Genomic DNA, 266,534 nt, shown 5'->3' with positions numbered 1-266,534 from the left:
CATGCCTAAACAGACAGGGTTTGAAAGGACATATTCCATAAAGAAGTGAGCTTTCCTGCCAAATGAACTACAACACATGATAAATTGAATGCTCTGACTAGCAAACCGAAACTTCAGAAACAAAATTTCTCTTTTTCATGTCTGATATTAAAAAAAGGAAAGAAAAGAAAAGAACTAAACCTGTTTCTCCTCTGACAGACTTAATTTCTAAATCCAGACTTGCCTCCAAAGCATAGGTAAGAAAGAACAATCATCAAATTGTTATGTTCACCAGTACAAAAGAAGGAATCAAAATCAGTATGTAACCTGAATGAATGTTCCTCTACAACACAGACTTTCTCCAAGAACCAGAAGGAACAATTTTAATATCAAATTTATATTTTCCATGAGATTTGAGAATATATTACATTTCTGAAAAGATCATTTTCTGAGATAAGACCATTTTACTTTAAGATGAAAACTGTGATTACAGAATTTAAAAATGTAGTAGAGGCAGTGAGGAGTCTATTAAACATTGAAAAAGACTGCATTAATAATTTAAATTGTCTGTTGCAAAAAAGAAAATCTAGAATTCAGAGAGAAACATAGTGAGATGAAAGAAGATGAGCAAAAACATCAGAGGAAATCTAAAAGCAGCAATAACAGTTTAAGAGAAAAGCACTCACAAAAAGCAGGTAAAACTGATTAAAAGAATCCATATCTAGACACATCCTGGTAAAATTTCCAAATGTCAAACATACAGAAAAAGAGTCAAGGATTAATAGGGTTTGAATTTTAAAGGTAGGATCAACCAAAATAAAAATAAGAGAGTACATGTAATTTCTGAAAGAATAGGGAGAAAAAAGTAGAAATTGTGAACAATATAACCAAAGACTGGGAAAGGAAACAAGAAACAACATAAAATACAAGGATAGAATTGAGAATAAAAATATTAGTCATCACAATAAATATTAACAGACCAAATTTCTCTATCAAGGGACAAAGATTATCATATTGAGTCTAAAAGCAAACTCCACTTAAACCAAATTATAATGTTTAAAATCAAGAAACTAAATATAAGGCAATTGTTAGTCTGCAAAAGAAATACAAGAATAATATTAACATAAAAGGTTGAATTCAAACCAAAATTTTAAACGAGATAGAGTTAAATTATTTTGACAAAAGTAAAATCTTCATTCACAATGTCATGAACTTTAGGCACTAAATAACATGGCATTACAATACACAGCACAAACAGTCAGGATGAGAGGATTTATAAACACCACTCTAGCCACACTTTCACTTTTGATCATGATGGAAAAACTAGAATGAAACTAGTCCTATCACAAACATCTAGAAAACTGAACAGAATATATGAAGCAACTATTTTCAGGCAAGTCTGCTTCTTTACATGGCTATAAAGAAGCAGAAAAATACAACAAACAAGGAGGAGAAAAATCAATCAATTGAAACTGACCCAGAAATGATACTTATGAGTATACAAAGACATTAAAATAGTATTATAACTGTATTTCATATGTTCAAGAAGCTGAAGTAGAGGAGTTAAGTGCACATATGGTAGATATAAAAAATGACCCCAAATCAACCCTAAAGAAATGAAAATTACAATATCTGAGATGAAACATACAATAGTCAGGTTAACAGAAGATTTGACATTACATAAGAAAAGATTAACAGAGTTGAAGGCATAGCAATAGAAACTATCTAAAATGAAACACGTGAAGAATACATTTTGTAAAGGTAGTATTTCTCTTCTACTAAAACTGAGGGTGGTAGTGGGGGAAACAGTACATAAAACAAAACTGCAGACCAATATGCCCTCACAAATAAAGCTTAAGAACAAAATAAAATTGCAAATACAGGCTAGAAAATAGTTATGATAACACTGTGTATCAAAACTTATGGGACTCTGAGGTAATACTCAGAAGATAATTCATATTTTTTAAGTTATTTTTTTATGAAACAAATAAAAAGATGTTTGTCAAAAGCAATTGTTTATCTTCCTGGCTTCCTGAGATAATGGATAATAGTTGAACCAAACAATAGACAAAATAAGAAAGATTAAAAGGAGAATCTGGGGAACGAGATGAACATTGGGGTTTTGAAAAGCTCTGATATTTAATTATCCAAATGGATAAGAATGAAGTTGGACCCCTACTTCACACTATATACAAAAATTAACTCAAAATGGATCAAAGATGAAATATAAAGGCTAAAATTATAGAACTGCTTAGTATAAAACGTAAGTGTAAATCATTGAGATTTTCTTAGGCAATATTTTCTTCAGTGTAACATTAAAGTTCAAGCAGTCAAAGAAAAAAATAGATAAATTGTACTTTATCAAAATGTTAAACTTTTATTTTCAAAAGAGACTATCAAGAAATTGAAAAGACAACCCATAGAGTGGAAGAAAATATTTACAAATTGTATGATAATCGTATATCTGATAACTGACTTATATCCCGAATATATAAAGAACATCTATAACTTAACAATAAAAAGATAAATAACCCAATTTAAAATAATCCAACAGGTTAATGATATGAATAAGGCATTTCTCCAAAGAAGATATATTTTAGTAAAATGGTAATAAAAACTATAATGAGATATCACTCTATACTCTCTAGGGTGACCATAATTTAAAAGATAGACAATAAAAAGTGTTAACAAAGATGTGGAGAAATTGAGACCCTTATACATTGCTGAAAGTAATGGATAATTATACAGCTGTTTTGAAAAACAGTTCAAAAGGTAAAACATAGAGTTACCATGTGATCCAGTAACTCCACCTCTGAATATATACCCAAGATAATTGAAAACATGTGTTCATACAAAAAAGCTTGCACATGAATGTTCAGTTCAGCATTATTCATAATAGCCATAAAGTGGGAATAACTCAAATGCCCATCAAAGATGAATGGATAGAAAAAATATGATACATCCACACAATGGAGTATTATTAGGTCATGAAAAAGAATGAAATACTGATATGTTCTATCCTGTAGGTGAATCTAAAAATATTATCCTAAATGAAAGAAGACTGACACAAAAGGCCAAATGTTATATGATTCCATTTGTATGAAATGTCCAGAATAGGCAAATCCATAGAGACGGAAAGTATATTAGTGGTTGCCAGAGGTTGAGAGAGAGGGAAAAATGGGGAGCGAAGCTTAACTGATGCCATGTTTCTTTCTGTAGTGATGAAATGTTCTGAATTAGATAGCAGTGATGGTTGTAAAACTTGTGAATACATTCAAAAGCAGTGAATGGTTCACTTTAAAAGGGTTAGTTTGTGGTATGTGAATTACCTCTCATTAAAAAAATCTACACTGTTAGCAATGATAAAGCAGTTTTAACCAAAGATCTAGAGGGAAAAAAATGTTATTTGTAACTGCATGTTACACAGAATTTACAAAATACAATGCTCCAAAAATTGAAAATTTTAATGTGCTAGATTATTTTGTAAGAAAATATTTCCCAAAAGTAAACTCAAAAAAAAAAAAAGAAAAGAAAAGAAAACCTGCATAAAGTCAAAACCATAGCTGAATTTGAGGTGATTGTCAAAGAGTTGTACCAAAACGTCACTAAAGTTATATTGTTTCATTGGTAGGCATTTCAAACTCAAGTCTGATAACACACAGAAAAGAAAACTAATAACTAGCCATGCTTTGGGTTATGGATATAAAATCTTAAAAAAAAAATAAAAGAATGATTGAATCCAGATGTGCATTAAAAAAATAGTACACCACCACCAAAAAGGGCTCATTATGAGAATAGAAGGTCAATTCAATATTAAAAATCCACTATTATAACTAATCATATTAATATGTCAAAGATGGGAAACCATAATAAACTCTTTATATACCAGAGACAATACTTATATGCAATTTGATTTTTTAAACCTATATGGAATCAAATGTCAACTTTATGTTTATGGCAAAACAGTAGAAACACTAATTAAAATCAGAAAAACAACAAGGCCCTCAACTGTCATTGTTATTTAACTTCATTGTGTAAGTGCAGGCCAAGGCAATTAGATGATAAACTGTAAGAAAAGCATGGGATATATTCAAAATATTTAACAAGGAGTTTAGTAATATAAACTATTACATTTATTTTACTCCAAGGAAACTAAGCTTTATATGTCATAAAATTACTTGCCAATTAATAGCTGCTAAAGTTAAATTTTTTCATCAGATCATTCTAATAATCTCCAAACCATTTGTTGATTTTTAGAAATTGGTGCAATTTTTAAAAATACATCCAACACTAATTAAATGATGCTCTCTGAGCTATAATTTGACACACAAGCCACACTAAATTCTTTCAATAACTTACCATTAGTCCGTGAGTGACTAGGTAAACGAATATCTCTTAGGGTCCAAAGTATTGCTCATAATGCTGACTCATCTCTCAGCTTCTACTGAACTCATAGCAATTAATCTAGACTTTTTCTAGCCTTTAAAATGTTTGGCTTTCTATATATTTAATTCCTATTATCAAATAAGCCACATAATTTTTTATTATCACATTGCATTTAATTAAAAAAATCATTTACAATCTTCATTTACTTTTAATCCATAGAGCTTTGCAAACATTATATGGCCAAATAATAGCCAAAGCAACATTAATAATTTAATAAATTAAAGAACAATTTATTGAAAAAAGTTAAAAGAAAATGAAAAATTGTTATTTTAACTTTTGTCATTAAACAAATACATTTTTTATAATTTATCAATTTAATATATTTTTTCTTTAATTAATACTTTATTGTATTTAAAAGGGTATATTTCTTTATTTCTATAAAATCTTCATCATTTTCCTTTAGTTTTGTATGTTCGAACATTTTTAATTTGGGGGCATTCATCTGTCCACTATAATTAAGAAAATTTTCTATCAAGCTGAAGATATTATTGATATTTTAGTTAATAAATTAACTTAAAATAAAATCCTTTTTTTAAAGGGAAATTTTCCAATCGTTTGCTCCTATTACACAATTTTTGTTCCATTTACAAACTTGATATAATTCTCAAACTGCTTTTGTAATTCTAGCATCTGGTCCAAGCATTTTAATTTTCATTGTCTCAATTCCCGAACCTTCAGATATATTATAAATTTTTACTGACATTATGTAGTGATAAATTAAGAAAACGTTTACAATTACTTACTTGCTTTATGCATTTTATTGCATCATCTAGGGATAATTGAATTCAGTGACTTGGACAGTGCCAAATTAAAACATCCAAAAAATGTCCCAAATTTTGGCTGAAACTGTAGATTCTTTCCCTTGCTATTCACAGGCACTGTTTGTATAAAATCCAATAAGGTTTTCATGAAAATATTTCTCATTGAAACCATTTTTCTCATGTGTCAACAATACATTTTGATAAATTATTTCAGATGTTGTTTCTTCTTGCTTCATGAGATCAACAAAAACCATTAAATTATCTTCAAAGTCTTGAATTTCACATTTTAAGTAAATTATTAAAACTATTTTACATGAAACAGTTGAGGCTCCATCAATAATGATTGAAATTTTACTGCCTTGATTTATACATTTTCCAAAAAGTTCTTTTCTCGTATCATTATATAAATATTTTGCAGCAAGTAAGTTCATAAATTTAGATTACTATGATAAGCTTATATTGATGTTGCTCTGTTTTTGAAGTTCTATTAAATATTTTATGTTTGACAACTCTCAATTATTTTTAACCATACAGATGGTATTTTCTAGATGTTTTTCATTTGCTTTATCAGTATTTTGATAAATTTTTTCAGAAAGTTTTATTATAGCCAATGTTTTATATATGAAAAAGGTTTTAATATTTTTATAATTTTCCTCATTGATGAGAGAAATTTTTCTTTATTGGAACCATGAGTTTTAACAGAACACAATTGCCTTTCTGAGGAAATGTAGAAGTATAGCATTTTCAACTTTTAATTATACAAGTTTTGAGCATTTTTTGATCATCTGAATCACATTTGCACACTAACAATATAGTCATTCACATTTTTTAATCGAAATAACTAAGTTTTTATTTCATTTATACAAATTATTTGTTTTATTTTGCATTATTTTTTACACAGTATCAAAAGATATCTTAGGTTCTTGTTTCTACATAATATCAGAAGCTATTCTTGGTGTGGTTCATTATTAATATTATTTGTTCTTTGTTCTTCCACAGTTGGAAGATTCATATTTATAATATTTAAAAAGAACATTAAGAAACTTACCCTAGCTCTACTGTATCTTCTCTCTGGGTTTCATTTTTACTACTTAATTATGAAGTCTTAAATTTAGAAACATCAGAACACTGCACAATTACTACTTATAGAACGAATTATAGCACACTGAAAATAAAACCAAAGTAAAAACTAAACTATTTAGAAGCAGGGGCAATTACATAATTTAGTCACGATAATAAATTGTGAATTCTTCTAAAGCAGTGGTTCTCAAATTTTTCGGTCTCAGAACCCTTTTACAGTGTTAATAATTACTTAGGATCTTTTGTCTATGTGGCTTATATCTATCTACACTTATGATATTAGAAGTTAAGAATAAGAACTTTTAATTTTTTGTATTTATTCAGTTAAAAATAACAATAATAAGCCTAAAGAATGTTAATAGAAATAACATTTTTATGAAAACTTTATTTTTCAAAACGAAAAATAGCGAAAAAAGTGACATTGTTTTATATTTTTGCAAATCTCTTTAATGTCTGCTTAATAGAATTCAGCTGGATTCTGAGATCTGCTTCTGCATTCAATTTGTTGTAATATCACACATCACTTAGCCTCTTGAAAAACTCAACTCATGCAAAAATGAGAATGAAAAAAGCAAATAACATCTTAGTCTTTTAGTAAAAGTTTTGTCCTTAGAGACTCCTGAAAAGGTCTCAGAGACCTCCAGAGGTCACCTACCACAGGTTGAGAACCACTGTCCTAAAATGTGTGCCATGAAGCCATTCTTCCTTCTATGAAATGTACTGGCAGGGAACACTGCATAAATTGCTCAGATGTCACTTTGATGGGAGGTCCATTTATTGGCAGCTATTGTCACATGTTACAGGCCCTAGCTTGAACTAATGGATTTACATTAGAATCTATGTCATTAACTGATTTTGCCGTACCTTGTTATTACTGGTACACTATTTACCAACTGGTACAGAAGTATTTCAAAATTTAAAGACCACCAAGCCATACTGGTAAGTCCTAGAATTATAAATATGTTAAATGGAGAGTTGTAATTGTCATTCTTTGTCAGTGACATATTGACATATGAAAGCCAAGAAGATTTTTAAAAATTCAAAGGGTATCTAGTAAGAAAATTTATTGCTAAGTAAAAATGCTTATGTGTGCATATGTTTGTATGTATGTGTATCAACATTTATATCTATCTACATCTATATCTCGCTTTCCTATGTGGAAAGGACAATTCAAATTTAATAAAAATATGCAGAACATACATGAAGAACAGAACTTGACTGGAGATGTTAAAGATATATTATTATCTTAAATGAGAGAGTTCAATATTGTAACTCTCCTCAAGTTAATCTATATATTCAATACTATCAAAATAATGCTATTAATCTTGAATGTGATAACATTATTTTAAAGTTTTTATATAGGATTAAATTTGATAAAAATATGCAAAAATAGCAAAACAAAATCTTGGGGGGGAAGAATGGGATGGGAAATATTAAGTCGGTTTTACTAAGCGTTAATATTTATTAAAAATTCGCAGTATGAAAATAATGTAGTTTTGAGATAAGAATAAATAGGCACATTAATGAAACAGAGTAGAAAGTTCCCAAAAGACCCAAGGTAAATATCAATTTAGTACATAAGGGAAACATCTCAAATTCAAAGGAAAACAAAGAATTATTCTATACATAATGGTACAACTAGCTGGTCAATTTGAAAGAAAAAAAGAAGTTAGATGTCTAATTCATATCATACACCAAAACAAATCCGAGTAGCACTAATGATTTAAATATAAGTGAGATATTTAGAGCAATTAGACAAAAATATAGAGAAATATTCATATAATCTTGAAATAGAATAGGCTTTTCTAAGACTAGAAATAAGATTTGACCACATAATTTTTAAATTGCATAAAAATAATGAATAAAGTAAAAAATAAAAACAAAATAGTCAATAAGAAAAATTTGAACATTCAGTAGAAAAGTGGTTAGCAGCGTATTTACGGATAAACACAGGTGGCCAGAAAGCATAAGAAAAGATGCTCAAGTCAGTTGTAATCTTAGAGTAAACATAAAAACAAGATATCAGTTTTCACATTGGTCCAGAGTAAAAAGAATCATGTCACTTATTGGTTGGTGTATGGAGAAAGGAGAAGTATAAACTGGACCAATACTTTTGGATGGGATGGAAGTAGATTTGGAAGTATTTAGTTAAGCTCTTAAATTATCCATAATCCTGATGCAGCAATTCTATTTTTAAAGAAATATTAGGGAAAGTTTATAACAAGCTGTGTTCAAGAAGCTCTTTACAATATTGTCTCTATCAGTTAAAACATCAGAAACAACCTAAATGGTTAATAATAAAGGTTTGGCATATGCATATATATATGTGTGTGTGTGTGTGTGTATATATATGTATATTCTGATATGCCATATATTGTACAACATGTAACATATAATAACAGCATGGTATAGTCATATGATGAAATATACTATCATTAAACATGATATAAATATGTATTTATTGACTTGGAGACAGGTTCATGATACAATCATAAAAGCACCAGCACAGGCAGCACATAGAATCTGATTTCATTGTTTTGAAAAGCTTATTAATAATATATTTGTATTATATATAAGTGTAGAAAGTGTCAGGCTGCACAGTAAAATACTAATACTCATTAGCTTTAAAAGTAGGCTTAAAGATAAGTTTACTTTTCTGCTGTATTTGCCGATCTATAGTTTTTTCAACACTAAACATGGATGACTTTTAAAATAACGTATTTTTTAAAGATCTTGCTTAGGCTGCCACCCAACTAAGTTTGGATCTTAATACTTAATTTCAGATACTCATGCTCTGTCAGCTCTGTATAGGGGGAAATGGAGGGGACTGATCACAGAAGAACTGGCTCAGGCACTTCGAGGGTGAGTTGTTGGCCAATATAAATGTATAAATGTATGTTGAGAGAAGACTGTCAAGCCACTCAGGCGTCTGGAGGGCTGGAGCCCATGCACCTTCTCCTCAGGTTGGAGGGGAAGCCCCAGACTCCCAGATAGTCAGGTGTGATCTGCGCTGAGTTGCTCCATCTCATGAATCTGTGGATTCTATCTCCCTTTGCCAGAAGATTAGACAGCAGGCCACACTACCCACTCATCCCTCTGATTCTTTTCTCTGTTTTGAAAACAGAGGTGACCAACCACCATTCTCCTTCAAGTCCCACAGTGCCAGTGAGAAGGGCGACTATGACTGCACTCAGTTTGCCAGTCAAATCTTCCATCTTCATCAAGCCCTTTGCTCAGAACACAGCCAAGAGACTTATTACCCCACATTATTATCTGCTTATCAGCCTGTGTCTTCCATCACACTCTGGCTTCCACCAGCCCAGGAACCCACCTAATTTATATCTGAGGCCCTAGCACTTACGTGGCCAGATGCTGTAAACATGTTATTAATCCTTGGAAATTTGTGATGAAATTTCATTGTGGCTACTGTTTCCAGTACCATTCATTCATTCAAGCACTCATCGAGGAACACCACTGTGCCTGACACATAACCTACTTTTCTGCCTAAACAGTGCCGACCAGCAGCTGGCAAAAACCTTTTCATTGACTAGTGAGAAGCCAGGGTGACTGGGGTTTTGGCATGGGGTGAGAAAGAGCTGGCTGCCTTCCTCCTGCTGCTTCCACCTGGCTCCCTCACCAAGAGGGATGAGCCAAGGATTTGGACAGAGTATCCAAGAGCACAGGATTTGGGGATCAAATAACAGCTTAAAAGCTATGCGACCTTGGGCAACTGACTTTACCCATCTGAGCCTGTTTCTTCACCTATAAATATGGGGCTTAAATAGTGCATACTCTTGATTTTGATTATTACATGAAATAATGTATGTGAACTTCATAGATTCAGTTCAATAAGTGGAGCTTTAGTTGTTGCTATTATTTTCTGGTGGTTATGATATTTATTAGGTGAGTCAGCTCTGGCAAAACTGGACTGAGTCACCACTATTAACCACCATTCCTGTGGACTTGGATCATGGTGAGACCTGAGAAGTCCCATATGGTAAACAAGGCTACTGAGGCCCAGAGGAGATGTGACTTGTCCAAGATCATCCAGTGGGCCTGTTGTTGCGGCCATCAAACCAGATCTTCTGTCTCCCAGGCCAGCGCCTTCCACTAAGCCACATGTTCTCTCTGAGAAAGAGTCAAGCCTTTTTTTAAAAAAAAATTTAAGTTCCGAGAAGAGCGGGGATTCCCCCATTCTCTTTACTTGACTTGAGTTTCTCTGATACAGCTATCTTTGCATAATTAGTAGGTGGTGAAGCCAGGCTGGTGCTCAAAGCACAAGCTTTCCAGCAGGCAACAACACAGCTCAAAGGGCAGCAAACAGCAGCAAACAGCAGCTCAAAATGGCAGGCAGCAGAGTCAGTTAGCAAGCCAAAGCAGAAGGAGAAAACTCCTGGTGATTGTGATCATGTACTAGAGATTCTATTCAGAGCACCAATTTTTGTAGGTACCCACTTATATGGCGTGAATCTGCCCCCCAAAATTTGAATTGGATGTCGTATCTGATGATGCTACACATGCAACAACAAGGGCAGGAGAAGGTTTATTACTCGTGTCATGAAGCTTTCTGGAGACATCAGAAAGGCTCCCAAGCTGGTATACAAAATAACCTGAGAAAGTGAGGAAAGACTTGTTTGGGGTTTTATGGTGGTTAGAATATGAGGCTGGGGATAAGGGTTCTCGAGTGTACAGGTTGGTGTTTGTGTCGTATTGAATTCTCCAACTATTATTGAATTTTTCCTTTCAATACTATCATTTATTTTGTTATATTTCCTGATATGTTTACCCTTATATTATTATAAAATGTTCTTCCTTGTCTCTAATAATATCTCTTATCTTAAAGTCACCTTTGAATCTAAGGTGTGTCTCTTACGGAAAGCATGCATTTGGATTATGCTTTTTTTATGCAGTCAGGCAATCTCTTCCTTTTGATGGAGGTGATTAGATCATTATATTTTGATAGGTTGGCTTTACATTTGCCATTCTTTAACTTGTCTCCTGCAGATCTCTTATCTTTTTTGTTCTTCTGTTTCTCTTTTACTTTCTTATTTTGTATTAAATAAATATTTTTGTATACCACTTTAAATCCTATATATATTTTTTAGCTAGTTCTTATTGCTCACTTTGGGATTATATATGTATGTTAAGTTACCACAGTATACTTAAAATTAATATGAACTTGATCCTGGTGAAATATAGAAACTTTGCTACAATATGTAGCTCCATTTCTACCCTTCCTGTTTTGTGTTGTCATTGTCATATATCTATATACAAACCTTACAATACAATGTTAATATTGTTTTATCTAATCATGTCTTTTTTTAAAAGTAAAAAGAATGAAACAAATAAATAGACTCTCATTAACTCTCTTATTTTAACTCATATTACATTGCTATAATTTTGATGGTTTTCATTTCTTCCTGTAGATTCAAATTACCATCTAGTGTTAATTCCTTTTGGCTCAAAGGGCTTTTCATAATATCTGATAGGGCAGGGCAAATCTGAGAGCCATAAATTCTCTTGGCCTTTCTTTTTTTTTTTTTTCCCTTAAATCTGGGAATATCTTTATTTAGCTTTCGTTTTTTCAGAGTTTTCTTTTTAAATATAGAATTCTTGGTAGACAGTTCTTTTTTTTTTAAGTATTTTTAATATGTCTTTCTAGTCTCCATTATTTTACATGGATAGTCAGTTATTAAAGATATTGAAGCTTTCTTGTATGTGCGGAATCATTTTCTCGTGCTGTTTTCAAGATTTTTCTCTTTGTCTTTCTATGTTCTGACTATGATGTATCTAGGTATGGATCTTTTCGTATTTATCTTATTTGAGGTTTATTGAGCCTCCGGTACATCTAAATTATGTTTTTCTAAAATTTGGAGTTTTCTATTATTTCTTCAAAAAAAAAAAGTTTTTTTGCCCCTTTCTCTCTCTTTCTCCTCTCATTTTAGTGCTACCATTCCGTGTGTGTTGGTATGCCTGATGCTGTCCCACAGGTCTCTGAGGCTCCACTCATTTTTATTTAATCCTTTTTCTATCTGTTCTTCAAAGTTGATCATTTCTATTAATCTATCTTCAAGTTCAATGATTTTTTGGCCATTTTGAATCTTCTGCGAAAGACCTCTAGATGAACTCCTCATTGCAGTTATTGTACTTTTAAATTCAGAATTTCCATTTGGTTCCTTTCAATAATTCCTGTCTGTTGAGATTCTCTGTTTGTTCATTGTTGCCATGCTTTTCTTTAATTTTTAAACATTTTCTTTAGTTCTTTGACCATACTGAAATAACTACTTTGAAGTCTTTATCTTTCAAATCAAACACCTAGAGGCACTCAAGGCAGTTTCAATTGTTTCCTGTTTCCTGAATATAGGTCACACTCTCATTTATTTGCATGTCTCATATTATTTGTTGTTGATGAAACCTGAACATTCTAGATAATACATTATAACAAGTCTGGATGCTGTATTTTTCCCCTGAAAGTTATTATCATTAATTTTTAAAATTTTTGTTTTTTAAGTAAACTGCTTGAGCTAAATCTGCCTCCCCAGTTGCTGATATCTCTGCCCAGTTTGTTTTGTTTTGTTTTGTTTGTTTTCCTTTTTAAGCTTGGTGTCCTAAGGGCCATCCCTGTGTCTGTATAGCTTAGAAGTCAGCAAATGATCAGACAGAGTTCGTGTTGAAATACCTCAAGCAAGGAAGGCTTCTATCCTCTGCTGAAATCTGTGTGTGGGTAACGGAGCACATTCACAATTCAGGTCATTTTTAAGTCTGCCCAGCATTTTATTTTCTGCTGGGCCCCTTTGGTAATCTTACACACATGTGAGCAGACTTAGGGTCAGCTGGGATTGTGTTCATAGCTTGTGTCCTCTCTGGTCTCTGCTGCTTATATGTGTAGCCTCAGCCAGGAATATGGTTGGCCCAACCATGACCATAATCTCAGACCAGTGGAGCTGTTGGTCCTCCCTGTTCATCTGCCAGCAGGATAACCTCTTTCACCAGTGTTACTAGATGGATGGATGCAATCTATCCAATGCAATGGTACTTACTGTTCCAGATTAAATGTGTCCCTTTGATTTCAGCAGTTCAGCTGCCTGGCTTCATGGCCTGCCCAATCCTAGCAGAATCGGCACCAACTAAGCTGACTGGAGTTGGGAATAGCCACAGGCAAGAACACTACACTTTTACTGTGTTTATCCAAAGTTCAGTAGTTTTTCAAACGTGAATGCTTCTCAGATTGTTGTATGACTTAAGCTGGTTTCCAGAGGATTGAAAAGGTCATTTTTGTTAGTTTTGTCCAACTTCATAGTTGCTTTTCGGGAAAAATATTTGCTGATCTTCTTACTTGACCATAGTGAAAATCTGAATTTGAGGCTATAATTTTAAACCCAGGTAAACTGATCCTAAGCATGTGTTCTTTCTACTGTACCATGTTACATCCATTATGTTGGTTTAGCACTTGACAATTTTTTTCACAAGTATTAACTTTATTTAGTGCCCAAGACAATCTTGTATAAAGTTTTTTTCTATTGTTCTAGTTTTCAAGTTAAGGCAATTGAGATATAAGAGATACTGGAGATGAATATTTACAAGTGAGAAAATCTGAATTCAGAGAGAAGCATGTTCTCTGGCCAAGGATATACAACGAGTCAGTGACTGTCAGAACTAGAATCTGGGTCTTCCATTTCCCAGTTGAGGGTCTCTGTGCATTACTCAGCTGCCTTCATTTGAGGGAGGATGAAGGATAAGAGTACCCCTCTTCACTCTCCCACCCTTCTTTCCTCATCCACCTTTTCCACGTGCCATCCTCCATCATGGCCTTGTGCGAAGAAAAAGCACAGATCAAAAGGCTTTAGGTGATTGGAGCTCTCCGTCCCTAGAGGGCGCTGCTCTTCCCAGAACATGAACACAGGTTGCCTTAGAAAGGTGATGTAAATGTTAAAGCATTTTGGATTGCAGCAACTGCATGCATTCTTTTAATCTAATTACAGCAGGAGTAATATGTCTTTAATAGATGACTATTAATAATTTATATTGCTATCTTTAATAATATAATTCTGTTTCAAATGTCCACTTTCATCGCTTTTCTCAAGGAGTTTCCCTCAATTCCTGGGTTTTAGTTGGAGTTTGTAACAATCTATGAAAGCATCCACGAGTGGGGATTTAACAAGGCAATTTTTAGAGAAAGAAAGATCTGTTTCCAATGAAGGGAAATGCCAAAAAAATTATAGTGTTAAAACAAGTAGATATCTATGTATCACAGTTATAAAATGAAAAATAAAAATCTTAAAACTTCTCTGAAATTCCTTCTGCCTCATAAACTTAGGCTTTTGGATTCTTCTGGGGGGAAATCTCTTCATTTAGCTGTGGCTTACTTTGACTGGAAAGCTTAATCTTTTGTTTCAATAAAAATGTCAAGTTCAAAATGGAAAGCGTGCTGAACATTTTCTAGTTGTTCCTCCAGATCCACTTTCTTCCCTTTACTTTGCTCTGTGCCCAGCAGATTGACCTCTAAGGACTATATCAACTAGCTCCCTTGCTCTCTGGATTCTAGTAGGTTTGAACAATGGGGAAGACCAGCAGGAAAACCATGCAGGAAGAGAGAGAGATATTTATTTCTCCGGCTCTTTCCCTGTTACCGTGGCTTGGCAGTGATCATGTTCCTCTATTTAAGACGTGTACCTCCTGTTGGTGGCTCTCTCCTATAGCTACAGGTCTCACAGGGCCGAGGGAGGGGCTCTTTCCCTCTGCCCTTGGCCCAGGGGTGGAAATGTCTTTGGTAGTCTCTGGCACTTTGACAGCTCTCATGGCTTTCCTTTAACCCCGCTGTCACCTTTGTAAATATACGCTAGATGAACCCTCCTGCCTTTTACCCCTTTTGAGTGCTGAGACCTGCTGGCACTCAGACTGATAGAGAAATCCAGTGTGGATAAGGAAAAAAGGGTCAATAAGGGAGTCCCGAAGCTTTGCTTTTGGTCTTAGCTCATATATTACTTTGCCAGGTGACCTTGGGTAAATCCCTTTTACTCTCTAGTTTGCAAATGTCTTATTTATAAAAAGACTGGTCAGACAAAATCAGAAGACTCTGCACATTTTTGTTGTTGTTGTTCATGTACCTCCAAAAGAACCGAAAAACCACATAATCACATATTTTAAAAATTTGCCATCACGATTTTAAATAGTGGTAAAAGTTGCAATGTCCTTCGTATTATAAATATTAATATTTAAAAATAAAGCTGTTTCATCACTCTCAAATATATCCAATGGAATGATTTTGTATCCACTGTCATCAATTTAAAAAAAAATAAACTCTTAATAACTAGAAATTTTACAATGTTCCTCTTTCTCCTTTAAATCATTTTGCCACTCCACTCCCCCCACAGAATTTTATAGGGATGTAGTATATTTTTTTGCTTTAAGTTTCATATGGATCATTTTGTCAGTCTCTAAATCAAAAATGTTCGTCGAAGGAAATTTTAAAATGTTTATATTTCTCTAAGGATTAAGCATTTTTCTGAATTGAGTTATCAACATAATTAATTTTAGAGTACAGTTGATCAGAATTTTGATCATTTTAAACATATAAAGTAAAATTAATGGAAATTCGTTCTCCTAATAGGATGGATAGGAGAGGGGTTGTGGTGTCTTGATTAAAGGAACCTCTGTTCCCCAATATTTGGAATCGGCCCTCTGTTTGGTACCCTTCATCCCCCTAACCCAGGGTTTTCTACCCAGGATAATGCCTCGCAGAAAGATTTGGATGATAAGGGATATACTTTTATTTTACGAAATGAGAGAAGAGCAGGGAAGGTGGGAAAGCAGAAGCAGGTTTATACATTCACATCGAAGTTCTCAGGCCGGTCAGTTGTAGGAAATCATACAAATGGAAGCTGGAAATGAATTCTCTAAAACTCTCTGTGTCGACTGCTTGGAAATTGTACCTCTAGTGGATGCACCCTTTAATCTGAAGGCCACCGGGCACGATGGTACCTGAAAGGTACCCCTGAGTGGAAGTTTTCATAGAGTGCTATCTAAGACAGCCGGTTCTGGAGTCAGATGGCCTCAACACTAATGTGCTGTGTAACACGGGCAACTCCTTTCACTGATGCTTTATGCCTCAGTTTCCCATTCTGTAAAATGGGGGTGTATACAGCTCTATCTTACAGGGATTCTTTAAGAATTAATTGAGAGGATGTGTGTAAAGTACTTCATATATGGCAAATAGTCTATCCAGAAAGGATCATAGGATTGTGGAGGCACCTCTAGCTCTGACATACCTGCTGAGTGTGATCTGTTTCTCTCCATTAAGCTTTCCACCTAAGGCCGTTATAAATGTCCTGGTGTCTCTGTCATGAAAAAGCAGGATGCTCCAACGTTTTTAGCTCTGTTTTTTTAGGGTAAGTTTTACTGTCTACTGAGCCTTTTTTGATATTTCCAAAAAAGCGTCAGTCAATATTTATCCAGGGGGTGATATTTCCAGTGCACTCCCGAGGCAGAAGAAAGGGACCACAGAGTTTTGCATTTGGAGACTGGTTTAGCTGTCTTAATACAGCTCCCTCGTTTCTCAGAGAAAGAATTATAATCAGGCTATGTGCAGGGTGTGTGAGCCCAGAAAATGACAGTTCCTGCTTTCCAGGAATGGGAATAAAGTATATATTCACTTATACCCTCCTGGAAAAATTGGGGTTGCCTACAGGTCAATTTTGCATGAGGCAAGCCAATATTTGAGCTTTCTGCCAAAGAAACAAAATGAGGCATTGATATGCTAAGAAGTTGCTAACCGAGTCAGTTTTGCTGTTGGCCAGCTCCGATGTGACTTTTGTGCTAACATTATTGCTCAGACACCAGGCCTGCACAATGCCTACCCCGCTGACTGCCACTTTGCCACCAGAATGTGGGCCTCCCTGGCACATTGGCAGGCTGAGTTCTGAATTCTCAGTTTCATTTCCTACTGATACAGAGGAATGCTGCTATTTTCCTTTATAAAGAAACCGGTTGTGCATGTTGCCCCTGGTTTAGTTTCCTTCTTTGCCATCGCTCAGGCTACCACTTTAATTTATGGCATCTTGGGCAGCTTTATCTAAATGAGTTTTTTATTTTGAAATTTAATTTTGTTCTGACATTTTTGAGAAGAAAGAAAATTGGTGATAAGTGTGGTAGATTGATTGCATTATGGTGCCCGTTCTTCATCCCTCCCTGTATCCAAGCCTTGGGTTATGTAACTGTGCAAGATTCTGACTCTGGGCCCAACTGCACAACCTGCTTTGGCCAATGGGATGCTCAGAAATGTGATTTAAACAAAAGCTTGAGAAGTGTGTGCATAGTTGGGCTTGTCTGCTTTTCTCCTCTGCCGCTGCTGAGTGAAAGTGACCAGGCTAAGATGCTGGAAGATGAGAAATGCATGCACCAGACCCACGTGTCCCTGGTTGTCCCAGACACAACCAAAGTAGATCAACTAAGTGCCAATCCACCTAGGCCATGTGAACAAGCCCAGCCAAGACCAGAAGAACCTTTCAGCTGACCAGTAGACTCGTGAACTAAACTCATGCTTACTATTTGAAGCCACTGAGCCTTGGGGCTGTTTGTTATCTGCATTGTAGTGGTAATAGAGAACGAATAGATTAAGCGTAGTTGCAGATTGCTGTCCAGGGGCAGTATTCAGGGGAACACAGAGCCCACCTGAAACACCTTCAAGGATTCTGGAAATTGCCATAGTTAGAGGAAGGCGGGAACCTTACCAGGGAAGCTCAAATGCTTCCACCACGAAGGATCACATGATCCACATCAGTGAGATTCAAGATATCAAAGTAAATTTGAGCACAGGCTCTGGAGATGAACTCCTAGGTCAAACAATAAGATCTACTTAGGAGCTCTGTGTCCTTGGGCAAGTTGCTTGAACTCTTTGTGACTCAGTTTTCTTATTTTTAAAACAGGATAATAAATAGTACCTACCTCATCAAGTTGTTACAAGGATTAATGGTTTTAATGCACTTAGAACTTATTGCAAGCCCTAGGTTAGTATTTGTTAAATAAATAAAATGTGACTTCATTCATAGCCACAGGCTAGTAAGGCCTTGGGGACTTCTGGATTATGGTTGTCTTTTGGTAGGAAGGATATACGTGGATCATGGAAGGGCTTTTTCTCGTTTCATTGAGTCAAACATTAACTTCTGAAGAATCGAATGCACACTCAAGAGCTCTCAAAAATCTGAGAAAAAAATTTTCCTTCGGAAAATTCACTCTATTGTGTGAATGTCTTGGGCTCAGATAACTTACCTTACTAGGTTCTAGGGCAGCACCCCATCTGAAATTTCAGGAAGGACACCAGGAATGATGTTATCCATTATTTAAGAGGCTGGGAAGGATTTCCACTCCAAATTATTGAGAGTGAAATTTTGATGCATAGAGAGGTGATTCTCAACTACTTGAAAGACGCAGTTGAGAATGTTTCTTCCTCTGAAGACTCTTCAAAGTCATAATGTTATTGCATTATTTTTTTAGAGAAATAGATGCAGGTCAGAATCTCATGGTCCTGCTATGGTAGCAAAGGCACAAGTTGAGAGAGAGAGAGAGAGAGAGAGAGAGAGAGAGAGAGAGAGGATGTGTGTACAGAGGGGTTTATTCTCCTGAGTAAGAGTCTCTCTCTGGCCCAGGGAGAAAATGAGAATGTGTGGTAGTTTGGGCAAGAACTTATCCTCATTTTCTTGCTGAGTTCTCTGACCCCCTCTTTCCTTTCCTTCCATTCCTTCTTCACTGTAGACATAGGTCCTTAACCAGAGCCTTCAGAAACATATAGTTATAGAGATTTGAACTGTCTAAAACTGAAAGAATAAAACCACCCACATTCATCCAAACATGGGAAGTGGAGTGCCCCTTGTCTAGAATTTAATCAGGTCCTTATAAGCAATAACATTAAAGCTTTAACAGGATCTCACGATGCTAAGAAATTCACTATTAGTTGGCAACCCTGGGCAAGACCACACCTATCTTTGGCACAGGACTGACAAAAGGCCAAGGAAACTGCCTGTAGGGGGCACTTTTAAGGAGAGAGAAGGAGTGAGGACCCAGCGGTGATGTTAGGGGGTGGGAACTCACTTCTGTCATGGACTCTGGGAAAGGTCATATTTAATATAAAGTTAAAAATGGCACCTCTTGGTCCACTCTTTATGGCTGTGTTAAAAACTACACCAAAATGTGATGGCTCTAAATAACAATCATTTTATTACGCTCCTGGATTCTGTGATCAGGAATTTAAACAGGGTACAAAAGAGATGGCTTATCTCTGCTCCACAATGTCTGGGACCAGCAGGGGAGACTCCAAGGCTGGGAGATAATTGGAGGCCATCTTAGAGTTCATCCACCAGGCTGCCTACCAGAGCTCCCACACATGGCCTCTCAGTATGGCTTAGCTTCCTCACAACATGGCAGCCTCAAGGAAGTTGGACTTCTCACATGATGGGTCAAGGCTCCCAGTATGAGCATTTTAGTGAATAAGGTGGAAGCTACTTTGTCTTTCATGCCCTAGTCTGGAAAGTCACTCAATATCATTTCCACAGTGGACCATTGGTTGAAGCAGTCACAAGCCCCGCCAAATTTAAAGGGAAGAGAACTCAACTTCATCACTTCATGGGGAGAGGTAAGGTCACATTGTAGAAGAGCATATGGGATGGAAGATATTATTGTAGCCATCTTGGGACTCTCTTCGAGAATAAAGAGAAGATACAATAAAAAGAAATGTGGCCTGCAGAGGGAGACCATATAATTTATCATCCAAACAACGACACTATCGATAGTGAAAGGGAGTGCTTCATGCTGGGACAATAGGCATAAATCAGAACTGTTCAGGACAAAGTAGGCTGCCTGGTCTGCCCAGACCTGCCAACATTCTCCCTGCTTCTGGCGCCTGCGTAGAAGAAGCTCCAACCTATTGGGTAGACTCTACCTGAAAGTCCCATGTGGTGACCAGCAATGATGAGCACAGTGATTCTTCACAGCAATGAGGCTAAGAGCACTGTGGAGGAGCCCAAGATGATAAGGAAAAATACAGTGAAGAAGGTGACTCAGGAGAAATGCAAACAAGTCCCTTTTCAGTTACAATGGGCAGAATCCTTACTCAAATTTGCTTAACAAAACAAACAAATGAATACTTATTAACTTACATAAGTAAAAGTTCAAAGGAAGTACAGCTTCAAGCCTGGCTGAATCTAGGGGTTCTAACCATGTCATCAGGGCTCTGTTTCTTTCCATCTCTAGGCTCTATTTTTCTCTGTGTTAGCAAGTTATATTCAGGCAAGTTTTTTCTTCATGGTCCATGGCTTCTCTAGACTTAAACTATATCCTTTAGATTATCTCAGTGGGAGAGAAAACTTCAAATCCATGTTCTTGAAACTGAACCTCATTGGCTTGGCTTGTCACATGACCATTCCTGAGCCAATCTGGGGCTAAGGAGATGGCACATATTGATTGGCCAGGCCTGGGTCATTTGCTAATGGTACTCAGGAGTAAGTAGAGCAACTCCACTCAGAACACATAGACTGAACATGGCAGTGGTCTTGCTCTCCAAGGAGCATTGAGATCCTGTCACTAAAATGAGGATCAATGAAGAACAGATGCCCTCTCCAGCCTTCTTTCCCAATAAACTAGAAATGGGTAACCTTTAAGAGAGAAGAGAGAAATCAGCCTTTAGATTATAACTGTCAGATACTAGACCTGGGCAATTCTGGCATTTACTTCTCATGATACCTCTGTGAAGTCAGTGAAATAAGTTGTCTCATCACGCTTTAACAGATGCAGAATGACAGAGGATGGCAGAATAGGAGGGAACCTGAATCAGTTATCTATTACCACAATAATGCTGTGTAACAAACCACTCTAAAGCTCAGTTATATAAAATAATATGCATTTATTTAGCTCATGAGTCTGTGGTATGGGGATGTGGTTAATCTGGATGGTTCTTCTAGTCTCCTCTGAGCTCTCTCATACTCTGGGGGAGTCTGGCTATTGGCTAGGGCTCACACATCTGGGGTTCAACCGAGGCGACTGAGCTGTTTCACTTTTCTCTTCTATTGTTCCAGCGGGCTAGCTTGGGCATATTCTCACAGTGAAGGCGGAAGTGCAGTAGCAAGCACAAACCCAGCTGCACAAACACTTTAAAAGCTTTAGCTTATATGAAATTTGCCATCATCCCATTGGCCACCACATGGTCAAACTCAGAATCAAGGATGGGGAAATAGACCCCACCTTTTTAGTGAGAAGAACTGCAAAGTCACATGACAAAGAGATAGTTGCAGGGAGGTGTGCAGAGTTAAGGCTTTTAATGCAACCCATCTTCCACAAAACAAAGTGGGAAATGCAATATCCCATGATCCTTAGATGTTGCTAAAGATAGATGTATGGATTTTTCAATAGACTTAGGATAGAATTCGGAAAGGATTAATCATCACTCTACCTTTATTAAAGCAGCTTTAAAAATGTTCCTCTTCAACTGCTATAGAAAATATTATGGCAATTCCTCAAAAAATTAAACAAAAAATTACCATGTGATCCAACAATTACACTTCTGGGTATATACCCCAAAGAAGTGAAAGTGGGAACTTTAACAGATACATGTACATGAATATTCATGGCATCTTTATCCACAATAGCCAAAAGGTGGAAACAACTCAATGTCCATAGACGGATGAATGGATGAACAAAATGTGGTATATACATATGATGGACTCTCATTCAGCTTTACAAGGGAATAAAATTCTGATACATGCTACATCATGAATGAACCTTGAAGACGTTATGCCAGAAACAGAAGGACAAATATTGTATGATTCTACTTACATGAGGTACCTAGAGTAGTCAAATTTATAATGACAGAAGGTAAAATTGTGGGTACCAGGGATTGAGAGGAGGTAATGGGGAGTCATTGTTTAACGGGGTGATGAAAAATTCTGGAGATGAATAATGGTGATGGTTACATAACAATGTGAATGTACTTAATGTCAATGAACTGTATGTTTCACACTGGTTATAATGGTAAATTTTTTATTATGTACATTTTTCCACAGAACAAAAAGAAGTTCCTTCTCTTGCTGCTGATATTTAAGGATTTGGTTGAGACAACAACCAATCAGTTAATGTTTTTGGTGCCTAACTTAACATACATAATGGGCTGTGCTGGCCATGTAGCAAACATTAACTTGGTCCTTCTTCTCAGGAACCTCATAGTTAAGTTGGGGAAATGGAATGTTAAAATAATCCTCATTAGCGAGGCCCAGAGAGTTTACAATTATTCTATTACCAATAATACAAGGAAGTTGAGTACCATGCCAATCCATGGGCCAATGACTGCTAAGAACTTGAGAGGTGGGGACTTGTTAAAAATACAGATATTTGGGCCCCACTCCAGACCTAGTAATTCAGAATCTAAGGACTCATGGGGGTGAGTAGAGGCTAGGAAACCTTTTTTAAAAGCTCTTCCCAGGTGATTCAGATTCCCCTCCAGGACTGAGAATCCTTCTAAACAACACATGGGAAAATCAATTTTTTTTAAAAAAATGACCTGGTTGAAGGATTAAATCTTATTAGTAACACTAAAAACTGCAAAACTTGAAAAAAAATTCACTTGGTAGAAATAAGCAACAGAAAATAAAACTGACAAAGACTAATGCTGCACATGGTAAAGATTGTGATTGACTAAAAATTGATGGAAGCCCCTAAATCTGCTTGACAAAATTTTGATAGTGAAATTTGCCTGGAAAATTGGACCCGGTAGGAATAATGCCCACAAAAGAAAACTCATGTTGTTAGAAAAAATAATCATCATAGTTTGATGTGGACAAACCACCGATCAATCAATGAATCAAATTTTGTTGTCAAATATGCAATGAAAATAATTCACTCTGATGAAAGTACAGTAATTTCTGTGTAGGCTTTTAGCTTTTCAAACATTTTAGATATATTATTTTTCTTAATTTTTTTATTTTGAAATAATTTCAAAGTTATATAGAAGAGTTTCAAGAATAGTGCAAAGAACTCGTGCATGCCCTTTACCCAGATTCACTAATTGTTAAGATGCAGTCACATATTGTTTTATCACATACATATGGTATAAGAACATATATAGCTGTATATGTAGATGTGTATATGGTATATATACAGTTTTTTTTCTCGAATCATTTGAGAGTTGCAGACATCATATCCCTTTACACCGAAAGTGTATACTTTCTAAGGGCAAAAACAGCATCTTACGCAACCATATAATATCAAATCAGAAATTTAACACAAATAAATACTATTATCTAATATCCTGCCATATTAAAAAGTTACCAGTTGTCACCATAATGTTCTCTATAGCAATTTTTTTTCCACTCTGATCTAGGGTCCAATTCCAGATCACTCTTTGCCTTTAGTTGTTATTTTCCTTAGTCTCCTTTAACTTGAAACGGTTCCTCGGCCTTTCTTTGTATTTTAGAACGTTGACATTTTGGAAGAATACAGGCCAGTTGTTTGGTTGAACTCCCCTCGATCTGAGTTTGTCCGATGTTTCCTCATGATTAGATTTGGGTTATGCATTTTGGCAGGAATCTATGTAAGCGCTGTTGGTTCTTCTTGGTGCCTCCCATTAGGAGGTACATTGGGTCCATTTGTCCATTTACTGGTGAAAGATACATTCCATTTCGCCTTCTGTGCCTCACTCTCCTCATCAGCTCACGGTGATAACGAGGAGTATCACTGAGCGGTATCAGGGCCTATCTGTCAAATCAGACATGGGCTACCCACTGGATAGTTGTGCCATTGATACAAACCATTCATACAAACCATGATTAGTAACATCATCACCAATACCTAGGACACCTACAGTGTGCTGGCATTCATTGTCTTTTCTAACCCTCATATAAAATATACATGCCTATGTTATTATTCCCATGTAACAGTTAAGGAAACCGAGGCTCAGAGACAGTGACGTGATGTGCTCAGGCTCACATGGCTGGAAAAGGGCTGAGCTGGGATTTGAACCCAGGGTAGTCTGAGACCAGAGCCTGAGCCCAGAGCCTGAGCCCTGCCCCGGGCCACACTGTCTGCTCATTCCATTCACAGATGTATCTCACGGCAGAAAGGACAGATGAGAAACTCCTTTGGGTGACACTTGGAGAAAACAAGATGGACCAGCTCCTGCCATTTTCCTTCTTCCTTCCTCCCCCTGGCCTGGGTCCTTTTCCATTCTGAGATCCAACAGAACTAAGGTCACAACTGCTGCTGTATTGGGGGCCTTGGCTTGTTAGACTTGGGACAACTGCCTCCAAAGCTGACTTCGTTCCCTTCCTGGCTAGATAACACTGCTCAGATAAGATGATTCCACCACCCCGCTCCCCCCGAAGGGGGCCTGAATTTCCTTATATGTAGTAAAGTAGAAACGGGCTGGGACAATTAATAATAACTACTATGTGTTGAGTGCCAGAGTTAATGCTTTAAATAACTCTGTATGTTAGGCACCTTAATTTGCCCATTTTGTAAATAAAGAAACTGAGGCTTCATGGGATGGCAGACCCATGGAATAGGTTTATAAAAAAATGTCATTCATTTTAGATACTTAATAAGAAACTGCTGTTGAATCCAGGGACGAGCTACTCAGATTTGTCCTTGACTCTGATTCTTAGTCTGTGCCATCAGCTTGATTTCTCTCTTTCGATTCTCCAGCCTTCTGTCCTGGGTCTTCAAACTTTCTGGCTTTTCCTCTGGGACTCCCCTCCCTGGGGGACTGCCAAGGAAGGCCTCAGATATCTGTCTCTCCAAAGACTTCACTAAGACTTGCAAGGACCTCCTTTTAGGAAATAAGTTGCTGTCACCTCTTTTGGACTTCTTTGTGGGGGAGAGGAGAGAGAAATATGAAAGAAAGGTAAAGAAGAAAATCCCGGAGACAAAGCAAGATGATTTAAAGAAGAATCTGTCCATTTTGATTCCAATCACCAAAAAGTTCCACATGGGCAGCCAGAGCACCATTGGGAGAACACGGCTTAAGTGTTAGACTGGGCTGCCACTGGCTGGTTTGGCCAAGGACCTGACCCTCAAATTTCTCATCCTTAAAATGGAGGTGATTGTACCTTCTCTGCCCACCTCTGAGAAGTAGTGGATCAAATAAGAAAATGCTGTCATCTTGTTTGGTAAATTGCTAAGAAATTTTATAAGACTGGATTGTGTGGTTCTCTCTCATCGTGTAGAAACTTTGGGAGCCCAAGTCTCCCTGGCTGGGCTGTTACAAGAGAGCACTTCCTTCCTTGTTTAGGCCTAAAAAAGAAACTCATCTTGAGGAAGAAGACATCATTTTGTGAAGATCCTGGCTTCATTCTGTTCCACACCCTTTAAAACCCACTGTTTCACTCTGAAGGCATCCTCTTTACCAAGATCCACTCACAAGATTTCAGCCAAGCTCCAGGTTCCATTTGGGACCCAAAGGCTACTATAAGGCAATTCTTGTCTTCTTGTCCCCCTCACTGTCTGTGACATGAGCTTGACACCTTCACCACCCACACCCAACAAAATGTCACCACCCTGGTTACCTAACTGTCTCCTGACTCCAGCAGGAGGAAACATACCTTTTGAGTGTGTCTGTGTGTCAGGCCCTAAGCCTGGCACTTTTAGCCCCCTATGTCAGCAAATCCTCATATTTCTCTACGAGATTCAACATTTGAAAGGTCTGCACAGCCCACCACATCTCTTTCTCAGGGGTGGGTCTCAGAGGTGTCTGTGTACTATGTGACCTTGTTCCTTTGGTCATCAGTGCTTGGCTCCTATGACACCTGGGCCAAGCTTGGTCAATCACATTCTCTGTCCTGTGAATCTGGATTGAAACAGAGAGGCACTGATCAGCACCTGTTGTCACTGAGAGGACGGCGAGGTGATCGTTTTAACCGTGTGCCTAGAGAAGCCCACCCAGAGAGAGGCAGGGTGGAAGGGATGGCGAGAGACACACACAGAGTATGAATTAGGGCATGAGATGTCAAGAGACCTATGGCCCAGAGTGATGACAAGAGCAAGCACAGTTCCTGATGATTTTCTCTTTTCTAGTTCCAAATCCCCTTGAGGCTTCGTTTTATTTCCTGCCCTTGGCTACCATAATCCACCTTCTCATTTAATAACACCTTTTTGTTTCTTTTTTTGGTTCACCGTGATTTTGTTACTACTGGTTACAAGTAAAAGAGTGTTGATAAGACTGTTAGATTTCAGGACCCCATTTTATAAAGACAGAAACTAGCCTCACATATTAAGCCACAAGCCCAGGGTCACACAGTTAGTCAGTGGCAGAGGCGGGAAACATGTGTCTCTGTGATTCCAATAGCTGACGTCTGTGGAGCCCTTTCTTTATGCTAGGCACTTTCTAAAAGCTTTACATGTGTTATCTCATTTCATCCTCAGAGTACCCCCATGGGGAAGATACTGTTGTCAGCGCCATTTGAAGGATGAGGAAATGGAGGCAAGGGGAGGTTGAGCTGTCTGTTCAAGATCACAGAGCATACAAGGGCCAGAGCCAAGGTTGCAACCCAGCCAGTAGATGCCACAGCCCTAAATAATTAAGCCATATAGGTGTTAATGCGGCACTGCTGGTTCTGGGGGCAGTGGGCTGGGCATGGAAGCGGGCAGAAGTTTCCAGCATTAGATAAACACAGGTATGTTGAATTGAATCATGGGCACTACTGGATCATGCTACCATCTAAGGTAAACGTTTGTTTTATGCAGCTCTGACCGATGGTCATTCTGCCCCTGCAATATTGTCCCTCTCTTCCAGTGTTGAGCAGGTCTGGTCTTGCCCCGTGGGCTCTCATCAAATACTTTGACTCCTCTCCTTGTCCTTCCCTCTTATTTAACCCTTAGTTAACTTCCTGAACAGGGATAAATCATAGCCCCGGGGGACTGTAGAGTTTCCACTGTGGTTTGGGAAATGTGTGTATTCATTTAGAAACTGGATTTTGTCAGGAAGACATCAAGCTCCGCCTTTGGTCCCCCAGCATATCATTCATGGCCCAGTAGGGACAGAGGGAAGAAAGGACATACACTCCAGGGCTGGCCCCCCTGTGGAGGACATGGCTCCCCACAGTGGTGTCCAACACACTCTGGGCTCTCTATGGAGATATGCTGGCAGAAGAGGAAGAAGGCCCAGTTCCTGTGGCCCGTGGGTGGTAGAGAAGCAGAAAGGGCTTGCTGTAATTCCAGAAAGACCCACAAGGGTTTTCTAGGCCAGAGGTGCCTGGAAATAGGCTGCAGATCATCCCAGGTTGGGGTCGCTGATCCTTTTGAGAAAATGGTGAAGCCAGAAATTTTCTCCCCCAAAACAACCATATGAACATAAATTTGCTTACGACATAAAATTGCTTAGTTCATGGATCCCCAAACCTATCCAAGGTCTCTATTTAAGAATCTCTGATCTAGAGAGCCCCTGCCATCAGATTAAGACATGGAGAGGAAAAGTGCTTAGACCCAGCCCTCTAGCAGGATGTTATTCCTCCAGGAAATTTCGCTGACCCCCTCACCCATTCCCCTGGGTCAGGCCCTTCCTCTTTCTCCCACACCTGTGCATTTAGCTGTTGGCACCGTATTGCAATAGTTTTAAAAATGTGGTCCTTAGATCAGCAACAAGTTTACCTGGGAACTTGTTAGAAATGCAGATTCTGGGTGGGTTTCAATCCGTGTTGGCACAGGCCCTCCCTGTGATTCTGAGGCTCCCTCAAGTTTGAGAAAGGCTGCTGCAAGCAATCCTCTTCTCTATGACGTGTCTGCCCTACTAAACACAAAGTGCCTGGCACATAGTAAGTGCTCAATGAATACACACTGTATCATGTTTTCCTGACTCCCAGGGCAGAGTTTATTTTTTCCTTGATACCTTATAGCTCTGAGTCTGGTAATTGAGATCCAATATTATTTGGGTCCAGTTTCTTTTACTCCAGAGTCTAAGGTCAGGCTAAGCTCCACTAGGCAGAGGAAAGGTCTTGGCCTTGAGGAAGGAACCCAGAAATCTTCACACAGGGATGGAGTCAGAGATTATCTGTTCTGGCAACAAGGCCTCAGCCACCGAGTGGGGGCTGCCTGGCCATCACGTATGCTCAGGGCTCAGGGGAACCCAATTCTGCCAAACTCCGCAGGCTGCCCTGCTCCCCTGGGTGCCTGCCTTACACTAGCCTTGGCAAAATCTGCCAAACCTCTGCCAGGAACGTACTTGCTGGGCTGGCAGGGAGGGAAATGGCCACTTATTTTTAATGACTCTCCAACTTTTTTGAGGGGTGGGAAATGATTAGAAGATCCCTCTTAACCTCTTATGGGTGTGTTTGGTGGGGAGAAAAGTGTGTCTCTTAATTCTGTGCTTCTTATGGAGGGCTACATTTCCACATTTTTATTCTTCAGGGGAGGGAGTATCTTTTTTACAGTCCCTCAGTTTCCTGACATTTAAAAAAATGATAACTTTTCTGGGGGCTGAAGAGAAAAAATTTCCATAACCCTCTCTGTCTCTTATTGATCCAGCTCTTTAAACATGGAAAAAACTTTTGAGGTGGGGACAGAGAAAAGATATCTGTTTACCCTTGATATCCAATGCTTTTATTTTTAAAAAAGTATCTTTATATTTTTCTCTTGAGGAGGGTCAAAGAAAGATTTCTTTCATGTCATAAATAAGTAGTTATTCAAATTTTTGTTTAAAATCAATCAATTGTGGGAAATACAGGTGGACCTAGTAATCTCTCGTCTTTTTAGGAGGTAGGTCCTTCACACTTAATTTAAAAAATTTGATTTTAGAGCATGTGAAGAGGACAGAAAAAAAAAAAAAATCCCCTTCAGAACTTCCCAAGTCACAGGGAGGCAGTTCTTCCACTAAAAAACAGTATATATATATATATCTCTCTCTGATTTTTTAGGGTGTTGTATAGAAATATTCTCGTTCACCATCTATTTCACATAGGAGCAGTTTCTCAAGTTTTTCTTTTTAACTTAAACTTGATTGGGGCTAATCCCCCTTACTCTTTAAACTTTGTCGTCTTACATAGAGCCATTTCTTCAAACTTTTATTTTTAAAATAAATGTTCTTTAACATTTTTGACTGGGGCAGATAGAAATACTCTGTTCATCCCTCATTTCATATAATTATAAAGTAGCTTCTCAAATATTTATTTTTAAAATCAATCTGATTGGGGGGCTAGAAAGAATTCCCTGTCAAGGAACCAGTTCCTCAAACTTTTATTTTAAAAATACATTAGATTTTTTTTTGGACGGGTGGCACGGGCAATAGAGACAGCTTCATTGAACCTTACAATTCTTCCATAAGGCCAGCTCTTCAAACTTTATTTAAAAAATCAATTTGATTTTTTGGGGGGTATGGGGGGTACCAGAAGAGTTCATTACCCTTGTGTTCTGCTAAGAGGTATTCTCAAACTTTTTCCAATGTGTAAATGATTGTTTGCCTGGGTGCAGAAAGCTGGAGAATTGGGTGGGAGGGCAGAAAGGCTGGGGGGGCGGCGCCGGGGCGTCAGGAGGCGGGCGCGGCCCCTGAAAGTTTGGGGGCGGCGTGGCGGCCCGGGGGCTGGCAGGCGGGAGCGGCGCCTGGGGGCCAATGGTTTTCAGGTGTCATCACTGCGCATGGAGGTCGGCGGCGGCGCGGAGGTCGATACGAGGCCCGGATCGCGTCGCGGAGGGGACGCGTCGGAAGCGGGCAGGGCGGCGGGGGCGGCGGCGGTCCCGGGCGAGGGGCGGTTCGGCTATGGCGGCGGCGGCGGCTGGCGTCGCGCGCATTGCGCGGTCGGTGGGGGCGAGGGTCGGCGTTTCCTGGCGGCGTTCTCAGGCGCCCCGCCGTCTCCGGCCTGATGGGCGGCGAGGAGCGGGCGGCGGTTTTAAGGGCGGCGGCAGCGGCGGCGGCATTGTGCGCGCACCAGCAACCCGGCCCGGGAGGAGCAGGACGCGCCGGGGCCGCCTCCTCCCGCACGGACCCATGAACCAGCCGGGCGGCGCAGCGGCTCCGCAGGTACGACGGGGGGCCGGGGGCATGCACTGCGCGGGGGACCCCGGGGGGCCGGGACCCGGGGCGCTGCGCCACTTCATTGCAAGATTTGCAAAATGCAAAGTGCCTGGGCACGTTTGCGGGCTTTTTGTGGGCGCAAACCGAAGGGTAGGGGTCTGGAGAGCCCCCCCCCGGGCGCCGCGGGGTGCGAAGAGGGTGGGGGAGACGAGGGGGTCTTTTCGGACCTCCACTCAGCGCCCTCGCTGGCCCCGGGCTCGGACCGGAGCCCAGAAAACAAAGCGGTGAGAGAACAGAGCAGCCATTTCAGTTTGGACAATTCACATTTTGCAAAAATGCAACCCCTTCCAGCTTTCCCCCCTCCCCCTCAAATTTGCAATTTCCCCCTGACCCTTCCTGAGCTCAAGCCCTGATGACCCCCGGGAGGTCTTTTCCTCCCTGGCCCCCATCTTTGCAACAATCTTTTTTTTTTTTAGGCCATATTTCCCTTTCTCAATTTTTTTTTCTAATTTTTCTTCAAACGGTAGTTTTTTCCCATTAAAACGACGCCACCTAGAGGATACTATTTTGTAAATAAAAAAAGAAATTAAAATTGAAAAGAAATATTTTTTATTTCTTATTTTTTCAAAAGTTTGCACTATAAGGCAGTGGAGGGGAAAAGGATTCTTTTTTTCTCCTTTTTGGGGTGAAAATTTTTACTTTGATCTTTCAGGAGCATGGAGACTATTTTTATTTCTGAAGCCAAATCCAGATAATATGTAAATGAAAATTAAGCTGGAATTTGAATGAATTCAGTTTTTAAAGGGAAGAAAGCAAAAAGTCTCCTAAAAACAAAGTCGATTTGGCTGCCTAACTCATTTTAGTCTGAGAAAAAAACTAATTGGAATGAGGAAAGGAGGGAAATTGTTGAGTTTAAGGAAAACTGGGAGAATTGGCTTTATGAAGCAATTAGGAATTGTACTTCATTGTAATTTGGAACTTGTTTAGCTCAGCGGGCAAAAAAGACTCATTTCACCATTTGGCAATATCTAAGTTTTTCTATTCCCAAGAAGGAAGGATTTAAAAGAGAAAATAGACCCTAAAATGTTGGCTTTGGACACACCCAGAAATTGTAGATTTTTTTTTTTTTTAATTTTACATTTACACTTTACTGCATTTAAGGTCCCAAGGTTCTAAAGAAAAACAAACTGGAAAAGTTAGAGTGAAATCCTCTCTTTTTTCTGTATGTTTCTTGGGTTTTGTGTTATTTTGTTTTGATGGAATAATTAAGACTGTTTTCTGATTTTGTTTTCTGAAAGCTCTAGGCATTTCTTTTTTTGTTGTTGTTTTATCCAGAAAATGTCAGGACCCTTTTTTGAGGAATATTCAGTGGAAAAATAATGTAAATCCATTATATTCTACAAATTGAGTAGTCCACAGATTTGTAGGAGAGACCGCCATTAAAATAAGATATGCATAATTAACATTATTATGAAAAAACTAACAGTGGATTCACAGAAGCTCATTTTTTATGGCATGCAACTGAATCAGTTGATAATGACAAGGGTTGTGGAATCCTTGGAGGAAGAAAATTTTTCCTTCTCTGTGCTTGTTCACTCTTCCAATTTGAAAAATTTATTATTTTTTTAAAAATCCAGATTGGTTTCAGGCCTCTTTGATTGTGATGTGGGGTTGGTAGTTTATTAACATTTGGTATTTTTCACAAATTTGATTACTTTCAAAGAGGGAAAAAATCCATTAGCCTTGATCATTGGGGGTGGTCTGTGATTTAAAAAAAAAGCAATTTTCCTGACTTAACGAGAAGGGAAGATAAAAGGAGAAGGATAGAGAGGAGATGAAAATTCTGATTCTTGTTCACCTTCTCTAGTGGAACAGTTACTTTGCTGAAAAAAATGGGGTGAAACTCCAATTCAGCTGATTCTAGCATCAAAATTTAATTTTTCTTTTTGAAGGGAAAAAAATCAAAATACAAACAAAAGCCAAACCCAAAGGTACTTGCCTTTGGAACATGAAAGCACGTATGCAAACAGCATTTGATGTAGTCTTTTGGCCTTAAAATGAATGAAATGAAGGTGAAACAAAAAAATAAATTTTTTTTTTAGAAGACAGATATTGACGAAATTAAAATTTAACAAATGAAAATAAGGTACCTACCCAAAGTCGAACAGTTATTTGTGATGAATTAGTATCTGATTGAATTTGCTGGAGATTTTGAACCAAAAACAAAAACAAAAACAAGTCCTAATTTTTCTGTCCAAAAGAGGGGTATATTATGAGCATTTATGGGATGAGATCTTGGTGGCATCTTGGATGGAGAGCTAATGGTGGGTCACACAGGGCTAGGACAGGAAACCCTGTGCCCCTTTCGCCAGCCACCAGCTGCTCTTTGAAGAAATGGTGGCCCCAGTCCATGGATTCCCAACCTCGTTTTGTGGAAATTCAGATTTCTGAGGGGATACGAATTCTGTGAAATATATTTGACAGTGGCAGAGGTTCGACATTTCCCATCATCGCCATTGCATTTGGGAGATTTTATTTTTTTAGTAACGAAACCCTTCAGGGCTGACTGGCCACATTCTGACATATTTGGAATGAGCTTTTTTTTTTTTTTAAAGTAACATAATTAAATTTTTTTTCTGTTGAATTATTTAGGCCGATGCCTAGGACGGTCAAAGAATTTATAATTTCCAAGGGCTCTGGAGGATTCATGAGACAGACAGTAGGCCTGAGTTTAGCAAGAGATGGAGGAGAGCTATGCCCTAGTCTGGGGAGGGGTAGGTGAGCACCCCTACCAGGCATCTGAGAAAAAGTCAGGGTTGTAGATAACAGGTTATTTCTGGTGCAAGGAATAAAAATATTGCAGCACGTCCCTTTGTGTGTCCTGGCTCTCCTGACACACAACTCAGATTCCTTCATTCCATTCTGCTGAAATTTTGTGTTTGTATTTTAAAGGGAACCCCTGGCAAGAAATTGAAAATCATTTGTTTCGTAGACCTGTTTTTCCCTTTAAAAAAAAAAATTGTTTATTCTGATCATGTTTGTTGTAAAGGAAATAGAGGTGCATGATGGTACTGTTGGGGGTGGGGTCACTTTTCTTTTGTTTCTATTGGTGTCTCTCAGGATTGAGATCTGACCTGGGCTTTGCCTCTCTCACCTCCTATTTTAGGTGGATGTGTGACCAGAAATGGATATTTGAGCTAATTTTTATTAGCCCATGTCTGCTTACCACACTCTTATAATATTGGGCAAAAAATCTGGCAAATTGGACTTGAGGGGTGGTAATTTGATGATGGGCTGAGTTATTTTGGTGAAAGATCATTTGTACTCAGTTTCACAGTGGAGACTCTTATTTCTTAATGTTTTGCTTTTCTGCCTAAGGAGTTTTTTTTTTTCTAATAAGGTTTGAAATTTCAAGGGCCTGCTTTATAGCTTGACTTTGGACCAAGCAAGGAAAAAGGGTTTGCTTATACTTTAGCCCTGCACAGAGGTGAACTTGAACAAGGCCTCTTGCTTTTGCAGAAGGAAAGCAACAAAAATGGCTGGTCAGTGGAAGGCCGACCTCTCCCCGGTCCTAGAAAATAAATAGCCAATGGTTTGTTTCATTTGAGAAACAGAATTTAAAAACTCTCCATTGTCAGATACCATCCCCCCCACCCCCACCTTTGACTCAGCTCTTGGCTGAGTTCCTTTGACCTCAGAATCCTCATGTCTTCTCCTTGGTGGGGTGATAAGAACTTCCTTGCTATGTTCCACTGGAAGTATGCTGACTTTTCATGGTCGTGGTGAAATTTTGAATTTTTTTCCATATTCGTGTAATGTTTCATATCAGTTGTGTCTTCTGCTTGCTGATGTAAAGTGAAGTAGATTTGTGGGTGCACAAGAGTCTTAGCTTTCCCATTGTCTTGCTGTATGACCTTGGACAAATCACTTTTTCCTTCTGAGCCTCAGTTTTTGCATTTGTAAAATGAGAGCTTTGGACCAGAACAAGGATAGTAAATTGGTTTAATCTCTGATTTTGACTCCAAGTGATTTGCTGTAGCTTCCTGGAACACTGTGTTGAGGAGAAGGATTCTTGAGGTCACATCCATATGCCTCAATTTTGGAGAGAGGGACACAGTGGTCAAATATCAGTGTCAGTCACAGAGTGGGGAGCGTACTTCTTATTTGCTGTACACAGGCTAGGCTGTGTCATGACCCATTAGTGGGTTGTAAAATCAATTTAGTGGGTGACCATCAACATAAAAAAAAGGAATAGACTAGAATATGGGGTACACAGAGCAGCAGCGGAATAGCACAGTATTGAAGGTAAGTGTTGTCTCATGAAACTTGTTTTATTTATATTAGCTGATGTATGTGCATGATAAGAAATTAAATTCCTACTGTGAGTCATGATTAAAAAGTTTGAAAGGTACTGGACTAGATGATCCACTATGACGTGCTACAAGTACACTTTACTGCTTATACTTTATTTTCCCATTCTAGTTGACTTACATGAATCCTGTAGGGGTGTCCTATGGCACGTGTTAGTCCCCTGGTCGAGCCGACTACTTAAGGGCCACCTGTGAAGAAGTCTTAGCTGTGTGGCAGTCAGGCTCATTTCCCAGCTTGTTGGCCTTGGATAAGACCTTCAGGAATGGTGCTAGAGAGAAGGCCACATTTTTGCCAGATTTTCTTGCTGGAAAGGAGATTTTAGGTCATGTGGAATCCCTGTCTCGGTGGGAGGAATAGCAGTTACTTTTACTCCTCACTTTTACTTCAAATTGCCAGAGGAATTTTTCTGGAGTTAGTGAGTTCATGTTTGTGCCGTTTTTAAATTTTAATCAGACTCTGTGTGAGTGTCTACATTTTCGTGTGTATGCACTTCCTAAACACTCCAGAATTGCTGTTAGTCTCATCTTTTACATGTGTCAGACCAGTGCTGTCCGATAGAAGTATAATTTGAGCCACCAATGTGAGCCACATATAGAATTTAAAATTTTCTAGTAATGCTTTAGAAAAAGTAAAAAGAAACAGATGAAATTCATTTTAATAATATAGTTTATTTAACCTAACATATCCACAATACTGTCATTTCAATACATCATTAATATAAAAGTATTGATGTGACGTTTTACATTCTTTCTTTGGGGAGTGTTGAAGCCTTTTCTGATTTGCGACATTTCATGTGCTCAGAAGACTCATGTGGCTAGTGGCTTCTGTATTGGACAGCACAGGGCCAGACCAGTGTTCCATCTAGTTGTTGTTCTAGGTGGCCTCAGCAGTTTTGTGACACATCTTCTGAAGCTCTTGGTTTTGTTGGTGGGACTTCCTTCCTGAGCTCTATTTGCGTGAAGGCATTTCAGCTGATAGTGGTGATGAGTTTTATCCATTTAGCCTCTTCTGGCTCAAGTGGTCCACACCTCCCTTTTATTTGTCTCAGAGCAGTCTTCTGCCAGGGTTAGGCCAGAATGCTGTAGCTAAAAATGACAAACGATGGCTAGAAACTCCTGCATGTGTGCCATTGAAGTTGAAAAGTGCAGGTGCAGGAGGCAGTCATAGGAGATGGGTTTTAAATAAAGTATGGACTGAAAGGATGAAGATGTAAGTAGACAGCAGGTGGGTAGGATTGGGTTTGGAGGGGAGAGAGGTAAGGGGGCAAAGATGGTCTTGATGAAATCCATTTCTGAACTAAACACGGAACCACTAGGTAATTCCCCCGGTATAGGCCTTAAGTCAGAAGCATAGTTATCTAGCATCCACCTAGTTGGTTTAATGGAAGGCTGGATTTGAGGCCAGCCAGACCAGTGTTTGAAATCCAACCTCATTGCATGGTTAGCTTTGTATTGCTTTGGGAAAGTGACTTCCGATTTTGGAACCACAACTTCTGTACCTGGGAAAAAGGGGGTAATAATCTTGACCTTGAAGAGTTGTTTTAAAGTTAAATGAAGCAGCGCATATGAAAACACCCAGCCAGTCCTTAGAAAGTGGTCCTTGGAAAGTGGTCAACACATGTTAGTTATCTCTTGACCCCAGGGGCCAATAGGTCTCCATTTGGGGAGATCGAGTTCTAGTAATAATGGCTTTGGTAGTGCTAGAAACTTGGTGGATTATCCTTAATGGGCAGAGTTAGTTAGGTAACAACTAAGCGTTAGGAAAGATTTTTGGTTGCTGCTTTAAGACAGACCAGGATGAGACATCTCCTGGGTCTTATACGTCTTTCCTGTCAAATGTGTTCTCAGTGCTTTCATTCCAGGGATGCTCTAGCTCCTTCGAATAGTTCTGGATTTGTTTCAAAGCCTGTGGCACAGTGTTTAAAAGCTGTAAATCTTAATCCCGGTGAACTGTCTACCTTTGAGCTTCTGCTCATGCTGGGCCTCCTGTCTCTGTGCCCTCTCCCTTATTCATCTCCGCTCCGTGAGAAACCAGACCCCCTTGAAACCACCTGCACATCCTCTTCCGTGGAGTACCCCAACCCCTGAAGCTTCCCCAGGGGGTTCATCTTTCCCCATGCCGCAGCACTTCCCAGATGCCATGGACCCACAGATGAGAGTTGGTTGGTTTCTCCAGCCAGCTTGTGAGTTTCTTGAGGGCAGAGATCATGGGTTATTCATTTTAGGGTCTAGTACAGAGCAGCAGCTCAATGAATATTTAATGACTTAATTTGATTTTTGGAAATAGCTCAGATCAGTTAGATTTGAGTCTAGTGAAGAGTAGGTGACCATTTTGGGTTTGGCCATTTGGGCAAAGCCAGTGTTTGATTAGGGAGCCATAAACACATTTTCTTAAGAGCTGGCTCTGAAACCATGGCCCCTTTGGAATGATAAAGCAGACGGGGCTTCTTGGTTCGGGATAATGCTTCTTTGGCTTTACATGTCTTGAGGGAATTTTAAAAAGTTCTCACCGTCTTCGTTCTGTCCTAGAAACTGTTTCTTTAAAATGGCTGGGGGGTGGGCCATCTAGGGTCATCATCCAGGTGACAGATGCAGGTATGGTGAATGAGACTCAGAGTTTCTGAGGAGGTGGAAATGGGGGAAGCCTTGAGGTGGAAGGGGCTTGACAGTACCTAGTATTTGATCGAGGAGCTGGTCTTCTTGGCCATGGGCCCAGGAACTGGACATGAGGGCACTGTTTGTAGAACACCAGAACACATGGACCCCTTCAATGTGAAATAGCTGAATGTGGCATTTGATGTTCAATCAGACCCCGTCTTTGGTTGGATTCTGTTTTGCAGACACCAAAGATTCAAGGAAAATAGATGGGAGAAAACTGAGAACATTCTGTTTATTTGCTTAATCTTTTTCTGTAAGTTTTATAAAACACTTTATACATGGCCCAGCTGAGCAGGTGAGCCCAAGATCCCATTTTGAGGTAGACCATATTTCCTCAATGGTCGTGTTCCCACATTTTCACATATCTGAAATTGGGATGTGTGTTAACAATAGATGTGTTCTGTTAGCATGCTGTTTCTCCCTCTTTATTTTTTTCTTCTCCAGAAGCTGTTATAAAATTCATGGTGTATCTGACAGTCTATGGCACTTTGGAATTAAGTAGATTGTCATGGTCCTGGTGGAGTGAACTGTGACTTTAGGAATTTCTAGTTGTGCCTTTTTATTTTTCCCCCTCCCTCACTCATCTCTGGGCTTGGCTTCGCCAGTGAGATGGGACTTGACCTTGGGAAGAAGCTTCTGGAACTTTGAGTTAGCACCTGTTTCCTTTCATACCTTTACTTCTCTAAAAGGTGTAAGTAGCCCATGGGAGGGAAGTGAAGCCTTGTAAACTCATCCTTCTGTATAGCTGCATGGATGAGCTGTCTTGTCAATGGCAGAACACCAGTTTGACATTTCCAAGGATAGAATGAACAGATTGAAGTTCGAGGGACAAGGCTTGGCTCTCCTCTGGTCTCCACTACATAATCATTTTGTGATCTTTCCAAAGTACTTCCTTGCCCTGCATTTTGTTTTTCTTATCTGTGAAGTAGGGATGATGATGACGATGATGATGATGATGATGATGATTAAATGTGTGGCACAAGATTCTTCTAAAAAGTGAGGGATGCGAGAAAAAAAGCTTTGTAAAGGCTTTGTAAAGGCAAAGTGTTTTTCGCTTACAGTATGTTATTTGTACAGCATCTAGTCCAGGAATGGTAAATAAGTAACATATGTGCTAATACTCCCCATTGCCAAGCCTGTGGTAGACATTGCTAATCAATTGTGCTAGTCCTTTTCATTGAGTCTGGCCAATGGTCTCAGAGACCTTCTTAGTTTGATGCTGCTAGTCATTTGGGTTTAGCATGGAACATGAAGCCAATTTTGTCATTCTTGATCTAGACACACACACACACGCGCGCGCGCACACACACACACACACACACACACAGAAGTGAGGTAGGGCTGCTTGTCGAAAACCTAAGTGAATAGGCAGAAGTGGACCTTTGAGCCTCAACAGATTTCTTAACTCCTCAACCAATGGTTTCCTACTATTTGTACAGACACTGTGTCAAAAGGAATTAAAGTTAATTTGGTATTGAGAAATAGAGGCTCCCGACTCCTCCCTTCCCTGTTATAATTAGATACCCTTGGGGTTATCATCAAAGCAGGGTTGGATGACCTGCTTCTCTGCCTGATCTTGGAGTGATCAAATTTCAGAGGGGAGATGCTGGTGGCTGGGCCACTAGGTCGGCCGGTATACCACCCTCAATCACTCCTGTAGTATAGACGACGTGACACAAGGACAGGGCAGGCCCTCGGGTTCCTGGGTGATGACCTGTGTTTGTGACAGGTTTGCTGTTTACACCCTGTAAGACCACATATGAATTTCTCAGTCTCTCGGGATCTTAATTTGTACATCTGGGAAATGGGATGGATATAATCTTTCACAAGAATGAAATAAAATAACATGTTTGAAAATGCTTTTAAAGCTGAAGCCCTACATATATTATTATTTTTTAATACATGTTAATTTTTATAAATAGCACTAATCACTAGTGTTTAGTGCCCTGTTGGGTAAATTGTATAAACCCAGAGTCACAGATGGGTGCCCATAGGTGAAGTGACCTCTTCCCTTGTTTTATTTTATTTGCTGGTATGAGGTTTAAAAAGTGGCTTTTTTAGGCCTTTGACAGGATGTGTGCTCTCCTGTTTGAGTCAGTTCCCACTCTCCTCCCATTTCAATCATGCATATGACCTCCCTAGCCCCAGGAGACACTGAGGTCAGGGCCTACTGACATGGCCTCTGTTTGTTTATCTGTTAAGTGGAAGAACAGTCCAGTCGTCTACCCCTCACGAGCTTCCTGTGAGCATCACATAACGGACTCAAAAGTGCTTCATAAACAGCGAAGGCCTGGAGAAACATGTTGACGACAACTCCTTTCTTTTCTTAAAAAGGAAAGGAGGGGAGGCTGATGTGAGGATGGTATTGCGTAGACAGAAAAATGATATAAATATTTTGGCTGACAAAGCAGAAGGAGGCTTCCTATATAAGTTAAGAGAATAAATGGAGTCAGGTGGTGCTCTGCTCCCTAGTCTGCTGTATGACACACAGGAAAACTCACATTGTAGCGAAGTGAGCTCTGTGTCAGGGATGGATTTTTTGCTTCTCAGGGACCAGTCCTGATGGTGGTGGGGGGTGGGGTGGGGGTGGGGAGCACCCAGGAAGAAACAAAACCTGGTATCTCTCCCATGGGTGGAAATGACTCCTGTAAAGCAGAGGGGGCCGGAGTTTTCCCCCTGGCAAGTCCCTGGCTTGCTGGGAACATTCAAAGTCAGTAGCTGTTTTGGTCAGTTTACTGGATGTGTTATTGTCCAAGACAGCATGCCTGAGGCTGAGCCATTCTACCTCTCAGCTTTGAGCCTCTGCCAGACAAATCCACAGCAACCCCAACACTACTAGAGAATTGAAGATGGGAATTTTCATTGGGTGAAATTTTGCAGAGAATTTGCTTTTTGTTTTTATTTTGAACGCAGAGTTTTGTGAGCCAAGTGGACATAGCCAAGGCACTTGGAATACCCAGAGAGAATAGATGAAGACACTTTTGGATGCTGGAGTTTTTAATTTCATCAACTGGGAAAAATAACTATAAAAATTTAAGTGTTTTTGTAGGTGTTTCTTATAATGCATGCTAGAAAAGCAGAAAGTGAAACTGATCTGAAATAAAACTGAAACTAGCCTGAAACGAAGCCTAAGGCAGAGAAACTTCCTGGGGTGCTACTAGCTAGAGGTGGAATTTGTTGGGAGGCTGGTCTTTTTGGGTCAGAGGAGTGTAGAGCAAAAAAGGTAAATAGAGATTTATCTAAACGTGTACCAGTCAGTATGCATTTGTAAGCACTAGCTGCGTGTGGCTACTGAGCAGTTGAACTGTGGCTAGCCAGAATTAAGATGTACTGTAAGTGTAAAATCCACACTGGTTTTTACAGACTTCGTGGGAAAAAAGACTATAAAAGACCTCAGTAATAATTTTTAAAATACTGAGTACAGGTTGAAATAACAACATTTAATATGTTGAGTTAAATAAGATACATCATTAAAATTAATTTTACTTATTTAAAATTATTTTAACAATGCGGCTACTAGAAAATTTGAAATTACCTATGTGGCTTGTATCATTTCTATTGGACAGTGTTGATTTAAGCCAACCTGTTCCCCTCAGAAAGGGGGAGCGGCTTGCTCAGAGACATACAGCGGCTCCATTAGGTAACTGGACAGACTGCAAGACTGAAAGCAGAGTTTGGGATTGCGAAAGATGGACGATATAGTGGTATAGGAATCAACATAACTAGGTGGTTAAAATGGAGGGGTAGTGGGAATTTATGAGACACACACACACACACACACACACACAGTCAGACCGAGGGGGGGAGAAAGAGATTGATTTTGAGAGATTGAGATTAATAATTCAGGTGGAAAAATTAATCTGTTTCTCACTTTGCTTATCCATCCCCCCTAAACATTAATTAAACACTTAGGAAGGAAGGAAGGAAGTAAATCCAGCAAGGCAGGTAAAAACTAAATTACTCTCAACAATTTCTGTACTTACCAAAAAAGTCCAAAATCTATTTTTGGTAAAGTCTTTGGGTTTTAACTGGGGTTTTTCTGAATGAGTACAGTGTATGACTGGTCTGGGCATAGAAACCCAGGTCACATTAGGGGCTATGGATTTTGGGTCCTCGGGACCTGGAAGACATTCTTTTGCTAAGTTTTGTCTGTTCTCCGTAATGATTTGGGAAGCAAGACTTCTGTCAGAGCCAGAGGGCGTACTGCCATAGGGGACAGAGCTGGCAGGGTGGGGAGGTCATGTAGCAACCCTGACCTCCAACCTAGGACAGAGGCTGGAAGGGGATGATGAGACAGGGGAGCAGCAAAGCTGACTTGAACCCAGGTTTCTAACTTTCCAGCCCAGTTCTTCTGTTCTTAGTGTTTTGAAAGAAGTTTGAGCCATGTGTTGGAAATTTAACCTTACAAATTTTTGTTCTTTTTTTAATTAGGAACTCTTTTCTATTAAAAGGCTGAAGTTTAGCATTCTTATTTATCTCACTTGATTTTTGCAAAACAGAATTTTTATACCTTGAACTCCAATTATTACCCATTTGCTGAGTGCTTACTATATGCCAGGCACTGGGCTAACCATTTAACATCTATTATCTCATTTAATGCAATCACCTTGGAGAGTAGAGATTTTTCTTTTCTTTTTTTTTTGTAATATGAGGGAATTGAGATTCAGAGGTGAAAGGAATTGCCCAAAGTTACACAGCTGGTAAGTGGCAGTTGGATTCAAGTTCAGATGGTCAGCAAAGGCCAGGCTTACAACAGCCCTTTGAGGTATGGAGCTCTTCCATTCCCGTTTTACAGTTGAGGAAGGTGAAGTAACTTGCCCAAGGTATGGAATTGGTGATTGGTGATTGGGACTTGAACCTGGGCCCTTTAGATGCTCTGCTCATGCCCTCATACTGAACCGTGGTGTCTTGGGAAGTTGCCCTCTCCACTCTGGCAGGGCCTGGGTGTAGGCTCGCGGGCTCCCATTCCCTAGCTCCCACTGTGCCTCCACAGACCAGCGGGTTGTGTGTTTCATGCACACAGAGTCTTTAATACTACGTTTGAAAACAGTTGCAGAAGGTTTGCTGTAATTAATTACATTTGACATACTTGGAATCGGGACCTCCTGGATTCAGAATGCAAATTTATGCCCAGACAGATGTAAGGTATGCTTGGAGCCAAGAGCTCTGGCACGTCCCAGCCTGGGACTGTGGCATCGCTTGCTACCCTGATGGGATTACTGTCACAGGCAGTGAGTGGTGGAGGCAGAACTCCCACTTGGGGATACCTGGAGGCCAGAGGCTGTTGAAGGAGAAATAACCCCGATCTGTAGTCTGAGCCCTGCTCCTAACTCAGCCATGGTCTGGGGTAATTTCTTTTCCCTCTTTGGGTCTCAGTACCCCCTACTGTACAACAAGGGCTTGGACTACGTGGTCTTAGAAAGCACATGCTGTTAGTTTGTTCAGGGGCAGGAGGGTAGTTAATCAGAGTCGGAGCTTGGAGGGCTGGCTTTTAGAAGTACTGTGTCTAAAGAGCCGAGGTGAGAAGGGCTTGGAATAGGAAGGTAGGCAGGAGGCTATTGGAACAGACGGAGAGGTGTATAAGGCCCAATATTAGCATGAGATGTGGCAGATTTCCAGGGCTCCTCATAGAGAAGGCGTCCATTCAGCATCAGTCCATCCTCCCACCCACATACACTTATCTCACTGTCTGTATTCAATATCTATTTCTGTGTAACAAATCGCCCCAAAACAGTGGCTTGAGACAATAATTATTTATTGTCCCTCATGGTTTCTGTGGGTCAGGAACTTGGGAGTAGCTCAGTTGGTTGGTCTGATTTAGTGCCTCTCTGTGGTTGTGGTCATATGGTGGCTGGAGCTGGGGTCATCTTAAGTCTTCTCTATTCTCTTATTTGGTGCTAGGGCTTGGAAGACTCGAATAGCTGGATCTCCTCTGGCATCCATCCATCCATCTCCATGCAGTCTCTCTAGTACAGTGGCTTCATATGTGGCTTAACTTCTATATGGTGCCTTGAGGCTCCAAAGTGCATGTTCTAAGAGAGAGTCAAGTATGACTTAGCCTTAGAAGTAATGCAGCATAACTTTCACCTCGGTGTATTGGTTGAGGGAATTACAAAGATATGCCCCAGTTCAAGGGAGAGACATTAACCCCAGCTCCCGATGGAGTTGTGTCAATATTGTATTGAACATATGGGATGAGATATATATCAGTGTAGCCATTTGGAAAATACAGCCTGCCATACCTGCCATCAGTCTGTCTAGCTATTCACCTATCCATCCTTCTCTCTACCCTCTCACCCATCCACCCATTTCTTCTTTCCATCCTTTAGATGTCCTTCCTTATGACTGTCTGTTCATCCTTCCATCCCATTCATCTATCCCATTTAATTGCCCAACACGTTTTGAGTACCTAATATGTGGCAGGTATAGGTAGGTAAATGCTTTCAATAATGAGCTCAAAGGAGAGAATAAAACTAATATTTATTGAGAACCTACTCAATATTAGTCTCTTTATCCTCAAAAACTTCATGGTATAGAATTATTATCATCCCTGTTTTATAGGTGAGGAATCCAGGGTACCAACAAGCTAAATAACTTGCCCAAGGTCATTCAGCTGGTTAGTATCAGAGCCAGAACTGGAACTCAGGACTTCCTGACCACAGTCCCAGGCTGTCTCCATCCTGGTTTCTAAGTGTGAAATGGCTGTCCAAAGTTGTTTCTCCATGTCTGTTTTTTTCCAAGTGAAAATCAGTTCTCTTTTTTCCTGATTATAAAAATAATACATTCATTACAAAAAACGTTAAAGCAGTACAGAAAAGTATGATTATTCTTAAAAAAAAAAAAAATCCCCAAATCCTACCACTAAGACAAGTAGTTTACATTTTGATGAACATTATTCAAGTAATCTCTCTGTATATCTAAATATATATAATTACAGTTTTATACCAATGAGATTATATTCTACATGCTGGTCTGTAACTTGTTTTCTTTTTTCTTTTTAGACTCATGGATATCTTTCTTCATCAGTAGATGTAGCTCTTTTATTATTACTTTACGGATTACATTGTATTTCTACTGTATATGTGTCCCCAAATTCAGTGCCTATTGGATTTTGGTTATTTCTAATCCTTTTACGTGTGACATTTCTCACTTGTATACTGATCTCCTTAGCATCACCCTAGAAGGCTGATTGCTAGATTACAGCATATTCACATTCCGCATGTGGTATAGGTTACATTTCTACTGGGAGATTGCCACTGTTTATTTTACACGTTGTGGCCATTCCCTTGTATTGCCAGTATTTTTAATCTTTGATGTCCTGAGGGGCAAACTAATGAGGTCAAACATCTGTTGGTATATTTTTATCAGCCATTTACATTTCTTCTACTGTGAGTTGCTTGTTCACACATTTTGCCCATTTTTCTCTCAGAGTGTTTATTTTTTCCTTTATCATTATTATTATCATCATTATTTTTAAAAAAGGTCTTTGGATTTTAGAGATACTGACTCTCTGTTATTTAGGTACCAGCTATTCTCTAGTCTTATTTTTTTTTAACCTTGTTAATGTAGTAGCGGTGGTTAAATAAAATGTTTATATTTTTGTGTTTTGGATTCTGTGTTTTTTTGGTGTCGAGTTTAAAATAACTTCCCTACATTAAGAATTGATAGTGAAAAGGCAGCCTATAGCATGGGAGAAAGTATTTGCAAATCATATATCTGAGAAGGGGTTAATTTCCGGAATATATAAAGAACTCCTACAACTTAACAGCAACAAAATAATCCGATTAAAAAAAATAGGCAAAAAACTTGAATAGATATTTCTCTAAGAAGATGTACAAATGACCAACAAGCATATGAAAAGATGCTCAACATCACTAATCATTAGAGAAATGCAATTTAAAATTACAGTGAGATATCACCTCATACTCATTAGGATGGCCACCATCAAAAAAAAGTGTTGGCGAGGGTGTGGAGAAATTAGAACCATTATGTACTGTTGGTGTAGCTGCTATGGAAAACAGTATGGCAGTTCTTAAAAATAGAATTGCCATAAGATCCGGCAATCCTACTTCTTGGTGTAAACCCAAAAGAATTTAAAGGAAGATCTCAAAGAGATATTTGTACACCCATGTTCATTGTAGCATTATTCACTATAGCCAAGAGGTGGACGTTAACTCTTAATGTCCATTAATGAATGAATGGATAAACAAAATGTGGTATATACATAAAATGGAATATTACTCAGCCTTTAAAAAGAAGGAAATGCTGTTACATGTTACAATATGGATAAACCTTGACATTGTGCTAAGTGAAATAAGCTAGTCACAAAAAGACAAATACTGTATGATTCCACTCATGTGAGGTATCTAAAGTAGTTTAACTCATAGAAACAGAAAGTAGAATGGTGGTTGACAGGGGAAATGGGGAGGTGTTGTTCAGTGGGTGTAAAGTTTCAGTTTTGCTGGATGAAAAAGTTCTAGAGATAAGTTGCACAACGCTGTGAATATACTTAGCACTATTGAACTGTACACTTCAAATGGTTAAGATGATAAAAACAAAAGTTAAACGTTTGTGTGACCTAACATATCAACAGTTTGTCTTCTAGGAACATACAGTAGTCTTCCTTTATTTGCAGGGGATACCAAGACCCCCTTACCCCCAACAGATGCCTGAAACCACAGATAGTACCAAATTCTCTGTATGCTATGTTTTTTCCTATATTTACATACATTTTCACTTAAAGGAAGTACTGTATGGCTTGCTTCTCTTTGGCATGTCCAAATTGCCAGCATCACTACTTTTGTACTTTGGGACTATTACGAAGTAAAATAAGGGTTACTCAAACCACAAGCACTGTTGATATCACAGCAGTAGATCTGATAATCAAGACAGCTACTAAGTGACTAACAGGCAGGTAGTATATACAGCATAGAGATGCTGGACAAAAGGATGAGTCACTTTCTGGGCAGGATAGAGCAGGATGACGTGAGATCTCATCATGTTACCCAGAACAGCACGTAATTTAAAATGTATGAGTTGTTTATTTCTAGAATTATCCATTTAATATTTTCGGCTGTGGTTGACTGGAAAAACTAAAACTGTGGAAACTGTAACCGTGGATAAGGGGGATTGTTGTACACTCAGGAAATATTTGTGCCTGTATACCATGTGAGATGTGTGTGAGTACTCATAGTAGAATTGTTCACAGTATTAAGTAACTGGGAACAAAACAGAATTTATAAAAATATTCATTTTTATTCTGTTACTTTGTATAGGTTTTATTTACATTTAAATTGTTCATCTTTCTGAAATGTATCTGCTTCAGAGGAGATCAGGCTCTATTTTTTTCCAAATGGTGAGCTCCTTGCTGTAACACCAATAATTGAATGACCCTTCCTTAACTCCTTGAAATGCCGTCTTCATCTTATATTAAATTTCCATATACTTGTGTCTGTTTCTGGACTCTGTTATGTTCTCTGGGTGTACAAGTATAACACTGTTTTAATTTGATTACTTTAAAATAAACTTTAACACTAGAATCATGTCTTAAGAACAGACTTATAAAATAGCATATAAATTGCTATGTGCACCAAGATGGGACAGTTTTCTGGTGGGCTGCTCCACTGGACAGACTCCTTGGTACCCAGACTGGCCTCAGGGTCATTATAGATTCAGAAACTGAGGTTCATTGAGGTTAGGTGACTTGCTGTAGGTAGGTAATTGGTGCTGTCATTTACCGCACCTGGGAGGTAGCAGAGCAGAGATTGGAGCCTGGGTCTGTCCAACCTCAAAGCCTGTGCACTTCCTTTAACAACATGCTGGGTCTCATGGATACACAGATATCTTTCCTTAGGGACCATCCACACCTCTGCCTTCATTGTGCCTCACACAGAGTGGTGCTAGTATGTGCTTGTTGAATTGGATGAGAAGCAATAGTCATGGCTTATCTGAAACAGATATTAAATGGATTATTCCCCAGCTGCAGTTAGATGTATGCTAACATTTGTTTTAATAAGTTAATTTTTAAGTAATTAAAGTAACCTAATGATATTACGGAGAAATCAGAAAATAAGAAAATGAAAAGATTGTGCTAAATAAATTCCAGCCCCCTTATATTGACTATTAAAATTTTAGTCCATTGTCTCCTAGTAATTTTATAAGCATATTTTTATTATTTGAATAATAATGTATTAGAGTTTTGCCTTCTGCCTCTTCTTTCCCCCATCTTTGTCTACCTAATCATCCTTTTTCAAAACTGCATAATATTCACAGAAGAGAGTGAACATAGTTTATTTAACATTTAGCTTGGTTCTTATTTTTCTCTTTTATAAATTACACTGTAAAAAACATGTTCATATATAAAATATTCTGATTCTTAAAGCCATCTCCTTCAGATATATTCCCAAAGAGAGATTATGTGGTCAAGGGTAGATATTAGTTTAACACATCTCCATATATCTTGCCCCTTTTGGGGCATTTATTGGTACCAGGCTTTAGCAAACTCTGTCGATTTGGAAAAGAAATATAGTAAATTCTTTAAAAAAGTTTCATTGAATTTATTATTATGCAAGAGGTTCCTGTTCATTGAGGAAATCTAGAATATATAAGCAAAAAAAGACTCCATAATTCCATACCTCTCCAAGATGATCTCTGTTAATTTCATGTTTATCCTTGCATTAGTTACTTATACACATAGTAATTTTTTGTAAATTATTTCAAATCTCATTATTAGGCAGAGTTTTCTGCCTAATAAGTTGTTTTTCCGCATATATGCTGATAATCGATTTTTGGATGATAATCTTTCTGCTTTTAAGATTTCTAAACAGCTTCTGAACTTATCCCTCCCACAACCATCCATTAAATATTTGTCCCAACTATGGGTGTGACCTTTGATAAGCACCAAGATGCTGAATCAGAATGAATTCTGTTCACAGATCTCAATCCTGTGCTATAGAAGATTTTCAGTGCTTTAAGATTGATCTCCAGGGGTGTTTGATGGAGGGAAAGATGAATACTGATATAGGGAATCTGGGGCAGCTTCTTGGAAGAAGTGACATTTGAGCTTGGCTTTGAAGGACAGATAGGATTTGAGGGTCTAAAGTTGGGTTGGTGGGAGGAAAGGGATGGAGCAGAGCATTCTGGGCCAACGATATCGCATGAATTAGCAAAGAAAGAGGAACTTATCTTTAGTGACTTTAGTATTGAGTATATTTTAATGTAAATTTAATTCTTTGAAAGCAGAAATCACAGAATTCTGCCCAAATGTCATTATCCTTTATGTGGCCCCACAAGAATGTTCGGTTAATCAGAACTCTTGTCTCTGAGGGGGTTGGGGTCAGTGAGAGGGTCAGTGGTGGGGAAGATGGGGGTGGGAAAGTCAGAGGAAGAAATTTAGTCTTTGGTAACCTGGTCTCACGTCAGAACAGTGTTTTAGCTTTGCAAAGTGCTTTTACAAATGCGGTCTCATTCCTGCCTATTGGTATCCTGAGGGAACTGACCTCTGCAAGGCCTGTGACTTGTTCTAAGTCTCAGAGCAAGGGAGAAGCAGTGCTGGGCAGTGGCTGTCAGACTTTCGTGACTGACCCACAGGAAGAAGTACATTTTATATCACCATCTGATACACACATATGTGTTCATATAAGTAAAGCAAAAGCAGGGAACGATATTTAGACTTAAGTGCTTGTAATACATTCTAAAATGTTTAATTCTCTTCTACTTTATTATTTTTTTAAATGCTAGCTGTGACTCATTAAATTAACTTTAAGACCCAACAGTGAGTCACGACCTGCTGTTTGAAAACCACTAGCTTGGAGGCCCTTGAATGAAACCTGGTCCCTGGATTCTCCTGCTAGGACCTCCCAGTTCTAGAAGCAGGTGGAGCCTCCTTCCCTGCTCCTGCCCAGCAGGTGAGGAATAGATCACGTATATCCTGTCTGCCTGGCTCCCACATCCTCATGATGAATTTTGTTCTTTGTAACTTAGCATTTAAGATGTGAATACATGAAGCAGGCATCAGTGGAGCTTCTGAGTTGGTGAACTGAACCTGGAGATCGGCTTGGACCTGTTTCCCACAAGTGATTAGGAGGTTCAGGGGTTTCAGCGTGCCCCAGGGAACAAAATCATTAATGGAGATTATCTCAGAGGGGTATAGAATTATAAGTCTTGCCCCCCTCTTTTGCATATATATTCTTACGTTTTCTTCATTGAACATGAACCTCTTTCATAATATAAAGTGAGTCAACAAAATATTTTTTGAAGAATTTACTATATTTTCCATACCAACAGAGATTCCCAAAGCCTAGTACCAATGAACGCCTATGTAGGGAATGGACAGAACTGTGTGTGTGTATGTGTGTGTGTGTGCGCATGTAATCTGTGAGTGTCTAATATGGAAATGTGTTAAACTAATATCTACCCTTCACCTCATAATTTCTATTTGGGACTGTATCCAAAGGAGGGGACTCAAAAATATCAAAATATTTTATATATGAAGATGTTCATTACAACATAATTTTACAAAAGTCCAACATGAGGTCTGGCAGGAGTGTGCAGTGTGGGGCCAAGAGCTGTGGCACACGATGCTGCTCTGGCCCCAGGAAAATAGTCATTAGATTACTGCTCAGATAAGCATACAGCAAAGTGGCTAAGGACGTACACTTCATAGACTACCGGATGTAAAACCCAGATCAGCCCTTTTCAGACCGTGTGACTTTGAATTACTTAATATCTCAGTGTCAGTTTCCTCATCTATAAAACGGGTAGATTGAGAATTAGATGGATAAATATTAAAAACACTAGGACAGTGCTTGACACATAATAAGTCCTACATAAGGGTAAGCTGGCTAATTCCACCTGAATTTTTTTTTTCTTGCACCGAAGATGTAACTTCGTGTAGGCCCACTAGTCATGTATCTAAGTCCATTGCGGGTATAGGGCATAGACAATGGAAGGACTGTAGGACTGGATGGATGTAAGAGGCCTAATATTGAGGCCATATTTTCCAAATGTATATATTAAAATGTCTTAAAGCTGCAAGAAGTAAGAGGGTGGAACTGGCATAGTTTTGGACAGGCAGATAAATGAAATAGATTACAGTCTAGAAACAGACTCAACAGACCCAGCTATGTACTAACTTTAGTTATAGTACCACCCTGTTTTGGTACTGTTGCTTTTAAAATATTTTAATATTTGGTAAACATCTCTCCTGATTATTCTCTCTTCAAAATTTTCATTAGTCTCACTCATAATCTACCAGAATAATTTTTAGAATAATTTTCCCAACGCAAAAATTGCTTTATGATTGTAATTGTATTAAATTTGTGCATTGAATTGAATAGGAAAGACATTCTTATGATACTTTGTTTTTCTGCCCAGTGATGTGGTCTCTTTACTCATTCATGCTCCCTTATATGACCCACAGTAAAGTTTTGTGTTTTCTACATAAGTTTTGGACATTTATTTTTGAGAGTATTTCTAGGTGTTTTGTATTTTTGACTGCCATTGTAAATGGGATCATTTCCTTCATTGTATATTTTTCTTATTAATGTGAATACATCATTCAGGCTACTGGATTTTATGTGGTTGCTTCGTTAATGGATAACTTACAATATTATCTTCTTAGTTCCAATAGTTTCTTATGGTTTCTAGGTAGATTATAATATATGCAAACAATACTCATTTCCGTTCTTCTACAATATTGTCCTTTTTTTCTTATGTGTTGACTAGACCTTCTAGAGCAATTTGAATAATGGCTGGGATAACAAGTATTCAGGTATTGTCTTATTTCTTCTTTTAGTGGGAAGGATTGTAGTGTTTTGTAATCAAGTATGAAGTTTTATTTTGGTTTCTGATGAATTCTTTATTACTAAGCATCCTTCTGAGTTGCTAAGAGATTTTTTTTATTATTATTATTTTAATCTTAATCAAGATGGAGGTGAGTGGTATGATTTAGGAGTGATTTTCACTTTTGTATATTTGAATTTTTCTTTTGCAATGGGGTGTGAACCATCCCCTCCCCCACTATAAAGCTCCTTAGTAATGAGAGGAGAAAAAAGGATGATGAATTTTTAACAAATGCATTTTTATTATGTACCCAGATGGCCATATGGTTTTCTTACTTTGATCTGCTGATGTGATGAATTATATTAATAGATTTCCTAATATTAAACCATCCTAGAAGGAACCCATTTTGTTCATGGTGTTTCATTATTTTAATACATCCTGGGTCTATTTTGCAGTGTTTTGTGTCTGTATTCATTAGTGAGATTGTCCTGCAGTTTTATTTTTAGTGTGGTGTTTTTATCATTTTTATGGGGGTTATGCTAGTACAGTGGGTTATAAATTGGAAAGCTTTCTATCATTTTCAATGATCTGGAACAAGAAGGATAAATACATTTCAAATTATGTACCTATTGGTGGTAGCTGCTGAGATTGCTGTGTTGAGAGGGATTCTGAGGCCCTGTCATGTGTAAACCATTTAGTGTTTTGTAAGAGTATAGGAAATGAGTGTTTAAGCGTGCATGCCAGATGTTTATTTGTAGTTCCTGCCAGGTTTTATTTATATTGCATGGAAATTATCTATCTTTTGAAAGTTTAAAAGGACTTGCCTTTAAAACTGTCTATCTTGTTAGGCTTTTGGAGATAATTTTCCACTGTACTCCTTTCTTCAATAATTTTTTGGCTTTTGCTCTTGTTGAAATAGTTTTGGTCATTTATATTTTCTTCGAAATATTTTCATTTCATCAAGAATTTGAACTGTACTTTTATAGAACAGACTTTTTTTTCTTTTTTTTCTTTTTTTTAAGAATTGTCTTCTGTTTGGCTGTATTTCCTAATCTGATTTTCTTGTAGTTGTATTTTTTTCTCTTTATTTTTTGGTTGAATACTAATGTTCAGGCCTATTTATTGTTTTTGCAACCCACCTCTTAAAAATTTAGTTATTTGTCAATAATAACTACTTAAAACACTTCCAAATTATTATGTTTATGTTAAATAAATCCACCCTTATGTTTTCTTTAGATTTTATTTTTTGAATTGAACTCTCAACTCTTTATTTTTTTGCTGTTTAATAATAAAAGTGCTTAATCAATGAATTTTCCTCTGAGTACATTTTTGGTTACATCCCATTATCCTTTTTGTGAAATACTGTTCCTGTTTTCTGTCCTCAATATTCTGTCGTTTTAGTTCTGCTATTTTGTTTAGCTTAAAGATTATTGAAAAGTATAATTTAAATTTTTGTGTGATTCCATTTTTTTTTTTAAATTTATTTTAGTTTACTGTGAGAATGTTGCCAGTGATAGTTTTGCTTTTGGTAATTTATAGAAAAAATTTGGATCCTTTTTAAATATTAGTTTGTGTGAATGTTTTATTTGCTTGCAGAAGTAACTTCTGCTTTTAGGGTTTATTGTTTGCTCTATACGTATATTTCTCAATTTCATATGTCATCAACATTAATTATATTTTTCAGATTCCCTATAGGGCCCTAATCATATTGTCTTTACATTATTTCAAGAATTCGAAGACTCTGTTTAATGTCCTTCAGTACTATAATATTTCTTTTGATTTTACTTGTTGATCTTTATATTTTACTTTATATATTTTATTGATACTTTATTTAACATAAATATACTTGCCTGCTACATTTTATTATTTATTATAGATTTTACCCTTAATCTGTAAAAATAGGCCCTCCTTGATCTGCTTTATGCTATCTACTTTCAGTTCTAGTTTTCCTAATTTTTAAATATATTTTCTGCTTTCACCTTCCTGCTTTCTGTTGTTGGAATTTACTTGGTATAATTTTACATATTTATTTTACTTCTAACCTTTTTATGCCCTTAAAAATAGCTATATTTCTTTCAGATAGCATGTTTTTTAATACTTAAAAACTCAGAGTCTTAGGTTCTGTTTTTTTAATATGGAACTTACTCCTATTTATATTTATTATAATACCTGATGTGTGTGTTTTTTTACTTTTCTCATTTAATTATAGTTTTCTTTCTTTTGGAGTCTTTATGTAACTAAGAAGATATTTTTGATTCCTTCTCATGTAAATGGCAACTTGGATAAATAGAGCATTTTTGGGTTACATATTTTATTTTTCAGTACTTAACTCTATAGATATTGTATAATCATGTGTTCACATTGGAGATAATTCAGAGGCCACATGGTATTTTACTTTTGTGGTTGATTCCCGCACCACCCCCCTCCCACCCCCCGCTTCCTATCATTCCTTTTCACTCTTGAAATTCAAGGGTTATTTCTGGCAGTATCTATGTTTTAGTTTGCTAGATACATGGTATGTACTTCCAGCCTACAGATTTAGCTCTTAATAATAGGAAAATTTTTGTTCCATATGTTTCACTGGTCTCATCTGTTTTTGGAGGAGCAGTTATCCATATATATATCCATCTATATATATATATATATATATCCATCTATCCCTATTGATGGATATATGTATATATCCATCTATCCCTATTGTTTGTTTTCTATAATTATCTCTTCTTTTGATTATTTTAGTCTGTTTATTTCCTCTGAGTTTTATAAGTGCTTCTCAAGTTTATCCTTTGCCTCACATACTCAGTTTTCTGTACTGACAGTTCTGCTGTTTACTGCTTCTGATGCTGCTTTTAATTCTGCAGTGTAACATTATTTGATTCCTTGCAATCTCTTTTAATTCTTTGTTTCCTTTTTATTTTACTCTGTTCTTGTTGTCTTTAATTTTGTTGAGAGTGCAAAGGAGAGTGTGTCTAAAATTTATTTCAGCTTCCTAGAGTAAAATTGTGTTTTTTATGTTCTTTCTTTGAATTTTGAGTGAAATGCTTATCTCCTTTTTTTGTTACACAATTTTATTTCATGTGCCCTCCCCCTACTTGCTTCATTTATTTATTCTAAATCAGGAAAAGTGTGTTTTGGTATGGTATATACTCCAAAATGATATCAGTAGCTGCTTCCTCAAATCTTGAGTTGAAAGGGGAGGGCCAGATGATATAAGTTTATATGACAGGTGACTGATGCAGCTGCCGGGAGTTGATGGGGCCGGGTTGGGGCTGTAGGTTATCTCAGTCTGGGTTCCTTCGTCTGGTTTAGTAAAGCTACAGTGTGAAACACTTAGGGGTCTATGCTCAGATTCTTTCCTGGTAAAGTCAGAGTTGAATTGGAAAGCTCTGACTGGAAAAAACTTAGCTGCCACTGGGATTTTTCTGTAGAAGTTCTATCGATAGGGGGTCCCCGTAGGTCCTGTCATACTCCACCATCCCCGTCCCCATGATCTATTTGGTTTCATCTTACTGATTCTGTGTCAGAATCTCAAGGAGAGCGGCTGTGAGATAGTCCAACATGATGTCCTTTGGTTTGTCTCCACCTCCTTAACATCTAGCAGAAATTCCTGAGTGGGTGGCTTGTGTGTGAAATCTTCTTCTAGATTTCGGGGCTTCATCTTCATTTTTACATGTACAGAACAGGGAGTGTTAAGCACATTCCTGTGCTGCCAATGTCCAGAACTTTTTCATCTTCAAAAACTAGAACTCTACCCATTAAGCAACTCCCCATTCCCCGCTTCTTCCAGCCCTGGCAGCCACCATTCTACTTTCTGTCTCTATAAATTTGACTAGGTACTTCATATAAATGGATTATACAATATTTGTCTTGTTGTCACTGGCTTATTTGACTTAGCATAATGTCCTCAAAGTTCAGTACATATTGTAGCATGTGTCAGAATTTTCTTTCTTTTTAAGGCTCAATAGTATTTTATTGTATATATACACCACATTTTGTTTATCCATTCACCTTTTGATGGGTTGCTTCCACATTTTGGCTATCACGAATAATGCTTCAATCAATTTAGGTGTATAAAAATCTCTTTGAAATCCTGCTTTCAGTTTTTTTTGGGTATATGTATACCCAGAGGTGATATTGCTGGATCATATAGTCATTCTCTATTTAATTTTTTGAGATACCACCATACTGTTTTTCTCCCATTTAAATAAATTTTTATGGAAAATTTCAAAAGTAAGAAGAGTAAGCAGAGTTGTGTAATGACTCACCATGTCCCATTGTCCAACTTCAGCAGTCATCAACATGTCGACATTCTTTTTATCATCTATACCTCCACCTACTTACTCTCCCCATTTGAAGATGATGATGGTGGTTATTATTACAGCTGTTTCAGGAAAAACTTACATAAGTAAAATGGACAGTCTTAGCTGAAGGTTTTGATAAGTGGTTATACCCATGTAGCTCATGCCTCTATTGCAATATAGAACATTTTCATCTACTTTTTTTTTTTTTTCCAGTTGCCACCTTCTCCCACAGAGATAACTACTGTTCTGATTATCTTCGTGTTACACTAGTTTACCTGGCCTAGAACTTTCTATAAATTGTGCCTCCTATTTTATGTTCCATTGGTCAGTGTCTTGGGGTGAGGAAGAGAAGAGGAGGTCCCCATGCCATCTGCCTTACAGGACACTCCCTTTTCATGCTTTTGCAGGTCTGGGGTTCAGCGTCAGGTTAGGCTACCACTGCCTTTGGTTTTTGTTTTTATTCTGTCCTGCTGTTGTTGTAAAGGAGCCCAGTGGAAAAAATCACATTTCCTCAACATTTAAAACTCATTGTATTTAACCCTCCTTTTTGTTATAAAAGTAGTTATTCATATATTAAAAATTTGAAATATATCGAGAACTAGGGGTAAATAAATCCATCATTGTTATGTCACTGCTAAATCATGGTTAGCATTACCCTTTAACTGTCTTTTTTTTTTCTATGTGTAATGTAACTGTCATTACAGTGCATACAACTTTATATCCTGCTTTTTTCATTTACCATTGAAATGTCAGTATTTTTTTCTACCTAGCTCCATGGATGTCACAGTGGTCATTTTTTATTGGCTCCATAGTATCAGTAGTAGGGATTGTTATTTGAGTGCTTACACTGTACTTTGCACTGTTTAAGTCTTATGATACACTCGTCGGAGCCTCTAAACATACAGGTGAGGTATGTATGGTTACTCTCATTTTACAGATGGGGAAACTGAAAGGCCAAATGAAATGCCACACATTTGGTGAGTAGGAAAGCCCAGAACCCAACGCAGGTGTTCTAGCTCCTGTCCTCAACACTTTTACGCAATAGTGAACTTCATTCCTTTGAGTAGGCTTTTCAGGGACCTTTCCTTCCATTTTACAGGAAGTAAACTAGAGCAATGAGGGGAAAAGTGACTTATCTGAGGTGAGGCAGCAGGAAAGTGGCAGAAGTGAGGCTAGAACCCTGGCTCCCATCTGCTAACACCATCCTCTTCCCCTGTTTCTGGAGGTCCGTTCTGTCTTATCTCCAGTTCTTCCTCAAGATAGAATCACCCCTTTATTTTAAGCTTATGGTTTTCCTTTCATCCTCATTGTCCATCATACATCCTTCTTACAGCCCTCAAGTATCCTTACTTCTCCGGGCTTCAGTTTTTTTATCTTTAAAATGGGCGTCTTTTTTCTCCCATTCCTCTCTGGGCTGCTGTCACTTCAGCCCCTCTCTTGCGAACTTGGCCAGCCCAGTGCTTTCCCAGACACTTGCAGGGAGCTGTACTTGCGGCTAAGCTAGCATCTGCTTCCCCATCTGGTCCCAACTTTTTCCTTAATTACCCACTGAATTGGCTCTAACAAAATGCTGACTACTTGAATGAGACATTAGCTGATATATCAGCACACGTGCCAGAGCCTCATGGGCTTTTCCTGGATGTGATGAACCCAGGCCCAGCAAAGCCCCGTGTACCCTAGCTGGAATCCCCATCCCAGCCGAGTGGCAGGGCCAGCAAGGTACAGGGTTCTTATAGGGTCTTGTACCTCATAAATGCTACCTTCTAGTGGCTGAACCCTGGGCTTTTCTTGCTGTGTTTGGGGCTGGATCACAAACCTGGATGCAAGTTTTGCCCTCTGTCCTGTCCCTCCCTTGGTCTTGAACCCATCATGTCTTTTGTTCCAAGTTACTGTTCTTCAGATTATTTCTGTTTTCTTTTGTTTGTTCTTTACATTTCCAACTGGTTTTGAAGCAACAGGACTAAGGGAAGAAATTGGCCGTGGTGATCTTGGCTTCAAGGTGCCTCCTGTGTGCGTTTTGGGGTCTGTTTTTGCATCTACGTGAAGGAGTCCAAGGAGGTGTAATATAGGTGCTAATTTCTAACTTCTGTGATTCTGAGCAGAGTTCCATTTCCTCATTGTAAGTAGGGTAGGTGGAGTCAGAAGCTGCTTAGTGCGGGTGAAGAGCACAGCTTCTGAGGCTAGCCAGTAATTCAAGTCATGCCTCTGCTACTTCCTTCCTGTGTGACCTTGGGCAGGTTGCCTAACCTCTCTATGTCTCTGTGTCCTCTTTATAAATTGAAGATTAAAGAACCTCATGAGAGCGTTAATTATGAAGTTTAAATGAGTTAATAGGTGCAAAGCACCTGGCACATAATCACTCAAATGTTGCCTGTTTTTCTCTCCTTTTCAAGCTCATGTGCAGCAGGTTAAGTTAGTTATACTCAGTTTAGGGCTCATGTTCCTTTTTGGCTCATTATAGTCCTTTCTTTCTTCATTTGGTCATTTTTTTAATCTCCCCCTTCCTTCTAGCTCTGCTCCTCCCCATCTCCAAGCCATTTGTTTATGTATTTACCATGCATCTTTCTGTTTATATGTTTAAAAATTTACATCACTGCTGTATTGTCTAGATGTCCTTCTGTTTCTCACTTTTGTCCTGAGCTCCAGGTTTTTGAGACCCATCACATTATTTCTAGCTTCTGGGTACAGCTACCACATTTCACTGCCTCAGTGATGGACAAGCAAGTTGCCTTAACTTCCCTTCCCCCCCATTCCAAATAAAGCTGCAGTGAACATCCTTTTACATCTGCCCATGTGGACTTCTGTGAGACCTTGTTATGATGGGTATACAGGGGTGGAATTCAGAATGGAGTGAAATAGACAGTATTTGAAGGAAGCAAAAGGAATGGATGTTATCATGCCCCGAAATGAGTAAATCATAATAGCACTTGGCCAATTAAGAAGTTGAATGTCTATTGGGCTTGTCTTGAATCCCAGCCAAGGACCTCTTTTGTTTTTAATTTTTTTAACTTGAAATCACATGATTACGTGTTCTTTGAAAACGATTCAGATGACACAGAAGTAAGAATAAAGAATAAAAATGGAAAGGGACCCTTTACTTGCTTCCCATTTCCAGTAGATAAACGCTAGTGACAGTGTTGTATTCATACTATGTCTTTTCTTAGGCACAAATGTGAACCATTACTATTGTTTTTACAGCTTAGCTTTTCTTACTTAATAGGATGTCATAAGATTGTTCTATGTTAGCCCCAAAAGATGTGCTTTAGTTTTTATCGATGCTCAGTATTCCATTTTAAGGATCTATCATAGTTTATGTAATTAGTCTCCTTCCAATAGGTATTTTGGGTGCTGTCAGTTTTCTGGCTATTATAATCAGAGAGCCAGCACTTCCTGTGGTGTTGGTCTGCTGGCGAGGAATTCCTTTAGCTTTTATACTTCTTTATTTTTGAAAGATAGTTTTGCTAGCTATCAAATTCCAGGTTGACAATTTTTCCTTTGAAAACTTTAAAGATGTTGCTCCCCTGTTCTGTTTTAATTATTTCTGTTGAGAAATTGGCTCTGATTCTTACCTATGTTCCTATGTTATGCTTTTTAAAAAAAATTTGACTGCCTTTTAGATGCTCTCTTTATTTCTGATTTTAAGCAGTTTGATTGTGGTGTGCCCGAGAGTATTTTCCTTTGTGTTTCTTTTGCTTGGAGTTCATTGAGCTTCTGGGTTTATAGTTTGCACCAAATGGAAAACTTGGCCATTATTTCTTCAAATATCTTTTCTCTCCTTACTCCTACCCCTCTTTTTTTTTTCCAAGGACTCCAATTGCATATCTCTTAAGCCTTTTGAAATTGTTCCACAGTTCGTCCATGCCCTGTTTATCTTTGTCCTTCTTTTTTCTCTCAGTTCGTTGTTAAGTTTCTATTGCTGTGTCTTCAAGTCCTTCAGTCTTTTCTTCTTTAGTATGTAATCTGTTCTTCATCCCAGGCATTGTATTTTTCATCTCTAGAAGTTTGATTTGGGTCTTTTTTATATCCCCTATGTCTCTTCCAACATGTTCTTATTTTTCCCTACCTTCTTGAATTTATGGAGTATGTTCATAACAGCTATTTTATGTCCTTTAAGTCTATCATCTGTGTCATTTCTGGGTCTCCTATTAATTTTTTTTTGGCTTCTTTCATGCTTAGTAATTTTTGATTTACAGACATTGTGAATTTTACATTCGGTGAGGGATATTTTAGTATTCCTTTAAATATTTTTGTGCTTCGTCCTGGTTATTGCTGTTGTATTAGTTTCCTGTTGCTACTGTAACAACTTGCCACAAATCTAGAGGCTGAAAACCACACAAATATATTATCTTATAGTTCTGGAAATTGGAGGTCCAAGATAGGTTTCAGTGGGCTAAAATCAAGATGTTGGCAGAGCTGTATTCCTTCTGGAAGCTCTAGGGGAGAATCTGTTTCCTTTTTCAGCTTCTAGTGGCCGCCCACATTCCTTGGCCTCTGGCTCCATTTCTGTCTTCAAAGCCAGCAAGGTTGGGCAGAGGCCTTTTCATGCTGCTATCTCTCTGATTCTCTCTCTTCTGCCTCCCTATTTTGCTTAGAAGGACGTTGACATTGGGCCCACCCAGATAATGCAAGATAATCTCCCCATCTCAAGGTCATCTGATTAGCAAGCTTAATTCTATTTGCATGTATTCTAACACATTCACTGCTCTGGGACTAGGATGTAGACATCTTTAGGGGCCATTATTCTGCCTACCACATAAGTTAAATTGTTGTGCAGGACCAGAGCAGTCTTTCGAATAGAGCTGTGTTTGGCAAACGATAGCACATGGGGAAAATCTGGCCCCCCGCCTATTTTTGTAAATACAATTTTAATGGAACACAGCTATGCCCATTCATTCACATATTGTCTATGGCTGTTTTCATTCTGTAGTGACCCACAAAGCCTAAAATGTTGACTGTTCTGGCCCTTTACAGAAAAGGTGTTCCAGCTCCCTTTCTAGTGTTAATTTCTCCCCACTTGTTGAGGCCATACCTTTGAGTACTCGATCCGATGGTTTGTATAGTATGAGAGTCCTCCACTTTGGCTATTGGGAATGTGAACTACTCTTAGCCCTGTGTGAGCAAGCACTGAAAGTTGTTCTGCTGGGTTCCTTCTGGTGGTCTGTGTTGTAGGCTCAGGTAGTTTCCTTATGCGCCTGTCTAAAGCATCTGGAGCATTGGAGCTCATCCTCTGGGCACTTCACTCTCCTGTGATTCTCTGCCCTGCATATTCTAGCTTTCTTTTCCTCCCCAATTCTTAAGTCTGTCTGCTTAACTCAAGGAGACCCCTGAACTCTGCTTGGGTTGCTTCCACCCTTCCACAGCTTGGAAATCCTCCAGGAAGCTAGCTGGGACAATTGTAGATGACCCACTTGTTTCCTTTTTCTCTTAGGGGTTACTGTTCTGCTCTTCCTGTTGCCCAGTGTCTAGAAATCATTGTTTCATATATTTTGTCCAGCTTCGCGGATATTTAAAGTGGACGGTAAATGTGGACCTTGTTACTCCATCATGACTAGGAGCTACCAGCACTTCTTCTGTAAACATTATTTTGTATTTGTGAAGTTACCTTTGAAGATAGCACGTGGGGTCAGAGATTCTGCGTTTTAACGATATTACCAAACTGGCCTTGCTAAAGATTGCCACCTTCTACTTTTGACGGTCTCATTCTAATAGCAGGGGTTATGGGGACAGATGATGATATGAAACCGCTTTGAGCTCTGTAAAGTGCTGGGAACATGCCAAAGGTTGTGGTTCTTAAGAAAGGGCTTCTCCTGGCTGTTCCTCCTTGGACTTGGGTCTCTGGTGACCATTTTGCTCTGCCAAGCAATACTCAGGCTGGGCTTTGCAGGACTATATTATTATTTCCTTAGCGAGTGATGGTACCTGGTGTGTGTGTGTGGGTGTCTTCCTATAGGCTGATACTTTCTTTCCTGACATTTGTTAAGCACCTACAAATGCTAAATAATATCCCAAGTGCTTCATGTAGTTACTGCGATATAACTCAATTCTCCACTACAGCCTTGGAGCTTGGGATGAAATGGAAACCAAGAGAGGTGGCGTTTCTTGCCCAAGGTTAAAGCAAGGATTCTTTCTGTCTTTGAATCAAATCTGCCATTTCATACAACAGACCATCCATTTTAGTCGAGATTCTTTAGGTTGGAAGTGACAGAAACTCACCTCAAACTTGTTTAACACGCTGAAAGAGATCAGAAATGTGTTGCTCTCCATGTCTCAGCTCTGTTTCTTTGTGTTGGCTAGTTCTTCAGGCAGGCCCTCCCCAGGTGGTGGCTGAAACGGCTGTAGCATCACCAGGCTCATTTCTCACCACCGTAATGGAGTCCCAGTGGACTCTACCTGTTTCCCAATGGTTTCAGCTGAAGTCCCAAGGAAACCTCCTGTTGGTCCAGCTTGGTCACAGGCTCATCCCTGAATCAATCACAGTGCCAGGAGAGTGTGTTATTCTTATTGGACAGATGTGGGTCATTTAATTCTTTTCATGGAGTTGGGGGCTGGGGGTGGCCCATTGAAAACATTTAGATCATGGATTCCTGAAGTACAAGATAGTCTGTATCAGAAGAAGGGTTGCTGAGTAAGCAGGAACAAACCTGTCCACTGTACCCTTCCGGCCTCTGAAAGTAAGCTGGGCCACTCTAGCCCTTGCAGTTCTGTCATTCTTGGTTGTCACAGGTCTATCTGGCACCTGCTGAGTGGCTTGTCTCATCTGGCCTCGGTTTGACAGTGGATTCCGCCCTCCCGGCTTCTGGCCATCAGTTCTTCTCTCTCACTACCTTGGGCAGGTGAGGCTTCCTGACTTTCCCAAAATTGTACCGTGTTAACATCGAGCAGATTGGAGTAGATGTCAGGTCTTGACTTTTCAGTGCTGGAGCCCCAGGTCTTCAGCCCAGGGTGGGGGTGAGCTGCTCCCAGGAGGTTGAAAGTTGGAAAGCAAGTGAACTGTGTGCCTGCACATGTATATGAGTGTTGCGGGGGGAGGTGGTACACGTCAAGAGAGAAGTCCACCACGCTGTGCCCATTTTACTTTTGAGGCTACTAAACAAGAGGCATTGTGGGGCAGAGCCTTACCTCCTAATTGGTACCAGGAAACAAAGGCCCAGTAGGCTGGGGATCCCCTTAAACCCCGTCTCTCATCATTAGTAGATGACTCTTCTGAGGGTAGAGAGTCGATGACCTCCTGCACTAGAAGAGCTAGCAGATGCCAACCCCATCCTCAAACCTGCTGTTTCTGAATCTCGTGGGGAGAGTGAGGTTGAGAATCTGAGACTTTAACAGACTCCCCAGTGCTTTCACACATTATAGGTTGAGAGCCTCACTTAGGTGACTCTTGGAGGAGGGTAAGTTTTTCTTTCCTTGGGTTTTTCTTTTAGGGATTTTTCCTTTATTCCAATGGGACTGTTTAACTAGTTTATCCAGTTTTTTGAGGATTTCCCTCCTTCATATTTGAACTGCTTCTTTCAGAGTAAGGTGAAGTGTCACTGTTTGACTTTGGAAATGAGTCTGAAGTGTAGGACTGCCTAGCACATACCTAGCACTTTCCATGTCTCAAGACATATATTGGAAATAACATGAAAAGAAAGGATAACACACAGTGTGTCTGTGTTTCTTACTAAGCAAAGCTGACCCCTAAAGCCAGTGACACATCAGGATCAGTCATGAGAACTGGGAGGCGCAGGTGTTTCAAAGGAAAGGAGTCTTTGGCTTGTAAAAGCTCAGTGACTCATATGACACCACATTTCATTTGTTCGTAAGTTGAGACCCTAAAACTTTGTAGAGAAAAACATTATTTTTACTCACTATGAGATTTAAAAAGTCGTTTTTGCCAGAGAACCCTTTCATAAATGAAGTTTTACATAGGAGCTCAGTATATTTGATAAAAATGATTTTTAAAATTGGGAGGGGAGGGCCACATCATGACTTTCATGGGCCCTAGGCACTTTTGCTTTTGTGGGCTCCTTCCATAATTTTTAAAAATTACATTTTATGACTGCATTGGTATAAAGATGATTATATTAACATTATATGTTAAAGATTTCCTCTGACCTAAAAGTTCAGTTTCTTTATTCTGATTTTAAAATAAACTAAAACATTTTTGTGGGCCTCAGACAACTGTGACTTCTCTGCCTGATGGGGAAGTCAGTCTTGAAGAGTCAGAAATCTGCTGGCCACCCCCTGGGTGGCTCCGGAAGCAGGCTGAGGAGTTTAACCCAGTTTGAAGACTGTTGCACAGACTCATCACTTGTACTTTATCACACAGTGCTTATCAGTCTGCTTCACTGAGGAAGAATCGTAAGATACACAAGGACGGAATGTCAAAGTCATTGTCCTCCTTCCCCAGGTCTTGTTCTTTAATCTCTCAAGCATCATTCCTGCCAGGTGATCACCTGTCCAGCTCCTTGAACCCCTATAGGAACAAGGACTTCATTCCTGTGTTTGAGTTCTTTCTGATCCAGCTCTGTAGGACTTCATGGTACCCAGGGAACCCCTGGGTCAGTCACTATTTATCCCCCAAGCCATTTATGAGCTGGGTTAGAATACCTTGTAAGTGAATACCTTACAAGAATACCTTGTAAGTGAATTGGTTAGGAGCCAGAAGTCTGGGGTTGGGGATGCAGCTTTGTCTCTCTGCTGTTGTGTGACCCCAGCAGGAACCTTTCCCTCTCTGAACTTGAGGTGCCCCATTTGGGGCATGATGGTCCTCTCATATACTGCTGTCACGTGATGCTAAAGTGACACCAAGGCTCATCCTGAGCAGATGGTGCCCACAGCCCAGGTTATTCCGGGATATAGAGAGCTTGTTGGCTCTTGCGTGGAGGTCAGGGGCTAGAGGCTCTGTGTTCCTGTCCCCTAGGTCTGGGTGGGGCACGATTATAGGCCTTGAGAACAGGTGAGGAGAAAATTTGAGGATGAGAAAATACAATGGTCAGGTTGCACAGGTTGATCGCTCCACTCCTTGGCCTCCACTTTTCCTGAGATGTAGGAAAATCTGGCCATTCCAGAGCCCAGTGAGAAGATGTCCAGTGTCCTCCTAGTGCCATGCACTTGCCCATGCAGATTGGGCAGAGAGGAGTCAGGACTTTCATGTGCTTTCCTCCTTGGGGCTTGCTGGCCCCAAAGCCTGAGTTGGCTTAGGGGTGAGCCGTAGTGGGAACGATCCTGCCCTTTCTCCCTCCTGCCCAGCCTCTCCTAGCCCCTGGTGCTTGGAAGACGGATGCTCTCATCCCAAGCCCTGCCCTCCGGTACTTATGGCCTGGCTTGTCTTTGTGACCCCTATACTGCCCCTGCCCTGCTGTCCTAGATGGTTTGCCTACACACATCCACGATTTCTCACTTCCACACTGGTTCATGCTATCCCTCCTTCCAGGGCAGTTGGCGTGATGGCTTCCCAGCCCACTGAAAGAGTGGGGTGCAGGCTGAGTCCCCGTGCTGGCCTCTGCTCCAGCGTCTAATATATACCTGGTGTTTGCGCACCTGGTTCCTGCTCTCCACTTTGTAATTATTGATTCCTGCACGTCCACTTACCATGTGCCAGCTGGGGTAGACTTGCCGCTGAGCGCCAGCTTCAGGGGCTTAGAAGTTCCTGGAAACGGTGACTTATTATTGGCCTTGTGACTGTGTCTCTGCCAGCCAGGTGTGTCTAGGAGAAAGCGTGAGTGTGTGAAGTGCTGTACAGAACGTATTCATGACACCGGATGAATTTTTTTTCTTGGGTCTGGCTCTTCAGGGTTGTTTTGTCTCTCACTGTTATGTTTTTACTTAACGAATTCATCCAATGATCTGCCAAGAGAAAAGTCAGTTTCATAGAGTGGCTCATCTGAAACCACTTCCCTCCCTCCCTCCTTCCCTTCATACCCGATTGTACACGGGACCCGTCTTCCTGACCCAGCCACGAAGGAGCTCACGGTCTAGCATGAGATAAGTAGCCCAAGTGCAGAGTGAATGTCAAGTTGGTGCTGAACTTTCTGCTTTCTAAGCGGTGTTTTCTCACAGAACCTTTGTTTTGTTTAAAACAAAGTTTAACTTCATTATAAAAAGTAGCACATGCTCTTTATAGAAAAAGTTGGAAAACGCAGAAGAGTCTAAGGAAGAAAGAAAATCACCTGTGATCCGTACCTACCAGATGCTTACACCTTTGACGTTTTGATTGCTTCCCTTCTAATTATTATTTTTGAACCAATAGGTGCAATAGAGACACTTTTTCTCAGAGCTTAAAAAAAAAGCTCAATGTTATGCGATTCGCATTTCCCAGTGTTATTGTAAACCCTGTGGTTTTGGCTATATGGTGTTCCATGAAGTGGCCATACTCTAGTTTACACAACAATGCCCTACAACAATGCCCTGTTTGGGGAATGTTTTGCTACTTCTGGTTTTCCCCTATTATAAATAATGCTGTGAAGACTACTTTGTAAGTAAATTGGTTTTCATGTTTTGGACTGTTTCCCAGACTTTTCATCTAGGAGTAATCTTCGTGATCACCCAAACTGCTGCTTCTCTAACTTTGGTGTGTGTACGCATCACCTGGAGGGCTCGTGAAAATACGGCTCTCTGGGCCTCACTCTGTAGGTTCTGATTCAGTGGGTGAGGTGGTGCCTGAGTCTTCATCCTCCCAGGCTCCCAGGCGGTGCTGATGCTGCGGTGTGTGGACCGCCGTTTGAGAGACATCAACAAGCCTCTTCTTTGTGGTGAGGGAAGTTGAGGCTAACGACATAGGAGAATGGGGGTGAGGGCCATTTTCCAGGCCAAGCCAGGCCAGTGGGTGGCGCCCATGCTAGGGCACAGACCCCCACCCCTTGCTGCCCCTGTCACCTGGGGAACCTATAGGAGAAGGCAGCGTTCATCCATCGAAGTATAATTAGGATGAGATTTCAGCCACTCAGGGCAGGCAGGTGTCTGGTGCTGACATGTGCTCAGTACTGGGATATGGGTGAGACCAGGGTATAAGAGCTAGTTTAGGAAAGAAACTGGCAGAGACTGGTGAATTGTCTTAAATGAGAGTGAGTGACAGCCTTCTTAGGACGCAAGGGGTTAAACAGCCTCCCCGGAGCCAAAGGGGAAACTCAGGAGTAAGTCGTGACTGCTAATTAATTCAATTAAACTACTTTATAAGCTCCGCTGGTGTCAGTAAATTGTTAAAGTCTATTAAAAAATCAGTGGAACGTGATGAGGGTTTGGGGACGCAGCATCACTTTCCTAGAGTTCTTCCATCGTCTTCCTCCCCCGTAGCGGGGTGCACTGTAGGAGGGGGTGTCAGAGGACCTGTCTGGTGTCCCCTGACGACCTGCCGTGTGTGCTGAGGCAGATCCCACCTCCCTTGGGCCTCCGTTTCCCCATCTGTTCAGTTAAGTGATGGACTGGTTCCTGAACACCCACCCTTTCAGTGTCAGAATTATTAGGGTTTGGTTTCAGTCCCTTCTGGTTAGAGGCAGCTGTTCCTACAGATGTGCTGCCCAGTCCGTGCCCTTCTTCATGTCAAATTCATCTGGTCAGTTTTCAGGGATGGATGTAAGGGCAGGCGACCCAAAGGGGAGGTTCAGGCTGTGGAGAGAGGGGAGTGGATGGCACCTAACACCTGTGCTGAGTTAAGAGGGCTGCGTGCAGTTCCCTCCAAGTGGGAAGTGGTATCCTCCACTTTTAGGGGTGAGGATATTGAAGCTCCCTGAGTCAAAGTGACCCACTCGCCAGTAAGTAGTCGAGTTTGAGATTTGCTTTCACAGTTGCCATGCCTCAAAGCCCCCATGGCTAACTGCTTTCTTCTGCAGATGTATTTAAAATAAAGCGTTGTCTCTCAGCCAAACCCTACGTCATACGACATTGCAGTCACGAGAAAGAAAACACCAGAAATGTGCTTTTTCTCTGGCCAGTATCCTGATGTGAGGAACCTGAAAGAGGGGTTGACGTCCTTGTCCTTGGAGGTATGTAAGTAACAGTTGGCTGACCACTCAGATAGGCCTCTTAGAACCGAGATCCTGTAACTCCGGGTCTGTCTGCTGGTTTCTACTTTTTTGGCAGTTTGTGCTAAGAGCAGGGCTGGGGATTCAGCAAGAATTGCTCCCTGGTGCTTGGATACTGATGTTACTGTCAGATCCCAGCCAAACCAGTAGGCCAGGCAGTGCTGGTCTTGAGGGAGGGTCACTGCGGTTTTGGTTTCGAGGGTAGCCTCTGTCATTAATTAATCAGCCGTGGATCTTAATCAGGTCCCTTCCTCTCCTAATTCTAGAAGTTTAAGCCTATTTCTCTCATCTCTGAAAGCTGGTTAAAGGCAGTCTGCTCCATGGGTGGTCCATAGGGAGAGAAGGAAAACCGGGGAGGATGAGTTCAGGGCCAGATACACCTGTGAACGGAGTAGCAGCTGTTGGACCTTTAAGGGCATTGAGAAGTCCTGCAGTAAAGAAAGTAACTTTGCTGACTCAGTTACCCCACACCAGCCACTCTTTCCTTCTCCTCCAAACACACCTTTTGTTTAATGACCTCCTGGCTGAGGTGGATGGACTTAGTCACTTAAATATCACCCTAGAAGGGGGAGCTGCCTTTTAAGGTTGTTTTTCTTTTCGCTTTTTTTCTGTCATGAGAACACCTATTTGGTAAATGGATAAACAGCCCCATAGCAAGGTGGTGTCTAAATCCCCTAAATTGGGTTTTCTTAAAGCAGAGTTCACGTTCTAGGATCCTAGAGGCTCGCCAGGTTCCAGGAGCCTCTCGTTTCCAGGAGCCCTGGAGTAGCCAGGCCCTGAAGATCTGGACTATACTTGGGGTTCCCTTGTGAGCATTTATCTGTAGAATTTGCTCTTCACAGGGGTTGGAAGGTGCCTAAACGTGTCCTCCAAAATCCCAATAATTTGGAGCTGCCAGTTTAAGAATTCGTGAACTGCAGCTGACCTTTTCAAAAGAAGGTTTGCCAAGGAAAATGCTAGTGTAAACAAGATCTTCAGAGGGAAGAATTCGAAGGTGTATAAGGAATCAGTCTATTTTTAAGCCTTCTGAAAGCTCTCGTTGGAATATAAACACTGTGCTAATTATAAAAACACCTTTTCTGTTCAAAAGTGGTATAAACAAAATGGGGGACTGAGTGGAGGAGGGAAGAAATGTTTGAATAGAAGTTAAACCAGAGATTAAACAATGGCCACAATAGTTGATTTAGTTGCCCGTGTTTAAAAATTCTGATTTCCTACTTGTTCTGACAACTTGGACACCCAGGCAGTGGGGGACATGCACTCCCAATGGCAGCGGTCAGCAGGAACAGGTGGGGTTGGCCTCCTTATCCTCCCTTTCTGTTTGCTTGTGGAAGTTACCTGCATGGCCCATGACCCACTGAAATTTACACCCCTGCCTTTCTAAGAACAGTTTCCCCAGTGTTTGAGAGCACAGCATATAATTGCTCATTTCCTCTCCATTAACCAAAGAGGAATTTCTCTGCCTTGTTCAGCAAAACTTTCAAAGATAAAACACTTTCAACAACAACCAACCATTATTTATTGAGCACCTACTGTGCATCAGGCTTTGTGCAAGAAACTGGAATTGGTGCTGAGAAAAAACTGCCTCCCTGGAGCTTGTCACCCTCCACAGTGACCATCACAGACTACACTGGGGGATGCTTCTCAGTCACCAGCCACGTGTCACCCAGAATTTCTGTCCTGCCTGTCCTGTGCTCGACAGGAGCAGAAGATTCTGAAACGGTGGCTGTGGTCCTTGCTTTTGATCTGCCGTTGGCAGAAAGACCAGATGAAGGGTGCGGCGAACTCCCGAGATATCAGGCTGTTGATTCCCTTGGAGCTTTGAGGATGCTGAGGTGTGTGTGTAGTGGGGGGGAGGATCAGGGACACCTGCAAGAGGGGGTGTGCGATTAATATTAAAATAGGCAGAGGGGAAAGGAGAGGTCATCCTAGGCTCTAATGAAGAGGTAGGAAGATTATAATTAGTGGAGGCTTTATATGCAAATGGTACTTCAAGATGCTTAAAAATATCTTCTGAGGGAGGATGAAAATAGCAGGTGGTCTACTTGAACAGAAAGTATTTGGGGAGCGGTGAGAGTTTTGGGCAAGTGGTGGGACAGAAGGGGTATGGGGGTTTAGGGGGTGGAGGAGAAAGAGGGAGGTAGGCCGATAGATGGACAGATGAATGGACAAATGCTAGGGGTCCTTGTGGAAGACCCTGAAAACCAGGCAGAGAATTTTGCTAACTGAAGAAATGAACATGAGCCCCATGCAGGCACAGTTTGTGTCTGTCTTTTCATCACTGTCCTCAGTTCCAAGCCGGGGCCTGACATGGTAGATGCTTATTAAACATTTGCCGATTGAATGAACGAAGTTCGTATTCATCACTTTATCTTTATGGCAGTCTTATGAGGAGATAGTATTGTCTCCTTTTACCGATGAAGATGGGCCATTCTTAGATGTGTGTGCATGTGTGTGTGTGTCTGTGTATTGTGGCTTTGGGGGGAAGCATGGGGACACCGGAAGACGTTTTTTGTAATAGCACTGTGAAATATTGATCTATTTGATTCCATTGTATGACCCAGGGACAATTTTACTAGCAGAAAATATGACTGTGCTATATGGCTACAATAAAAAATCCCAGCCATGAGCTCAGGCCCGGAAAACCAAGCAAGCTGACCAAGTGGGCAGGACTACCCAATTCTTTCACATTTTTCTGCTAGAGTTACTTTGCTATTTGTTCCTTCATAGTACTAGTGAGGAGCTAGCTCTGTTAAAGGTAGGCGGTAACAGGGCCCAGCAGAAAATTTATAGAGGAAAATCTTAACACCGAATCCAGTTTGCCATTCTCTTGCAGTTAGGAAATGTCCCCTGTTGTTTAGTTGTTGATGCGAAGTGTACCAGTCTAGTCTGAAAATGGTTAACATGGGAAAGTTTTGAAGCAGGAGCATGATTTGATGAATGGATATCACGATATTTCACCAGGTATGCGCCAATGCGTGCAGGTGGCAGGTGCCCCTTGGGTAGATGACTAGGCGGTGAGAACTGCTGTTCTCTTGGTTCCTCTCAGAGTGAGTGAGAGCATCTTGCCTGGCTGACTATGATTGTTGTGTTGCAGGATGTACATCTTTCACACGATACAGTCCCTTCATGCAAGCCAGCATCTTCATCTGGTGCTCAACCAGAGAAGCATTGCTCTGTTCCAGCTTTTCATTTTGAAAGAATTTCAGACTTATAAAATTTGCAAAAATAATACAAAGAGTTTCCATATACCCTTCACCTAGCTTCCTTAAATGTTAGCACCTTATGTAACCATAGTATAATGCTCAAATTATACTGTGAAGTTAATATTAATGCAGGAAATTAATAGTAATGCAATAATATGAACTAATCTACAGACCTTATTCAAATTTCACTAATGGTCTCACTAATGGCCTTTTTGTGGTACAGGATCCAATCCAGGATCTCACATTGCATTTAGTTGTCATGTCTCTTTTAGTCTCTACCAGTCTGGGACAGATCTTTAGCCTTTCTTTGAATTCCATGCCTTTGACCCCTTTAAAGAGTCCTGACTCGTTTTTTTTGTGTAATACTCCTTGGGGGTTTGTTGGATGTTTACTAGATCACTTTATTCAGGTTATGCATTTCTGGCAATAGGATCCCAGAAGTGATGCTGTCCCCTTCTCTGTGAATCATAGTAGTGGGGATGTCGATATGACTTATCACTGGGGACGTGAACTTTGAATGCTTGGTTAAGGTGATGTCCGTCACATTCTCCTCTGTGACGCTACTTTCTTATTACCCTTCGTAGTAATAAGTATTTTGTGGGAGGTAATTTGCAACTATGCAAATAATCTTTTTTCCATATCATACTTTTTTTGTCCACAGATTTTAGCACCCGTTGATGATTCTTGCTTGGTGTTTGCAGAGTAGTGATTTTCTATTTCTCTCATTCCTTCTACATTTATTAATTCGAATGCTCCTATAGAAAGAGCTCTTTTTTCTCTTCCATTTACTTATTCGCTTATTTACATCAGTGTAAACTCCTGGTTGTCTACACCGATATAAACTTATAAGTTCCTTTTATGGATTATAACCCATTACTATTATTATTTCACTGCTCAAATTATTCTAGATTTGGCCAGTGGCCGCCCCTTAGTGCATCAGGCTCCTCTGTCCTCTAGACATGTCCCCATCATGCTTTAAGCGCTTCCTTACACTCTCCAAGATACCTTGTACTGTCCCTGCCCAAGTCAGGAATCAACACTTGTCCTACTAAGGAGGGCAAGGATTTCTGTCTGTCTCTTTCATTTTGTCGTATCCCTTGCGCTCACAGTGCTGACACATAGCAGGGTCACAGCCAGTAATTTTCGGACGAATGAGTGAATCGTGGAAAGGGAGATTGAGTAGGCCAGGTTTCAGAGACTACAGTACATACTTTTATTAGCCTCCATCTGCTGAGCCTGGATTCCTGAGTTAGAAGGGGAGGGTCTTTTCCCTGTTTCTTCTCCTCCTGTGCCTTGGCGCCTGACAGTACTATTTTGTTCTTTCAGCCTGTTCTCAACCCTGCACAATCTGAAAAGCAGCCCAGGGCATCCCCGGTCTTATAGAGCAGAAAGAGCCAAGAGTGTGGAGAGCAGCCAGGGGGAGCAGGCTGGTTGGAGAGTTGGCTGCGGCTGGCAGAGCCTGGACCTGCTCACTGCTAATGACTCGGTTGAACATCAGCTCAGTGGGCAAGATGCTCCAGTGGTTGATAGCACAGGTTCTGGGGCCCCCGATTGGTGTGTCTGTAGCTGGGGGCTGCCGAGAGCCACTTCTGGTCTCTTGAGACGTATGGGCTTCGCTTGAATATTTTATGAGTTTTTTCTTTATAAAAAATTAAAACTCAGTCACATTGGCTTAGGAAAAGCCAGTAGTAATCAGATTTTTATTTATGAGTCGAATTGTGTGTGTGTGCCTGTGAAGAGGAAAACTGGCTGCCAGGCTTTCTTGTCATTCGTTCTAGCAGACTTTTATGCCAAGAGCGAACTTGGCAAATGGTAGCCTTTTCGTAGTCGAGAGAGGCTTGGCTGGCTCCTGGCCACTGTTGCCGGTGTCCTCTTGAGAATGGTGCTGGCCCCTTCGCAAGGTTGAACCTTCTCTGGGAAGAGTTAAGGATACCGATACCCCCTTGATTCAGTAGATCAGGTTTGCAGAGCACCCGGACATCTGCATTCTTGCTGATTCTGCACGGCACTCCTGGGAAGCGGGCTGGGCAAGGATGGCTGTACCAGTTTGCAGGCTGAGAAAACCAAGCCTAGAGAAAGGGAAGTGATTGAATCTTCATAGTGGTGATCATGAACATTTAAAATCATGAACATTTAAAAAAATGTCGCAGTACCTGGGTAGAGCTGCAGGGGATACCTGAGTATCAGTTGCCAACCTGTGTAGCTCTCCTGGGTTGGGAGCAACAGCCAAGGTTTATGTGGTTAGGGAGATTTAGGAGCAGCAAGAGGAAGAATTGCAGTTGCTTGGAGCAGGTCACCCGGGAGAGAGAGAGCAATGTGAGCTTGCCTCGCACCTGTATTTATTGAGCACTTACTATGTGATACTGGGGCAAGGACATAGATTCCAACAGGTGTTGGAAGACCACCTGTCAAGGACAACAAGCCTTCCGTGGTTTCTGGTTAAGGGTGCTGGGAGCCTGTTTGCTCAGTCTGGGGATGTAGCCAACCATTCACTTAGCCTGGTATGGCCCAGCTTAGACCTTAGCATATCCACCCACCTCCAGGTTACAAGTGGCCCAGAGCAGGAAAGAGGTCCATTCTAGCATTCTTGTTAATTATTTATCTGTCCACCTGAGAAGTGTTTATGGAGTGTCTTCAGTATGTTAGGCACTGTTCTAGGCGTTGGGGTGAACTAGATAGCAGGACCCCCTGCTCTGTGAGGTTCACAGATGAGAAAACAGTCAGTATTACAATATCTAGGTAAGCGTGCTAATGGTGGACATCTAGGTGTCTATAGGAGGCACTCCTTGTCTATATGTTATGTGCATTTCATCTTCAGGACGACTGTGAAGGAGGTGCTGTCACCATCTCCATTTTACTAATGAGGAAATTGAGGATCAGAAGTTACTCCACTAACAGGCAGCAGAGCCAGGTTGAAACCCATGTGCCCTGCTCACAGGGAGGGAGGGTACTGCCCAGAGTTTAAGTCAGTCCACGGCATAGCTGAGCCAAGGCCTTCACATCCCCTCGGTTTCCCCGTCTGTTCACGGTCTGAGTGAGTGAGGAGGCTGAGGGCCTGTGGTCAGGGTCCTGCCCCGAATGGCCTGGATAGGGAGCTAATGGCTGGTTGGAGTTGGGGAGCAGGTGGAGCCCTGGGCTGGGCATGGGGGCCTCTGCAGCTTTGCAGCTCTGGATCCAGAGTGGAGAATCGCTATTGGAAGAGCTCCCAGGGACCCCTGGGCTCTCCTTTCTCAGGTCTTTGTACACCCCCCTCCCCCCGCTGCCCCCGTTTGTGACAGGCCTTGCTCAGCCAGTTGCCATAAGGATACAAAATTCACCTTCATGGTCTCTGAGAAATTTGCCTCAAGACAGGGCCAGGAGGCCTCCTTGCTGGGATTTGTTTGTGTCTGTGTTTGAGAGGGGGTGCCTGCAGGGTACAGCGCATACCAGGGGCCGTTCTCTGTAGTGCTGGAAGAGATACTGTAAGAGAGCAGTAGATCTTGATTTTCCACTTATTTTCAGAGTCTCAATCTACTTGCCTGTAAAATGGGGATAAGTGAGCTCACATCTTAGGGTAATCGTTGGATATTCATACCCAGTACTGGATACAAAGTGCCAAGCACAGTGCCTGGCACAGAGTCACAACAATGACAGTTTGTAGTTGTATTAATGAAATTTAGCAGTGGAGGTTTCAGCAGTTTGCCACGTGGCTAGGTGCAGTTTTGCTTAGTCATATGTTTGCATCCCACCTGGCTGAGGGTGTGGACTCTACCTGAGAAGGCTGTTGCACAGGCGGAAGTCAGTCTGTGGTCATTAGGAATCGTGTGGTTATTAGGAACCGTGTGGTTATTAGGAACTGTGTGGTGGGTTTTCCTTGCTAGAATGCAAGCTCCCCTGGGGCAGGGGTGGTGGCTTTCCCTTTGGTTCTGGCTCAGAACCTGGCACAGATCTGGCACTCAATGTCTTTACCATTTTTTAAAGTTATTTCAATTTAAGCTTCATTTCTCGTGAAGCTTAAGTGTCAGACCAAGGCTGGCATCCTGAGTCCTGTTTCCTCCACTTAATAGCTGGGTAACTGTAGAGAAATTACTTCCCCTCTCTGGTCTGTTTCCTCATCTGTCAGATCAAGTAAGTGTCATGCACCTAGATTCTGCTCTGAGGCCAGAGGGCCAGAGAATTACTATGTCTCCATCCAGTCTGTTGAAGGTTCCTTCCTGGTGATAGCAGCTGAGAATCCAGTCTGTTATTCTGGAGTCATAAAACACCCGCATCTAAAGGAGAAACCCTAGGGGGTAATGGGGTCAGGAGTCACCAAGCTCAGAACTGACAGAACCAGGAATGTGCTGTGACCTCCCTGGAGGAGAAGAGAAGGAAATAGCTCTTGGCTGGAAGGAAGGAAGGAAGGAAGAAGAAACAGCTCTCCATTCTCCTAGGGGAAACAAGACTTTCTGAATTTCGCACCATGCTGAAAAGTTTGCCACAAATCAAATCCTGTTTTGGACTATTCACTACATAAAATATTTTTATGACAAAGCTTTTTATAAAGCAAAAAAAAAAAATGCCTTCTATAAAGTGAGTCATCACTCGTAATGTTTCCTTTGTATAAGCCTGACCTTTCTTATATGTTGTGTTTTCTTGACTTTTTTTTGTTTGTTTCTATTATTATTTTTATTATCCAAAGTAATACATGTTCACTGTTGAACAGTTAGGAAGTCCAGATGAGCAAAAAGGAAAAAAAATCAAACTCATCCATAATTTTCCAACCCAGAAATAATCACTCTGGGTGTTGACGTTTGATATATTGATATTTTGATACACATACTCAATAGACATATGACATGTACATAACTTAAAAGCTTATTCATTTAGGAAGTGTTTACTGAGTGTTTATGTGCACAATATTAGAAATCAGGGACCAAGAAATAGATATAGTTCCTCTAGGAGGCAGTTTATATAGAGAAAAGGAAGGAAAGAAATTAGAGTAGAAATGGGACTGAGGAAGGGCATGAAATTGATAGTGAAAGTTGCTGTGGGCTTTGAGAGTTTTGATTGATGGGGAATGGTTGGTCATGAAACAGGCTGGATGGGGCAGAGGGCAGATAAGTTGGCAGTTGCCAGGATTGCTGACACTTTCTTGTGGCTCAAAAAAAGTGGTGGTGGTTGCTGGGGAATGAAGACATGTCTGAGAGGGGTTTTTTTTTCCTCTTTGCATGTGGATGTCCAGTTCTAGCACCATTTATTGAAAAGACTGTCCTTTCTCCAAAGATCAGTTGACTATATTTGTGTGGGTCTTTTACTGAGCTCTCTATTCTGTTCCACTGACCTGTCTACCCTTTCACCAACATCAAAGCCTCGTTTATTGTAGCATTATAGTAAGTCTCAAAGTTGGCGAGTAGTGTTATTTTTTATATCCTTTATATCCTGCAACCTTCCTATAATCACAATTAGTTCCAGTTTTTTTAAATTGATTTTTTGGGATTTTCTGCATAGTTATGTTATTTGTGAACAAAGACAGTTTTATTTCTTCCTTCTCAATCTTTCTTCCTTCCCTACTTTTTATTTCCTTGTCTTCTGGCCTTAGCTACAGCTTCCAATATGCTGTTGAGTAGGAGTGGTGAGCAGGGGACATCCTTGCCATGGTCTTGATCTTAGGGGGCATACATCTAATTTAACACCATTAAGTGTGATCTTAGCAGTAGGTTTTTTTGTTCATGTACTTTATCAAGTTGAGAAAGTTCTCTGTTCCTAGTTTGCTGAGTTTTTTTTTTTTTTTATCATGAACAGGTGTTGGATCTTGTCAAATACACATCTGTTCATAGGATAATGTGACTTTTCTTCTTTAACCTGTTGATGTGATGGTTTATATGAGTTGATTTATGAATGTCGAACCAGCCTTGCATACCTGGAATAAATCTCATTCTGTTGTGGTGGACATTTCTTTTTATACATTGTTGCTAATATATCGTCCATGATTTATGCATCAGTAGTGTTCAGGAGAGATATTGGTTTGTGGTTTCCCGTTCCTGTAATGTGTTTACCTGGTTTTGGTATTAGAATACTGTTGGCCTCATATAACGTTAGGAAGTATTCTCTTTGCTTCTATTTCCTGGAAGAGATTATAGCAAATTAGTGTCATTTAAGTATTTGTTAGATTTCACTACTGAAACCATCTGGGCCTGGTGCTTTCTTTTTGAAAGGTTATTAATTATTGATTTGGTTGCTTTTATATATACAGGCATATTTAGATTATCTGTTTCTATTTGTGTGAGTTTCGGTAGGTTGAATTTTTCAAAGAATTGGTCCAGTTCATCTAACTTATTAAATTTGTGGCCAAGAGTTGTTCCTGATACTCCTTTATTATCCCTTTAATATCCATGCGATCAGTATGGCCTTTTTTTCACTTCTGATATTAGCAATTGTGTTTTCTGTCTTATTGTCTTGGTTAGCCTGGCTAAAGTTTTATCGGTTTTATTGATGTGCAAGCAACCAGTCTTTGGTTTCATTAATTTTCTCTACTGATATGGAGGTTGCGATTTCACTGATTTCTGCTCCAATTTTTATTATTTTTTCTTCTGATTCTTTTATGTTTATATTGCTCTTCTTTAGCTTCCTAAGGTGAATGCATAGATTATTGATTTTAATTCTTTTTTCTAATGCTAGAAATTAAATGTAAAAATTCCCTCTAAGTACTGCACTTGCTGCTCCCCACACATTTTGATAATTGTATTTTCATTTTCAGTTCAAAATATTTTTTAATTCCTCATGAGACTTCTGCTTTGATGCATGTGTTATTTAGAAGTGTGTTGTTTAATTTTCACATATTCGTAGAGTTTTACAGCAAATATTTTGAAACTTAACCACAATTTTCTGTTATTTATTTCTGGTTCAAGTCATTGTGGTCTGAGCATATTTTGTATGGTTTCTGTTATTTCAAGCTTGTTAAAGTGTGTGTTATGGCCTAGAATTTGATCTATCTTGGTGAATATTCCATGTGAGCTTGAGAATAATGTGTATTCTGTTGTTAGATGAAGTACTCTATAAAGGTCAATTAGATCCAGTTGATTGATGGTGCTGTTCAGTTTAACTCTATCTTTACTGATTTTCTGCTTGCTGGGTCTGTCAATTATTGGTAGAGGATATTGATGGTGGATTTGTCTCTTTTTTCTTGCAGTTCTATTAGATTTTGCTCAACATATTTTGATGCTTGTTGTTAGGTGCATACACATTAAAGATTATTATTTTGATGCTTGTTGTTAGGTGCATACACATTAAAGATTATTATTTTGATGCTTGTTGTTAGGTGCATACACATTAAAGATTATTATTATTATTGTGTAATTCCTCTCCTTATCCCTAACAGTTTTTTTTGCTCGGATTTCTGCTTTGTCTGAAATTAATGTAGCTACTGTAGATTTCTTTTAATTAGTATTAGCATGGTATATCTTTCTCCATGTTTACTTGCAATTCAAATATATCTGTGTCTTTATATTTAAAGTGGATTTTTTGGTACACAGTATATGGTTGGATCTTTTTTTTTTTAATCCACTCTGAAAATCTTTGTCCTTTAATTGGTTATATTTAAACCATTCATATTTAACATCATTACTGATATAGTTGTATTAATATCTACCACATTTGTAACTATTTTCATTGTCCTTTTTTTTTATCTTCCATTTCTTTTTGCTTTCTGGTTTTAATTGGGCATTTTATATGATTCCATTTCCCCCCCACTTATAGCATCTCAGTTCTTTAAAGGAATTTTTTAGTGCTTGCCCTAGACTTTATACATACATTTACAATTAACCTATGTCCATTTTCAAATAATAGTATATTGCTTCACAGGTAGTGCATGTACCTTGTAACAGAATATTCCTAATTGCTTCCTTCCATCATTTATAACATTGCTGTCATTTATTTCACTTACCCATAAACTATAATCATGCAGTATATTGTTATTATTTTGAACAAACTATTACATATGCGATAAATTAAGAATAAGAAAAAGAAAATATTTTATTTTATTTTCATTTATTCTTTCCCCAACACACTATTCCTTTCTTGATGTACGTTAAATTTTCGACCTATGTAATTTTCCTTCTCTCTTAAGAACTTGGTGCTTCTTGCAGGGTGGGTCTGCTGGTAACAGATTCCCTAAATTTTGTCTTTATTTCTTTTTCATTTTTGAAAGATAATTTGGATACAGATTTTAAGTTGGTGAGTTTTCTTCTTTCAACTTTAAGTATTTCACTCCACTATTTTCTTGCATGATGTTTGAAGAGAAATCCGATGTAATTCTTATTCTTGGTGCTCTATAGGTGAAGTTTTTCTCATCTGGCTTCTTTCAAGATTTTCTTGTTGTCTTTGATTTTCTACAGTTCTAGTATCTAATCTACCAAAACTTACACAAGGAGAAACAGATAATCTAAACATGCCTGTATATATATAAAATAAAATACATAATTAATAACCTTTCAAAAAGAAAGCATCAGGCCCAAATAGTTTCAGTGGTGAAATCTAACAAATGTAGGATTGTTTTTGTTGTTTTTGTTGTTGTTGTTTTGATATTTATTCTGTTCGTTGCTCTCTGAGCTTCCTGGATCTGTGGTTTGGTATCTGTCATTAATTTTGGAAACTTTTAAGCCATTATTATTTCAAATATTTCCTCTCTTCATTTTTCTTGTTTCTCCTACTAGCATTCCCATTACATATATGTTACACTTTTGTAATTGTTTACAGTTCTTGGATATTCAGGGGTTTTTTTTGTTTGTTTTTTTTTTTAACATCCTTTTTTTCTTTGCTTTGTCAATTTGGGAAATTTCTATTTGTAGCACTTTTTTGATTCTTTGTTAGAGCTTCCATCTCTGCTTACATTACCATCTGTTCTTGCATATTGTTCACCTTTTTCATAGAGCCCTTAGCATATTAATTATAGTTATTTTAAATTCCTAGTTTGATAATTCCAAAATCTGTGTCATATATGAGTCTGGTTTTGATGCTTGCTTTGTCTTTCCAGACTGTGTTTTTTTCTTGTCTTTTAGCATACCTTGTAATTTTTTGTTAAAAGTCAGACATGATATATTTAGTAATAGGAACTGAGAACATAAGGATTTTAGCGTGACGCTTTATGTAGCTGCTGGACTGTGTTTATGCTGCAACTATAGGTTTCTGAGGCTTCAGTTTCCTCCTTGTTTTTTTTTTACCCCCTTTCCATGTTGTCTTTAGGTTTCCCTAAGAACTCTTTCTTAAATAGATCCATTGTCTTGCAGCTCTCAGTTGTAATCCACTGTTGTTATACTTTAGTCTTTTTGACGTGGTGGTAAGATATTAGGGAAACGGGAACACAGCCAGGTCCTGGGCATGTAGTAATTCCTGCTGCCTTTCTTTCTCTTTCTCTTTTCTTAGCCAAGCAGATCACAGTCTGTGCTTTTTTTGTACTCTTGACTCTTGGGGGACAAATGATGGATAAACTAAACCGGGCTGGGAGTCCTGCGTTCAGGTCCAGCCTGTGTTCTCTGGGCCTCGGTTTTTCCAGTGGCGCGGTGGGGAGAGGGTGGAAGCCCTTCTAGCATTTGGTGCTCTTATGAGAGTAACACAGCTCTTAGTTGATGCTTCACCAGAGACGAGGAAATGATTTTATGAGTTTGTTTTACAGACGTATTTCCAGATGCCAGCTTTGTCTCTGTTGTTGCTGTTAAATACAGACATACCTCAGAGATATTGCAGGTTCGGTTCCAGACTGCCACAGTAAAGCAGATATCATAATAAAGCGAGCCACACGGATTTTTTTTGGTTTCCCAGTGCACATAAAAGCTATGTTTACTCTGTACTATAGTCTCTTAAGTGTGCAGTAGTGTTTAAAAAGTATCCATACCTTAATTTTAAAAAGACCTTATTGCTAAAAAATGCTAGCCATCATCTGAGCCTTCAGTGAGTCATAATCTTTTTGCTGCTGGAGGGTATTACCTTGATGTTGATTAAAACACAGTATCTACGAAGCTCAGTAAAGTGAAGCACAATAAAACGAGGTATGCCTGTAGTACAATAGCTTCCTAATAGGAACAGTGGGAATGATAGTCACAGGAGAGCAAATGAATAATTAGTAACTCAGAGCGTGTGTATCCTGGACTTTCTTCCCATGTTGAGTGCGTTTTTAAAGAGCATTTCCTCTGATGACAGGCCTGGCTTCTGGGGCTTCCATGGGTTCTGAGGGGAATAGAGCGTTCCCAGGGTGTGATAAACCAGTGAGTGGCCTTTATTCATTAATCCTTGTTTGCATAGGGACCCAGCACTATACAGTCTCTGTAGGTTCTGAATCTAGAGTTTGGGGAAGTTGCCTTCTTTCTCTAAAATGGAAATTCTGGGGACTGAAATGTATGTCGGGGTTATCTTTTGTTCATTTTCTTAAGTATGATGTCATTTAAGTCATTTAGGAACAGAAAAAGCATTGTACATGTTTCGCTTGTTCATAAAAAGTTTTACATATTTAAACCTACAGTTAGTTTAAATTATTATCCCAATTCTCCTACTTTTGAATTTCTTTAAAAGTTTTCTAGATTTTTGGATCTGCTTTAGCTCCATGATGGTGACCTTTGTAGGTTCAGGAGTCTCCTATTTTTAAAAAAAAATTGTTCAAAAGAAGCAGGTTGGTCCTTGAACAGACAAGAAATTATTGCCATTTTTGGAAAACAAACTCAGAGGTATAATTTCTATCCTGTACCCCAGCACCTGGCACGGTACCTGCAAAAAGGAAGTGCTCGTTAATATTTGTTTTGTGAATTAGTGAATATAGGAACATGCCTGCGTTTATGTCCATCAGAGCTTGGCAAGAAGATGCCCACAAGCAAAGAAGGCTGTGATTCCTTGCCTTCCTCGCTCAGATATCTCATCTATCTCTTATGACAATGGCAGTGCCCTTTTGGGCAACAGCAGTGGCTGCTGGTACCTCTGGTGCTGGTTTTGAACTGCTATTTTCACATAAAATTATTTCTCTTGCCTGGATTTTAGCCTTTCGGGGGGTAAGGAAGGGAAGTAAAGACCAGGTCAGAATGTGCCACATATTTTACATGAAAGTTGTCTTCATCATTCCCCCAAATCAGAATCCTGGGGGGATATGGAATTTTGCTTTCTCAGGATAAAATTCAAGGAAAAATGAAGGAATAGGGAAGGTTGTGGAGTGGGAACATGACTGCGGTTCCATTCTTACGCAGTAAGGCCAGGGAGATGCTGAGCGATGAGGTAAACAGTGTGGGTTATGCCTGATTGGAAGGGGAGCCCCATTCAGTCGTTAATTCAACAAACAATCACGGAGCATCTGTTGGGTGCTCAGCACAGGTGAGCAGCATGGTCCCTTCCCTTGGGACCATGTCGGATAGATGGGCAGTTTGGGAGCATGGAGAAGGGGCACCTCCCCCGAGCTTAGGATGTCAACGAGGTGCTGTAGCTCAAGTAGGGAAACAAAAGCAGCCTGAAGGCAGAAAGGGCAGCATGTGCCAAGGCTCGGAGGCAAGTGAGCAGAGAGCACATTCAAAGATCTGAATGAAGGTATGCTTGGTACAGTGAGGTCTTGAGAGATGAGGCAGAAGACCCAGAAGGGCAGATTGTAGGACATTTTTTATGCCTGGTGGAGATGTTGAGACTTTATCCTGAGAGTAGTGAGGTATCAGGGAGGGGTTCAGGAGTGACCTGATCAGGTTCATGTTTTAGATCTGTGCTATGTGGTACACATGTGACTCTTGAGTCCTTGAAACGTACCTCGTCCAAATGAAGACATGCTGTAAGTTTAAAATACACAGCCCCGCAGGCTGCCGGGAGTGGGAAGAACGGAAATGAGAAGACTGGTTGTGAAACTTAGAGTTAGAAGTTAAAAGGGGATGTTGGTTGGGAGGAGAGGGCCGTGGAGAGGTGATGGAGAGATGGCTCAGAGGGGTCAGATGTGAGATGAATCTCAGTGTCAGAGCCAGTGGGACTTACCAGTAGATTGGATGTGGAGTCGAGGGAAAGCTGATGAATCAAGGCCCACTCCAGCCTAGATGTTTGCTGGAACACTGAGTGATTGGTAGCACCATTGCTAGATGGCGCTAGACTCGGGGAGGAGCAGGTACTGGTGGGGTGAGGGTGGGGAAATGGGAACCTTTAGATGTAAGGTTTGAGATGCCTCTGAGATAAGTAAGCAGTTGGATATGAGAGTTTGGAGCTCAGGTGAGCAGTGGTCAGGGCTGAATATTAAATCGGTGAGTCAGCAGCAGACAGATGGCATTTAACTCTGTGGGACTTGCCGAGGTCACCTATGAAGTGAGTGTAGTCCCAAAGCTGAGCACCTGGTTGAGAAGGAGGAACCAGCCAAGGGGAAGTGGCCTGCGAGATGGGAGGAAAACCAGGAGGTGAAGGGTGAGAGACCCTCGAAGTCAAGAAAAGAGAGTTTCATGAAGGAGGGAGAGAGATCAGTCATGATCGACCGAGATGAGGACTGAGGAATGTCCATTGGGCTTGGCATCAAGAAGGGTCAGTGACTGGTGACGTTGGGGAGAGTGATTTCAGTGGTGTACTGGCGGCGGGTTGGTGACTTAGAGTGGAGAGGAATCACAAGAATGGGAGCGAGGAGGTGGAGCCAGTGAGCAGAGACTCGTGTCGAGGAGTTTTGCTGTAAAAGGGGGCATTGGGGAGACATGGGCCCTGGTGCCGATGTTGTAGCCTGTTCTGTGCCGCGGGCAGGATCTGGTGGAGAAAGGAAAACTGATGTTGCAGGAGAGAGGAGAGGAAATTGCCCGAGCAGTGACCTCGGTTTGGGAAAAGGGGATGGGCCTCGGGGTCCCAGTGAGGGATTGGCTTGGATGGGAGGGTACATTTGGGCCAGTAGTTCGGGCAGGAAGCGGGACTCTTCAGTACAGGTGGAGTCTTTAGTGGTGACAGGATGAGTCCTTTTCCTCTGATTTTGTTTTCTCAAGGAAAGTAGCCACCCGCAGAGAGCAGCAGGTGGTTTGAGGTTTGAGGAGAAAGGGGAAAGACTCAGATACTCATCCAGGAGAGTGAATTGAGGAGGGAGATGGCTGGGTTGTGTAAGGGCCCACTTGAGGTTTGTGGTCGTAAATTTAAAGTGAGACAATCCGCGTGGTCGTGTGTGTTTCTCTTGTGTGGGGTAGGCAAGGAGTTGGAGTTTTGCCAGAGAGCTGAGAAATGGAAAGATGATATCAAGGGGAGGTTATCAGGGGAGGCCTGGTCTTAGCTGGGGAAGGATAGCATTGGGGGGCGGAGATAGGGCTGTGGGTTGGACATCCTGTTGGGGCAAGGACTGGTGGAAGGGTCTGGGAGTCTGGGGACGGGATGCATGAGATTGTCGGTGTGCCGTCATTGGTGAGGTTAAGGTCTAGGTGTGAATGTGGGAGCGGAGCGGAGCTGGTGGAGGGGAGGTGAAAGGAAAGCTGCTGGAAGAAAGGAGATGATGGAGCCGATTGGCCAGAGTCACAGGAGCTGTGCATATTGTTGAAACTGAAGACAGAGGAAGGCGGAAGGACAGACAGTGAGCTGGGGGCCCAACTCTTCAATACACAGAGACGAAGAAGCGGGTGGAAGGGGTTGCCTGGGCCGTGTGCTCAGCGTGGCCGCCACTTCAAAGGAGATGAGAGGAGAAACGCTCTGGAGGCAGCCTGCCCCAGGCCCAGCCTTGGCTCTGCCACCAGTGTTTGCCACTGGGCAGGTGACTCTCCTTCATCTGAAAAGTGAGGATAATTAATTGCGCCAGCCTCATCCATCGATTGCACGGATTACGGGGACGAAGTACATGGAGTGCGCTTAAAGCCCAGTGCTTGGTTCTATGGTAAGTGCGCAGAGATTGGTGGTTCTTTTCACCTAAGCAGAACAGTCCTTAAATGAGGAGGATTTGTTCACAGAGAGAAATTTGGAAATGTGTTCCCCCAAATGAGATTCTTGGAATGAGCCGCCTCCTGAGGGCACTTTGAAGGAGATACACCCTTTTGGTCACGTGCTTTCTAGCCTGTAGGTTAAACATCAGTCTTTAGGTGCATAGTGGAGAAACAGATGATACAAACTGGATTAAGTTAATTCCCAAGCTGTGTGTGACTCAGGGCAGATGTGAGGAGTCAGGGAGATCTTGGGTGTGAGGATGCGCTTGGCCTTGGCCTAGGCATGGAAAGGCGGAGGACCGCCAGGGTATCCCATTTGTACAGCCCTTAATGCTTTATAAGCTTATTTGCTACAGCAGCTCCGTGAAGGGGCCATGCTGGGATGAAGAGGAGAATGGGGCTCAAAAGGGTTGTCATACTTAGAAGCTCTCACAAGCCTGGCACTCCCGCCAACTGCAGGCCTGAGCGGCCTCAGGCCAAGGGCCTGGTTTTATGAATGGCCACAAGGCCATTTGGCTGGTTAGGGAGGAGAGGAACTACAGATGGCCTCCTGGAGCCTCTGTGGCTGGTGCAGGGCTGTGTCCAGGGTCCCCTGCCTGGCAGAAAGCTGCTTTGTGGCCCAGGCCCCAGGATGGAGAGACTCGCCTGGCTGCTTTGACCTTTCTGGCTAGTGCCCCATGGAAGCAGATGGGGTTTCCAGACTACACTGTGGCCAACTGCAGCAGGTTCACTAAGGGGAGCACCTCACGCAGGTTAAGTGTATTTTAGGAGCTCAAGTGGGAGCCGCCAGTCCAGGGGCAGGTCAGCTTCCCACAAGACTGCGTTGGGGTGAGAGTTGTTTGCAGGGACAGAAGCACAACCTGTTCTCTACCTGGCCCTGGAAACACCTAAAGCTGTACCCTGATCATGTCTTTGTCTCTTCACCCCAGGAAAGGCGCACTGTCCCAGCACTGGAGTTGGAAACCTTGAATTTGAGTCTCCCACTTGCTGACTGTGTGACCTTTGAACAAACAGTTCTTTGTGGGCCTCTGTGTTGCTTCTGGAAAAAATGGGGGTTGGGGGCCTCTGTGAACCCCCTTTAACCTCCTCCCTTCTCTCCCTACCCCCAGTCAGTCTTAATTGCTTTCATCCTTAATTGTGGCTGGGTAGTCAGTTGTCTGGACTGCAAGCCCTTTAAGGATAGGGTAAAGTCTCTGATTCCCCACTGTGTCCCCAGGACCTGGCCTGTGATAGCTGTTCAACAAGTGATTGCCACACTGATCGGAGTCATGCTTGCTTGCGGCTCTGAGCACTCTCACCCGGAGGCTCAGTTGTGGCTGCAGAAGCAGAATGGGCCTGTTCTTTCTAAAATCTCAGGGGAACGAGTGATTGGCTTGAAACCACAGGCTGGGATCCTTTCTCCTCCAGTGGGGAAGCCGCTCACACGGAACCTGGCACATTGCGTGCTCAATAGAAAAGGTGATGCAGCTCGGTGGTCAGAGACCAGGCTCCAGGTTCAAACCCCAGCTCTGCCTAAGGAACTGTTACCTTGAACACCTCACTCCCAGCGTCTGAGCTTCTGTCATCTCAGCTTGAAAATACGAGTAGGAAAAGCTACCTCATGGTGGTGGTATGAGTCTTAAATAAAATAAGTGAAGTGTGTATACTACAGTGACAATACAATGAGGTAATTTTTTAAAAATATGTAGTAAATATTTGTTGAAAGAAAGAATGAGAATCTCTAGAACCTTCCAGAATCTAGCTGCTCCTGGATTGTTTTCTTCAGTTTGCTATGCGAGAATTGCAAAGAACTGGGGACCTTCTGAATGAGTGCATAGAAGAGTAGGAACTGGTGCAGAATTTGGAGTCTGGGAGGTGTCTTGGGCCTGTGACCAATGAGGTTCTCTCTGAACCTCATCTGTGTGCTGGGGATAATAGAACCAATATCATCGGGTTGTTTATAAGGATTAATTGAGATAATATGCATGTTAAACGCTTAGAACAGAACCTGGCATATTGGTATATTATTTTTGTCATTGTTTTGCTTTGTTTTCTGAAGATGCTTAGAAATACCTCTTCATTCCAATTTAATTTTTAAAAATTCTATATTTATTTAGTATTTTTTTTTTGCGTTTTTCTTTCCTGTTTAGCTATCTAAATCCATCTGGCCTTGATTTTTATATATTTTTCCAGGTGTCTCACTCTTATCTACTTATATGTTTTATTTGTTTATTTTTTGGCCACGTTCGATCTAATTTATTAATACTTTACAGAGAGAGCTGCAGGTCCCTTCCGCAGTTTCAGTCCCTTCCTCTCCAGAGGTAACAACAATCTAGAATTTGGTGTTTTTAATTCCTAGACCTGTATTATATAATAATTCTGTATGGGGCCGAAACCACAACTTTCTTGCAACTTACATTTTTCTTTCAAAAAAGTTACTTGATCGTGATTTCACGTTTATAGAAAAGTTGTAAGACTAGTACAGATAATTCCTACGTCGCTTTCACCCGAATTCCCCAAATACTAACATTTGCCACATTTGCTTTTCTTCTCCCTCGCTCCCTTCCCCTTTTAACCTCCCTTCTCTCTCTCCGCCCAACTCTCTGTAAAATTCTCTTTCTAAACCATTTGAGACAACATTGCAGGCATGATACCCCTTTACCCTTAAAGACTTCAGGGTGTATTTTCTAAAAACAAGGATATTTACTTATTTAACCACACTTCAGTGATCAAAACCAGGAAATGAGCACCGATGGAGTACTATTAGCACATCTACAGACTTTTTTCCAGTTTCATCATCTGTTTCGATAATGTCCTTTGTAGGAGAAGAAAACCCTCGATCACAAGCTCCATTCCATTGTCCTGTTCCTTTTTGAGTATGGGCTGGCAATTTTCTAGAATGTCCCTCAGTATTTTTTCTGGTGTTTGCTTATTATTAGATTCAGGTTAAACGGGTTTTGCCTGGGTACGCCAAAGTGATGCTGTGGCCTTCTCAGTGCATTGTATCCAGAGGCTTTATTACTGCTGAATGGTCTGCCCTTTTCCCATGGATTTGAAATGGCACAGTCACAATTTTTAAAATTTTCATGTATACATGGGTCCGACTCTGGACTTCTTATTCTTTTAAATTGATCAGTTTACCTAACTCTGTGTCATTTATTTTCAGCTGTTTTAATTACTATACCCTTCAATCTATACTAAGTTTCTTGGTGTTTAATAACTCGTGTTACTCATGAGAATGGCGTTTTTCCTCCCATTGTAGTCGGAGAGCCACAGGTTTGTGAGTATTTATCCTGTATCTGGTTGCTTCACTGAATTCTTCTCTAATAGCTTTCCAGTTGATTCTCTTGGATTTTTAAAAAAATATAGACAGTCATATCTGCAAATAATGGCAGATTTGTCTCATCCTTTACAATTCGTATACTTCTTGTTTCCTTTTTTCAGTCTTTTTACATTGGCTAGGATCATCAGAGTAATTTTAAACAATATGGAAGTGATATTGGGCATTTTCGGCATTTCCTGATTTTAATGGAGTGGCTCCAGCATTATATAAAGTGTTTTGAGGAGAGTCTGGAGCAACTCTTTATGTGGCAGTTTAAAAAAAATCCTAGTGAATTGATCATTAAAAAAAGAATCTCAAACTGTCCCAGATGACCTAGGTTGAAGTTTATTTTTGGAATTGTATTACTTTTGTAATTTAGTGCCATGTCTTATTTGCTAACATTTAAGTTGGAATTTTGGGTCTGTATTTATGTAAGATTTAACTATCATTTTCTTTTCGTTTAAATTATCCTTGCCCAGTTTTAATAGAAGTATGCTGGCTTTGTAGCCAGAATTGGGATGCTTCCCTCCCCTCAATAATTTAGAAAGCATAGATATCATCTGTTTATTGAGGATTAAGTAGAATTTGCCAATAAAATTATCTGAACATTCTCTGTAACTTTATAATTCAGATTTCTTCCTCTGATTATTGGTCTATTTAGGTTTTCTATTTTTTCTTGAGTCAATTTTGGGTAAATTTTATTATTTAGAAACTATTTTGTATTCATTTTCAAATACATAAATATCAATTTAAAATTATATAGTCTTCTTTCTTTCCTCATTGCCTCTGTCCCTCCTTCTGAGTCTTTAGTTATAGCCACCTACTCATTTCTTAATATTTTAAATTTATTTTTATTTTCTTGGCCAGATACGGGTGGGGGGTGAGGGAGGGAGTGGGTAGTTATTTTACTGGTAATTTAAAAGAACTTGCCACCCTTGCTTTCATTATTAAATCTTTTGTTTTCTATTTCTTTAACTTCTGATTATTTTTGTTCTTTTTCTGCTTTCTTTTGGTTTATTTTGATTTTTTCCTTCGTTTCTTTGGGTGACTGCTTTGGAAATATCCCATGGGTTTTTTTATATAGTACTCTCATTGTTTATGTACTCTCATTGTCCATTTTTAGATGGTCTGCAGTTTATTTTAATTTCTTTTATAGATTTCTATAAATAACCTTTGGGTTAATTTCCACATGGTTAAATTTTTTGTGGTTCCATTTTTGTTTAATTTTTCGTTTTATTGCTTTGTGGTCAGAGAATATGGCCTGTATAATTTCTAATTTTAAAAAAATTGTTGATATTTTCTTTGTGGCCCATCACATGATCGGTTTGTAATTGTTCCAGGGATTTTTGAAAAGATGTGCATTGTTTTATATGTACATATAAAAATATGTCAAATTGGCTAATTGTTTTTTTAGGTCCTTTATTGCCTTATTTTTATGTTTGATTTTTAATCCTCATGATCTTTTCATTTCTGGAAAGTATGCGGCATTCTCTCCTATTATAACTCATTGTTTTTTCCATTGCTCCTTTTATTTTCAACAAGTTTTGCTTTATATATTTTATGGCTTTGTACAAGTTCATTACTACATGTCCTTTTGGTTGTTGAATTTTAAATCAATTTTAAAAAAACCTTTATGCCCTTTGTAATTTTTTTACTTTTTTTTTTTATTTGCTGCAGAGTCTGTTACCATTTCTACTTTTTATTGACACAAGCCTGCTGTCATTCTGTTAATCCCTTATTTTAAAAAAAACAACTTTGTGTTTTAAAACAATTTAAGACTTTACAAGATGTTGCAGATACAGTACATAGTTTCCATGTGCCCTTCGCCCAACTTTCCTCATTGATAGCATCTTACATAATTACAGTCCCTCCTGTTGTAGCCTTTCTGGGTTTTTTGTTTTAGCTCCTGGCCTAGCCTGCATCCCCACCCCCCATTTTGTAATACCCTGCTTTTTAATAGGTGAATTTATATACCATCTATATTTATTGTGACTACTTACCCAAGTTTCAGCTTCTTTCTGCCACCTTATTTTGCTTTTGGTTTTTCCATGATTTTTTTTCTCGCTTATTGTTGGGTTGTCAAAGTTTTCTTTAGACTCCCTTTTTCCTTATTTCATTTTTTTCCTCCTACCCCTGCTGTTTGCTGCCCCCATAGGTTTAGAACTCATAATCCCATTTCTCATTTCTTACTTATGCTTAAATTTTTAACATATTGAACTTGGGCAGGAATAAATTAGTATCTCTAATTACCCTCACCCCTCAATGCAAAATTTTGACCTTTAAATTATAATTTCCTTATCCTCCATAATCAGTTCTTGGATAATATGATAAGAAATTTTATTTCCAGCTTTAAAAAAACGCATTATGTTTTTGGGAATTACATAAAAGCTGCTTTGAGGTTCACAGCTATATTTTCAGTCACTGTTTAGAGTTAACTTTGTTTTTTGGGGTTTGTTTCTTTTAAAATTCTGTCTGCTGTCTTCTCTCTTCGATTCATTTTCCTTAATGTTTTTCAGAAGGGGTGCTGGGGTGGCCCCAGAATGTTTATGTATCTAAAGAGGTCATCATGTTTCCTCACACATGAGTGTCGGGTTGGTTTGTGATTGAGTTCTGGGTTCAAAATCCTTTTTAGAACCCTGTAGCTATTGCAGTCTTGTCTTCTGGCCCTTGATCTTGCAGGTGAGAAGTCAATCTAATGCTAGCCTGAGTCTTGTTTCACTGTGGCCACCCGCCCCGCCCTGCAAATGTATGGAAACATTTAGTATTCTTTGTTTTTGGAGTTGCCTGGGATTCTTGTTTCATTTCTTCTCCTCAGCACTTAGATCTTTTGCTCTGAAAACTCCACCCTTTATTTCTGTTATGTGCTCTGGAGATATGAGCCAATATTGAGTCTCCTGAGCAGAGAGACAGTGAGGCACCAGGAGCCAGATTGCTTGGGGCGCAAGTACAGCAGGCAGCTGGTGGACCCTCTCCAAGCCTCACGTTTCTCATCTGGACAAGGCAGATGACACATAAGGTTGTCGGGAGATGAAGTGGGACCCACTAGCAAAGCATTTAGGACAGTATCTGGCACAGAATAAATTGTTAGTAGTAGGAGCTGCTCCTTCTATAATTCCTTGGAGATACCAAAGGGAGGAGGGAGGAGTGGGCTTTTGAGCTGGACTTTGAAGGATGGACAGGTTAGGACTTTCTCTGAGCCTCAGTCTCCCTACTCAAAATTGTGGCGCTTGATAAGTTTTATTAGTATATAATTTTAAAATTTCATACAGAGGAATGGCTTGATCGGAGATAATTTCTCACTCCTGAATCTTTTTAGTCTCTTCAACTCCCCTCCCCTCCCTTTTTCTTTCCTCTGTCTTTTCCCTCTTCCCTTCTTTTTTTCCACTGCATTTGGTCTTTATGGTTAATGTGATTTTGTTGAGGACAGGATCCAGTATTTAATGAGCCTTTATTTGCCAAAGACAAAGGACTGCAGACTTGCCTACCTGAGCCTGGTTTATCAAAATAAGTGAAAAGTTAGGTGTCCTTGTGCATAATCTGTATTGACATGTCCTCTGATGTCTCCTCTGTATCTGTTGTCACTCTTCTGGGCTATAAACTCACCTCTTTGCCCCCAGGTCTTGCATCCAGTAGGTGCTCAGGAAATCCTTACGGAGCAGATGATAAATCAGTGCTTCATTTTTCGTTAAGAGATGATCGTTTCTCACTTCACTTGGGGCAGGTTCCCTTGTATTTGTTGTTTTATAAAAGATTTTATTTATGTCGAATGACAGTCAGTTCTTTCAGGAAAACTAGAAGAACTGGTTTAGGATCATTGTGAAACTTCGTTTTAATAGCAACGAGACAGGGCTCTGGCAACTTCAAAAAGGGCAATCAAGAAATTCTTGTTGCTCAACAGAAAAAGCTATTTAGGCTGGTTACATGGGTTCAGAGTCACTCCAGACTCCATATAATTTTCAACTTCTAATGATTTTTTTTTTTTTTTTTTTGCCTCTCAGGTAATTGGTGAAAGTATAATTTAGAGAGGTATTTTAGGTTGGTTTCACTAAGTTGATGACTGTCCCAGGTGCATCTAGAAACGTCAGAAATCCTGCTGGGGAGGAGACAAGGGTAGGGTGAGCTGTCTCTCCTCTCTGCATGGTTCACCAGGCAAACTTGAGCATCCTTTCTGCCTGGTACTTATGAGACAGGACAGAAAAGCAGGACGCAACCCTTGCCTTTGAATGGCTCAGCATCTGGTGGAGAAAGCAGGATGGGAGAATGATTGAGGTGGAGTGTGGTAAGTGCAAACTGCACCCAACCCAGGAGAGCGGGAGGGGTCAGGACAGCTCATGGCTGGGAGAACAATGTTGGATGAGGAGGAGTTAGCTGTGGACGAGAGGGAAGGGCGTTCTGGGCAATGGTTACCACACATGCAGAGGTTCCAAAGCATGCGGGGTATCCAGAGCACGACTGCAGCAAGAGTGTAGGGTACATCTGGGCGGGGCGTACACCCGCGCAGTAGGACTGGAGGGCTTTGTATTTTGTCTCAGGGATTCCGTTGCCACTCAGCTGAAGCTCATCCTGGCTGTGTCAGAACATAGGCCCAGTGTGGCCAGATCTTCCTTTTTTTTTTAAAGAAGCTTTAAATCTTGACTTTTATGTAAAACTAACTAAATTTCAAGTTAGGGCAACTAATTATAAAGAAATTTTAAATAATACAAAACCCCAAACCCATTGTAGGCCACTAGTCTGTGAAACCTTTTTAGAAGATGGAGAGAAGTGAGGATGAAGAGGGGCTCAGGCCTTGACTGGCCTTGATTGTGTCCCATCTATTACCAGGGTCAGGAAAGAGAGCTTGACCTTGAATTTTTAAAAGGAGTCCAGGTGACTCTGGAAAAATCTTCCTTCGATCTTTCTTTATTTTGACTCGGCGAGAGTCAAGGGTTTTAGGTTTTTCACCTTGTAACTTCTTTTTCTTACTAAATCTGGATGGGGAATGTGATGGTGATGGTTGGGACTGGTTTGCCTCCTCCAGCCCTCTCTGCGTCTGCCCCGCACAGTTCTGATTCCATGTGGAATTGCTACCCCTTCCCCGTCCTGGGGAGCAGAGTGAAGACCAGATAAATACACGCTTGGGCCTGAGCTAGCCACAATTGCCATGACTGCTCATCTTCCCCCAAAGTAGACGAATGAATATTTTACTTAAAATTTTTTTGCTTTTAAACACATAACACACAGATGTCCAATAGAAATGTAATGTAAGCCACTTATATAACTTTAAGTTTTCTAGTAGCCACAATAAAAAAGGAAAAAGAAACAGGTGAAATGAATGTGAATGACATTTAACCCAATATCTCCCAAATGTCATCATTTCAATGCGTAATCAATGTAAAAATTTTTAAGCTATTACCTATTTTTGATTTCATATGAAGTCTTCAAAATTGATGTGTATTTTCCATGTACAGCACATCTCACTTTGGACTAGCATATTTCAAATGTTCAGTAGTCATGTGTAGCTATTGGCAACCACATTTGACAGTGTGGATAAAGCAGGTGCACAGAAAGGGTGATATTTCACTGATTCAAAAGAGTACAGTAGTCCCTCTTATCCGTGGTTTTGCTTTCTGTGATTTCAGTTACCCACAGTCAACCACGATCTGAAAATATTAAATTGAAAATTCCAGAAATAAACAATTCATTAGTTTTAAATTGCACAGTGCTCTAAGAGTGTGATGAAATCTCACACCATCCTGCTCCATCTTGCTTAGGACATGAGTCATCCCTTTGTCTAGTGTATCCACTCTGTATGTACAGTATAGTACAATAAGATATTTTGAGAGAGGGAGAGAGATCACGTTCACATAACCTTAATTATAATATATTGTTATAATTGTTCTATTTTATTACTAGTTATTGAATCTCTTACTGTGCCAAATTTATAAATGAACCTTTATCATAGGTATGTATTGGAAAAAATGTAGCATATGTTGGGTTCAGTACTAACCATGTTTTCAGGCATTCACTGGGGGGTCTTGGAACATATCCCTGTGGATATGGGGGGACTGCTATATACAGGCCAGCCAAGAACCAGTTATTTAAAAGGACACATTTAATGATGCTTCTCTCCTGTGTGAACCTTGGTCAGCTCTCCATTCTCCTCAGGATGGAATTTCGCCAGCTTTGTCCTCTTATGCCAAACCATTTTTCAGGATAAATGTTAATTTTTCAAGGAAGTATTTCCTGATCCACCTACCCCTAACTCCAGACTTGATTATTTTTGTGTTTGATGCTGTCTTAAAGGAAGAGAGGGGTCTCTTTCTTCTAAGCACCTACCACAGTCATAATTATCTAGCTGTCAGTGAGATAATGGTCTAGGGTTTGTCTACCCCTTTAGAATGTAAGCTCCAAGAACGCAAAGGCTGTGAGTGCTTTGTTTGCTTCTTTTATCCACAGCAGCTCATATAGTGGCTGCAGAAAATAGGTGATCAATAAATATGAGATAAATGATGCAGGGCTGAGATTCAGTCTTGTAGAGTAACCAGGGCCCATGGGACCCCTGGAGGACTCAGACCCCTAACAGTGAGCCCAGAGGGTCAGCCCCTATGGTCAGTGCTGGATCGCCTGCTTTCACATCAGCAGAATCAGCCTCTCCCTGTTTCTCTCTTGACTGGCTTTCGGTTGCCTGTAAATTATATTTTTGGTGGCTGTTAATAAAAATATAGGGCTGGGGAAAAAAAAAAAAGACTTCTCCTAATAGAATTTTATTAAATGGCACTAGTTTAAAAATGTCTCGTAAAAAGTTAATTAATTTGGGATTTGGGGATGAAAGGCGTGATATAAATGTCAGTTATTATTATTACAATTTCAGCCTCACGCTTATGCTCTTGATCCAGCCCCCGATCTGGAGTTTCTCCTACACCCGGGAACTAGCAGCTCCTCTGAAATGCCACAGGCAAATTTGAGCTTTGGGGTTCCATCGGGGACAGAAGGGGCTTTACCAAGGAAGCCTGTCCTGCCTTTTCATCTAGGATAATGCAAGGCCTCGAGAGCTAGCGCCACTGACGCGGGGCTAGGAGCCGTTTCAAGCAGGATGGTCTTGGGCGCTCTGGGGAGCTCTGGGCTGACGCAGCTAAGAACATCAAGGTCATGTGCTTAGCCCGAGCCTGGTCATAGAATCCTGGGACCGTCAAGCTGTCAAAATTCTGAGAGATTAGAGCCCGCTCTCATTTAACAGAGAGGGAAACTGAGTTTGAAGAGGGGCAGTGGCTTTCCGAACCCAAAGTCACCTAGCAGGTTAATTAAATTTATGGAGATAAAGGCAGTGAAAGCAATTAGTGAAATGGCGAAAACCTTCCAAAAAAAAAAAAGAGATTCAGGCAATTTATAGGCGACAAGTCTAGAAACTGTTTTCCAAGGAAACGAGGAGTCCTGGGACTTCATGTAAGTTCACGGAGACAGACAGCCCTTTGCTTCTTCAAGATGGCCCACCTTCATTCCCCTGACTGCAGAGCAGTGCCTAGCGGGAGGGACTGCAGACCAGACCCAGCGTGTAATTACTTATGTGAGGTTGGGGGCAAGCTGGGATGTTAATCATCCCTATAGCCTCTTCTGTTCCCACACCAATTATGGGCCAACGAGTGAGGATCTGTGTGCTTCAGTTTCCTCATCTCTGAAACGGGGTGTGCAGATACCCCTTGCAGGGGCATGTTGGGGACCAGGTGGGTGGGAGAGTATGTGCTATGTACCATAGAAATGGCAGCGTGCACACTGGGGGTGTCATGATCTTGGATGGATCTGTACTCACTGAGCTGAAAGGGAGACCAGCGGCTGGTCATCAGAACCTTACCAGATGCCTGTTCCCAGTGCCGCTGCAGGATTCCTGACCAGAAGCTGCTTGTTGCCAGTGGCAGGGCTCACCCACTTCTTGCCTGCAGCCCAGTCATTCTGTTTCGCGTGCCTCTGGGAAGGCCTGCCTCCTCCTCACTGTGGTGTTGAGGCTTACATTGATGGCAGCTCTCCTCTCCCCTTCGAAGCGAGGCCCGTTTTCCTGCACCGCCCTTTATTCAGATCGTGTAGGTTGAGTGCCCCATTCAGAGGAGGGGCTTAGGGAAGGTTTGTAGAATGAAGGAAGCCAGCCCATGTCCATTTGCCTCTCCTGACAAGGGCTCTGTCCTGGGGCCTTTTAGTGAATCCTTCTAACCAACCACGGGTTGGTTAGAATTGTCCAGGGGGATTTGGGAACCTGCACTCCTCCTCTTGAACAAGATGCTTCATCTTAGTATTTCTCCGTTTCCTCATCTGGGCAATTAAGATATGGAATACCTACCCTGCAGCATTTCTGTAAGGATTAAAAGAGGTGATGTGTGCAAAGTACTTAGTACACCACTGCACACATAGTGAACGCTCAAATGGTGCAAGTGATCAGAGTACACATGACACCGAAATGATTTTTCATGGGACATCATCTTGGCCCTCCCAGATTGCAGGGTCCTCGAAGTGTCTTATTACTTAAATCCCCAAAGTCCAGCATAGGGCTTGACACATAGACTCCCCCTAGAAACTTCCAATTCCCACGGCCACGTCTCCTCTGATTATTAAGTGACTATGGAACTGAGCCGAATTGAATTGCGAGTTTGGCTCTGTGTTTCGAAGCTCAAGGTCAGGCCCTCGGAGACCCCGTTTGGGACCAGACCTTTCACATCCCCTGGCTGCTTTCTGTGGCTAGAACAGCTCTGATATGTAGGTCTCTCGGCCTTCTAGAATGTGAAAGCAGCCGATAATTAACTAGAAAAACAAGTGCCATGGCTTTGTTTTTATGTTTTATTATAAACAAAACTTTTTCTTTCTAACCTCCTGCCCCCTCAAAGAAGACCACAGCTGCTTCAGACTTTTGAAAGCGTTTTTAGTGGAAGGCGTAGAAGGATGTGGGGGAGAAGGGTGAGTCCAGGATGTCCCCTTGGTCACCATCTTGTCACTCTGGACAGAGCGTCAGAATGGCAGCTCGTTTTCCCCTCGGTCGATGGCAGAGCCGGGCAGATCGTGTGGAAGGAGATGCTGTTGGCTTTTCTAAGAACAGAGCAGCCTCCCCCGCCCTTCATCTTTATTGGATTTCAATGAGTCTTTCTGCTCTGGGTCATATGTGCAGTGTAACCTCATAAATGGTGCGGTGAAATTTTTACTCCCTTTGTGCTGAGGGCCTCAAGCGCACTCCACCGCCATTGTCAGCACTGAGTGGGGAAAATGCAGAAACCCTGGCAGAACTCATTTCTCCCAGGCGGCTCTGAGATTCGGCCTATGACAGTTCTGCTTAGAGACACAAGCTAGTCAGAAGGCAGGGTGCGGGAGGAAAGCAGAGACTGCCTTTCTGAACTCTATGGCACCTGAGTGGCCATCTTTTTGCCTTGAAACCCAAATCTTCAGACTTTTCTGTGGAATGTTTCAGAGCCTTAAAGAATATTGCTGAGGCCCCCGAGCATCATGGCTTTGCAGTTGCCAGATCAGAGGACAGATCCAAAGAGGCATGTGGCCATTGGAATTAGATGGTTCTAGAAGGAATCTGTGCTTATCAGATCAAAAGGACACATGTCATTTCATCAGACCCACCTGGTAGCTTTAAATGCCCACTCTGTGCCATTCATCCATCGGCATAATTTTGAGTGCCCGCTCTGTGCCAGTATTGTGCTAGAAGCCAGCTCTGCTGGAGTGAGCAAATGGGAGTCTCTGATATAGTGGCGGTTACAGGTGCAATGACTTCGGAAAGCAGCGTCCTCCTATGGATGAGGGAGGTGTGTACACAGGGTCAGATCTGTCCTGTCCGATGAAGTTGTTATCTCTGCATTCACTGTCTTAGGAAACTTCCTGCTTTCCCACCTTTTAGAACAGGGGGTAGGGTAGCCTGTGGGATGAGTCGTTCCCCACTTTCTCCCCAAGGTGGGAAACTAAAGGACAGTGGGGCAATTGATCTCTGCCTATTTTCTCAACCTCGGGGTGGCAGATATTAGGCTTGAGTGTAGGTTCCCTAGTCCAGATGTTGTGCTCGTATTAAATAGGACGATGGATGATGGAGAAAAAGGCCCTGGAACACAACAAGGCCACCGTGGTGGCCATAATTGCCCATAAGATTGTCTTACTTTTGACTTCTGCATTGGAGCTTCCCATTTCCCACATGGAGATAGCGTTTGGTTACTGCAAATTGCTACCTGTAATTGGAAAAAAGTAATTAGAGAAGGAGCATTTCCATTGCTGCCCACATATGAGGGCTGGGTCTTCAGGGCGGAAGTCCCATAACTGAAGAAGTCAGTGGCTGGGGGACAGGAGGCGTCTTCTGAGGTAAAGAGAACCTTTCTGTCCTTCACCGTCCCTGCAGACCCCTGTCCTGTGGTCTGGGGACACGAGTTGTTTGTACAGTCCCTCAGAGGCATTTGGTTCTTCCTCATCTTGGTTCCTCTGTGTCCCCACCACAAGGTCATCCAGCCAGAATTCCTTTGTTGTCAAGGTGTTCACTCTCTCCCAGCGGTCTTCTTGCCCTTTAGGAGAATGACGCTCTTCATCTTGAGCTCAGAGCTGCCTACCTCTTAGTTTCTGTCCCCAGAGCCCCAAACCCATGCTCCCCCTGCACAGGACCACCCACCCAGAGTGAAGGGCAGGTCTCTGGCCCCACAAGAGCCCCGCCCTGTCAGCTGCCACCACGCTCGCCCCACCTGGGAAAATACTGCCCGCCAGTGTGTAAATGTGTCACTGCCAGTAATAGTGCAAAGGCTCCAAATCTGAGGGCCTTTCTAGGATCCTTTCCTGATTAATTAGGTCAACGTCGCCAAAATCAATTTCCAGTGAAGTCATGCCACCTAGTAGTGCCATTCCCCGCCCAGCTGGGTCAGGGAGGTGTCGGGGACGCAATTCCCTGGCCTCTGGTGCAGCTCAGGCCTCGACTCTACCTGGGAAGAAAGTCACATTACACATCTCTTCTGTGATTATCCTGACTTTTTATTTTCTCTGCCCTCCCCCTCAAATCTTCCATTAAACCCCCGTAGATCCTGCTTCAAACAGGCAATTAGACTAACAATGTAATTATATCCCTCAATGCTAATTGTAACTGGTTTAGGGGAAAAACAAAGAGAAAGAGGCTTCAAAATCTCTGGAAACTAAAAGCAGCTGTTATAATTTCCAGGTATTTCTTGTCCCTGTGCTTTCCTTTGAGAGCCCTGGTTGTTGGTGGGATGGCGTCTGTGTCCACGTAGCTTTGCAGTTGGCCTAGATCACCCTTAGGACAAACTCGTGCCTGTCGCCACTCTCCTGAGCACGTGCTTGTGGCATTCCTCTTCCTGTCCTTATGTGGTTTCCCGTCCTTCTGTTTCTCCCACTCTATTTCAACCACTTGTATCCTATTAGAGCTGGTGAGAAAAGAATGAACGGGCGAGGAGGTTGAAGGTGTTAGGGGAAACTACATTTCTTCCGGCTCTTGTCAACACTCCATCATCTCCCATAACCATGGGCTGCTGGTCCATGTAATTTTCCCTTGGAGAGGCTGAGAAAGGCTGAGCAGAACTGGACCTGGTCCAAGGGTTTGAGCCTGTTGTATGACAAGGATGCTGCAGAAAGACATCTCCTGCTACCCTGCCCATTCTCAGCGTTTCCCAGGTCTCTTTGCATCAAGCCCTGTGCTCAGTTAACAAACCTTTTCCCTGCCTCAGGGTTGCCGATGGCCCAGGGTAGGTGGCAGGTAGGTAGGTAGTTGGGCAGTGGGACCACTGGGAAGAGTGTACATTAGAGGAGCTCAAGCTCTTCTGCCTTGGGTGGCCAGGGGGCGGTGGGGGGTAGAGTAGGGCAAAGTAGTGATGTCGATAAGTTTCCTGGTGGAAGTGATGTCTAAGATGAAACTTGAGTGAAGGCTGGGGAGGAGAGTTAGCTGGGCAGTGAGCAAGGGAGTTGGTGCAGGAGCCCTGGTTTGGCCAGAACATTAGGTGTGAGGATTGTGTTGGTGGCAGCCGGGAAGGAGTGTGGTTTTTTCCTTGGCAGGAAAAATGGAGTCTGTGAAGAGTTTAAATGGTGGAATGACAGGGTCAGATTTGTGTCTTAGAAAGTCCAAACAGGCTACAGGTATAGGCTGTTGGATTGCAGGGTCTCGAATGAAGGCTGGAAAGCCTGCTAGGAGGCTTTCGAAGGAAGCCTGGGTGATTTGTCATGAGTGCTGACTGCCCGAGTATGTCCCTGCAGTGGTGGGGTTGGACTGGCTGTGTTACCTTGAGGTAGGCACTTAACTTCTCTGAGCCTCCATTTCTTTTCCAATTAAAGTGAGGTAGTCATGTTTACCTTTCCATGTTACAGGGAGCAGCATATCAGAAATAAAGTCTGTAAAGGTTCTAGCTCAGCGCTTGACAGAGTAGACATCAAAGAGATACTTTTGAATAGGGAGCATGTCCAGGGTGGCCTGGGGCACTTTTTCCAAAATACACACACCCCTCTTGTGTAGACTCTGGCATTTCTGGAGGAGAGGAACTCAGGTACTTAGATGTCCATGGACTCCTCTTGGGAACCCTAGCAGTACATGGTGGCTTTTCAGTTATCATGACTTTTCCCAACTTTAGTGTCAAGTCCCAAACCTTGGCCTTGTACCTCAGAATGAGTGTGATTCTGTGCCATTTTCCTTTTCTCAGAAATGGGGTTTCCCAGTTTGATGATCGAATGTGCTGACGATGTTGCCCATGGGGTAAATGCTACTCGCCGCCTTGAAGTATGAAATGGAGTCATCCTTATCTCTTGGCTGTCCATGAGCTTGGGACCTCTGTTTCTTTTAGTAAAGATTTTCGAGCTTTCATGGCACCCGGTTCTAGCCGTGCAGTGCCAGGTATTCAGTCCTGGGTTTGCCATCAGTTATGCAGGCGGGACATTTTCATTAAAATTTCCATTAACTGTTTTTTTTTTTAACCCAGTGAGCAATTTATAGATTCATTAACTTTTTACTACACTTGTGAAGCCAGGAAGAGGGGAATAAAGGAAATGAAATATTTGGTCCGCAACATTTCACTAAAAGATGGTGGCCTTTAAATATTGGAGAGGATGAAAAAGCTGGATAAGTATTCTTGGTCTGAAGAAGTGTTAGGAAGGTCTGGGATCTTCCAGAAGGATTCAGAACTGGAATATACTGGCAAGAAACACCACACTTTTTATCCCTCTCTCTCTCTTCCCTTCCTCCTCATAGCCAATCCATCCTTTTGCTTACAGCCTCTGATTTTTTTTTTTTTTTGCCAGATGGCTGTGCATCCTTCGATGACACACCTCACCTGGGGAGCTCACTGCCTCTAGGCAAACTCTGCCTCTGAGCATATTTCCTCATACTGTGGTGTAGTCCGACTCCATATAACTCTCTCATTTCATTTCCTTTTGGGAGAATTAGGTATGGCACGATGGTTGCATGCATGGGCTTTGGTGCCAGACAAGCTTGGGTACAAATACTGGCCCTGCTGCTTAATAGCTTTCTGATTTGGGGCCACTAAATTTACCTCTCTGAGCCTCAGTTTCTTTATAAAATCACAATATTATTAGGGACTTTGGAAAGACCAAGAGAAGTATCATCAGTATTCTTTACCACACCGTGAAGTGGTGAGGATAAAATGAGATGGTTTACTAAAGATGCCTGCCTGCATTCACACGTGCGGTCCAACTGCTCATCTCTGAGTGAGCATTCTCACTTGGATCCAGTTCCTTAAAACAGCAAGTCACATTGCTACTCAGGACCTCAGTTTCCCCAGTTGTAAAGTGTGTGAATTATCCCTGGTTAATGTCTTTGAACTCATCTAACATGCCATTTAATGAGCCTTTTAGAGTCACTGGTATGTAATGTATCAGTACACTTCATTGGTCATATCGTTATTGTAGTCATGACTACGTACAATATAAAAATGTTACTCACAGGTCTACTGTATTCAAAAGGCAACAGGCTTCAAGATTACCTCTCCCAAGAGCCTCTTAGAAAGTCTCAGTGTTTGAAGATAGTCTCAGGGTCATTTCGTTCAGCTCCCAGGTGACGCTCAAATGCCCCGAGTGCTGAACTTCCCAGGGGATGGGTATGTACCTGGGTCCAGCCACCAAGTCTACTCAAGTGTCTGCATCCTCGAGGACAGACTGTAAATACATGTCTTGGTGAGACACAGGTCTTCAATCTGGAGAAGAATGTCATCCCAGGAAATCATCTTGTTCCCGATACCTGCCTTTATAGATGTGTAGCATGTGTAAACTACAGTGAGTTTTTCCTCAAAAGTAGTCATGATAGAAAGCTAAGCAGGAAGGAGGACAAAAATCACCTGTTTTCAAGCTACCCATATACTGTGTATGTGCATGTATCGCTTTGTTCATTTAAAGTTAAATCTATGGTTTTGATTTTGTTCTTGTCATTTCACTTGAGCACTGAAGCATTTTTCCTGTAGCTTTCTACCATTCATGAGCATCCATTCCAATGGCTTTGTAAGAAGTTATTTGTTTACATCGTACGTGTAGGTTGTTTCCCAGTTTTAATTATAAATAGTGTGATGGACATCTTCGTGCACGAATCTTTTTTCTTTTATACGATATCTCCAAAGTGGATTACTAGGTCAAAGAATACGAGAGTTGGTAAGGCTGTTGTGACAGTGCCAAGTTAAAATTAGAGAAAAGCGGCAATGGATGTGACAGCTGAGGGCACACAGCTGCTTTGGAAATTCTTGCAGAAGAGCCCCATTTGGGAAAGATGACATAGCAGAATGCTGCCTTCTCATCCTGTCTTAGCTGGAATTGGTAGCTGCCGACTTGTTTTATTGGCACAAAGACTTTGGGCCAAGCAATGAGCTGGTGTCTCGGAGTACTGATTTTCATATGTCTGGCCTAAAACACATATTTAGTTCCCATAAACCTGACAAGGGAGCAGTAAGGAACCCTTGTGAAAGGGACTTGCAGATCATGTTCAAACACATGTGACCTTGCACATGTTACCTTCGCTCTGGGCCTTTATTTTCCCTCTGGACAGCAGGCTTCCTGGCTCAAATAGATGATTTTTGTCCTTTCCGCTTAGCTTTCTATCATTACTACTTTTGAAAGTACCATATTTTGTGCACTGAAGGTGTTGTCCATGAGGTTATCAGTCAGGAGGGGAGATTCTAGTCTAGTTTGGAATAAGGTGTTGGTGGTGGCCTAGTACAAGGAAGGTCAGTGCTTTGTTGGACAGACGTCTTAGAATCATACAATATCTTCAGATGTCTCCTTTTAACTGATAAGTCACTGGACTTTAATTTTCTAGTTTTAATTAAGTATACGCATTTTCCATATCTGCTGCTTTGGCTGTGAAGTTTGCTAACTGTGATGGTGTGGTGGGTCGACGTTTTGAAATGAGTTTTGCAGCGATGGAGAAGCAACGATGATAACAAGGAAGACAGTGGTCATCTTTATTTATGTGGTACTCGGTCTGTTCCAGGCACTCTTCTAAGTGCCTTACGTGTATTAACTCTTTTTATCACTTAATGATTTTATTAAACCAATTCGTTTTATGAAAGAGAAGCAAGATATGGGGCCTTGGAAAGGGAGACTGGAGCCAGGAGAGGGAAGGAACTCAGTATTTGTTTTAGAGGAAGACCTGGGTTTGAATCTCGGCCCTGCCAGTACCTAGTGGCTTTGGGCAAAGTTGCTTGCTGCCACTCCCTCCACTCTGAGATGGAAATCATGACTCCTGCCTTTAAAGAATTAAATGAAGTAATGGATGTAAATATCCCATCGATTACTAAATGAATGTGGGGTATTGATAGAATGTGTTATTCCTACCTCACCCCAGACTCAGCTCTGGGCACCTGGGTCATCTTCTCCTTTAAGGATACTCTGTAGATGCTCTCGATTTGCTGGGTCATGTGGTGGGCACTGGGGAATCCAGAGGCCCAGCCCCTGCCTGGGGAAGATGTATGGTCCAGCTGAGAAGAGAGGCCATAAAAAGATGACTGAGTGTACCAGCTGGTTGATCAATACTGTTTGAATGGCCCAGGCAATGAGTGCGTGAAGAAAACAGGAAGGAGATTGGCCCTGTGGCTTGGGGGGCGGGGAACGGCGCTTTCGATGAAGGAGAAGGGCCCTCTCTTTCTGTGCAGAATGTAGTTTGAAACCAAGCCTTCTGCCACAGTCAGGACAAAGAAGCTCACAGGGTCGAGTCTATGCCTCGTGAGACATGGATATGCTTGACTTTTACGATATCATTCAGAAAATAACACCATAAAGTTCCAGTGTGAATCTGGAGTAATGGCCCCGAGGTGGAAAGTTCTAGGGCCTTAGGAGGGGTTCCCCTCTCAGCCAGCCTGGCTGGCATCAGACTTTGGTATCACAGAGACTCTTCTCTGACCCCAATGAGCATAGTGTTCTAGATCTGGTTAGGAGATGCTTCTAGAGTGTCCACTGGGTGCTTGGATCTTCTGAGCGATGGGTTGGGGACAACTAGCTGTCCACATTTTGAGTTTTCTTTCAATAGGAGATTTTCAGCAAAGGCCGGAAGCAAAAATATGCTGGTGGGCCTTCCAAGCATCCCCATGTATTGGAGGATGAGGGCTGGATGGCCAGGCTTCCATTTCTTGGACTTTTAGAGTCCTTTCCACTCTGAGCTGTGACTCTACTAGGTAGTGTAGAAGAGCATGCAGGTCAAGGGAGGACAGACTTTGCCTGTGAGGATGCTGGACGCAGGTGGACCCCTTGGCGAGCTGTGCAGGACACTGTCATCAAGTGGCTGTAGCCCTCCAGAAATTTCCTGATCTGAGCTGTTGGTTTGACCTCACTCAGCTCCATCCTTACTTTCCCCTACTGTGCCCTGTATTGCAAGGAACTACATTTCCCAGTCACCCTTGCTGTCTGGCCTTTAAATAGTTTTGCAAGAAGGATGCACAGCAGGCAGATTGGAAAGGTGGGAAGAAGGGAAATGCCCAGGGTATTTTTCCCCACTCGTACTCTGCCTCTTTCAGTGTTTTCTTTACAGTTCCAGCCCCTCTCTCTGCCATCCATCCTCATGGGGCAGCCCTTGCCGAACAGCCACAACTTCTGGGAATACCATCCCTTCCCTTTCTCTCCCCAGAGGCCTGAGGTGGCAGCTCCCTCATACGTTCATCCCAGATTGCCTTTCCCTTCCCTCTTTGACCTCTCAGCCCGTTGATCACCTGTGTACTCAAATCCTCCTTATATGAAATTGCCTGAATTTTAAAGACTTAGAGTGCCTTCTGTTTTTCAAGTCCGGATCCTGTAGGATTTACCACCCAGATCAGGCCCCTTAGAGCATTTGGCTGCTCCCACCCTGAATAGGTCCATGGAAGCCTTTGGAAGGTCATGGCTGCCCTAACGAATTCAGGGTGCCAGGTTTTTTTTTTCTCCTGCAAAGAAAGCAGAATTGTAAAATAATTTCAAAATAGTTTGGCTGTCTAGATTTCTCAGCAGGTGTTCATTGGGTTGTGTAAATTACAGTCTTTCTTTTCTTCACGGGCCTCTCATTTTGTAGGAAAATGGGTGACTTCTTCCTTTCCAACTGTGAGAAGAACTATTTTGATTTTTAAAAAATTCATGCAGTTATTCTCTCCCTCCCCCTATTTGCCTGGGCTGTTGATCTTGTGATATATTTATAGAGATTGTGGTTGGCTGACCAGGAGTTATTTTGCAATAGGAATTTGTAAGATTTCTACTTCGAGCATGTGTGGCAGACTTTTCTTTTTTTAAAAAAAGAAAAAAGCCTTTCTTAGAATGTTTACTTTGCCCTTCTGTAATAATTTCTCTTTCACAACCAAAGCGAGCCCTGTGTTTTACACGTCGTATTTTTCTGCGTGCATTTCTTTGTCTCTGGTCTTCTCTCTTCTTTGAGATCTCTTTACTCCAAATTTTAAAAGGCCAGGGCTCCTCCTTCATGTAGGAATGTTTTTGCAAATGAGAGTGTGTGCGTAAAAGAGTACTTTGGGAGTCAGGAGACCTCAGTTTCTCTATCTGTGAAAGGAGGTTGTGGGGCAGCCAGGCAAGCCACCATCCCCAGCTTTATCATGCTCACTGCAGACATGAGTAATCAATCACAGCACCCTTCCTAGCTGAGCTCTGATATGGCCCCAGAATCCTTCTCAACACATTGCCCCAGGCAGCCATGACTGCTTGATTAGAATTGGCAATGAAAATAAAACCTGTTTGCCGTTCTTGGACTAGAAGATTCCCTAGACCCCATTCACCACCATGGTTCCCTAAGTATTGGCAGTACAGTTAATTCCTTTATGTTTTAAACCAGTTTACCTTTATTAAGCCCTTTCTGTATGCAACGCAGCCCTGGGTACTATGGAGACACAGAGTTGCTGTTTATAAAAGGCTGGCCATGCTCTTAGAACTTGCAGTTTGGTTGGCAGCAAGGCTGTAGAGAGTGGCGATGTCCTCGGGTGTGCTCAGGCACACCCTTGGGCCTCTAGGAGGTTGTCCCTGTGTTCAGGGAAGGCTTTCTGGAGCAGGGTCTGGGATCCAGCTGGTGAGGGTAGACTACAGTCTAGGCAGTGGGATGGCATGAGCAAAGGCAGAAACAACAGAATCAGCAAGTTTCTGAACTTGGAGGGTGCTCACTGTCTGGTCATCACTGTCCAGTTTATGGCTAGAGAAACTGAGGCTCAGAGGAGAACAGTGACTTGCCCAAATTTTAATAAATGATATAGCTAAAGTTTAACAAATGCTAAATCATTTAAATAAGTAATTTTTATATAGCATTTGCTATGCGCCATTGTTTTTGAGAACTTTGCATATGTTAACTAATTTAGTCCTAAGTAATAACCTTGTGAGGTGAGTACTGTTATTATCCCCATTTGACATATGAGGAAACCGAGTCTCAAAGGGTTAAGTAACTTTAGCTGGTGTCACGTGGCTTGTAAGTTGTGGAGTCAGGGTATGAACCCAGGCCAGTCCAGCTTCAGATTCTGTGCTGGAACTACTGTGCCACGTTAATCCTGCTGGAGTGATCAGAATATGCTTTTGTTTTTTTTTTAAGTATGAGTTTTACTCACCACCGTCAATGTAATCATGTCATCATCTAGATCTGTGGCTCATGTAGTATTGTTAGCACTAGCCAAGCATGTTACAGACTTTGAACTTTTTTTTTTCTATTCAGCAGCTACGTTTCTCTCATTTTTCATCAGAGGAAACTGAGGCTGAGAGAGGTGATGTGACTTGAGCCAGGTCGCTGAGCTCCTAGAGGCCCAGACAGAATTTGAACCCAGGTCTGCCTGACTTCACTGTCTTGATTGGAAGGTTTCCGAGAGGCTGTCAGTCTAGCAGCCTCATTGGACAGAAGGGCGGATGGAAGGCCAGACACGGCCTGTGCCAGCAGTCAGAGGAAGGAGTCTCCCGTCGTGGAGGGCTGCCGCTTTTCCCTGGAGGCTATCTGGACCTTGCAGCATCACCTTGGCCATGTCACAGGAAGCTCAAGGCCTTTACTCTGGTCCCTTGAAGAGGTTTGAGGAGCTGCCTTTTCCCCTTACTACCTTACTTAAAAATACCTAAGGGGGTGACTTAAAAACCCTGTCCCCCAATTCTGGGTTCACTAATTTGGAGCTTGCAACCCTCTGTACTTATAATAGGTCCCCCCGCCATGAAGCAAAAACGTTTTCCTTATTTTACACTCCCCCTGCCACTTCCTGCTGATCTGAGGCGAATATTTATCATGTATTTAATGAGTAATCTGAGTCTTGGCTTGGTGAGGCTGTACCAGGACATGGTTTATGGCTGATCTGGTTTTAACTCGCTCCAGGCGGTTTTCCCTGGAGTTTTCTGTAAAATCATAAACCTGGAGAGAGAATTTTTGTGGAATCCAGTCACATGACTCGTTCTTTTGTAAATTGAGAGATTAAGTGTATGACTGTAAAGAACTGAGACACTTTTCTTTTTTTAAAAAAGAAACAGAGCAGCATTTATGCACCCAAGAGAGCGTGTGTACTCTTAAAGGAGGGCAAAGTTCCTCGCCAGGGTCACCCCGCTGGACCTTGGAGGCAACATGGCATAGAGTTTGAGAATAGGGACTTAGAATCACAGCGCATCTGAACTTCTTCCCAGCTGGTCCCTTCACCCTGTGAGCCTCTGGGTCTTCGTCCGGACAGCGGGGTTAGGGTCAGTCCCCACTGCTTATGGTGGTTGAGATGGTGCATGCAGTCCCCCAGCCCAGGCCTGACATATAGGAGGTGCTCAGTAGATGTCTCTTTCTCTGAGATTGTTAGCATTATCCCCATCTGAGGCCCTTTATGCTAGATTAATAGTACATTGTGTGGACATAAAGACCCTGCTCTAAGATGTGACTGATTAACTCACTTAGTCCTCACAACAGGCTCTGAGGTGGGCACTAGCATCACTCCCGTTGCATAGAGGAAGGAAATGAGGCACGGATACGTCAAGTCTCTTACCTGAGGTCCCACTAGCAAGTGGCAGGGCTTGTGCCCTGCCTGACTCCCAGAGACTGCCACCCTTGCTCTTGTATCCTTCTGCATGGTTTAGTCTTGGAGCCTGAAGGCTTTTTGACTGCTAGTCCCAGGGAGGGAGATCAGACCTCAGCTGACCCTCCCTGGACGCTGGCATCAGTCCCCTAACTGGTCTTACTGTCTCCATATTGTCCCCTCCAGCAGTCCTTTGGCAGATAGAATTCTGACTGTGTTTCGCCTCTACCAAAGCCCTTCATGTTGTTCATGTTGGGTGAAGGGTGGAAGGGAACTCCCGTAGTTTTTTTTGCAACTCTTCTATAAATGTTAAATTATTTCAGTATAAAAATTTTTTTAAAAAACCAACAACCTCGCCGGGCCTGACTTCAGGAACAACCTTACACTTTTTGAAGCAGTCTCGGAATCCTTGGTGATCCAGCCAGCTGGGCGAATAGAATTTACACATATTAAACAACCAGAAACTGTCACAGACCCTTTAGGTCCAGGTGTGGACTGTGAGCTCCACCTGTGGTGGCATCAGGCAGGTGTCTTGGGATGAGAAGGAGGCTTGTGACCAGTTCTGGGTGGTGAGTCCTGCATGGCAGCCTGTAGTGGCTACTGCCCCTCCTCTCTGAGGCCAGGACGCCCCCTTCTTCTGAGGTCCATGTCAGGTCCCAGGTGTGGAGGTGAATTCATCTTTTTACTTCCATCCCTCCCAGTGCCCAGGTCTGTGCACAGAGAGCAGGCCCTGTGCACACCACAGCTGCAGCAGTTTAATATGTTTTAAAACCTGTCATTTATTGAGCCATTGCAGTGTGCCAGCTCCACCCTAGGTGCTTTCTGCACTCTGTCTCAGTTGATCTTTGTTACTCCCAATAGCCTCAGTCCTGGAGCTTTCTCTTCTCTACTGCCATCCTCAAACCATTATCATCTCTTCCTGGGAAGATGACCGTGGCCTTTACGTTGGGCTCCCTGCCTCCATACTGCAGCCAGCAGTTGCTTTCAGAGGTGCCTTCCGAGGTGGTCCATGAGCCTGGGAGTAAATCAGAAACTCCTTAGCCTGGTGTACAGATGCTCAGTAATTACTACCTGTGGATGGTGATGACAAAGAATGAAGACGATGATCGTGGTGGTGGTGATGATAATGTCAGTGTTAGAGTCCTGCTCTAGTTTGCATGGCTGCCCACCAGTGAGAGGAGAAGAAACTGCCCATACCAGGAAACTCATATGATACAGACAAGGCCTGTGCTGGTTCCATTCCTGAAAAGCCTGATTTATTTCTTGACATTTGACCTCAGACAGCAGGGGCTTAGAAAGGGGTAGAGGGCAACATAACCAAGAGGAATGGAGCCATTGGTGGTTTCTCATGGATTTCCCTTGTAGTTAGAACTTTGGCCAGTTGATGGCATCTCTGGGGGCCTCCCTTAGCCTCTGGGCTCTGGCCTGGGGTCTAGTCAGGGGCTCCCTCTGTTGAGCCCAGGCATGTCCATGAGCTGGCCCCTTCCTCCAGAGGAGAAGGCCCTCAGTGAAGTTTGCTGCCATGAGGGTTCAGTGCCCCAGGCTTCTCAGCTGGCGAGATGGCACCCTTCTCCTCACTGCCTGGCACCCCACTGCTATTAGCTTTGTTTGCATCTAGATTTTACATCTCCCCGATGAGCAGGAGCTCTACGTGCCCTGTTCTAGCCTCTCTTCCTCAGGGAAGCCCTTCCCAGCCCTGCAGTCTCATTGTTTTCTGTTGTCAGAGATGCTCATGGAATCTAGGCCTTTCTCTTCAGAGTACGTATCTCAGTTGGTAATTATAAATTGACAGTGTAAGGTAATTAAGCAATCCCTGCTTGTCTTCCTCACCATTCGTGTTGCTCTTGTGTCCCCAGTAACTACCCTGGTGTCTAGCACATTGTAGGCACTTAATAGGTAGTAGTTGGGTAAATGAATAAGGAAGCCTGTCGGATTCATCTTAGTATCAATCTCCCAAGGCCTTGCTCAGAATCACACATCTAGTATGAACTGTATATAGCTATTGAAAAATGGCATCGCACATCTGAGTTCCAGTTCTTTTAACCCAGAGCCTTCTCTGGCAGCTTCCACCCACCCCTCAAACTTGGAACCTAGCGGGGAGTTAGTGTATTTGAGTAACCATGTTCACTTGGGAAAACAAATGTACAAAATTAAAAACCAAGTACCACATGCTAGAAACATATCACTGAATGTGATCTAAGAAGCAGGGTCTAATTAGGGAATTTATAATATATGTAGTTTCCTGGGCATGGAATCCTCTTTAACACCTTGCAAGGCTGTTGTTCAGTGTTGGTAGTCACCCTTAATAGGTGTTTTTCAAGATTACCTGTTGAATAAAAGTGGGACGTGCTTGTACTCGAATCAGGGCCCTGTGGTTATATAGAAAAGCAGTTCATCTATATAGTTTGGGGTCAGGTTTGATTCCTTGGTTCTAGAGATGAAGATGTGTATTAAAAAATGCGTGAGCCCTGGCCAACCCATTGACCAGCTGTGTGACCTTGGACAAGTCACTTGGCCCCTCGGGGTGCTTGGTTAATTCTTGATTAAAGAGGGGACAATTAAACTGTCACGTCTCCGTCTCAGGGTTACTGGGAGGATTCGATGCAGTGTAACAATCTATAACCTGCTGTGCTGATGATTAATATTCTTATGCATCAGAGAGACGCAATTCCATTTTTTTTTTTTTGGTGATGAGGAGAAAGATGTTTGCAATTTCTTGACTCCTTCTCTCATACCCCACATCCAGTTCATCAGCAAGTCCTGTTGGTTCCCCTTTCCAATATATTCAGAACCCGAGCCTCCCTTCCCCACTCACTGCCGCTATCCGGGTTCTAGCCGCCCTCATCTTTTACCTGGGCTGCTGCAGTAACCTCCTCCCTCCCACCTGCTTCCACCCTTGCCCTTTGGTCTGTTCTTAACAGCTGCTGGAACGAAAGTCAAATTATGTCAATTTGCCAAAACCTTCCAGTGGGTCTCCAGAGTAAAAGCCAGAGTGACCTGTAAGGCCCTGGGCCAACCTCCTGTACTTCTCCTGCACTTGTCCCCACCCACGCCCACCCCTTGCATCTCTGCACTGGCCATTCTCCTTCCCAGACTCCACCTGACCAACTTCCCCACCTCCTTCCATTGTTTACCCAATAACACCTACTCTGATCACATTATTTCGAACTGCAACGCACAGCTCATCCCTTGTCCCCAGCCTTCTGATTACCCCCTGCCCTTCTCTATTTTTCCCCCACAGTACTGATTACTTTCTAGTATACTCTATATTGTCCTAATTTATTACACCTAATGTTACTTTCTCCCCTACTTGAATGTAATCGCCATTGGGGTACATTCCATCTGCCTATAATAATGTCTGGTGTGTAGAAGGAGCTCAGTAAATAATTGTTGGATCAGCAAATGACTTCTGATTTGAGTCTTGCACCCCAGTGGGAGAGAAGTTAAGTTAAATTTGGGGACCTACTGGCTATTAGAAAGGATAGAGATAGTTGATGAGACTTGAGTTTTTTTGGATCCACTTGTCCTGTCCTCAGTAAATAGGGGGCATGGAATCATCCTCTGGGCAGGGCCTGGGGCTCTGGCAGGTGCTTCTCACAGGTGCGGCACCTCCTACCGGGCCTCCAAGTTGAGAGTACTTGGTTTCACTCACCCCTGGGGTAAAAGTCTTCCTATAGAGTTAGTTGAACCAGTTGGCATATTAAAACAGAATTTATATATTCAAACTAACATACATACATACATGTGTACATATGAAATACGCACATATGTGTTACGTAGTAATATGCATTCGATACTTGTGAATAGACCACTCACATGAATTAGTATGAAAAGAATACAAGACTTCAGGGGGCAGAGAACTTCCCGTCTTGGGTTGGTTGCATTCACTCTTCCCTTCCAAGGGTGGAGAGAAGCCCCAGAAGCAGTGAACATTGGGGATTTGGAATGGTCCACCAGTGGATTTGAAGTTGTCCACCCAACGCTGAGCACAGTGTTTGACACATAGTAGGCTTTCAAGGAAATATCTGTTGAATGAATAAAGGAGTGATTATTTAAGATTGGTTGTTGTATTTCATCCAAGTATAATTAATTGCTGATGCAGTTCATCATTCATCTAAAGAACCTCACTTGTATTTCCTGAGAAATAACAACTAATGAATTTGACCATATTTGCTGGGTATTGGCTCTGTGCCAGGTCCTGAGCTGAGTGCTGGAGACTTGGCCACATGTGGGATGTGGTCTTTGTCCAGGAGGAGTGCCCAGTCGGGGGGAGACAGGTGCTCCAGGAACCGTAATCCCAGGCCCATAGAGTTGGTGAAAGGCACTGGTGGTGGTGCGTTAGCAGGGTTGGAGAACAATGAACAAGGACAAATCAGATCTGGTGGGGGAGGGGAGGAGTCATCGAAGTCCCCAGAGAGGAAGCAATTTTTGAGATTCAGTGGGGGAGGGACAAGACAAGATCCTAATTATGCCACCATGGAAATGTGCCGCGCCAGGTCCCGGGCTTGACCGGCCGAGGCGCCATCTTGGAGATGTCCCCTCCAAGATGGTAGCCCCCTCCATCCCCTCAGAGCTTGCGGGGACTGGGAGCCGCCACATTTGCTGTGGCACCTCAGCCTCCCTGAACCTCTGGCTCGGCTGTCTTATCGAAGAAAGGCATTTCATTCTTCGAGATCAGGCAGCCAGGACCCAAGGAGCTGTTTTCCTCCATTGTGCAAGCATGACAAATCATTAATTTTTGATTGATTTGCTTAGAATTATGGGCGCCCCAGCATTCTTTCCGCCGTTGAACAGCTGTATAACAAATGAATATATCAGTGTGCACAAAAGATTGGAGATCTAAGAGAAGCAATTACATTGGCCACCCTCCCCCACCCTCACCCCTTCCCGGGCAATGAAGGGAGGAAATTTTTACCAGAAATTCCTCAAGTGGCTTAAAAAAAAGAATGCCTTTTTATAATTGAATTAAATCTTTATCTCTTCATCTTTTGCAGCAGATTTCCAAACACACACCAGTTCCCCACGTGCTTGGGTTTCATCCATCTAGGAGGAATCTTTAATAATGAAATTTCAAGTCGTGAATTAAAACCAAAATGAAAAAAAAAAAAAAAAAAAAAAAAGCAAATTCTGCCTCCTCTTTGCTTTTTGAAGTTCTTTCTTATTCTATTTTAGTTTTGGAACCGTACCAGTGCACTAAATGTGACCTCCATAACTTTTAAATTAAGAATTTATGCTGGCTTGAAATTTATGAAATATTTCAGCATGAAAGAAAGCCTTTTTCCCTCAGGAAAATTGAGCAATAAATCACAGCACTGTGGATTTACTGCCCTAGAGCCAGCGAGAGATAGGATTTTTTTTTTGCTTCATTCTGAAAAAAAAAATGTAATCATATAAGACAGCTTAGCTGCTATCCTCCCACTCTCTAGAATTTTTAATTTCAGCTGTTTCTGCTTGGATTTATTTCCAATATTCCTGCTCGGCTTTTCAATTTCCTCAGTTATTAAATTTTAATTCAGTGCATTAGCATTTAAATTAAAAAAGGGTTTATTTTATCGAAATCGTTGGCCAGCCCCCATCCCATAGCACACGAATTGCCTGTTTCTGCCATTTGCACAAAATGTGAAATGCAGCTAATGTATTACAACTTACATTTGCACAAATTTAGAAATAAAATTTCTGGGTTTGGAATAATATTTTCTTTCCAAGAAAATCCTTAATAAGAGAATGGAAAAGAACAACTTAACATTCATTTGGGAGGGAAGAGGAGGGTCGAACGAAACCAAAAATAGCCTTGACCAGGTCCTAGGGAGAAGCTGCTGTGTAAGGAATGGATGGGGCTGAGAAAGGGGTGCAGGTACCCTGACGGAGAGCTGGGGGTGTTAGATACCTTTACCTCCACCTCGGTAAGAGTGAGCAGGAGGACTCTCATGGGCCCACTCTCTCCCATCATATTTAATTTGCCATAGAGGGGTTTGGTTAAGGTTGGGTCAATTGCACATAGAATGACAGAGATGAAAGAAGAGGACAAAGGTGATTGGATTTAACTCTTCTGCCTCCTGTCCTTATTTTAACCTATGGAGAACCTCAGGTCCAAGGAAAGGAAAGAGCTTGTGCAAGGTTCAAAGTGCGACCCAGACAGCCATGGCAGGAAGCTGCGTCTTCTAGGAGTACATGGTCCAGTGGCGGCAGCAAAAGTAGAGTTTCCATTACTTAAGCAATCACTGCACATACCTGGCTTGCACTTAGTACTTTGCCTACATCACTGTATTCAGTGTCATTCTAACCAGCCCTTTGGGTGAGGCCTAGGGGCTGTGGGGTCTGGTGGACGCTCTTGAGATGCTGACTTGTAGGACGGTTTTGAGATCAGGCCAGAGATAGGCTGGGAAGACCTCTGGTGTAGTCCAGGCTGGCTCTGCCACTCACTCATCTGCTGTGTAATCTTACGCAAGTCACTCTGTGTTTCTGTGCCTCAGTTTTCTGGACCCAATACATGGTGGCCTTGGTAACGGTATCTAGGGTTCTTAGTGGTCATCATTACTATAGCTGAGTCCATGCTAAGTACTTTTACATGCTTTACTGTATTTCAGTTGTCTTGTTTAAGTCTCATGCTAGTCCCATGAGTAGGTCCTAGGATTACTTTATTGCCATTTTTCAGACAAGAAGACTGAGACCTTGTGAGTACAAATGACTTGCCTAGGATTATACAGCTAGAAAATGGAAGAACCAGGACTCAAACTCAGGCCGTCTGACTCTAAACCCTGTGCTCTTAAATTTCGGTTCAAACTGATAATCAGGTCAGATTACAGTGGGTAAAGGTGAATTTGTGGTTTAGATCGAATCACATGAATTTTCTGATAATAGACTGTTTGGACCTAGGAAAATGGCAATGTCAGAGGTCCAGCTGAATTCAAACAGTAAGGATCTCTATGATGCATTAGTGAGGACACAGACCAAGCCGGCTTGGCATCTTATGGGTCTCTACAATGCCTTCAGCAGTGTGGGCTTCAGTTAGGGCTGGGAGGGCCCAAGAGATTGTCTCCTGTTCTTATGGTGGGTCTGGACTCAGCTAGGCCCAAGGGTTATGATTGGCAGGTGCCTTGATATTGACACAGTCTGTCTTAGACATCTCTTACTTGTGCCCATTGTCTATCAGCTTCCTGTATCTTCCGATAAATGGACATTTCATATCCTGCTGAGGTGGCACTCCTTTCTCCTGTGGTTCCATATTCCCAGTGCCACCACCTTAGTCCCTGCAGAAGGATTTGTTTAGACAACGACTTGAACATTTTTAGCATTTTGTCTTCATTTTATAAAAATGGGTGGAAAACAAAAATGAGTGATGCTGCCAGTGATAAGAAACTCAAGTATCATAAGAGGGAACCATACTATAAGAGGGAACATAGGTAGAGATTAGGTGGGCTGAAAACTGAATCTTTTCCCCACTTACATGTTCACTGCATTTGAACTGGTCAACTCTGTGTGAAATTATGAAGGAAAAGGACAAAAAAGACAACATTAAACATATGTATGAAATGATAGAAATACATGCCCAGAGTTGAGTCTGAAAGACAAGAGGCCATTTGGGATTTTACAATTTTTTTTAAGCTCTCTGAGGCAGAGTTTCCACCTCCTACCACTCCTGCCTCTTATGGTATGGACATTAAAACAGCGTCCTCCCGTTTGCTTTACAGACAGGATTTGGGGAATGCAGGGTGTCAGAAAAAGGCTAGAATCGATCCTGTCCTTGCTCCCGGTGAAACGATATGCAAACCATTTTCTGCTTTGTTTCTCCCATTGAAGTGATACACCGGCATTCGCATTCATTTCTCCCGCCCAGGCCTCACATTTCTCCCTCCCTATTTGTCCTTCACCTTTGCATTTCTCTCGTGTGGGAAATGGGGCTGCATGGGCTCACCCCATTTCCCAGTTGGCTCTCCTGAAAGTTGGCAGGAGATAAAATATTACGGAGCTGAGAAAGATGGGCCTAGAGTGATCCAGACCTGTAGTTGTAGCTGTGGGGTGTTGGAGAAATGACTTAAATTCTTTGTCCCTCTGTGCCTATAAAATGGGACTATTGTGTATGTGTGTTGGGGGCGCTATGGAGAGGATTGAATAAGAGGCATCTGGTGTTCATGCATTAGTACCTGCTGGGAAATTTGTCAGGGGGAGTGAGTCTGGGTGCCCACAGGGGCCAGGCCTGGAGGATTGGGTGTAAGGCAAGAGAGAGAGGTGGGGACTGGAGAACCAAGTATATCTAGCAGACTGTGGCCCTGTGGGACTGTGTCTTCCTGGATTTTTGAAAGCTGAGATGTGGCCCTTTTTTGGAGGTGAAATCCCTTCATTTTTATATATTTATTCTTTGGATAGAAGTCTGCCATACGGTTTTGCCAGTTTGCAACTTCCCGAAAGTACTCATTAAAAGGTAGCTGCCTCTGTGTTTATTTTAGGTTCCCAGCCCCTCAGACACAATCTTGAAATTTGAAAAGCTTGAAAACAAAAAGATTTTTGGGATCTGACGAGATGGCAGAACTTGACCTGAAGCGAGAAGAGGCTAGTTGCCGTCTTCATTTATCCCACACAGGGCTGGCTGCAATAAGTTTCACTATACAAATATCAGTGAGCTTGAGTACTTGGGGCTCCGCAGACCCTGCCAGGGTTGTTTTCGCATTTAGAGTGCACCATGTTACCTTTCTAAAATTGAAAGGATTCTGAATTTGGGAACACACGTGTGCCAGTTTTGAACCTGCAGTATTTGAACTATTATTATAAATGTTTTGACAAAGCTAGGGAATGCATCTTCGTAGGTGGTGGAGAACCTAGGTGTTCTCCCTATGTCTGCAGCCTCCGCATCGAGGTTCCTCCGCACTGGCCTGGGAGTCAGGATGCCCAGGTATTTGTCATTCAGTTCTCATGAGACTTCAGGCAGCTCCCTCCTCGCCCAGGGCCTCAGTCTCTGTATCCAAACCAGAATTTTATGATTTCTGAAAATTTCATTTGGTCAGCCTTATCTCCTTATCCCCCACCCCCAAATAAAAGAGATTAAGAACCAGCACTCTCTTGCCTCCCCCCTGCTTGGAGCGTTGGGAGACAGAATATTTTAACATAATAGGATTTTCCCACTCCGGTTGGTAGGAATAAATCTGCGGCTACTGTTTTATTGGAAATCCCAGCTGAAAATAAAAATGGTGCAATTCAATCTCAGATTTAGCTGGTTACTTACTTTTCCCTGAGTCCCCAGGGCTCTGTGGTTGCTGGGTTTGTGTTGGCAATGGGTGCTCAGTTGTATTTAAAGGGCCAAGCAGACTTGAGTTGGGGGTGTGCTGACTTCCTCTTACCGCTGGGGGCAGATTTTTCCAGCCTGAAGAAATGGAGCAGGGTTACTGTGACCAGTTCACCCCTGTGTTGAAGGCCGATATTGAGCGGGAACTTGGTGGGATGGCAGTGGGTAGAATCTGTGTCATCACCCTTGGCTGATGTAGGTATTTTGGGTTTCTTTTGCAGGCTGACGGAGCCAGTGCAGCTGGAAGGAAAAGCACGGCGAGCAGGTATGCTCCCCCTGCCCTGGTCTCACCTCTCCCTGGTGCTTCCCTTCCACCTGAAAGGATGGATGGTCTAGGCCAGCTCCCTTTGCTGAGAAGTGTCATACTTCCTGGGGCAGTAGTAGGTGGCACTTTCCAGCCCTCTTGTTATCCAAAGTGGGCACCTGTGATTGGAACCAAGGATGACTCAGTCCTGAACTGGCCATTGAGTTGCAGGGAACTGGCCCAAGTTGTGGAGAACTTAGGGGTAAAGCATAAGGCTGGGCAGAAAAACCTGAGCTACCCCATCTCAGCTGCTACGTTGTGGACTCCGGGGCAGCTAGTCTCGTCCTAGACTGGAATCCATTGGTCCGCTTTGGGTCTTGTACTCATCCTGCTGAACCAGCCACTCCAAGGCAGGGGGACAGAGTACTCTGCCAGACCAGACCAGGGATGCGTCCTTGCCCTTGGAGCTGGCAGGGTAGGGAGGAGGGACTGTCCGCAAAGGAAAGGTGGACTGTCATTACCAAAGAATGTGGGAAGAGATGCGGGACAGGCCCATGCAGTGGACACCCACCACAGTGGCACAGGCAGATACTTGGTAAACATTAGTGTGGTGGCTGCTGCTGTTCCCTTGAATGGAGCAGAGCTGAAGTGGCCACATGATTCTTATTTGGGGACACTGAAGGCAAGAAGAAGGCTAGGGGCTGATAAGAGAGATGACTTCCCAGGCCATACACATGAAATCTGGAACAGGCTCTAGGATTGCCTACTGGAATTAGAGTCAGATTGTGAATGCCAAACTAAGGGTTTGCTCTTTAGCGCATGAACACTATTTCTTTAAAACATTAATAGATTTTTGTGGAAAAAAGAGGTTCCGTGGTCAAATAAATCTAGACATGCATTAAACAAAACGAACAAATTTCTTTGCTGTGGAACTTTTCAGAGCCTTTCATGTGCTAATAGGTGTACTTAAGAACATCGGAGAGAGAGAGGAAATGCCATGTTTCTCAAACTTACTTAACTATGGAACCCTTTTATTAAAGTGCATCTTATGGACTGAGTGTTCTTTGGAACACACTTTGGGAAACCATAGGAGCTGTTAAAGTTCTTTGAGCAGAAAAGTAACACGTCTGACTGTGTTTTGGGGAGATCACCCTGGCATCTGTTTGCAGGGTGGAGTAGAGGCAGATAGAACAGAGGCAGTTGACACCAGGCTGGAAGTCATTGTGACCCACATGAACCCAGCAGAGAGTGGCTCCCACCCACCTCCCCAATCTCCTCGTATGTCAGTCTCCCCCTTGCTCAGTCTGTTTTAGCTACCCTGACCTTCTCTATGTTTATCGAATACTCTAAACCCGGGGTCAGCCACCTTTACCTGTAAAGGGTCAGACAGTAAATATTTTACGCTTCGAGGGCCATAGTCTCTGTGGCAACTTCTCAACTCAGCCAGTGTAATGCAAAAGTGCCAGAGATAATACGTGAATATGCAAGTGGCCATGGTTTGCTGGCCCTGGCCTCAGAGCCTTTGCAACTGCTGTTCCTTTGCCTGGAGTGTTCTTTTCTCCGATCTTCTCGTTATTAGTGCTATTCCTTCTCCCCCCGAGAAGCCTTCCTTGACCCCCTTCTTCAAGGGCCTGTGCCCTATTTATGCTTTTTAATTATTTTACTTATTTATGTATTTTTCTCTGCCTTTCCAGTGCTAGCTCTGTAGGCAGGGCTTATGTTTGTCTTGTTCACTGCTGGGGACTGGCCTGTAGCAGGTGTTCAGTAGGTGTTTCAGAATGAGATGGAAGAAGGTATGGGGATGATGTAGGGATTAGGAGTATGGGCTGGAATGGAGTGGCGGATGGCCGGCTTGGGACTGTGAATGCACGTGGTGACCCATGTCATGGACAGCAGCTGCCCAGTGCCTTGTGTTTCTCCTCCGAGACCCTGGAAGTGGGATTTGGCAAGAAGCTGTGGTTTGTGGGACAGCGGAAATCCTTAAACTAGTGATGCTTGGAAGTGCTTCTTGTATGAGAATGTCAGGACTGGAAGGGGCCTTGGGCTTGTCTAGCCCCTCCCTCACGTTGTACACATAGAGAGGATAGGCCCTACTCAGGGTATGTGATGAGTGAATGGCTGTGTCAAGCCTTGAGCCTGCCTAAGCCAGGTGCTTTCCCTACTCAGCAATACTGTGCTCAAGTGGAGGTCTAGGCAGCCTCTCTCCCACTGTCCTCCCACATTTCTTTGAGCACCTGCCAGTGCTCTGTGCTATGGACTCAGATGGATTTGTTGTTAATTTATTCATCCAATGAACATTTGAGTGTCTACTGATGCTAGGTCTACAGCAGTGAACAAAGAGACAAAGCTCTACTTGTTTCTCATGACTCTCATACACATGTGGTCCTTGCCCTCCGGTGTGAATCTCTCCCACACCAGCATATCTGCCTGTTGATAGAGGATAACAGGCAGGCTTCCCTCTAGTCTTAATTCTGTATTGAGTCTTATCAGCGCATGGCTGCATGGAGAGGGAGAAAAGTGCTGAGATAGATTAGAGATGCCTGCCCCAGTCAGGAGAGTGGGTGGCTGGCGTGTGTGCCATCTGTTTGACCTTTCTGACTAGCCTAGGCTTGCATATACTCAATGATGTTACCATGGTGCCAGAATATATACCAGGAAGGACCAGTCCAAACCTTAGAGTCGTGTGTGACTTGAGGTACAAAGAAGAAATTTCTAATAATGACTAACGTGAGTCAGTGGTCAAGTGTTGAGATCTGGGCTAAGTGGTTTACATATATTAACTTACTATTAATTCGTGTACGCTTTCTAACAACCCTAAGAGGGAGGTGCTCTTATTATTCCCACTTTGCAGATGAGGAAGCTGAGGCACAGAGGTTTACAGGGCTCAGCCTGCCCAGTTGGAAGTGAGCAGTACAGCCAGAATGTCCACCCAGGTTTGCCTTCTGCTTTTTATTACTTTTTTTTTTTTTTTAAATTATTTATGCCTACAGCACCTGGTCTTCCTAGGTGGTCTCCCATCCAAATACTAACCAGGCCCAACCCTGCTTAGCGTCCGAGATCAGACATCGGGCTTATTCAGGGTGGCATGGCCGTAGACCATGGACCGTGGCTCCACTGGTGCATGAATCCAGGACCTTCTGCATGTAAAGCAGATGTGCTAACCACTACACTGTAGAACCATGTCCTTCATACTTATGCTTAACCACCATGCCTTCCCACTTCTTGGTATGAAGTGATCAGTGAATTGATGTTAGAGGAGCCTTTTAGGGGCCATGGGCTGTGCCATAGGCTGAGGGCTTGTCAAGAAGGCAAGGGCTCTGAAGGAGCTCACAAGTTTATATTGATTCTGTCATTAAAGCTAATAGAGCTTCTTTGAAAGACCAAAGCAATATTATTATTGTATAGTGACCCAACACTCAGTCTGAGAAATGAGGTATGCATTAAACAGCAAGAGAACATCAGCTTAGGCCTTCGCTGACACCACTGGTGAATTTGACCCTGGCCTTCTGTTAGATTGGCTATATGGAGTATAGACTCATAGATACTTTATAGAGCAGTAAGTAGACTCATTTAGTCCCTGTGTCAGATGGGGCACAAAGGCCTGAGGTTCCTTGAAGTGAGAGGCTAGATGGCCCTGGTCAGGAATGACCTCGAAGGACCCACACCCTGCTGAGTGGGCCTCCATTCCCAGCTCCTGGCCGCTCTGTATTACACACCAGGGTCTGCTTTCGTCCCAGCGCCTTCCTTTTGGCCCGGAACACCTAATTTTGTTACTTCTCCAGAGGGCCTCTGGCTAAACCCCAAAACCAACAGCATGGGCTGCTAAGGAATTAGTGTTAAATTGAGGGGGACAAGGAGAGGTGGTATTTCTGATCCTAAGAGACAGCCGAATGTGGTTTGGTTTACTTCCCTGTAACCCAACCTGGGTCGATTTTACAAGACCAGTGATCCTAGCACTTGAGGTTAGTATTGACCTGGTGTGCGGGTTACAAATCACGTAGCACAGCTGCAGCCAAACCTCAGTTCTGAGAGGCACGGGGGCTGTGGTGCCTTAACTGTGGAATGGTCTAAAGGAAATGCAGCTTTTATAATTGAGTAAATGAAGCTCCAGACTTGCTGTAATGAAGAATTATGCCTTTTTTTTTTTTTTAATTGAAGGTTTCAGAGCTAGATGGACTCTAGATAATCTAGTCCAACCCTCTGATTTTGGAGATAAGGAAACCAGAGATAGAAGAGGTTAAGGGATTCATTTGTTCATTGTGTGTACCAGTTACCTAACAAGTGATCAGGATCATGGAGATTTTCGGGGTAGGGGAGAGGATAAAAACCAGGTCTCATTCATTCATTCCACAAATGCTTACTGTGCACCTACTAAGGGCCAGAGTCTGACCTAGTGCTGGAAATACAGTGGTGAACAAAGCAGACAGAATGCTGGGTGTTGTGGAGCTGATATTCTAGGGGGAGTGGGGGAGACTTAATAAATACGTAAAATATATGGTATGTCACGTGGTAAAAAGTACTATGGAGGGAAAGCAGGGAGAAGGAGATTATAGGGCCAGAGGGAGTATGGCATCACCGAGAAGGTGACATTCGAACAAGAATCTGAAGGAAATGAGGGACTGAGCCGAGCAGTTGTGAGGGAAGCACATTCCAGGCAGAGAGAATAGCAGGTGCCAAGGCCCCGGGCAGGAGTGTTGGAGCAACAACTGGGAGACCGATGTGGCTGTGGAGGGCCTTGGAGTCTGTTTGTGGGACTTTGGCCTTTACCCTGTGTGAGGCACGGGGAACCAGCTGGGGATTTTGAGCAGAGGAGTGGCATGATATGCTTGGGTTTTTAAGAGGATCGTTCTGGCTGTCAGGAGGAGAATAAATTGTAGGAGGCAAGATGTTAAAAGAAGTGTTGCCTAAGGTTCAGGACAGGCAGGATTTTAGAATGTCGGCTTGGAAATGAGTTTCTGAAAGGCCATTGTTTTTTCCAGGCCTAAGGAATCCCGTTCAGCAAAGCATTGTGTGAGTCCTGATCCAAAGTGCATAGCCTCCTGCTCGGTCCAGGAATAGCCCCGGAGTGGACCAGTAACTCCTGTGGCTCCTGCTCTCCATGCCCAGTTTGTCGGGCATCACCTTCACCCTCTCTCAAGCCCCACGAAGGGCTGAGCGGTTTAGCACAGTGTTCAAGAGCCCGGAGTGCCCAGGTTCGGATCCTGGTACTCTCCACCGCCTGGCTATATGACCTTGGACTGGTTACCTGATCTCAGTTTCCTCATCTGTGAAATGAGGACTGTATTAGTACTTCCCTCATAGTGTTGTCAGTGATAACATTAGTACTTTTAATAATAATATTATTAAGTATAAGAATATTATGTAGGAATCTTGTTTTCTTATTCATTCAGCTACTCTATCTTTTAGTTGGAGCACTTAATTCTTTTCCATTTGAGGTATTTATTGCTAGGAATGTAGTTTTACCGTTCTTTATTCCTGTTCTTGATACATGTTTTTTCTTCTTAAAGAAGTCCCTCCAACATTTCCTGTAATACTGGGTTGGTGGTGATAAATTCCTTTATCTTATTTTTGTCTGGAAAGCTCTTTATCTGTCCTTCAGCTCTAAATGATAGCTTTGCTGGATAAGGTATTCTTGGTTATAGATCCTGGGTCTTTATCACGCTACATATGCTACCTACAAGAGACTTACTTCAGATTAAAAGACACACACAGACTAAAAGGAAGGGGATGGAAAAAGATATTGCTTCGATGGACCTAGAAGGTATTTAAGTCAGACAGAGAAAGATAAACACTATATCATTTCACTTGTATGCAGAATCTAAGGAATAAAAAGAACAAACTAATCAAAAACAGACTCACAAATATAGTGGACAATTTGGCGACGGACATAGAGGAGGGGGGAAGCAATGGTATCGTTCTACAGACTATATAGATGTCTAACCAATGTACTGTATACTTGAAACTAATTAAAATAAATAAATTAAAAAAATATATTATGTATACCCTTAGCACAATGCCTGGCCTATAGTAGGGGTTCAATAAATGCTTGTTTCTATCACCACATCACCACCATGCTGGGTTCCATTCCTAGGAGGGGGTAACAGTGGGGTGGCACTGAGTCCTTGCAGCACCTAGATCTCAGAGCGAGGACTAGAGGTAGGGATGAGGGTGGGGATGGAGCTTGTATTTGTTGAGGGCTTACCACAATCTAGCCACGGTGTCATGGCAGTTTACACATGTCTCATTTGATCCTCCCAGCGGCCCCTGAGACAGTGATTGGCATCCCTCTTCCAGGGAGGGAATTGAGAAAGAGTTATCTAACATCACCTAAATAGTCAAATGGCTTTGGGACATGCTGAGTCTTGTCCTTTAAGCCAACATTTTTCACTGGTGGACTGTTTAATTTGATAACCACATTTGTGCAGTTGCATAATTATTTTTTGAATAATATATTCTTGTTTAGCATTTTGGATTTCAGCAGTAAATTAAAAGTAGTCCTAAACAAATTAACTTCACTTGCTCAAAAATTCATAGTAACAGTAGGCTGGATGCTAGTCAGTGAGCAGTATGGTATTAACAGAGTGAATTATTTGAGAACTCTGGGTGTATTTTAGTCAGGCTGCATCTTACATCTTGATTCTAAGTTTATGCTCCTGTTATCAGAGCTTCTTCTATTTCTCGCCCTACCAAACTTTGGGCAAAGTTGAAACACAAAAATCATAAATTGCAGGCTGACCTTGAAAGTGTATTTTGGTAGGCAGAGTTCACTCTCTGCTTAATCAGTTACCGTTAAACTGAAACTCTGCAAATAGGGCAGATTCTTGAAAAGTCAGACAGATTCTTAGGTTTGCGCTGTGGAGATAGCCACAGAAATGCAAACGTTCTTATGCACATGAAAATCGATGAATCATTTTTGCCGAGTAGCACTGTGGTTCTCAAGCTTGGGGTGGTCCAGCAGAGTGAAGTGGCTGAGGACCCTAGGGAGCCTCTGCTCAGTCCACCCACCCAGCACGAGCCTCCCACTTGTGCTCCTTGAGCAAATTATTAAAGTCCTTGTGAAGCTGCAATTATCAGTTCAGAGCATTTAGAAGTCTTGCCTTGTCCTGAAGAAGTGCACTCTTGTGAATGGTAACTAGAGTGATTCTACCTGGTTGCTTCTTCAGGCCCCTAATGACAAAGGCCCTTGATTTAAGGAAGCAACTCCAGAAATTTCTACAACCTCATCATCTGTCTGGCTTCATCAGCTGAAGAGAAAAGTCCTCAGCCTCAGCTTGCTCCAGGTCCCATGCCACACGTGATGGTTAAGAATGTCGGTGCTCTCCAAACCCAGCTTCTTGATCACTCCCACCTTCCCGTCCTACGGTGAACTTGGCTGCATTGTGTGTCCTCAGCTCTCTTCTTAATTGCTGCTGCATGGACGGGTGCCATGTCCTCCACTCCTTTTGTTTCCATAGAGCCTAAAAATTCCCCTTCTACATTCATTTATGAGTATTCCATCCATGGCCTAAGAGCTCATCTTTGTCAGTTTGACCAAACTTTTCACATTTTGTCTGGCATGTGCTTGGTAAGGACGAGAGAAAAGAACTAACATTTATGGAGCCTCACTGTGTGCGGGGTGTCATGGTGGGCGCCTGTGTACATCTCTGTGCTTTAATCTTCTATACAACCCTTAGCGGTTAATGTCAGCATCCCTGGCTTATACACGAGGAGAGGGCAGTGGAAGAGTAGGTTAGGAAGCTTGACAACATCCCAACACTTTGGGAGGCCTGAACCATATAGTTAGGAGTTTCGTATGTATATCTGAGGGTAGCTTGCCTCTGGGGAGTGAGGGACCAGGCCTAGATCCTTACCACAGAGTGTGTGGACAGAGCTAGCTGTGTTTACAAACTTCAGTCTCTGTTATCAGCTGGCCTCAAGGCCTGGCGGGTGGAGTGTGGAAGGGAGGAGGCTGGATGTAATGGCAGGACATGGGGAGTACACTGGAGGGGTGGCAGCTGGGCAGCTGTGGGCATCAGTTATCAGTGTGCTCAGGATGTTGGAGGGAAGTGGTCCTGTTGGGAAGGACCTTTCGTTCCAAGGGGAAAGTGGCCAGAGGAATTATGAGAGAAAGGGGCAGTAGCTAAGTAAGTCACAGCCTTGGCAGGAAATAACGTTGCTGGCAGACGGAGTGTATTTATTCTCTGTGTATACATCATCCAGCATGAGGACCAGCTTAGGATCTGCCTCACTCTTCATGGGCTGAGTTACCTGCCTTGTGGGGTCTGCTTCAGACCAGTGGGTACCCAGGAAGAAGCCCGACAGTGGGCACGACCCGCTGTGGTCTCCTTTTCCAGCAAGGGGATCATATCTGGGCGAGAATTCCTGAGTCTGCAGTGTCCCGACAATTATGTGAGGGGGGACACGGCCTGGTGGGCCTTCGGACAGCCGTGTGCATTGCTAACGGATCCAAATTGCATCATTGCCAGACCTGTTGGAAGACAAAGCCTGTGCGTTTGTTTAAATGCTGTTAGCAGTAATTCTTTTCAGTGACCTGGGCCAGCCTTCCACGTGCCATGACACCCATGAAAAAAGTTCCCAGCTTTACCCAGAGGGCCCCACATGCCAAATGTCGGAGTTTGTGACTTGATGGTGTTGCTCAAGACTCCTGCTTTTTTCTATTTTAGGCCTAAACCAGGGAATTAACTCTTAATGTTTAAATCTTCATGCTGTCTTTCTGAGCTGCAGTATTACCCAGTGTTGTGGCTGACTGACACCATACATTGATGAAAATTAAGTGCTTAAGAATTACCTCAAACTAATGATATATTTATGCATTGTAGGTTATTTTGAATTTCTAGACTGTTAAGAGTTGTTTAATAGGTTAATAGTTTTAATCTATTAATCTAATCTTTTCTACTTGACTATTTATTAAAATGTATCAGTGATACATGACAGAAATGGAAGTGCAGATAATTCTGAGGGTTATTAAAGCCTGGGTGATGGCGTGGAGATTTGAAACACGGGTGGAATAGTAAATACAGATGCAGGGCCTTGTTACCGGGGTTTGTGGAAATGAGGGTTTTGCTGTAGGTCTTCTCTATTGGCCCTTCCGGACTAGTGGAAGCTGTGACCTTTATCCCCATTATGATTTCTGCCCTTGTAGCTAAAAACATTTCTATCCAAAGGACATGTGTGAGCATAGCAGCCATTTTAGAACACGTCAAGGAGAGTTGGAGGTCAGCAGTGAACACGAAGCCCGAGCACTTTTCTCTGTGGCAGAGATGGATCCCCTCATTTCTTTATTTTTGTGCACTTTCACGCTACTGTTTTAAGCATCTAGGACGTGCCCCATTTTGTCAGGATACTAAGGGTACAGTAGGAGACAAAAGAATATATTCCTCATCTCTTGGAGCTGCTGGTTAATTAGTCATTTATTTGTTCATTCATTCAACAAGTGTTTTTATTATTTTCTCTTCAAGAGAGAAACCATCTAAGTAATTAAAAGCTTAAAGGCCTAGGCCTGGACTCGGGCAGACCTGGCTGAATCCCACTTCTGTCACTAGAAAGTTTTTATAGAGGACCAGAGTTCTCCTTGACTTTCAATACCAAACTACCTACCATATACCATATAAAAGCGTCGTGAAGAACAATGAGAGGATGTATGAATACGGCATGAAGCGCCACGTCAGGGACGTCACAGCCGCACAGTACGCCGTAGCTGCCCTTGTCTTCACTCACCCTGTTATTGACGTCATTCGAATCATTGCCGTCATCACCACTAGCACCTCCTTCATCCTGCTTTCATCCGGTCGTTTTCTGTTTGTGTCCTTCAGCAGTCCGTAGCTGACAGCCTGCCAGGGGCATGGAGAAGGCTACTACAGAAAGTGGTGCTCTTGCCTTCTGGATGTCTCCCGGACCGTGTGGAATTAAGGGGCAGACTTGGAGCAGGAGCCCATTGGAAGCAGGGGGGACATTCCCAGAACCACTGGTGTGAGACTGCAGGCTCCCTGAGACCTCAGCACCCTACTCATGCCCTGAAGGCCCAAGTCTGCCAATTTCTGATAAAACCGCAACCCCAAATCCTCAAGAGTTGGTGTGATTTCACAGTATCAAATCATCACCTGATATACCTTAAACGTACATGTGTTACATGTCGATAGTATCTCAATACACCTGGAGGGAAAAAAAAGCTGGTGCCAGAGCATTACCAGGCTACTCTGTTTTGGCATTTCAGGGAGTAGAGTATGTTACATTTGAGGAAATTTCCATTGGAAAAGATAAAGGATAAGACTTTGATACTTAGGAATAAGCATCACTTATTCAGTAAGTTGACCCCGGTGAAACGTGTCCAGCCCACGTTACACTGAGGGCACGGTGGATGGATGGGATGTTGCTGTCTTCAGTTCTGAATGTCACGTAAAGCAATTAAACCATCAGCTGTTTTGGGGGGGTGGGAGAGGATGTGGGGAGAAGTCTAGAAGGCTGCACTGGCATTGACCTTTCCAGGCCTCGTGCCTTATATCCTTAAATTGAACAGGTGCTTATTGATCACCTCCCACATGCCAGGCACTGCTGTCGGTGCTGAGATGAGACAGTGAACCGATGAGACAAAGTCTCCGTCCTCTTGTGGCTCATGGTCTAGTTGGGGAGATAGTTAAAGAGGATGAGAGAGAACAGGCATGTCAGTTAAACGTAAGGTAAATGCCGAGCAGAATGCATAAGGTAGGAAAGGGGGATATGGAATGTTGGAGGCCTTGGATCAGACAGCCAGGATGTCTCCACTAGCCCTGGAATGTTCGAATGAAGACCAGAAGGAGTGGAGAACTTGCCATGGAGGAATCTGGGAAGGGGAAGAGTATTCCAGGCAGAGGAAAGAGCAAGTACAAAGGCCCAAGGCAGGAGCTTGCCTGCCTGTTCAAAGAGCAGCATGGAGACTGGTGTGGCCAGTGAGGAGGAGGAATGAGAGGGGAAGTGTTAGCAGACGAGGCCAACGGCTGCAGGGGGTGTGTTATGGGGAGCCGTGAGGGTCGGGTGAGGACTGTGGCTGTTACTCTGGGTGAGATGCAGAACCATGAGTGGATTTAGAGCTCAAGAGTGACATGACCTGACTTATTTTAATAGGGTCACTTTTGGCTGCTGTGTTGAACATTGATTTCTGGGTGTGTTGGGCAAAGGATGGAGCAGAAAGATTGGCTATGAGGTTATTACAGGACAAGAAAGAAAGGCAGCTTGGATGAGAGTGGTGGCTGTTGAGTGGTAAGATGCGGTCAGGTTCTGGACGTATTTCGAAGGTGGAATTTACAGGATTGCTGGTAGATTGAAGACAAGGATAATTCCAGGGTCTGGGCCTGAGGAGCTGGAGGGATGGAATTGCTACCTAACTGAAATGGAGAAGACTGTAGGTATTTGATTGTGGCATCTTGGACTGCAGGGTTTAGTGGGAAGAGCACTGGGGTAGGAGTCAGAAGCTGTTTCTTGACTTGGGGGAAGGGGCATGGTAGTGGCTCAGTTTGGGCCTGGTACATATGGGTGCCTGTTAAGCATCCCAGTGGTTGTGTCAGGCAGGCAGCTGTTGGTATAGGTTTGGAGTTCAGGGGACAGATCCATGCTGGAGATGGAGTTTGGGATTCATCTTCACATAGTTAATATTTAAAATTATGAATCTGGGCGAGATCACTTAGGAAGCGAGTGTGGATAAAAATAGAAGAGGTTCTGGAACTGATCTTTGGGTCATATCGACAGATAAGGGGGGTGAAGAGGAATCAGCAGAAGGTAGGGAAGTATCCACAAGGTGGAAGGCCCACTGGCAAGCACAGAGCAGAGTGGGGAGAGAGTTGGATGGAAGGGAGAGAGGACCTTATCAAAACATGCTGATGCAGGACGAGTTCAGTGAGGACCAGAAGGGATGGTTGGGTGGAGGAGCATTGAGATGGCAACAACCTCGCTAGGCTTAGGGAGCATTGCCAGGCAGGGGCCCGCCTACGTCTTCGAATAAATGAGACTCATTTGACTCAGATCATCAGTAGATGGGCAGATGCGTAGAGCTGGAGGACTTGGTCAGTGATCAACCTCTCTCTATAGCAGGGTAAGCATGGCCCCTGAAGTCATGGCTGGGTGTGCCTTAATATATTTCACATCCCATGCTTCCATGAGTATACTTAAGCTCAACTTGAGGCCCGAGAGTGTACTTAAGCTCAACTTGAGGCCCGTTAACCCTCATTCCTAATGAGTAAAGTCTTTTAATGGAAGTTTTGTTCTAGAGGGAGTTAACCAAGTCATTATTACATACCTTGATTAGAGATTTTTCCCTACCCTTCCCATTGTTTCAGGTGGCTAAAGAGCCAGCGTAAATAAGCAGTAGCCTTTGGAGGGGGCGATGTGGTTCTCAGGCTGAATCTTGAAGTGCAGGTGGAGTTTTCTGACTCCTGGGCACCTAGCGTCATTAGGACTCTTCCTCCAACATGGCCAGAAATGGCATTTGTCTTTGGGCCTCAGAGCCACTGATTCGTTATTTGGGTGCATTGTCTCAAGCAGCAGGGTTTAGTGGGAATGGCTCCAGGATGGAAGTCGGAAGAATGATGTCCAGACCAAGCTCGTAGTTGAAAGTTGTGTGACCTCAGGCATGCCATTCACTCTGTGTTGAGTCCCAGCTGTGCACCAGGCCTTGTGCACAAAGTAGGATGTGGACGTGAAGGAGGCTGTTGCCTGCTTCGGACACCACAGGGCTTTTATGTGCAGCAGATGCGACGGGGTGGGTCTGAGCACTTGGAGAGCCGTTTAGTAAGACCCAGAGGAAGAGATTTGCTTCTGAAACCTCCCCTGTCAGGCTCTGCAGGCACACTGGACTGGCCAGGTGCAGTAATAGGGATGAGTTAGTGTGAAGCAAAAGAAAACTGAGGGCATTGGAGGGCAGTGGTTTGCAAACGTAACCACTTTGGAGCTGTTTCTTCAAATTTAGTCTCATAAAGTATATTAGTTTCCGCATAGCTGTTGTAACAAGTTACCACAAACTGGGTAGCTTAAAACAACAGAAGTTTGTTCTTTCATAGTTCTAGAGGCCAGAAGTCCAAAATCATGGTGTTGGCGGGGTCACACTCCTGGGGGCTCTGGGGAGAATCTTCTCTTTGCCTCTTCTCACTTCGGGTGGCTGCAGCATTCCTTGACTTGTGGCCACATCACTTTAGTCTGCTTCTTTGATCATGTTGCTGTCGCCACCTCTGCTGTATCATGCCCTCTTCTGTCTGTCCAAATATCCCATGTGTCTTTTATAAGGATTTCTCATTGCCTTTAGGGCTCACCCAGATAATCCAGGATCATCTCATCTCAGGATCCTCAAATTAATTACATCTGCAAGGAGCCTTTGCCCATATAGGTCTCATTCAAAGGTTCTGGGGACTAGGACATGGTGGGGTGGGGGCACCATTTACCCCACTACATCGAGAAAGAAGCCTCTCTATATAATTTATTTATTTAGATGTGTATATATACACACATGTGCATACATGTATATATGCACTATACGTGTATATATATATACACACACACTCACACACACATCAGGCTGAAAGCAAAGTTGTGTAACTCAAAGACAAAATGTAGGAATCTTTGAAGCCCTATTCAGCACCACCCTCCTTATTCAGGCCTCATGGGTGCTTTGAGGCCACTCCTGTGGAACCCCTAGGCCTTCAAGGAGCACACTTTGAGAACCATTACCTTAGTGAAAGGCCAGAGCTCTTAGGGAATTCCTTGGGCTGGGACCCACTTGGCCTGGCTCCTCTCCCAGCATTCTGGCATGAGCAGTAGCCAGCGACCGCAGACAGTATGTACTCACTGAGATTTATTCTTTTAGTGCCCAACTTTAGATTTTATGCTGAAGTGTGACTCGGGTTAAATATAAAATTCATAGCATATCTCGAGCAACTATTTTCTAGTTATCTATATATAAATCTATTTTACAGTGACACAAATAGAATAGATTGTGGAGTGTCAGCATGTAGATGGATTCCGAGTGCTTTTCACTAATATACCTAATGATTCGTGCTGAGAATATCCAAGGGCTCCACTGTACATTTAAATGGATATAATTAAAATAATGAGCTCTATTTTAAAATATGATATATGAAAAAACTTAAAGAAGTTAGAAGGAGCTGCACCACTAATTCAAAGTGATATAAGTACTTCTGCGATTCCATTGTTATTAGGACACCTAATTAAATGCAAAGCATCCGAGAAAAGCAACATTTGGGCTTGTAAATCTAAAGCGTGAAGCCAGGGAAGAGTAGTTGCCTGTGTCCTTGGCGCAGCAGGGGCTCAGGGGTGGTACATTTAAGGGAATGGATGTCATGTGCCATTGTGCCCGTGGGCGAGAGGATGGCTGGCTCCCAGCGTAAGCATCACCTGTGCAAGGCAGAAGGCCATTCAGAGAGAGGGCTTAACGCCATCTCAGGGGAGCAGAGAAAGCTTCCCAGAGGTGGGGACGTCATCCTTATCATGGCGGCTGCCATCCCTGGAAATCCACCCTGTGCCCGCTCCCCGGCTCCTCTCCCACCCCTGCCCTGGCAGCGATCATAGCTCCCCTTTAACAGACAAGGAAACTGAGGCTCAGAGGAGTCTTGCCCAAGGTCACAGGGTGTGCAGACTCCCAGCCTTTCTGACTCTCAACAGCTGCTCTCACCCACTAGGACATTATGACAATTGTGAGGTCTCTGAGAGCAGGAAGGGACGCTAAGGCTGTTCAGATGGCATAGCCAAGTGCTCAAAGGATGCAGGCTGAGCTTCAGAACGAAGGCAGTGAAGAAAGAGGGGTGAGGGTATTCTGGGCAGGGCCCATTCTGGCCCCTCCCTTCCCCTCCCCATGGCCTCAGCTGTGGGAACAGTGGCAGGTTAGACACCTCCACTCCGGTGGGCCCCTGTGCTGGTCCGGGCAGCATATCTGCCCTGTGCTTAGGGAGGCCAGGGTGGGACCAGCAAGCGCCAGGCCAGGGACAGTCCTCAGCTGCCTGCCCGGCACCCCACCCACCCCGAGACCTGTGGGCTGCATTCTTACTGGGTTGGCAGTGAGGGCTGGACACCATCTCTGTGCCTAGTAAACCTCAGGGCCAGCAGGCCTGGCTGGCCTTTAGTACCTGTATGGGCTCAGCTAGGGAATGGGAATTTCAGCCACTTAATGTCACCAGTTTTTACCAGCATGATCTTCTCTATGAGCCACTGTAGACGAAGTCCTGGATTTGCATGTTTGCAGTTGATCCTCACCAGGCCTTTTGAGTAGTTGTGGGGGTCCCCACTTCATGATGTAGAAACAGGCTCTGAGAGGGTCAGGGGCTCGCTCAGGGTCACCGGCTGGGAAGTGTTATGGAGTTGGAATTTGCACTCCTGTCGGTCGACCTCCACAGCCCCTGTACTAAAGTCTGCACCATGTGAGACCCTTCCCCTGCATCCTGTGCTCACTCCCCTCCCCCCCACAAGACCGTAGATACCTACGGAACATTTCCCCTGGGGAAATGTTGCAGACATTGCCTTGTCTCTGCATCACAGCACTGAGGGGTAGGTGCTGTGTGTACCCATTGTATGGGCGTGAAGACTGAGATTCATAGGGGGGATGAGTGTGTGTGTGTGTGTGAAGTCCTTTGTGGGGGAACCCACAACTCAAGAGGGGCAGTGCCGAGAGGAGGCCCTGGGACGATTCGACTTCAAACCCCGGTGCTCTTGCCATCTCACTTTGTCACATCCCATTCTTGCCGGACTGTCGGCCAGCCTGCGCCTCGGTGCCAGGGAGCTCCCCACCCACAGCACGTCCGTCCTGTTGTTGGCTGGCTGGCAGGAATAGTCTCCTTCCTCACAGGCATAGCTGTCGCCTGGTAACGTCTCAGACCTGTTGGTCCTGGGGCCTCTATGAACTCAGCCTTTTGTTGCTGGGATAGGGTAGGCATGTTCCCCTTCCAGGAGGGAGCCAGACCTTAGCAGGGGGGCCCTAGCTTCAGATATTCCTGTGGAGGTAGCAGCAGCTAGAGAAGCGAGGAGCCTCCCATCTTCCTGCGTACGCATCAGCACCTTGGTTCTGACTCTGTTCTGGACGCTGAAGGTCAAGAGTGAGTGACGTGGGGTTGCCGTGCGTGCAGGCGGGCAGACTTCTCTCTCCCAGTCTAGGTGCATCACCGCTGAGAGCCAGGATGCCTGCATCAAATCTTGATTCACTTTTTTGTACCCACTGGACTTTGGACAAGTTATTTCGCTTCGCATTGCCTCAGTTTCCTCATCCGTAAAATGGAGATAATTCCAGAACTCACCTCACAGTGTCGATAGCTGAGGATGAGAGGAGCCAGTAGGTTAGAACAGTGCCTGGCACATGGGGAACTCTATTTAAGTGTTTCTTTAATAAATAAAGGAAATGAATGTTGAGGCAATTGGATCATCTAGTTTTACGTTTCCTGCTGAGGAGAAGGGCCTAAGGTCATACAGTGTCTGGTGGCCCTTATATGGCAGGCACACTAGGAGGAGGCGTCACCGGGCCCACTGGGTGCTGAAGATGCTCTTAACAGTTTGTCCTTATTAATAATCGTGATGGTAACTGTGTCCTGAGAGCTGTTATAGGCCAGGCACTGCGCTAATTGCTTTTCAAGCATTAGTTGATTGAAATCCATGTAAAAACCCTGTTAGCTTTATTTTGCAGATGCAAAAACTAAAACTCAGAGGTTAGATAGCTGGCTCAAGTCACCCAGGAAGGAAGTGGTTGACTTGACAGCCCTCGCTGCTGGCTGGTATCTCCCCAGCCTACCTTTTTCACTCCTATCCTGTCCATCTGAGTCCTGGCCTCTGTATTAGTCAGCTCAGGCTGCCATGACAAAATACCATAAACTGGGTATTTTCTCATAGTTCTGGAGGCTGGAAGTCCGAGATCAGGGTGCCAGCATAGTTGGGTTCTGGTGAGGACCGTCTTCCTGGCTTGTACACAGCCACCTTCTCTCTGTGTCCTCATGGGGTAGGGACAGAGTGAGAGAGAGGGCTCTCCTTCTAAGGCCACAGTCCTTTCAGAATTGGGCCCCCCGCATATGACCTTATGTAACCTTAATTACCTCTTGAAGACTTTATTTCCAGATACAGTCATTATGTGTATTAAGTCTTCACCATATGAGTTGGGACACAATTCAATCTAGAGAACCTCCCCAGTGGCCTCTCTCTGCCACCTGAGAGAAAGCTCAGAGCTGGGAGGGACAGCAGATGTGATAAAACCGATAAAACCCATGTTCTTGGGGTAGATGGAGCCGAAGCCCAGAGAGAAGGGTCTTGTCCAAAGTCACACATAAACCCATTGTGGATCTCGGATCAGAGCCCAGGTCCCTGCCTCCCAGCCTGGGCGCCTCCACTGTGCTTCATTCAGTTGGTATGCCAGCGGGCCTCACCTGAGTGGGCCTCGAGGCTGGGCCCTGGAGGTCACGGTACAGATGTTTCTCTGGAGTGATGGAGAAGCCTGGATATGGCCAAGGCAGCAGCCCCAGGCCTAGAATATAATTTGATTTCCCAGTTTGTGCATGTCTTGGCTTTCCCACCTCAGAAACTGGAGTAATCCCTTGCCAGAAGGCTGAGGGGGCCCTTATGATAATTCAGGAGTGGGTGGCAGGGACCTGGCCTCATGCCTTGACCTACCACCAATCTTGCGTGTGGCCCTGGGCAAGCCACAGCTCTGCTCCAGGCCCCAGTGTCCACATGTCCTGCCCATCTCAGTATCGAGCTCTGTCTTCTGATATTTGAAGAGCCGCCTAGAGGCCAACATGTTGGGGCCAAGTGTTGGCTCCAGGACATCGCAAACAAGTGAGCCTTTTGGCTTGTAGTTTCCCCGTCTGTAAAGCTGGAGCAGGGACGAGCTTGGATGAGATCTCTAGGCCTCCTGCCAAGGAGCCAAGGGAACAGCACTAGACAACTTTGCACACACCAAACCACTTCAACTCATGCTGCTCCACGTGCAGATGGAGGACTAGCAGGACCAGCCTCAATGGGCTCTCGATAGAATGCAGAATCTCAGGCCGAACCCCACACCTGCTGAACCAGAATCTGCGCTTTACCATGATTCTCAGCTGATTTCTGTGTACACTGTAGCCTGAGAAGAACCGAGTTCGACAAGCCAGAGCTCCCTTGTTCTCTTACGACTCTAGTTACAGAAGTTACTGGGCACATTTAGACCTCTTTAGACCCCAGCTTCCCTGTCTGTAAAATGGGTAGAGTTGGAGCCAGACTAGCCTGTGTTTTTAAACTGTGTGGTTGGAACCCCAGGGTTCCTTGGAGAGCCCTCGGGGGCACCCATAAGCTGTGTGCTTCAAGGTGAGGTTCATGCGAGAGGTGGATCTGTAGCTAAGCAGTTTACAACCCCTTGGGCTAGTGGGCTCCCAGGTAGGTCTGGGGGTGAATACGGGATCCACACTGAACAGACTCCTCTTTTTTCCCAGGGAGCGCTTGAAGCGCAGCCAGAAGATCACCAAGGTGGAGGGGTCAGAGCCCGTGCCGGCCGAGGCCTCGCTGAGTGCCGAGCAGGGAACGATGACAGAGGTGAAGGTGAAGACGGAGGTGCCCGACGACTACATCCAGGAGGTGATCTGGCAGGGCGAGGCCAAGGAAGAGAAGAAGGCAGTCAGCAAGGATGGGACCGGCGAAGTGCCCGCCGAGATCTGCGTGGTGATCGGCGGCGTCCGCAACCAGCAGACCCTCGGTGAGTGAGCGCCCATCCGAGAGGGTTGGGGCCGGGCCCAGAGTCCCGGGACGAAGAGACTGGGCTGTCTGTTTCTCCCTGGCTGAGAGCCTTCAGTGGCTGCCGTCTGCCCTCCGGGAGAGATTAGCCTCCTTAGACTTGGCTTTGCCTCCATGGTCCTGGTCTAAAGCTCTTCTCTTTCTATCTGACGAGGCAAAACCCTACTCACCCTTTAAGACTTTGTTCAAGTCAGATGCATGGAACTGTTGCAGGCCTGGTGAGTCCCTCATGCTGTGGGACCCCATGCCCCAGGTAGACCTAGCACAGCCCATGTCACCTGGTGTCCCACATGCCTGTCTATATTCCTTCTTCCTCGCCTTGACTGGGGACTCCTGGGAGCAGCTCCCAGTGCAGGTCCTGTTCAGTGACAGACTGGCATCTTCCCTTGCCTCTTCTGGTCTGGGCAAGGCTCAGAAGAGTTCTGTGAAAACGAACTTCTTAGAAATCATCTCTCCCCTCACTTTCCAGCAGGAGCCAGGGGATACCCCTCACAGGCTGCGTGCACTCCTGCCAAGTTCACAAATTCAAATGCCCACATGGCCCAGCAAGATATGTTTATTTAGCGTAAGGAGAGATGAGCCAGACAAGCAGGTGGTGGGGAGCGTGTCCAGCTGGAGAGCCCACGCCTCACATACAGAGGCGGGGTAACTACGTGGGGAGACCAGCTCAGCATGGCCAGCTCTCCGGACTCACCACACGCCAGAAATGAGAATTTTGATGTGAATTCTTTTGGCTTTAAACGTTAGCAACTAATTTGACTTCTGAAATCTGCCAAACAGAACATCTGTGGATTAGAGTCATTCTGTGGGCCAAAAGTTTGCAACCCCTGGTCTGTAAAATAAAGCCCGTATGCCTCCGCCAGGCATCGAGGCCTTGCTTACTTTGGTCCCAGACTTCCATTTTCTTCCATGCCCCCCGCCCTCCTTGTTTTCTGTGCTCAGTATGTTCTCGGAAGTGCTGCCACCTCCCTCTCTCTATCACTTCTTTCTGGTCCAGCTCTAACCTCTTCCCGGCTTCTGGGTGCACATCCTGTGTGTGGCATGTAGGGTCGTGTGGGGAAGTTTCTCTTTGTCTGTTTCCCCAGGTTTAGATTCAAGACCTGTTGCCTTTTCTTCCCATCTTCTGGGAATCAGCCTCGAACTCCATTTCTCAGCTGTTCCTCCGCTGGTTGTGGCCACCGTCAGCCCACCCTGGGTCATTGCGGCATCCTGCTAAGATCCATGATCCACGCCTGTTGTGTCTCCCTGCCCTCGCCTGCCTTCTTCTTTGGCTACAAGGAGCCTTGACGAAAACAGAAAACTGACCATATCACTCTCTACTTATAAACTTGGGATTCCCTACTATGTCTAGGGTTGAAACCATAGCATCAAGAACCTCTATAACCTGGGCCTTTTAGCCCCATTTCTTATTTCTGATCTTCCCGGACCTTTCATTTCAGTACAGTCTTCTCTGCAGCATTTCCTGTCCTTTGCTCATGTGTTCCCTCTCCCTGGTATGCCTTTGCTCATTTCTACATGCCCAAATCCAACCTGTCCATCAAGGCCAACTCCAGTACCAACTCCTCCCAGAAGCCTTCCTGATCTCTTCTGGTCTTAAGTGGTCTGTTTCTACCCTGCTTCTCACTGGGGCACTTCCCATTATCTACTGTCCTGTCCATGCCTGTCTCTGCCACAAGATTGGAGCTCCAGGACCTGTCAGATCTATGCCCTGTTCTCTCCATTCCTATCCCACAATACCTAGCGAGGTACTGGCTTTGGAGTTAGTGTTGGCATTGGTCATGTAACTGTCAGGATGGAGCCAGGTTATGCCACAGTAACAAAGGTCCTAAAAGTAAAAAGAGGTCCAGTAGCTCAAAACCACAAAAGTTTATTTCTAAGTTGTACTACATGTCCATTGTGGGCCATGGGCCATTTAGGGACTCCACTGTGCTCTAGACCCCGGCTAAAAGCAGCCATTATATGGAATGCTGCCATCCATGTGACAAAGGGAAAGAAAGCTCTGGAACGACTCACACTGGCAATTACCTGCTATAACCCAGAAGTGCGAGGTGTTAATTCCATGCACAGTCATTGGCCAAAACTAGTCACGTGGCCCACTCAACCTCAAGGAGGCTGGGAAATGCCATCTTAGCATGTAACAGAAGGGGGATGAACCAGAAATAGTTGGTGAAGAGCATGAGTGACTTAGCCCAGTGGCGGATGAGAGAAGACTCTTTTCAGGGGCCTGTGCTTGACCTCCATCCATCAGTATTCACTCTCCAAGGCTGGGGACTTTTAGCCACTAGTGGATGTGTTAGTTAACCAAGGAGAGGACATGTCCTTTCTCACTTGGAGGGTGGGGTGTGATTTAAGACTCACTGGATCCAGTAGCTATTAACGCCCTTCACCAGGAGATATCCAGAAGGGTACTTGAATTTAAATCTTGGGATGGAGCCGGCAGTCTGGATTCAGCAGGAAAAGCCTGGATCAGCCATGCTAGGGAAATGTCGGGAGTCCTCCCTGGGCCAGCTGCCTGCACAGTGAGAGGCCCCAGGGCCCTTGGCCTTGTGCCAGCCACCACACTGCTTTCCAGCTCAGCTGCTCCTCAGCAGCAGGGTCCTTAGCCTCCATGTTCCTTGGTGTCCTCTTCTGATAAATGAGGCATGCTCCCTGTCCTGGCTACCTGAGGGGTATGGGACTCAAAAGGAGCAGTGGAAGGGAAGACTGTTGTGTTAGGACGAGCTCGGTTTCTTGGACTGGGAGCGAATCCAGGCTCTGACTTAGTAGCTGTTGTACCTTAAAGCTACTCGACCCCCTTGTGCTTTAGTTCTCACAATTGTATGTTCACAGGGTTATGTGAGGATTCAGTAAAGATAATGTATGTAAAGAACTCAACACTGCACTTAGTAGATCTGTTATTAGCAGTACTAGTATTAATATAAAGTACCTCTTCAAAGGCAAAGAATAGTAATATTTTTTGCTTTTTTCCCCAATTTTAAGAAATAAGCCAGTGTGATATAGAGAAAAAATTGGATGGAGAAGAAGTTTGGCACTGGCTGGGGTGTCAGCAGATGTGGGTTCCAATGAGGCCTTGGTTTTCTCATCTGCGAACTAGACAGAGTTGTCCAGTCCCTGGCATTCCTTCTGTACCACCTCCCTAGAATTCTAGAACTTTGAGGAGCTTGTGAAATTTGTGAATAACCTGTCGTTAGACCCTTGTGAAAAAAGGGTAAAAGCCACAGTGATGAACAGTTAGAAGTGGGACCAGACCAGCATTTTGGAGCCCGCACCAGACAGGCCCAGGACACCCCCTGCTGGTCACGTCAGCTTGTCTCACGTCTACTCAGGCTGACCCTCCTCTTTAAGGGTGTAGTTTCCGCCAAGGTTCAGGCTTAAAGCAATCTGGCTTGGCCTCAGCACTGGGAAAGAAAAGCATTTAACAAAAAAAATAGAAAGAAAAAGAAATCAATGTTAGAATTGAACCTTTTGAACTCATCTAATCACAAGATGGCAAGTAGATTTTATCTTGTGAGCCAAGTCCAGGTAATTGCTGCTGGCTGGTCAGAGACTGTGTTGAAGCTTCGAAAGTGTGGCGATTGATTATCGATGTTTACCAATGGATATGGAAATGGGCAGTGGGCCTACATACACTTGCTATAGATTGACACCCCTCTAGAAGGGCAAACAAAGGCCTGCAGAGAGGAAGAGAGTTGCCCCGAGTCACACAGCAGGCCAGTGACCTTTTCCTCCACTTTATGCAGGCCCCCCACTCCACCTCACAGCAGCTCTCTCATAGCTTCCAGAAGTAACACAAGGAGGGGACGCACTCCCAGGGATCTGGCCGGGGGCGGAATGCTGGTCAGAGCCATCCCTTTAAATGAGCCTGTGCCACAGTGTTCCTCTGTGCCCTGGTGACCAGGCATCAGGGAGTCGACACGTTCCCGGGGCACTTGGCAGGAGAGTGTGGGGTTCTGCAGAGCCGAGGCCTCTTGAGTGCCATGCTCAGGGCTCAGAGCGGGCTCTGTCACTGAATAGAATAGCAGTCCTGTTTGGTCACCCAGTGCCGCGCCGTGAGGGGACCTCCCGTTTGCCTGTTTGCCTTTTCCCTGAGCTCTAGCCCCCTTTTCCCCTGCCACATCCTCACTAGCCCTTTAATAGGCATCAGACAAACAGTGTTCCCAATGACACAAACATTATCTGAGGCACTTCCCATGGAGGAGCCCGGGTCATGGGCACGTGGATGGCGTTTGGCAGCGTCTCAGGCGGGGAGCGTCGGGAGGGACCTCAGTGCTCAGGAGGCTGGCTGCCAAACTTGCAGTAGCCGCTGCTACCTCCTTGCTGCCCAGAAATTCCTTGTGCTGGGAAAGGGTGTCCCTCACTCTTAGAAAGAACATCACTGCTGTTGAAGCCAGTGTGGGGTTTGGGGGCAAGACCTTGAGCTTCCTTATTTAAAGCAGGGAGAGCAGGGATCATATGGACTGTGACAACTTTGTTGGATAAAACTGAAAGTTAGTTAACAGCTGCCTTTTCTTTCCAGACAAGCTGCATGCCGATGTCTGCATAGCTGCGACAAGAAATGTCAGGGCCACTGAGGTTTCAGGAGCTCCTCCTGAGTGATGAGTGCTAAACACAAGGCGCGACCGTGGACCTACTCCTCAGGTTCACGTCCATGGCAGCATTGCTAATTAATCACCGCATACACTCCTAACAGTGTACCTCAAGTCTCCTTAACACAGGACACCAAAAAGTCACTGTCAGTCAGCCTGAATTGAAAAATCTGACATGGAAACCTGCTTGCTCTCCTTGTCCTAGGTGGCGAAGACAAGGCAAGCTGGGTTCACCACAATTAGGACATCCAGCCCACAGAATACTTTCTGGTTCCAAGAGATAAGAACGCCCAGGTCCCATCACGGTGGTCAGAATGCACTACCAAGCAGTGGATGCTCTACCCTGTGCTGTGAGACCAGTGGTCCTTAATCCAAGGAGGTTACATGTGAAGGAGCTCAGAGAAGAGTCGCAGGGACCTGGAGACCTGCTGGCCCAAGGCTTCCCCCGTGGTGGTCCAGGGCCCAGATGAGGGGTGTGGACCAACAGGTTATTTCCAGAGAGTCAGCTCTCAGTGTGGGGAGGGCCGTCATGGAAGAGCTAAGGGCTGTTTGTCCTGAGGATGGGGGAGAAGTAGGGGCTGTGGGATGGGGGGATGATGGAATCTAAGTATTCACAACTTAGAGTATTTTCGTGGGAGGGGATGGGGTGGACACATTCCAAATAGCTCCAAGCAATATGGGGAAGTTACCAAGAGGGATTTCGGCTCACTGAAAGGAAAGACTTTGTGATCATGGGAACCATAACTGTATATAAGCCTGCAAGGGAGTGAGTTCCTGTCCTGGAGATGAGTGAGCAGAGAGGGTCCCTCAATGGTCTGGGTGCAGGAAGGGGAGTCAGGGATCAAGCTGGGTGACCAGATCCTGCAAGGATGTTTCTAGGCAATGAACTTTGAACACCGAGGAGTGGAGGCGTTTCCACATACACACAGGCCTGCCCTGGGAGGAGAGGCAGGAAAAGGAGGGGGAGGGGCCCAGCCACAGCTCCAGAAGGAGCCGCAGAAGAGCAGACAGCCATTCAGACAAGGCCACGCGGGTTTTGGTCTGTGACAAACCCGATAGCGAAGGTGCCAGGTCCCGCTTCATAGTGCCAGCTGATAGTTTCCTGTTTCAGTAGGTTGTTGGCAGGGCTCAGTGCCTGAGCCTGCCAGAACCAACACTGAGCTCTCCGCTGCAGCTCCTTGGAAAGGAGGGATTGGCCACCCTCCCAGGCACGTCCTGTCTCTGCTGATGACTCTTCATCTGGAGGTCCGAAGTGGAAAAGGGGTCCCCGCTGGAGGGCCCCCATTGGCAAGGGCCCGTGGGCTGTAAGCTAAAAGATCCAGGGTCTGCCTTGCTGTGGGGCCTTGGACGGGCCCCTTAACTTCTCTGAGCCATATACTCTCTTGATCTATTAGTATAACAAAATCTGCCTATCTTTCCAGTAGGATTATTGAGGGCAGAGTGAAGTGATAGGTATGAAATTGTTTTTTAAGCGAGGGACAAAAATACAAAACAGATACCATGGGTATTAGGTGAAGCCTCGGACATGGACATCCGGGGTTACCTTTGGAGTGATAGCAACCTAAAAGACCAGTGGCTTCATAGTTTTTTTTTGTTCAGTACCTCCCAAAAGAATTTTGAGAAACTAGATTCTCTTTCACATTTTTGAGTTGACATCTAACATTTTAATCCAAAGTTTAAGTACTTGCAAAGGATATAATTCTTGAGTATTGTGTAAAAAAAAAAAATTGGCATTTTGGAAATAAAACTGTGAACCACTCTTTTAAATGGATCCAAGATAATCCAAACGCCACTGCTATTTGGTATCTGCCATCATCCATTTAAGAAATGTATGAACAGGCGTGTCTTTAACAGTCAGAAATTTTACAACTTTCCTTTTTCTCCTTGAATTCATATTTCCAGTCCATTGCCCTCACAGGATTTTTATCCTCACGTAATATATGTTTTATGCTTGAGAGTCTTTTATTGATGACTGTTCACACTCATCTCCCACAACAAGATGTATGTAAATTGAAATAAGAATTTCTGAAAAATTTGTTGGGATCGTAAAGCTCTACATTTTGAAACATTTTTTTCTTCAGATTGAGTTACTACTAGCATACAATTTGCAAAAACAAATTTAGAGAAATAGTAAATGTACAGGTAAAAAAAAAAAATACCGAAAAAGCACCTTTTAATGAAATGGATGGGGCTTTATTTCTTTTTCAATTGGCTCATGTTTCTGTGAATTAATATTTCTTATATGTTGAATGAGAGAAGATTCAGCATTAATTTCGTTTCTGTTTTTCAGTTTTTGTAAGTGTAAGTGCTTAGAAAGCTTGATCACGTAAATAAGGAGCCAGGGAGGGGTGGAGTTTTATATTAGCATTGTCACTCAGTTCTTTGAACTCCAAGTTGTCTGCCAAAAATCCCACAAGGGTCTCTCATCAGACATTATTTTCAATGGTCTCTCCACGGACAATTCCATTAGATCTTCAATTTTGTTGAGAGGAAAGACTTGGAAAACATTTGATTCACAAAAGGAATTGTTCCCAGTCAGTAGATCCATCCACCCACTTTCTAAGTCCGACACCACTGTTTTCCAGTCGTGTCTTTGCTTGGATCCCCCAGACGGTCATCCAGCATGGAGGGTACCGTGAGGATTAGGTGGATGAAGGAATTGTCTTGTTTGTGATGTGGGAGAAGGGGGAAGGTGAGAGAGGAGACGGAAAGGAGAACCAGCTGAGTGGGGCCTCCCTGCCTGCTGCCATGTTCTCTGCCATGTCGATTTTAGGAAGAATACTTTTGGAAGTTGATGATTGGGGATTATTTTAAAACTGCCTGTGCTTACATTATCCCCAGGGGATTTGTACTCTACTTGGAAGACCCTAGTTCGAAGGACATTTGGTCTGAGCCCAAGCCCCAGAGAGCCTCAGGAAACCCACTCATCCACAACTTAGCTCTCTAGGTCCTCTGTCCCCAAGAGGCCCTGGGCCCAGCTCCTGTTGCATCCTAGAACCAAGCGGGCTGGGTGCTCCTCAGTGTTTGAGCTGTAGATAGTGGCCACTGTGATGCTTTGAGCTAAATACAGGACTTCCTGTTGTAAGAAGCCATCTCTCTTTTCCCTCCCCACCTTGCATATTTTTCTTCCCTCCTTCTCCTGCTCTGAATTTCTCCCTTGTTGGATTTCATGTATCCTGAAAGGTATCTGAGCTCATGTGGAACTAGCTAGGTGCAAATGATAGAGGTGAGGATTGTTGCTCATGTTCCTTGTTCTTAGAAGACAGCTTCCTCTGCCTCGGTCTTCGTGGCTTCACCCTTCCATGGCTTTGGGAACTAGACCCACCTGTCCAGGGCTCTCAGGAAGGAAGCTAAGCCAGGTTCTCTGCCAGGTGACAATGGGATATCTTGGACAGGCGCTGTCAATCAGTACCTGTGGATTCTTGTTGTGTCACTGGTGACAGCAGGACCGGGGAGAGGAAAAGGCTTGGTCCTGTGTGCCAGAGTGCCCTGCCAGCTCTCCCTGGCTCTTGACAGGGGACTCTGTGAGCCCTGTGATGGTACCAGACATGGTAGGGGGTTCTGTTGCCTGTCCGCATTAGAACGAGCCCCACATCTGAAGGGGACTCAAAGCTCCCTTGGCATCTGGGGGTGACCTGGCATAGGCTTTGAACCCAATTCCTCACAAACCAATAATTGAGTAGCCCTAGCCTTGGACCACTCGGCCCGTAGAACTTTCAAGCTCATTGTTNAGCCATCTCTCTTTTCCCTCCCCACCTTGCATATTTTTCTTCCCTCCTTCTCCTGCTCTGAATTTCTCCCTTGTTGGATTTCATGTATCCTGAAAGGTATCTGAGCTCATGTGGAACTAGCTAGGTGCAAATGATAGAGGTGAGGATTGTTGCTCATGTTCCTTGTTCTTAGAAGACAGCTTCCTCTGCCTCGGTCTTCGTGGCTTCACCCTTCCATGGCTTTGGGAACTAGACCCACCTGGCCTCACTGGTCTGTCCAGGGCTCTCAGGAAGGAAGCTAAGCCAGGTTCTCTGCCAGGTGACAATGGGATATCCTGGACAGGCGCTGTCAATCAGTACCTGTGGATTCTTGTCGTGTCACTGGTGACAGCAGGACTGGGGAGAGGAAAAGGCTTGGTCCTGTGTGCCAGAGTGCCCTGCCAGCTCTCCCTGGCTCTTGACAGGGGACTCTGTGAGCCCTGTGATGATACCAGACATGGTAGGGGGTTCTGTTGCCCGTCCGCATTAGAACGAGCCCCACATCTGAAGGGGACTCAAAGCTCCCTTGGCATCTGGGGGTGACCTGGCATGGGCTTTGAACCCAATTCCTCACAAACCAATAATTGAGTAGCCCTAGCCTTGGACCACTCGGCCCATAGAACTTTCAAGCTCATTGTTAAAGTGGGTGTTGATTTGTCCCAACCACCTGAGGACATTTGGGAAGGTAGAGGGCAGGATTGAGCCCTGACTGTACTTGGTAAATGGTAAACGTTAACAGGCACCGTCTCTTCTTGGAGCTCTCTCAGAGGCTGATTGTGTGGTGGGTACACAATTGGCTCTGGATTGAGAGACCTGGGCAATCTCTAGCTCACCGTGTCTTCCCTTCGATCTTCGCTTTTCTTATCTGAAAAATGAGGATAATAATCACCGTTTTCTATGCACTTGTGAAGATGAACTGAGCTGATGTGTGAGAAGCCCCTGTGTCTGGACCCCACGCCCACCAGATGGCTGTGTAACATGGGCAGGTTGCCACACATCTGGCCAGCTTCTGCTTCCTCACCTATGCAGCGGGGTCAGAGGTCAGGCTTGTGCAGGGACATCGGTGAGACTCAAATGAAATGAGTTACAGTACCTGGTACTTAGTAGGGAGTAACGATTGCAAAGGACAGAAAGGTAGTTGGAGAACTCAGCAGAGTGAGCAAGTGTGCTTGGCAGGGAATCAGGCAGCTGGGATGGGGACCATCTGAGCCAGAGTCCCTGAGAAAGCCCTTTAGCGTCCCACTGCGCCAAACTGGGATAATCGGGTCATTATTACTCAGTGACAGATGAGTAGCACAGCAGGACACCATGAATTTATTGAACCCCTGCTGTGTGCCAATCACGAGACTAAAGACACAGAAATCCACAATCTGATCTTTGCCCTCCACGTGTTTATAATCTTCCCTGCGAGACAAGACACATATAAAATCACTGGGTCACAGACTGCTAGGCTCCACATCTGGTGTCAGGACGACAGCGTTCCCTTGAGAAAGGTGGCGATGCCACCTGTATGCCAGCTGACTTCAGTGTTATATCTCATTAATCCTGACTTCGGTCATGAGGTATAGGAATCATAGTCCTGTTTGTTCTTCTGCCTTAACCCAGTACCTGGAGTTCACCCTTGGTAAATGAGTCTCTGCCCCCAGGCGAGACCAAAGGCAGCAGGAGTGGGTGAGGAAACTGAGGCCCAGCCTGTAAGTGGTAGAGCCAAGACTCCATCTAAGCCAGTGGTTCTCAGACCTGGTTGCTGGGCATCAGAATCCCTTGAGGACCCTTTTAAAAAGGCAGATTCCTAGGCCTTTAGCCCCAGCCATTACCACATTGAGCCTGGAGTGGGGCCAGGGTCTCTGTATTTGTGCAGGCTCCCTAGCCATTCTGTTAGGAAGGACAGGCCTGGGCCCAGGTGGTGTCAGGCTTATGTGAGGGGTGGGCAGGGCCTCTCCTCCTGGGGCCCCTCATGGGCTCTTCTTGGCTTCCTGCCGTGGGCCTTTGCCCCGTGCTCTGCATGTTGGGCTCCACCTTTGACCTATCTGAAATGCCCACTGGGAACTCAGCCGTTTCAGTCTACCTGAGGGCCCGGCAGAGGGCCGGGGTCAGATGTTTACACCACGTTGGTGTCCGCACATCTGAGGGAACAAGACAGTACCTCAGCAGACGGGGGCGGTGCTCTCCTTGTCAGGCACATCTGCAGTAGGCCTGGGCACTGCCTGCGGCAGCGTAGGGCCACCCCATGAGGTAGGTACTTTTTAGCCCCATTTTACAGATGAGCAGACCGAGGCTTAGTACACCTAAAGAAATTACCAAGGTTGTGCTGCTGGTAAGTGGTCGAACAGGGACAGGGACCCAGAGGCATCTGATTTGAAGCCTGTCCTCAACTTCTGTCTCAACCTGAGGAAAGGTAGCTAGAAATTACTCTAATGCATTCAAGTGATGAATTCTTTATATGGATGCAATTTATTCCTTACTGCAAAAGAACACTTTTACATCCATCTCCTTTTTCCTCAAGGAACAAGTATGAGAGTTACCTAAGGAAGTTACCTTCTCCATTTTACAGATATGGAAACAGGCTCAGAGATGGCAAGTGACTTGTCCAAGGTCACTCAGAAAGTTGAGGCAAACCTGGAACTAACTCAGGCTTCTTGACTTCCAGTTCAGCTCTCTATTTCCTCTGGTGCTTGCTGCCTCTTTGCTTGCTGGGGACAAGACAGCCATTGGAGGGGCCTTGCCTCCTTGACACAGAGTTTGAGTCCCTGGAGGCATCATTGCGGGTCCTAGGGCCTTGTGGCTACATGCGTTGGGCGCTGGCTGACTGGTCCCTTTCCTGTTTTCTAGGATCCTATGAGTGTGGAATCTGTGGCAAGAAGTACAAGTATTACAACTGTTTCCAGACCCACGTGCGGGCACACCGAGGTGAGCACCACGTCCCGAGGGCAGAGGTCAGGGGCCAGGCCTCCACATTCTCTGCCAGTCTCTCCACCTGGGCCCCTCGTGGGTGATCTCAAAAGCCCTCAGAGCCCCAGTCTTCTCCCTCTTTCCACTGAGGAGGAGAGGAGAGGCCTCCTCTACTTGGGAGAGCACACAGGGGTTGGGGACAGCAGGACATGCCACCAGGCTCCTGCTACCAGTGTCCCTTGCCTGTTCTGCATAGGCCTGCTTCCTCCCAGAATGCCTCAGTGCTGCTCAGTGTCATTGGCCCCTGCAGGGAAGATGCTCATGTGTCATCTTGTGTGCTCCCGTGACAGCCCTCGAGGGAGGAGGGCAAGGTGGCTGTCTCCATTTTGAAGATGAGGACATAGGGGCTGACAGGACAGGAGAGTTTGGTCCTGACCCTCCTTGAACCTGGCAGGTTGGGAGGACGGGTGCTGGGGCAGGACCTGACTGACAGTGGGGGCCACGGGGAAGGACTGTAAGGCCAGTTCCCTGCATCTGAGTCGGGGGAGAGAGTGTCCCTGGGCACATTGTAATGGGTCCCCCTTCTCTCTTATTCTTTTGGCACCAGCCCTGCTATTGGTTCCATGTACTCAGTACTTTCTCATTCTCTTTCTCTGTTACAGACACTGAAGCCACCTCAGGGGAGGGAGCCTCCCAAGGCAGTGAGTATTTTTCCCTCCTTGTGGGCTTTGGGGGGCCGAGAGGGCCAGGGGTGGAAGGTGGAGACACTTTTATTCCTCACCCCCACACATTGCTGTGGTCCAGGCTTTGGGGACAGTCCTTCAGAGCAGCCTTTCCAGAAGCATGTTCTGTGACATACTCATCCTGGGGAGCTCCTCGGTGTTCTGTTGTAAAAGGTTCTCAGGTGATATAACGTGGGTAGACCTTGAGTTCTGCCACAAAGGGCATATTTCTCACTGTAGACCTCGCAGGGCCCTTCCTTGGTAGAGAAGCACGTGCATCTCCAAGAGGGGTCCCGCGTCTGCGGTTTCCTCTATGTTTTAACTCCCACTCATGGGTCTGGGGCTCCATAGCCGGTGTTTGGGAACTCCACCTTCAGAGAGTTGTCTCATGAGCACCCATGGGCACCAGTTGTTGGGGTGAGGTATCCCAGAGCCTGTGGCATGCCGGGTCTTGACAGCTGGGGACAGTGTTCTGCTTTGCCGCTCATAGGCCCTGCTTGCCTTCTCTCCAGTTCTAAACCCACAGGCCAGCCAGATGGGTGTAGGCTGGGGTAGAACCTCCCCCAGACCCAAGAAACCTGAGTTCCAGAACCCAGCAGCTCCATTCCCAGGTGTGTCCCCAACAGAAATGTGTGCACATGTCCACCAAAAGACGTGAACTGGAATGTTCTTAGCAGCACTGTTCGTAACAGCCCAAACTAGAAACAACCCAAGTTCCCAGTGCCAGCTGAAGGCATAAGTTATGGCGTGTTCACACGGAAGACCGCGGGACAGCAGTAAGAAGGAAAGGCTTTGGGCTACACACAGCACCGTGGATTACCCACAGAAACTGTTAGCAAAGGAAGTTCCTCCTCTAGGATCTGTGTAATAGGGGACACTAATGCATGCCGGAGGAGTCAGAATCCTGGTCACCTTTGGGAAGGGGCTTCTAGGTTCTGATATTTGAGCTGGGTGTTGGTGACACAGGTGTTTTTGGTTTACAAAAATTAAACAGGGTGAGCACTTAGGATTTGTACCCTTTCTATGTCAGGGGTCAGCATACTTTTTCATTAGGGACCATCGAGTATCCATTTTAGACATTGTAAGCCAGACTTTTCCGTCACAACTGTTCAACTCGGCCATGAAGCACTAACACAGCTAGACAGAGATGGAAATGTATTTCTTACCAGAACAAACAGTGGCAGGCCATAGATTGTCACTTATGTTTCTACATGTTTGTTATACCACCATAAAAAGGTTCTTAAAATATAAGTAAACATGACCCCTCCCCAGATCCAAAATAAAGCATTTCGCAGAGGTGCCTAGGGCTAAAGCAAGACCTTAAATGGGCTGGATCCTAACAACATTTCTTCCAAGGCACTTTTCCTTCCTCTCTCTCTCTCTTTGGATTCTTATACCATGTGAGAGTCAGAGGGTGCCGAGGCTACTCCTCCGTTTTCTGGAGGAGACTCTGAGGCTCAGATTGGTTGACACCTGTGGAGGGACCGAGGCTGGCAGGAGGCGAAAGCCTGCCCCTTCTTCCCAGCCCCCACCCTCCTCCTGCCTGGCTCCGGCTCCTTCTCCCTCAATAGCTCCCTTCTCTTCTAGCTTCCATGGTCTGCCTGTGGTAAGCCACACATTAAAAGAACTTCCCATTTATCTTTCCTTCCTTGGTTATTCTGGGCCCCTGGCCTCTCCAGCAGCCCCTCAATGATGTGTTGTGCTCTGTCTTGCTTCCGTTGTTCCCAGAGGCTTGCTGATTGTTGAAGACTCTCTGGCTAGTGGTATTTTTAGTCCTTCCATCACTTTTTCTTTCCTCCCTGTGGAATTTTCTCCCCATGGCCAATATGCTTTATTTTATTCCCAATCCTGCACCCCTGCCCTGACCCAGGCCAGCAGTGCCAGCTCAGAAGGACTGGGGTCTTCACACCCCAGCCTCCTTTCCGAATCCTGGCCGTGGAGTCCTGGAACCTAACGGGTTCCTTGAGAATAGCAAGTCCGGCCTACCCATTTTGCAGATGAAGATGCTGAGTCCCAGAGAGAAGTCATACAGTTTGCTAGGGTAGAAACCAGGTCTCATGCCTTTAGCCCAGGAATCTTTCATCTGTTTGTTAGAAAAATTGTGCAGTCATACATAGAGGCATCTATCCATTTACCCATCTCTCAACTAAGAAAATACAAGATTAACTCTACATCCAGTTCTCTCGCTACTGTCGCCTCGATTCCCTTTGCAAAACAATAATGTTAGGCAGCGTTTACCAAGCATTTATTGTATGTTAGGCGTTGTGCTCATTTATGTATTACAACTCTGGGAGATGAAGGACTGCCATTCCCATTTTACAGATAAAACTGCGGGGCAGAGGTTAGGGGCTGTTTCCGATGTCAGTCGCACTTGTAAGCAGTAGGCTTAGGTTTGAGCTCGGGTGGCCTGACTCCAGAGCCTGCTCCTCAGACAGATTAGTGGTGGCATTCTCAGAGACACTGAGCTCTCTTGAGGTTCCAAAACTGTGGTTTCACTGACAAAAAAAAATCATTTTGCCTTTTTTCCCTTTGGAGATAGCGCCCCTGTCCTGTCCACTCCCGCCTTCAGTCAGTCCGGCAGTGTGATTGCCATCCACGTTGAAGAGAAGTGGGGGTGTCGTGTTCGACAGAGCAGGGTGGCAGCGCTTCTCGGCGGCAGAAATGGGGGGTCACATTTTATTGGAGGAGGTAGCCATGGCCTGGCTGGTAGAAGAGGCTGTGTGGGCAGAGACGGGGCGAGTGGGCAGGCAGCTGTGGAGGGTGACCGGCACTGGACAGTATGGGCGAGGAATTTCAGGAGCAGGGCCCCATCTGGAACCAGGTGGCCTGAACTTCTCCACCTCTGTTCCCCAGGTGTCCAGCACCAAGAGGACATTATGGTCCAGATGGGACAGGATGGGGGAGGTTGTTGTCTAACCTGGATTTCCAGCCATGGGAAAGGATGAAGCCTGAGCCAGGCTTGGAAGCCTGAGCCAGGCTTGGAATCCTGGAACCACCAGTCTGGGAGAGGCCTCAGGAATCAGCTCATCTACTACGCACCCCTGCCCTCAAACTAGCGGGGAAAAGGGCAAGCTGAATCCTGAGGTGGGGTTGGCACTAGTCAGCAGGGCAAGACCAGGCCTCTCCTCCCCACCACTTACTCCATGGCTGTTTCAGGCGTGATGGCAGGGCTGGTAGGATGGTGGCACACCTGCACCCAGCCTGATCCCCACACCCTCAGACCATCTGCATGTGCTGAGGCTGTGTGTGCCTCACTCAGTGACCAGTTAGTCTCCATGGCCTTGGCATCTGCCAAAGCACTTTCAGAGACTGCAGGTATGCTGGAAGAGTTAGGGGCCGAGGCAGGGAGATGGCTAATGTCATTTGTGTCCCAAGTTTAGCTGCATAGGGGGCCAGAAACCTTCCCACAGAATTGCCTGGCATTGCAACCTTGGGATGGAGGGGTCTCATCAGACCTATATCATGGATCCTATATTTGGGTCTGAGGAGCAGAAGAGGGACCAGGGGGCTGGTACCCTAGCCCGGGAGTAGAGGGTGGCTTATCCAGACAGAGAAGGGCCATGTGCCCGACTCAGCCATGGCTTGAAGTTAAGTGATTGAACTCTGGCTATTTCCTGCCCCACTGTGCAGCCTTAGCAAGCTGCCCAGTCTCCTGGTGCTGGGCATCCTCAGAAAGATGAGGTGGCAGGGCCGTCTCTAGATCAGCCCAAGGAATGCACACACAAGGTTTGTGCTAGTACAGATCTTAGTATGTTGCTGGTGTGGTGAGGGTAATGTACTGTGTAAGTCCAGCTTCAGACTTTGGATAGACTTAGGGGATCATCCAAACTCAGGCCCTGTATTCATTATCTATTGCTGTGTAACACATTTCCCTAAAACTTAAAGAGTGAAAGCAACAAACAGTGATTATTTTACTGTTTTCGTGGTCAGAATCTGGATGTGGCTTCACTGGGTTCTCTGGCTCTGGGTCTCTCTAGAGGCTGTAGTCAAGGTGTCAGCCAGGGCTGTGGCCTCATTTTAAGGCTCAGCCAGGGCAGGAGCTGCTTCCACACTTACTCATGTGGTAGTTAGCAGGATGGATGGGTCCTTCTCAAGCTCTTGGACTGAGGGCTTCAGTTCCCCACTGGCTGTTCACTGGAGGCTGGATCTCTGTGGGGCGGCTTACACATGGCAGCTAGCAAGATCGAGATGGTATGAGCAAGATGAAAGTCATGGTCTTTTGTGACCTAATCTCAGAAATGACATCCCATTACTTTACTGCATCCCATGACTTTTTAGAAGCAAGTCACTAGGTCCAGCTCAGGCTCAAAGGGAAGGGACCGCACGAAGTGTGAATGCCAGAGGGCCAGGGTCTTGGTGAACCATTTCCAAAGCTGATCCAAAGCTGATTCCCTTCTGATCCTCAGTTTCCGTGTGTGTGAAATAGGTTACTGCTTCCTCCCTCAGTTGCAAGGACTGATGGAAGAAGGGCACCTTGCACACACAGCACCTGGGGAGTGATAGCTACAGCGATCATTAATGTCGTGTAACTTCATGAAGGGAGGTGGGGCCAGTTATGGCCCAGGCCCTTAGCAGCTCATCTCACACAGGGTAGGATTGGGGGTTGGTTTGAAAGTCACTTCAGGGCTCCTTGGTCTCCTTGTATAGAGGACCCCTAACAGCCCAAGAACTGATTCTCCATGGGGTCATCAGTTGGGGCCATTCTGGGATAGTCCTTTCTTTAGTTCCTGAGGCAGATGAGCTGGCCCCAAAAACTCTACCCCAAGCGACTGAAGCCCTGGTAACCACGTGTGTCTTTCCATCCCCCACAGATAATTTCAGGTACACATGTGACATCTGTGGGAAGAAGTACAAATACTACAGCTGTTTCCAAGAGCACCGAGACTTGCATGCAGTAGATGGTGAGTCAGGCCCCTCACTCCTTAGGAGTGGAGCCACATAAAGAGAACCTCCAACCCCGGGCTGCTTATTGGCCCCCCCAAACTCCAGTCCCCCCCCACCCACCCAGCGGAAGGTCATTAGCAACCAGACCATGATGAGAATGACCAATCCCTGAGGATCCCGGGGGAGTAAAGGTCCCCATCGTATTCTATATATACTTCTAATTAGGGTAACCCATGTGAAATTGCTGGTTTTGTAGATCAGAATCATCGGTCGAATACCCACAATTTCATATCGATTCATTATACAATTTTATATTGAGTATTCACATACTCTGGTGAAATTAAACCCGTTTTTAAAAATGAATGATGGTATTTTAGCATCTTAGATTGTAGAGTTAGAAATTAGAACAGTAAATTTAGGTAATTTGTTTTTAGACTCTTAAGAATCCTAGAAATGGGGTCTTGGACCTGGGAAGGATCTTGGGGGCTCCTTCTCTAGCGCCACATCTCAGGTCCGTCTTAAGCTGTGACAACTGGGCTCACCACCTATTGCTGCTGGCTCATCCTTCCTCTCACCTCCTCTTTTTCTATCCTCCCAATTTCTCATTTTCCTCCTGCCCCAGCCCCTCTGGTGTGCCAGAAACAGGGCAGACAGAGCATACGCCTGCCCCGGGGCTGGGCTCGTGCTGTGGGAGGGAAAGGAGTGGAGGCACAGGCTATGTCCTGGTTGGGATGCACCCTCCTCTGGCCCTGGTTTTCTGGGGCATCGATGCTGGCAGGACTGCTCTCGTCGGCCCCAAAGGCAAGCTCACTTGGACAGAGGCTGGGAGCAGTGGGCAGAGGCAGCTGTGGGCAGGGACTAACAGGGCTCCTGTTTGCTTCTTTCCTTCTGTGGCTGCTGCCTCCCGCCCGGGCGCAGTGTTTAGTGTGGAAGGGGCCCCCGAGAATCGGGCAGGTAAGTGCTCGCTGGCTGCTCACCTCTCCTGTCCCTGGCTGGGTTCCCGAGACCTGGTTACTGGGGTGCTAAGGGCCATGTGTTCTCCTGCAGACCCCTTCGACCAAGGTGTCGTGGCCACTGAAGAGGTGAAGGAGGAACCCCCGGAACCATTCCAGAAAATCGGGCCAAGTATGCGGGCCTCTCCCTGGGGCAAGGGCTGGGTCGGGGGACTGGTGGGGGCTGTCTGAGGGCAGCAGGGCGAATTCTGCCGCTCGAAGAGTGGCATTGCTCCTCCCGCATCAGTGTCGCTGGCCGGTGAGCCACTGGCCTCTCGGTACCTCATTTTGCCCACCTGACAGATGGGTCAGCCTTGTTAGGACTTTAGCTTTTGAGAAGCAGCAGGACAACACAGGGTCAAGGTCAAGGCAGTGACAGTAGCACATGCTTGGTGCCCTGGCAGTCTGTTAGCCGTCCTGAGCCTCGGCTCCTCACGTATGGCATGAGGATGACATTTCCCCGCGGGTTTGTTGGGGGATTAAATGAGATCATGGATGTAAATCGCCTGTTAATTAGCACAGTGCCTGGTACATAGTAGGTGCTTAGAAAATTATTGTTGTTATTGTCATCTGAAGAGGTTTAGCAGCCAGTGAAGCTATCCAGGGGAGCCATGTGCAGACACATCTTGTCCCAGTAAACCCCTGAGGGCAGGAGCCATGCACAAGACCTGCCTGTTTTCAGCAGCTTGTATTGAGTGTTGTGGGGACACAGCAGTGAGCAACACAGGTGTGGCCCTGCCCTTGAGTAATGCACATGGTGGAGACGGGTGCATAGGTCAGTAAGCAATAGTGAGAGCATAGCCACAGGCACGAGGCTGTCTGAGGGCAGCAGGGTGAATTCCGCCCCTCGAAGGGTAACATTGCTCATCCTACATCAGCGTCGCTGGCCAGTGAGCCACTGGCTGGGCTCCTTGTACCTCATTTTGGGTGCCAGGGAGTACCTGACCAACCTTGGAATCCAGGAGGCTTCCACGTGGGAACCAGGGTGGGGAATGAGCCCCTGTGTCCCATGTGAAGGCAGGAGAACAGCACTTGTTCCAGGGATTAAAAGGCAAATTGGTTCTGAGTTCAGGTCTCAGAGAGCCTGGAATGCCAGACAAAGGCATTTAGACTTCATCCTGAGGGGAATGAGTTGGAGAGTTTCTTAAATGGGGAAGAGACTTGATCCGATTTGCATTTTGGAAGAACACTTTGGCTGCTGCGAAAGTGGTTGGTGCGGGGTGGGGGGTGTGCTCATAGATGAGATTCATCTGGTCTAACCCTTCATAAATTTATGGACTTGCTTATTCCTGTCTTTACTTCCCATGCCTGTCTTACTACCCAGTAAGATAAGACCTTTATTGACTCTGCATCATCGCAATAAGGATTAAGGCAGCTTGCAAAGGTAGAGACACAAACACCGAATGAATGCATGTGGAAATCTGAGGGAGGAGAAGTTGAGGAAGCTACAGCAGTGAAACCAGAGATGCTCCTCAGAGCGGAGCTTGGTCCTGGGCACCGGCCCTTGAAAGGTGTCGCCTGGGCCCCCCGAATGCTTTTTTTCTTCCTCTTTCTTCATAGGGGATGATCCTCTGCTTTCTGTTTACTCTTAAAGCACTCAGAAAACTGCAGCTGTGATAATATCTGTAAACTGGTCAGCACAGTGCTTGTCATATGCATAGTAAACATTCAATAAACAGTAGCATTAAAACAATCTTGAAGATGAAGAAAATGATGAAATCCTCAACACAAAAACTGTTAGAAAGTAGACCTTGGGGAAAACCCAGATGTGAATCAGACATGTTCCATAACAGACATTTGTGGACAAATACAGGACAGGGACAGCAGGATCCAAGGACCCCCCACTTAACTCTCTTCCTACAGCCCAGCATAGCAGTGCCCTTCTATCTCTGACATTGTAATTATGAAAATAGGCTTCGAAATCAGACAGGCCCTGGTTTGAATGCTGGCATCACCAATTTACTAGCTACTTACTCCCTCTGAGTGTCTTTGACTCATCTGTAAGTTGGGGGCAAGAAGGTCTGTTCTACCAAATGAATGCATTAAGTGTCTAGCCAGCCCCTGGTTCATATTCAGGGTGTCACACATGAGTGATATCGCTAAGAGATAATTGAGAATGAGCTTTAGAGCCATCCCAAACATGAATCCCGGCGCTCCACTTAATCCCTGCGTTATGTCCTGCAAATTCTCTAGTCTACTGTTTCCTTAATTCTGAAATGGAGTGATGACAATAAAACTCACCTCAGGATTGTCCTGGAGATTAGATGAGATTATATTCGTAAAAGTATTAGTCCTTGACACTTAACATGAAAAGCTTAAATAAGTGGTACCTATTAATTACCCAGAAAGGTGCAGAACAAGATTAAACTTGTTCTGTATATCAGTAACTAAGCCTCACAGACAAACGACGCTAGGTTCTGGGAGGAATTATTTCAGTTGACATCACACTGAGAAAACCAAACTGAGTTTGGCTTCTCGCATGCTCCCAGCGTGACACTGTGGAAGTGAGGTTGATAGAATAATGTGACGTTTTCCCGTGTCACTACTCAGGAGCTGCCTCGTGAGATAAGAATGCTGTTTCTTGAGGTTCTGTCACTTCCTGTAAGCATGTCAATGCCAAAGAACCCTAAAAATGATGAGATGTAGAATAAGGGGAACCAGTAGTGGCATGGTGCACTTGAAAGGACGAATTGCTACAAGTAGTGCTCTGTAGGACCAGTAAGAGGAAAAAAAACTTGGCAGCAGTGCATGCTGGGAAGTACACCTTCCACATACATGCACATCAGCTGAGCAAATTAGAGAACTGGGTATTTTCGGAGGAGGGAGCCGAAGCCATGACAGAGCAAAAGAATCCGCTAGAAGGACAGAGTCGGCCTAAGGAGCCCTGTGTGTCAGCTTGCTCGCCAGCTGCAGATCTGAGAATCACTATGATGGTAATGGTCTACTATGATAATGGGAAGATTGAGGGCGATCCATTCATGTCTGTTGAAACAGATTAAAACTCTGGACGCATTTTTAGGTTACTTGATTTTTATAAGGAAGAATAACTTGTAAAATAAAAATAAATAAAAATAAAACTATGAAATTCCACATAACATAATAAGAGACTTTAGGAGACCCAAAGGAAGAGAATACCTCTGCAAATAATCTACTGTAAAATCTAGAAGAAAATTCTGTTTGACAACCACAATGGATTATAAGAAAATATGACCTGTCTTAATCCTCTCAGGCTGCCTTAAAAAAATACCAAATGGGTGGCTTAAACAACAGAATTTTATTTTCTCTCTGTTCTGGAGGCTGGAAGTCTGAGATCAGGGTGCCGGCATGTTTGAGTTCCAGTGAGATCACTTTTGGGTCAAATACCATCACATTGGAAGGCATCAACATCTGAATTTGGGAGGGATACAACTGAGTCCACAGGATGAAGACCCCTGTGAAAAAGGGGCCTGGAGTTTTATGGCAGAAAAGCAACAGGATAAGATGAAAAGGCAAAGAGAGGACTGAGATGAGAAAGGACTGCAGAGAAGCTGAAAATATAACAGGACTAAAACCTCCATTGTAGACAGCAAAGAGCAGAGTTGATCTGCGCAGTGGAAGTAACGATGTGAAGGACAGATTTGAACAGATGAAGATAATAAGAGGAAAACATGATAAATGTGGACCACTGGGAACCAGTGTCAGATAATTGATGGTGTTGTACCAGTGGACCTGAAGCAGTATTGCAAAGATACAACAGAAGAAAAATTTGCTCAGCTAAAGGAAGACTTGCGTATGCAGATTCAAGGGCTTGTCATAAGTCAGGTAGAGTCGATATACAGAGACTTTTTAAAATTATAAATGTAAAGAACAAACATATAGCCATCTAGAAATTAAAGAAAAGCAAGTTATTTACAAATTAATCCATGATGGACATGTTTCAGACTTCTCAGTAATACTAAATGATAAAGGCAGTGAAATAGTTTTCAAGGGAAAAAGATGTAATCTAAGAATTTTATGTTGAGACAAATGGTGATTTATATGAAAAGAAAAAATCCAGGGCTCAGAAACATACTATATCTTCTATGATCCCATCTTTAAGAAATTACTTGAAGTTATACTCCAATGAACTGAGTGGTAGAACACATTTAAGGGCTCAATTATAAGGAATTAATTCATGGTACAAGAGCACTTGTGGTGAATACTAAAGCCAGGTGAACTAATAGTAAGTTTTAAATGTTGCACATCTGATTATAAAATTGTATGCAAAAGACAAAGATTACTCTGAAATATTAAATTTGAATTTTAAAACACAAGAAGGAAGGAATAGGTGAAGGATACAGTAAAGTCGGTTAAACCAGTCCTGGTATGGTCCCCAGACCAGCATCGTCCGCATCTCCTAGCAGCTGCTTAGAAATAGAAATTCTTAGGTCCATGCCACACCAGTGGAATCAGAACTTCTGGGGTGGCGCCCAGCATCTGTGCTGTAACAGTCTCTCTAGATGTTTCTTATATATGCTAAAGTTTGAGAAGCACCAAGTTAAACTCCCCTTCTCAATAGTAATAGTCAAGAAAATATTTCCTGCTTGATTATAACAATTAGAGAAATATAACATATACTATTTAAAATAATGAAGAATGTTGGAAAATAACTGAATATTGGAGAATAATGGAAAGGCAAAGAAAAGACTTCGTATATGAAGCAATTGAAAACTAAGGGAATAAACCAGAAAGGGTAGAGCAAGAGGGTAAAAAATCATGAAACAAGTAAAACTAAGCCAATTATAGCAATCAAAGCAAATGGTGTGTTCTCCTTTATTAGAAGACAAAGATTCTCAGGTTAATTTAAAAGAATTCAATTATTAATGGTTTATTAGAGGTATACCAAGTTAATTCTTTATCTTTTCCTCTTCTCTTTCTCAGGAAACTCTTTGCCACTTCCTTAACTAAATTGAATTTCCGGTTAGAATTTTCATAGCATAGCAAATGTCTCCTTAAGAGCACCCATCATGGTTGCATTTCTAAATTTTTGTGGTTATTTGATTACTTGATTTTTCTATGTTCTTTTCCAGGCTAAGTTCCTTGAAGGCAGGAACCATGAATCTTTTTGCTCACTATTTTGTGCTGGCATTTATTTTTAGCACAGTGTCTGTGTAATGAATGAAAGTACAGGAAAACTCAGGGAAATGTCTTTAGGCATATGCAAACAAGTAGGAAGGAGGATCTGACAAAGTAATTACCAAGAATTAATAACAGTAATGCCAGACGAACTGTATAATTAAATGTTAGAGCAGTGGTTCTTCACCTTTCCCGTGCATCAGAATTTTCTAGGGGGCCTATTAAAACACAGGTCGCTGGATCCCATCCCTAGAATTTTTCTTTTGGGTGTGTCTTGGGCAGGTCCTGAGAATTTGCATTTCTGACAGGTTCCCAGGTGATGCTGATGCTGCTGGGCCAGAGACCACACTTTGAGAAGTTACTGTGTTAGAAAATAGGGTAATGTTAATAAAAGGTGCAGTTCACAGTGAAGATTTTGATTTCTTGAGCCTAGATGCACCAGGCAATGTTGTATCCAAATATACAAAATAAACTTAGAATGACAGTGAAATAGAAGGGCTTATCATATTTAGTCTTTGACAGAGCAAAGACAAATAAGATTATATAGGGATAGGGTTTGAATAATATAATTAATACAGTTGGTCTAACAAATAGCAAATAGATCTTTTTCAGTGCTCATGAATTAGTTACAAAAATTATTTAACTATGAAAAAAATTTTAAAGCTTCTATATTGAGAGAAAAGCCATAAACAGAAGAAGCAGCCAATTTGAGGGAAAAAATACAGTTAACATATAGGACAAAATGATTTAAAAAGGGTAAATATACCTATAGAAACGTTGGCTATAAACACAAATGGGAAAGTCACAAAGAGAAACTACAGTTAATTAAACATGAAAAATAGTCAATTTCCTTACAAGTCAAAGAAGTGGAAAATAAAACCAGCAGTGCAATACAGTTCCCCATATCAATCACAATTTAAGAAGGTAATAATACTTAATGCTGGCTATAGTGTATGGAAACAGTCGTTTTCACATCTTTCTGATTGAGATAAAAATTGGACCAACCTTTTGATAGTATTTGGTGCTGTGGTTATCAAAAGCCTTAAAAATGCTTAATTTATCCTGTGGAAATAATGTGCAAAGATTATGCATGATAATCTTTATTTTGCAATGATGTGCAAAAAGAATGAGCAAACACAAAAATTTCTACAAGGATGTGGATCACAGCATTTTTTTAATATATATATATAAGGAAAAATTTTTTGAAACAATCTAAATGTTCCCTGGTATAGGAGACTGGCTCAGCAAATTCTAGAGTCCAGTGGGAACCGTGCAGCCAATAAATGCAGTAGAGATCGAACTTTATTGATTAAGCAAGATGTCCACAAAGTATCGTTGATTGAATGCACCAGGTTACAAAGAAGATATAGATTAGAGCTGCTAATTCAAGGCCCGCAGGAGCCAGACAGATGATGTCAATGAGAAGCATGCCCCAGATGAGATGGGAGTGAGGGGTGGGGTTTGGGGTAAGTGGCAAGGTGCACGTTCTACCCAAGGGGTAGCGGCTGCTCTTTGTTTGGGGATTACAGATGATTGAAATTTCTCTTATTTTTTTTTTAAATTTTGTATTTATCAGTATTTTATAATTTTCCCCCAGTGAACAATATTACATCAGAAATTTTTAAGAAGAAAGAAGTTAGGCAGACCCAAAAGAGAGGTAAAGACAAAGTCCGGTAGGACCTGAGAGGAAGAAGTGACCTCTTCTTGTGGGGGGCGGTGGGGGGTTGCTTGGGGGCAGGGAAGATATAGAGATGAGGGGACCCAAATATGGCCATTGCAGAGGACAGGACTTGCAAAGGGGCTGCTAGAGGTTGGCACTGGAGGTCAGCTCAGGTCACCACACATTTCCTGAGCACCGGGGCTTGGGGGTGGAGCAATGAAGGAGAACAGTGTGTGCCAGGTACTGTTCTAAGCACTTAATGTATAAATTTAATCCTCGCAGCAATCCTATAAGGTGGTCCTATTGTTACCCCCATTTTACAGATAGGAAAACTGAGGCACAGAGAGGTTAAGAGATTTGCCCAAGGTCACACAGCTCAAAATAGCAGAGCTGAGATTTGAACCCAGGTAGTCGATGCAAATGGGCTCCTGATTCTAGCTGATGGCCCCGGAATGAGGAGTTTTAGGGGAGGGAGCACGCTGCTGCTGCTGGATTGGAGCCAGGTACCTATTCCCACACTTGCCTCTTCTTCTTGGACAGAAACGGGCAATTACACCTGTGAATTCTGCGGAAAGCAGTACAAGTACTACACGCCCTACCAGGAGCACGTGGCCTTACATGCCCCCATCAGTGAGTACCTTTTGTTGTTGGGGGAGGGGTGGGCCAGTCCCACTCTGGGGCTTTGCCAGGGGAGTGTGGAAGCAAAGGTGAGCATTCTCTAGGTGGCCAGGTGTGACATGGGGCTACCTTACTCTAGTAGCTGGAATAGCTGAGAAAGCCCTACCGTTAAGCCAGGAAAGCCGGAGTCATCCCTTGGTAGACTTGGAGCATGGGCACCTCTCGTCTAAGTCCTTCAGTGGCCCTGTCCCTACCTCCTCTAAGTCCTCCAAATCATGTGGTTCTTAAGTCCCCTTTTGCCCCAAAGCTAGTGCCATGTGATACAGCCTCAGTCTGAAGCCATGCTGGGTCTAACACAGGCTAGGGCAAGGCCAACTAGACAGGATAGCTCCCTCTTTGCCCTTGGTAGTGGAAAAGAGTAAGAAGCTAGAGGGAGTGCTAAACTGGGACTCAGATCCCTAGGTATTAATCCCAGGAAGGTCGCAGACTTAAATGTGACCTTGGACAGGCCCTGTCCTGTTTCTGGCCCCCAATCTCTCTTTCCTCCCTTGACTGGAATGGGAAAGTTTCTAAGGGCCCTTTTCACAGGGACATCCTGGCCTTTTGTTCTCTTGATGCTTATTTCCTATCTTTCCTTCTGAATGTCAGAGGGGGCTCCATCCTTAGTACTTCAAGTGTGCGAGCTAGGAGGCCCTCCGTCCTCAGCCAAAATTCTGATGGGTGGGGCTTAACCAGAGCTGCAGGGCAGCAGGGCAGGATGCTTAGGAGTGGATGCAGGACTGTCCTTGCTTTTGTTTCTCAGGGCAGAGCTATGCAGATCCCATTTCCCAGTCTCTGGATGGGAAGACTTAGGTCCAGAGACAGGGAGGGTTACACAAGGTCAGCAGGGGTTTAAGCTGCCTATTATGGTCTGGGAGGCCCGTGACCCTTCTGGATCTCTGAAGATAGCAGCACAGGCAGATGGCCCCTCCAAGGGCATTCGGATGGGCAGGGAGAGGTGTACAGAGCTTAAAGAATGGTGCAGGCAGCTTCCCCAGAGAGTCTTCCCTGCTGGGCAGAATACCCGTGAGAGCTTCCATCCTGAGGTTGATAGCTGAGCTAGGATTCTTGCCCTGCTGAGCCTCTGACTGCTGCGTGACCTCGTGCCTGTCATTTCCCTTCTCTGGGCTCAGGTTTCCCATCTGTGAAGCTCTTGAGGTTTTCCAGCCCAGGGGTCTGGATTCTAGGCATCTCCAGCATGAAGAGATCCTCAGGCAGGCGTCCCTAATGGCCCAGCTAGAGAAACTCACCCAGCCACCCAGGCTCGGGGTATATCAGTCATCCAATTTCTACCAGCATGTCTGGCTGGGTCCTGTGAGCTTCCTTTTGGTGGGCACTACCCATCCATTTGACTCACTAATGGTAATGGTATTGGTGCAAACCATCAGGGCTGTGGCTGGCCTTGAGCTCCATGGCCTCAACCCCTCTGGGGATCCTTCTTTCCATGGGCCAGGACTGGCAGCTCTGTGTAAGCACCTGCCCTGATGCCTAGAGGGGATACTACCCAGAATGCACTTAGGTGTTGGTCGCAAGGCCAGCATGCAGCCGTCGCTTCAACCTTTGCAGAATGCCTTCAGTGCTGCTTCTGCTCTTCCCCCTAATGGCTTCCTGGAACAAGTGGAGTAAAGCCATGGAGTTATTAAGAGGGGGAGCTTGGCTTTGGACCTTGGCAGGTGAGCTCCAGGCCCATACTCATAACCATGAAGCTATCCTGCATCCCATGTCAGATGGTACAGCATGAAGAGGGTGCACTGCTTGCACCCTGATTTCTTCCTTAATGTCCAGGTGCTTCTTTCCTGAAGAGCTGTCTGCTGTTCCTGTTCCTCATTTTCTTTTTATCTCTGTTACAGACTCTCTGTCTTTTGCATCTGTTGGTTGAATAAATCTCTTTTCTATTGCTCACTCAAGTCTGGTGACTCTAGGATCATCTGTGTTTAAAATACAGCATGAGAGATTTAGGCAAGATCCTACAGATGACCAATTCTCCAAGGTTGACCAATAGCCCCTCCAGTGGCCTTTGGATCACCTTTGGCTCTAGAGGTTTGTGTGTCCATGGATTCTGCATGAAATTAGGGGCCAGACTTGACGGCTTCAGGTGATACCCAGGGCCAGGCCTTGAAAAAACCCTGGGTTTGGTGAGACTATCCATAGGGACCTAGGCTGACTGCAGAAGTTATTATGAATGGAGTCATAATATATACTCTTTTGTGTCTGGCTGCTTTCACTCAGCAAAATGTTTTTAAGTTTATACATGTTGTTAAATATATCAGTTGTTCATTCATTTTTACTGCTGAGCAATATTCCATTGTGTGAAAAAAATACTGGTTTGTTTAGCTCTTTGCTTGTTAATTTGAGTTGTTTCCTGTTTTAGGCTATTATTGAATAAAGCTGCTATGAAAATGCTTGTACGAGGCTTTTTGTGGACAGACATGATCGTTTCTTTTGGCTAAAGAACAAGGAGTAGAATTGTTAAGTCATAGGGGAGAGTATGTTTAACTTTTAAGAACTCACTAACCATTTTCCAAAATGACTAGCATATTACACTCTCATCGGTCACTAATTCCACGTTCTTGCCAACATTTGGTGGCAATAAGCTCTTTAATTCTAGTTGTTCTGGGGAGCGTGCAGTGGTATTTATGTTGTTAATTTGTATTTTTCTGATGACTAATAATGTTGAGCACTTTCATTTGTTTTTTGGCCATTTGTATATTTTACTTTGGAAACTAAGTCTTTTGCCTGTTTTTTGGTTGGGTTGTTTGTCTTTTTATTATTAAGTTACAGGAGTTTTTTATACTAGATCAGGGCCTTTATCAGTGACTATTTTCTCTCTGTCTTTGGCATGCCTGTTGATTTTCATACAGTATCTTTTCTTTCGATGAGCAGTTGTTTTTCATTTTGGTGAAGTCTGATTTATTATTATTTTCTGTGGTTAGTGCTTTCTGGATCCTAACCAGAATATCCTTAACCTACCTCAAGATGGTGATGATATTCTCCTTTATTATCTTTTAGAAGCTTTGTAATTTTAGCTTTTGCATGTAGGTCTGTGGTCCATTTCACCTTAATATTTGTAAATGATGATAGGCATGAGTTGAGATTGATTTCATTCCAAACAGATATCCAGTTGTTCCAATATGATTTGTTGAAAGGATTGCCTTTTCCCCGTTACACTGCATTGGGACCTTTGTTGAAAATCAATTGAATGTATAAGTAAGTGAGTTTATTTCTGCTCCATTGATTTATTTGTCTCTGCTATGCCAGCATGGTCTTATTTGCTGGAGTTTTATAGTAAGTCTTAAATCAGGTACTCTCAGTTTTTCAATGTCCTTTTTAAAGAATATTTGTCTATTTTAGGAACTTCGCTTTTCCTTATAAATGTTAATATTTTTGTCAATTACTACAAAAATATCTAACTGGGATTTTATTTAAGATTACACTGCATCTATAGACAGATTTGGGGAGAATAGACATAATAATACTGAGACTTCCAATCCATGAACATGGTATCTCTCTCCAGGTATTTAAGTCTTTTAATTTCTATCAGCAGTAGTTTGTACTTTTCAGAGTAGAGGTCTTGCACATATTTCATTAAATTATCTCCGAGTATTTTATATTTTTCGACATTACTGTGATTTTTTTTGTGTGATTTTTAATCATTGTTGGTAGTACATGCAAACACAATTGATTTTTCAGAATTGTATTTGTAACCTACAACTTTGCTAAAATAACTTGTATTAATTCTAATAGTTTATTTTTAGATTCTTGGGATTTTCCTTGTATATACTAATGTCATCTGCTAATAAAGACAATTTTATTTCTTTCTTTCCAATCTGTATTATTTTTATTATTATTTTCTTCTTTATGTACTGGTTAAGACCCTCCAGTACAATGTTAAATAGAAGAAATAAGTGGTTATCTATGCCTTGTTCCCAGTCATAGGGTTCAGTTTTTCATCATTAGGTATTGTGATTTTCATCATTAAATATAATGTTAGCTGCAGTAGATTTTCATAGATGCCCTTTGTCAGTTGAGGAATTTACCTTCTCTTCCTAGTTTACTGAAAAGGTTTATTATTTTATCATCGAATTGATGTTAACCTGTTTTTCCCACATCTGTTGAGATGATTCTATGATATTTTATTCTAATAATGTGAATTACATGGATTGATTTTTTAAAATAAGTCATTATGCCTATACTTTATTAAAATGAATTAAGACTATCAGAAAGTCAAACTGTGAAATGAACTGAAGAAGGTTACAATCTTGGAATGCCTCTTCTTTACCAGAAGAATGACTTCTTTCTTTGAAGCTTCTTTTTCTTGACTAGGTATCTAAATTAGTTTAAGACCTAGGGTAGTTTGTAAATTTAATTTGCTTTCAAGACCATGTTTTCTGATCATTTCTATCTGAAATTCCCCAGAATTTTACCTGGCTTTAATATCATTCCCCAAACTGACCCTTCAGGGACAGAGAACTGCATTCCTAGGATTAGCAGTGTGCCCCATGTTCAATCAATGGTTTGTTAATGATGATCATAATCAAGGAAATGTTTCTGGTGAAGTTTTTTAAACACCTTTATTGAGGTATATTGTTATACAGTAAAGGGCCTGTGTTTAAAGTGTACAATTTGATAAGTTTTGACCTATGTAGGCAGCCATGAAACCGTCATTGCAATCAATATTATGAACATATCCATCACTCCCAGAAGTTTCTTTGTGCCCTTTTATAAACACTTGCTTACCACTTCCTCATCCTTAGGCAAGCACTGGTCTGCTTCCTATTACTACAGATTAGTTAGCATTTTCTAGAATATTACATACATGAGATCTTATAGCGTGTACTCTTTTATTATGTGTATGGGGGGATCTGGCTTTTTTCACTTGCCATAATTGTTCTAATATTCATTCATGTTTGCACGTATTAGTACTTCATTCCTTTTAATTGATGGGTGGTAGTAGTCCATTGTCTAGATACAGTAAGTCCTCACTTAATGTTGTTAATAGGTTCTGTGACTTTAAGCGAAATGATGCATAGCAAAACCAATTTTAATATAGGCTAATTGATATAAACAAGAGTTAAGTTCCTACTGCATCTCATCAATATTATAATGAAACAACATTAAATGAATGACAGTCTTCAAGGACTTATTGTATAGAAACCGCCGTTTCCTTTCTTTACTTATGCATGGACAATTGGGTTGTTCTGGTTTGGAGCTAATACAAATAAAGTTGCAGTGAACATTCCGGTACCTGTCTTTATATGAACAAATGCTTTTATTTCTCTTGGGTAAATATCTGGGAGTGGAATGGCTGGATTATATATAGATGTATGTTTAACTTTTAAGAAACAGACAGATTATTTTTTTAAAGCTGTTATGCGATGTTACATTTCAGCCGGCAGTGTACTTTCCTTTTCATGTAATGTTCTTGTATAATTTGGGTATCAGAGTAATGCTGGCCTCATAGAATGCGTTAGAAAGAATATTCCCTGAGTGGAGTGTCAAGTAGGTTGCACTGACTGATAATGCAACCTCTATACCTTTTCAGGCTTATATTGGGAGAGACATGTTAAAAATCCAAAACTTTAATTATAGGCACACTGTTTCTCCCTTCAGTTCTGTCAGGTTTTGATTCATGTATTTTGAAACTTTGTGTTTAGATGCACACACTTAGGATCATTATGTCTTGATGAACTGACCCTTTTAAAATTGTGCAATGTCCTTCTTTATCTCCAGTAATATCTGTTGTCCTGAAATCTACTTTATCTGATATTAATGTAGTTACTATAGCTTTCTAAGGATTAGTGTTTGCATGGTATATATCTTTTCACCCTTTTCTTTTAATCTATGTATGCCTTTATATTTGAAATGCATACTTATAGTTGGTTCTCAACCCTTTATCCGGTCTGGCAGTCTCTGCCTTTTAAATGAAGTGTTTAATCCATTTACATTTAACATAATTTATTAATATGCTTGGATCTAAGTTTACCATCTTGTTGTATTTCTTTTTACCCCATTTCTTCTTATTGTTCATTGTTCTTTTCTTTTTTTTTTGCCTTCTTTAATATTAATCAGGAATTTAAAAACTATCCTTTATATTAGCTTTCTAGCTATGCTTCTCTTTCTTTAGTGGTTACTTTGTGGTTTATAATATACATCTTTAATGTGTTGTAGTCTACCATGAATTTATATCACACATCACACATAATGTGAGAACCTTGTAACTTCCATTTACTTCCCTTCTGTCCTTTGTGCTATTCTTATACATATAAGCCCAAATAAGTTATAAACCCAACAATTATTTATTTTACTTTAAACATTCAATTATTTGTTAATTAAGAAATAATAAAATGCTTTATATATTCATGTATTTATCATTTTCTGTACTTTGTATAAATCTGAATTCCCTCTATTATCATTTTCCTTTATTCCCTGAAAAACTTCTGTTAACATTTCTTAAATTTTAGGTCTGTCGATAAAAGATTCTCTTAACCGAAGATGTTTTTATCTCACCTTTTCTTTTGAAGGATATATTTTCTAGATATGAAATTCTAGATTGAGAAAAAACTTTTTTCAGCACTTTAAAAATGTCATTCTTTTGTCTTCTCGCTTATGTTGTTTCTGATGTGAAGTCAGATCATTCTGGTTGTTATTCTATATTTAATGTATCTTCTTTCTCTGGATGATTTTATATATCTCCGTATTACTGATTTTTAGTAATTTGATTATGGATGTGTAATTTTCTTTGGGTTTATCCTGTTTGGGATCCATTGAGCTTCTTGGATCAATAGGTTTATATTTTTCACCAAATTTGAAAATTTTCCATTTAATATTTTTGTAAATATTTTTTCAATTTCTCTTCCATCTCTTGTTGTGACTTTATTTATGTATATGTTAGGTTGTTTGATGATGTTTACAGATAAACTAAAGCTCTGTTCAGTGTTTCATCCTTGTTTTCCTTCTGTGCTTCAATTTGGAGAGTTTCAAGTGCCCAATCCTCAAGTTCACTGATCTTTTCTTTTACAGTGTCTACTTTGTTTTATTAGAAATATTCTAAAGTGAATTTTTCATTTCAGCTGTTACGTTTTTCATGTCTGTAATTACCACTTGGTTCCTTTTTACATTCTTTCTTCATTATGTTCATATTATCTTTTAAATCTTTGAGCATATTTATAATAATTGCTTTAAGGTCCTTGACTACAAATTCCATTATCTTTGTCATTTCTTGTTTCTCTTAACTGTTTTTTCCCCCCTTTGGACTATTACTTTTTTTTTGCTTCGCCCGATGAGTACATTTTTATTTTGTGCTGTACATTATGGACGCAATGTTGTTGAGTGTCTGGATTTTGTTATCTTCCTTTGAACTGTTAAATTTTGTTCTGGCAGATAGTTATTTTACTTACAGATCAGCTTGATACTTCAAAGTCCTGTTTTTAAGTCTCTCTGGATCTTGTTTTTAAGCTGTGTTAGGGCAAGTCTGGAGTATAGTAGTCTCTCCTTATCTGCAGTTTTGCTTTCCATGGTTTTAGTTACCTGTGGTCAACCATGGTTCAAAAATATTAAATGGAAGATTCTAGAAATAATTTATGTTTTAAATTGTGCACTGTTCTGAGTAGCTTGATGAAATCTCATATCATCCTGCTCCATTCCTCCTGGAACGTGAATCATCTCTTTGTCCAGCATATCCATGCTATCTATATAACTACCCACCCCTTAATCACTTAAAAGCTGTCTCAGTTATCAGATTGATTGTCGCAGTATCACAGTGCTTGTGTTCAAGTAAACCTTATTTTGCTTAATAATGGCCCTAAAGCCATTCATTTAACTTTTATTACACTATATTGTTATAATTGTTCTTTTTCATTATTAGTTATTGTTAATCTCTTAGCGCACCTAATTTATAAATTAAACTTTATCATAGATATGTGTGCAGAGGAAAAACCATAGCGTATCTAGGATTTGGTACTATCCAAAGTTTTAGGCATCCACTGGGAGTCTTGGAACGTATCCCCTATGGATAAAAGAGAACACTGTAATCTTTATTCTAGGGTTAGAGTAATCCTTCCAAGGCATTGCTTCTCTGGATCATGCCCAGGGTATTCAGCAAGGTCTCTCCTGTATGGCAGGTAGGAGCTCAAATGCCCTTTGTGTAACCTCTGACTCCTTACTCAGCTCACAGCCCCCCTGTTGGTCACCAGGCTTTGCAGAGGCTCCCTCTGCACATATCGGCCTGGCATTCAGCCAAAGACTTCATGGCCCATGCACATTTCTGGAGTTCTTTTTTTTTGCCTGGTTCTTTCATCTTTATTATTCTGTCTTGCAAATTTTAGCTACCTCAGAAACCCTGAACTCTGATCACTGTCTCCTCAGTTGAGTTAGATTGCTCTGCTTCCTTTGGGCTTCACCTCTGTGCCATGGTCCAGAAAGTCTCTCCAGGCAGAATGATCATGGGGCTCACGACAGGTCTTTCATGCATCACAGTCCTGCACTTCCTGCTGTTCAAGATCTGAAAACTGTTGTTTCATGTATTTTGTCCAGCTTTACAGATGAATTTGGAGGAAAGCTAGTCCTATACAAGTTGCTCCATCACAGCCAAAACTGTAAGAGCTCCAAGTTCTCTTTCTAAGACTAAAATCCACAAGAAGAGTTTCTCAAATTAGACTTCTCTTGCATCACGTCTCCCATTCATGTCTACTTCCAGCCTCTGAGCTGAGCACACTATTCCCATTTGCGTTGAATGCATTTTTACACCCCTCTACCTACTAAAGGCTTCAGGGAGACCCCCCGAGTCTCTCCGCCCACTCAGCTGCAGTTACTTTTTTTGTATTCTTATATTCTCTGAAATATTTTGCTCCAGTTAAATTTCGAGCTTCACAAAAAGAAGAGACCACTGTGTTCTCTTGTTTTTAAATATTTCTTTATGTGAAAATATATCATGTTTCTTACAAGAGCAATCAGCCTGTCTGTCTAAAACTCTCCCTTTTCTCGTGAAAGCCCAGATAGGAATTCTAGCCTGATAACATTCCATGTGAGAAGGTCAACAGATGGTGTAAACTATTAAGTGAAATGAGTTGGGAGCATGGAAAATTCGTCCTGACTCAGCCCCAACCTACTCTGTGACCCTGGAGTGGTGCGTGTACCTCCCTGAGCCTCCACATCCCCATCTGCCTTATATTCTAGGGGCCTTTGGGAGGATAATATGTGAGGTAGGCTTACCTCGAGGAGAAGCTGAGGAAGGTTCTAGACTCTCGGACTTTCTCAGGCTCTGGGTAAGAGAGAGAGAGTCTTTGCTTTCTGTGGACTGAGACCAGGTTTTATCCCTCGAGCCTGGGGGTCTGTGGCTCAAGAGGCCACTTACTCAGCCAGCTCTGAGGGCTCTCAGGGACTGAGAGCGTGACCCTCTCAGGTACCGCCCCCGGGTGGGAGCCACCGGACGATCCAGACACGGGCTCTGAGTGCTCACATCCAGAGGTCTCCCCATCTCCACGCTTCGTGGCAGCGAAGACCCAGACGAACCAGTCGGGGAAAAAAGCTTCGGCCTCCGTGGTCCGATGCGCCACCCTCTTACACCGCACCCCTCCAGCCACCCAAACCCAGACGTTCCGCACTCCAAATTCAGGATCTCCGGCAAGCAAGGCAACCGCAGGTACCAATGGCCTATGTAACCCCACACTTCCTCCACTCCCTGCCCTACAGCCACCTGCCACAGCTGTGCCCGAGGTCATTGTTCCCTTGCAAGAGCAGGAGTGGAGGTCCCATCGTTCTCTGAGACGAATCTGAGTCCCAGCTCTGCCTCTGGCTGGCCCTCCAACCATGGTGAGCCACCTAACCTCTCTGAGTCTTAGGGTTTCTTACCTTAAATCAGAGAATTGTATGAGTTTGGTTTGCACACTTCTTTTTTTTTTGAAACAGAAGATTATTTTTCCCAAGTCATGGCCCAAAGTGTTAAAAATAAATGTTTTTAAATTAATTACCAACATTTAAATATTAGATTTTATGTAAAATTTGATTTCTAGCTGACTTTGAAAAGTCAGTTTTGCACTCGTGGGCCCACTTTCCTGCAGGGTGACAATCGTCTTGGGACAGAGCCACAGCTGCCTCCTTTCATAGAGCATGTGCTCTCCACTTTTCCACAGTCCCCACCACTCCTTCCTGCCTACCCAACACAATGGCCATGTGGCAGGTGTCATTTCTCATCATGATCACTCTGTTTGTTGTCTGTCTTACATCCAGCCCAATTCATTCATTTATGTCACCTGCCTGGACCCTCTTGGCATGAGATTGCATCCCCCATTTTTCAGAAAACCCAGATCTAAAAACTCATTTCTACAAAGAGCTGCTTTCCAGGAAGCTGAGTGGTTGACCTGGAGCTCTGTTCTCTTGCCCTTTCTCTACCTACTACTAACTATCCAAGAAATTGCTCCATGACTGTAGCCCAGTGTGAGACTGATAGACACCAGCTCCACTGTTTTCTGAGTCCGTGCAGAAAGGGGCTCAGACTCCAGGAGAGTGAACAGGCAGTGATAGGTTAACAGCAGCACTGTGTGCTAAGTACCAGTTATCAGAAATCCTGCTTCATACCTGGATGGAACGAGCCTTGAACCTCCTGCCTGGATATGTGGCATGTAGGGTAGAGTGATGATGTGGTCCCTCTGGGACCGTGGGCCTTTCAGTTGCTTTCAAGAGGCCTATAGCCATTTATTAAATTCACAAGCTATCAAACTGAGAACAGAGTTAAATCTACTGGTCCAGTAGATTGGACCAGTGACATAGCCAAGTGACTAGTTGTGCTTGCCTTTATTCTTTGGTTCAGGAGACTCCTTTTGGGCAAGGATGTGGTTCTTAAAAATGTCTGAAGATAGGCTTATTGTGCTTAGATCTCCCAAAAGGAGAGTAAGTAATTAATCAACCTTAAAGGTAATGGTTTTTCAGGTACTGTGTTGAGAAAAGCCAATAGCTGTTGTATTTTTGCAGCAGTAGTCACATATTAGACCGTTCATCATGGGCTCATTGGTGGTAGATGTTGGCTCAACTGAATAATGGGATCATGGCTTTCAGATCTTGCTTTTTACTCTTGACCTGGTGGCTAGGAGTTTTTATGGCTGTAGTTTCCTTAGAGATCAGCTTGCAAGGGGCCGTGTGGTCTGTGGCAGCTCTCAGAACTCAGTGCCTCCAAGTAAACATCCAGCAAGCTATGGGCTTTGCCCGTGGTTGCCTTTATGTGACTTGGAAGACTTGGGGGCAAGGGTGTCACACCTAGCTTTACAAGGTAGGCAGGGCAGAGGACACCAGATTGTGAGCAGGAACTGGCATGTTAGAACTAGAAGTTGTCACTGCCCTCTTCACTCCAGAATAGGTGCTCTTCCTGTGTGGTTGTATGGATCTGTGCGTGGGACCTCACCTATGGTGTTGTCCACTGGTTTGCAGCCAGAAGTGCCTATGGCAGGCATAGCTGATCAAAATTTGCATCATCAACTGAGTAATAGGAAACTAATTATAACTTCAGTTCTCCTAAGTTCTTCCAGCGTGTTGGTTAGGCTACACGAAGATCCTCCGCAGATGGGTAAGCATCCCCCTGCATGCACAAGGATTAAGACAGAGAAAGGAATCACTTGTTAAAAAAGCAGCATCTGCCTCGAGAATGAAGTCTTTTTATTCTGCCATCTGAGAAGGCGTGTCCAGCCCCAGGAACTTGACCATCTCACTTTCCTATTTTTTTTTTCCCACCTGTAAAATGGAAATGACAACTTGAACCTCACGGAGCTGTCCGGAGGATTAAGGGAAACCGTGGGTGTAAGGTGTCTGTCTGGACCAGTGCCTGGAACATAGTAGGTACTCAGTAAATGAGAGCCCTCGCCCCTAGACAGAATTTGGGGGCTTCGCCAGTTTACAGATGGCATCTTGAAGGAGGCAAATGTGTAGCTCTCAGCCCAGGCATTCCAAAAACACATTTCGAAGAGAGGGCCATCCTTGCAATGCTGCGGGCAGCCTCTGCAAAAAGGAAGCTGCGTCAGGAAGTATTGTGGGGGTCGAGGTACAGGGCGTTGAGCGGGGCCTGCAGGAGCCGCCTCTGATTTCCATCACCCTGAGGATCTGGCTCCCACAGTATGAGCACTTGCCGTTCTGGCGTGGGGTAGACTGGGTGACAGTGGCATTTCCCAAAGCGGATTCCTGAAGTCACTGTTTTTGAAGGATATTAAGGAATGCAATATTTAAAAAATGGGTTTTAGTGGCCAAGTATGTTTGAGAAGTCTGAGTTAAATAAAGCTAAATGGATCTCATTCTGGTCCAAACTTCTCAGAGCCTTTGATATCCTTGTGCAAGTTGTTTCTCCTTAAGAAAGGGGCCGGGTCAGCGGCTCATTCTAAATTGAGTTGTTCCCAGAAGCCTGTATTCCCCTCGATCCTCCAGCATCCCACTGTGCCAAGAGAAGCTTAGAAAAGCCAGGTTACCTTCCAGCTCAGATGTCCTGTGTCAGTACCTTCTGCAGGTGGGGCTGGAAGTGGGGACTAATTTCGTGTTTTTCCACTTGTTGGACCTTCTTCTCTGCCCTTTGGGACTTCCGGACAGCGCCCAGGAGAGGCTGAGCCACTCAGGAGAGTGCCACCTGTGAGCAGAGACACTCCAGACATCACCCTGGAGCTAATCCCTTCCCTGGGATGAACACTGTCCAGACCTCTCCTGGTTTTTGGCCTCCCAGGATTTGGGGCTGCCTCCCCACCACCCACTGACCACTCAGCTTATGGAAATGGATCAACTGGCCCTCCTGCTCTGCCAGAGCCACCACCAGGAGACAGTCTTGTCATCCTCCCTGCTCCTTTGTGAGGCCTTTGACTGCAGAATGTGGCAGAGGGAGTAGTGGGGGCGAGGGCGGGGCAGGTCCAAATTACTCAGTGTCACAAATGTGGCTCTCCAGGGGCCAAGGATGGGAGATCCAGGCCATCTGCTCACTTGGCTGGATTTCATGTGTGCTCTTGGACTTGTCACCCACACATCCCCCCATGCCTGGACCTCCACGCATTCTGGGCACTGTCAGGAGGGTGTCTTGGGGCCCTGACAAGGTATCAGGTAATTCAGGTGAGCCTGAGGAGCTGAGGAGTCTGGTTTGTGGTCCCGGAGCTGGTTCTCCCAGCATAGAGCCCCGGGGCCTCCCCAGCCCAGGGGCCAGCAGCACTCTTTCCAGGTACCCCAGCCTCTGAGCTGCCTCTGGGATGCTCCACCTCTGGACCTAGTGCTGATCCATCACCATCATTTTCTCTTGCTCTCTCCTGTCCCCCACCCAGCAGAAAGTGCTTTCAGTCGGAGAGTAGAAAGCAAAGCACAAAACCACTTTGAAGAGACGAATAGCAGTTCCCAAAACTCCAGCGGTGAGTGTACCCCGAGATGGCTGTCCTGTCCTGTCCTGTGGCTGCCACCTCCATTTGCTCCCAGTCATGATGGTGGCAGGTGCTTTGCAGGCCTGGGTTTTTGTGGTAAATGGTGGTGGTGTTGGGAGGAGGCGGGGCTTGGGGAATTAGAAGGAGGCCAGGGTCGGACAGAAGCCCAGGAATCTTTTCTTCCAGGGACATCCCTCTGGGCCTCAGGGCATCTCAGGGGCTGTGGCCCCTCTTTGTCTCTTGTCCATGAGAGAGGAATTCCCCCCCTCCCAGTAGCCCACAGCATCCACTCACATGGCCCCAGAGGGTTGGGCCTGAAAGAGAGCCATTGCTGTTTTTAGGGTAAACACTGTGGCCAGTTTCTTCCCAGGAGAGGCACAGGGGGTGCAGTAGTGAGAGCTGTGGGCCCTGAGTTCTGGCCCCACTTTGGCCCCACCAGGGCCATCCAGAGGTTCCCTTCCAGCCCCACCAGCCCAAGGTTTGCCTGAGGTTCCCGGTGGTGTTTTGGCTCCCCCTGGTGGCTTTCCGCAGGACCCTGGCAGAGCCAAGAGTGCCTTGGACACAGCAGCCAAAGGCTATTATCCCTAGGCAGACCCAGGTCAGTCTGCAGGGCCGTGGGTGGTCATGAGCAGCCTCTGTCCAAGAAAGGCATAGCACTGTGTTCTGCATAGTGACAGCCAGGTCAGAAAGGGAAAAGAATTCTTAACACTTTGGTTATATAAAGGCACCCACTCTCTTGCACAGTTGAAGTTTCATTTGCTGTATTAGTTGTCAGCCTGTGCCCAGCATGTCCTGAGCACTGCTTGGGTGTAGATGGATGGTAGATGCGGGCTGATCGCCAGGGCCCTTTATGAAATAGCCAGGAGAACAGACTTGAACAAGGAGGCTTCTGCATAGTAATCTGAGCTCCAGCTCACATCTCCAGCCAAAGTTCAAACCCCGCTCTACCACCTGTGAGCTGGTGACTCGGGCTAGCCTCTTACTTCCTTCTCCGCTGTAAAGTGGGAATAGCACACATGTCCCTGCACTGGTGAACATTCAGCGAGTGCCCTGCATAGATTACGTAAGCACTCACATGGTGAGCTGTTTTGGTGGTTTTTTGTTTTTGTTTTTAAGTAAACCGAGTGATGGGATGAGTGCCCCGAGCAAGGTAGTGAGAGGTATGCTGTGAGAGCCTCAAGAATGTTGACAGGATCCCTTAAACCGTACAGAGCACATGGGCTTTTCCAAGCTGCTTCACCTTTTTGAAAAATGTAATCCAGCAGCCTCTGCAAGAGGTCGGCCTAAAAGTGATGGAGTTTTGCCCAAGGCCACAGAGGAATAAGTAGCAGAGCCAGGACTAGAACCGTGGTCTCCTGGGAGCCTTTGCTCTCAGCCAGCGGGGCTGCATCCCTTGCCTCTCCTTCCCCCTGAGCTGATATTCAGAATTGGGAATGACGGTGTAAAGTGCAGCCACCATTTATTAAGCGCTTACTGTGTGCCTGGCCTGTGTTCAGAGCTGTGTGTGTCTTACTTGTTTTCATCCTTACCACAGCCCCGGGGCGGGGGATGGGGAGAGGGGTCAGTGTTAGCTCCACTTTTTGAATGAGGAAGCTGAGGCACAGCAGAGGTCGATTGTTGCCCCAGGTCCCCAGCTTATAAGTGGTGGAGCCAGGATCCCCGGCCTAGTCCATCTGGCCCCATTCTGCTTCCTGTTGCATCTGAGGCTCACCTGACGACACCAGGAAGCGTGGGGGACGTCCCGGCAGGCAGAAGCCCTCAAAAGCACAGCCCTCGCTGTGGCTGCTCTGGTGTTTGGTGCCAAACATTCCCATCCCAGTGCCAGGACCTAGACGCATCTGCCTGTTCTAAGGTGGGCAGCCACGCCTGGACATTTTCTTCTTACATTCTGTGAGCTCACTTTTTGAGAGTTGAGCATGTCCTAGAGGGATGGCCCTGGCTGATCTTGCCCTCCCCGATGCTACAGGATGTGAGCCTGGCTCAGATGCTCCCCCTCCTCCGAGAGCCCCATCTGGCTTACTACTTATTAAGAACGGAAAGAATGACAGTTGTCTCAGAGCAGCAGGACTGGAAGAGACTTAGCTAAACTGTTTCTCTTTTGCAGAAACTGCAAGTCCCCTGATTTCCAATACTTTCCCTCTCCTGCAGAGTAAGTCGTGGTCCCATCGGTGGGCTGGAGAGGGCGAGACAGGGCAGGGAGTGAACTCAGCTGGCCACATGCTCTTGGGGCCTCCTCAGAGCATCTGCCCTTGGGTCACCCTCCCAGGCAGACCGGGCAGCTGGTGGAGGCAGGAGGAGGACCCAGCCCCAGGCGGGTGGAGGAGTTTGGGCGGGGTCAGGGCAGAGCCCTGACCGTGGGCAGCCTGCCTCTGCTCCCCTCCCCCAACCCTGGCAGGAACACAGACCTCCTCCTTCCTGCCCACTGTGGCAGCCTCAGGACACTTCCTGTCATTGTCAACCATTCCCCTCCTCTCTCTTCCCTACCCTCCTTTGCACCTCTTCTTTCTTTCTTCTTCATCCCTCGTCTCTGTGCCAGGCACTGACTTGAGCGTTGGAACACGGAGGTGGAAGTTAAAGGCTGACTGGCAGACTTGTTCCCATGGCTGCATATACTCTCATTCTCCCTTCCCTTCTGCCCCCTCTCTCCTCTTCCTTTTCCACATCGTATCCTCTTCTTGCTTTCCTGTGGCTTTCTCTACTTCTTACCCTCTTCTCTTGCTTCTTCCCCTCCCTTTCCTGCCCTCTGCGTCCATTGTCTCGTTTTGGTTCATTCATACATTCATTCATTTGTTCACTCAGCAAACAGTGACATCCGTGTGCTTCCACAGGCAGCGAGATGGGCTGTGGAACCAATAAGACGTGGTCTCTGCTTAAGAGAGCTCCTGGTCCATTAGCGCTGTCCTCCCGCAGCCCATCCTCAGTGCCCAGAACAGTGCCTGGCACACAGTAAGCACTCAGTAAATAGCTGCTGCCTGACTGCATTAGATGGTCTCTCTATCTGCACGTCTTCCTCTCTCCATTGCTCCCTCCTCCCCCCAGCCTCTTCCTCACTAGCTAGTAATGGGGACAGACAGGCTGGGCCCGGAGCCCCAGTGTGTGTTTGGGTTCCCAGTTCCAAATCTGCCCAAAGCCCAGCAGAAAGGTGTCCGGTTTTGTTCTGCCCCTAACAGGGCTGCTTCGTTTGTCCCCCCAGAACCTTACACCTGTGGCGCCTGTGGGATCCAGTTCCAGTTCTATAACAACCTGTTGGAGCACATGCAGTCGCACGCAGGTAAGGGGCCCAGTGGCCCACAGCAGAGCCAGCCTGAGGCCCCCAGGGAAGACCGTTCTTTCCTAGGAAATGGTCACAGGACTTGAGACCTGCCCTCACAGAGCCCTAGTCAGTTATAACACGGGGGGCCGTGGGGAGAGCGGTGCTCTGGGGACACAGTGGGCTCAGAGGGAACACAGAGAGTAGGCATGGAGCTGAAGGCTTCTGGAAGGTTGTGGCTCCAGTACTAAGCCTAAAGGCCAAGTAGAAGCTGGCCAGGAAAGAGACATCAGTGTGGAAATTGAGTGTGGTTTGAGATCAGGGTGAGCAGAGGCAGGAGCTGGGAGTGGGGAGGCATCTGCCTGGGCAGCCTGTGCCTAAGCTCCGTCTCAGTGCAGCCACATTCACTGTGCCGCTCCGGCCCACAGTGCAGCTGTCCTTAAACTTGAGCAGGCATCACTCACCAGGAGGGCTTGTTAAAGCACAAATTTCAGATTCCGTAGGCCTAGGATACGGCCTAGGGTTTGCATCTCTGACTAGTCCTCGGGCCGTCCCCTGCTGCTAGTCCTGGGACCGTGCTTTGAGAACCACTGCTCGAGTCCAGGCTTGTAGCCTGCTATCCAGATAACCTTTTTATCCGCTGTTATGCCATCTTTCCAGCTGGCAGTATCAGTTCCCTCACTCCAGACCACCCAGCCTTCCAACAGATAACGTCCAGTTTTAGGTTTTGTCGCAGTAGCATCCCACTTCTGGTCTGATTTCTTTTTGAGTCAGGGAAGCACACTGTTTGCCGTAACAGATAAATCCAAACTTCTCAGTGGTTTTAACGGAATCATTTCTCAGTCACATCACAGCCTAATACAAGTGTCCTGGTTGAGTGGCCTTCCACATGACGATTCAGGGTCCCAGGGTCCTTCCTTTGTGTGGCTTCATCCTCCCCTGGGTCTTTGGAGCACTCTGTGACTGGTGGGTAGGGAAAGGAGCATGCTTCATTTTTTACCTCTTTAGATGGCAAGTGACACATGTCATGTAAGCTCAGATTCCAGGGGCAGGACAAATGCCCAGAGCCACTGCCCAGGGACAGCCCAGCACGCTGCAAAGGGAAACAGGAATCTGGGGAGGCAGCTAGCTGTCCTGTCCCCGCCACCCCTTCCTCAGAGTAATGCTCTGGAGGCACCGGAAGTGATGAGAGAAAGGCTCAGTAAGAGGAGCTGTTGTTATTTCTGTTGTTTATATCATCATTGCTTATATCTCTTTTAGGTTTTCAAGTTTTTCATATAATCTTCTAGGTCTGGCCTGACTAGTACAGGACTAGACTCTCCTTTAGGCTAGGTACTGTTAGTGTGATCTTCATTCATTTCTTCATTCATTCATTCATTCATTCAGGATGTGTTTATTGGATATCTGCTCTATACTAATTCACATGATCTTTTGGGGAGCCTATTATTTATTCTAATGGACTTATTAAAACAGGACAGAGCTGGATTGACAGTCAAGACATGTGAGTTCCATCCTCTGGTGTGCCTCCAAGCCCTGTGACTTCGGGCAGGAACCTTTGTCCCGCTCTCTGAGAGTCTCCATCTGTAACACAAGGGCACATAAACCTGCAATCTCCAGCTGCCGTCCTCACACCAAGGCTCCATCTACAGGTGTCTCACACCTCCTCCTGGCCTTTGCTGTCAATCATCCTGTGCCACGGAATGCCTTGAATGCCAGCCCAGGGCATTTAGACTTGACCTTATGGGGGAACAGTGACAGCAATTGGAAGGCTGCTCAGGGACCACTGCCTGAGCACACCGAGACTCCCACGGCCCAGCCCCTCACTCCTCCTGCTCTGAAACCCCAACCCTCCACCTGTGCCTCTGCCAGCTTCTGGAAGCTGAGGCTAATTAGGGAAGAGTCCGGGTACCTGTACTTCCCCATTCCTCAGGCTCTTGGGCAGAGGCCATTAAAATGCAAATCGAGGCTGCACCTTGTGGTGGCCCCACCTCCCCCAAGCATCTCAACTTGTTTTCTACAACGAGCTATGGGCTGCTTTGTTCTGGTCCAGTGCTAGCAGAGAATGCAGGAGGCAATCCAGTGCAAAGCCAGGCAGAATCCCAGCCAGGCTGAGTCAGGATTAAAGGATTGACTCCATAGAGAGAAATTAAGCGTCATGATCTGTGCAGTTCACAGTGCTGCTGATAAGGGGGATCAGCCTCGAATAACACCAATCTCATTAAGAGGCTGCTGAATGGCACACGGTAATTCCTGCTAATAAACTTCCTTCCTGTGCTGTAGAGAAACCTGTCTTGCCTCCTCTAACAGTTCAGGAGCACGTTTCGGTAGTGATAATACTAAAGATAGCTAACATTTAGTGACTGATTACTGTGTGTCAGGTCTGGTTATTTTCATCAGATCTCCTGAATCAGCCTGTTCGCTCGCTGACATTATCATCTCATTGTTCAGAAACTGAGAGAACCACAGCCAGGAGAGGCGTGGGGACTCACCCAGGTGGCAGACAGGTTGGCAGCTGCAGTCTTAGGATTTGAGAATGGCACACTTGATTTCTAATCCCTTTGAGCCCCTTCACCTCTCTGGGCCCCAGTCTTCTCATCTGTAAAGCGGGCTAACCAGTGCTTTCCACAGGCTGGGTGCATGTTCTAAAGATAACATGTTCAGGGCTGTGGGACATTCTAAGACCGAACAGCAACAGGCGTCTATTTTTCCATCCCCTGCCAGAAATAACCGCTTTCTCCTTCCTGCACTGGTCCCTCCCTGGGAGATAGCCTTTCTTCCACCTTTGCATCCAGTCCCTTACAGATGTGTATGTGTGCCTGCCTGCATGCATGCATGCATATGTATCTGTGTGCACGTGTGTGTTTATCTGTAGTGCATAGGGATAGCCACACTGAGTACATCTTATTTCCTGCTCAAGCTGTAAATCAAGCTTTTTCACAGAGCATTTACTGAGTATCTCACCCATTTTTTAATCAACCAATACTAGACATTGTTTTATACTGCTAGGTTGAATAATCTCTATTCCCAGTCTTGTGGAAAGCCAGAGAATGAGGGAATCACCCTGCAGCTTGCCCAGCACCAGCATTTTGGAGAGAAGAAGGGAAACTGAGGCCCAGAGAGTTGAAGGAACTAACTCAGGGTCATACTCACAGCCATGGCAGAGCTGGGTTCAAACCCAGGTCTTTCAAATCCCTGTACCTCTAGTGAAGAAAGTCAATAAGAACGGCTACTGGTTTCCATTTTTAAATTTGTGCTTCCTCTTTTTAAATGTAATATCTATTCATTAAAAGAAATTGGGAAAATACAGAGAAATTAGGAAATGAAGAATCAGCCATAGTCTCATTACTCAAAGCTAACCACTGTTACTACTCATTGAATAGGTGGTTTTTTTTTCAGTCATTTTGAAAATCAGATTTATTGAGATATAATTTATAAAAATAGACTATATCAATTTTAAGAGTACCGTTGAATGGGTTTTGACAAATGTATATAATTTAATCACCATCGCAGCCAAAACATATAACATTACTATCAGCCTAAGATGTTTTCTCCTGCCTCTTGGCAGCCAGCTCCTTCCTTCACTCACCCTCCCAGCCCCTATCTGCTTTCTTTTGCCATAGTCTTTCTTTTACTGGAATTTTATATAAATAGAATTATACGGTATTTAGTCTTCCGAGTGTGACTTCTTTCACTTAGCATACTTTTGAGCTTCATCCATGTTGTTCCATTTTATCAGCAATGCCCCTTTTTTATTTCTCAGTGGTGTACTATTGTTTGGATATACCACAATTTGTTTATCCGTTCACCAATTGATGGATATTTAGGTTGTTTCCAGTTTGGGGCTACTATGAATAAACCTGCTATGAATATTCAAGTACAAGTTCTTTATGTGGACATATGTTTTTAACTCTGTGGGTATATTCCTAGGAGTAGACATGCTGGGTCATATGGTAATTCTGTGGTTAACCATTTGAGGTAGTGCCAGAGTGATTTCTAGAGAGGCATTTTTACATTCCCACCAACAGCGTATGAGGGATCTGATTTCTCTACATCCTCGATGACTTGTTATAATCTGATTTTTTTTATTATATTCATCCTGTGTACATGAGGTGGTATTTCATTGTGATTTTGATTTAAATATTCTTGGTGACTAATAATGTGGAACATACTTTCATGTGCTATTGGCCATTTGAATATCTTCCTTGGAGAAATGTCTTTTTAGATCCTGTTCCCATTTTTTAATTGAGTTTTTTTCTCTTTTTATTATTGAATTGTGAGTGTTCTTTACACATTCTAGATACAAGACCTCTATAGATATACGATTTGCAAATATTTACTCCCATTCTTTGGGTTGCCTTTTTACTCTCTTGATACTATCTTTTGAAGAGCAGAAGTCTTTGAATTTGATGAAGTTCATTTATTTATTTATTTTGTTGTATATGCTTTTGGTGTGATCTCTAAGAAACTGTTGCCTAACCCAAGATCACAAAGACTTAACTCTTATTTTCTTTTAAAGTTTTGTAGTTTTAGCTCTTACATTTATGCCTATATTCCATTTTGAGTTAACTTTTCTATGTGGTGTGAGATAGGGATCCAATTTCATCCTTTTTCATGTGGATATACAGTTGTCCTAACACCATTTTTTGAAAAGACTATTCTTGCTCCCATTGAATTTTTCTGGTCCCCCCTTACTGAAAATCAATTAACCACATGTGCGAGGGTTATTTCTGGATTCTGATTTCTATTCCATCAATCCATATGTCTGTCTTTGTCCTTCCAATACTACACTGTCTTGATTACTGTAGCTTTGTGGTAGTTTTGAAATCAGAAAGTGTGAGCCCTCCAACTTTCTTCTTTTTCAAGAGTGTTTTGGCTATTCTGCATCTCTTAGAGTTCCACATGAATCTTAGGATCAGCTTGTCAGTTTCTATAAAAAGCCAGCAGGGATTTTGATAAGGATTGTATTGAATCTAGATCAGTTTTGGGGTTATTGCCCTTTGAAAAATATCGTCTTCAATTCATCAGCGTGGAATGTCTTTGGGTTCTTTCAACAGTGTTGTTAGTTTTCAGTGTACAAACCTTGCACTTCTTTTGTGAATTTATTCCTCAGTATTTTATTCTTTTGGATGTTATTGTAAATGAAATTATTTTCTTAATTTAATTTTCAGTGTTCATTTGCTATTATAGAGAAAAAAATTGATTTTTTTCATATATATCGACCTTGTTTCCTGTAACCTTGCCGAACTCATTTATTAGTTCTAATAGTTGTGTGTGTGTGTGTGTGTGTGTGTGTGTATTGCATAGGTTTTCTATACATACATCATGTCATCTACAAATAGAGATCATTTTGCTGCTTCTCTTCCATTGCAGTGTAGATTCTTTTTTTTCTAATTGCCCTCGCTAGAACCTGTAATACATGTTGAGTAGAAGAGATGAGAATGGATGTTTTTTCTTGTTCCTCATCTTAGAGGAAAAGCTTTCAATGTTTCACCATTAGGTGTGGTACTAGCAGTGGGTTTTTCATAGATGTCCATTATGAAGTTGAAAAGGTCCCTTTGATTCCTACTTTGTGGAATCTTTTTATCATCAAAAGGGTATTGGGTTTTGTCATACTTTTTCCACATCTGTTGAGATGATCATGTGATTTTTGTCCTTCATTCTATTAATAAGGTATATTATGTTGATTTTTGTATGTTGAGCCAACTATTTATTCCGGGAATAAATCTCACTTGGTCATGGTGTATTATTATCTGTTATATATATGTAGCCACATTTGGTCTGCTGTATTTTATTCAGGATGTTTGTGTCTGTATTCATATGGGATAGTGGGCTGTAGTTTCTTATAATTTCTTTGTTTGATTTTGGTGTTATAATAATGCTCGCCTCATTAAATGAATTAAGTGTTTCTTCCTCTTTTTTGGGGGGAAAAATTTATGAAGAGTTCCTTTAATATATGATGGAATTCACCAATGAAGCCATATGAATCTGGACTTGTGTGTGTGTGTGTATGTGTAGGAAGTATTTTGATTACTGATTCTTTTTTTTTTTTTTTTTTTCAGATTTTCTATTTCTTAAATTGGTTTTGGGAGTTTATGTCTTTCTAAGAATTTTTCTGTTTCATTCAGGTCATTTAATTTGTTGGAATATTATGGTTCATAGTATTTCCTTATAATTCTTTTTTATTTCTATCAAGTTAGTAAACTTGTTTTGTTTTGATGCCCTTTATCAAGTCGAAGAAGTTTCCTTCTCTTAGTTTGCTGAGAGTTCATGTCATGACTGGATGTTGAATTTTGTCACATTTTACTGTGCATTATTATTTATGGAGGTCATTCTGCTTCTTTTTTTCTCTTAGTATAGGGAATTACACTGATTGGTTTTCAAGTTTTAACCCCAACTTGCACTTCTGGGATAAACTCCACTTATCGTGACGTATTCTTTTTCTTACTGTAGTTAGTTTGCTAATGTTTTATTAAGGATTTTTGTGTGTATGTTTATGAGGGATGGTGGTCAGTGGTTTCTTTTCTTGTAATATTTTCCTCTAGTTTGGGTTCAGAGTAATGCAAGCCTCATAAAATGAATTTCTAGTAAATATATTGAAAAGACAAAAAACACACTTTGAAGAAGTGAGAGTGCGAGATGCTTTAGGCCACTTGGGGTGTAACTGGCACCCCTTGGCTGTTTCAGAGCTAGAACTTCATGGTTATGTGTGGGTGTGAGGCCTCCCAGCCAGACGCGGGTATAGCGATTCCCACTCACTGAGCACGAAGTCCTTGCCGGGCACTGTGCTCAGCTCGTTGGCTGCATTATCTCGTTAGCCTTCCAGCAATTTCGTCACAGCTGTGTGATTGTCTTCATTTTTCCAAATGATAAAAATGAGGTTTCACAAACAGAAGATAGTCGTGTAAGGAGCCAGGATTGGGACCCAGGCCTGCGTCCCCGAGGCTGTGTTTCACCTCTACCCACCGAGCTCTAGCTCTCGTCTTGTCAGTCCACGAGGCTCCTATATTTTTGGGTTAACACACTGTTTCCTTTGTGCCCACAGCGGACAATGAGAATAACATCGCCTCCAACCAGTCGCGATCGCCACCTGCTGTCGTGGAAGAGAAGTGGAAACCCCAGGCCCAGAGGAACAGTGCCAACAACAGTAGGTCTCTCCCAGCGGGGAGCCCGGGGGACTCATGGAGGTCTGCCCCATGCACCTCCATCCCCCACATGGGTTGTTCCCTTCTGCCCCTCATCCCCACCACCTGTGCCTCCCATGATGACAAATGACCATGCACAACAGTTTCCAAAGCACTTTCACACCTAAGACCTTGTTTGTGAATCATGACCTCACGGGATGGGCAGAAGGAGGCCTGGGGAGAGGAGGTGATCTGTTTGTGGTCACAGAACACAAATTAGTGACAGAATCAGAACTGGAATCTGCTCTCACCACTTCTCTTGGCTGTTCTTTTCTGACATTGTGGCCTCATTTATTATATTCACTAGACATTCCTTTATTAGAGGCCATTTTTAAACTGAGGAAGAGGTTAGACTAGTTGGCTTCAAAAGTGTGGGTGAATAACACATGTAGCAAGTATTTCACACATACCGGTAAATTTTATTTCCACGAGACTCGTATGTTAAAGACAGCCAGCACCACCAGCCTGTGTGCAAAATAAAAGCTCCTAATTCCTAATAATAAATGCTTAGAGTATTAAGCTGCTGCCAGACCAAGGAGCCTCAAATGCCAGGATTAATGACATCTCTCCTTGTATCCCTTGCCAGCCACGACCAGTGGTTTAACACCTAACAGCATGATCCCCGAGAAAGAGCGGCAGAACATCGCAGAGCGGCTGTTGCGGGTCATGTGCGCAGACTTGGGTGCACTGAGTGTGGTGAGTGGGAAGGAGTTCCTGAAACTGGCCCAGACGCTGGTGGACAGTGGTGCCCGCTACGGGGCCTTCTCGGTCACCGAGATCCTGGGCAACTTCAACACGCTGGCACTGAAGCACTTGCCGCGCATGTACAACCAGGTGAAGGTGAAGGTGACGTGTGCCTTGGGCAGCAACGCCTGCCTGGGCATTGGCGTTACCTGCCACTCACAGAGTGTTGGCCCTGACTCCTGCTACATCCTCACAGCCTACCAGGCTGAGGGCAACCACATCAAGAGCTATGTGCTGGGAGTGAAGGGCGCGGACATTCGTGACAGTGGTGACCTGGTGCACCACTGGGTGCAGAATGTGCTGTCGGAGTTTGTGATGTCAGAGATCCGGACAGTGTACGTGACGGACTGCCGGGTGAGCGCGTCCGCCTTCTCCAAGGCCGGCATGTGCCTCCGCTGCTCAGCCTGTGCCTTGAACTCGGTAGTTCAGAGTGTGTTGAGCAAGCGGACGCTGCAGGCCCGCAGCATGCACGAGGTCATCGAGCTGCTGAATGTGTGTGAGGACCTGGCGGGCTCCACAGGCCTTGCAAAGGAGACCTTCGGGTCGCTGGAGGAAACCTCGCCACCGCCCTGCTGGAACTCGGTCACGGACTCGCTGCTGCTGGTGCACGAGCGCTACGAGCAGATCTGTGAATTCTACAGCCGGGCCAAGAAGATGAACCTCATCCAGAGCCTCAACAAGCATCTGCTCAGCAACCTGGCAGCCATCCTGACGCCAGTGAAGCAGGCGGTCATTGAGCTGAGCAATGAGAGCCAGCCCACCCTGCAGCTGGTGCTGCCCACCTACGTCAGGCTGGAGAAGCTGTTCACCGCCAAGGCCAATGACGCGGGCACCGTCAGCAAGCTGTGCCACCTCTTCCTGGAGGCCCTCAAGGAGAACTTCAAGGTGCACCCGGCACACAAGGTGGCCATGATCCTGGACCCGCAGCAGAAGCTGCGCCCTGTCCCGCCCTACCAGCATGAGGAGATCATCGGCAAGGTGTGCGAGCTCATCAATGAGGTCAAGGAGTCCTGGACAGAGGAGGCTGACTTTGAGCCCGCCACCAAGAAGCCCCGCTCTGCCACCGGCGAGAACCCCACAGCTCAGGAAGACGATCGCCTGGGGAAGAATGAAGTATACGATTACCTGCAGGAGCCCCTCTTCCAGGCTACCCCTGATCTCTTCCAGTACTGGTCGTGCGTTACCCAAAAGCACACGAAACTCGCCAAGCTCGCCTTCTGGCTCCTCGCGGTTCCGGCCGTGGGGGCCAGGAGCGGATGTGTAAATATGTGTGAACAGGCACTTCTAATCAAAAGGAGGCGACTGCTCAGTCCGGAAGATATGAACAAACTCATGTTTCTGAAATCCAACATGCTTTAAGACTTTAGTTTGGAACAAAAAAAATAAAAAGAGAAGAGAACGGTAAAAAGAAAAAAAACACACAACACTGTCGCAAACAAAGAAAAGGAATTTAAGTTCTAAACACTGTGGACCTCATCATAAATGCCCCCTGGAAACTTAAGTGCTTTTTTCAGTGTGTGTGTGCATGTGCGTGCACACCCACACCTGTACGGATGTGTGCAAGCACACATACTGTGGGTGCGGCCTGGGGATCTGTGCTCATCTGTGAGGCCACAGAAGCCTCACGCACACATGCACACACATACTACCCTGGTGCATGCACGCTCGCCTGCTCGTGGGCGCATGTGCATTAAGCTGGGTGTGTCAGGAAAGCTGAGTGTTCGGGAAAGAGGGAAGATGCTTCACCTTTTCTCAGTAAGGGGCTTTAAAGACTCCGTTTTCAGGTGTGCAGATTGGTAGAACGCTGATGTCGTAAATTGTTCAGGCAGCTGAGATCTGAAGTGACTTGACACTTTCTGTCCTTCACCCCATGGTCCCCCTTTTTCCTCCATCCCCTCCTCCAAGCCCTCCTGACCCTAATGCACCCACCCGACCCCAGCTGCCCTGCCATGGATTCTCCAAACTGCATCAGATGGACAGTTTCTGCACTGGACTTTGTTCTTGTTCACCTTCAGGGCATTGAGCTGCTGCCTTTGAGACACCCTTGGGTGTCACAGGGCAGCCGCCTTAGAAACACACCTATCTATCTCCCCAAATCAGGAAAGGAGACTTTAAGAATATAAAGCTGACTTTTGGCTTTTTAATATAAGAGAAAAAAAGACATTTTTCAGAGAAGTATAGATACTGTCTCCACTCCTTAATACTTTTTTCCTAACATTCTAGCAGTTTTTACTTTTTTTTGTTTTGTTTTTTTGGGGGTTTTGGTTTTGGTTTTGTTTTTTGTTTTTTTTTCCTTTTTTCAAATTTGATTTAGACTCTGCTAGGAGGCACTGAATGTCTATAACTTATGTTTTGGAGGTCTTTTTTTTTTTTACATGCCCTTTTCCTCAAGTCACACTGTAAACTAGCTCATCTCAGTGGTATATTCACTATCCTAAGGTTTGTATTAGCCTTCCCTGTACAGCCCAGTTTTCGTATATTCGAACAGCCAAGACCATGAACTTGGCTGTGCTGTTTGGAAACCAGAAGTGGGGTTGGAGTCACAGGTTTCACAGATGTGGGGTTTGGTGGAAGCCATAGGGAAGCATGTGGCTTAGGAGTTTCCTGAATGTAAGTGGAAGACCTGCCCTCCTGGCTTGCTGTGTCTGGTACTGCGAATGTTTGATTTCTATACCCAGAGTGCATTACACTACTCGCCACATCACTGACACTTCCAGCTCAGCCGGGACTCCTGAGATGATCCGTGTTCACATCCATCACACCTCAGACCCACGGCCTCTCCTCCCCACCAGGACCCTAGGGGTTCCGGCGGTTCCATTGCCCACAGCCCTCCTTCCAGGACAATAGTTGAGCGCGGTGCCTTGTGGGCCAAACGATTAACGTCTTGAGGGTGGAATGGCATTAGGCCACATTCAACTCAATGCTGTGAAAGATATCTTTAGGCTTTTCTCTCCATGAGCAGTTTAGGTTCTATACACTCAGTCCAAATGCTGAGAGGGTGGCCCCTGTCCCCTCACAAGAGGTGGTTCTGTCAGGATCAATGCTCAGCCTCCCACCCCACCTCTCAGTGAATAAAATGCTCTCACATCTTCCGACACCCATGGCTGTGAGATGGAGGTGGTGGTTACACCAACAGCTTCAGGCTGAGAAAGACCACCGTCGTGGGGGCTAAATCCACTCCATCCTTCCTGGTAATAAAGCATTACTCAACTGCGAGATACCTCGACTACAAAAGCACTGTACAACAGCCCTCTCCCCCGGGTCCGTGGCAGACGGAGAAGTAAAATTGGTTTAAAAACAGTGTCCCTGGGGCCAAGCCTGCTTACTTTGCCTCATGAGAACTAACCCTCTGAGTCCTCGACATACTGAATTGCATCCAAGTGGCCCGTTTCCACAGTCTCTCCAGCAAGCCATGGTCTCAGGAACCACCATGCCATTTCCTCTCTGGAGAAGTTCTAGGCATTTCCTTCACAAGGTTTCCAACTGGGGTCATGTCATCAGAAGAGCCTCTGCCCGCACTGGACAGTCATCTAATGTCACTCCCTAGAGCATATGGGAGCATCAGCAGACTTTTTGACCGGATCTTTGGGGACATTCCAGAAGGTGCTGCAGGGTTGCTGATGAGTAACAGGTGCCTACAGCTAAAGGTCCCTTCAGCTTTGCTTTGCTGCTGGGAAAGGGTCCGCGACCTGGCACTTTAACCACACAAGGAGAGTCATAGCTGCCCGACTTGTGTGGTCAGTGGGAGCAGAGCCATGGAGCCCATCCTCCTCCTTAGAGCAGAGCTGTGCTGGCATTGCCCCGTTATTGGGCCAGCTGTTAGAAGGTAGGCATTTCACTTTCTTGCAAAGCCATCAGAGACCATGCCCAGATACGCATTTCGAGCACTCAGCATTCTTCTCTTTGGAACATGGGATATCTGCCCTCTAGAATGAAAATTCGAGTTAAGTCTTACTAGACATTAGGTATCTCGTCATATGTGTCACCTCCTGTTCTGTTCTTCCTTTCCACCTCAGTTCAATCCTTAGGACTTGACTTGCTCTGCAAGCTTGACGTGAAAGCTACTGGATACTCTGAAAGCTGTCTCCTGGGGCTGCCTTATCTGGATGTGGTAACAAGGTGGCAGGTAGTCATTTTTTTCTTGCACCAGCAGGAGAGACTGTACGAAGGTGCCCCCTCAGCCTGCTTTCTTATGCAGGTAATTCCCATAGTGCAGATCCTGCCGCAATGAACAGCTTAACAAAACCCAAAGATCTCACACTGGGCTTCTGATTTCCAGCAATATCCACCTTATTCAAGTTCTAGCTCAGCCAAAGGATTGAGGTAGGCTTTTCCGGTTCATCTCCAGGCACCCAACCTGGCATTGACCTTCGGAAAGATTTTGTTTTTCTGCTTCCCACTTCTGTGACTGCTGTAGGAGTTTCCACCACAGGCCCTTGGGGCTGGCAGACCAGGAACCATTTCTGTCATGTTTTGGGCAGCCAAAGGCGGTTACCTGCTGACTTGGACACAACTCGTCTCAAGCCATGTGATTCCTAGGACAGAACTGGTCTTTGTTTTGGTATTCATAGACCCCAGAGGAGACTCTACAGGGGTCTTGCCCTTCATCTAAGGTCAGTTAGCTTCACCACCAAAGCCCAAGCCAAGGACCACACCTCGTGGGTGGTCTCTCAGATTTGGCGTAGCCCGGGGGCCTTGGCTGCACCGAGAGCGGCGATGCCATCCCCGTCATCGTGAGTGGATGCTCTTTCCCGACATTATTCTCCCTTCCCTGTGCCTAGGTCAACCAGCCCGGCCTCCTTCCTGGTGGTAGTTAGGAACCAAGAAACAAAACGAAAGGGCCACCTGACTCTGCATCTAGCCTGCCTGACGGCCTCATGCTTCACAGAGATTGGCTCTCGGCTGCGAAAAGGGTATGATGACACAACTGAGAAGTTATGAGTTTCTAGGATTCAAGGAAGGACATTTTGTTTTTTGACATCAGGTCCGTAGACTGGCAGGTGTTCTCTCCTTCAGTTCGCTCTTTTATCTCCTGCACTTTCAAGAAACACCAGAGAAAAGCTCCGTGAACTATAGTTTCTACTAGTAAGCCAAACTTGTGTCTTTAGGAGTCCCCTATGCTTGCGGGAGGCCACATGCTCCCACCTGGACATGGACTAGACTCCTTGGAGAGTGAGCACCTGGAGAGATGTCAGAGATACAGCACACACTCTGTGGGATCCACGGGTTCACAAGAAAGGTTGAAATGAAGCTGGGATGCAGATGGAGAAGGGAGGTCCCATGAGAAATGGCCTAGAAGGGGCCAGTACCCGGATAGTGTCATCCCGATGGATGTGCTTGCAGGGACAGGAAGGTGAGGTGCACTGGGCATGGTGGGCAGCCTCCTGCCACACTGAGTTGGATCGAGTTCATAGCTGTGCCCTTGCCTTGGGAACAGGGCAATGCCTGTGCCCCTGGGATGTACCTGAGGAAAGGCTCCTAGACAGCCTGCTGCTTTAGACAGAACCAAGAGGCTATGTAAGGCTCAGGCTGTCCCTTGGAGACAGTAGGTGGGGGGCTCCTGTCTTCGCCCTGCCAGCCCTGCCCTAGCCACCTGTATTCATCTGGGCCAGCAGGAGAACTGGAACGGGGCCTGCCCCTCTCTTCACTGTGGCTAATGTTTGCTAGGCCAGTTATGGTGAACCAATGATAACAGTGTTTTTCCCTCTTATGTTGCCCTCCTGGTTTCCCCTTTTCAGAATTTTCTGGATGGTTTCGTCGTCGTTTTGCATTATCTCTCATAGGGTTTGAGGGTCGTAGTCGATAGAGGTCTGCCTTTTCTTAAAGGGGCCCTGTGGTTTCTGTGTGAAAAGGTTCCTGCTTCCGTTTTGATAAGAGTGAAAATCCTTAGGTCGCTGTTTGTATATTGACGCAACCACAGTGTCACTTTAAAGAGTCAATTCCTGTATAGAGAAGGATCTGCTAGGTTTGCAGTTGGGCATCACCATCAGGATCCATGAGGGTCCTATCCATCCATGCGTCCCACCGGGCACCTTGACTCTTCAAACCAAAGTTCCTTATAGGGGCACAGCCCAGCCTTGACTGCAACCTCAGGGGCCTGGGATCCCTGTGGCACTTCCCGAAGTCCAGATTGGCAGAGACCTTTGGGTCTGAGACCGGCCAGAAGGAGGGGCTCCTCTCACAACCCAGGCGCCAGCCAGTCTCCTACCTGGGACCCTCCCTCCCACCCAGCTAGGGTGGCTGGGTTCCCCAACAGTGAGCAAGCTCGTGGACTGGTGTGGGGCTGGGACTCACCAGCCAGGAGACAGAGGGACCTGCGGGGCTGGAGGCGCTCAAACCCACCAGGCAACATGTCCAGGGCCATTCAGATCCCGAGCATCAGGAAATAATTTTGTACAAACACCTGAAGCAGAGATATTTTTTAAAAAGTATAAATTATTTTCAGTTCTCTTCTGATCCTACCTTTTTCTTTTCCCCACAACTTCACATCAGTGACTCTTTCACATCAGGTAAACCTTGAGAAAGCCTTGGTGCCCCCTCCCTCCCACACCTCACTCCGTAACCAAGTGTGTGCACCCCACATCCTTTCTCAGTAGTTAAGATGTTCTAGGCAATACCATAGGCACATCGGACTGTGTCTCTCTCTTCGAGTGCAAGAAACTCAAGTCATCTTTAAAAAATACAAAAAAAATTTACAAAAAAACAAACACAAAAAAATATCTTTTTTAGGCCAGAGTTTTCTACAGGTATTAATGAATATTTTTCTTAATCCTTATAAGTTTTATGTGTTTAATATTTCTTAATACCGGTAGCATTAATTTATACTTTTGTAGCAACACAATATTTTTATAAACAGCCAGTGCTTGGCTCAAGTCTCCACGAGGGGTTTATGCAGGGCCATCTTGGGACTCTGTGTACCATGTACTGTATTTAAAAAAAAAAAAAGTTACCTAGTGTCACCCTTGCTGTGTTAATTAACAAAAGATGTTGTTTGCAGTCTCCTGTGTCAGTGTGGATCCAAAAACCTGTGGATCCAACAATTCTACAAGGAGTCACATTGCATGGGGGTTGAGTTGACGGTTCTTGTGTGATATGTAAGCCCCCGAGACCAAACTTGAGGGTTTATTTAAGGGTTTTCTGTTTGTCCTTTGGTTTTTTTGTTTCACTTTGTTTTGGTACCGTTTCTCCATTTACAGCCAAATCAGTTTTGTGATGTTTAAAACATATACTGATGTCAAATGGAGGAAAGGAACAGAAAAAGAGAAGAGTTTTACAAAATAATAAAATTTAAAACTGAGCTGTTTAAATGTTGCTGTTTTTACCTGTCTGTTCTTGTCTGAAAGTGGGACATTCCCAGGGAGAAGAGGAATGTTCCACTTGGTTCCTTAAATCGCCAAAAGCCCCAGGCCAGAATTCAGAACCCCTCTACTCCATGAATTATTGCAACATTATTTCCCAGTTGGTTGATACCAAGGCAAAAAGACATCCTTTTAATGGTTAGAGGATCAGTTGCTTAAATGATTTCATGTCAGTGTTGTATTTATGGTTTTACAATAAAACAACCTTTAGGAAGATGGCAGTGTGTGGCTTTATTTCTTGGATTTGGGCTTGGGCCATGTCATCCACTTAAGAGCATCTGCTGGTGAGTAGAGATGGACCAGAGGCAGGGCACCTGGGGGTGACGGCTGGAGTCCATCCCAAGGGGGATACTGTGAGATCAGTGCTGTCAACCCTTTATCTGAGCTCATTGTTCACCTCTGGCACCAGACCCAGCTCAGCCACTGTTTGATAAATGGGGGAGGGACATGGCCGACAGGAGACGTGGTCCCTGTGGGCCTTGCTTATGGAGCATTACCCCATGAAAGAATGAATAGATTGCATCAGAATCCTACAGACCCAATGCCTGGGGGACACAAGTCTCCTTTGCCCAGTGGTCATTTCATGTGCCACTTGTGACCCTGTACCCTTTGGCCTTGACCTCTCAAGTGATAATGTGTGATGTTATGTGTTGTGTGTATCGTCCCTTTTCTGGGGAGAAGTGTCTGTGGCTTTGCCAAATTCCTGATGGCATCTGCAAGCACCCTCCATGGTGAACTGCAAGGAACCAGCCTGGGTGAACTTGCCCCACTTCAGGCCTCACCCAGAGCTTCACATTACAGACAAACGCACATCAGTGCTTTACTTAAATGAGTCCAGCTGAAGGCGAGTTGGAGAGAAGGTGCCAACGGAAGACAAACTGTGGCCTGAGTGGGTGGGGAGGGGTGGCAGGTCCTCCTAAAGCTGGCCTGCTGCTGTGAAATGCCCGTCCAAAGGTAAAACCACCATCTTGCTACCAAGTTGATGGGATGCCAGACACCCCAGCACCCAGCTTTATCCCTGTCCTCAACCACATGTGGGGTGCTCTCCTTGGATCAGCTGAACAAATGCCATCAAATCGCACATGTAACAACGTATAGGCTGTAAGCTGGACCAACCTCCCAAAGGGCATTAGCCCTGCCCTGCGAACCACCATGTGGGAGTTTCCTGCTGTGACCTGGACTGTGTAGACATTCCTGAGCAAGCGATTGAAGTTTAATCGAGTTTCTATGCAGTCTAAATCAAAAATTGGGAGTCTTACTGTAGCTGAAAGCATGTTCCTCACACTCTGGAACTTTGTGATCCAGTAAGGCCAGAGCCTGGCCCAGAGCCTTCCGATGGCTGGATTTTAAAGTTCATAAAAGGACATGTTTCTTTATTAAGCAGCCATATCTGTTTTTTAATAGAAATGAGTGACTAAGAATCGTGAGTTTTCAGGACAACACTTTGCTGAGAATGACTGTGGAGCCTCTGAGATGAGCATCACGGACTCCTGACTTAAGTCGCAGATGGGCTTCAACCCCACTCCACCCCTAAGGGATAACATAAGGATCCAACGGAACTTTCTGTTGCGAAGGCTTTAGCTGATGTCGTGGAAACAGATGCCTCCGGGACTAGGCAGGGCTGGTGAACCGCAGGGTTGGTACTATCTACAGGGGCCGACTCAGCTCAGCTCCTAGCCCTTGGCATGCAGAATGCAGGACAGGGGCTGCTGGAACTTATTTTTCTAGAGAATTGAGAAACCCAGATTTTTATATGGAAGCTCAGTTTTTCAATGGTGAATTCAGAACTGTAAAAATAATCTGCACATCCCATCCACCAGCTGGCCCACACACCTGTGGCTTGCACCCTGTGGTTTAAACATTTATTCTTCAGATCACTTCAAAATATCCCTGTTCAGAGTGGCACCTTCAAACTGCTGTAGGTGGCCGTCCCTGGTGTATGAGGCATGACCGGAGATATGGATGCAGGATGTGATGACATTTGTTACTTCCGGGGCGGAGAGCCTGCCTGTCACTTCTCCCTGAACCTACTGCCCTGACTCCACCTACTTCTGCCCAGAGAGTCTTGGCCATGACCACGAAGACTGTCCCTCAGGACCATCCTCTCTGTTGGAACTCAGGAGCCCCAAGCAGGAGAGGGGGACTTTATGTGGTCTGACCAAGGGGTCTGCAAAGCTTTCTACACCCAAATCCTTGCCTCTGGGTTTATCCCCTCAACAAGAGAAGTGGAATTCCCTCCTTCCTTCCTGCCGTGTGTCTTCAGCAAATAGGCTAATGACATGAGGAGGAGCCTTGACTGACTGAACCCCCAGCCCTTAGCAGGCCGGTCACCCCACAGAGAAGAGGTGCTGGCTCTGCTTGGGTTTCTGCTGCTGGGTCAGCTTTTCACTTCCAGGACACCCAAAGCTGAGGCTTCGCTCCCTCGGCAGCAGCCGCATCCAGCGGGGCTCTGGGTGGATGGAGCTAGCAAGAGAGATTTATGAACTGCATGTTCATAGCCAGGGTGTCTAAACTGGAGGCTCCCAGAGTCATGTTCTTGGGCCAAGTTGGTGCCTGAGCCACCCTGGATGGCCTGGCCTACCTGTTCTCAAGGGAGGAAAAACCAGGCCAGACCAAGGGCTACTGGGTCTGGTCAAGGGCCCTGCTGGTTGTCAAGACACAATGTGAAGGTCAGTGAACATTCTCCTTCTGGGGCAAAGGGCCAGAGTCAGGATCCCAGGAGGTGGGAACTAGAAGGCCTGGTGGAGAAACAGCTGAGATTTTTCAGCTCCTGGCAGCTGGTGCTGGGGACATGGCTTTGGCCAAAGTAAAACGTTGGAGGGGGGGGTCCATGCAGCAAAAAAATGGGAATTATTTCAGGCACTGAGCTGCCTGGGCACACTGGGGTATAATTATTCTGTCCATGGGTTGCTGATGACCTGTCAAACCCCTCCCAGAAACAAGTACACAGTTTTTGCCTCTCCTAGCTTTTTGAAAGCAAAACAACCTTATTTTTATGCTATTATGGAGTAAATAGAACTGTGACTTATAATTTGCATAGCCAATCTCAATGTCCGAAGATAGTTCTATTGTATTTCCAACACATTTTTCACTTCTGGGGAACGCTGGGTCACTCATGGTCCCACCCGCCCCTCTCGCCACCACGTTATACTATTGATGACAATGATGAACAGCCAGGACATGGAATTTCAGGAGTCTACAGTTTGGTTTTTATTTGAACCCAGGGCTCTTGGGCCAGCCCGCCCAATGTGGGGCCCTGGGACAGACACTGGCCACAGCCTCCCTGCTGCCCTCTGGCCTGTGGACTCTGGCCTCGGACTGTTCAGTTGGAGAAGCGCAGCAGCTCCTCATCCCCTGTGGACAGAGAAAGAGGCTCAGGGAGCAGATGAGAGGCTTTGCCTGAGGGGATGGTCGGGGGAGGGGATGCCTCATGGAGGAGGAAAGGCAGCTTGGGCTGAGTTGGGGCCTGAGCCTGAGGCCTTCTAGAAGCTTCTGCTTGCCTGATAACTTGATTTCTCCAAAGTGCATCCCACAGAATGATCTGATGTGTTTCCTCTTCTGATTTACTTTAGGTGTCATTTCTCAGTTGGGAGATGAGGCACCAAAATCTTAAATGGCTGCTGTGCCCTGGAACGCTATTAGTGGTCTCACTAGTCATTATCAGTAAGAGCTGCCGTTAGCTGAGTCCTAACTGTGCTATGCACTGGGAAGTCTGGGAAGTACATACTTTGTCCCGTTTTACAAAAGAGAAAACCGAGGCTCAAATCGGCACTTGCCCAGTGTGGCCAGCCTGAATGTGGCAGCGCCAAGAGACCTGCAGAGCTGGGCTCCTCGGTCTGCCCTGCACACCCTCAGCCTGTGCCTGGCCAACGCCTCCCAGGTGCCTCATCCCACCTGGGGTAAGGCCAAGGCTTTGGCCCCATTTTACAAATAGGAAGCTGAAGCTCAGAGAGTGAATAGGCTGGTTACCTGGTATAGAGTTCAGAACTCGGCTCTCTAGGCACCCCCTCCCTACCGGGGCTCTCCCCCTGGATCCCAACAACCCCTTGGCCCAGCTTGGCACCCGCAGGGCCTCCTACCATCACCAGGGACACCACAGTACTCCTTGCACTCCTTCTCCGAGTAGAACTTGTTGCCATTGCCTTGGCAGCCCCCATAGACGAAGAGGACGCACTTCCCCTGGACAGCATCAAATGCCCAAAGCTGGTTGTCGCTGTGGCAGGGGCCACGGACTATGGGGAGATTGCAGGCCGCTGTGGAGTGGGAGGGAGGCACACAGCATTAGTAATCCTTAGGATTGGCTGACCTGAGGCAACGGGCCTGAACTAGGGGACCTGCTCATCTAGACCACCTTGTCCCTCTCTTCTAGATGGAAACTCAGGCCCATGAGAAGAAAAGTTTGCCTAAGGTCACCCATATCCAAATGTACAACTCCTGTGACATAAGGAACCTTGCCCTGGAATTCCACGCTACCTGTTCAATTGGCAGGTGCTTTGTTGGGAGGACAGCGCTATAGGGTATGGCGTGCACAGAGGCAAAGGGCCTGCACTCACCCACAGTTCGGCAGGTCTGCAGACACTCCTTCTCTGAAGCAAAGTTGTTGCCATTGCCCAGGCACCCGCCGTATTGGAAGGTCTCACAGGCCATGGACGAGCCATTATAGAAATACCTCCTGACCATCCCCAGGCAAGGACCTTCTGCATAGCCCAGCTGGCAGGAATCTGGGGAGGGGCAGAACATCAGTTTTCACTGAGTACTTCCTGTGTACCTGTCACGGGGCTGGACACTTACCATGCATCAATCATGTCATTTATTGTTCATCTCTGCACTCAGAGGAAGCTTATCAACTCATTTTATAGACGAGGAAACTGACTCTCTGAGAGGTTAAGTGACTTGCCCAGGGTCACACAGAGCTGTGGTTCAAAACTATGTCTGTTGGACTCTCAAATCAATGCTCACTCCACTCCATAACATGGGAGTTACCAGCAATCCACAGACCCACCATCCCACCTGCTGTTTTTGTCTGCCCAAAGACTCTGTAATAATAGTAGTTGATGATACATTCACCAGCACCCATGCTGGCCAGGCTGACCTCTTCACTGAGGTCCCACCACCACGACTTTGCTATCGCTGTTCCTGCCCCCGGAATGCCTCCCTCCATAAAACCCTCCCTGGATACCCGGACACGGCAGGAATTCTCCTTCGTCTGTGAAGTGTTCCCTGATCCCCTTAACCCTCTGTCCTCTGAGTTCCCCCAGCCTGTTAGCCGACCGTCCCTTGTGAGTCCATCTCTTTCTTCCTCGACTACCGCCCCTACTAGACTACGCTAGAAGTTCCAAAAAGATGTAGGTGGTTTGTCTCCGTGACCCCAGTGCCCAGCACAGGGTCTAGGGTGGAGCGGGGTTAAGTGTATGCTGAATGAGTTGTTCGTAAACACTGTCAACTATGCAAAGCATCCTCACGTCCTTCCACCTGCTCCCACAAGAGTCCTGATGGTCAGCTCAGCAGGCCGTTATCCCATTGTATAGATGAGGCTAGGAGGCCACATGGTGATGCGGAAAGGGCAAGAACTAGCTCCTCACTGTGTAGTCGAGAGTCCCTCAGAGACTGTGCCTTATCTCCTCTCTTCCCCGCACAAACACAGGCACAAGGCAGAGCACTTGATTTGCCTTTTCTAGGCTCGTTCCTTGAGTCTAGCAGAAAAATGAGAGACTTCATGGTTGTGAGGGCAGCTAGGGCGAGGCAGCCATGGGCCCTTTCTGGAGTATGGCAGAAGGGGGTGAAAAGGCAAGGGGGTGATCATTACCTTCTTTCTTGTCGAAATCAGCTGCTGGTTGCCCAGCCCCTGACCCTTCCTCTTCCTGAGGCAGCACAGCCCGCCTGGCTCTCTGGGGCGGGGGAAGAAAAAGAAGTTGTTGCAGGGACCTTGCTGCTATTGCTCACCTGTATCCCTGGAATACATAAACAAACCATCTACTTTGGGAATCAGGGTATAGGCAGAAGCACAGCTACTCCACTGGTGAATGGACTGTTTTCCCAAATGCATCAACCTGAATTCCAGAAATGGCATCACAGGACAGATTTTTGGTATGGAAGGAAAAATCGGAACCTCCAGGTATAACAATATTTACATATCTAACTTCCAGTCGACATGCCAAAAGAATAGAATCATGGGAGAAAAATCTAGCCCAGAGTTGGAAACCAGGGCAGGGCAACATTTCTATACTAGAAACTTAAAGGCATTTCTGCACAATGGAGTACGGGTGGGACTGATTTGCAGGAAGTGCTGCCTACAAAGGCAGCTGCTTGCCAAGGAAAAGCCATCTAGAGAGTAAGCAGAAGGACCCTAAGACTGCCCCTGACACTCCTAGCTGTGGTGCTGGGGTCTGCAGAGCAGAGCAGGATGCCTAAGCTGTTGAAGGGGTCTCTGAGTATAGAGTCCCCTGAGGTAAGATCCCAAGGCAATTGAAGAAGGGATAAGAAGGGGAATACTGGCCACCAGGTAGTCCTCCTGCCCGCAAGTAAGACCTGGAATCTGCAAAAGTAAAACTATGGTAACTTTCAACTTTCCCTTCTCCTTTTAAGGTGTAAGCGAAAGCTGTGGTCAGGGACTCCATTGTCTGCCAGAACTCATCTCAAGCTGATAGCATACAGGCCTTCCTTAAAAGGAAGGAAAAGAGAAAAATCATGCTCAAAAAAATCAGACTGAGCTGGAGAAATACCTCCACTAAACACAGAATTATAGTAAGAAACAAGAGAAAACTTAAACCATGAATGAAATTCAAGATAACGTTGGATCAATATAACGGACGCCAACAGTTATGGAAATGAATAATACAAGAGAAGTAGAAAGTTACTGGAGATGGAAAAGATTTTGTTGAATTTAACAACACAGTACAGACAATAAATTGCAGTTTAGAGATTAGAAGAAATAAATTCATATAATAAAAATTCTAAAAGGAGAGGCAATCAATATAGAAATAATAGAAGAAAACTTTTCTCAGTTATAGAAAGACTTGAGTTGTCCAATTATAAGAGCTCAAAAGGAATGAGGCAAAATTAATGAAGAACCCTACCTAGACATTTCCCAGAATTAAAAATCCCTTGGAGTAAAATTATGACATTTAATGACAGAAGCTGCAAAGCAATATCTTAAGTTATAAGAGGAAAAAGGTGGTAACCGAGGGATTCTTCACCTATCCAAGCTGTTGCCCAGGTGATATAAACAGATATTCTCAGACATGCAAGGACCCAGTTTTCCACCCATGACTCTTTCTAGAAAAAAGTTCCTTATTGAAATATTCCTACCAATTGAGAAGAGAATCTAAATACAAGAAAATGGATGATGTGATAGCAAATCAATGATGGTAAACTATAAAGCCAATAAAATATAGAGGTAAGATTACATTATTGCTAAAATGGTCCTACAGTTTAATGTAAATGTTTAAAAGAGTTCTCAAAGCAAAAGGTAGAAAATAGAAACATCAGTCTCAGAATATATTCACAGAAACAAGGATGTGGGAAGCGTGGAAAGAAGAAATGGAAATGAACTCGATTTCTCTCTTTTGCAAGGGTGTCGTTAGCTATCGTTTCATTCTTGACATTGATAAAGACATAGATTACATTGAGATATGGATTAAGATGGCGGACTGAAATGCCCCTCAAAATCGCCCTCTCCAATACCTAACAATTAGCAAAATGTGAATTCAGAAATACCAGCCCCCAAATCTTCATCAAACAAGGAGAGGGGCACAATTTAAAGCAAAAACTAAAACTGTCGACTGAGGAAAGAAATGAGATATTCTGGAGCTAAATAGGATGGTCAGCAAGGTTCGCTTCCTAACCCTGCCCTCCAACTCCCAGTCCTGGAACGTCAACAAATTCCCTAATCACCAAATCCTGGGAGAAGAAAATCAAGGGGATCCCTATGTTGAAAATGACTAGTGGGAAGAAAAGAAGAAAATAGACCAGAAGCTCTAAGTGAAGGTTCTGGAGCGACACGATCTAATGCTCAGAGGGTGTCACGTGGGACACCTGTGCATCACTGCCAGCCCCACCAGGTGGAATGAAGCCCACGTAGGATATTTAGCAGTCCTTCAAAAGAGAGAGCAATACGAGGGTGTTGCGACCAACCTTGGACTTTGGAAAAGTGGATGGAACACAAAATACCCAGACTTTACACTAAATTTCCCACCAGGCTCAAATTTAGTGGGAAAAGGGCCAAGAAGTAATGAAACCACCCACCCCACCACCACATCAGAAAGTCTGGCTAAAACTGACTAAGCAGGAGCAAGGTAAAAGGAAATGGTAAAGAAACTACCCACTTCAGAAATAAATGACTAAACAGACTGAACTAGAGAAAGAGCCTGTCGTGAACGGCCTAGACTTCCTCTTAGGAATGGACTTAACATTCCCAGAGGCTGGAAATGCTGCTGTCGACAGCCCTCAGCTGTCAGCCTCTGTTGGAGACTGCTCAGCTAAAGGAAGCCTCTTTCTCAAGGTCATGTCCTCTTCCCAGACAGGTCAACCTGGAGGTATCAAGGCCCACCCCTTGGTGCCATCATGGGACAACTCAGAACAGCCCACCTGGTTCCAGAGCTCCCTAGAGTCTGACTGAGGCATTGTGACTGCATCACAGCTTTACTTCTCCCTCTGCCCAATCCTCCCTTCCCTTCCACAGGTGTTAATCTAGGGCACCCCACTGTAACACCAACTTAGAAGAAACTCAAGGAGCAGAAGGAAGTTCCTCAATGGCCTCGAGCTATAGAAAGACCTAAAAAGAGCATGCATTTAGTAAAGCAAAACTCAAAGATAAAATGGTAAGCAGCAGAATAAGATGAAAAGAGAGAACCCAGGCTTAGATACAAATTGAGAACCAAAACAACAAAAATTCAGAGCTAGTGAATAAATTAGAAATTGTAATTAACAGAATGGATGCTGCTAAATGGAATGACTGTCATAGAAGGAAGGTTGGTGATAATCTCAGTTAAAACAGATGAACTCAATCTGGAGAAGCTAGTGCATGTGGAAGACAAAGATGCTCCAGGATTAAGAACAAGTGTTTCCAAGGTGTTGAAACCCAACAAAGGGAACGGAGGATGGATTCCACAACGTGCAAGAGAGTTCCCCGAAATACAGAGGAAATATGATCTGTGGATGGAAATAGCATGTGGTATTCCAAAAACTTTTGATATGGAGTTCTCAACACCCAGACGTGTCTTTGTTAAGATGTTGACTTCAAGGATAAACTGTTCAGGCAACTGGGCAGAAGAAACAAAGTAATTACAAGGAGAAGAAATATCAGGCTGGCCTCCAGCTTTCCACAGCAATAATCTGTGCTTGAGAACAATGGAGCAGTGCATTCAAAGCTTTTTCTGGGGGAAAGAAAACATGACCCAAGAACATGATGGCAAAACATCATTAAATACGAAGGACACTGGCAGATATCCTCAAGCAGGGGAGAATTCAGGTATTAAAACACTCATGAACCCTCCTCAGAAACACCCCTGGGTAAAGAAATGGCACTAATTAAAAAGATTAATAGAAATAAATCGCAGGAATGGAGACACAGTGGCCATATTCACTAAGGGTGAGCATAGAATCATTAAAACATAAAACTACTGCTGAACGACTGGCAGTTACGTATGACAGAGCAGAATGGGGACAGCAGTAATCTGGACAACGTCAAAGAAAACGAGGATGGACGATGGAACAAAGTTTGAGAGTGCCAGCATTGTCTTTCAAATCGTGAGACAATAGATATCCTCTAAAGGTATATCCAGTGATGCTAGCCTAGTAAATGTTTTTTTCATAACCCTGAATTTACTTAGAGCATTCTAGAAGTTCAAGAAGTCCACTTCTTTTTTAAAAATTTTTAAAATTACAATGAAGGCTTTTAAAAATTAGAAATAGCATCTGTAATATAATGCCATGTGATCACAGTTTATCTAAATCTGTGCATCTGCTTATCCAAGACCCGTTCTATCTGTCCTTCTATCCACGTGTATGCATGTCAAGATTCCTGGAATGTTGTGACTGCTGGTGGATTTTGGGCGTTGGAATTTTTTTAAAAAAACTGATTATTTTATGTTTTTCTGCTTTGTTTTAATTCTTTATAATGAGCATATATTAGTGAGGGGGAGGGAGAGGGAGATTTTTTTTAATGTAGAAGCAAACAAATAATATGTTAACAGTGTTAATTCTATGTAGGAATAAGGACTTTTTTTGATTTCTTGTATTTTTTTCAATTTTCAAGAATATGTTTCTAAATAAATATTATATATAGTTATACACACAAATATAGATATATGCACACATCAATAGAATAAGTTAGGATATATAATTTTCCAATCAGAGAAAACAAGCAGAGAAAAAAAGAATGACTAAAGCTTAATCAGTATGGCGAAAAGCAGGAAAATAAAACAGCAGTAAGGAAACGAAAAAATCAAACGGCAGCATGGGAGAAGACATAGTTTGAGAAGTCGCTTGCTCTTCGGGTTTGCTGTTTTTTAGAAAGATCAGTTAATTTTATTTTCATTTATTGAGTATAGTTATTTCATTAAGTGTTTTACTGCTTTTAGGCACCATGCTAAGACTTTTTCCATTATGTCATTGAATTCTAGCACTTGGAAGGGAAGTGTAATTACCCCATTTCACAGATGAGGAAATTGAGGTCCAGATGGAGCAAAACTAGCCTAAATCACAGAACCCAGATTGAGCCCAAGTGGGTCTGACGTCAAACCCATGCCCCTCACTGCGTTCCCTCAACCCTTCTCAGAGACTCCACCGACCACCACAGCAGGACCTAAGCAAGGGCAGCAGAAACCAAGAGGGCAGGGTGGGGATGGATGGGGGGAAATGGTACTCACCGGGAGTGAAGTGGGCTCTGGTTCCTGCTCCCCAGGGACACACTCTCCTAGGTCAGAGGACAGGAGACAGGTGAATAAGAGGGCCACGCTTAGTGGTGGGGCGGGGGAGGCATCCTAAACTAGAGAGGGCTTTGCTGCTTTCATAGTGCTAATGACTACGTGCCAGGTGGGCATCATCTCTCTGGGGACTGTCTTGTGGGTTATCCTACTTCATGAATGGCTCCACCCACATGGCTTGCTGAAGGTCGTTCATTAGAAAGGTGACAGACTGGTGGCTGCACCATCATCACCATCTGTGTCATTTCTGCCCCACCGTTTCATTAGCACCATCCCAAGAACAGCAATGGCTAACATTTGTTGAGCACTTACCAGACACCAGGCACAGAGCTATTGTATTTAACAGTTTTATCTCATTGGCTCCTAACAGCAACTTACAAAGGAGGAATTATTGTCCCCATTTTACAGATAGGGAAAATGAGGCTCTGGAAGGCTGACCATCCAGAAGCCACACAGCTCAATTTGAACCTAGGTGCCATAAGTCTGGAGCCCATGCTCTTAACTTGAAAACTCTATTGCCTCCGAAGAGGTGCCTATGGATTCCGAATATAACCTCATTTAGACACGTGACAGCAGAGTGAATACTGGATTCATTCTAGCCTGGGCTTTGCCGGGTACACGCTATGTGACTTGGAGCAAATCCGGGGGCCCCAGCTTCATTCTCTTTAAAGAAGGAAGGGGGACTGTAGCCCTGCTGACCTCAGAGGGTTATGAAAAAGGCCCTCTTACAGGGGGCTGGGAAGATGTTCTCTAGGGTCATAAGCACGAGAAGGGAACAGGAATGTGAGGTGGGGAGGGGGTTCCATTTACCTCTGTCAGCCATGGTGAAGATAGAGTCCTCAGGGATGCCCACACCCAGGGCAGTCTCCCGGAACTCCTCCAGCAGGCTTTCCCGAAGCTGCTGCTCCCGCCCTGCCAGTGAGAAGCAGAGAAGAAGCTTAGAACCACAGGCATCCGGCTGACAGGGCCTGAGATTATTTTGCCCAGTGATTTTCATTTTGGGTAAGTTTGAAAACCATTGGTCCAATTTGGTCTCTTCGATACACTTATGGAAAGATCAGTTCTAGAAGAGGAAGAGGTGTCCCTCCTGGGCCCCTACCCACATCTCCCAACTCCCCACACACGGCTGTGTCCACTGGTTCCTTTAAGGGTATGGAGGCTCCAGAATTCTCTGGGTCTGGAATTTAAGAGATCCAAAGAAGAGGAGTCTACCTCCAATGGGAGACTGAGCTCTACCTCCTTCAGGAAGAATAAACGATTTCACCTTTCCCTTAACTGAAGTTTTGTCAGAAGGAAAAAACAAAGCTCCCTGCTCCTCCCCAGTCCACTATCCCTAAATCACAGGTCTCCTCCCACTCCCAACTCCAGTGAGCTTATCTAGTTCCAGGCCTTTACCATAGAGCTTGGCAGTAATGGTGGGCCCATGGTGGCGATTGGATAATTTCTTGCTCAGAATAATGGCATACTCGTCATAGTTGGTGTGGACCACATAGGACTCTATGGTGACGTTCCATTCTGCACAGAAGAGTCAGGAAGACAAAGGCTAAGTGGTCAGAAGGCTCTTCTAGCCTGAGATCCTTCACCTATTCACCCACACATCATGTATTCAGCCATCCTCTGTTTACATATCTTTCTCTACATTCATTTATCTATTCATCCATCTTCAGTCTCTCTCTCCCTCCATCCATCTATCTCCTCCATATAGTCATCATTAATTTGTCCACTATCATCTATCTATCCATCTTCCCCATATATCAATCCATAAATTCATCCATTTCCATCCTCCATCCCTCCCTTATCTTCCCCTCCTTTTGTCCTCTTTCCCTCCTTTCTTTCCTCTATTCATTAAACCATCAATTTATCTAATAAATGATTGATTAGCTAACTCACTTATCTGCCATCCATACATGTATTCATTTATCAATCATTTGTTTATTCTCTCAATAATTTATCCAACCATCTACCCAAACATTCATATATTCAACTCCTAACACGATTATTTGACATATAGAGCATATTCAACAAACATTTGCTGGATAAATGAATAAATTCATGTCCAAGTCCTTCTATCACTTAGCACCATACACACTGTACATAGTAGATGCTTAGCAAGATTTTATCAGCTGATTACAGATGCCTAACATGAAGATGAATGAAATCTGGATGTTATCCTCAGCATTCACACCATCATTATAATTCTGGATGTTCACGAGCATGAGCACATGGGGGTGGGAGGGAGAGAAAGAATAAGGAGGATGCATAGGAGGAAAAAGAGGAGGAATTTTGGAGGAAGGCTAAATGACATCTCAGAAAACAATGGGAGGAAAGGTTATACAGGCAGAGAGAGCGAAGACGGAAAGAAAGAAAGCTTAAGACATAAAGGTATTTTTTTAGCAAAGGAGAGAACTGTGGATGTCTTCTTCGCATTAACTTACTAGATTTGTGATAGAGGAACTTTCCGTCGGTGTCTGTTTTCTCATAAGTCCCAGAGATCTCCTCACAGACACCTTTTCTGGAAATGAACAAATCAAAAGAAAGTGGAATTCTGGTCCTGACACCCCACTCTCTCACTGGGTCTTTCCCAAACATCTTGTTTTTTGTTTGTTTATTTGTTTGTTTTTAATTTGGAAGGTAACAATTTTAAATATCTTTTTTAACCCTCACATCAGCCCCGGGAGACACCCATTTCACGTAAGAGGGAACAGAGGGACAGAGAAAAAAGGGACTAATCTATGCCATCCTTGACAAATCCAGCACTAAAAATCAGCTTCTTTAACCAAATCTGCACGTTATACTGATGCACTGGGGAATCAGAGTGCCGAGTTAACGTGATAATTCACTTATTACTCTGTGTCTCTTGCCCAGTTTCTTCATTTGTGAAATGGGGATGACAGTTTCTACCTCACATCGTGGCTGTGAGGGTCAAATGAGACCTTACCTGTAAAGAGCTTAGAGTAAGCGCTATGCATATTTTAGCTCTTGTTGTGATGATGATTGTTATTTAGGTTATGAACATTTACTGAGCAGCCTCTACATGCCAGGCACTGTGCTACATGTTAGGGATACAGAGGTGGCAAGACAGACCCTGTCCCTTCATGGGACTTACAACTGAGTGGAATGGATGGGCAGGCCAGAGGTGTATGGCAGTCAGTGTGCCGTGTTGAGGGGAGCACGTGGTGCTCTGAGAGCACAAAAGAAGGCATGTAATCTGAACTCGGGGTAGGAGAGGGTCAAGGAAGGCTTCCTGGAGGAAGTGACATAAAACGTGCGTCCTGAAGGATCCATAGGAACTAGCCCAGAGAGGTGGGGAGGGGTTTTCCCAGTAGAAGGAACACACAGTACAAAGGCCAAGAGGTACAAGAAGTTGGAGTGTTCCTGAACTGAAAGAAGGTCCACTCGGGTGGGTCGCAGACGGCATGGGAGAGGGGGGGCAGGGAACGGCGAGTTCCAGGAGGCGCCTGGAAGGCCACATCGAAGGGGCTGGATTTTATTTCCGAGGGCAATAGGGAGCCGTGGAAAGGTTTAAACAGATTAGAATTTTCGAACGCTCTTTCTGGTTGTGGGGTGAAGAATGGATTCAATAGGAGGTTTGTAGAGAAATGTAGGGAGGCTACTGTAGACAACCAGAAAAGAAAGAAAGCGGCTTGGACCAAGGTGGTGGTGGGGTAGAGGGGAGACGTGAACAGATTGGAGGGATTTGGGAAGGGGATGGATGGGGCTTGGCGATGGATTGAATGGCTCAAGGCACCAGAGGATTCTAGGCCACCTACTTTTGCCCAGGTTTCCCGGTTGGGTCCCTGGCATGTAGAAGTGCCCTAATTGAGCTAAAGGATGCCCAAGGAGCACCAAGGAGAAGCTTGGAAAACAGGCATAGTGTAGGGGGCATTGCCCTCTAGATGCGGTGGGATGATTAGAAAGGGATGCCCTACTGGAGCGGAACAGAGACCCGAAGCTCAGAGGGGAAGAAGGCCTGCCTGGAAGTAGAGGTCTGTAACTTTCCAGGACAGGGTGGTGACTGAAGCCAGGGTGGGTTGGTGGGCAGGCCCCACCCGGTCCCTTGTCCCTCTTGCCTCTCCCACTCCATCCCCAAGCTCACCTCCAACGGGTGCTGGTCGTGCTGATCTGCCTCTCCGTCGGTCCTCTTTTCAGCTCCAGTGTGCTTATGGTCAGCCTGTCCTTGAACTTCATCAGCCATGGGCAGGTGGAGCCCATGGCCACGTGGAACCATTTCCCATAGAACTAGGAGGCAGCACAGTGCTGAGGATCTGGATTTGCCTCAGACCTTGAAGAACACTTGGCAGACATCTGCTCCCCTCCCTCCTCTCAAAGGCTAATCCTTTTAAGTGGTAACGTCCTGTAACTAATTGGAAACCACAGGGCTTCAAGGGAAGATGGAACCCTAATGGTGGAAGTTCAGGCAGTGAGGCAAGATGGGATCCCACCCACCTGGCAGAAGGCCTTATTCTGCTGAGATTCAAGATTACTTGGAGATAGTCCAAATCCCTGTGCCCTAAGGTCATCAGCAATCACTGCTTCCCAAGAGCAGAGTCCTGCCTTTTACCCCTCTGGGGACAGGGCGCTCACCACCTGGCAAGCAGCCCATAGCTCTGTGTTAGAAAGTATATCCATCCTTTCCTTGAGCCGACGCGGGACGAGGCTGCCACTTCTTTCTCCTGACTGCGCATCAGAGTTGAGAGAACCCTCATGTCGCCTCCTGCTCTGCCGCATCCCAGACTGCCCCCCAGGGCCCTGCTCCTCACCGCCCCTGCACCCAAGACCTTTCCTTCTCCCTGAACGTAAAAAAAAAAAAAAAAAAAATCCATAAGACGCCACGGCTCAGAGGGTCTGAGATGCCCTCATACTGACATGGAGACTGAGCCCTGGGTGGACAGGTCTTATTCAAGGTCACAGTGATTCGGGCAGTGCTGGGGCCAGAATGCAGCCCTAGGACTCCCTGCATACAGTGCCCTGGCCAGGCCACTTATTCCCACCAGCCCCCATCTCTGTCCTGCTTCTCTTCTCCCCATAACCCCACATGCCTGTGAGGGCAGAGGGCCAGGGACAAGACAACAGAGAAGTGTCGGGAGAGACTGGTAAAGGTGAGGCCGGGGTGGGGTGGGGCAGGAACGGTCGTGAAAGCAGGTGCTGGGGACAGGTGCGGGGCGGGGCGGGCAGCAGGGGCAGCAGTCAGGACAAAGCCTTCGCCGGGGTGGATTCTCATTGAGGCATGGATTCCCCTTGGAGCCTGAGAGGACAGGTGTGAATGTGAGGACATTTGACTCAGAATGTCAGGCGAGAGTCCCAAAGAATGATGGCTGCATAGAACTGTCACTTCGACAAATTCCAGATGGTCTGAGCGGGAAGGGCCTTCAGAGACTCAACCCTGGAGTTCCAGATGGGGAGACTGAGACCCCAAGGCAGGCAGAACTTGATCCCCAGCATGACCCCGCTGCTCAGACACCCGCCATCACCCCCAGAGAGGCCAGCCTTACCCTAGAGATGTCGAAGTTCTCTTGCACTTGGATGTCGTCCGGCAATGTTGGCACAGGGTTGGTGCTCACCACCACGCAGGCGGCCAGCAGCAGAGGTAGGGCCCCGAGACTCTGCATGGCTCTGGCTCCTCTACCTAGGGGGTCACTCACAGGCTTAGTTTGGGGACAGAGGCGCTCCCTGCCTGAAGCAGCTGCAAACTGAGGCCAGGGAAGAAACCTGTGGCTTGTAAGTGACCTTGGTGTTTGCCCTGCTCAGCCAGGACCAATCAGAGCCCCACGGCCAGGTCTGATTGATCTCTTGCAGTGCCCTGGCTGGGCTCAGTGGTCCGAGGGGCCAGGGTGTCTGTTCCAGAGGTGGCACTGGCCAAACACAGCAGGGCCCAGATGCAGCCCGGGCTGGATTCACCCCCAGAAAGTCTTCTCCTTGCATCTGAGGACGGGGGACACAAGCAGCCCTGGCCTTTCCCACCGCGTTGTTCCACCTGGACCTCACACTCCTGTGAGATAGCAGGACAAGGCTGATTGGGCCTATGTCTCATGAGAAAACTGAGGCCCAGGGAGAGGAGATGACTTCCCAGAGCCCACGGGGAAGTCTATGGCAGAGCCAAGACTGAACGCAGGCGTCCTGTCCCCAGAGCTCCTTCTCTCACCCCGGCTTCCCATAGCCCTGGCAAATAATACTAGAAATAATGATGGTGATGATTATAATAACAGCTTCCGTTCACTGAGCACCTGCTATGTGACAGCTCTATTCCAGCACTTTGCACCTACCACGGAACTGAATTCAATCCCCACAACCAGCCCATAAGGTAGATGCTATTTTCCCCCTTACGGACAGGGAATTTGAGTCTCAAGAGGTAAATGACTTGCCCACGGTCTCACATCTGAGAAGCAGCATCGCCAGAGGAAGCAGCTTTTGGTGTCGTCTAGAGCATGGACTCAGGAGCCAGACTGCCTTCTGTGCCACTCGCTGGCTGTATGGCCTTGGGCGAGTGACTTTACCTTTCCATGCCTCAGTTTCTTATCTGTTATTATTACCATAATAGCTCCCGGTTCACAACATTGTTGTCGGGCTAAAGGCGTTAACACTTGCAGAGCATGTAACAGTGTCTGGCACATAGAAAGAGCTGAACAAGCTTGTAACAGGTTGAATAACGTCCCCCAAATTCACGTGCACCCAGAAGCTCAGAATGTGACCTTATCTGCAGATGTAATTTATTAAAATGAGGTCATACTGGATGAGGGTGGGCCCTAAATCCAATGACTAGTATCTTTATGAGAGAAACGAGAGGAAGATGTAGAGACACAGAGGGACACATGGAGAAGACTGAGGCAGAGGTGGGAGCGAGACAGCTACAAGTCAAGGAACGCTGAGGTCCCCCATAAGCCACCAGAAGCTAAGAAGAGGCAAGGAAGGATTCTTCCCTAGAACCTTTCCAAAGGAACGTGACCCTGCCGACAGCTCCGTGTCAGACTATTAACCTCCAGAACCATGAGAGAGTACGTTTACATGGTGGTAAGCCACCCAGTTTGTGGTACTTTGTTACAGCAGCCTTAGGAAACTATATGGTATTCATTAAACTAAAAAATCAAAAGAGAATTTTTTAAAACCCAGGTCTGTTTGTCTCCAAAGCTCAAACCCTGGCCAGGGACACCGCAGACCCTCTCCGTGAAGTGCTCTTCTTCAGTGGTCAGAGCTGTGGTCCTTACTCCCACCCCCTCCCCGCTCTGGGCATGGAATGTGCCATACTCACAGCAGCCTCTTTGCTCCCTGAAGGACCCCCTTCAGACAGGAGATTCCAAAATCAAGATCCTTGCTCGTGTGAGAATCTGGGAGTTCTCCCCACATAGTCAGTGGCACCGACAAATGGTGGGTGTGTCATGTCCCTGCCGTAAGAGCCACACAAATTTGTCTTTCACCAGTATCAGGAACAAATGTACCTCTACTCATCATAAGAGAGTGCTTCTTTGGCTCCAACACTGACAGCTTGGCTACTGATGGCATTTTTTTTTTTTTGCTCTGGCTGCCAGGAAGCTCAAAGCCATGTTACAAGCTTAATCACAACTGTACTGGCTTAGATTTGGGGGATGATTCTCTTTCCCCTTGTTTACGAAGTTTCTCAGTCTGTTATGTTTGGTTAGCGGTGGTAGTAAGGAGGCAGTCTGAGTCAAGGGGAGTACAGAGAACTGGGAGCTGGAAGCCCTGGCTTCTGGTTCTGTGCGAATTTGGGGATGGCTTTCTCTTTCTGAAGCCCACTTTCTTCATCTTTAAATGGAAGATGAAAGTCCCTGTCCTGTCTGCCAAAACGTTAAGTGAGGCAATGTATGTGACAGTAGTATCTACTACTAATGTAATAGATAATGTAAACTATCTACTACATTACCTGTGTGATGAACTCAGGCATTTGTCTCAGAGAAACCAGGCCTGGTATAAGAATGAAAACAAAACAAAACAAAACGATAAGTTATTAATAGGAATAGAGCTGCCCTATTAAGGTTGTCTACACCATACCATGATGGCTCCTCTGTTTTTCCCAGCAGGTCTGTATTATTAGGGTTGTCAACCCCATTGGCTCATGGGAAGCCCAAGGTATGTGGAGTGAAGAAGAATCTGGGCTTCTTTGGCTAGGGCTGTTCATTCAGCCACACAGCCTCTCCTGGGGGAGGGGAGAGGCTGGAGGCTGGTCCCAGGATGTTGATCTCTCCTCCTGCCTCCAGGGATGTTTGCTCTCTTGAGATTATTAACCAGTGCAAACGGAGGGAGCAAACTCTGCCAAGGGCCACTGGACTTTGAGCTGCTTTTTAAAAATTAACCCTGGGCCTCAAGGATACACAGCCAGCAGGGGTCAAGAGATGCTGACCCCTCTTTTCTCTCTCGCCATTGGGGTGGGAGGATGGAGGCTCTGGGGCCCCTGCCCTCCCAGAAGAGTCAGGGGTCCAAGAGTCCGCAGGAACTGGCCATGTTCCAGAATCATTTCTAGGGATGAAGGAGGGCCTGCCCCATGTAGGAAGCCTCAGAACCTCAGAGGTGTCCTGAGCAGTAGGGAATAGAAGCCTCATTTTCAGATGAAAACAGAGGCTCAGGGAGCGAATGGGACTTGTTTAAGGTCACCCAGCTGTGGTCAAGCTGGAACCCAGGCTTCCCCCGTCTTTTATTCACTTGTCCACTCATTCATTCACTAAATACGTACTCTGTACTTGGTGGCGATAGGATGGAGAACATGACAGACCTGCCGGAGCTCGCTGCTGGTGAGGCCGGGATGGGAAGGAAGGACGAGAAGATAAGACAAGATGGTCACTGCAGTAACGGGGGAAGCAGAGGCCAGGGGAAGGGAATCTAACCGGATGAGCAGGAGTTAGCCAGACACAAGTGCCTACGGTGGTGGGGAAAGAGGGTGTTCTAGACAGAGTAAGCAGCAACTGCAAAGGCTTAGAGGAGAAAGACGAAGAGAGAGAAATGTATTTGAAATGCAAAACGAAAAACCAAACACACATAGGTCTGGAGATTGGACAGAGGGCCGTGGCAAGACGAGGCTGGGGGGTGTGGCCAAAGCCCAGCAGTAAGACCTGTGATCCCAGGCCCAGAGGTTACCTGGAGTGTGCAGGAAACACTGGGGGGTGTTCAGAAGTGAGTAGACAGTCAGATTTGTATCAGGAGGGATCAATGAGGAGGCAATCGCAGTGGGAGGCCCGGGAAAGCAACTCCCTAGGAGGTTTTCCAAGAAGAAGGAAGGACCTGGGGCACTGGGACCTGGTGACTGGACAAGCAGGGACATGGAGGACATTGGGCAGAACTCAGAACTAAGGCCAGGGTCAAGGTTCCTCTGCTAATGGTGGAAGGGGATGGCAGGTGGCCTTCTCTCCCCACGAGGAGGTATCCAGCTGCAGGCCTCACCCCAAATGCCTGACCCCACCCAGCTCCCATGGACTCGAAGCCAAAGCCTGTCCAAAGCTGGAGGTGAGCAGCACCCAGGATTCCACGACCAGCAACAGGAGAAGAGATGTCTTCACTGCCCTGTGATTTATAAGTTTGCTACTCATTCCCCCCACCTGTCTTAAAGAGCCAGGCCACCCAGAAATTTGGGTCCCAGTCTCTGTGACTGGCAGGGTGACCGTGGGGCAGTCCTCCCTCCCTGGCCTCACCTTCTTCATCTAGAGTTCAAACTGAGGGTAATAATAACTCACTTGACAGGGCTGAAATACGAACCGAATAAGAGACGTTTGTGGAAGTGCACTTCAAGTGTACACACTGGAGGGACCAATATCATCACAAGCACTTTGAATCCTGTCTGGTACCAGGCAAGGACTGCCCGTACAAGCTGCAAAAGCGCATGAGCAGCCCATGTCCACCAGAGGGCAGCAGAGGTCTTCTAGAAAGGCCATGGGTTTCCTCACAGATGGCATGGTTCAGACCGGGAAACAGGGCAAAGGCCCATAGCACTGGTCTGACCAGGGCTAGAACCAGCCTCCCTTGGCAGAGCCTGCTTAAAATTCCCTGGTGAGTGTAAAACATCCCACTTCTACCTTGCCTATCCACACCTGGGCTACAGAGTTGGACGCTTGGGTGAAGCCTTTCAAAAAGAGTTCCCTGGGAGATCCTCCTGGTAAGCCAGAATGGGGTATGGCTTCTATAGACCACAAGGCTGCTGTGCCTGAGTAATCACTTGATTAAGGTCCTACAATGTTTCACGTGCCAGGCCCCAGGATGAGTACTCTACAAATGCATCTTACAGAATCCTTTCGTTAAGGTTCCATCATTTTACTACGATGGGAGTCATATTTTGCAGATGGGGAAATGGGGCTGAGAGATCAGGTGATCCAGTGTCGAAGGGTACCCAGATAGTGAGTAATGACTGAACCCCAGATGCATCTCCCTGATACCTGAGTCACTCTGCTGACCTTCCAGACCCTGTCCCTGATAAACAATGGGACCTTGGCCATGTTCTTTCAGAGACCTGGGGCAGACAGGTGGACTATCTCTTGCTACTGGATTTCTCACAGCTGGAGTCAGGCTGATGTGAGTCTGGCTCTCCCTTCCACGGCCAAGATCATGTTCAATGTCTGCCACACTGAGAACTGACCCTTCTGTTCTTTCTTAGGGCCCAGCTCTGCGCTGGGCACTTAGCAGGTACTCAGTGAACACAGGCGAAGTGACTTACTTAGAACTGTGATGAGAAGTGTAGATCAGACCCCAAAAAGACCACCCAACTAGAAGGCAGCTGAGGAAGACTGGGAATTAGAAATCACCATGTCGCGATTCCTTGAATAATGACCAGTGAATGAGTGACTGGGATACTCAGTGGTACACTTTAGAAAGCAAAGAGCCCTTGCTCTGTGGTGGCTTTTCCTTGTGTCACCAATTTTGAATCGATCTGTATGTTATGACAGGGAGAATTACCAGGGCTTCATCCAGCAGAGTGATGGTTAAACAGCTGAACTTTGCACCCAGGCAAACTTGGGTTCCAGTCATGGCCATGACCCCTTCCTGCCTGTTTGATCTTAACTGACTCCACCTTTCTGAATCTGAGTCTTCTCCTCTGTTAAATAGGGTTAATAGGAGCTCATAAGCATGTAGAAGGACTAAATGACAAGAAACAGGTCATGTTCTTGCTCTTTGGGGAGAGCTTAGCAAATAGTAAATGCTAATAGGTGGAGGTGCCCTGGGTGGAAGGTGCCCTTAGGTGTTGCCGATTTAGCTTCCTGACCATGGAGCGGGTTGCTTAGCCTGGAGAAGCAGAAAGCGAGCCTCTTTGGAGTTGTTTCCTTGAGAGCTAGCTCCCCTGGGGACAAAACTTGTGGTCCAGGGTCTGGTTCTTTTTGCACTCTTGAAGAAAGAGATCCCCAAAAAATAAACTTCCAAAGGTCTGTCAGCATCCAGGAAGAAGACACAGGCATTTCCTGCTCTTCACAGGCCGATCTTATCTGTCCATTAGAACAGCACCTCCAGGGGTATCTGCCTGACTCCTGGCTGACCGAGTCGCGTCACCCGATGCCTTCGAAGGGACTAAAATAGCTCTTTTCTCTACAGCCATGCCACCCTGAACAAGCCCGATCCCATCTGATCTCAGAAACTATGCAGGGTAGGGCCTGGTTAGTACTTGGATGGGAGACCACCTGGGAAGACCGGGTGCTGTAGGCGTAATAAAAATAAAGTAAAATAGTTCTTTTCTGAAACCACGAGGCAAGCTGGCCTCTTCGGAAAGTCCCACTGGCTTTTCTTCAAGGAAGACAAATCAATGTCTCTTAATCAGCTGCCCTGGCTCCTCCGTTGAGCAAGAGTCCTGAATGGACATGTCCCTCTGTGCAAGAATTCTTGTAGGAAGGAACCACAGAGCTGGATGTCAACGAGTTCGTGAGTCAGTTTAACCAGAGTCCAGATATTGATGCAATTCCTCTCCCAAGGGTTCTGGAATGGCAGAACGTTTGTGCTGACAGTCTCCGCTGGTAATAAAAAAAAATAGTAATAACAACTAAGGTTTATTTAGCACTGACCGCACGCCAGGCTCTGTCCTAAACAGCTTTTATGGATCCACTCTTTCAATCCTTACATCAGCCCCTATGAGCACTTATTTACTTCTCAAAGGGTAAACCAACCACATCCCCATTTTACAGAGGAGAAGACTGAGGTTCAGAGATCTTAACTGCCTTGCCCAGGCTTCCATGGCTGTGAGTCGGGCAGACCGAGGCTGAGCGTGGGAGTGGGTTTGCCCAAGGTTTGTAGCATGGAGACCGCCCAGCTCTCCACCCAGGACCCTGCCCCCCACACAGCGGCTGCACTTCAGTGGTCCATTTCTAATTCTCTTGGTTCTAGCTCAGACTGCCCAGAATCCCACTTCATTGGGTAGTTTGTAAAGAATTCCTTTCTATTTGGGGGTGGTGAGAGCTCCTCCATGAAGGGAAAAGAGCTTGGGGAGCCCCTTCCTCAGACTCACCAAAGACCTTTGCATGGTCTGGCCTTGCTGGGTTGTGCTGGGCTTTGCTGGAGACCAGCTTCTCCAGGGAGGCTGCCTCGTGTGCTCACCAGTTCCTGAGCGGGATGGGAACTGCCCCTCTATTTGCCTTTCCCCTGTGGTCCTAGTAGGTGGCACTTGGCATGGTGGTTGAGAGCACCTCCTCAGGAGCCAGACCACTCTGGCAAACAATGCCCCTTCCGCTGCCTACTAGCTGTGTGACCTCGGGCAAGTTCCCAAACCTCTTCTTCCTTGGTGTCCTCACTGCAAGATGAGGATAATAATAGCACCTATTTCACAGAAGTTATGAGAAACGAATGAGTTAATACATGCCGAGTACTGGGAAATTTGCTGATTGTTATTTATTCCAGTACTAGCAACTCACTTTATTGTCCTTTTCCCCCACTTGATTGGAAGCTCCTTGAGAGGAGGGCAGTGGGTTAAGGTCAGGCCAGTGTCCCCCACGCCCTGTAGAGCAGACCTGGCCTCCCAGCAGAGGCTTAGTCAATGTGTGATGGGTGAGAGAGAGCGTGATCAGAGCCATGAGTCGAATGAAGGTTCTGGAGGAAGACACCTCTGGCTAACTTCCCAAGGTCTTCCTTGATGGCCAGCTGCTGTAGATGTCAGTGATGGCCTGGGGGCTTGTCCGGCTTGCATTGTAGGTCTACACAGCATGCTTAGAACCCAGGTCTTCCGACTCCAATCCTGGTCTCCAACCCCAGCCCCGACCCGTCCACAAGTTCCAATAGCTACCGCTTCTTATTTCATAGCAAGACGACCTCTACCTGCCCACCCCTGTTCCACCATGTTTGTTTGCTTAAAAAAACAAAACAAAACAAAACAAATAAATAAACATAGTCTATCTCGGGATTGGTTGCCCAGATAAGACCTTAAAGCCTTTTAAAAACAAGCACCCACAGCAGTGCTCTTCCTGAAGTCTGTGCTTTCTGCCAATCCATCTGCACGGGCTAAGAGTCGGCATCCCCAAGGATCCAGAGAACTCAGCCAGGCTGCCAGACGTCTAGGTTGCTCTCTAGATTTGCCAGCATACTAGAAACTCAAGGTTAGAAACTCTGAGCTCTGGTGAACATTTCTACCTCCAGCCAAAGATCCCAGAGGACCTCCTCTCAACTTCTATACAATGTTTCAACATTTCAGACAGGTCTTTTAGGTATTTGGCATTCTGGGAAATCCGAATTTCAGGATTTCCAAGAGCTGCTCCCAATTCTAATGTTCTGAGGTACCAAAGACCTTCTTCTAAGTTTGACAGTTCTGGAGAACTACTGCTCTATTTCTTGGGGCCAGAGATCTGCCCCCAAATTCCAGCATTCTGGAGGTCTGTAGCTTTCAGGGTTCCAGAAGTGTCCTCTGGAATCTGCAAGTTCTCAGTAAGGACCACTGAATTTGAAGAGTCTTGATATGTTCCTGGATCCTATCGAATTCCTCCAGGGTTTAGGGATTCTGGATAAGTGGCAGTTCTAGAGTGAGGATGCTGATTGGGAGATGGACACAGGGCTTATGAGATGGGAGTAGTGGAGACTAATCCCCTTGAGTTCAGTGTCTATCCCTGAGAAAGTAAGTGGGGGTTTTGCTGAGCTGGAACTAGGAATCTGGAAAATCGTGGCTGACTCCAGGGGGAGAAGGGCTCATCCAAACACAAATGAACCAGCAACAGCTGGGGTCCCCCTAGGTGGTCCCTGTCCATTCTCTCAAGGCAGCTAAGGAAAGTTCTCATGCTCATTGCCAGGGGCCTCCCCTGCCTGAGGCTGGAGACCTCCCAGCAAGCAGGGCCAGGACGCAGTGAGTGAGATAAGGGATCTGGGATGAAGAGGAACCCAGGCTCAAACCTGCCGAGCCATCCAAGCTGATGTGGCATTAAATTACCTAGAGTAGAAATAAGTGACTTTATGGCATGAGTCAGGCCCACTCCTCCTCCCCTCCTTCAGGTCTCCTCACAAATGTCACCTTTCCTGACCCCCTGATGTAGAACTGCACTCGCCCTGGCAGGTGGACCTTCTATTTTGCTCCATAGTATTTATCACTAACTTCCCATGTATTTTGACCATTTCTTGTTTCTTATCTGTGTTCTGTGAGGGGAAGGATTCTTACGCTTTGTTCAATGCTGGACCAAAGTGGGTTCTCAATATTTGTTGGGTTATTATTTTTTTAAACTCAAATTGTCAATTTCATCAAATTGCCATGTTGACTGCAAGTTGCTTTTGGCCAAACCACCTGCAAGAGGCAACGCCTTGTGCTAACCTCTCTCCATGTATCAGTAGATTTAATCCCCGTTCCATGAGGGGCTAATTTTATTGTTTCCATTCTGCAGATGAGGACACTCGGACTCAGAGCAGTTAAGTCACCTGCCCAGGACCACTCACAGATAAATGACGCTGGGATTTGAACTTGTGTGGCTCAGTCTGTGGACTTAACCACGGTCACCTCTGCCTGGTCCAGCTGCCTGTATTATCTGCCGTTAACCCACGTCCTTGGGCTCTGCCTCTGTGGACGCTGGTTTTCCACAAAGTCTTGCTTTTCAATTCCTGGCCGCTGGGGGCTCCAACCTGGGCTGACCCTGTTGGCCCCAGCTTCAGGGACCAGCCCTGCAGAGAGATACTCAGAAGTCAGAGGCCCTGCAGTGGGGAAGAATCAGAAAGGCCCATAGCCTGCCCCGAGTCACAGAGCATGCTCGATTGTGCCCTTGAGGCACCCTGCTTTTCTCTGTGGGTCCTCACTCCTCTGGAGAAAGGCGGGCATAATGAGAGGATATCCCCAGCGCTGTTTTCCAGAGCAGTGATGTGCAGGAGAATGCTGGGTCTTTTCTTTCTTGGTCTTGCATGAGGTAGTGGGGTGGGAACAATGGGACTTGATTTCCTTAGGCCAGGCCTGTGGGCAAGTCTGAGCACTGTCCAGATGATGGCTGAGACCCCAGGGCCATCCCCAGGCTCCCTGCTACTCCCGGCTGTCCCCCTGGCTCGCCCTCTGGCCTTGGCTCGCTCCTTCCCCAGTGTTCCCCGCACCTGTGGTGCAGGCCGGCCTGCCCAGGGCCTTGCTTGAACCCAGGGCCCCATGTCAAGAGAGTCCAAACTTGAGGCCTGGCTTGGGCACTTCTGGTTAGTCATGTCCCTCCCCACACTGCTGGTTTCATTGGTCCCCCTGCCTCCAGCTCATCCTCACCAGTCAGTCCACCTGCCACAGTGGCCAGGGTGACCTAAGAGCAAATCTAAGCTGTTGACTCCTCAAGACCCCTCGGTGGCTTCCCCTGCCCTCGAGACAAGCCCAAACTCTGGAAGCGCCCCACAAGGCCATGCACTTCCTGATGCTGGCCACCTTCGGCACCCCAGGGGTCTCTGGGCCTTTGCCTCTGCGGCCTCATCCTGCCCTGGGCCAGCCGCTGTTCACCCTTGGAGCCTTAATCATAACTCTCTTCGGCTAACCTTCCCTGACCCCCTTGACAATTTCTCCTTGGGTGACCCTCCTCCGTGCCTCCAGTCCCCTGGGTTTCCCTGTCAAAGCACATGTGTGAGGTTAAGTGTCAGCCTGTCTGTCCCCCCGCCCCCGACTGGGAGCTCCCTGCGCAAAGCCAGCTTGCTCCTTGTCGGTCTTGATCTGCAGTTGATGCTAGTGGTGTTTTTGAATGAATGAATTTATGAACCAATGAAGAAATGAGCCATCTGGGTCTCAGTCTCCCTAACTACAAAATGGGAGAGTTAGGTCAGCCTGATGGCTTTTTGTAATGAGGTTCTCTCACTGGCACCCCCAATTTCTCATGTCAGGCCTAGACTTCCCCATAATGATAGACCCGCTGCATCCCCCTGGGCACTATACCAGGGATGATGAGACTGCTCACCTCCTTAACCTTCATTAGAGGGCAACAGGACAGGGAGCCATGTCCCCCATGCAACTGAAACCAGAAAGTGGTCCAGGGAGGGTGCAAGGCTTCCCTGGGGTCTCAGAGCAGGTCTGTGGCATCAGACCTCAGGTCTCATGACCCCTGCAGCACCGGGCCACATGCAGCTGGCACAGAGAAGCGAGCCCCTTAGTCTGCCACCTGCCCCAGCTTGAGGCCTCATCAGTTTCCATCAAGCTTCCTTCCTGGGGGTGCTCACCCTTTGATTCCCACACTTGCCCAGTGGGACACAGCAGTAGTTCAACTAAAACTTGCATCATACATGAGATGGGAACCTGGACTATTTCTGATCAGAAGGGGACACACATCTCTGCCAGTGTCTTTGTCTCCTCTTCTTTAGACTCCCCTGAATGCCCCCCACCCCCTCTGGGATGTCCTCATGGGAAGTGACTGACTACCTGGAGGACAGGACTAACCATAACCAGACTTGGAGCTGAGGCCTCTCTTTATTGATACAAATATTTCATCACCTGCTGCCTGCTTTCTCCTGAATCCAGTCTCATTTCTTGTAGTCTGGGGTGGCACCCTCCCTTTACTTCCCCAAATTATTCTCCAGCCCCCACCCCCTGGCCCTCAGGAACTGTCCTTGCCCAGCTCTGCTGGGGAGTGGAACGGCAGCTGCTATCCCCATTGGACAGATGAGGAGACTGGAACCCTGGCGTTCAGAGCCCAGGCCAAGGTCACATGGTGGTCTCCTGGGTTTCCGGTTTGCCCTCAGCAGTGAGGCAGGACTTGGCTGGGACTCCGTGTGTTCTCACTGGGGGGGTGGCTGGTGCCGGCCACGCCTCAGAGAGCTGCCAATCTGGTCTCTGAGAGCCTCCAGTCTCCGGGCCAGGTTTGGAACCGTGGCCCCACCTAAGGGGCATGATGAGACTCGAGGTCTGCACTACTACCCTGGGCCCCTCCCTACCTGGGCCCCTCCTTGCCCAGGCCCATCAGGGTCCCAACATCCTCTGGGGAAGCCTCAGGTGGTACTCTCTCTCCTCCCCCCTCCCCCACATACACCATGGGCTCTTGATACCCATCTGGGATTGCAGGTGGCCCTAGGAAGAGAATTCCAAGTTTGGAAACTAGAAAGGTCTTAGAAATCACTTCTCAACATGCACCCTATTTCAAAGATGGAAAGAATAAGGTCTGGAAAGGGTGGGTTCAGGCCCAAGACCACAGAAAGCATTAGGGGCTCCTCCCTCTTTCCTTCTTCACCTCTCAGCACCGGTGATGTGTTCGGGGGTCCCACGGGCAGGGGAGGTGCAGAGGGTACCACCTCCGCCTCGGTCAGCATTTCCGCCAGGACTTGGGTCTGAGTCCAGTCGCTGTGACTCCTGCGCGAGGTGAGTTGAGTGATGGGAGGTGAGCTTTCAAGTTCCCAGGCCTCCTCTTCCCCAAGCCCAGTGCTCCAGCGCCCAGCCTACCTCTCTCTCTGGCACTTGACAGAGCCAGGGCTGCACGGGGGTGCCCAGGCTGAGGGCTGGACAGAGGGGGACATGCCATTTGGGGCCTTAGGGCCAAACACCTGCAGACAAGACCAAAGCCCACGCTGGGGGACCTCAGCCCTGCCTCTTTGTGCTGACCACGACACCACCATCCCTGCCACACCTGCCCCACAGGACACCAAGAACGTCCGGTGGGCATAACGAGGCAAGGTCTTGGTTGCTCTTTCTGTGGGCAGTGGGTGGCCCTTGTAATGTCCTCTCAGAGGGCAGGAACCCTGTCTGGTTGATACCTGAGTCCTCAGTGCCCAGAGCAGGTAGAAGACAAAGCAAGGAGCTGAAAGGAGAGTCAGTGAACAAGCGAGCGAACACAGGAATCAGCAAATGCATTAACGAGTAATAGGTAAGTGAATGAATGAGTGAGCGAATGGCAGAGTGAGTTCCTATGAAAGAAGGCGGGATGAGGAGGAAGGGGAGGCAAGGCAAACAGCTATTCTGAACCTTAGGCAGAGGGAGCCCCAAACCAGCCACTCGCCCCACTGACCCAGCCTGGGACCTTAGAGGCCCTGGAGCTCTGGAGCCTCCCGGACTGACCACCTAGATCAAGGCCTCCAGCTCTCCCAGATCTCCCTCATCCCTACCTTGGGCTTTCCTACCTGGGGCAGGTGGAGCTTCCTCTGTGGACAGGCCCAGTGGGCCAGTGGTGCTCGGCACAGGGGGCAGAGATGACAGCAGGGGCAGGAGCAGAGGGGTGGCAGGGCCTGCAACAGGGCATGTCAGAGGCTCCCTATCATCCTTGCTCCTTCCCACTTCCGGCTGTGTAGAGACTCACATGGCAGGAGGGAGCTGGCACCATCACACAGGGACATGGTGGGGCTGGGCCACGATCTGGCTGGTGAAGGCAGCAGGCGGAGAAGAGGCGGCTAAAAGAGAACAATGGGGTCTGTGCCTTCAGCCCTCAGTCATACCACCGGGCTGGTCCCCACGTCCCCTCTTTTAACGAACACTAAGTGCCAGGCACTGTTTGTAATGCTTTACGAATGGACTCATTTTATCCAGTCTTTAAACACCCTGTAAGGTGGGTACTGTATTACCCCCATTTTACAGATGAGGAAACCCGGGCAGTGAGGGGTTACATGACTCACCCAAGGTCACACAGCCAGTAGGTACCAGAGCTCAGGTGGCCTGGGTCCAGAGGTCAGACTCTTAACCATTTCCTCAAGCCACCCCTTTCCCACCTGCCCTCTGTCCCAGGGCCCATCCTTGGGCTGGTGGCCACGCTCACCGCTCCAGCTCATGGACCTGCTGTGTCAGGACGCGCTGCTCATCCCGGGCCAGGTCCCGGCTACTCTGCAGCTGGATCTTTTCTTTCCTGGGAAGAACAGGCCCCGGGAAGGTGACAGGAGGCAGGGTTGGTCGGAGTATCAGTCAGCCTCTCATTGCGTGTACTAGCTCCAACAGGCAGGTGGGGACAGAAGGGAGCTGGGGGTGGGGGGTGGGGGGGCGGAGTGCGATTTGCCAGAAGCAGCCCAGCATGAGGGGTGGGCAGAGTCCCCTGGCTGGGGCTGAGCCCTACCTGAGCCTCTCATTCTCTAGCATGAACTCCTGGAGCATCCCGTAGAGGTTCCGCTGGGCCCAGGCCACCCGGCTCCCACTGAATCCGGAGACTGCAGGGACGGGGAGGTGGCCGGGTCCACGGGAGCCCCAGACCCTCTCCACACCTCATCCGACCCCCAGAGAGTGCATACCCTTGACATCCCTTTGGCCCAGTTGGGACCGCAAGAGACGGTTCTCCTCCTGCAGCTGCAACACCTCGGTCTCCAAGCGCGGAGGCTGCTTTGCCATGGGAGACTGCAGAGAAAGAGGCCCTGAGCTGCAATTTATGGTTGTATAAGTTGTGCACTGCACAAGGGCTTCTGGGAGTGGGGAGTGAGTGTAGCCTCAAAACCAGCCCATGCGTCACTCATCAGCCTTGCATCCTGGCACAGGGCTATATCCACTTGGAAAGGGCACCTTGTCTTATTGCATCGAAGTGCCTATGGCCTTAGCTGCATGGCTGGAGGGCCCACTCTAAGCTGGACCCTGCTCCATGTCACACCATAAACTCAGTTCTGTTCAAACCTTGGCCCAGATCCTGACTCCAAACAGGCCCCTACATCAGGCCCCAACTCAACTCAGACTTAATAATACCAACTGGGATCCAGGCTAGACCCTGAATCATATCCCAGATCAGACTCCAACCTTAGACCTGCCGTAACACTGACCTAGACCCTGACACCGACCCCACCCTACCCAATCATGACCCCATCATCAGGATTCCAGCTCTAATCTTAACTCTGACTCAGTCTCAGACTTCAACCGTGACACCAGCTCAGGCTCCAACTTCTGCCTGATCCCCAACCATTGCCATGCTGTCCCTCTGCCTATGTCTTCCTACATTCACCTTGGGAGCCTGTGGCCGAGTGGTGACCCGCTGAGCTCGGCTGGCATATCGCAGAGTACTAAGAGTCTCAGGAAGGCACTGGGCTGAGGGGGACACGCAAGCCACCTGGGGAAGATGGCCTGAGTGTTTCTCTCTGGGAGCCCCTCCCTCAGGCCCTGGCCCTCCCTGCCAGCCCCCGTCAGGTACCATGAGGGTGACCCCATGCCCCCCCAGTGAGTCCGCCAGCAGCTTGGTGAGCTTGCTGTCTCGAAAGGGGATGTGGCTTTGCTTCCGCTGTGGGTCCAGCAGCAGGGAGATGCAGTGACCTGGATGGGGAGAGCAAGGCCCAGCAATGTTACACCCCTTGCCCAAGACCACCCATCTGGTCCACGCAGGGCAGGAATCTTCACCCAGGCCTGTGTGACTCTAAAATCCCTCTTTACAAATGATCTTATTCCTCTTTCAAACTGGCCTCTGCCACCAGACTGGGGCTCTTGAGGGCAAAGATGGCTCTGTCCAGCCTAGACTCCCAATACCCAACAAAGGGTCCGGCACTCAGCAGGGGCTCAGGAAATGTCTGCCAAATAACTGAAGAGGAGCTCCCTGAGTGTCTCCCCACGCATGTGCAGAGGAAGGGCCGATGACGGGGAGTGGAGGTGGGAAGACAGGCCAGTTCTCTCCCTCTCACTGGACCTCAGTCCTCCCAACTGCACAAGGGACCAGCTGAATGTCTGAGGGCTCATACTCTGCCCCTGAGTGTGTCTACCTCCCAAATTGGAATGTAACTTTATTCTAATTGAATAAAGTTTATAGGGTTTATAAAGTCATCAACAAAGTCCTAAGAGGGGAGGCATGAGTCAAGAGCAAGCTGAGGCCAGAAGGAGGCCTGTGGCTCCTGGCTCACAGCTCTTTAATTCTCTTCCACGTACTACAACTCCACAGGTTCCACCTCCTCACCACCCCTTCCCCATGGACAGCTGCAGGTCAGGCAAGAAGGGGGACACAGGAAGTTAGACTTGGCCCCCAGGTCTTACCCAGGGCCAGCAGGCTACGGTTGATGCTGTTGGCCTCGAGCATCAGCTCCCCACGGGATCCTGTGGCTGCCACCTTCTCACTGCCGGCCAGGTCTACAAAGCACAGCTTCCCACCTACAGGGTGTTCCCCAGGATCCACAGGAGACACCTGCTGGGACTAGGGGGTTGCAGCTTGATGGGAATTGGGAGGAACTGTCTCCGTCAAAGTCACAAAGCCAAGATTTCCACTAGGACCCCCTTGCATGCCAAGTTGGTTTATACACCCAGAGGGAGACCCCTGCTGGCTGGCCCTGGGCCAGCTCCTTCCCCAGGCTGGAGCACTCACAGTTTGGCGGCTGATATAGAGTGTGAGCAGGGCATGGCTTCGGCTGGAGGCCTGGTTCAGGGTATGAGCTGAGCTCCTTCGACGACTAAGACCTGAAGGGAAAAAGCATCAGGAGCTGGGCCTAGTGAAGGCAAAGGAGGAAAAGCATACTAATAGAGGGGCCAGCCTGTGCAAAGGCACAGCGGCAGGAGAGGGGAATGATGGGAGGTGGGGTACGATTCTAGCACAGACGGGTGAGATAAGGATGGACGGAAGTGAACAGAAGAATGTCGGATTCATATCTGGTCAATGTCCCTCCTGTTGTGGTGTGGAGGGAAGGAGAGGGCGCAGAAAGATCACCTGGAAGGTGTGGCACAACACTGGGGCAGAAACCCAGTCTCAGTGTCCCCGATGGCTGCCACAGGGGGGATGCTCAATAAATACTTGATGAATGAATGAATGAGACTGGAACGGAGAGGCCCTATAGGCTGGGTTAAGGAGGTATGACCTTTGCCTAGGGTCCGGAGGATCTGGAGAGGAAGAGGGATGTGGTTTGCTGCATGGAAGAGCATGACTGGAGCCGGGGAGCTCTGAGGTGAGATGGCCTCTCCAGGGAGCAAAAAAAGAGGCCTGAGGCCAAGGCTCTCGCCTGGAGAAAGAGTGGACCTGGAAAGAGTTTGGAAGGTGGATCAGCAGGCCTGGGGGTGGGATGGGGCCATCCTTGTGTCTGAATTGTTGGTGTGCTGGCCCTTTGCTCCCACAAGGGTCATCTCTGAATCCCCAGCTCCAGCCAGGGGTGCTGAGTGCAGTCAGGGAAGGGTCGAGGGATGGGCCTCCCCAGGACCCCAAAGCTCCTCTGAAGCAGCACGAACCCATTTGTAGAAGTTCCATCAGAGCCCCCAGACTCCCAAACTCCACCACCCGCAGCTGCTCCACATAGAAGCCCCGGGTCTTGTTCCAGCGGACAGGGAGGGGCCGGGAAGATCCCAGGCTCAGCAAGTCTCGAACCTGGGTGACGAGGGTGGAGGGTGAGGGAAGGATCCCCGAGTCCATGTTCCATCCACCCCAGACCTTACTGACCACAGCCCTCCCCCACCCCCCAACACACACCTATTTTGTCCCTTGACCCAGGCTCCTTGGGAAGAAATGCCTTCTTTCAATTGTGGGCTGTCTTTCTATTCATCTTAGTCCCCCACCTGCTCATTGTAGATCTCCAGATAGGAGGCACGGAGGGTGACAGGGGCACCCAGGTGCTGCACGCGGTCTAACAGCCAGGTGAAGGTCCTCTGCATGATGCCACCCAGGCTGGGGGGTATGGGTACCCCCTCTCCCTGGAGGCAGAGACAGCTGAGCCTGAGGCTGGGTCACCACCACCACTACCACCGCCACCACAGTAATAGCTGTGCTTTGGAGAGCCCTTACTCTGCCCCAGGAACTAGGCCACGTTCCCATACGACATCTCATTGAATTCTCACACTCAGCAATATCACTCCCATTTTACAGACGAAGAAACCGAGAGCTTGTAAGTGAAGGGGACAAAATTCGAACTCCATATTGGGCAGGTCCCTTCACCTCCCTGGGCCTCAGCTTCCTTATCTGCAAATACATGGAGTTGGGCTACACTGTCCAAGGCTCTACCCTCTGGGAGTCTGCGCACCCACCGGCTCCCCGGAGCTTCCAGCTCACCAACCCCTGACCCCCGGGGGCTCCTCTTACACTTGGCCCACCTGGGGAGGAGGCCCGGTCAGGGTGTAGGTCTTCCCGGAGCCGGTCTGGCCGAAGGTGAAGACGGTGCAGGAGAAGCTGCAGGTGGCAGGGGTGCGGCTGGACCCAGGCAGAGGGCGGGGGTCCGGGCTCGACAGAAGCGTAAGGACAGCGCGGGGGTGCGCAGCATCCCCGGGGCCTCACTCACCCGCGCAGCGCCAGCTCCCCCAGGTGCCGCACACCGCAGGCCCGGAACACGTCCTCCTGCGTGCACGCCCCGTCCAGCACTGCGCCGAAGCGGAACGCTACGTCTGGGCCCCCGCCCGGGGGGCTCACCTAGGGGAAGGGGCAGTGGAGAAGGGGCGGGGCCTGCGGAGGGCGGGGCCTGGGCAAAGTTGTCTGGGGCAACAAACGAGGCGTCCTCTAGATAGTTTTTGGGGGGCGGGGGGAGTAGGGAAGTTCCTCACCTGCAGAGTCCTGGTCCCTGAGCAATGTAGAGCGCTCTGCTCCCCTCGACGCAGCTCGGCCGCGCTCATGGGACGCACCCTGGGGTCCGACGGGAGGGTGAATGGTCCATCCGATGTTTCCATCAGCCCCTTCCCTTCCTCTCTCGGGCACCTCCTAGCCAACCTGTTCTCACCTGAGGACTACCTGGATGGGCGTTTCCGGCCTCTCTGGCCCCCGCTCCAGGCTCCGTGCGGGATCCCTGTGGTAGCAAGGTGAGTTAAATCATCCCTGCGCCAAGGGGCTCCTGGAACCTCCCAGATTCTCTGCTTACCCGTCGGGGGACCCAAGTTCCTCCATGTCCTGCTTTGCACACGGAGTTAGCTCCGCCTCGTTCCTTTCCCTCTGTACTACCCTCCCTTCTCCACCGCACTAGGACTGGCTACACACCTTACATCCCCCACCCCTGTCCCCGCTTCTCAGGCAGCCATCCATCCGGAAAGCCCGGGCCCGCCCAGGGCCAGCTAGTTAAAGATTTACCCACCCCCACCGCTGTGGTGGAGAAAGGCTCTCCCAAGCTAGAGGACCCCTAGCTAGGGGGTCGGGAAGTCTGAGGAGCCCTTGCTCTTGCCTAGTACCATCAGGAGGGACCACCCAGACCAGCCTCCTCTGTGCACAGATGGGAATACAAGGCAGGGGTGGGAAGGACTCAGCCAAGGCCACACAGCAAGCCTGGGCAGAGCATGGACAAGGCTGTTCCTACTCTATCCACAGATTCCTCCAGTTTTGTAATTTTCACACCCCCAGCACCTCGCCTTTCCAGTCCCTGGCAGCTCCAGCTACTTCACGATCCAGGGACCAGGGAGGGGAGAAGCCTAAAGGGGTGGGAAGGGCTAGGTCTCAGCTCTAAGAAGACCATGGCTGGATTGAGTTCTTGACTTTAGTTGACAGCAGTCCCAGAAGCCTCTAGTTAAACATCGGCCACCTGCTTCTCCAATACCAAGGTCAGGACTGTTGTTTAACCCTCTCCTGGTCTGGCTGATGAGAGTAGCAGAGATGTGTGTAGATTGTGTTGGGACGGGGCACTCGCCTGTTCAGAGCCAGACTCCCTGCTGGGTACCAGGCAGAGAAATCTCAGTCTGTCTGGGAAGTGTGCTATCTAGAATGCAGGGGGTTGGAGGAGTGTTCAGAGGCCTGTAGGGGCAGGGAGGTAAGGGTCTTAGGTGAGGGTTATAGGATCTTCTAGCAAGGTCTATAGGAAGAGTTAGGTATAGCAAAGAGCCACTGTCCCCAGCTCTGCTGCTAACATCCCAGAGAGCCTTGGGCAAGTCATTTTCCCCTTTCTTAACGTGTTTCTTTCTTGTAGAAAGAAATTAATGATTTTACAGAGTTGCTCTGAGATTTCAGTAAGACAGTGTACAGATGGTTCCTGACTTAAAATGGTTTAACTTATGATTTTTTGACTATGATAGCGCAAAAGCAATAAGCATTCAGTAGAAACTATAATTCAAATTTTGCATTTTGAATTTTTTCTTGGGCTGGTGATATGTGGTGTGATACTTTCTCATGATGCTGGGCAGCGGCAGTGAGCACAGCTCCTAGTCAGCCACACTATCACGAGGGTAAACAGCTAATACTTTACAGCGTAGAATTAAATGCGTTTAGACTTAATGTATTTTCAACTTACTGTAGGGTTATTACCGTAAGTCAAGGAGCATCTGTAATTGAGAGTTACAAATTGTACAGAATTATCTAAAAGCCAAAATAAAAATCCCTAGATGATCTCAAAATTCCTTTCGTTCAGAAATTCCTTAATCTATTATATATATTTTAATCCTTGAAGTGGATAGGGCAAGGATTACTATTTCTGTTTTTTAGATGAAAAACAAGAAAATGAGTAGGCAGGGAGGCTGTCTAAGGAGAAGGTGAAACCGAGAGGTTTAAACCCACAACTGTGAGCTAAGTCCTGGTGCTATTTGCTCTTCCAGGCTGCCTTTTTCAGCTGTAAACCCAGTAAGTGAACAAGTGGCTCCTTTAAATTCCCTTAAAAGGATTAAGGACTATCAGTTATTCATATCTTAGTGTGTTTTGAGTTAATCAGACTGCTGTCCACCTCAAACTGGCCTGAGGTGAGCCACGCCGAAGGGATTTTGAGATAAGTGCAGAGACAAGGGATATGTGCATGTTGGGGTGTGATGAACTGTTTGTAGGGGCCCAACCTGGGTCAAATGTTCCAAGCACTGGATGTTCTGAGCCTGTCCTCTATTCCCAAACTGTACCTTTTCATTAGGAACAACAGAACCTCCGTGGTTGAGGGAGAGACAGGGGAAAGAAGACATGTGGGAGACTCGGAGCATGTTGGCAGCCAGCTGGCCCCTGCAGGGGTGTTTCTCCAGGTTTCGCTAGAGGGCAGCAGAGCACCATGCCACCACAGCGCATCACAAAGGAGGCTTTGTCAAATGCAGGCATGCCCTTTCCATACATTTTTCTCCTGAGCCTGAGCAGTGTGCAGGGGTGCTGACCAGCCTGGTGCTGTGGAAAGGGATGAGCAGGCCTTCAAGAAGTGCTCCTTGAGACTGAATAAAAGCAACATTGAGCAATCAGGGGACCCTCCCGTGCACACCCTTGTTCTGGGTTCAAGCTTCTTCAATCCACTCCTCCCTTTGATCCTAGCCATTCTCTGTGGGAAAATCCTGCCCTGACTCCCTGGGGCCTCAGAATAAAGTCTGAGTTCCCCCACTGAGACTCAGAGTTATTCAGACTCTTATCTCCTGCTGACCCTTGTGGTTGTCCCTCTCCACTACCTACTGCCCACTCCCATCCTGTGCACAGGGGCCCGCACACAGTAGGAGCTCAGCAACTGTCAGTGGAAAGAGAAGGAGCCAGGAAAGAGGAAGGGAGGCTGATGAGAGGGCTGCTGGAGGCCTTCTGCATCCCGCCCCAACCGCCACCTCTCCTCCCGTCCTCCTCTCAAGACTAACTGCAAACGCTCAACTTCGTGATGCAAGGGTTTCTTCAGGGACTCATTTATCATGGAGATCATCAGCTCTTGTCACAAAGCTGCTCTCAAATGTGGCCAGAAGCTGGGTGACCGTCTCCCAGCCCCAGCCAAGCTCCCAGATGAGTCTGGGGCTCACCGTGCTAAACAGCTTTGCATTGGACTGAGGTGGGACTGAGCTGAGAAAGAAGATCGAAGAGAAAGGAAGTTCTTCCTTTATCACATGACACCCGTCATTCATTGTTCCACTTGTCCCCCCTACACCCACCCCAGAGGAAAAGCCAGATGGATCCAAGGCCAGTTGTGAAATTTTCCAAACAGAGCTTGCTGTAATCTTTAATTAAAACGTGAATGTAGGCCATAGGACTCATTTTACAAAATTCTCTGAAGCAGGGACCTCGGGGAATCATTGAATTAACCTCTCTGGTCCCTTATCCCCATTTTACAGATGGGAAAACTGAAGAGTGACTAGTACAGGGTGGAGCAGCACTTGCATCGGTAGAAGAGCAGTGATTTTAGGAGGAGATGGAGAGAGTCACCGTAACCCATGGGCGCCTCTGGGCTACTCTTCCCCCTGAATGCCTGGCCTCTCTCCTCTGCAGCCTCAGGAGGCTTCTCTGCTGTGCCTGGTAGCTACTGGCAGCCTCGCGAGGCTTCCCGCTCAACAAGGAGTTTTGTGAGGCTAGAGATCACCTCCCAGCGCCCAGCTCAGGGCCCGGCACAGAGGCGCACCTACTGTCTGTCTGATGAAGGCAGGAAGGTCCAGCCGGAAGAAATGAGATGCCCTGAAGCCAAGCTTTGCCTTTTGGTGAGGATAAGCCTCTACGGCAGTTGTGAAATAAAGGGACCCAGAATTGTTGAAACTCCTTGTTTCTAGGATCTCAGCTCTTCTCCCTAGAAACATCACCAGGTTTCCCGAGTCAGTCTACCCACTATTTACCCAGGGATGACTTATCTATGAGCTGGATATTTTCCTCTAAAAACAATAATGTTAATGTGTAAGAATGTTAAGGGGCATTAAGGACCCTCTCTTGCACAATGATGCCTCATGTGTCTGGAACCTTCTGAATCAATATTTATTGAACACTGGGCACTTTTTCTACTTCATTTTAATTAATTTTCAAAGCAGCCCTCTGGGACTGGAACTATGATTGTTCCCATTTTACAGATGAGACTCAGAGATATTCAGTAACTCGCCCAGTAACTCGCACTAAGTGGCGTGAGCATCTGACTGTCACCAGTGCTTGTATTCCATTCTCTACATTCTCCAGCCCTTTCTGTGAGCTGTTCTGCAAAGCCGAACTTGGATAACTGAAGACGACCTTTTAAGTACACGACTCGCCTTAGTTTAACCATCTCTGTTGAAACATGTTCCCATATTGGCTTCTGCGCTGCCCTGCCTCTCCCCTGGGGAATGTTTTAAGGCAGTGGAGCGCTACCCCTGGCCTCTGAATCACCTGAGGATTCCAGGCCCCACCCCCAGGATTCCGATTAATTGGTTTGGGGGGTCGGGCCAGGGCATCAGTGTTTTTAAAGCTCCCAAATGGATCTAATGCACAGCCAGGGTTGACAACTACAGTTTTCAATTTTTCTTGATGACCATCCCATCCAGTGTGTGACTGGGGCTATATTCTTATAGAGTGATCTCTTGGATCCCGATGGGCATTTTGAGACCTTCTGTCTGCATTTTCTAGTCTACCAACCTTTCTGTTGGGACCAAACTTCCTGATGAGTCATCTTACTCTAGTCCTTAGATTCTCTCTTTTCATTTCTAGCTTGGGATCCACTGAGAAACAGGCTGAACAGAGCAGAAATGCCTACAGGCCCTGCCTGTAAGGACCATGGAATCTGTTCAGAGTTTTGCAGATTTTTTTCCCTTCTAGGTTTCCTCCACATAGGTGACAGGAAGCCGTCTAATGTGGGAGGTGCAGCTGCACATTCTATTGGAATGTTAAACACTCCCAAGGAACCCACTATGCACTGGGTCACAAACTAGGTGCTAACAATCCACTGTGTCATTTGGTTGTGAGCACAGAGTAGCTGCATCCTCTCCCAGGAAGCCCTCCTGGCTTGGGATGGGAGCCCTCCTCTGAGGACCCACTTCCTCCCACACCTACCATCACCGTGACCTTAACCCATATGGCAGGAGTGGTGCGGTGCATTGACATCTGTCTGCCTCGGAGAACTCTAAGTAAGCTCTCCGGGGGCAGGGACTGGTCAGTGAATCAAGGCCCGTCAAAATGAACTACTCATAGCAGCTGGAACCAAATGTCATCACAGGCGAGAAAAGGGAATCCTGGCCAAAGAGCAAGGGCTGGGGAATCTGGGACAGCTTCCTGGAGGAGGTGGCATTCGGACAGACTTGAAAAGGTGGCTAGACATTGAGGCAGGCAGAAGGGAGAAGAGCATTTTAGGCAAAGGGATCAGCATGAGCAAAGGCCCAGAGGTGGGACAAGTTGAAGAGTAAACTGTTGCTTTGTGGGATCGAAGGTCAGGAAGACTGGTGAAATCATATTCCAAACTGCCGAAAACCAGAAGCTTTCATGGAAGCCCTGGAAGGGTCCTAGCTAGGAGCTTGTCTTCTCTCATTCTTCTGGAGGAGCAGAGCCTGGAGCAGCGCTCGCCTTGGTAGTAAAGATCAGTGATTTCAGGAAGAGATGGAGAGTCATAGTAACCTATTGGTGCCCTTGGGCTACTCTTTTCCCTAAACACCCAGCTCCTCTCATCTGCAGCCTCATGAGGCTTCTCTGCTGTGTCTGGTGGGTACTGGCAGCCATGCCAGGTTTCCTGCTCAACAAGGAGCTTTGTGAGGCTAACTGTGCCCTGACGCCCCCTCCTTGTGATTATTTAGGCTCTTCCTAGGAAGCCCCGCCTGTCTTATCAGCACGGAGGACACTGAGTTCCAAGGGCCTGGGTGGGTGCCAGGCCCCACTGCTGACTCGCCCCTCTGGCAGCTAAGGACCTGGAACGCAGAGTCGGTGCTTCCCCAACAGTGCAAGCCCCCAGAGCAGTTCCCACAGGAGCAGCAGGAAGCATGTTGCCCAGCCAGAGTCATCACTCCCTGCTCTGTTACCCAAGGGAGACCCCCTCCCAGCCACGCCTGGAGCCTCAGTGTTCCCATATGCGAATAAGGGACACGGGAGACCAGAGGTAGGAGCCTGCCTGCTGCGGGATTCTGGGATTTCTGGCAGCAAACACCATCCTTGCCCCGCTGGGAGAGGTCGAAGGAGAGATGCAGCCCCCCACAATCCCAATTCTGTTTCGGGGACAGCGTCACTTTTCTCACTGAGCCAATAGGATTTGATTAGCACCCATTTCTAGGGCTCTGCACCCTTCATTTCTTCTTGCCAACCCCAGATGGCAATCTACCTTGGCCCCTCTCCTTTCCAATTTCCATCTACTGGACCCTGTCACCCCTCCCCAGAATTAAAAAAGGTGATTCTCTCAGCCTTACTTCTCCCCTGGCACAATGCCCACTTTGGCATTACTGTTCCTACTATCACAGTAGTATGTCTGGTATTACTAGTATGGCTACAGCTGTCTACTAATACTAGTACTTCTACTGCTACTACCACCAGTACTTCTACTATTCTATTACTACCAGTACTTCTTATTACGACTACCACCACCAATAGTAAGTACTTCTACTACTATTACTACTGTTACTTAGACTACTAGTACCATTGCCACGACTGCTACTACTGGTATTTATACTACTAGTATTTTACTACTACTACTACTACTGCAAGGAACTACTATTTACTGCTACTTCTCATAACAGAAAACATTATCGATTATACATAGTGGGCCAGGGACTGAGCTAAGCACTGCCTATCACTTGATATAATTTAATCATAACGATAGCCCTCTGTGGTATTAATATTCTCCCCACTTTATGGATGGGGAAACTGAGGCTTCCAGAAGTGAAGTAATTTGCCCAAAGTCACAAGGGCAGTAAGCGTGAAGCAAGATCTTGATGAGCAATCCGATTATGGGGCAAGTCTAGGATCTAGAATCCTGCCCTTCCTCTGTCCTTTGTCTGGGTTCCTGAGTACATCCTTGGCTTATCTTGAGTCCTCAGAAAAGTACTCCCCAAAGTTGAAGAAGGGGACCTACCCTTTTGCAAGATGTCTAGAATAGAGTGAGCAATGCACGCAGTAGACGCGCAGTACTTACATTGTTTGAATTAATTGGATTCTAATAACCACCCTTTAAGGTATGGAGGAGGATTCAGATGTCACATTTGGGGAAACTGAGACTCTCGAAGTGCTGTGATCTACCCAGAGGTAGAATCGGGACTATACCCTTGTACTGTCTTTTCGTGACCTGAATACGATGTGAACTGTTCACCCCAGCCCCGAACTCTTCCGTATGCGTTGTACTTTACAGTTCACAAAGCTCTCACATCTATTGCGTTATTTCATTCATGACAACATTCAGAGGGAGTGATCGACTCCGTTGTGTAGATAAGGAAACTGAGGCTCGAATTGTTAAGGCAGCTTTTGAAGGGCTCCTGGGAGTCAGTGGCAAATCCAAAATTTGAACTATACCCCCTATTTCTTGACGCCTGAGAGTAGGGGCCTCCCAGCTGGAAGAATCCAAGAGGCCTCTCTCAGGACAGCCCTCCAGCCCCGCTCTGCCCAGCCACCTCAGCCCCTGTGGTGGGGGAGCCCACAGCCCCGAGGGGTGGAGACAACTGGTTATTTCTAGCCTGGTACTTAAAGGCTGGCCAGGGAGTGAGGTGTGGGCTGGCCAGAGGGCTCTGTGCTCTCAGAAGGGTCTGGCCTTTGGCTGCTGAGACCTAGGCAGGGGGTCAGGGATTTCTGTCCAAGCCGCCTAGGCTAGCCAAAGCTGGGCTGGTATCCCAGGAGAGGGCAGGCCGCCCCCTCCCCCAAAAGGTAAGATGTAGGTAGCCAAGATGCACACAGGCAGCTCATTCAACCCCCTCCAGCTCAGCTGACCCTGTTCTGGGCCGTGGCCCAGGCTGAGGTGCTGCCCCTGCTCCTCCCAAGAGATGGAAAGAGTAGGCAGCAGTCCCTATAGGGGCCTGACGCAGCCACAGTGGCCTGAAGATCAGTTAAGAGCAAACGCATTACACTCTGAGCACCCCTTTTGTGCAGTCCTCCCTCCCAACGGAACTGCAAGGTGGAAATTACCAGCCCCTCCCCCTCGTACAAGGAATACTATCGCCACACTGACCTCCTTTCAAAGCACCAAGCATTTCCTGCCTCAGGACCTTTGCGCTTGCTGCTCCCACTGCTGGGAGTACCTTTCCTTTAGCTTCTCACACGGCTGGCTCCTCCTTTTCCAGGCTTGAATTGAAAAAGCCACCTTTCAGTGATGTCTTTTCTGGCTCCTCTGACTAATTTGTCACCCTCCTCAGCTTCCTCCCCAGCATTTGTAGTTATTTACTGTTGTTGATTTTCTCTCTCCCCTGAGGGGGCAAAGACAAAGCCTATTTCATTGACCATTATGTCCCCCAAGGTCCAGCAGAGGGCCTGACACATAGAATAAGCAGCACATGAGCAAGGAAGGAAAGTGAAAGCCTTTGCTCTTGTTTTAACTTCCAGAGGGCATCGCAGCCTTTGAACTCAGCTCTGCCTCTCTGCAAAGGCGCCACGTGCCACCTTCGAGCGTGCTCGGTGATGATGCCACACGCCCTGCACTGTTCCTTCCTCAGCCCAGAGGCACAAATGGGGCTCAGCACTTTTTCTAGCTTCTCTCATAGGTCCTCCAGCTTCAGCTTGCATATATCAAAAGGACAGGGAGCTCACCCCATCCATTGCGATAAAGTTCCCTTTCGATGCCATGTGTCCTTCCAGAGGACAGAACAGGCTGTTCTTCACAATTCCTCATATGCTGATGAGGAAGAATCTCTGTCGTTAGCACAAGCCTTCAGATTTTGACAATTCCCTTTTCCGTTTGTTTATTTCTTGAGCTCCAACCCTGGGCCAGACTTGTGGTCACAAAGTAGAGAGCAAAACAGCCTTGGTGGCTGCCTTCTCCACGTTTACGGTCTGTGATGGCCTTTGAGCCATAAGACGGTTCTGGTGCTGGTGGAGGGGCGTGTGCTATAGGTCTGCTGTTTCTGGAACTTTCCTGTGCCCAGGCATCACCCAGGATCTTAAGACACAGATTCAGTTGCAGCAAACCTGGACAGAGAGTCTGCATGTCCTACCAGCTCCCAGCAATGCTGCTGCTACTGGTGCATGGGCCACACTTCGAGAAGCAGGGTGTAGACCCAACTGACAAAGGGGGACAGTGAGGCCCTGAGTGAGTATGGGACTTGCCCAGGGTCATCTGGCAAGGCAGCAGGGGCTGAGGAGGGACTGCCTGACTCCACCAGCCAGGACTCAGGAATTCACAGCACAGGCCGGGCTCAGTGTGCCTTTGTGAGGCGGCATACCTGAACTCACCCAGGCTGCCCGCCCCTGCCCATGAATAGCGGGCCTCTTTCCTTCCTGCACCAGGCCAGGCGGGCGTGCGCCCATGGCCGCCCCCTCCCCTGTACGCACACTCACACACACTCACACACCCCTGCCGGCCCGGCTGCCCTCCCTGTTTGGGGAAAGTCAACAAGAGCATTTGAAAAGTCTTTCTGTGTGGAGAATCTGTTTGTATAGGGGGAGGAAACGGAGAGCTGGCCAATAGGTAGAAATATTAATGAAGCTTGTTATAAAGGGCCCATTCACGGCTCTCCGAGTAAATAGGGCTCTTGTCGGGCTGCCACGTTATCTGCCAAGTTCAAGAATGTGGTTTGAAAAAATAGAATTTAAAGGGGTGAGGTGGAGCCTTAAATGGCCAGCCTGCTGGCGCTAGAACCAACTTCAGGAGGAGCCTTTGCTGAGGGGGCCAGGGCCGGGAGCACTGGGTCTTGGGGTGAGGGGCTGCCCAGGGACAAGGGCTGGGCGAGGAGCTGCCGGGGAAGGGAGCTCAGACAGAATCCCGTGTGCTGGCGTGGAAAGCCTGGTGCCGCCCCGTCACCCCATTGGTGTCTTGCCCAGGGTTCGCAGCTCCTCGGTTCAGACCCCCACCCGGTGGTGCAGGTCAGGAGAGGGGCAAGGCTGCAGGGGCATCTCAACCTCCGCTTACCTGAACTCCTCTGGGAATTTTGCCTCTTGGGGTGTTGGTAAAGGGGTGCCATTTTAGTAACTCTCAGCCATTATGTAGTGCTACTCCACAAACCTCAGCCATCTGCTCTCACCCGCTACGTTCTACTTTGCAAATTGTCCCCCACACAAGACATAAGAAAGAGCACAAAGGACTGAGACACTCAACCAGCCCGTTTCACATGGGGCAAATTCTGGGCTCAGAGAAGGAGAGTGACCAACTCAAGGTCACTCAGCAAGTCTAGCAGAATTGGGACTGGTTTCTAGCAGTTTCTTACTGGATCAGGTCCCCAGGACTGAGGACAATTCCTGGCACAGCGGAGGCACTTTGTCATTTCGCATGTACAATGTCTTATTTTTAGCTCTGGACTTAAAGCAACTAGTAAGCAAAGGTCCTGTCTTATGCCCAGTTTGCCGTTGCCAGCTGTGTGGCCTCGGGCAGGCCATTTTGCCTCTCTGAGCCTCAGCTTTCCCTTCCATTATAAAATGGGGTCATCAGAGCCTGCCCCTCCCATTTAGAAGACTCAGTGAGAGGATGTTGGTGAGGTGCCCAGCACTGTGCCAGGCTCTTGGTGGGTGGCCCAGGAACGGTGGCTGTGGGCATTTCTTTTTCTGTCCCAGTCTGTGGCTCAGGACCGTGTCTCCAGGAAGCCTGTTCCCTGGGCTCTAGGTTTCAAGGGGTGGCTTCCACATGGGTCCTAGAACACTGCCCTGTGCTAAGGGTCACAAGAAGCTGGTCATCGAGAGGCATGGGCTTCTGCCACAGATGACATTAGGCAGCACAGCCACACCAGTGTGTGAACTATCGCGCGTGTCTGCGAAAAGACCCTGCAGAAAGCTGTGGCAAGTGGCCGACCTTCCATCTCCTCCCCAAATGGATGCTCGGAATCCACGTCTGTCAGACAAGGGTTAACCTGTGTGTGAGGAGAACATTTATATTGGCTTTTCTTTGAAAATAAAAGGGGAGAAATTCTTATAAAGCAAAAAGGAAATAATCAATGCAAAAACTAAATGGAAACACTTTTTAAAAGGCTCTGCCAGGAGCTTGCTGTGTAACCTTGAACAGTGGGGACTTAAGAAGATTTGGAAAGCAAGAAGTCAGCAGTGTCCCTTTAAGGGGAGGTGGTGTGGGGTACAGTCACAACCACAGGCTCTGGGTGCACAGACCAGGGTTCAAACCTGGGCTCTGCTTCTCACCGGCTGTGTGACCTTGGGCAAAGGATGGCCCTCTCTGGGCTTCCATTCTTTGATCTATACGAGAAAAGAGAAGAGAGGGTTAAAGTGTGTGAAGGCCCTGGCACATCATGGATGCTCATTAAATGTCAATTTCCTTTCCTTTCTGGGCCTCTTGGCAGGCTTAGAGGAAGTGTCTGACAGGTCTCACCAGCCAGACCTGAGAGAGAAGCAGCTCTGCAGGCTTCGGCGCCTACACAGCAGCTCGGCAGCCCAGTGCTGACTATGTCTTCACAGGCCTTTACAGTTTGCAAAGCTCTTGCCTCCTCACCGTCAGAACCTCCAAAGAATCTTGTGAAGCGAGCAAAGCAGTGTTTACTACCCATTGCATAGAGACCGAAAGAGGGTAAGGGACCCAGACCCAAAGCTCTTGGACAGGACCCAAAGTTGTCTCCATTTCTTCATTCCTTCAGCAAATACTGGTTTGTTATGTGCCAGGCACTGTGCTGAGTATGGGAGGTACAATATTGAGTAAAACCAGACACAGAAGGATGCATGACAGATGGATGGATGATGGATGATGGATGAATAGATGAGTCCATGAAGGAAGAATGACAAGTTTCTTGAAGTCTGGCTCCTTGTCTATTCTTTCCAACAGTGACCCCCCAATGCTGAAAGGGGTACCTGAAACAGAGGAGGAGCTAACACTTGTCTTTTAGGAGCTGAAACTGCTCACACAATGTCTTCTTTGGTGGCCTGGACTCAAGGACCAGACTGCCTTTCTACACAACTTTCTAGCTGTAAGACTGAGGGGAAGTTACTTAACCTCAGGGTGCCTCGGTTTCCTCATCTGTAAAACAAGGCTGACAATATTTTATAGGTTGTTGTGAGGATTAAATGAGTTAATATATGAAAAACTTAGAACAGAACTGACTGGTGCGTAATAAGTACCAAGTAAACATTGGTCGTTATTATTTTTCCGGTTTCACTTCTAAACTCCTTCCTGTCTCCTAAAGAGGATGATAAACCCTCTGAAGGCAGGACTCCAGCTGCTCTGCCTTGGGTGCCTCTTAGTAAAAATATCTGTTGATGCTGTGGTCTCCAGATGGAATGACTTTCAGTCCAAGTCAGGGTCAGAGAATCAGGGTTCACATTCCACTGGGGCCAAAGGCAGAGCTGGCCCCTGGCTGAGGGAGGCAGGGTGGGGGAATAGTCGGACCTTTGGGCTGGGAGGTGAAAGGTCACATTTCTATTCTGGTCCTGCCATAGCCTGTTCCATGGGGCCCGGCCTTTTTAGAGCCTGGGTCTTCCTGGTTAGACATCAAGGGAGATAGTCTTCTGTGAACCATTCAAGTCACAGACTAAGGCAACATAAATCAGGCAATTTTCGGCTCCTCATCCTCAATTTTCCTCTCTTTGAACGGATTTTTCCGGATCGGAAAAACTGAGACTTTGCTAGCCTTGGAACACGCACGCTCTCTCTCCCTGCCGAAAGGCTGTGTCAGCGTCAGCTAGTGGTTGAGGATGGCACCAGATGGAGTGCTCATTAACGCCCCCGAGCAGCAGCACGGGGTCCCCCCGGGTCACCTCCCCAGAGCACACAGGCTGAGCTTTCTCTCTGAGGGCCACTGACTGTCCCACCTTGTCCTAGCCCTACGATTTATAGAAGCCAGTGGTTGACACAAGTTCCCGCCCGGCGTGGGCTCGTGGGCCCGTGGGCTCTGCCGGACGCCAAGAGCCACAGAGACAGCTCCCGCCCGCCTGCCCCTCACTCTATAAGTGAGTCACTGGGGTTTGGAGTAGGCCACCCTAGGGGTGGCTCCTTGTTGGAATAAGACAGTCACCCTCAAACAGAGCAGGCAAAGATGGCATGCCAAACCCTTAGCTTGGAAAAGCTTCTGCCCGAAGGGCACTAAGGCATCTCCCTCCAGCCTAGGAATTGCAAGCAGTTGAGTTGGCATGGTCCTCCAGGAGCCAGGAGCCCAACTCCCGCAGGTTGAGAGGGAGAAACAGAGACGCAGCCAGAGAGGGGAGTTAACAAGGCCATAGTCACACAGCAAACCAATGATAGAGCTAGACCCCTGAAGACCAGGTTCATGGACCTCTCATGCTCCCCTGTGCTTCTTCTGCTAAAGGAAAGGGAGCAGCCGAGGGTCCCTTCGCTGCTGAAGCTAACCTCTGGCTGGTCTTCTTGGAGCTAGGTGGATGCCTGGACATCTGGTTTTAAGGACAGCTTCCTGGGTCTCCCCAGCTTCTAGGCAAGCCAGTTTGATGTCCCTTTTGTATGACAAGAAGGGAAAGGGATGTGGTATAGGAGAAAGGCCCAGGCTTTGCAGCTGGGCACACCTTGGTCCTAACCTTGGCTCTGTCGGTTACTAACAGAGTGATCACAGGCAAGTTACTTAACCCCTCTGAGCCTTGGCTTCCTTGTCCACACAGTGGGGTATCGTGGTAGGTCATTGGGAAGACTGCACAATATCAAGTGCCTGGCACATAGTAGGTACTTAATAATATTATTGCAACAGTAATGAGTTCTGCTTCAACTGGCTAGGGCAGCCTGTGTGGAAGGTGTGACCAGGACAGGACCCAGGTGTTTTAGGTAATAGGGCACCAGAGTGATGTACAGGAGCTGGAAGACCATCCTTTAAGCTCAGGCAGAAGAGCCCTGGGACTGAAATCCTGGTGGCTTACCCAAGCTGCCAACTTGCTGGAGCATAATCGGGCAAATCTCACCCCTCTCTAGGTCTCAGGTTCCCCATCTGCCCAGTGGGTGTTGAACTAGAGGACTGAGGTTACTGCTGCAGACCCAGGCTAGCCCAGCTGACAGGGCGAGGGCAGAACCCACTCTGCCTAAAAGAACATTCTCTGTGGAGGTCGAGACTCAATGCAGGGCAAATAAAACAGGAGGTGGGTGAGTGGATTGCGGGGAAGGAGGGACTACATTAGGCTGGGCCTGGCAGGGCAGGGATACTGTCTCAGGCCCCCAGGCTGATCATATGAAAGGCTGTGAAGGCCCAGTCCTCTCCAGCTGGGTCCAGGCACTCGGGACTCAGTGTCCTTGGCAGCACCAAGGAGAGAGGCCTTAGACCCTCCCTCTGAGCCTGGGTGTCCTGGGCATCAGTCACACTAGCTCAGGGCTCAGACCTACTCCTCTGCCTTCCTGGAGCCCTGCAGGAACCCTGGGCTTGCTGGGCCAGGCTGCTAGAGGTCTTTCTGCAACAGTTAAGGCCACACCTCTTCAGATTCACCTTCCTGCAGTGCAGCTCCAAGTCTGCCATCTCCTCAGCTCAGAAACCCTCAATAGTTCCCCAGGGCCTGAAACCAGCTGCATATCCTGAGGCGTCTGTGGTTCATAGAAGAAATTTGGAGGGTCCCAGAAGCCTTGACGTGGGTGCCAAACGTTGGGCATATACATTTATCAGGAGAGAATTCCAGAGTTTCATCAGATTTACATAAAAAGCCACTACTCCATGGACTGAAGTCCAAGCTCTTGGTTGGCATTCAAGGCTTTCCCCAAGCGGCCCCAGTCCAGACTCCAGGTTTCAGCACCTACTCTTTCTTGCTCCCTCATCCTTCCTACCAGACCTCATGCACGCTCCTGCTAAAGTCCCCTTTATCCTCTTTCTCCTGGAAGTTTTTCCAACTGCTGACCCTTCTCCCAAGCCCACAGCAATATTGAAGCTTAGTGCTTTGCAGCCTTTCTCACAGCTGTCCCCTCCTCTCCACCTCATAGCTTTCACGGGGCCTCGGATCTTGCATCTCCTCCCTGGACCTGTGCAGTAGCCTTGTCCATTTGCCCTGCCCTCTCTTCCTCTAGGCCTCTTGGCTGACATCCCAGCCCTGCCATGTCACTCTCCTACCCCGGATCCATGATCTCTTTCCAGGTGAGTTGGATAATCGGACAGAGGGGGGACAGAGTAGGAGGCAGAGGAGGAGAGGCAGAAACAAAGGGAAAATGGGAAGAGAGAGACGTCGGCAGGAGAGAGAGATGCCTCGTCAGAGCAAAAGACAGGCGGAAACAGAAAGAGATGCATGAGGAGAGAGTGACAGGTGACACAGAGAGACAGGATATAGAGACAAAGGGAACTAAAGAGAGGAGGACACAGAAAGAGACAGAGAGAGGCAGAAAAGCAGACCACGAGACAGAGAGGGCCGGAGGGAAGCAAGGCCGAGAGAGACAAGGAGACGAGGCTGGGAGAGCCTGGGCCTGCACTAGAGAAACGGCTTTCCAGTGCCTTCCGTCCCTGGAGTCCTGGCCCTCCACCCCTCCTCCCAGCAACTGATCCTCCCCGGGGAGAGAAGGAGCAGAACCTGGTACCTGATCCTGCTGCCTGATGGCTCCCCGCCCTCCCTACAGCGGAGACTCTGGCCTGGTTCCCTGTCCAACACCCATATAAAAAGCTCCAGGAACCCCCATCATTGTCGCCCGTTCCCCAAGAAGTAACCTCGGGTTGAGCTGAGGTGAGGGTGTCACAGAGTTTTAGAATTAGGACCTCCAGGATCAGAAAGTCCAACTGGCTGCCCGATAAGCTGTGTGATACCGGTCCAGGACCTTAACATCTCTGGGCCTCTGAGGAAGTCAAAGGGCAGATCCAGTGTTGTCTGGGAGGGCCGGGGAGAGGGCTTGTGTTACGCCTCCTCCACCGGCCCACTCCCAACACCCTCCCAACTGCAGTCCCACCTGAGGCTGATCCTGTTTCGCCGTATCTATGACCGCTGCTCTGGAAGGCGGGAGAAGAAAGAGTTGGGGTGAAAGTTCTGGCCATTTCGCTAGGGAGCACACGGTCCAGGGCCAATCTCGCATTCCGGCCTCACCTCTGCATTGGCCTCCGCCTCTGCATCTGAGATGGGAGTTAAGTTACCTGTCGATAGAAAGAGCCCGGTTAACTGTTCTTTGCCTGGGAGGCTGGTCAGGTCCTTGCAAAGCCGGAGTCCTATGGGGGAACCTGGCTGGAGTATGGAAGGAGAATAAAAATAACAGTGGTTATGAGGGGAACATCCATTGAGCTGTCACATACTACTCGGCTCAGCTTTGTACAACTTGATCTCAGTCACAAGACCATGTGACACGGGCACTCTGATTCTCCACCCTGACAGAGGCTCAGGGTCAGGATTCAACTCCAGGCAGCCTGACCTCAGAGCACTCCTATCCCATTAAAGGGCATGACAAAAGTGACACCTTTGTCGGTGCCACACCCATCCAGGCAACAGTCCTACGGGCCCAGCTCAGTGCTAGGAGCCCAGAGGTAGGAACAAGCAGCCCCACCCTCAAGGCGCTCACCACCCAGTGGAGAGAAGACAGTTCCCAGTGGACAGAGGTCTTGCCCCTTAAGGATCTCCTGCTATATGTCAGGCTCTGCAGAGTGTACGCTTGGCACCACATTGCCTGGATTTGAATTGGTACTATATGGCGTATCAACTATGTGACCTTTGGCAAGATACTTAACTAGAGTCTCTATGCCTCAGTTTCCCCATCTGTATAATGCTTCTTTGAGTTGCTGTGAGGATGAAAAACACTGATTCTTAGAGCGGTCTCAGAATTGTGCTTGGTATGTGCTTTAGGCTTAGTTAGACATGTCAACCTACCGTCAATCAACATCATCTTCCTCATCAGCCCATTTTGGAGACCATCCTATTCAATTGACTCAATAATTCTATAAGGCTGGTATGATTATCCCTTTTTACAGATGAGGAAACTGAGGCTCAGAAAGATAAAAATGACTGGCAGTAAATTAGCAAAAGGCCGAACCAAGATTTGAACCCAACACCATAGAAATATGAGCCTGTATTTTTAGTCATCTTTGTTGTGTGTCAGAGAAAAAAACCTACTTTCTCTCTCTCTCTCTCTCTCTCTCTCTCTCTCTCTCTCTCTCTCTCTCCTTCCCTCCTTTATTCAAGAAATATTTATTGAGCATCTTCTATATACCAGCTCTTATGCCAGGGCTGGAATCCTTGTGCTGATCCGGGGGTCCATAGAAAAATTTTCCTCTGCTCATGAAGGTAATGACTGTCTGGACCTGGGGCCCCCTCCCACTTCCCTAGCTGCATCTGCATAGGTTAGAAAGCTTCCACTGGGCCCAGAAAGGTGGGTGGCTGAGCAAGCCTGGTGGGTATCTGGCTCTGGTTCCAGAGGCCGGCGCCCTGCAAACACACTGCCTCCTTGTGTTCCCACTGGTTCTCTTTACCTTCATGAGAAAGTGCACTTGTCAGCCCTTGGTTAATTAGATAAAACTTCATCTAGTGAAGCCTGTGAAAGGAAGTCTGCCAGGAAAGGGTGGGCCACAGGGGACACAGAAAGAGAGCTGACCTGAGGCCCAGGAAGCAGAGGCTTTACCAAGATCTGCTTGGGTTCAAGGGGTCCCAATGCCCAGTAGGGCCAGAGTGAGAGATGCAGGGACCAGTCGCATTCCTCCGTGGGGCGGGGCCTATATGAGAGCCGTTGCCAGATCCTCCAACATGAGCCATCTCAGCTCTAGTCATCAGCCCTCTGCTCACGCATCCCTTCCTTCTGGACCCTTATCAGGCTGGGTTCAGAGCCCACAGCTGGGTTCCCACAGCCCTGTGAGCCCCTGTGGACCACTTGTCACATGGACTGGAACTGCCTGGTTATCTGCCTGCCTCATTCTCACCTCTGGGTTTGGCCCTTCTGTTCCCCCTCCCGGGAACTCTCTGGCCCTGCTCTGCTCGCTCTCCTCATCTGGGCTCTCTGCAAGTGTTCTCGCCTCAGCGGGCCTTCTCCGGCCACCATATCTAAACTAGCCTAGTGGTGCTTTTAAAAACATGGCTGCAAATTTTCTGACCTTCCTCCTAGCAGGAGGTGGGGGCTCTGTCCCTTCTCTTTGAATGCGAGCCGGTTTGTGACTGCTTTCAGTAATAAAGAGCATACAGCAGAAGTGACACCATGGGACTTCTGAGGCTGGGTTGTAAAAGGCCATGAGGCTTCTTCCAGTTTTGCTGGGATACTTGTTTGGGAGCCCTGAACCTCTGTGGAAAGTCTGACTACTCTGGGGCCCATACTGTGAGAAGCCCCAGTCACGGGGAGAGGTCGCGCGTAGGTGCTCTGGTCAGCTCTCCTGACTGAGCCTGTTTTCTAGTTATCTCTGCCAAGGCATCGGTCACGTTACATGAGTTTCCCATCGCTGCTGTAGCAAATTACCACACATTCAGTGGCTGAAAACAATACAAGGTTATTCTCTTACATTTCTAAAGGTCAAGACCAACACGGGTCTCTCTGGGCTAACATCAAGGTGCTGGCGGGCTACCGTCCTTCTGGAAGCTCTAGAGGAGAATCCGTTTCCTTGCCTTTTTCCAGCTTCTAGAAGCCACCCACATCCCTTGGCTCCTGGCCCCTTTCTCCATCTTCGAAGTCAGCAGAGGAGTCACCTCTAATCTCTCTTCTATTATTACATCTCTTTCTCTGACTTTCGTGCCTCCCTCTTTCTTGTAAAGATTCTCATGATTACATCGGCCTCATAGGCCTCATATGGATAATCCATTTCAAAATCTTTAATTTAATCACACCAGCAAATCCTTTTTACCGTGTAAGAGAGGATATGCACAGGTCCTGGGGATTAGGATGTAGACATCCGGGGGCATTACGCTATATCTACCACACACGAATGAAGTTACGTCCAGATGATTTCAGCCCTTAGGTAGAGTCACCCAGAGCCATTTGAGTCTTCCCAGCTGAGGCCCCAGGGCTCACAGGGCTGTGACAAGCCCTTTCTGCCATGGTCAGCCCACATTCCTGACCCACAGAATCTATGAGCAGAAAAATGGTGGTTGAGTTATACCACTAAGTTTGCAGTTATCTTTTATACAGCAATTGATAACTTTAACAAGCCTCATTTCCTCATATTCATACCACTTAGCTGGCTTTGTTTTTCTACACAGTACTTATAGAATTATATCATACCTGTATGGGTTTCCTTGTTTATTTTCTGTCTCCTCTAACTGGAATATAAGGTCAGTGGGAATCAATGCTTGTCTATCAGATATTCGTTCAAATAAATTCATGTCTCCTCCGCCAGACTGTAAGTTCCCCGAGGTTAAAAACAGTTCTGTCTTGACAATCACCAGGTCCCCAGAAGCCCAGCTGGGCCCCAACACAGAGTAAGGGCTCAGTATGTGTTGAACAAGTAACCTTTTTCTTTTCATCTAAACCCCTGAGAATCACAAAGTCAGAGGGGCCTTGGAAGGCACCTCTGAGTTCATCTTTCCAAGGAGGCACAAGCTCAAATGCTCACAGAGGCCGTTGGGAACATACGTACGAATTGGACCAGTTTAACTACAAGGCAGTTGGGAGCACCGAGGCCTGTGGCCAAGTGGAAATTACAGGCTCTATCACCCAACGCATTTTTTAAAAAGGTGGACAGATTTGGACAACCAATCACAACACATCTTCTCTTATTCTTTTTCCCCTCTCGGGCTCCCCCATCTGCTCTCTGCCTTTCCTTGTCCATGTTGCAGGAAGCTGACCTCTATAGGCTGGATGGCCTCGCCTTGGCTCCCTCACCTCCTGTATGAATGGGTTTGGTCTGTGGAAGGCACCGGCTGATTGGAGGCCAGGAGGGGAGAGAGGCTGGGCTATCTGCTCCCTCTCTACCCAGCCCTGCCTGTAGCTTTGGAGATGGCTGCTTTCCTAAGGCTGCAGATCCTACCTGGCTCCTACCACCCCATTTCTTCACCTGCCCCTTCAAGCTGGAATGACAACGGGTCCTCATGGCCACCAGCCCTAGGGAGCTTCACCCATCCTAGCTAGTTCCATAACCCTGCCCACTCCTCCATGGATGCCTTACTTTGAATATTTCCACTGAGAACTTCTATTCCAATCTTTCTTAAAATCGTTATCAGTAGTGGTGGTATCATTATTTATAAGCTACTTGGTCTAATGCCCAGAGCATTAAATGCTCTCTCAGTTGACCCCTTTAGTGTGTGCTGCCTCATGGCAAGATTCTGAGTGTGACAACATCTGTAGACCTCATTTGGCCCTGGATTCTGATCCAATCCCCCGACCAGGCCAGAAGTTTCCCCTTTAGCTTCTGCCAAGGAGTCACTGATTTCGGCTTGCTGCTGCCCCTGCCCCTCTCCCGTCCCCTCTGTCCCGGCACTGATTGTTAACCACTTCTCATTCTCACTCCGTTCATTGTTTGAAACTCGACAAGTTTCTTTTCAGTGTGGGCTGAAATCTCCCTCTGGAGCTTTCCCCTGAGGCCACCTACACCGCCTGAACTGTCTTATACAGGACAGCCCTTCACAAAGCTGTCTCCCTCGCTGAGATGGCTCTACTTCAGGTCATACTGCCTTGGCACTTTGCCTGGGCTTCAGAAGACCTCTCATCTCTCCCCGCCCCAACGCTGCACCTAGACACACACTTGTTTGTCACATCTGTTGATTTTGTTCCTAGGCGTGGAGACCAAGAAGGAGGATAGGACACTTCCTGCTTTGGGCTGGGTTGGGTTTTTGTAACAGTAACCAAGTCATGTTTCCATTAACAGACAGATTCAATGAGCTTTGGCGACAACTTTCTCATACCCTTGGCTTTGATCAATGGTGATCAATGAGTTTGCTATACCCTAATCTCCTCCACATAATCCCCCAAGATCAAGGGCAAGGCTCCCATTATTGTCTATACTGTTCTGTTGTGGTCCAGACCAAGTGAGTGAGTATAGCTCTAGCTTTTTGGGTATCTAAGAGTCTCTGTCCCTCTCTGGGACTACTTTTATTTTGAAATGAGGTGTTTAGATTGGAGGGTTTAAAAAAAAAAACAAAACACTGAAGTCTGCCATCATCTGTATCTGGGCCTTCTTTTCCATAACACTTTGTCACGGTGGTTATGTGTCCTTTCGCATTTGCAATTATCATTTTTTACTGCTGTCCGCCTGCTAGACCCTGGGCTCCACCAGGGTAGAAACTTTTGTTTCCTCTGGGTATGGTACACCATCCGACAATAGGAGGCTCTCAGTAAATATTGGTAAAATGAAGGACTGCCTGATTGAATTTTAAAATACCATCCTCGTGAGTAGAGAGCCCAGCTCAGCTCCTCAGATCACCTGGGGATTTTGTGTTGGTCCCTAGACCAAAACGAGACACTCAAGAGCTTCCTTGAAAATCTTTAAAGAAAATAAAGAATAGTCTTTCTTCCTCGTGGCCTGCCTGGCTGCCAGGCCCCCTTAAATGCCCCAGGAATATTCCTCAGAGGCTGCCCTAGCGGAACAGCCCAGAGGTCTGTGAGAAGCTGCATTGGGCTGCCTTTTTTTCCTGCTGCCTCCTAATATTAACCTGGCGCTGGGCCCCTGGCCCCCACGCAGTGATGGGAGGCCCTGGATGGAGCCAGCAAACAGATCCATCTGGAAATAGAAAAATAATCCCAACACTAGCAGTTTTGTCTGGCCTCCCCAGTGGGGTGTGGAGCAGGCCCATGAAAGGGGCTTTGAGGGCCAGTGGGTGAGGGCCATGGAATGGAAAGCTTCTGCACCCAGTACCAGCTGGGTACCTGTGCCCAGGCCCCCCGGGGCAAGAGGTAAATCCACAGAGATCAAGGGGTGTGTCACAGCTAACTCTGTGAGTAGCCAGGACCCCGCGAAACGCTGGCCTGAACTTGAATCTGTGTGACCTTGAGTGAGTTGCTCACCTTTCTAGGCCAAATTGCCCCTTCTTTAAAATGCGGTAATAAGACCTACATGTAGGACTTGATGCCATGGCCAGAGCACCAGCAGGGTGTCTGAGGTAAAGAAAGGGCTGAACAAATAGCAGCTATCACAGTGACTGTTATTTTTGACGTCAGAAGATGTGGTAGACAAAACACTGCATCAACCCACAGGGTCATCTTGGGCAAACCCACTGTACCTCCATCTTCCCATTTAGGTAATGGGAAGTAGCCCAGGGCCCTCCAGTCCTGGATCCCAGTTAGGTGAGTTTTGGCAGGACAGAAGGTGATGCCCCCCCTCCTGTAGGACATCTACCTGCATGTCCAGTGCCTGGGCATACCACTCAGAAGTGCCCGGAAGCTCCCCATGGCCTGTTGCCAGCTTCCTAGGAGAGCCTGAGAGTGTCCTTGGGCCACTGCTGGTGCTGCTCAGTATTTCCATAGTTCTGGAGGCTGGGCTTTGGCAGGAGGGTGCTGCTCCAAGAGACTCAAAGGGCCCGGAATAGGGGCAGACGCTGCCTCCAGCTGGCCCATAGCAGATCCTGCTGCTTGCTCTACCTGTGGCAGGCTGTGAGAGAAGAGCCCTGGGTCTGGGTTCATTTTTGCTATTCTTGGGCAAGTTATGTTCTTCCTTATTGATGTTTCCCATTCATTCATTCATTCATTCATTCATTCAGCAAATATGTATTGAGTATCACCTCTATTCCAGGCTCTATCCTCATTATTAGAAAGATTAATAAATGATAAAGTGTTTACCATCCTTGGGAGCAACAAATGTGAGAGAAACACTGGATGGGGAATAAGAGGTGACAGTTTAGTTTTAGACAGGTGGAGTTTGTGGTATCCATGGGAGCACCCAGCATGGATAGGATCTACAGGGAGTTGGATCGATGGGCCTGAAGCTCACAGGAGACAACTGTGCTAGAGACACAGCACTGAAGAGAAGAAGGACCTGCCTGGCCTCTGTTTCCCCACTTCCCTACCCTCCTCTGTGGTGATGATGATGGCGATGATGGTACTGATGACGATGATGCTGATAACAGTGACGTTGATGGGCATGGTGATGACGATGATGATGGTGACAATGATGGTGATAATAATGACGATGATGATTGTGGTGGTGATGCCAACAGTGATGATGAGGATGGTGACGACAAGAAGCATTTATTAAGGGCTTACTCAATGCCAGCAGGCCCCATATCAAGTTATTTGCATATCTCCTTTTATTTAATTATTCAAATAGCCTTGAGGAGTAAGTCTGATTTCCCTATTTTCAGAAGGAGTTGAAGCTGAGAGGTGAGTATTTTTAGTCAGGTTCCCTAGAACAGTGATCCCCAACCTTTCTGGCACCAAGGACCATTGCTCCTATGAGAATCTAATCCCTGATGACCTGAGGTGGAGCTGAAGCGGTGATGCTAGCGCTGGGGAGTGGCTGCAAATACAGATGAAGCTTCGCTCCCTCTCCAGCCACTCACCTTCTGCTGTGCGGCCCAGTTCCTAACAGGCCACCAACTGGTAGATCTGAGGCTCGGGGCTTGAGGACCCCTGCCCTAGGAACAAATCTTAGAGAGGGAGAATCAAACGTGTGTGATTTGTTGACAAAACCTGGAAGGGAGCGAGGGCAGCTGGCGGAGTGGGATAGAGAAGGGGAAGGAGGATTCGGGCTCCGCGGTGTAGATGGCACCACAGCCACAGGCAGGTTTTTGTACCCAGACCATGACCTCCAAAGGCAATTCTCTGGAGAGGCCACCAGATTTGCATTACTCTGAGATGGGCACACAGAAGGTACAGGGGAGCGGTACTCTAGTGAGGTGATGTGGGCAAACGGGGCAAACGGGCTTCTGAGGGGCCTCCAGGAGTCACTGAGGCTGTGGCTGGATGTGAAGGGCCCTCCTGGCTAGAGGTTCGGTCCCTGTGTCTTCTAGCTCCTCTCCTGGCCTGTCCTTGGTGTGTGTGACTATGTGTGACTATGTGGGAGTGCGTCCCCGTGTGGGCACGTGCGTGTGTGTGACTGTGTGTGACTGTGTGTGACTGCGTGACTGTGCGCTCATGTGCATGTACGTGTGACCGTGTGTATGACTGTGTGTGTCTGCATCTGTGTCTTCTCCTCCTCTCTCTCTTAGTGGCCCAGGTCTCTCTCCATTTCTCCTTCAGTCTCTCTACTTATATCTCAGTATTTCCGACCTTTCTCTTGCTATCTTCTTGTGATCTGTCTCTCCTCCCTTTAAAACATCTCTTCCTCTCAGCGCGATCTGTCTTGCTCTTTTTCCATCTTTCTGTCTGTCTCTCTCTCCCGTATGGCTCTGTCTTCTCTCTGTCTTCTCTTTCTCCTTTCTCTTTCGCTTTCCGGTTTCCTCTCTTTCTGCCTCTCTCGAATTCTGTCTCTGTCTTTTTCTACCTCCATCTCTCAGTGTCTCTGCCTCTTTCTCTCCTTTCTCTCCTGCCACTGCCCACAGCTGGGCCTGATTCTGTGTGGCTGGGCCACTTGGGGTGTAGACAGGACTAGTGATAGGGCTGCAAAGGTGTGATAGGCAAGACTGCAAGGGTCTTGCACTCTGTTGGGGAGCAGGATGCCTTGAGGGTGACCTTCAAGGCTCTGCAGCATTGTCTTCTTGGCTGACCTCTTTGCCAGGCAGTGAGTGCTCATTTTCCTCCAGAGAGCCAAGCTCTGTGTACATGAGTGTTCATGTGGATTTACGTCTGTGTGGGGTGTGGGGGGCGGGGCGGGGGGGGAGGGTGCTGCCAGCTTGGCTCCTACAGCTGGGGAAAAAGGAGCCAGGAGATGCAGCCACTTCTTTTTTGTTCTATCTTTATTGAGATGTAATTAACATATAACATTATATAAATTTAAGATATAGAACATAATGACTTGATAATATGCTTATATTGATAAATGATTATCAATGATTAACATATCTAGCATCTCACATAATTACAAATTTTTTTGTGATGAAAACTTTTAAAATTTACTTTCTTTGTAACTTTCAAGTATGCAATATAATATTATTAACTATAATCTCTCTGCTGGACGTTACCTCCCCAGAGCTTACTCATCTTATAATTGGAAGTTTGTACCTTCTGACCACCTTCACCCTGTTCCCCCACTCCTCACCTCCTGCCTCTGGCAATCACCAATCTGTTCTCTGTTTCGTCTTTTTTAGATTCCGTATATAAGTGAGATCATCCAGTCTTTGTCTTTCTCTACCCAACTTATTTCACTTAGCACAATGCCCTCGGTATTCATTCATGTGGTCACAAATGGCAAGATTTCCTTCTTTATATGGTGAAATAATATTCCATGGTATATGGAGATGTAGCCACTTCTGATGGGCTTGTGCTCTGGCCCATCTCAGCCATCCTGGACCTATGATTCCGAACCAGGTTCCACTTAGACAGCAGTCCTTGGCCAGCTCTATTCAAGATGGTGGGAGAGAATCAATGGAGACTAAAGATAGGATGATGCTAGACCCTCAGTTGGGGATATGCAGTCATAAGCACCAGGTAATGAGGACCTGATCTCACAGGAGGGGAGGCCCAATGCTAATATCTTCAGATGGAGAACAAAGACCCAAGGATGCAGGCAGGGGAATGGACTTGTTCAAGGTGTCACAGAGAATTGTGGCAGATCCAGGGCCAGAAGTCAGGGCTCTGGACTCCAAACCCAGTGGTTTTTACATGGGTGCCAGTTGCCTCTTTGTAAGGTATGGCTGTTCTCTCTCCTAAACTCTTCCCAGGGCTGCAGGCAGGGCCATGGGAGCACTGAGGCAATCAGGCCTCTGCAAATGCTCCCTCTCCTTTCCAAACCCCTCCCCGCCAACATAGCCACACCTAGTTTTAATTTCCCAGAGGACCTCAGTGCTAAGAACTCTTCTCCTCACTGACCCCACAAACCATACTCATAACGTACTCTAGTTTTTCAGGGTTCTACTCTTGTCTTTGTTAGCAAGGGACCAGACAGCTGCTCCAATAAATCTTCCAAGATCATGTACAAATAAATGTGTGTGGGGCGATGAATTCGGAGGTACTAATTTCAACTACGGTCTATGTTCTTATTCCTTTGTCCCCAGTTCAAGCAGATGGTCAGCCTTCAAGAAGTCCTGGTCAACTGGATTTTGAAAGAAATGAAAGCTGGGCCTGCCTGGACTTAAGTCTTACGTGAGCTCAGTGAGGAGACGAGTCTTGGGTCCCAGAGGAGAAGGGAAGAAGTAGTGTCTCTGAAGGCAGAAGAGAGGTGAAAATTGGTGCTGGTGGGTCCTTAGCTTGGCGAGAAACAGGTAAATCCCCCAAAGGGATGGTCTGTTGTGTCCCTACGGAGACTGGACCCAACACATTGGTGTCCCAGCTCTCTATGTCCAAAATGTGCCATCAGGTCACTGGATGGAAAGGGCTATCTGGCATAGACAATGAGCATCCAAGTGGCCAAAGTTGGAAGCAGAAGGACAAAAGAGACCTCTTGGAATGTGTTATTCTGCATAAGACCCCAGGACCTATGCATTACCAGAACCAGGATAGGGGGATGTAAGAGAGCCTCGGTGATGAGCAACACTGAATTTCCTACCAGCACAGTGATACATGGACCCAAAGCTGGATTTTAGTTTATTCAAAGAAAATAAAGGAAGGTCACATTTCTTGTGCCCTGAGTTGTTAACTAAGCTTTAGCCTTTCCGCATGTTGAATAAATGAGTAAAACAATGAAAGAGGAATGAAGGGTCCCCATTTCCTTCCAGCTAACGGTCTTTCGAAAGACCTTCATCTAAAGGAGCATCTCCTATATCTGGGATTTCCAACAAGAGCAGGCCATGGAAGAATATATTTTGAGGCCGATGGGACCATTCAATCACCCAGATGTGGCCATTCTGGAACTGGTCAGGTAAATCAGGATGAAACATATTAGTCCTGGGTCCAGCACACCTTCTCTGATTTCTCCAATTCTGAATCCCTGGGGGACATACTGCCTAAGGAAACATATTTATTGCCTCCCTTTCTCTCTGCCCTACAATAATAGATGCCATTGTGGGGGGTGAGGCAGGGCATTGGAACTGGCTGCTTCAGCGTCCTTGCCCATACCTAGTGATGTGGGCTGGGAGGGGCTGGGTGGGATCAAGTGGAGGCCAAGTGAGGATATGACCAGGACAAGGTCAGTAGGCAAAATGAGCTTAGGGAGCCTCTGGGCCATGGAATGGTGTCCATCACAGACAGAGGAGCGGTCAGCTGGCCCCACAAGGCTCCTCTGCACATAATCCCTGCTGGGAATGAATACCCCCTTGTGCAAGGTCCTTGTCTGCCGTGAAGTAGGTCACAGAGTCGAAGGATCACAGACATCTCAGTCTCAGAAGCATGGAATCATAGAAGCTGAAAGTTGGTGCCAGGTAGGATTCCAGGATTTTAGAGCCTCAGAGTCCTGGCATCCAAAGGCATTAGAAGTCTAGTGCTTTGGACACAAAATTTTATGGCTCAAGTGATCTAGGAACCTCAGAATCATAGAACCTTGCACTTGGATGACCCTTTGAGGTCCTCATGTCTGATATACTCCCCGATGCAGTGTTCCCTTCTAGAAAGTTCCAGAAAGTAGTAGTCTTCTTTGGATAGGCAAGAAGGTTACAGCACAAAAGGACAGGACAGTTTGTGTGTGTGTGTGTGTGTGTGTGTGTGTGTGTGTGTGTGTGTGTGTGTGATGAGTTTAGGAGTTCTGGGTTGAGATTCCTGACCCCGAATGCTTTTGTCAGTGGCTGTCACAGAGTCTGAAATTTCATCATTAGCTGTTCTTTCCTTCATCTTGAAAATTCTTTGACCTCTAAGCATCTGCTTTGCTATAAATGACTTCTTGGTCAGTAATTCTCACAGGCCCTCCTCTACATGAGCCCTGTTGAGCAAGGCAGCTCAAGATCCAGATGGCGACCTTGGGCCTCTCTCTGAGGCCCTCTCCCCACCCCCAATAACATCTCTGGGTCCTCCCTTCCTTTGCGTTGACCACCTAGCTCCCAGCAGGAAACCAGCTGGCTGGGAGAGGCGATTCCAACAGCCCTGAGTCCAGCCATCATGTACACTGTGGTCCTGCTTCTAATCCCACCGCCTCCTGGGGGCAGGCGGCAGGGGCAGCAGCCTGTAATTTGGGGGTGGGAGATGGGACGCCCAGGTCAGCTTTGACCACCGGGTCCCCAGAGGAAGGGAGTGGTCCAGGGGCTTGGAGAATCAAAGCTTTCCTCTCAGCTCCCTTGGTGACCATGAAGATAAAAATATTTATGGACAATTTTCCTCCCTCTGGGGATGGCCAGGCACAGAACAGGGCTGTTTTTTTTTTTTTTCTTGGCTATGGCTGACCCTCAGGATGGAGGGAGCTGAGACAAACACAGGTTGTTTACAAGGTTCATAGTAGCCTCAGAGAGACACAGCCGCATACAGTTTCCCCTTTTTCAACAGGGATGTGAGCTTCTGGAAAGTTGCCCAAAGGAACAAGGGTGGGTTTCTGTCCTCTGTTAGCTTAGTTCTTGGTGGGTTGAAGAGATTTTTTTTTTCCTGAGAGATGGGGTGAGTATGTTATGGTGAATAACATGTTTCCCATAATTTGCCTTTTGAAAACACAAGGAAATTTGCGTATGTGGCTGAAACAGCCTGGGCAGAGAGCCTTCTGGAGAAGCCGGTCCTTCATTTCCCCACCGTGTCAGACTGCTCGAACTCAATAAACACTTGTTGACTGAATGAATGGGTCATAGAAATGGCAAGCAGGAGCTGGAAGGAAGGCCCCACGGAGATCCTCTGGGCCAAATTGCTCAGGTTTCAGGCAGGGAAACTGAGGCTGAGAGAGAGGGAAAGGATGGAGGCTGCATAAAATCATAGATTTCATAGCTAATAAAGATGATGTTGATGATGATAATAAGGGCAATGATAATAATAATAAATCATCTTTTCTGGGCATTGAGTGGTTTCTAATTTACCAAAATCTTTCCTACTAGCTGGATTCCCAGCAAGGCCATGGAGGTGGCAGAAAAAGATTAGAACTCCCTGTAATGGACCAGGGAGGAGAAGCTCAAAGATAGTGAGCAACTTTCTCACTCATCCAGAAAGGGGCGAGCCTCAGTCAGCAACAGATTGTGGCTGTTTTTCCACCATTTGGCATTTATCCCTTCTATAAAGACTACTCTGGCTCAGAAAAGAGAGAACTGTCTCAGCCTGGGTTTAAATCCCAGCTCTACCACGTACAAACTGTTAAAACCCATCCAAGCCTCAGTTTCCCCATCTATCATTTGGGGCTTGCCCTCCCCATTGACTGTGCTGGCCTCCCAGACTGGTATAGAATGGCATCAGAGAATGGATATGAAGCTGCATTAGAAGTTGTCGAGCAGGACAGAGGTCCTGATGCTGGAATTCTGAGGTGTCAGGGGATCCTTTGGTCCATCCATGGGAGACAGCATTCTGATTCCAACTCTTCAGATAAAAATAGCTGTAAGAGGAGGGGGGCAGCTCCCCAGGATATCTGGGCAGGATAAAAATAACCCTCAAGAACAGCTGGCTCCTTTTCTCCACTTTGGTATTCACCCACAGTCTTCTGATCTGTTATTTGGTTTCCTAAGTCAACCTACCATCCCAGGCAAACAATCCTCCTTGTTCTGGGGCCAGGCGGTGGCAAATTTATTCTGGGCTTTGGGAGTAGAGGCTTTGGAAGAGAGAAATATGGGTCCCATCCCAGTCTGTTTGCAACTCACTATGTGGCTCCAAGCAAGTCATTCTCGGAGTCCCATTTTTCCTCATTGCAGTACTGTCCAATAGAACTCTCTTTGAGGATGGAAATGTTCTATTTCTGTATTGTCCACTACAGTGACCACTAGCTACATATGGCTACTGAACACTGGAAGTGTGGCTAGTGTGACTGAGAAACTTAATTTTTAATTTTCTTATACATTTTAAGGAATTTAAATTTAAAAGCCACATGTGGTTAGTGGCTACCATATTGGACAATGCAGGTCTTTAAAAAGGAGATAGGAAAAGCACCTGCTCCTAGTCCTGGGGTGAGAAAGATGGATAACATGGATGCAGAGCCTGGCACTTAATAGATGCCCACTGCTTGTTCACTTCCTCCCCACCTCCTGCCCCCTTGAATGTGGATTTACAAGTGTCTTTGAGCCGAAGAATCTCCTTTGGGGAACGTGCCACTCCTCTTTGGAGATGTGGTAGTGCGTGGGCTGGGAGAACAGGGAGCATGTCTGAAGTAGATGACAAGGCCGGGTCAGAAGAAAGATGAAACTGACTACATCCGCCCATTTCCACCCTCATTTTTGACTATCACAGGCACCAGTGCTCAAATGGTGCACTATCTTATAAATGCCCTTTCTTTGCATAGATGTAGTTAAGATCATAGAGTCTTAGAATCAGACGGTTCTAGGTTAGAATTTCAGTTCCATCAGTTACCAGCTAGGTGACTGGGTAAGTTGCCAAACTCTCTGTTTCTCATCTGTAAAATGGGTAGATTAACTGAGGGTTTTGTGGGTAATCAATGAGCTAATGTGTGTGACGTTCTTTGCAGTGGGCACAGCATATATCATGTGCATAAAAAATGGAAGCCATGGCTAGTCTTATAGAAACGGAACCTTTTAACTCCCACCCCCACCCCAAATAGAATACAGTGGGATGGATGCCTGAGAAGCCAAAGAGAGACATCCCCCAAAGACCTCTTTTTTGGTGGTCCTCATGGTGAGGAAGGGGTTAGGCATGGGAACAAGTCCTGCTGCCCTCAGATAACAGATGACCCATCAAATTGTAGAGCTGGAAGTCATCCTGAATTATTTACTGCTTACATCTCCTTTCCATTGACCCTGCCAAATGGCAGTCTCCTGGGACCCATCTAGAGATAGAACTCTATTACCTCTTGAAGTAGGTGATGAAAACTGATAGAAAGTCTTTCTGGGATCTAAGGGATGGCTGCCTCTCTGTGCCTTCCAACCCTTGATCTTAGCACAGTTTCCATTTTCCAGATTCAATTTCCTTCCATCGCTGCCCCAGGCTGGAGTCATCTGCAGACTGGCCCTGGTGAAGATGCCTAGTGCAGGGGCTGGCTCACCCCAGGTTAAGGGCAGGGTTAATCTTTGTTGAGTTGGAAGAGCTGAAACTAAAAACTTCAAAATCTTCTCCTAACCAAGAGGACGCATTTCATCAGCATGTCATTTTGTGGGCAAATGAACTGAGCAAATGGTCCATCCATCTATTTATCTACTCTCTCACTGGACAGTAGTTATTGAGCACCTACCTTGTGCCAAGTCCTAGGAATACAGAAATTAATTCCTTTCCCCAAGATTCACAGCCAGGTAGGGGAGGCAGCTATATCGATGGTAATATTACAGTGTGACACGGGCTATTATGTCAAGGCCAGAACCAGGGTGAGGTGACTGAGGCACTCATCTCAGGAATAAAATTTAATGTGGTGCTAAAAAAAAAAAAAAAAAAAGAAAAAGAAAAAAAAGAAAAGAAACTCAGTAATCAAGACAAATAACAATTTTTTGCAATATTTTAAAAGATCAAAATTAACACAAAAAAGTAATGGATGAACAAAAGATAAAACTTTTAAATAAAGACAGGAACAATATTACAGATGTTTCCTTTTGCCTCAGGCTCCAATATGGCTCAGCACGGCACTGTATTTTGGGGGGCTGCTGTGGCACAGAAAAGGCAGGCATCAGATTTCGCTGGTGGTGGCTGTAACTGACTCACATCGGTTTGCACAACTCTTCCCAAACTTCACACTCAGGGGTAGCGTGTTGGTAACTTAACACAAGTCACGATGGAGATATTTACACCATGGACACTGAAAACTGCTAAAAGTCAGGGCTTTCCCCTCCGTTTTTGGAGAGCTGGTTGTTTGATATTCACCAGCACACCACTATATCCAGACTGCACCAGGGGTGAGGGGACAAGAAAGGCTTCTCCGATAAGGAAATACCTTCTTAATTTTGCAAAATAAGAGTCTAGAAAAATGAGAGAGAGAGCATCCCTCCAAAGAAGCAACTCAAAGTGCGTAGCACCAGAGGAATGGGGAAAAGCGTACATCAGATCCTTGAATGACGCCGTTTTGTTCAACGTCATTTCGTTACAATGTTGAGATGCTGTAGGAACTTAACTCTTGTTTATATCAATTAGCTTATGGCAAAATTGGTTTTGTTATATGTCATTTCACTTGACGTAGAATCTATCGACGACGCTAAGTGAAGACTTACTGTATCCTTTTCGGGAAACTGCAAGGAGCTAGGTGTAGCTGGAATGTGTGATGTTGCAGAAGGAGGAAGTTTCAATAAGGCAGAGAAGTTTACATCACCAAGCGAAGCCCTGAGATTGAGCAAGATCTGGGGCTCTGCTCCAAGACAAGACTGCAGATCCAGGGGAGAAGGACAGGCCCTGCTGATGCAGTGTCCAGACCACCGGCTCAGGTCAGAGATGGCAGTGGTGCACCGTGGATGCACATGTTAGTTACCCCAAGTTCACAGATGAGGAGACAGGCTCAGAAGGGAAAAGAGAGTCCCATGAGCTGTGACATGAGCTCATGGGTGTCAACTTGGCCACATCCTGCAGCCAGCCTCAGGTACTGGGCAGGCTTGGAGTTCATATAAAATTACAACTTTTTCCAGGTAGAGTCTGTTTGAAAAAATGCAGAAAATGTGGAAAAAATATGCCTCCATGAATAAATTGCTCATGTCTGGGAGAATGACAGAGTTAGGGTTCCACAGCTAAAGAAGACTCATAAGACTCCACATGACAGTGCTTACACATCTAATAGTTCTTTGCAGGAAAATGGTGCAATATAACAACCTCACTTAGATCAGAATCTCCTTCTCAGCCAAAGGCTGCCTCAAAGCAAGGGGAAGGGAGAGGCCAGGCATGAACTCCCATTGTCCTCCCTTTGAAGGGCCACACAAGGTTGCATGTTCTCTCTCAGACTGGGGACTATGGACTTATGCATGGAACACCTCGAAACCAGGGAGCCCAAAATGGAGTCTCGACTGAGTTTTCTTATCCCCACCTGGCCACATAGGCATAATCTTGCTAGGAAACCAGCCCCAATGGAAGAGCCTTTTGGGGGGTCTCACCAAGACCAGGTATAAATCATAAGTCTCACAGTTATCCATAAACAATGCTGATAAGTTGGTACTAACCATGCTGAAATGCCTCAGACTCATGGATACAAAGCAATACTATTCATCAGTATGACAAGTGGTCAATGTCTTGCCATCACAAGTCCTTAAGCAAAGACAACTTAAGCATATTTAAGTAGCAACAATTTAGATAACCTGAAAAGATGGACCATATTTAATAAGGGCTTCACTCAGAGAGACACAAATTTATTGCACTAGAGGAAGCACATAAGAAAATCTTAGGAATTCTTCTTGATGGTCATCAGCTTAGTTGTGGTGTGATTGCCAAAAAAAAAAAAAAAAAAGCTAATATGCCCTCAGGTTGTATTAACAGGAGCATACAATTTATGTAGGGGGAGATGATAATCCTGTTAAACTCCATGGTAGTCAGATGCCATGCACACTCTTGAGCTTTGCTGTGGTCACGTGGCAGCAGTTGGGTACCAAAAACCACAACGCCTTTGGAAGAGATAATGCGGAGGGATATGAAACTGATGCCAGATGAGTAATATATAAAGGAAATGAAAATTCTAGGTCTGGGGAAAGGATGATTTAGGGGCACAGGGTTGTTACTTGCAGAGCAAGGTCAGCCTTAGAGTTAGGCTTTAGCTGACTTCAGAGATGCTGTTCTCAATAGCCGTTGTAAAGGGGCTTTGGCACAATGATGGTTGTAGATGTATGTGAAGAGCTCTTCGCAGAACTGTTTCTTTGGATGGGGAGGCAGAATGCAGAGTGGTGTGTGCGTGGCTCCTCAGACCTCATTTTGTGACAAGGAGAGGCATCTAAAGGCATTTGCATTGGCCAACTTTTCCTGGAACTCCCCACAAGCAGAAATGTATCTCATTGCACGGTTTGGGCCATGAAGGAACGAGGTGGCCACGTCGTTGGGGTGTGGATTTCAGCTGATGGAGGGGGAATGATGACTTCCTAACGTAGCCGTCTTTCCACCTAGGAGTTTGCTGAGGACATCATGAAAATGGGCACTGGACTGGACAAATTTTCTGCTCTTCGAAATCCACCCACCAGCTGGCTCTGACTGATGACTCTTTGGGCTGTTAAGGGACCTCTCTCCAACCCTGACACAATTGTGAGGCTATATTGTAATAAGCACTTAAGACCACAGTTTTAGCCCCAGTTCTGTTACCTTGCTGCTGGCTGAACTTGGGCAAGACCCTTCCCTTTTGGAATTTGGTTCTTCATCTCTAAACTAGAGATCATCCATCTTGTCTTGTGGTCTGGTACAGAACCACCTCCTATTCCTCTGCCATGTCTGCTAGGATGCTTTCAGTTGCCAGTGAGAGAAAACCCAACTAAAAGTGGCTTCAACATTGAGGGACACTATTGTTTTGAGAAAGGGCAGTCTAGGTGTGCCTGATTCAGCATTTCAGTAACATCTTGAAGGACCCAGTTTCTTTCTGCCTTTCCTCTTTGTCATCCTCAGTCTGTTGACCATAGACCTAGGGGGCTTGTCACCTCATTGTGGCAAGATGGCTGCAGCCTCTCCAAGAATCACATCCTCATCCAACAATGTTTAAAGAGCAGAAAGGGGTATGTCACTGGTCTGCGTACACTTATAAAAGTGAGGAAAATTTTCTCAGAAGGCCTTAGGATATATAACTTCTCTCATATCTCAGAGGCTGGACTGTACCTTATGTCTACACTCAAACTACTCATTGACCAGAGGAAGGAGACTACTGTGGTGGGCTTATTCCAAGCAGGACTCAATCCCTCAGGTTTGGGATGGACACAGTCTCCACTACAGGATGAGGCTGCTTAGAAGATAGTGGGAGATGGAATTCTGTTAGCAATGATGAAATCAGAGTATCTGCCCCTGTTGTGGGGATGTCCTAAGATGATGGTCGACCAGCCCCCAGCTCTGTCTTTACTTTCTCCCTTCTTCCCACCATCCCTTTCCCTTTCCCTCCTTTCCTTCCTCATTCATCCACCACTTACTGAGGGCCTACTGTGCGCTACCACTGAGTAAGTCCTGGGACAAAGCCCTGCCTTTGAGGAGCTCCAGTTGAGTAGGTACATGAAACAAGTACATACCCTAATATAAAATGTACTAGACAGGATGGGAGCTGCATATGGTATAGCTGTGGAAATCTGAGGGGGGATCCAGTGAAGAAGGACATTCCAGAAAGAGGTGGTCAAAGGCGTAAAGACCTGAAACCCTCCCAAGTCATCAACTGCTTTGTCTCCACTCTCAGCTGTGGGGATGGTCCAGAACTCATCATTAATAGATTGTTTGGTACAGGTAATGGTTCTAGACACATCATCAGAGAGAGTCCATAGATCTTAAACTTGCCATAGCTCTCAGATCTGGAAAATGGGTTTAATTCTTCCAAAGTTGGCTTAATGAATTGAAGAATGAAGAGACAGGTTTGACTCTACTTTTAGACATCAACGGTGGATATCTAAAGCTTCTTGCCCCAGCTCCCACAATGACACTGTGTGACCTTGAGAAAATCATGCACCCTGTCTCTGAGCCTCAGTTTTCTTACCTGTAAAATGAGGAACTTGAGCCAGGTAACTCCAAGGGCTCTTCCAGGCCTGAGTTTCTTTTGGGGCCCCCATATTTTGGGTCAGTATTAGCCCCTGCAAAGTAGGCTTTAGATATCTCACAACCCTTGGCCGCTTAGCCCAGCCCTGAGGAAATAAAGCCAGACTGAGGAGGGGCGAAGGCCCTTGGGAGATGATCTAGGGTTCCCAGACAATGGGATCATGTGTCCAGAAGATTATGCCCTCCTGGATAGTGGCCCAGGAGCTTCCCTGGCCTCAGTCTTTATTCCTCTTGGTGAAATGATTGCCTCTGGGGTCTTGGCAGAGGCCAGGCCAAAGTGAAGCAGGCCCACAGGCTGAGCCCAAGCCCTAGGAGACAGGCAAACCATGATAACAATCAGCATTAGCTCCAGCCACCGCCCTTGGAGAGAGAGACTAGACTGGCAATGTCTGGAGGGGACAGAGGAAGGAGACACTATTCGAGCTTGCCTCTCTCCAGCCTGGACTTCAATTTAATTCACTTTACTGAAATGATTTATCCTAGGTGCTGGGAACACAGCAGTGAGCGGGGCAGAGTGTGGTTAGGGTATCTGCATCGCCTAAAATCAGTCCTGCCACATGGCATGTGCCCAACAAATACGCATTCATGGGCGAGAGTCATGATACAGGAGAGGGAGCAGGTGGCAGGGGGAGACATCCTGGTCTAATCTGGCAAACTTTACTTTCATTCTTGTACTCAGCCCTTTATTCATTCATTCATTTAGTCTTTCAGTCAGCATTTGTGGAGTACTTTCTATGTGCCAGGCACTGTGCTTCATGCTGGTACCAGAAAGTCAACAGGGCAACTGCTCATAGTGGGGACCACAGTTTATACTTGCCTGTGACCAGTGCACAGCTCAGGGTCTGATGCATGGCAGCATCTCCCAACTGGCCAAGTGACCAGGCAATGAGTGACTCTATAATTAGGCATGCATTGTGTGCACACATCTTATGCTCTATGCCATGCAGGGCCCAAATGTGAAAGAAAGACCTGTCCCGGTGTGCCCCACAATGCAGGGCATTTGGGAAGGCTGAGGACTAATCGAAGACTAAGTTTAAGACTGTGAAGACTAAGACTGGGATCCGAGTTCTCGCCCCAGTTCTGCAGTACCAGTTAAACAAGTACGACTTGAGATAGGACTTCCTGGCCTGCGGTATCTGTCTTTTTACTATTGGCCTCCTTCATAAATCATAGCACCATGAGAGAAGGAAGCGCAGCCTGGTGCACTATGCATTCTCAGAAAAAGTCTGGTAAACAAAATCGATGGGGATTGATACCCGGGCTGTGTGCAACCCTCTGTTCTGCAGGTTAAGTCTTCGCTAGTGATTCACTCATAAACATTTGTCAAGTGCCTCTATGTGTCCACCACTAAGGCTATTGAGATTAACAGTTTTTCTCAAGACATGTGCCTCAAACGGGTCCATGGCTGATCTGCTTGGGCAGGGAGTAAACTATGTGGCCTTGAGGACTCAGGCTAGGTACTCCTATCCAGAACTGTCTGTGCCATCTCTGGCACTGTGCCAGGAACCTCCTTGTGCAGGAAGACTGGGTGTGAAGAGGCAGCAGAGGCAAGAAACAAGGTCTCTTCCCAAGAATTCTTACCAGTGTTCATGCCTCCTCTTTCCAGCTGACCGCGAGCTCCTAGAAGGCCATAAGCCTAGCAAAATGCAGCTAGCCCTCAATAATCATCTACTGAATGAGATTTATTGTTGAACAACAGTCCTATCCTCCCAGGCTCAAAGGTCCCATGCAGATGATCATCTTTGATGCACTTATTTTACAGATGAAGAGAACAAGGCTCTGGAAGAGGACATCATCAATCTTTCTGGGCTCTGAAGGGTTTCCCATGAGTCTTTTGTGATGTCTTTAGTGGAGCAGAGCTCCCTGGGGCTCACCATTGCACACTCAGATCTGGAAGTGAGATTTAGAAAGGCCTTTGTGCTCATCCACTGACCTGCTGCCTGACCTTTGAGGAAATGCAACCCCTTGCCTGGAAATGACTTTGTGGCCAGTGAGTCATGGGACATCACTCACATGGTGCAAAGAGAAGAATTAAATTGCTTCTCCATTGGGCTCCCCTCACTCCTCCTTCAGAACATACCTGAAATCTACTCCCACTATCCTGGCTTTTTTGTGACTCTTCCACTTGAGCTGTCTTCCTCCATAGCTGCATGTGTATCCAACACACCCTTTAGGAGCCAAAGGCCACCTCCTCCTGGGAGCCTTCTCTGGTTTCTCTTGATCCCTTGGTCTGCTTAACAATTTAATTCATTTGTCTCTCTCCAATAACATCTGTTACCTTCTCCTTGTGTTATCTTTATGTGATTGTAGGAGGGTCTCTGTGACATGGCTGTGTCTGATGTCTTCCATCCAGGCTCTCTTCCTTGCCCCAAGTCGCGTGTCTTCTTTCCAGATTACAAATGCGTGTGTGCTCAGAAAACAGCACCATATGCAAATTTCTTTGTCTTTACTCCCACAGTGGCAGACTCTCCTCCCCCAGCTTTGTACAAGGGTTTGCACACTGTAGGCATTAAAAGAAATTAATTTAAATTATTAATGGTTTGAGTCTCTATTGTGTCCTAGGCTCCATGCTGGGTATGGGGGCACAGAGGATGGATCTGACAATGAAAATACCATGTGATGCGTGCTACGATATGTGTGTGGGACAGAGCTTTAAGCTGTACCTAGAAGGACAGAGAGGCTGTGAACAGGCAAAAACAAACAAACAAACAAACAAACAAAAAACAGGGTTGGGGGAGAGGGAATAAATAGCACGGACAAAGCCTTGAAGTATCCCAGCTTGTCCAGAGCCTGGATCCAGGCATCAGAAAGACAAGAGC

At 45.3% G+C, this 266,534-nt stretch overlaps 3 protein-coding genes, 2 long non-coding RNA genes and 2 pseudogenes across 39 annotated transcripts; 2 read left to right on the top strand and 5 right to left on the bottom strand.

The window, feature by feature from the left end:
- The first annotated feature begins 30,129 nt into the window (after positions 1–30,129).
- Positions 30,130–193,708, top strand: ZNF618 (zinc finger protein 618). 25 transcript variants are annotated; one of them, XM_039866835.1, is made up of 17 exons: positions 30,130–30,249; positions 117,614–117,657; positions 136,056–136,315; positions 147,521–147,598; positions 148,243–148,281; positions 148,815–148,913; positions 153,114–153,203; positions 154,105–154,140; positions 154,234–154,311; positions 160,870–160,929; positions 161,473–161,562; positions 170,990–171,229; positions 174,867–174,950; positions 177,064–177,108; positions 178,153–178,230; positions 185,252–185,353; positions 185,977–193,708. In XM_039866835.1, exons 1-17 carry the CDS (start codon positions 30,217–30,219, stop codon positions 187,491–187,493), a joined length of 2,973 nt encoding a protein of 990 aa, XP_039722769.1. In that variant the 5' UTR covers positions 30,130–30,216; the 3' UTR covers positions 187,494–193,708. The 25 variants fall into 25 exon arrangements, with proteins under 25 accessions (XP_039722769.1, XP_039722786.1, XP_039722785.1 ...); XM_039866847.1 differs by lacking the exon at positions 30,130–30,249 and adding an exon at positions 59,209–62,187; XM_039866842.1 differs by lacking the exons at positions 30,130–30,249; positions 170,990–171,229 and adding exons at positions 66,988–67,317; positions 171,280–171,399 and having other exon boundaries at positions 174,870–174,950.
- LOC120605850 (uncharacterized) lies at positions 120,618–120,733 on the bottom strand (annotated as a pseudogene).
- A 2,970-nt stretch (positions 193,709–196,678) lies between the features above and the next one.
- Positions 196,679–210,026, bottom strand: AMBP (alpha-1-microglobulin/bikunin precursor). Its single transcript, XM_039866858.1, has 10 exons — positions 209,910–210,026; positions 208,514–208,656; positions 206,853–206,929; positions 205,813–205,932; positions 205,228–205,329; positions 204,361–204,407; positions 199,299–199,380; positions 198,046–198,213; positions 197,572–197,745; positions 196,679–196,846 (listed from the first exon to the last, which is right to left on the bottom strand). Exons 1-10 carry the CDS (start codon positions 210,024–210,026, stop codon positions 196,815–196,817), a joined length of 1,062 nt encoding a protein of 353 aa, XP_039722792.1. The 3' UTR covers positions 196,679–196,814.
- Positions 210,027–210,780: 754 nt separating this feature from the next.
- On the bottom strand, positions 210,781–212,672 carry LOC120605811 (uncharacterized). Its single transcript, XR_005653735.1, has 3 exons — positions 212,422–212,672; positions 212,294–212,334; positions 210,781–210,934 (listed from the first exon to the last, which is right to left on the bottom strand). It is a non-coding gene; the product is annotated as an uncharacterized LOC120605811 (long non-coding RNA).
- A 3,257-nt stretch (positions 212,673–215,929) lies between these two features.
- Positions 215,930–216,048, top strand: LOC120605836 (uncharacterized; annotated as a pseudogene).
- Positions 216,049–216,624: 576 nt separating this feature from the next.
- On the bottom strand, positions 216,625–220,460 carry LOC120605806 (uncharacterized). Its single transcript, XR_005653734.1, has 3 exons — positions 219,241–220,460; positions 217,778–217,909; positions 216,625–217,675 (listed from the first exon to the last, which is right to left on the bottom strand). It is a non-coding gene; the product is annotated as an uncharacterized LOC120605806 (long non-coding RNA).
- A 736-nt stretch (positions 220,461–221,196) lies between these two features.
- On the bottom strand, positions 221,197–228,563 carry KIF12 (kinesin family member 12). 11 transcript variants are annotated; one of them, XM_039866823.1, is made up of 19 exons: positions 228,442–228,563; positions 228,304–228,369; positions 228,131–228,209; positions 227,872–227,999; positions 227,676–227,762; positions 227,156–227,306; positions 226,832–226,967; positions 225,981–226,072; positions 225,656–225,812; positions 224,829–224,947; positions 224,643–224,747; positions 223,948–224,050; positions 223,776–223,866; positions 223,485–223,571; positions 223,032–223,122; positions 222,856–222,960; positions 222,182–222,237; positions 221,973–222,091; positions 221,197–221,624 (listed from the first exon to the last, which is right to left on the bottom strand). In XM_039866823.1, exons 1-19 carry the CDS (start codon positions 228,465–228,467, stop codon positions 221,524–221,526), a joined length of 1,899 nt encoding a protein of 632 aa, XP_039722757.1. In that variant the 5' UTR covers positions 228,468–228,563; the 3' UTR covers positions 221,197–221,523. The 11 variants fall into 11 exon arrangements, with proteins under 11 accessions (XP_039722757.1, XP_039722754.1, XP_039722758.1 ...); XM_039866820.1 differs by having other exon boundaries at positions 222,182–222,282; positions 228,442–228,561; XM_039866824.1 differs by having other exon boundaries at positions 222,182–222,282; positions 227,872–227,927; positions 228,442–228,561.
- Positions 228,564–266,534: the final 37,971 nt, after the last annotated feature.

Source organism: Pteropus medius, unplaced genomic scaffold, assembly GCF_902729225.1.
Source record: "Pteropus medius unplaced genomic scaffold, Ma_sr-lr_union100, whole genome shotgun sequence".
In the NCBI taxonomy this organism is placed as follows: Eukaryota; Metazoa; Chordata; class Mammalia; order Chiroptera; family Pteropodidae; genus Pteropus; species Pteropus medius.
Note: the sequence above shows the minus strand (reverse complement) of the source record. Positions and strands in the feature narration are given on the sequence as shown.

What these genes read in the sequence shown, in the direction of transcription:
- ZNF618 (XM_039866832.1), top strand. Translation starts at nt 67,246, where the DNA reads ATGTGCTTTTTCTCTGGCCAGTATCCTGATGTGAGGAACCTGAAAGAG. An exon ending in CCACGTGCGGGCACACCGAG is followed by an intron (nt 147,599 to 148,242) that starts GTGAGCACCACG and finishes TCTCTGTTACAG; the next exon opens with ACACTGAAGCCACCTCAGGG. An exon ending in TAGGCAGACCCAAAAGAGAG is followed by an intron (nt 160,930 to 161,472) that starts GTAAAGACAAAG and finishes CTTCTTGGACAG; the next exon opens with AAACGGGCAATTACACCTGT.
- AMBP (XM_039866858.1), bottom strand. Translation starts at nt 210,026, where the DNA reads ATGCAGAGTCTCGGGGCCCTACCTCTGCTGCTGGCCGCCTGCGTGGTG. An exon ending in CTTCACCATGGCTGACAGAG is followed by an intron (nt 204,408 to 205,227) that starts GTAAATGGAACC and finishes CCTCTGACCTAG; the next exon opens with GAGAGTGTGTCCCTGGGGAG. An exon ending in CAGAGCCCACTTCACTCCCG is followed by an intron (nt 199,381 to 204,360) that starts GTGAGTACCATT and finishes CCCCCGCCCCAG; the next exon opens with AGAGCCAGGCGGGCTGTGCT.
- KIF12 (XM_039866820.1), bottom strand. Translation starts at nt 228,467, where the DNA reads ATGGAGGAACTTGGGTCCCCCGACGG. An exon ending in CTCGGCCACAGGCTCCCAAG is followed by an intron (nt 224,051 to 224,642) that starts GTGAATGTAGGA and finishes CTTTCTCTGCAG; the next exon opens with TCTCCCATGGCAAAGCAGCC. An exon ending in GGAAGCTCCACCTGCCCCAG is followed by an intron (nt 222,283 to 222,855) that starts GTAGGAAAGCCC and finishes TCTTGTCTGCAG; the next exon opens with GTGTTTGGCCCTAAGGCCCC.